The sequence below is a fragment of the Barbus barbus genome, assembly GCF_936440315.1.
Source record: "Barbus barbus genome assembly, chromosome: 15".
Taxonomy (NCBI): domain Eukaryota; kingdom Metazoa; phylum Chordata; class Actinopteri; order Cypriniformes; family Cyprinidae; genus Barbus; species Barbus barbus.
This window is the reverse complement of record NC_136743.1, coordinates 24532236-24770858: the sequence shown is the minus strand read 5'-3', so window position 1 is coordinate 24770858 and position 238623 is coordinate 24532236. Positions and strand designations below refer to the sequence as shown.

The 238623-nt window shown below is 39.4% G+C and overlaps 9 protein-coding genes and 1 pseudogene across 15 annotated transcripts; 4 read left to right on the top strand and 6 right to left on the bottom strand.

Annotated features, from left to right (window-relative positions):
* Positions 1-846: 846 nt before the first annotated feature.
* On the top strand, positions 847-17453 carry LOC306881661 (guanine nucleotide-binding protein subunit beta-4). Its single transcript, XM_079435848.1, has 10 exons — positions 847-1029; positions 2605-2713; positions 4048-4086; positions 4586-4692; positions 5131-5194; positions 5678-5840; positions 6614-6680; positions 8910-9111; positions 9274-9490; positions 13321-17453. Exons 2-10 carry the CDS (start codon positions 2657-2659, stop codon positions 13425-13427), a joined length of 1023 nt encoding a protein of 340 aa, XP_079291974.1. The 5' UTR covers positions 847-1029; positions 2605-2656; the 3' UTR covers positions 13428-17453.
* On the bottom strand, positions 17374-37799 carry LOC306881660 (mitofusin-1-like). The gene is made up of 18 exons (XM_079435847.1): positions 37619-37799; positions 37404-37527; positions 30727-30862; positions 30262-30424; positions 29667-29791; positions 29253-29361; positions 28822-28929; positions 28473-28626; positions 28102-28169; positions 27394-27515; positions 27074-27200; positions 25761-25865; positions 21329-21431; positions 20984-21204; positions 20728-20850; positions 20402-20598; positions 19078-19212; positions 17374-18138 (listed from the first exon to the last, which is right to left on the bottom strand). Exons 2-18 carry the CDS (start codon positions 37516-37518, stop codon positions 18069-18071), a joined length of 2181 nt encoding a protein of 726 aa, XP_079291973.1. The 5' UTR covers positions 37519-37527; positions 37619-37799; the 3' UTR covers positions 17374-18068.
* An 858-nt stretch (positions 37800-38657) lies between these two features.
* Positions 38658-45208, top strand: LOC306881658 (erythroferrone-like). Its single transcript, XM_079435845.1, has 9 exons — positions 38658-39137; positions 39649-39875; positions 40164-40280; positions 40548-40662; positions 42117-42244; positions 42524-42635; positions 44025-44115; positions 44227-44305; positions 44726-45208. Exons 2-9 carry the CDS (start codon positions 39738-39740, stop codon positions 44822-44824), a joined length of 879 nt encoding a protein of 292 aa, XP_079291971.1. The 5' UTR covers positions 38658-39137; positions 39649-39737; the 3' UTR covers positions 44825-45208.
* A 1797-nt stretch (positions 45209-47005) lies between these two features.
* LOC306881048 (dual specificity protein phosphatase 18-like) lies at positions 47006-47572 on the bottom strand (the record flags this gene model as incomplete). Its single annotated transcript, XM_079434935.1, has 1 exon — positions 47006-47572. The coding sequence occupies one exon, from the start codon at positions 47570-47572 to the stop codon at positions 47006-47008; it is 567 nt and encodes a 188-aa protein (XP_079291061.1).
* A 12482-nt stretch (positions 47573-60054) lies between these two features.
* Positions 60055-60842, top strand: LOC306881539 (vesicle transport protein SFT2C-like). Its single transcript, XM_079435707.1, has one exon. The coding sequence runs from the start codon at positions 60118-60120 to the stop codon at positions 60775-60777; it is 660 nt and encodes a 219-aa protein (XP_079291833.1). The 5' UTR covers positions 60055-60117; the 3' UTR covers positions 60778-60842.
* Positions 60843-61730: 888 nt separating this feature from the next.
* Positions 61731-82853, bottom strand: LOC306881536 (pre-mRNA 3' end processing protein WDR33-like). 6 transcript variants are annotated; one of them, XM_079435699.1, is made up of 23 exons: positions 82635-82853; positions 79753-79975; positions 79603-79671; positions 79422-79526; positions 79204-79299; positions 78942-79093; positions 77361-77458; positions 75466-75592; positions 75128-75282; positions 74953-75031; positions 74704-74814; positions 71205-71299; positions 71031-71117; positions 70803-70942; positions 67758-67910; positions 66935-67663; positions 66761-66824; positions 66395-66638; positions 66216-66287; positions 64839-64984; positions 64648-64749; positions 63399-63596; positions 61731-63312 (listed from the first exon to the last, which is right to left on the bottom strand). In XM_079435699.1, exons 2-23 carry the CDS (start codon positions 79954-79956, stop codon positions 63143-63145), a joined length of 3396 nt encoding a protein of 1131 aa, XP_079291825.1. In that variant the 5' UTR covers positions 79957-79975; positions 82635-82853; the 3' UTR covers positions 61731-63142. The 6 variants fall into 6 exon arrangements, with proteins under 6 accessions (XP_079291825.1, XP_079291827.1, XP_079291829.1 ...); XM_079435700.1 differs by having other exon boundaries at positions 61732-63312; positions 82351-82841; XM_079435701.1 differs by lacking the exon at positions 64648-64749.
* A 4294-nt stretch (positions 82854-87147) lies between these two features.
* LOC306881638 (dual specificity phosphatase 28-like) lies at positions 87148-96879 on the top strand (annotated as a pseudogene). Its single transcript has 2 exons — positions 87148-87502; positions 92993-96879. The product of its transcript is annotated as a dual specificity phosphatase 28-like (transcript).
* Positions 96880-97021: 142 nt separating this feature from the next.
* Positions 97022-121886, bottom strand: LOC306881633 (vitamin K-dependent protein C-like). The gene is made up of 9 exons (XM_079435809.1): positions 121747-121886; positions 121486-121569; positions 120506-120663; positions 120399-120423; positions 119643-119753; positions 105099-105233; positions 104637-104758; positions 104391-104508; positions 97022-97703 (listed from the first exon to the last, which is right to left on the bottom strand). The coding sequence occupies exons 2-9, from the start codon at positions 121553-121555 to the stop codon at positions 97144-97146; spliced, it is 1299 nt and encodes a 432-aa protein (XP_079291935.1). The 5' UTR covers positions 121556-121569; positions 121747-121886; the 3' UTR covers positions 97022-97143.
* A 7174-nt stretch (positions 121887-129060) lies between these two features.
* LOC306881775 (S-arrestin-like) lies at positions 129061-156876 on the bottom strand. The gene is made up of 14 exons (XM_079436050.1): positions 156740-156876; positions 156377-156437; positions 149429-149489; positions 149274-149318; positions 148964-149163; positions 135425-135484; positions 135214-135281; positions 134911-135046; positions 134640-134724; positions 134187-134259; positions 133970-134107; positions 133756-133833; positions 130803-133659; positions 129061-129824 (listed from the first exon to the last, which is right to left on the bottom strand). Exons 2-13 carry the CDS (start codon positions 156422-156424, stop codon positions 133641-133643), a joined length of 1011 nt encoding a protein of 336 aa, XP_079292176.1. The 5' UTR covers positions 156425-156437; positions 156740-156876; the 3' UTR covers positions 129061-129824; positions 130803-133640.
* Positions 156877-210722: 53846 nt separating this feature from the next.
* LOC306881542 (claudin-15-like) lies at positions 210723-237971 on the bottom strand (the record flags this gene model as incomplete). The annotated part of the gene is made up of 5 exons (XM_079435710.1): positions 210723-210804; positions 210947-211060; positions 236395-236476; positions 236611-236775; positions 237755-237971. The coding sequence occupies 5 exons, from the start codon at positions 237969-237971 to the stop codon at positions 210723-210725; spliced, it is 660 nt and encodes a 219-aa protein (XP_079291836.1).
* Positions 237972-238623: the final 652 nt, after the last annotated feature.

Sequence of the window (238623 nt, the reverse complement as noted above, 5' to 3'; positions counted from 1 at the left end):
TACTCTACAGAGGGAGCCGATCTCTCACCGGTGGACTTCAGCATACTAGGTAATACTAAATGTCACTTAATACTGGTTTTGTAACTTAATTACTCCTATATTTGAGTGCTCTAGACAGGGTTTATAGATCAGCAGGAGTGAGACGATGAAGTAGTGATTGTGTAGTTTGCATTTGTTAACCTATTACATGCCACGGATGGCTTCATTCGTGTCACCACTGCCTAATGCATATTTGTATATGGACCATATATAGTATATAATAATTGCATTCAAACTTAAATTCTAAATATTTTTTATTATACTTATTCATGTATTTATTTATTTATTAACAAATTGCCTCTGAAATAAAAACTCACTCTAAAAATGGCCAACCACCCAGTGTACCCTGTGGCTTTAAATAAGTGGGAATCTTTTGAATATATTCTGTGACAAAGTACAAATAAAACCCTTTGCTGTACAACTAATATCACTGATCAGCATGTTTTTAATTATTACTGAAAGTAGCTATGTTTATAGACGTTTATTTTCTCATGTTTATTCTCAAAGGTTTTTTCTTTTAGGTCTGCATACGTATTGTTACAAATCAAATGCCTTTGACACTGTATCAAACTACTTCAGTCATTTTTATAATTGAGGAAGCTGATGGCCAGAACCATTTCAAGCGCGGGTGACTCCAGAAGGTACGCGTAGGCAAATGTCAAACTATTTTGATAAAAACACATTAACTTCGTGATAATATACTATGTAAAATAATAAGAGACATGATCTACTCAGTTTTACACAAGGTCACTGAATATCTTCTGTTAAAAAACACTAGAATAATTAATTTCCCCCCTTCCTCCAATTGTTGCCATGCTCTCTATATCAGCTGGGTGTGGTAATCTCTGTGAATCGTCTTGAAACTAGTCAATTTGGCGCCCGGTTTCTTGTTTTTGGATATAAATAATACGAAATGAGTGCGTTAACATTTTGAAATAATCTTCTCACCCTTACAGGCGGTAGGAGGATTTTGTAGTGTTGTTACATCAGGTAATGTGTCTGTTTGTGTGGTGGTCTGAAGTAACTGACATGATACAGTCACCGTTTGCTAGCCACTTTGCTAACCAAAACTAGCAGATCATAATATAACTCGGTGATTAACTTGACAGATGACAAATCTGCTGGGAAAGGTTCTTTTATACATCTGTTTCGCGTAAATAGTGTCTTATATGGAGGTTTCTGTTTGGTGCAACATGTGGTATTGAATCTGTTGTCAAAACAGTTCGCTAAATTACCTTGAAATAATGTGAAATGTAACGCAATGCTGATGTTAACATTACATGTAATCGTATTAAACTCAATGAACAGCACGAAAGTAACAAATAACGGGCAAAATTGTCGTTTCTGTGTCACTTAGATATTTGATTTACAACGTATTTTTTTCGCGACCGGTTTAACAGGCTGTAAATGTCACAGGTTAAATGAGGGATTAGCACATCTGGATTAAAGAGGATTTATCAGAATATCCGATGCACATATTCAATTTTGAATTAAAATGTCAATCCAGCTAGTTCGAGCATGAGAAATATTTTTCCCCACTCCATTATTATAATAAACCTGAGCTTTTTGTGTATGCTATTCCTAATATTATGTATCAGTTCACGTGTACAGAGTGTAATTTTGGAAATTTCTTTGCTTAAAATGCACTCTGATCATTGCTTACTTCTTCTGTATAGGGTTGGGACCAGCAGTCTTCCTGTTTTAGCATTGCTACTGTGCTTCCCTAAAAGAGCTTGTGCTGAAATGTAGATTTCACAGAGGTCAGGGTTAACCTCAATGATCTCAAGGGCTATTCCCATATTATGTCAAACCACCAATGTGGCAAGTCACTGTTCATTTTTTTCCCCCTAGTTACTCTGTATCTGCTTTTAGGCTGAAATAAGACTGAAATCTATGGGGTAAGATTAATTGAGTCATGGAGAGCATAGAAATATTAAAACGCAAAATCTGAAAAGGCTTTGATTTCTTTTTTGTTTAAAGCTATGCTCAGTTCTAAAATTTGCTTGTGTGTGTGAAATCCTAATTAAAATATTTCTAAAAGTTATAATGAAAAGATGTGAGGTCCCCTTATTTGCCATTTGTATTGATATTACAGTTGCACTAACTGATAAATTTGCAGCCTTTGAGTATCATACTGCATATAACCTCCTTACTGGGGTGGTGTTAACTAAATTTTAGGGAAATCAACTAGTAGGCAGTGCCACTGCCAAGTGCCAAGCAGTGCTACCTGTCATTAAACAAAGGAGCACAGCGTGCCCAGCTCTCAGTTGGCAGTGCAGTAGCTGGAGTGTTTGGTTATTCTACTGAATTATATGATACAGCTACTAGTTCTATTCAGTCTAGTAAAAACATTGATGCTACTGGAGCACTTTGTGTTATTCACAAACTGTATCCAGTGGGACTGTCTTACTAGGTCTGTGGGACCTCTGACATGACAGTCAAAATTAATATATGGAAATAGTTTGCGTGAGTGGCTTGAATTATTAATCCAGCCTGAGTGCTCTGTTATTTAGCAGTCCTTTATTGACTCCTTAATGTGACTTGGTGCTTGTGTGTGCATTGCAGGTCTTTGTCAGTATTATCAAAGTTGGGAAAGGAGTGAAACGCTTGCAGGACCATGAGTGAGCTGGAGCAGTTGCGGCAGGAGGCAGAGCAGCTGCGCAATCAGATCAGAGTAAGAACTCATCCCCTTTCTGGTCAGCTCAAAGGATTTTGCCGCTCATTCAGTTAACTCTTTTGGCTCGTTTTGCACATGATCACCACCACAAATTCATGATTAATAGAGGGAAATTCAAAATTTTCTTGAAGTCCTCAGTTTGAGGCGGGGGCTTGTCAAGTGAGAAAACGTTGGATGCAATGCATGCAGCCAAAAACTATAGATATGCAGCGCCTGTATTGACTGCAAATTTGTTGACTTTTTTTTGTCTTTAAAACTATATATGTTACATCTTTAAAATACGATAGTATTGTACAATTACATTTAAAATATATAAAGTTTTATGGCACCTTCATAACTTGGATAAAAACTGAAAAAATGTAGACACACCGGTACACATTCTTTACCAAAGTGACTTTAACGTGCCTTACATTGTAATTACGACTTGCCAGGGTGTGAAAATAAGGGATGTCTCCCTTATTTAAAAATCTGATTCAGATCCTCGGCTCGTTAGGAGAGAGATCCATGAATTGAACTGAGTGTGTCAGAAAAGAGAGACAAAATGAGCAGTGGTGGGTCCCCTGGACCGGAGTTGAGAACCAGAGCTGAATTAGTAAAAGCAGCTGTGTGAATTGCCAAAATGACCCAGGAGCCATCAGATTTGATTAAAGGAGCTTCAAAATCCTGAGCTGTGATAATTCACACAACATACTTATTGATACATACATTTAGTTTTCCTTTATTTAGCAAGGATGCAATAAATCATCAGTAAAGACTTTTACTAAGACAAATGTTATTCTTTTGAAATTTCTATTCATCAAAGCATCCTGAACAAGAATGTATCAGTTTCTACAAAACAATATTCAGCAGCACAACTTTTTTCTACATTGATAAGAATAAGAAATGTTTTTGAGCATTGAATCAGCATATTGGAATAATTTCTGAAGGATCGTGTGACACTGAAGACTGGAGTAATGGCTACTGAAAATACAGCTTTGTATTGCTTGTATTGCTTGTGATTAGTTTCTTTGTTCTTATTTTAAGACCATAAAATCCTTACTTAGGAAAAAATAACTATATTGTGATCTATACCGTTATCGTGAAATAAAGGACTCGTATCATTATATAATATTTTGATCGTATTGCCCACCCCTAGCGGCTGGTAATCGGCATTTACCTACTATATATCAACTTTGTTAATTGGAATAGTTTTCAACTTTTTTTTTTTTTTTCTTTTCATTTTTATTTGATATAAGTTTCATGTAGTAGAGTGCCAGGAAATAGAATAGATGTTTTCCTCCGCCTGTTCAGTAGAATGACTGCACTCTGACATGCTGCTGTTCCCATTGCAGGATGCCAGGAAAGCATGCAGCGACTCCAGCCTGTCCCAGGTAAGCAGCTCTTGACACCATCCCTGCTGGGTCCCCCTCCTAATAAGAGCAGCACTGGTCTAACCCATGTCTATGGGGCATGTCTATGCTCACCTGTTCTCTGAGCTCAGCACAGACATGCAAATTGGCTGCTGACGTACATGCTGAACATGCTCTTAAGTGTGCTGAAATATTAAACAACCTCTTACATGCCAAGTCCTCCATCAAAATTTAAACGTTCAGCCCTCGCCCTGGTGGTTTTGGTGATATAAAATTTCATAATTTCTATTTGGATTATTTATTTTTATGTTGGAAGAGACGGCTCTTGTACATTTTAAAGCTGTTTAATTCTGCACTTCAGTCAGTGCTATGTTCATTTTAGATAATCACCATAAGTCAAATCAACAAATACAGCTCTTTTTCCCACATTTGAGTGATCAGTAGCACACCTTGGATTGATTAAATGTCCCCTGCTTGCTTTATAATGTCACTGTAAATTAAGAGTTCTGTGTGTGTTTAGATTACAGCTGGTCTGGATTCAGTTGGAAGGATCCAGATGAGAACGAGGCGGACACTCCGAGGCCATTTAGCCAAAATCTACGCCATGCAGTGGGCTACTGATTCTAGGTCAGTTGACAGAAAGAGATTGAGTGGGCTGGAGGATGGGCACTCTCAGTGGAACCCTGCACCTCTGTCAGTGTACACTCAATGAATAATACAGCAGGCCTCTCACAACTCAGGGGTGTTCTAGGATTATGTAGGCTGCCTCCTGCTCCAGTCTTTCTTTTCCTCCCTTCTCTTCTCCCTCTATCATTCACCCCTTCACCACCTTTGCATCTATTCTAGTGCTTTAGGCAGGAGACACAATTGTTAGATGGGTGGAGTTTGTGTCCATATTTGCTTGCAGTGTTTGTCATTATCATAAGCATTTGCCATGTTTGTTCATTTTATAAAAAATAATTTTCTGCATGTTCACCTTGTAGTATTTTTAATCAGTGATGTGTATTATGAACAGTGGTTTACTCTTTAACCCCTCCCCCACTTTTTTTTTTTTTAAACATTAAGGTCACTAGTTAGTGCCTCACAAGATGGCAAACTCATCATTTGGGACAGCTACACCACAAACAAGGTTAGTCCAGCCCAACAGGTGAATATACATCTAAAATGCACAGCTATTACCCAAGAATATATATATGTATATATATGTATATGTGTGTGTGTGTCACACAAATAACTGTCACAAATTTAATGACTGATATTTTTTAAAGAATAAAAGTATTACAGTGAATTAAAATTTAAATCAGTCAACCTTAAATTTAAATGTAAATCATAAAATTCAAAGGTCATCAAAATGAAAGTGGGAGGTTGCATAAAAGTTCTGTCATATGCTTAGCCTCTTGGTGCTCCAAACCCATGGGAGGATGTGCAGTACATCCTGGCTCTTGTACTGAATTTGGAACCATATACTAGCATACTACTCTTACTATTTTTAACATTTTGATATAAGGCAGAAATAAAAGGAGTAGTATGCGGTTTCTGAATTCAGCATTGGTCTCATTCTTTATAACAAATGGGAATAGCAAGTACAACAATTTATTTTTATTTTTTCCAGATTCATGCCATTCCATTAAGGTCATCATGGGTGATGACTTGTGCCTACGCTCCCTCAGGGAATTATGTAGCCTGCGGAGGCCTGGACAACATCTGCTCAATCTATAGCCTTAAAACCCGTGAGGGCAACGTCAGAGTCACTAGAGAACTTCCTGGACACACAGGTAAACTGTCAGCAGCAGGATTAGCATCATTTAAGGCCGGGACACACCAAGCCGACAGTCAGTCAACGGCGGGCCGTCGGTGAGCATCTGTTGGGCTAGTTTGTTTGGCGTCTTCCAAACGTCGGCTCTCGTCAGACTCACATTGGAGCACATTGGGCGAATCGGCGTCGGGGTCATCATGAGAACTCTGATTGGATGTTCAGTTTAGTGAACGATTCAGTGCTCGAGAATTAAAATGAAAGCGATGAAAACAGGCAAGTAAATGAAGGCGGCACAGACAGAAGACTCTTCTAATGTTATGTGATCTTACCCAAGCATTCCAATATGTGAATGTTTTCATAACATGAGCTGGTTAAAATGAAGAAAGTTATTAACATAACTGATATTCAAAATGGTAAGCAAGCACTGCTTTGTTTACGTTTTGTATATCTGCGTATATCTCGTATATCCTTGTTTCGGTTTCTCCTTTAAACGACGAATATATACTATTGATAGCTGCTGATGTGGATGGTTAAAATTCCTCTCAAGCAGGCGCAGATCGCTGATGTTTACTTTGCAGTCGGTTGTAGTCTAAGTGTTGTGTTCAACTGCAGCTTTTTATCCGGAGGCTGCCGATGCAAGAAGACAACACCGTCGGCTTTTGTCACCGCCCGCTAGTTCTTTGAAATCTGCTTTGTGTGACCCGGCCTTTGGTCTGCTTATTTAATCATGCAGTGGGTTGAAGCTCATGTTCTGATATATACTTTTTTTTTTTTTTTTTTCTTCCTCACCAGGTTATTTGTCGTGTTGTCGCTTTCTGGATGATAGTCAGATAGTCACCAGCTCTGGAGATACTACATGGTGAGTGCATCACAGCTTTGAATGACTAGATTATTTACCTTTAACCACATTGTAACCGTCTTACGTTTTAATTTTTTTTCAATGTTCTGGGACTGTTAAAGGAGACCTATTATGCAAAAATCACTTTTGTAAACTGTTTGAACACAGTTGTGTGGCTGCAGTGTATGAAAACAACCAGCCTATAATGTTAAAAATCCACCAACTCGCAAAGTATCACGTGTTTGTTTTCCAAATTGCCTTTCTGAAAGAGCTTGGCACTCTGTAAGGCTAATTGCTAAAGCTTTCATTGTCTCTGTGTGTTTTCACTGATGCTGCCTTGAAGTGCTAACAGAATGATTGTGAATGTGGTAGTTAGAAGTTGTGTATGAAAGCAATGTGAGTTGATCGCTTGAAGTTGTCAAGCTCATAATTAGAAGTAAAACTTTTAAAGTTTGTGACCAGCTATGTTGTTATTTTTATCCCGCCGTGCTCCCTGTCTGTGTGATTTTTATAAACGTGAATTTATTATGCACAGTATAATCCGATGACTGACTTTGAAACAGAGTATGTTTTCTGTAAAGATAACAGGCTTGTATAATAGTGGAATGTTTATTTGCAAAGGCTAGCACTGTCTGCTAATGCAGAGCTGGAGCTCTTGAAGCTCCGCCCTCTTCTCCGGGAGCAACAGCTCACTCGCATTTAAAGCAGCATACTCAAATTCAGCGCATTTTGGCTCAAACCCTAAAAGTGGCATTTTTACAAGGTATAAAAATTTATCTGTGGGGTATATTATGCTAAAACTTCACATATATGCTCTGGGGACATTAGAGACTTATTTTACATCTTGTAAAAAGGGGCATAATAGGTCCCCTTTAAAAATGCTGTCTGTGTTTGCTTGAACTGATTTGCTGAAATCAAACTTCGGATGGTAATAGATGACCGCCAACCAATGTTCCCTCTCATGTGTTTTTTCTTGCTGAGCAGATAGATTATATATATATATCTATCTATCAGACCAGTACACACACACAAAGTGTGTAACTTTTAATTTTAATGTGTTATTTATATCTAATGCAACTAAAGTATGCACATTTCAGTTTACCTGAGAAAACTTTTTTTTTTTAATTACAGTGCTCTGTTACTTAAGAAATGCTATAAAAACATTTAAAATCTCACAAGAACAGTTCAATTCTTTATAATAATGATATAATATATAGCTAATATGAAACAAATAAAGCAGTTATTGCTCATGAATTCCCTTTTTGAGGTAATTATTTATTAAGCTTAAAATTAAGCTAAAACATTTTCAATAAATATTTTCAAAAACGTAAACGTGAATTCTTTTACAGTTATCTAAATCATACCTAAGTAGTAACGTTAGAGTTTGCACACTACTACACCTGTGTGTGACTGTATATGGCGCTGAGTTTTGTTACTGTTCTGTGCCCATCCTCTGTTATTTCCACCACTTAATCAAGCCACTCTTCTTTAAAATATGATGACCTTTTATTTCATATGTCATTGCGTTTGCGTTGGCTCTCGTTGCGCTATTTTGGCCGCAACCATTAAAGTATTAGATTTCTACAGCAACTGATTTGGCGCACATCATTCTCTTTCTATGAAACCTGTAAACCGTATTGCCTGGTTCTATAGCGGTTTGCCCGAGCATTGTGATTATTACTGCAATTCAATCAAATGCCTTTCCCAACTCATTTTTGCGTCCGTCTGTCCTGTGCACAGCATATTCATTTTTTCTGCATGGCCGCGAAGTGCCTATCAAGGATGCAATAAAGGCCATTTGAAATTGTTGCTTAGTTGTGAAAAAGCATTGTTGAAGTAGCGAGAAAGCACCACCCAATGCACAATAAATAAAACTTAGCATCACAAACAGATGTCATAACCTATTAAAACATTTACCTATATTGTAGTTAATATTTTTGTCATTTTATTTTACAAGTATTTGTGTATTTGATTTTACTTATGCTTTGATACTGTTAAGATATGGCAATAGAAGGGACTGCAAGTTATCTCAATGCTTTATCACTTTGTGAAAAATGTCAACAAAATGACATTTTTATTTTCACGAACTGTCACCATTTTTGAATCTCTTGTAGTTTAAAGCGCACAGGCCATCCGCATACAGAAGCCTGTAGATTTATAATGGTTAATTTTTTTTCAAGTCTGCATTCGAGTTTCAGTTGTCAGTTTGGTGATCTTATACTGAATGTGAGCTTTCTTTCTCCTTTGCAGTGCTCTGTGGGACATTGAGACTGGTCAGCAGACCACCACATTCACAGGGCACAGTGGAGATGTGATGAGCCTGTCTCTCAGCCCAGACTCTAGGACCTTTGTGTCAGGTGCCTGCGACGCGTCCTCGAAATTGTGGGACATCCGAGACGGAATGTGCAGACAGTCTTTCACTGGACATGTTTCTGATATAAATGCTGTCAGTGTGAGTGTCAAAGAGAAAAGTCTTCAGCAGTGTCTGATACGGGTTTATTGCCTGTAGTATAACTTAAGTATTATGAAAGCCTGTGCAATGCTTTCACAATACTTACTGTTAACTTTTAGTTTGAAAATACTCATGCATTTTCAATTGTGCTCATTTCTTTAGTTCTTCCCAAATGGTAATGCGTTCACCACAGGCTCGGACGATGCCACTTGTCGTTTGTTTGACCTTCGCGCAGACCAGGAACTGATGATGTATGCGCATGACAACATTATCTGCGGCATCACTTCTGTGGCCTTCTCTAAGAGTGGCCGCCTGCTGCTCGCTGGCTACGATGACTTTAACTGCAATGTATGGGATACTCTAAAGGGAGAGCGTGCAGGTCAGTACTTTACACAACCTATTTGACCACACTGAAAAAAACTCAAGCAAGCACCTATAACTGCCCTAATCAAGCAACAAGACAACACGGCGCAGACCACAAACCCTCTGTGCAACCCATCTGAATTACATTAGCCACGTTTACACAGAGACCTTTTGTTTAAAACAGAATGAAATCATTCTGATTGATGAAGTTGAGTATTAGCATTACATAATTGTTTTGTAGAACTTTCCTAGTTTAATTTGTGTATCAGTAGACTTAAAAGGTTATGAGCATGTTCAGCAGCGTATTAGACAAAATAGGGCTAACTGAAAATCACAATAAATCTCACTACTTTAGTCTTTATATAGTGGAATGACCGCAGTGCAAATCTTAACTTGTGTAAATACAGAAGACCAGTTTTTTTTTTTTTTTTTTCTGGACAAACCCTGAACATAGTGATTCACATAGACAGTAAGGGTGGGACAAAATATTGATATGACAATCTATCGTTGTCCTCCTCCATGCGATGGATACAATGGCCCAAATAATTAATACAAAAAGGCGTTTTTAAATAGTTTTCCCTGCTCCCAGCGTCTATAAATGCATGGAAATTGCAGCTGCGCCATATTCCCCTTCTTTCCAAGGCGCTCTGAACAACCATGAACTGCGTTCTCTATGAAGATGGGGATGCATGAGGAACCGAAGGATTAGAGCCCTAGCCCGGCCCTGGCCCGAGACGCTCAGGCCCTAGCCCGGCCCATGTCCGACAGCTTATCACAATTACCAGCCCGAGTCCCCCCCCCTTCTCCTAAAACAGTTTATACTACTGTTTCGGCTATTTAAAATAGTTTTGTGTGTAATGGCAAAATTATTATATTTCATTTCGTTTTTTTATTAAGTTAATTTAGAAAAACGTTTGGAGCATTTTTGTTCGTTAAATAGTAATAAGTCCTAAGTTTTTTTTTTTTTTTTTTTTTTAAAGTAATGACCAAGCGGCCAGCGGCATGAGCTGATCATAGCCTATGTTTGAATTTAGCCTTCTCATATCATCACAACTTGCCTAAAATAAAATCTATAGATATACTAAAACAGTTCAAGCATATAACAATGTTTAAACGTTAAACCTGCGCTATAATAATAATGTGCGCTAGCCTAGATCTAAGTTTGTGCGAAGAGTGGAAGCTAAAGCGCTGCAGGACATGGAGGCACCAGCGCAAACACTTGGATTTATTTCAGTGGAAACAAATTAAAATAGCCCACGCCCTCTTTTTTTTTTTTTTCTTGATAAAGGTAAGAGTAATACATCATTTGGACCTGTAAAGCGTCTATTTGTATTTGTGTGCACTCACAATACCAATAAAAGGTAGTTCTTTTATAAAACAAAGAAAACAAACATGATGCGCTTTCTGCCGTCTTGAACAGGAGCGCTTCACAAAAATGAGCCGAACCTGAGCAAATACATGCCTCACAGACATGATAAATATATCTATAGAAAGCTTTAAATTATCACTTAATGAAAAAAAAATTGAAAACAAAAACTCTTATTATAATCTTAATGATAATCAATATAGATGCATTTCTCTCTAAAGGCGCGTCTAATGAGGAGACGGTGAGTCAGGATCAGCAACTTCATCCTTGCGACACAGATTCAGAAAACATTTAGTTTATTAGTAAATAATTCAAATATCTCCTTACTATTTCCTGCAGACACATTCATGGTTATGTTTGCTGGGGTTTTGCAGCAAGCTTTAGCCTATTGTGTGCATTTGAACGCAGAACTCTTCATCTGCGCTGAAGTCACTTGCGCACGCTGCTGCTGCGGGACACTAAACTCCATCGAGCTGCTCTCAGTCGCAGTGTGGTCTCGTGTTGTTTCCACCAGCGCGGCAATTTTTTTCATCACTAATCGATGGATGTCTACAATATAAAAATGAGAAACCCAAAACAGGCCTGAGGCCCGGCCCGCATCTGAACTATGACGTGAAAATTGGCCCAAAGCCCAGCCCTAGATGCGTTGTTAACTCGGGGCCCGTCAGACCCGGGCCGAAATGCAGGGCCCTACGAAGGATAAATAGATTTCCAGCCACTGTTATAGCTCTACAGCAAAATATGTTTACAGGGTTCTCAAGTTTTAGCAAAAGTTTGGAGTGAAATTACTGTTAGGGGAGGAGCCATTCAAATATTTGCAGCAGCGGCCCTTCGGCTCCATGTAATTCTCTCAAGTTTTTGCTAGAAGTTTGAATTGAACTATTGTTCATAATTGAACAGCACAAAATAGAAATTATAACAACTGGTAAATCTCATAAGTCAAATTAATACAAATAAAATTAAATGTTTTATATATTTAAAAACTACAAATGTATCAAAAATAATGTAACCACCTTGCATTAAAAAAATGATTAACAGTTGAAAACATTCGTTAGAAATTCAGAAAAGTAATCAAATGTAATGTTACATTACTTTTAAAGCAATTGCAAAATTACATTTTAAATAGAGTAACTTGTAATCTGTAACCTATTATATTTCCGAAGTAACCTTCTGAACAATGTCGATACATTTATATTTTTTAAATGGATAAAACTATTTATTTTATTTGTATGCGTTTGTCTGTTATCAGATTTACTATCTTTGATCGCAAGCAAGTGATTTTGTCCAGGAATCATAAAATGAAAATGCTTTATAAAAAAAAAAAAAAAAAATGAAGGGGTTTAGTAAATACAAATGGCAACGTCCACTCTGAGACCGCAACGCGACCACCGCCTCGACTGCACAAAACACTTCTACTACGAGAGATTCCACCGCTTCCCTTGTCCCGTGTTTGCACATCCATGTTGCTTCTACAAATGTGATTGTAGCAGGGATCATGTAATTTACTCAAACAAATGATAATTTCTGATATTGGCTGGTAGATGGCATTAACTCTCAAGACAGCTATGAACCTTGACAGAGAACTTCCCTCTGGCAAGCCTGCGCCTCGTCTATCCTATAAAGCGGGACTTCTCAGTGTGAGAAATACAAGATGTGGCGTGAGAGCGTGTGAACTGGTTGAAATGCATGTGTCTCATGTCATGGTGAATGCGCGAGACTTGAGAGCCCTCTGTTTATGGAGATGAGAACTAAAAAACTGCCCCAGAACAGCTCTCAGCGTGGACCATAGGCACCAATCATGTTGTTATTATTACAGATTCAGTCTGTGAGGATCGCAGCAGGTGCATTTCCCTCACTATATGAGTAAGAGGGAGAGAGCGGCGCTGGCGCGTCCAGTTTTGTCAAAGTGTGCTTGCCACGTGTCTACATTTGAAACAACGAACTTGAGCGTGCAAAAGACGCGACGTGAATGGCTATTTTTCCCTGCACGTCACATGCGGGGCTTCGTTTTAATGATAAGAGGAGAGGAAAGGTTAAGAAAGCACTCCAGGTAAATTTTGAAATAAAGTTGATAACCAACACAAAGTTGACAGTTGCTTTTCCCACAAAGAAAAGTGTAAGCTTTTAATAAGTCCAAGAATAAAATTATTATTTTACTTAACATGTTAAATTTGATTTACAGAACTTTTTGTGCTATTTTCGAACAGTTTGGACTTGAATAAAGAGAGAGAACTTGCACTTCACCTTTTCACAGGCATTTTGTTTTCATTGTTAGATATTGTGATGTTATAGGATTGTCTAGCAATATATCGAATACCGCAGTAATCGCTGTATCGTGATATTATCATATTGTGAGCCATGTATCATATCGTGAGGTAACCTGTGATTCCCACCCATAATAGACCGCTACTCTTAGTCATGTGCTATAAGATTTGTATGATACTTATCTCTGCTACTTTTGTCGGTCTTGTCTTTTGAAGGTGTTCTAGCTGGGCATGACAACAGAGTCAGCTGTTTGGGGGTAACCAGTGATGGCATGGCTGTGGCCACCGGTTCTTGGGACAGCTTCCTTAGGATATGGAACTGACCTCAGTCGGTTGGACTTCGGGAGCCACTCTTTCTGATCACACAATCACTGTAGTCCACCGCTGCCACACAGGACCCTTCTCCATCTTCTTATAGATGACCTAGTTTTCTTCATCTTCTCTCTTTCTTAGACCGCATTATCCCACCATCCTGCGGTCAGTCAAAGAGGTGAGGACCAACAGCAAAGAGGTGGGGGACAGACTGTGTTGTGTACAGTGTATATCTGCCATTCTTTGTGCTTGTATGTATAACATGCACTTCTGACAGTGTTTGGATGTTTTGGTGTGTGGATGCTCATGATGGGTGTCTTAAATGTCCCTGTTTTCTTTTCCTGCTTATTTTTTGTTTTCTCGTTGTCCCCAATCACAGTGCTATTTGCCAAACACAGTGGCCAATGTAAATAACTAAGGGATTAGGCTGCCAAACTACTGTAGGCCATAAGTGTTTGACCCTCAACCTTAATTTAGCTTGCATCAGGTAGCATCAATGTTGGGTCTATTCTTTCATAAAAGTTCAGGCTCAGCTTGGTAATGTGTAGTTGTGAGAGAAACACTGATGCCACTGAGCTTGTGTTTGCCATCCTCTAAGCTTGACAGTAATGTTTGGCGTGTTTCAGTGTATTAAACTGTATTGCAGACAGCACAGAAGGATTTACCACCAGCCTGTCTGTCCATCTGTCTTTACTATCACTAGATATACTATCAGAGATTTGCTGCTTTTCATATTTATTTGGCTGGATATATGATACATATGTGGTTAAAGCCAAGGATTGTTCAACCACAAGTGTAATTTGTTGTCATTTGCTCACCCTCATGTTGTTCCAAACCTGTATGACTTTAGTTTTTTTCTGTTAAAATCAAAGGAACAATTATAAAGTAGACTGCTATTTTCTAATAAATCACAATATATGAGTAATGATGCATTTATGCTTAATGGATCAAAAACCCCTTAAAACCGATATGCAGGTATTCCAGATGACTCTACATTTCCAAGTCGTCTGAGTACGTACAAAAGAATGAGTGAGAAACAGTCTGAAATTTAAATTGGTAATCTACATTTACATTTATGCATTTAGCAGACGCTTTTATCCAAAGCGACTTACATTGCATTCAAGTTACAGTTTTTAAATTTTTTTTTTATCAGCTCTCATTTTTTTATCAGCAATCTAAATTTAGTAACTTAGTCCAGAATTGAGTGGGCTGAATGAACTCATGAGGTGAATCAGAATGAAACATTTCATTGACACTCAAAGGAGACCTGTTGCATGTCACAGTTATCAGTGAATTATGACTTTGGTCTGTTATTCACAAATTAGTTGTATGTCTCCATGAGACATGGAGTGGTACACCTATCATATGGGCCACTTTCATGGTGATTTTACATGTGGACGCACAAAAATCATATGGTTTTGGAATAACTTGAGGGTGAGTAAGTGATGACATTTTAAGCAAAACTATTTCTGGAAAGTTTAAGGTTAAGCTTTTTGTTTTAACACCAAGCATGGCCTTGATGCTTTGTGTGACTTTGCCATTGGTGAGCAGGCTGGAATTGCAACCTGATACCTAACAAGAGGCCTTGGTCACTGCCACTCTGACATTGTCTGCCTTTCTACACAATTTGAACCTCTGCCCTTCTGAGATGAAGACCTAGCTAGGACTGTATGCTTTTGCACTAGAAAATGTCACGTGAGACTGCACACACTGGTGTTTCTGCACATATTTGATTTAATGTGCTTCAGCTCTGACAAAAAAGCTGAAAAAACTGTCATGGACCACAAGCTAAACTGTGCGTATTTAGTCCCAAATGTGTATTGAAGGTATAAAGCCCTCTGTCTGTTTCTGTAAAGCAACAACAAAAAAGCAAGCCTTAAAAGTAATTTTTCACTTGAACCATCAGTAATCACCTTAAATTTGTGCCAATCAGTGTGAATAAATGTACAGGCATATAAAAATCTGTACGAGGGTTATGCTTTTCATTGTGGTTGTTTAGTTTTGGGCATTTTTTCTTTAAGGCAAGTTTTTGACATTAACGATACTTGCAAAATTAATCATCCATTTACAATACCAGCTTGCATTCAGTATTCTGTATTGTTTTGTTATTTCAGTTTAATATATGGCATTACTATTCATCAGGTAAATTTCATTTCAATCATGCAGTTACTTATATGAAAGGACGTCCAACACATGTGGAAGTTTTGAGTGTTTACAACATTTAGACAGTTAAGGTAATTAAGGTACATGAATAACTTTGCAAAGTGCAATGAAGGCAAAAAGTGTTTTAACCTGAATTGATTTAGTAAAACAACATAATTCATGTGACATCCAATTCTCCTCAAGGGATAGCCTTTATAGGTGTTTAATTGACTTGAAGAATGTTCCAGTCTCAATACAATACAAGTTCAATACAATTGCAATGCAATTCAAATAAATGGTGTACAGCATATGTGCGCATGTATAAATGTGGCGGTTATATTTGGATTTTGTAAATTGTCAACATTATGTATTTTTTTTTCTTTTCCTATAAATGTCCTCTTAATGGAGTTTACTGACTTTCTAGTCATTACAGGAGATATTGCTGTGACTTTAGTTTCATGTTAACACAATGTTCAACTTTAGTTGCTATACTTTTAAATGGAATTTTTTTTTAGTGTTTATTGATTTTGTTGTAAATGCCTTAATTTATTCATGATTGTTGCTTTTTGTGTGTTTGTGAAGACTAATGCGATTGACCTTAACTCGTATTGAATCCGGAACATTCATTACATTTGAAGTTCAACCTGAATTTGCCAGTCTAAAGTACATGAACAATAATATCCTATGGATATTTCAGCTAGCTTACTGAGCCTTATCCTATGGATAAGATCAAACACTGTGCTAGCAATACCACAATCCACTGACTCTGAGGGGAAAAAAAACAGCCTGCTTGCTTAACAGTTTACAAAAACCTTAACGGTATAAAAAATCATGCATTGCCTTTAAGTTAGAACTTGAGAATGAAATCCGCGTGCAGGTAGTTACCAACTGTGAAAATGATTGTAAATCTTAAGTGTTAGAACTATCGTATTAAATGATGCAGCTTATATTATCCAGATCTTTGCAATCACTTTTCCTTTCATTTACAGTAGGCACTCCGCATATAACTTATGACGTGAGGCCTAAATATATTTTTTGAAAAAGGTTTCCCTCACAACATTTGCTTTCCACGTGAGGGCTTAATTTTTCTGAATCTGAATTTTATAGAGGTGGTTATGCTGACAAGCATTGAAATTACTGCTCTGAAACCCCAAGGCAGATTGACATCAGTTCATATCAAAGAAATTGATCGCAATACTACAAAGAAATACCCTGCCTTCAACTCTAAAAATGAAAGTGAATTTAGAAGTAAACGCAGTGTTGGCTGTGGCGTGATCACAGATTCAGATTCAATGTACCACATAAAGTGTTGTGTTAGCTTTGTTTTCACTTGCTACAGAAACAGTAGATAACCTAAATGCAATCTTTTAAGCATATTAACAACAGACTGTCACCAACCCTCAAATAAATTGTGGTTTACCAAAAAGCAAGCGTGCGTGATTGATAGTGGTTTTGATGTATTTTATATAGCGATAGATCTACTCACTTGGGTATTCCATTTGTGGTGCAAAATAAAGGATCCTTACTGATATAATGGACAAAAATATCTGGAGGGTCCTGTATATGCTATAACAATTATATATAAAGATGATTTAGATTTTAATAAATTTTTTCAGTAATTGTTAGTTCTGTGATTTTTGTCCCTCCCGTGTATACCACGGACAAAACCAGCAGACAACTGCCTCTTGATTCTAACACGCATTCCTCTTAATTCACTTTAAATGCTTTATTGAAAACAGATTTGTATTATTTGCTTTATGTTGGTTCAGAAAACAATGATCTCTTGCTGTGGGATCTTTTATTATTTTATTTTTTAATAGAATTTGTTTGTATTCGTACAGTGGCAGTGAAACCTGTTACTATTTGTTGTCATAACCAATAAATGCTTTTCATCAAGAGATCGTCTAAACATCATTACTTTGCTACAATTGGTTGTTTCTCAAGGAGAACTCTTACTTGAATTGAAATAAAGATTTTAGATTCCATGTTATTTTTCATTCAGCGGGCTTTGGGTTGTTCCAGCACTGAACACACTGCACGATTTTCGGCCGTCGCAGACGAAAGATTGGCATCGTGAAACAATCGTGGCTCCTAATCGGTGATCAGTACAGTGAGAGAGGCTCAAAGACGGCCGTTGTCACGTTCTTGCTACCAAAGATAGCCAATAAAAATGCGACGAAGTCAACGCGACATGGTCCTTAAACATAAAACTGCTTATCCTGAAATCCCTTCCTCTTTCGCTGCTTCCACTTTTTTCAGCACATATAAAAAATACAGCTAAAGTGTGATTAATCATGCTCTTTTTGTTTACCACTAGTGCGTGCTGATGATGTGTAATTCTTTTATAGTAACGTGCATGAGTGTAAGAGTCATCATCGTGTAGACACAAGTCGTAACAATGTTTATTAGATCCATGACCATGTCGCACAGTGACATGCGGTGATCTTATGATTGCTAAAATCGTGCAGTGTGTTTTGGCCTTCTCTCGTCCCAGTTTCTTGCTACTCTAGTTAATGTTGAGTCTGTAGATACTGCGCTGAAAAGGACTCCAGTTGTGACTCCAGATCAGTGGCTTTATGCCTGGGAATAAAACAAATGTTATCGGTTCAAACCACTTAAAACTGAATTGTGTGATTTCTGAACTAATTGTATTACCAATGACAACTACAAAAAATGAATGCTGTTTTTTCAGATGAGTTTCCTGAACTCTCCCTTAGTTTGCTCTATGGACTCATTCTATTGTTTTAGCAAGTGTTGATGTGCTTGGAGTGGTTTGAATGCTCAATTTTTTCAGAGATTGCTGCACAAACCAGGTCTAAGTGGCAAGTTTCTCTGTCTGAATAATGTTTCTTAGAGGTGTTTATTGATACAGTGACTAACACTAATCTGGTTGGGAAAGTTTTCTAGATTCGAGACAAGATACTGAATAAAGCCACATTCTCAAATCTCATTACATAGTTGTATGCAATTGATACAGGTCAATGATACCTGGACTATTGCCAACTTTCACCTTTTTTTTAGCATTTGAAGATGCAGAGGTCTACATATACTTAATGCATTACATATGAGCAATTATGTGCATACTTTTTATATTTGTATACAATAAAAATACTTTCAGAATTATAGGTGTTTTTGGGGGGATTTATATAAATTCACTTCTTGATCTTCATCTTCAGTGAAAGTAATTCTGCTGGTTTTCTTCAACTCATTTCATGAGGCAGGCCTTGGAAGAATCAATCTACAAATGAGTGTTAAGTTAAGCTGTGATTTAAAAATATACATTTTATCTATTTAAAACTACATCAGCTTTAAGTCAGAAGATATAGCATAAAATACAACTGCAATTTGTAATGTAGAAAAATATTAAATAAACATGAAATGCTGTTATATGATACTGCCCCACCTTTGTTGTGCTTACTCTTACAGAATTACCAATTTACAAGGATTTGCTTTCAATTAAAGGTAATTATCTCCAGTATGAGCTGTCATTCTCTCTCACGCACATCATGACTGTTCTACCTGAGGGTTTTGGAGTGTCTCTGGACACTCTCCAGGCGCTGAATCCTGGCGCTGAGTCTGCGGATCTCTGTTTCAAGCTCCATCTCGCTCTTGTCAACCTGTTGGCACATGCGGGCAAAGACGGCCACCATTTCCCTGCAAGAACGCAGAGAGGCATATCCTTCACACATCACCCACACACACTCATCCTACAGATCATATAAACCAATATTTCAAACATCTCAATATTTTTGCATGCAGGTCGGTTAAGAGCAGCGTTGTCTTTTCAGCTGTCAGCTTGTGGATGAAATATTCACTCAACATTGCCATGATTAAGTGCTGGGAAAGGCAGGTGATGTGTCACATAATTTACCTTTTACTAAGTCCATGTCCTTCAGTGTGCAAAGTTGATGGACAGATTTAAATAGCTGGATAAAAGGGTCACTGCGGGATCATTTTAGTTTGAAGTGGGAAATCAAAATGTAGATTCAGAACACTCATGCTTCTGCTGTAAATCCATATATATAGTGTTTTTATCATAAAGGTATGGTCAGATTTAATATCGTTTGGCAAATTTTCACTGGTGAAATCTAGCCTTTTCATAGGAATCAACATACTAATGGTAATTACATGCGAGGACAAAAATTTCCCCATACAGATTCTGCATAAGTTTCATGGGGAAATTGAAAGTTGCTTGGTTTGAAAGTGACTTGGATTTGAGCTGTGCTTCATACATTCATTACACTATTGACTATAGACGACCTTTTTTTGCTCACAAAATTTCATAGAATGCTGCTGATGTAACTGGACACACATTTACCACTGTTGTAAGAATTTGATTTAAATGATTCCTAATCATTTCATTAGGAATCAACGAGATCAAAATTCTTTGTGAGGGTGAAATTTTTTTCCCAATGCAGATTTCACAACAGGTTCAAGTTTTCCTGAATTGACCAACAGAAGGTTGCGTTGTTTAAAAGTGACTTGTGTGTGAGCTGTGCTTCCATTTTTGTTTTACTATTGACAATAAACAATTTTGTCTATGAATGTGTCTGCACCTTTAGAATCAAATTTTACAAAAGAGTAAACGGCAAAGGCCAGTATATTCCATATTCTCTAGGACTGAAAACCGTACTTTGTATGCTTTCAGAGAAACTCACAATAGATGTCCTTATAAATATATGAAGCAGTGGAGTCAAATGTAATTCTTTTTTTTTTTTAAGTTTCACAACTTCAGTCCCTATTCAGAGGAAAGAGTAGCCAGAACCTTTTGTTAAACATCTCCTTTGGAATGGTACAAGGTTGAGTAAATGATAACAGAATTTTTGTTAGGTATGTCACTCACTGTTGCACCTGCTGTCCACAGTCACTGCTGATAATGTGTGAAATGGCCTGCAGTCTTTGAGTGGCAAAGTCCACAAACTGCTGCCTAAGCACCCTCTCTTTAGCGCTGTTGGTCCAGGTCAGTCTTTCATACAGGTATAGCAAACTGTAGAGACTCACAGAAACTACAATAACCCTCCATCCCACAGAACGCCACACCTGTCCAAAAATGGCATCACACAAATATATTTTACATGATTGTATTTATAATGAATGTTAGAAAACTTAAAGAAGTTGGCACCCGAAGCCCTTCCTGGTATAAAGCATTTTTAATCTGATATATTTTACCACTCCAGCAATGACCAGCATGCCAACTGATGCTCTGGAAGTGAGAGAGACCAGCCCTGTTGCCATGGACATAGCCAACTCCTCCTGGGCCTGGGTTCTCAAGTTAGCAGAGGAAGAGGTGACCTGTGGATAAAGCATATTGCATCACTTTAGGCCTATTTATGTTTGATATGTTTACTATTAGAGATCATTAAAGCAAGTGCACCCCCCCCCCACACACGTAAAACAAAACAAACAAAAACACTTGGACAGTTACTTGCGATTTTTGATCCAATAGGCTCAAAGCTTGTTTTGCTTTACCAGGCCCTAGGAAACGGTTCACCAAGAATGTAAGACCCAGTGAGAAATGAAAGTTGATGTCCTCCACAAAGTCTTCACAGAGGCTGGCAAAATTCAGGTCATAGGTAATACTGAACTTCCTGTTGGGGAGGTGTAGTTGACCTCGGGCAGCAGGGGGCAGCAGAGGACGCAGAGTGTCTAGGCATGATAATGACAGGACAGGACTGTCAATGCTGACTGCAGTCTAAAATATCCTTTGCCAGGCAAAGCTTGTTTACTGGAGACTTTGTGTCTGAAGTGAAAACTGTGCATGAGTGTGTACCCATGATGTCTCTCTGAGATGACAGCACGTAGCCATTTATACTGCTGGAACAGTGCAAGTCCAAATTTTTCACCATTCTCTCCTCCACATAGGCCATGAGCTTCTGCAAAATGCAAATAAACACAATTATAGTCTTTTTACGGTTTTAGATAATGAAAAAAAAACCTATTATAATTATCTTTTCAAAATAAACAACAAAAAACATTTCGGTTACGTATGTAACCCTCGTTCCCTGAAGGAGGGAATGGAGATGTAACGTCAGAGTGACTGACGTAATGGGATCTCGCCCGAGAGCCCAATCACCTTCGAGTGTTAATAAAACAGGCCAATGACAGCTGGTGTGCGTGTTTCACCATGCGCGGGTATAAAAGGATAGCGCGTGCAAACGCACATCAGTTTTTCGCTAAGGAGCCGAGACTGTGTGCCCCGGCCGTACAGCGGTGGTACAGAAACTATGGCGACGGGACGTTACGTCTCTGTTCCCTCCTTCAAGGAACGAGGGTTATGTAAGTAACCGAGACGTTTCCTTTCAGTCAGTCGAGTTCAACATAACGTCCAGCGTAAAGGAGGTACCATGTGGAGATTACACATATGGACTGGCCATGGGCAGTACTACATATAGAAGTCTCTGAGGTAGACTCAGCCAGCCTGGGGTGAGATAACTACGCAGCAGAGATGGCAGAAGGTCTCAGCCAGGGATGTACACAACGGTCGCAGTGTTGTCCTTACGGACCAGTGCATGCTTGTTGTGTAGCAGCGTTTTGAAGCGGTGCCGAGCAAGCCATACTGCTAGCAACTCGAGGCAATTGATGTGCCACTGCAGTCGGGGCCCTGTCCAGAGCCTCGCAGCTGCATGCCCGTTGCACATGGCACCCCAGCCCATGGCAGAGGCATCTGTTGATACAACAACATGCCTGGACACTTGCAGTAGGGGATCTCCTGACCGAAGAAAAGCAAGATCCAACCACGGGCTGAAGGTCTGACAGCAGGATGGGGTGACTGAGACCCGGTACGTGCCGCGTCGCCATGCCCATCTCTGGACCTGGTCATGAAGCCAACGCTGAAGCGGTCTCATATGAAGCAGTCCGAGCGGCGTGACAGCGGCTGCGGATGCCATATGCCCCAGGGGCCTCTGAAACTTGTTCAGTGGAACTGTTTCAGCATCAATGGATTACGTTCTATTGAGAGACCTGCTGTGAGGTTGACCGAGTCCAACTCCATACCGAGAAAGAGATCCTCTGCCCATGGGAGAGTTTGCTCCTTTCCCTGTTCACCCGAAGCCTCAACCGGCTGAGGTGCCCGAAGGGGAGGACCTTGTACTGATATGCTTGCCCTTCGAATGCAAAGCGGGATCGAGACATGAAAGTACGCATCCTTCAGGCCGATCACTGCGAACCAAACGAAGTGACGGATGCATTGAAAGATGCGTTTCTGTCAACATCCTTAACGGGAGCTTGTGAAGGGCCCGGTTCAGAACGTGCAGGTCCAAGATTGGTCGTAACCCACCGCCTTTCTTGGGTACGATGAAGTAGGGGCTGTAGAACCCTGAATTCATCTCGGCTGCAGGGACTGGCTCTTTGCCAGCCGGACCGCGATTTCTGCACGCAAGACAGGAGCATCTTTGTTCAACACAGAGGTGAACTGAACGCCCCTGAACGGTGGGGCAGCGAAGTGGAGCACAGGGACCCGACTTAGAAGGCAACGCGTCCCGAAGTGGGGTTGAGTCATGATGCGACACTTACTTTGTGTCCCATGGCCTCTGTCCGCTTCTGTGCGACGGAGAACTGCTGGGCAAAGCCCTCCACCGCGTCGCCGAAGAAGCCTGCCTGGGAGATCGGGGAGTCCAGGAAGCGGTGCTTGTCGGACTTGCTCATATCTGCCGGGTCGAGCCATAGGTGGCGTTCCTGGACCACCAGAGTGGACCGAGGGGCTGCGCTGTGACTTTTGTTGCCCGAAGGGCAAGGTCCGTCGCTGTGCGCAGTTCCTACATCAAACCTGGGTCAGAACTGCCCTCGTACAGCTGCTTCAACGTTTGTACAAGGTTTGTAGGAGGGCCATGGCGTGCAGGGCAGAGGCGGCCTGTCCAGCAGTTCTGTAAGCCTCGGCCGTTGAAACGGACGAGAATCCACGAGCCCTGGACGGGAGGCGTGGATTACCTTGCCAGGCGGTGGTGCCCCGCGGGCAAAGCTGCACCGCAATAGCGCGCTCAACTGGGGAGATCTCCACAAACCCCTTAGGTAGATACCCGCCATCGAGGGCAGTGAGGGCGGAAGAAGCACTAGCTCTGTTTCGGGCAGAAAAAGGTGCCCTCCAAGAGCTAGTCACTTCCTCATGCACTTCTGGGAAGAATGGAACCTGAGGTGACTGCCGATGATCGGCCTGCGCCCCCAGGAACCAGTCCTCCAGCCTTGAGCATTCGGGACAAGGAGCAGGCCTCCAGTGCAGCCCGACGCTCTCAGCGGCCCAGGAAAGCATAGCAGTCAGCCCTGGATCTGACTCGGGCAACGCCACTCTTCCTGACAGAGGCAGCGCAGCCGAATCGGACCTCCAGAGTCTAGCTCATCCTCCGATGCAGCGATCGATATCCTGCCATCCGCTGGCGCTTCAGATGAGATGCTGAGCCCCGCCCTGTCCGAGGAACCAGCGAACTTGTCTGGAAACACCAGATGGTGCGATGTTACAAAGTTACAAAGAAAATATAAAATAAATATATTTTTTGAACTTCAAAAGAATTTTTAAAAGAATACAAAAGATACTTTAAAAAACAATAATAAAAAAAAAATAAATACAAAAATTATTTCAATATAATTTTCCTTTAGGGGTTAGGGTTCGAGGTTCACAACAGAAAGGACCCAGTAAATGATGATTTTATATATATTTAGCTTACTAATATTTTAAATATTATTGTGGGTTTCAATATATAGAAGGATCTTAATAAAAATCTAAAATTTCATTACTTAAAAGCTTTTTAAATGTGTTTTTTGGTTGTGGGACAGCAGTTTGCACCAATTGTAGAATGGCCCATATATATATATATATATATATATATATATATATATGGTATGTGTCTGTGGATCTGATTATTATTATTTTCATTCCAAATTGTATAATCCATTTAAAATAATGTTAACTGATTAACATGTTATTTAACAGAATCTGAAGTGTCACATATAGCATAAAAATGTACATTGAGAGTGCTGTGCAGATATGACATTAAATACTTTTACACAGGATTTATTACATATTTATGCATATTTAAGCACAAAATGTATGCACCGTTGTGTCTTGGTATACAGCTGTGTAAAAACCTGTAAATTAGTTTAATTAAAGAACAATATTTATAGCCTTAAGTAAACCTTTCCTGTGCGTGGGGAACAGCAGGACATTAGAGACCAGTTTATCAATGCTGTTAGTTACACTGATCACACAGACATCTGTCACTGCAGAGTTCATACAGGTATTTCTGGAACTGCCCTATCTTGGTTCACTTCTTACCTTACTAAACACTGATAAAGCAGATCTACTTCTTGTTGGTTCACCAAAAAATGTAGCTCACTTCTGTGTCGACAGTGTTAACATTGATGGTACCTTGGGTCAACCTTCCACTACAATTAAAAATCTGGGTATAATCTTTGACTCCTCTCTCTCCTTCCTACCTCACATTTCTTCTCACTAAATCTGCGTTCTTTCACCTCTGTAATATCGCTCGTTTACGTCCCTTCTTAAAGATAAGTGATGCTGAGTTCATGCCTTCATTACTTCTCAAATTGACTACTGTAATTCTCTTTTCTATGGTCTACCAAACAAAACAATAAATAAGCTCCTATATATCCAGAACTCACATTACTCCCAATCTACACAGACTTCATTGGCTACCTGTCCGTTATCGTATTCAATACAAGATACTCCTCATCACAAAGCACTTCATGGTCTCGCCTCTCTGTATATTTCTGATCTCATTCATACTTACTCTCCAGTTCACACACTACAATCTTCTGATACTGGTCTACTGTTAATTCCACACCACAAGTTAGCATCGTTTGGTGGACGAGCATTTTGTGTCTCTGGCCCCACACTCTGGAATTCTAATCCCAAACACATTCGTGATCTTTCTTTATTACAAGATTTCAAAACCCACCTTAAAACACATCTTTTCCATTCTTGTTTCTCTGATCTCTGACTGTATGATCTGATTCATGCCATGGATTTCATGTTTATCTTTAATTTGTTTTTCTGTCTGCTTTCATGTTTATCTGTTTTTATATTGTAAAGCGACCATGAGTTTGCAGAAATATAAAATAAATTTAAATATATATATAAAATAAACATTATCATTATTATTATTGTTGTTGTTATTATGTTTCATGCTTCAGAAGTTCATGTTTTTTTTTCTAATATGGCTTTAACAAATTACTTTTAAAAAAAAACTCACAGTTTTGTACAGGGCTAAGGCATTCGGGGCAGGGCAAAAATCAGAGCAGAATTCATCCACAAGAACAGACAGGCAACGAATCTCTTCTGCCATGGCATTGGACACCTAGAAGAGCAGCAGTGAGAATTCAATTAGCCTTTTCAACACCATGTAGAAAACATGAGGTTAGATGCTACTCAACCAAAATAAGTATCTTACTGGTGGAGGTACTACTGCCTTGAATGCGGCAAACATGAATTTGAAGGTTTTGATGGCTAAGATACGCTTTAACAATAGGCCAATACTTCAAGTTATCAGGCGAACGTGCCAAATTGCTTTTTCGCAAGTAGCAGTCAACTTTGCCTTGCCAATAGGATAGATTTGACGGTTGCAGTTGGTGGAAAATCGAAGAAAAACATTGGTCAAAATAATTTATATTGACCAAAGCATATTTAATACTTATAAGGCATAACTTATGTTCGTTTGTGAGAATTCAAGCAGCAGAATAAATGTCACAATTGTGAACCTGTTTACTTTTTACTGCATGCTACACAAAACTACACCATATTTTAGATTTTTACATATTTAACAGGTGTGCAGTACTATGTCACTGAATCTTGTATTATTCTTGCAATAAAATGAAGAATAGATGGTTTATTTTGCATTGGAGCATCAAAAGTGGTTGCAAATACACACATCATAAAACTCGTCTTTTTAGGCAAATACCAGAAATGAGTGTCACGTCATAAAATATTTGTATGCAATGTAATCACAATTTAATAAAAAGTTACTTTCATTGTACGTACATCTGCATTTTATTGTTTATCATGAGGAAATTTGCGACAGTGCAGAATTTAGTCAGTGCACTGAACAAAAATCTGGAATTTCAGTAATGACTGATCTGGATGGTTCTAAATTTCATGCCACCATTAACATTTTTCATTTCATTTTCACTTTATTCACCACAGCCAAATAAGAGCATTTTTTGTGAGCACCATAGTTAATTTCCGATCAGTGCCCAGAAAAAGACTAAAGGTCTCTGCACACCGAGTCCAAAATATTTGCACGTTAAAAAATAAATACAACCTCACGTTGTGTCAATCACGTTTGCACACTGCCTCAGAAACGTTCGTCCGTCAAAAAAAAATTCGGATCAGGTTCGATTTTCTGCGTTTTCGCATCCGTAGCATGCATTTTGATAGGAAAGGGTGGGAAATACAAAAAAACAGAAAAACGCATGCGGAAATTTCGGACTCGGTGTGCAATGGCCTTTAGCCTTGCCCAGCCTTACAGGCACTCCGCCTATGTTGGTTCTGGTGGAACTTGCAGGTTACCTTTTCAGCCATTTCCTCAGTGATGGCCTTTATCTTGTCTTTTATGTCCTCGGTTAGGTAGTTGAGCTGATTTCGCACAAACTCCAGCCGATCCATTAGAGCCTCACGCTCTTCTAGTGAGAACACTCTATGGATTTACAGATATTCAAAAAGCAGAACATTCCATTTGTAACAACAACAACAAAATACCATGCTAAAGAACAAAATGGTTTTGCACTGACTGACTGAGAGAACCTTGGTTCAATAGTGGTACCAATTATTGTCGTTGGGAGCTTGGAAAGAGACCCTCCATTGTAAAGCAGACAGGTTTTGGAACTTACTTCTTTTCTGCTGAAGAAATATTGATGGCATCCATGATAGCCTTGACTGACTCAATGATTTGCCAGGCTCTGATTGTGTGCTGCTCAAACTTGGTCTTCACGGCAGACTGTGATATAAATTCCTGTGGAATCCATGAAGCATGTTCTTGAGCCATCAGTATGCCATACTAATCAAAGATCACGTCACGATTAAAACTAATCAAAACATGATTCCAACTGTAAGATTTTATCTATGCCTATACATGAGTAACACATTTTGATGCTTTCCACTCTCAACATTAGCTGCTACCATGGCTGAATCACAACAGACCCATCTATTAATGCCATCGTAGATTACTGTGAATTTTCATCCCTGGATCACAAGAATGTGAGGTACGCTCACCTACTCAAATCCGCTAACTTGGCTCAAGGATTGCTACTACAGGAATGGCTGCCTGGAATCTATGAGGAACACCAAATATCTCACACATCTGGGAGCCAGCAGCACATGGCCTGAATCGATGCAAACCAGCTTGCTTAAGGAGACCGTCACCACATCACACCATTTCTGGGTAAAGCCATCATAAATTCTCATCTAGTCTAAACAGCATACAGACAAGACTAAGACTCATTTTCCATGAAGCTCCTCTTAATCTTCATTGTTTTCAGCCTCATTGTCAGACAACGATTATCCTGGAGCCAGTCACCACAGTTTGAGCACATTCTCACCTCAAATGTTCTTTCGAAACTCTGGAACTCCATCAGTCGCTCTTGGAATCCTTCAGCCAAAGCGCCACCTTTAAATAAAAAGCATATGCGCCATTTGGTCCCCATGATACCACCAATATATAAAATATGAAATGAAGCATGTGTGATGGAGCATCATTTTGGCATATTTTTTCCACACTTGAAGTTGCACCTCAAATACCATTCTCGATATCATTGGGCCACTCCAAGAATTATTAGCATCTGTCTCAAAGTGTTTTATGGTTGTTAGACTCATTTTTAACTTGGCTAGGCCTAGTTATTCCTGGTCTCCCTCCAGAACAGTGTCAAAAGCAGAAGGCTCTGCACTGTGTGATCAAAGTAGTGGAGCCTACCAGTCTCTGGCATTCCCTGGGCACAGTGGATCCTGGCACTCAACACCTCCTTGGCAGAGACAAAGAAGACGCGGTCAGGTGCCTTGTTAAATTCCACTACCTTTAGCTCCTCCACTAAGAAACTGACACAGCGATCCATGTGCTGCTTCCGCACCTAAAAATGCAGTGAAGCAGTAACAAATCAACAGAATTAACATTTAGAAACTTATTTTTAAATAGTTATAGTTAAACTTTTTCAATATATTTTCATATCTTCTCAACTGTTAAGCACTGCTGGGCAATTTTTGTGGGCAAAAGTGTTTTTGAACCTATAAATCTGAAAGGTATGATATAGGGCCCTTAAACTTACATCTTCCAGATACTCTGGCTCTAAGACAGACGCGTCCCAACGATTATTTAGGATGAAAATGTTGGGCTTTGATATGCGTTCATTCACTTTGTGGAAAAAGTGCTTCTCCTTTCGAAGTAGAATGAAGCAAATAAAAACAAGAACATTTAGGTAAAAGAAAGGAAAACAACAAATAATTTTAATTTTAATAAAATTTAAAGGCATCACAATGTTATTCACAATGTCACAATGTTAATCATTCATGTTATTAAATTATTAGTAATCTGTTTTTCAACATACAAATTAAATTAGAATCTAAATGTTAAAAATAGTGGCAATGTACATTCACAATTACATATCCAATAGCCTACTGACTGATACAAATAAAAGAAGACATTTTCTTATTATGTATATCGAGTACTGAGTAGTGATTACTCTGTTTGTCTACTTACAGTGTTCATTATGGTAGACTCAGAGTTGGCCACAAGCACAAAGACATCAGCATCTAAACAAAATTTATCAATCCAACTGTCCAGCTCTGATGTGACATCTGTTCCTGGGCTGCAGAGTGAGAAGAGTGTGGGTTATTAATATTTCATCAAACTACACACGTTTCATTCTTTATTGCTAATTAGATCATGCAATTTGGAGTCTGATTTTCATTTTTGCAAACAGAAATTGGAAATGAAGCAAGTTTTCCAGTAAACCAAGTAGGCTTTTACCACCCATGATACCTAGAACAGCACTGCCAAAATCCATTGGTGCTTTTACTTGGCCCTCTTCACAACACATCAAACCTGGTGGAATTCCTTGCAAAGTCTATTGAACCTTAATTCAGCTCTGACAACCCATAGAGGGGTCCATACCTGTCCATCAGGACCAGATCATCTCTCAGCAGGGCACATTTAGCTTTGGGCCAAAACACTCGGACCAGACAGCCTGAGTCTTGGGTTCTGTCCATATGCAGAGCGTGGGCAAGCTGATTGACTGTCTGTATGATAAAGACAAACTTTAAGGCTCAACAAGATTGCACCGGTAACCTTGTGGGCAGCGCACCGACATATGGTGCTGTTGTGCTACGGGTGTCCCAAGTTTGAGTCCCGGCTCGTGGACCTTTCCCGATCCCACCCCCACTCTCTCTCCCAATTTGCTTCCTGCTCAACTGTTCTATCAAAATAAAAGTAAAAATGCCTAGAAAATAAATAAAGCTACTTTCTTGAAAAGTGAGATACAACATGTCCTACATAACTTGCCATGGCATTAGTTTAGAAAGCAACAGTAAAATCCACTAAAGATAGAAACTATATAACTTTTCATTTGATAAAAATGGACATACGTATATATTATCATACACTCCCCCTAAAACTGTCCTTATGCCATACTGTAATACTTTTTATGGATTAAATAGCTCAAATTAATGTAGTTTACAAACATAATAAGCTCTGGAAACTTGCGTCATACTTCAATGCTTTTCCTCTCTTCAGAGTCCTCAGTGGTAAGGTAGGCATGTTCCCCATCTGTGCCCTCCACACTCAGGAAACAATTAGTGGTGTGGCCGATTCCACTGGGCAGAACCCGTTCCCTCAGCATGGCATTAATTACTGTACTCTTTCCATTACTGGTCCTGAAAAACAACATATAACACAGTAACACCCAGTAACAAACTGTCCATTTAGCTCGTCTGATTCAATATTATCTCAAACCAAACTAGAGATAAAAGAGAGAAAAAAACAGAGAGATTAAATTTATGTTTTTGTTGCCTCACTTCTGGATTTGTATAAAGTAACTATGTGCACAAAAAAAAAACCTTGGCTGAACAGCTGAAGAGCTAAAGCAAACATTAATGATCCATTTCATTCTGCTAGCCTGTTGTTACATTTGGTTTAGATACCAGTAAACTTAGATTAGTCATAACTGTAGTTGTACCTGCCAAAGAAGGCCACCTTCATATGTCTGCGGGCTAGCACATCTTTGATGACGGTTAGTTTCCTGGAGCAGGCCTGGATCTGCAGACACTGTATTTCCTCTGCTACATGCTCAAGATCCTCACTCTTCCACGTCTCTGGGTACCACACGTTAAATACCATCATACAGTAAAGAGCAGGACCAGTCTTAGCTGATTGATATGAAGTTTTTTTTTTTCATATCTAATATTTTATTTTGCAGCCTTATGCTAAAACGCTTTAAACATTTTTAACATCAATCTACACCCTACAGCAGGGCTGTCCAAACTCGGTCCTGGAGGGCCAGTGTCCTGCAGAGTTTAGCTCCAACTTGCCTCAACACACCTGCATGGAAGCTTTTAACTTTGCTTCTAGTATGCCTAGTAAAGCCCGATTCGGACGGTAATTGTTTCTCATATAGACGTCTGTAAAAATCCATTTACATATCACCTCAGCGATAAATCTCATGGATTCAGATGGTGATTTATTCACAGTGGAGGAGCGAGTTCTGTGATCCTACGAACGAGGGAACGCGCTGCTCATGTGGCCAATCTCATGATTGTGTGCTGTAAATAATATTAATTTTATTATTGTGTAAAATGTATTCTTATTATTCCAAGCATATTTTATAATGTATAATCCTATTTATTATTTGATTATTTAAATCTCCTGTTTAAAAATAGGAAAATAGACACGCTATAGTTGTATATACAGTGGGGCAAATAAGTATTTGATACACTGCCGATTTGTCAAGTTTTCCCACTTACAAAGAATGGAGAAATCTGTCATTTTCATCGTAGGTAAACCTCAACTGTGAGAGACAGAATCCAAAAAAAATCCAGAAAATCACATTGTATGATTTTTAAATAATTCACTTCCATTTTATTGCATGAAATAAGTATTTGATCACCTACCAACCAGCAAGAATTCTGGCTCTCACAGACCTTAGTTTGTCTTTAAGAAGCCCTCCTATCCTCCACTCATTACCTGTATTAATTGCACCTATTTGAACTCGTTACCTGTATATAAGACACCTGTTCACACACTCAATCAATCAGACTCCAACCTCTCCACTATGGGCAAGACCAAATAGCTGTCTAAGGACACTAGGGACAAAATTGTAGACCTACACAAGGCTGGGATGGGCTACAGGACAATAAGCAAACAGCTTAGTGAGAAGGCAACAACTGTTGGTGCAATTATTAGAAAATGGAAGAAATTCAAGATGACTGTCAATCTCCCTCGGACTGGGGCTCCATGCAAGATCTCGCCTCGTGGAGTATAAATGATCCTGAGAAAGGTGAGGGATCAGCCTAGAACTACACGGGAGGACCTGGTCAATGACCTGAAGAGAGCTGGGACCACAGTCTCAACGGTTACCATTAGTAACACACTACAGCGTCATGGATTAAAATCCTGCAGCGCGCGCAAGGTCCCCCTGCTCAAGCCAGCGCATGTCCAGGCCCGTCTGAAGTTTGCCAGAGACCATCTGGATGATCCAGAAGAGGCATGGGAGAAGGTCATGTGGTCAGATGAGACCAAAATGTAACTTTTTGGTATAAAATCCACTCGCTGTGTTTGGAGGAAGAAGGATGAGTACAATCCCAAGAACACCATCCCAACCGTGAAGCATGGGGCTGGAAACATCATGCTTTGGGGGTGCTTTTCTGCAAAGGGGACAGGACGACTGCACCGTATTTAGGGGAGGATGGATGGGGCCATGTAGCGCAAGATTTTGGGCAACAACCTCCTTCCCTCAGTAAGAGCATCGAAGATGGGTCGTGGCTGGGTCTTTCCAGCGTGACAATGACCCCAAACAAACAGCAAGGGCAACTAAGGAGTGGCTCGGTAAGAAGCATTTCAAGGTCCTGGAGTGGCCTAGCCAGTCTCCAGACCTGAACCCAATAGAAAATCTATGGAGGGAGCTAAAACTCCGTGTTGCCCAGCGGCAGCCCCAAAACCTGAAAGATCTGGAGAAGACCTGTATGGAGGAGTGGGCCAAAATCCCTGCTTCAGTGTGTGCAAACCTGGTCAAGAACTACAGGAAACGTCTGACCTCTGTAATTGTAAACAAAGGTTTCTGTACCAAATATTAAGTTCTATTTTTCTATTGTATCAAAAACTTATTTCATGCAATAAAATGGAAATTAATTATTAAAAAATCATAGAATGTGATTTTTCTGGATTTTTATTAATATTCTGTCTCTCACAGTTGAGGTGTACCAACGATGAAAATTACAGATCTCTCCATTCTTTGTAAGTGGGAAAACTTGAAACTTGTGTATCAAATACTTACTTGCCCCACTGTAATTATACGCTATATATATATATATCTGTTTATAACACACATTTTAAAATTGTATTGCATACCTGCTGCTGCCATAATAAAGACCCATTTCGAATGTTTACGTGCTTTTCTTCTCTTTCTGCTCCTAGTCGCTGTGGTGGGGCAGTCATGAAGTATTGTTCATTTAAATACTTTCCAGCATTTCAGAAATAAATATGTGTGCAAATTACACTGAAGTACAACAGTTACCGTACATTGTTCGGGAGTGCTCAAAAAGGGTTTAAACACTGAATTTTGAATCGATTTCTTCTCGTAAACTCAGAGATGTGGATTCGGATGGCAATTAAATTACCACCAGACCTTGGTGTCGTAGGTAATTCGGCCAGGGAATTTTACGGGGGTGGTGAGAGAAAAACACAGACATCCTGGATTCGGACAGCATTAAAATCACCAACTACTCCCTGTAAATGGTGAAAATCACTTACGTCCCCCCGAGAAAAAATTACCGTCCAAACAGGGCTTTAGAGTTTGATTAGCTGCTTCAGGTGTGTTTAATTAGGGTTGGAGCTAAACTCTGCAGGACACCAGCCCACCAGGACCGAGTTTGGTTTGGACAGCCCTGCCCTACAATGACAAAGCAAAAATAGATTTTTATATCTTTGATATTTTTTTAATCTTTGCACACCTGGATTTTTTTTTTTTGCCATTCTTCTCTGCAGATTATTTTAAGCTTAGTCAGATTGAATGGGGACTGTTGGTGGAGAGACATTTTCAAGTTTCTCCATAGATTTTCAATTGGGTTCAAGTCTGGAATTTGTCTGGGCCACTCCTGTCTTAACCGTGTGCTTAGGGTCATTGTTCTGCTGAAAGGTGAACCCTTAGCCATGTCTAAGGTCGTGAGCACTCAGGGGCTGTGTCCAAATTCAGGGTCTGCATCCTTCGGAGTACTCATTTGAAGGATGTTACGTCACAGCGCCGCGACGAAGGCTGTCCAAATTCGTAGGATCCTCCAAATGCGGCCCACAAATACGTCCTCCTTTTCCCCGAATTGGAAGGATGGATGTGGTGGATCCTTTCCCGTCCTACCTATCCCATAATTCTTTTCGGCAGAGCGTAATGGCGGACGAAGCGAGCGGTAGCGGAGTGGGAGAGGAGTTTCTCTGACAAAACAAGCTAAAGTTTATGCTTCGGCTCAATGAATTTGTAGGAGAAATTAGTAGAATACTTAAAAACAAATAAAAATAGGCTATAATGGCTTACCTGGATGTGACTGTCTTGTAGTCTGATATAAAAAACTCTCCGACAACGAGCAAAGAAAGTATTTAATTGCTTTATTTCTTCCAAAAGAATTAAAATGAGGAGAATAACTCTTTGTTTGTCCATTTTCCCGCTTCTTGCTTGGCGCTGTCACGGTTGCTAGGCGACAGGATATGAGCAACGGGTAAGGGAGGGAACTGAAAGAAGGGTAGGCTGTCCAAATTCACAAACACCGACTTCCGGGTTTTGCGGACGTCGGAGGATCCCTCCTCCTTCAACCGGGTAGGAAGGATCCTAAGGAGGATGCAGACCCTGAATTTGGACACAGCCAGGAAGAGGTTTTCATTAAAAAGGATAGTTCACCGGGAGATCACGTGACGCCTCATACGTGATGGCTACAGATCTTTAGAGCTCCTGGCACGCTCCCTCATTTATTAATATCTAATAGGTCAAAACATTCAAATTAAACATTCTAAATATACTTTTCAACAAGATGAATGCTAACAAGAAAGCTGCATCCTCGCCTGTGAAAACCCAACTGGAAAACGAATTAAATCTTCAACTTGCAGCGAAAACATGGCGGACGCCATTTCGCTGGCATTGACAAAGCAGTTTAGTTATTTATCTATTATTAAATAAATAACTAAATCGCTGAAAACACTGCATAGCCCATACACCAGGACATTGACTGCACACGGGAAATACATTTGCCTAAGCGTTTAAACAAATATAAAACGTTTTTTTTTCAGTAGCCTTCAATGAGATTTCCATGTTCCACTTTTAAGAAGTATCACATAGCCACAACCTACAGATCACACAACACAAACATAACATTCATAAACATAAAAGCAAGCATAGGAAGTGCTGCGTGCATGATTTGGCAACAGTATGCATCAGTTTACTAACTTTAATTCTTACAAATGTTAAATTAACGGGCAAAGGGTAAATATTTCAAAGAGCAGATAGAAATAGATAGAAAAACAGCCAACGTAAACTAAATATAATTAACATTGGCGCAAGCATACCTACCCTAACCCTACCCGATAGTTTATTTTCAACTTTTTGATTATTTCCTTCATTTTTCTAAAAAATAAATGCGTTTCTGGTGTGATTTGAAATTTGAAAAGGGAGAAAAAAAAGTTTGCCAGAAGGCAGAATCTTACCCGGGTTGATCGCATCAAAGGTTTACCATCTACGTCACTGAATCTGATGACTGGCAAGCATCTTATGTAATGTTGATTAGCGTAATCACATGTTGGTGGATGGAGTTAGTGTAAATAGCCTCTCCCAACAAGGTGGGCTATTTACACTTAGCGTAAATACGATTTTTTTTTTTTTTTATTCCCAACAGTTAAACAGTTGCCCACAGAAAAAAACAGGGCTGTGCACCCGCCTCAGCACCCCCACTATGGTTGTACCTGCATGAATGGTCATGTGACATGCGTTTTCGGATTGTGTAGTGTAAACGGAGATCGTTTCTGAATCGCAACGGAAACGCCAGTGTAAACGTTGATCGTTTTCATCCTAAAACGCCGTTTTAAAACGAAAATGCACTAATGTAAACGGGGCCCGAGAAAGACGCAACAACGTTAAAATTGTTGGTCTTTCACCGAACCGTGAGGGAGGTGACGCAATATGCTTTCTCCAAGAAATGCTTCCAAAGTGGATCCCCTCGCTCTCAAACAGGCCGATAGAGATCGAACGAGCCCACCGCATCTGGACAGCAGAGGTCCAAGGAGATGGGTCGCACTATGAACTTTAAAGTGCTGAGATATCAAGACCGTCAGTCTATGGTTCAGACACCTTTAGGATGCCTTCAATAAGGTCCGCGGCTGCCGGTAAGTGTAGTTCTCAGCGGAGCGGTGTGCTTGTAAACTTATATTATTGAATTATTATTATTTTAAGAAAACGGCGTGAAGAGATCATGCACAGCTGTTGTTTATTGTCCAGTATATCAGTATATCTAGCCTGTGGAAGCATGGTTAGCTGCAGCAAGGGGCTACAATAATTTTGTTCAATGTTTTCCTAATTACAATTTTATGATTGGTTTATAAAGGCTACTACAAACACCCTTTCCCCATTTTTTATCACAGAATAATTCAGGAAATATATTTTATAGTTTCTATACTAAATGATATGTCAATCAGTACTGCATTTTTCATATAGTTTATTTATTTATTACCTGGAGATAACTTAAAAACAACAACACATAAACCATATATTTTTTAAACATTAACACCAGATTACCAATAGAGTCTATATATGGCACCTGGATGCATTGCTGGGCAGACACAGGCTGGTTATACAGTACTGTGGATGATGTTTTCTTGGGGCATTTTCGGCCCCATTATCTCAATAACACAATTCTTGACAGCTGTCAAGAGACTGATCCCCAGTGAAGACCCTGTCTCCTAGACAGCCATCGGGACAAGACCACAGGAACCAGATTAATCCTTTGCACAATCTGACTCTGCTGCAGCCTAGATTTAAACTGCTGATTTTGTCTGGCCAGAGGAGAATGACACTATTTCGACAAACTATTTCCCCGTCCAAATACTGTAAAGCTGATATAAAGCCACCCAGCTTTGTATCAAGCTGATGTAAAGCTGCTTTGACACAATTTGCATTGTTAAAAGCGTTACGCAAATAATATTGACTTGACTTGACTGTTGGGTATCTGAACATCGTTGCTGACCAAGTGCACCCACTCATGGCAACTGTGTTCCCTGCCGGTGAAGGACGTTACCAACAGGATATTGCGGCATGCCACACTGCCAGATCAGTCAAGGAGTGGTTTGAGGAGGAACATGATGGTGAATTTCTGTTAATGCCTTAGCCTCTAAAATCACCAAGTTGATCATTTTTGGTTTGACTTGGAAAAGCGTATTTGTGCTACATCACCACCATCCCGCAAATGTACGAGAACTGAAGGACCTGCTGTTGACATTATGGTACCACATACATATACTGTAGGAAACGTATCGCCACCTCGCCGAATTAATACCTTGCTGTGTGGCTGCTGTTTTGCGGATCCTACAGGTTATTGCATAGGTGGTCATAATGTAATGGATCATTGTATTCATTAATAAATATCCTGCAGAAAACTTTGTCCTTACCTTCTACAAAATCTGAACAATCTCTAACAAACTCCAATAGCTGGTGAAACACAGCACTGATTGTCCTCTTTGCCACCACAAAGTGCTGCAGTGGTGAAATGCTGTCCTGCTCCATGTTTAAATACTGAAAGCACAGTGAGTATAATTAACAGTTCAGATGCCAAAAAACATGGATATAACTGTCTATTAACCTACAGGTAGCTTTTGGTACTCACCTACTTAGACTACAGCATTTCAGCAGTACAAGTTCAAGTGGTGCCATTTCTCAAAAGAGGTCAAAGAGTATCTTCATTAAAAGGAAATGAAACCTTTTCCTAAACATCTTTTCTGGGCCTGTAACTATTAGAGAAGTCTGTCTGTACAGGAGATTGAGACTGTCTGATGAGATTTAGGAATACTGAGCAAGTCTTTACAGAGCAAGAATGGTGACTTCAAATCCTCTTATCCAGGACTTAATTAATCAGACGGCTTCCAATCACCTGTCTCCAACCACAAACTGCTATTTTCAGCATCACTTAGATAGTGTTGTCTGTATTGTTTGATGCATTTTGGTATTCATTAGTGTATGTTTTTATCAATTTTCAGTGTATGTTTTAATGTTTTGCAGTAGTGGTTCATTTAATTTCATTTAACAGAATCATTTAAAATTGCCCTTATGCTCTGCTTCATTCAAAACACATTAATCCAGGCAGAAAATTCTGACTGTTTACCTTTATCAATTGCATATGAGGTTTGTGTGGCAACCATTTCTCATTTTAATTGTACTGATCTTTTTGAAAGAATTTGACCAAGAGATGGTGCCAGTGTTCCCTTGTTTGAAAATAAAACTGCTTAAAAATGCTTTAAAGGCTTCAGTAGTTTTGTGTACAGTAGTGTCTAGTCTTAAGACCACACAGATGCTGTTCTCTCAGCCAGGAAAAAGAATGAGCAGAAGACTGATAAAAAGGGAGGTGTGGTGGTTTGCTACATAAAAATGTGCAACCTTCCTCCTATCTGTCATCATTTTTAACAGTACATTTCTGCATATCTGAAAAGCACATTTCTGCCCCACCCAAATGTCTCACTGCTTGCAAATTAAGGATAGAGCATAATGAACACTACCTTCCTTCTGTTTTTGACATTTTAAATCTATAAGATTTCCATTTTTATTCATCTTGAAGGTGCATCTCTGATTACAAGCAGACCACTGTACAAACCAATAGAAGAGACATTAGGACCCTGCAACTGAGGATTACGGAGAGAGTAAGTGCTGGCAGAGACAGATGAATGAGCTAAATACAAGACAAACAAAAGGGACCCAGGAACTGACTGTAGTAGAGAGACAGAGAGATGGTCAGATAAATGACCAGGAGGCTGAAGACAGACAAAGTGACAGGTCAAGATTCAGCAACAGATATCAGGAGGAGTGCACAAACTTGAAGAGGAGGAGGAGTCTGGTCTGAAAGGAAGCTAAAAAGAGTGGAGCGCGAAAAGGAGCCCTTCAAAACAGAGTGATCCTTTCTGAGTGCCCACTGACATAAGATGTGGAATAAACTGGAGCCTGGCAAAGAGGACCTCAACTGGCAAAAAAAAAATTCATCACTGAAGGAATTACCGAAAATATAAACACGCGGAACTGTGCAAAGGCACCAAGGAGACCAGAAGACAATCAAACATTATTAAAAACAGAAAGAAGACGTGGAGATACCACCCACAGAGAGAGACTGAGTATACCACACACAGGGTTTATCACAGGTAATCACACCGCAACTGAGCAACAGACACTAACCATCAACAAATACACTCATACACACCCACACACACATACATACATATGCATTTATGGAATACAAACCTACATTGTGATTGTAACACAGGCTGAATAACTCAAGCTTAGAGAGTTTAGACTGTAGTCAGGAGGCATAGGAAATCTTGGCTGTCACAGGGAAGGATTGGCTGTGAATGGGTAGAAGCATGGTGAGGCCCTGCGCACAACTCTCATGGCATTCTGAACACTCTGTCCACCAAAATATGAACTGATCTAAGAACAGATTTCTTTTCCATGTCAGAAATCACCCCGGGAATTAAAGTAGAACATTAGTAGATCACAGACCAAATCATCTTTTCCATATCAAGAGCCACCATTATTTAGAGGACTCTTCCCAAAGAGTATTTACACTTTGAAGAAGCTGCACTCCGATTTTTTTCACCTCCACTCTTGGATATCCTTCTGAACTAAGGAACAATTCCATCGTGTTACCCACAGGACCTTGTGGAAATGGAAATTGTGCACTGAGCTGCTAAGAAGGAGTTGAGTGAGTTAGAAGTTCAACTACACTGCACCGACACTGCAGCATGAAGCTCAGGCATTCGGCAAGTGGGGCACTACTGGCCTTGCTGCTGAGTTTACTGCTGTCTGCCTGCATCACACAAGAGAGTGAGGAGAGTCTGGAGCTCCAAGAGGAAAACAATACAGTCAGCACTGAGAGCCCTGTAAGTCAAATCCGATACACACACCTGCTGTTCACCTGTCAAGGCTTTAAGGCAGTACACATGCGCAAAGACACCATAAAATCTCGTAAATCAATTCTCTGAATTTGACTTTAGGGTATGACAACCATTAGACATGAGGCAAAATATATGGTAATGACATTCATAAACATTGGAGAGAATTTGGCCTCACTGTAAAAACCGATTCCTCTCTACAAGAAGAGTTTATATATTTGCCGTAGTTAAAGTCTGCTAACATAGTTGACGCTCTGAAATGCTTAATTTTTACAGGATACTGTATCTTCTGACATAACCAACGTGAGCCCCCACAGGACATGGATAGTCTTTAGGGACAACTCCAACAAGGGTGGAAATAAGAAACCAAAAGGAAATAAAAGACTCTCCAAGGTAATCTCTGATCTAATGTATAGGCATTACACACCATGCTAAAGATGAATATTTTCAATGCATAGAATGTGCATATAGATATACTGAACAAATGCTTTAAGAAGTAAAGACGTACTAGAAAGTAAAACTGTATGAAAACAGATTTAGCACAGCACACACAGATAAACCTAATGAGGCCTATGTGACAACATGCCCGAAAGTACCTAAGCTTCCTCAAATGGATTTCTCTTATTATGTAATGTAACTTGAAACTTTCTACATGTCCAGCATGGCCTTCCAGGTCCACCAGGCCCTCCTGGTCCCCAGGGGCCTCCTGGTCCTCCGAGCCCCCTACTGCCTCACCATGCAGAGTTGATACAGGACTTCCAAGTCAAACTAAAAGGTATACTTGTGGACATAAGCCCATTTACACACCATTACCCATCATGCCAGACAGAAAACAGAAAAGAAATATCATGGTACATTCATCTGGCAGACCTGACCAACACCTACAACTTGTTAAAATACTATTTGATCAGAGGTTTTCAATCCTGGTCCTGGGGACCTACTGCCCTACACATTTTGTCTGTCTCTATTATTTAACACACCTGATTCATAAAAGCTTTTTTGGAGAAAGCTCCATGAGCTAAACTGAATGTGTCAGATAAGAGAGACATAAAATGTGCATAATCTAATGATGCTAAATCAGTAGTTTTGTCAGAGTGATGGATGCACACTACACGTAAAAAGACACCAGATGCAGGTGCACAAATCAGTTAAACTGGTGTTGAAGGGATAGTTCACCCAAAAATGAAAATTCTGTCATCATTTACTCACCCTCAAGTAGTTCCAAACCTGTATGAATGTCTTTGTTCTGCTGAACACAAAGGAAGATATTCTGAAGAATGTGGCAAACAGAGCACTTCTGGGGCACCATTGACTTCCATCATATTTTTTTTTCCTACTATGGATGTCAATGGTGCCCAAAAATAGCCTGGTTACAAACTTTCTTCAAAATATCTTCCTTTGTGTTCGGCAGAGTAAAGACATTCATACAGGTTTAGAACAATTTGAGGGTGATTAAATGATGACAGAACTTTCATTTTTCGGTGAACTATCCCTTTAAGTAACTTTTTTGACATCATCTTTCAAAAAATTTTGTTAAACACATTTGAATATTAGTTATTATGGTCCAACAGCTTTTTGTTCTTGTTTGGGCTAAGTCACTTTAAGAATTGCTTGATGTTTGGTATATATGGGGGGGTTGGCTGCTAGTCTGATTGTGGGCTGGACTGATCTCTTAATAGGTGTAATTTTCCAGGATGTGGATTTGACTTGGCCTGGCCAAAGAATTCCACAGATTCCAGATTTTGTGTGTGTGTGCATGTTTGTGTGTGGAATGAGTGTTGGAGTATTGCCAGGAAAGCAGACACAGGTCTGTTTGTGCTCTGGAACTGTGAGCTGCAGGCTGTTCTGACAGCAATATAAAACATAAAGACGCTTATTCACTCTGAAAAGTGCAGTGGCGCCGTACGCTCATACATTCTAGCATTCTCATTGCCTCACACTTTCATCCACTCTGTCTGCTCATACATACACTCGACTACTCCAAATATTTACGTCTTCTATTCACTGTGAGATTGTTTAATGGCTTTATATGCAGCCAAGTGTCAGTCAAATACAATCCAAAACATTTTTCACTAGCTGTATTTCAGTGTTTTTGGGTCTGAGAAGGTACCTAGTCTATTGGGTTACACCTTGTCCCAAATCCTTTAGAATAATGTAATAAGAAGGGAATTAGTTCTTTTGTGCATTGACAAAGCAACATTACAATCCTGTAATAACATTTCCACTCAGAGATGGTAGGAAGTCACTGCCTGCTCTGCGATCAAACCCCTCGTGTGGCCACAGCTTTCCGTTGCCGACTGCACCACAACCTGATGGTCCACCGTCGCAGTCTGCTGGAGCTCCAGCCCTTCAACACCGTAAGTGGAAAACAATCCTTTCCAAACTAGAAACAATTTACTAATTTCAATAACCATGACTTAGCAGCCCCAGAGCTGTGAAAGTAAATCTGAACTATAACAGAAGCTTTTATCTTATTTTATTTCTCTGAAGTAGCACTAACTTCTAGATGTATTGATTTAGCAGCGATGTTAGCTTTGGCTTATGGTGAAACAGACTGGCAAGCAGTGGGGAAGGGCTGGCAATGGAAGAGATTGGTAATGGCATATTTAATTATCCCATTTCTGTCTTTTCCACAGCCCTCAAACATAGAGCAGTTCCATCAGAGGGGACAGGGCTTTAACGCCAGCAGTGGCCGGTACACAGCTCCAGTGTCTGGGTTCTACCAGCTCACAGCTAGTCTGCTACTGGGTATGTGGTTTAGATATGTTTTGGGGCGTGCGCCTGCCCCCATCATTCAGACTAGTTATCAACCAATATGTTTTTAATGGCAGATTCTTAAACCTAACCCAAAAGTATGGTTACAGCCTTAGTTTGAATTTAACATTCTGCATAGTTTATGTGCTATACAAGGGATATCAACATCACCAGCTCTAAAAGCTAAAACAGAGTCCTAAACAGAGGTTGAAACGATGAAGTGCCTTCTTTACATTGTCAGAATGTGTAAAAATTGCACCTTTAGGACTATAGTAGGTTGTCACTGGGGTAGTTTCTTCAAATCTTGACCTTCAAAAGTATTTGTATTCTATGTACCCATAAAACAGAGACAGGCAACTTCATTCTTGGATGGCCACTGTCCTGGAGAGTTTAGCTCCATCTCTATTCAAATGCACTTGAGAAATCTAACCAAAATCTAAACCAAAAAATCTAACCAAGTCATTACTTGAAAATTACAGGCAGGTTTGATTGAATTAAGATGGAGCTGAACTCTGCCCTCCAGGTCTGGGGTTGCCCCTTCCTGCCCTAAAGGGTAATGACATGACTTTAAGAGTGAATGTGAAATCTGACTTGACAGCTCACAAATTAAATCAATATTGTCGGTTTACTGTAGTGAATTAGTTTTGAATACAGATTTGTCATATACTCTCTTAATAATGTAATTTCCATCTATTAATTTATTCACCAAACAAACTAAATAAGCCTAGCCCAAATCTTCCATAGTGCAGGTTCAGCGGTTGTACCTTTGAGGGGAGCTGTTTTACCTCTAAAGGTACAGTTTTGCACATTTTTGTTTTGTGTCTTTCAAACTCCATAAGCAAGCCAAAAGGCAACAGTGGTAAGGAACCCTTATTTTCTCAGGTGACAGAAATTGAGAGAAAAAAAAAACTTTGGGGAGAAACCAGGCTCAGTTGTAGGACCAGTTCTCCTCTGGCTTAGTCTTAATGGGATAGTGTCCACTTGTTGCATATTTCCCGTGGACGTAGTATGTCATACTGTAATGTATCAAAAATAGCATTTTTAGGCATCCAGATTTCATGAAGTTTGCATACATCACAACAAGGCATGAATACATACATAAGCTAAACAATATGCACCAGAAGGTAATTGAGTTTTCCCATTTTGACCGATAGAAACATAAAATATAAGCTTTATTGCATCATTTTGCTAGCTGAAGTACATGCAATACCTTATTCCTGTTTGCATCATGTTACTTGTGTGTGGCCTATCCAACAGCCTGTCCCGTAGATAAAGCTCAGTGGAACAGGGTGGGGTCTTAGTACAACTGAACACGTCTGCCTGTCACAATCCCTTTAACTCTGCATCATGTATCTGTTTTTTTTTTGTTTTGTTTTTTTCCAGAATCCAATGAGTCTCAGAAAAAGCCTCATACCAGGCAGAGGGACAGTGTTAAGGCCTCTATATGCATAGAGTCTCTTTGTCAGAGTAATGTGTGAGTAGTAATAGTCCATAATCACCAATAGCACTGACCGTTTGAACTGTTATTCTAACAAGTCAAGCAAATGAGTCCTAAACCATGATTAATGTGTTTATAATGATGCAGGTCTTTGGAGACAGTGACTGGAGTGAGCGCTACAGGAGGAGTATTCAGTATTCTCCTGACCGGGACTCTTTACCTACAGGTATGACTGACTTACATAATAATCTCATTTAACTGAACAAGAATTTTGCAGGTTGCTGAAATTGTTTGCGCTAATATTGCTGACTGAAAATATGTGACTTGGAAAATGTCCATATTTGGGCCCACTTTATATTTTTGTTCAGCCACAGGGGCATCTTCTGCTCCAGAGCTCTTGACAATCTTATCAATCCCTATAAAAACTGCTGTTTTATACATATACATTATGGCCTTCTTTCAATAATGTGATGCTTACTTTTTTGGCAATTAATAGTTTATGAGTTATGACAACACACCAACTAAAAAACGTGGGTATGCAAGAGTGCATATCTAAGAATATATCTTTATCATAAACACTCCTATATTACTGACCCATAAAACAAACAAAAAGCATGATTAATGTAGATGTTTGTTTTTTTCACAGACTGGAGAGTATGTATCTATTCTTATTGACAATGGGACAGGCTCAGCCCTCACAATTCTCCAAGACAGTCTGTTTTCTGGCATCCTTATTGGAGTATGAGGACACAAACAAAACACAAACCAGTGACTACAAAGAAGCCCATTTTTACAGTGTTGACAAAATACATATCTTTATTAGGTCAGGTATTCAGGACATATTAGAATAATAATTTCCTAAAAGGGAGGACTCTTTTCAAGCATCTAAAAGAGACTCTAGTATTAGCACTGTTGCAAAGGGCAGCAGGATTGCACTGCTATTTCTTTCCAAAATAATAGCAACATTTAAACTCTGTTCATAGAGGTGTATGTATTTTTTTCATGTGGTATGTGTATGCATTCCATTCTTAACAGGGCTGAAGTTTTATTTATTTGCATTTGCTTTTTGAAAGGATATTGATATTTGTGTATATTTGCAATAAAATGCTTCCATAACTGTTGAAACATGCTCTGGGAATTTATTTCAGGGAATACAGAGATTTATATGAATAGTAGCGTTCTTGTTACTGCCTGACGAAAGTGTTTCAACATGCATTTGAAGCTTCCTGCTGTATGAGAGATTTTCATGTTTTGTGATTGATAACTTAACCATTTCAGAAAATAGAAAAAGTATTAATGGCAGTAATAAAGTAACTACTACCACATTTGCGGGGTAAGTGGGGTGAAAAACTTAGAAGAAAACCCTTAAAGCAACAGCAGCAGCTTATTTAGGTCTTGATTCCACAGAATTCTAGCAAAAGGGACAAATGAAAATTTTAAATTTAAAGCCTTTAAGCCTTTTAAATGTTTGTATTATTTGGTAATGTTGGTGAATTTCATTGTGCATGAACGAAGACACAAACACTACATTCAGTGATGATGAATGTAGACAATATGTTCTAGTATTAGATGGGGATGAGGTCATCATGCTGGAAGCGTGGCGCCTGGTGTTTGGCACTGTGCCCTCCAACCACCCCCCACCCCACCTCTCTCTCTCTCTCTCTCTCTCTCTCTCTGTCTCTGACTGCTCTGCAATACCTTCCAGGGAAACATCTAACATAGCATTTGTGCAATACCTTACAAGGAGGGTTTGCTGTCAAATAATGTGCAGAAAGATAAATGAGTGTATGGTAATGGCATGCTTATTTATCCCTTGATGGATGCGTGCACACACAAACACACTTAACTTTATCCCAATACATAGTTGGCCAACTTGTTTCCTGTTAATTGCACAAGATGGCAGGCTTTCAGCCAAAAATAAATGATATTTATATAAAAATAAATTTTTCGAGGTAAATAAGTGGCTAAGACATTTTGACTCTTTCCACTCCGTACGGGCCCTCTCAGCTTTCAGCACATTCACTCACCCCCTCAAGAGAAGCATGTCTAAAACTTCTCTCCCCTCACTCAGCACCAACAAAACATTGCCAAAAGCACTAAACACACATTATTAAAAGGCAGACTGTGAGGAATAAACCTGCATTATAAAGGTGATGAATGACAACCTGAGACTTTTTTTCTCACTTTGTGTCACATGGCCAATTTTTTTATATCTAGAGGTCAACAAGAACAAGAACAAGAACAGCTTAATACATACATACATACATATATACAAGTCTCTCAGTGAGCAGGGCTGTGTCAGTTTAGAGATGAGCTAAGAATGCCTCTTAAATTAATTTTATGAATTGTAAGTGAGGTAGCAAACAGAATGCAGAACTGAAAGTGCAATTAAAAAACGTGGTCATAAAAACTTCTTCAAATATTTGTCTTGTTTGAAAGTTAACAAAAGTTTAAAATGAATTAAGGTGCAGAGAGTTTATCTCATGCACAGATTTAGACAACTGAGATAAAGATATTCAAAATTAACCTCTCAATTTCCATGGAGCCTTTCATTTATTAGCCCTGGGTTTCTTCTATGGGGTGAGTTCAATGCTACAACAGTGTCCTCTGTTGGTTAAATAATGCATACTAAGTTTCAAGATTTTTTCATTCCCAGAATTCCAGCCACTCCACATCAAAAACGAATAAACAATAAACATCCTTGAAAGTGAATGGCATTAGAACCCAGGAGGAAATGGCTAAAAGCCTCTTAAAATCACTTGCTAGTGGAAAAACAAAACAATCATGTTGAAGTACTTTCTTTCACTGCATAGATCTTGTTGATCCTTATTCGAAATGATGGTTAAGACATTTGTCATTGCCCTTACAATATGTGAATAGACATTTCAAGTCCATGTTTGGCAAAAGATCAGTTTGCTGTTGTTGATTAAAGAGCCAAGGAGGTGAATCTTCTAAGTCGGCTCAGCCTTGGCGAAGGAGGACACCGTCTCATGCTGTACTTGGAAGGTAGTTTTGGTGTTTTAGGCATTGGCAGTGCATCCAGTGGTTCAGCCACCTTCACAGTATTCTTACCATAGAGTTTCTTCTCATAGTCCTGAAGTTGGGTCCAGAATCCTGTATTAAGGCATATGTAGGGTCTGCTGTCTTTAACCCAGTTATGTGCCTGCCGCAGAGTCACTCCTTTGTACTTCATGAGGTAGGCCATTATAAGAGCAGGTGAGCGACTCATGCCCACAGCGCAGTGCACTAGGGTTCTTCCAGATCTGTTACCATGGATTCGAGCTGCAACGAGGTCAAAATGATCACCTAGACGGGCATTTGGGAGGTCGGACACTGCAACACGTATGCACTCCACACCTGGGTAGATAGGGCAGGTGTGGGATAGGGTCACATTCACGATCAGTGTAATGCCTTTGCGGGTCATAAGTGCCTGATTCAAAGGAGCATCAGCCCCACTCAGGAAGAGAATTGGTGTTATCTGTGATATTGACATGGCTGCATGGAAAGAAATAATATCAGGGTTTTTATTTATTTATTTTTAATAAAAAAGCAACAACAATGCACTAAACAAGTTTAGAATAACTTTACTATTTCTACAAAGCAATTTACAAAGCTATTTGTTTTTTTGTTTTTTTTTATCAAGTTTAAAACACATGTGCCAAGTTCTTATAAAGGTTAAATGGATATGGTTCTGGAACATATTTGTACCATTTTCAAGGAAATTTCAAAGTTTTAAAAAAAAATTTTGTCTTTGAAATTTCCTTGAAAATGGTATACAAAGAGGCTCATCATGCATATTAAAGCTATTGTATGTATGAATGTATTTATGAATAAACTAATAGATAAAAAAATAATGAGAATCACATCATTGACCTGTACACATTATTTTAGAACTGCAGCAGGGGGAAAAACACAGAACACACAAACCAGCAAAACCAGTAACCCACTAAGCTGTAGGCAGATTTCGGAGCTAACAGAGTCATGTGCACTAAGCTAAATAAACACATGAGCAGTGTTTTTCAGTTTCGTGAACTTTCCACTACAATGTGGAATGATGTAGCTCATACATAAAGTTTATGAATACACTGTCACACAATTCTCCAAACTGCTTGTCCTCTTTAAGTTCCTGAGACTATAATTAATTTTACACTTACACAAATCTAATATAGCCTATTTAAATATATATCTGATCTGTCTTTACATTTTACTGCAATGTTCCTAGTGTTTTAAGACTTTCAGTAACTGACCTGGTCCCTTGGTGTGGTCTCTTTCACATTTGAGCTTTAGTGCTATGGATCCCCTGTTGGCTTGCTCAAACCCTAAAAAGGCTTTGAAGACAGCTGGCCAATGAAAAGAGAGATTAATTTTAAACTCCTCTGCCATTGGGGCATTAGCTTCATATCTTTATGACAGACATAAAGACAGACAAACACCTGTCTTTTTATGAACCCAAACGATTCAAACTTGAACCTTTATCAACTTTTGATGACAAAGTTTGAAAATGTAGAACACATTTCATGAAAAACAATTTTATTAGGCTTTAGAGAAGAGAAAAAAAAGAATATATATATATATATATATATACCGATATTTTTGGCCATGACTGTGTATATATATATATATATATATCACCCCCCTTGTTAAACATGATCAAAGAAGGCTGTGAAAATTAATTTGCATTGTTTATCCTTTTGATCTTTTATTTAAAAGATTCACAAAAATCTAACCTTTCGTTGGATAAGAATTTAAAATGGGGGGAAATATCATTATGAAATAAGTGTTTTTCTCTAATACACATTGGCCACAATTAACGATGCCCTTTTATTCAATACTTTTTGAAACCTCCATTTGCCAGTTTAACAGCTCTAAATTTTCTCCTATAATGCCTGATGAGGTTAGAGAACACCTGACAAGAGATCAGAGACCATTCCTTCATCCAGAATCACTCCAGATCCTTCAGATTCACAGCTCCATGACGGTGCTTCTTCTCTTGAGTTCACCTCACTCATTTTCTACAGGGTTCAGGTCAGAGGACTAGAATGGCCATAGCAGAAGCTTGTGAAAAAGAAGTGCACTTAAGTATACTTTTATAAAGTGTTCTTATTGCAAATGATATACTTTAAAAGAACACACATAAGTGCAAATTAAATGTTATTTTCGTCACTTAAATACATTGTATTTGTAATTAACTTCAAATGTATCACATTTTAAAGTGATATTAAATGCAATAAGTTGAACTTTTGAGTGATTTTTGTAAACCACTTAAGTGGGACTTTTTAGTACATCGTTATATTACTTTCATAATTGTTTCTAGTGTCTTTAAAATGTGGTTAAAGTGTACTACTAATGTATTGACAAGCAATTAATGTTAACTAAAATATACTTTAATATCAGTTAACAATACACTTAAGCATTATTATTATTTGTAATTGATTGCAAATATATTATAGTTTAAAATTACATTAAATACAATTAGTTGAGTAAATATGTACTTCTCAATAAGCAATTAATGTGAACTAAAATATACTTAAATGTCATTTCAATGTACTTCAATGTCATATCTCTGGCAATAAAGTTGAAATTTACTATAGGCTATTTAAAATTTTAATAAAAAAAACAACTCTTAATTACTTAGTTACAATCAACACAAACACAAAATGAAAACCCTCTGCATTTATTGACAAAATCTCTAAAACAAATACTCAAAAATGCTTTTTGCTGATACACAAGAAAACCCCAACACTATACACAGCTGCAACACTTATTAGAGTCTGGAGAACAATGAAAAAATCACTTACATACAAAAGTACCTAATCTCGCCATCATAGAAAACATAATTCTGTATGATGTATACGCCCGTTTCCTCATTGGGGACCTAAAAATGTCCACAAGGTCAACATTTACTGGTATTACTATCCTTGTGGAGTCATTTGGTCTCCATAACATATAGGATTACTAACACACACACTTAATTTTCTTGATTTTTTTTTTTTTTGTATTATCATTCGTACAACAAATGAGACTTTATTGTAAAACATTACCAAAACACAGCATGACTTGTACCCCTGGTTTCACAGACAAATCTTAAAACCAGCCCCAGACTAAAATGTAATTCTGAGCTGTTTCAACTGAAAGAAACTTGCACTGACTGATCTTTAAAAATATCAGTGCTTTTGTTTTGTCTCAAGATGCACACCAGTAATATTTTTTCTAAGGCATGTTAATGAAAATGACTTAAATGTCCTAATTGAACTATGGCCTAATCTTGGTTTAGTCTAAGCCCTGTCTGTGAAACCAGGCCATAAATTCTCAAACCTTTACTAGCACCAACATTAAACAGGACCGAAAGGTTTCTTCTAAAATCTTACTCCAGCATTAGTGAATGCAAGTTTGACTAAATAAATAAATTAATAAAAAAAAAAAAAATCCAAATCAACTTGCTGGGAAGTGGTGTTTGTCAGTGTCCCAGAAGCTCTCCATCGGCAGTAAACTTCAAATGCCATGAAGCTGCACACAATCTCTCCACGGTCTCTGAACGGAAATGTTCCAAAACATGCAGGAAAGTCAGAAAAAAATTCCTTGAGGAAAGAAAGAAGAACAATTGTTATAAAACATATCCAGTCATTATAAATGGTTCAGTTGAGTGAAAGCAATACACAGTCAGTCCAAAGTTTATATACACCTTGCAGTACCTGCAAAATGTTAATAATTTAAGCAGTAAGAGGGCAGAGTGGTTGAATCGTTAAAAGAATAACAATTTCTGCTCTGATGAAGCAGTTATTATATGTGTGTAAACTTTTGACCACATCTGCATCACATAAGAGGTGAATTACCTCAATCAACCTCGAGCAACATCGTAGTAGAATGCTGGGAGATGTTCCTTCAGATTTCCCACAAACACCAGATTTCCTGATCACACCATCTTCACTGACACTGGGCTTTAAAAATAGATAACATTTTTACAAAAATGTTTTATTCCTACTTCACAGGGAATAAAACATAACTTTATCAATTACCCAAATATCAATAAATATCCCAAAATCTATGAAAATGAAGAAAGGTACCTTCAATTTTTTCCCCTCATCTTGCCTTGCAAGCTTCTCTCGCACATCTTCATGAAGAATGTTCCTGTATTTACCACGACTGACACGGCAAAGCTGCTGTCCTCTTCCTTTGGTTTGTTACCTGTTAAATATATGACGATTAGAGGGGGATAAAATCTATAAATGCACAGGTGGGAATATATTACTTGCAAATGGAAAAGATTCAAAGCATTTAAAATCCATGGGATAGTGACTTAATATAGCACTTTTAGCTTGTCATGTGTGATCAGGGTGAGCTGACTTCTAACATCACCTCTTCTACTGGTCTGTGTTTCCACACTGTAACTCCAGCAACGAAGCTGTACTGATCCTGCAAAATGCATAACTCCAGATAAGTGCAAAGATATTACATATTACACACACAACCGGTAATGGAACATCTGGCTCTTCAAATGCAAAATAACACAACAACAACATTATTTCTAGAGGTGGCTGATATTGAATATTACTGGTAGTTATGATATCGATTATATACATTAAGTATTACAAGATCAGATGTTTGAATTTTGTTTAGTAGTGTTAAATTTAATTTTAAATCGTTTAGTTAAAAATACAATATTTTATTTTCAGCAGCCAAATTTCTTGGTCCACAGTCCACACACGCGATAATCCGATACCAGAATGCATTCATAGATCAATTATAGGACACGATTCATTCACCTCCCGAGTCCATATAGCAAGAACTGCCGGATGTGAATGGCAGGAATGGTAAAACTAAATTAAGAATAAAGAAAGCTTATCAAGCTATACTTACTTGATTCTTTATCTGCAGTACAAAGTCTCATCTGTAATCATCCAAACGTGCCGCTCCTCTGTTCTCGTTTGATCAGCGAGTCGCGACCCCAGAAACAAACTTTTTTTTTTTTATTATAAAAACAATAATAATTGTCATAATTGGCAAATCATAACAATACAACAACAGTCCAGGGTCATTCAGTCTTTCAGTCCAAAGGAAGTGCCAAGTCCTTTAGCAAAGCCATTGTTCTTATTGCTTTTAAGTTCGTAGAGAACTCAATAGATTCAAAATACATTTTCATTTCAAGTTTGAATCTTAAAAAAAGAGGTTTGTATTTAGAAAATTTACATTTATGAATATGATATTTAGCTAACAGAAAAATAAGGTTTATGAAATAAGTATCACCTTTTTTTCACATTCATGAAAGCCAAAAATGACATTTTTATAAGTAAACTCAAAATTAGGATTCACATAACATTTGATAAAGTCAAGAATGTCACACCAAAATGATGTTGTGTAAGAGCAATTCCAGAATAAATGTAAAGAAGTTTCATTGTTTTCTAAACAGAAAGAACAGTTGGTATTAATATCATTCTTGAGTCTTTTAAGAGAGCACTTATCCGGGTAAACTCTATGAATCAGCTTAAAAGCTATTTCTCTCATTTTGTTAGTAATTAAATATTTGTGAGGTAATGACCAAACTTTCTTCCAGGGAATATCACTCATTAAACCATTGGATGACGAAAGGCACTGTTTTCCAACAAATGTTTTGCAAAGATCCACTGAGTGACATGAGATTGGAAAAGAGAGACCTCTAAAAAGACCTCTTCATGTGGCACTGCATCAGCAACAACTGCAAACTCTTTCAGACTAACAGGAATTCCATGCTAATAAATAAATTCCATGCAACTAAAAACTCAGAGTAATTACAGATTGAACCATTTTGATTGAAAAGTTGAGACACAAAAATAATAAAATTTTTAAACCAATTAAAAAAAAAAAGCAATTTGTGTTTATACAGTAGATTCTTATTATTCCAGATTAGATACGAGTGAGGTGTAAAATTGTGTTTAAAAATGAGGGACCAAGCTAATAACATTTACCTATGAAAAAGAGATAATTTGACAGGGATTTTCATGATATACACTCACCTAAAGGATTATTAGGAACACCTGTTCAATTTCTCATTAATGCAATTATCTAATCAACCAATCACATGGCAGTTGCTTCAATGCATTTAGGGGTGTGGTCCTGGTCAAGACAATCTCCTGAACTCCAAACTGAATGTCAGAATGGGAAAGAAAGGTGATTTAAGCAATTTTGAGCGTGGCATGGTTGTTGGTGCCAGACGGGCCGGTCTGAGTATTTCACAATCTGCTCAGTTACTGGGATTTTCACGCACAACCATTTCTAGGGTTTACAAAGAATGGTGTGAAAAGGGAAAAACATCCAGTATGCGGCAGTCCTGTGGGCGAAAATGCCTTGTTGATGCTAGAGGTCAGAGGAGAATGGGCCGACTGATTCAAGCTGATAGAAGAGCAACTTTGACTGAAATAACCACTCGTTACAACCGAGGTATGCAGCAAAGCATTTGTGAAGCCACAACTCGCACAACCTTGAGGCGGATGGGCTACAACAGCAGAAGACCCCACCGGGTACCACTCATCTCCACTACAAATAGGAAAAAGAGGCTACAATTTGCACGAGCTCACCAAAATTGGACGGTTGAAGACTGGAAAAATGTTGCCTGGTCTGATGAGTCTCGATTTCTGTTGAGACATTCAGATGGTAGAGTCAGAATTTGGCGTAAACAGAATGAGAACATGGATCCATCATGCCTTGTTACCACTGTGCAGGCTGGTGGTGGTGGTGTAATGATGTGGGGGATGTTTTCTTGGCACACTTTAGGCCCCTTAGTGCCAATTGGGCATCGTTTAAATGCCACGACCTACCTGAGCATTGTTTCTGACCATGTCCATCCCTTTATGACCACCATGTACCCATCCTCTGATGGCTACTTCCAGCAGGATAATGCACCATGTCACAAAGCTCGAATCATTTCAAATTGGTTTCTTGAACATGACAATGAGTTCACTGTACTAAAATGGCCCCCACAGTCACCAGATCTCAACCCAATAGAGCATCTTTGGGATGTGGTGGAACGGGAGCTTCGTGCCCTGGATGTGCATCCCACAAATCTCCATCAACTGCAAGATGCTATCCTATCAATATGGGCCAACATTTCTAAAGAATGCTTTCAGCACCTTGTTGAATCAATGCCACGTAGAATTAAGGCAGTTCTGAAGGCGAAAGGGGGTCAAACACAGTATTAGTATGGTGTTCCTAATAATCCTTTAGGTGAGTGTATAGTTACAGATTAATAAGAAACTTAAACCACCTAGTTTGGAAAAAACTAAATTAGGATCAGATTCCATATAGATGAGGGCTTATTGATACAGTTTTGTATCCAATTTATTTTAAAGGTGTTGTTTAAAGTGGTGAAATCAAGAAAGTTTAAACCCCTTTCTCAATGGTTCATCAGATTTTCTAATGAGTTTTATTCTTTCAAACAAAGTTGAGAAGCATTGTATCATTTTTTTAAGAATGGCAGTGTCAACATTCAAAGAGAGAGCAGCATATGTTAACCTTGACAAACCTTCAGCTTTGGCTCGTAAGATTCTTCCCTTCAATGAGAGATCATCACGTTGGAGCCACATATTCCGTTTTTTCTGAGTACTCTCAATTAATGAATTAAAATTTAAGGAGCATCTTTCTAATTCATTTTTGTTATAATAACACCTAAATAAGATACCTCATCTTTGATTTGAATATTACAAGTTTCTGACAAATGACATTCTTTGATGGACATCAGTTCACACTTTGAGATGTTCAAGAACAGGCCTGATGCTTTGGAGAATTGCTGGATATACTTTAGTGCTAAAGGAACTTGGTTAGCATCTTGCAAAAAAAGAGTGGTATCAACAGCAGCTGACTGATGAGTATCTGTTTGTCAGCAATAGAGATACCATGAAGACCACTATTAGAAATATAAGAAGCCAATATCTGGGAAACTAGTAAAAATAAATAAGTGGATAATGGACACCCTTGCCTAATACCACGTGACAAGTAAAATCTAGGAGAAGTACCATATTTTTATTTAATTGTGCTACTACAGTAATATAGAGTTCTTACCGCCTTACAAAAATATTCACCAAAACCACATTTTTCCACTGATTTAAATATAAATTTATGTTCAAATGAATCAAAAGCTTTATAAAAATCCAGGAAATGAATAAAACTATTATGTTCCAGCAAATCACTATAATGCAATAAGTCTGAAACTAATCTAATATTATTCATTATATGTCGGTCCCTCATAAATCCAGAGTCTCATCTATAACAGTATCCAAACAATCTTTGTCTTTTAGCAAATATTATGGTGAAAATGGTCATTGTTAAGGAGTGTGATGGGTCGCCAGTTGTCTAAATTGGTAAGATCTTTCTTAGGTTTAGGAATTAAAGTTATGATACCTTGCATCGATGTAGGAGGTAAAGCCTCTTTTTCAATACTTTCTCTAAAAACCTAGCTCAGCTGTAAGTCCATCACACCCTGGGGACTTATTGTTTTTCAAACTCTTAATTGCTCTTTGTACTTCCTCAGGAGTAACAATGCTATCACAGAAAAATCTATAACTTTCAGATATAACCTTAACATAATTAACCGAGTCTAGAAATGAAGACGTTGTCTGCTCTGAATACCTTGAACTATAAAGATTCTTATAAAAATCGGCACTGTAGTTTGCTATTGTTCAATTGTTGAGAGGGTAAAATTACGCTTTTCTAGCTTTAAAAAAAATGCAGAATTGAGTTCTCCCTCTTTGAGCCATTTTTTCCTGGATCTTATATAAGCACCCCTAGTCTTTGATAAATACAATTCATCCAATTTCATTTGCAAATCTGCAGGTTCAGATTTTTCCTCCAGAGACATGCAATCAAAATTATTAGACTGAGATCATTTCATGATTAGGTTGTCTTCAAAAACCCTTCTTTTTTTGGCTAAAAGTGTTCCAACTTTTCTTAAATAAACACCTGTCTCAAACTTAAAAAGCTCCCAATTGGTACAAAAAGAATTTTGAATTGTGGCTGCTTTCCAATAGCTAGCAATTAATTCTTTAATTTTATCCTTTACATCTGGTAATTCTAACAGTGAACTGTTAAGTTTCCACAAAGAAGCTCTGCATTGGCTTGTTACATAATCGACCATTAAAGGGGTAAGAATCGACATTCAGATCAAAATTTGACATACATTTTGATATGAGCCAATAATCAATATGAGATTGTCTTGAACCACTTTTATTGTCCTTAGTAAACTCTAAATTGTTAGGGAATCTCTCTCTCCAAATGTCCACCAATTCAAACTTGTCTATTAGGTCTAATAGTGCAGGACTAGAACAAGCGGTCGTTTTTGGAGGATATCTGTCCAAAGAATTATTAAATGACACATTAAAGTCTCCTGCTACAATGAAAGTGTACATGTATAGGCCTTTATCACAGTCCGCGTGTCGTCACATCCGGCTCCGATTAGTAGCGTAATTAAACTAATTTAGTTTAGTTGAACAGTGACGCAATAAACGTCAATGTTAAAACTGCATATTTATACTGATTCCATACCATGTATCATGTCATCCTTCGTTTCAATGTGTAACATGAGCCTATCTGAGCGACGCGACAGTCAGAGTAATGAAGAGCACACAGAGGAATGCTCCGACTGATTTCATCACAATATTGATTGCATCATAAAGTCGGCGCGTGAAAAAATTAGAGCATTATGTTTATACAACAAGTTTGCCATAAACCTTTAATTGAATCCTTCTATACAGCCTTTAGTCATAATTAATGTTTTAAGCTTTGGCTAATTCTAATGTGATATGTTGTTTGTATAGTTTTCTCGCTGTTCTGTAATGAAATAAGGTGATCAGACAGTGAAGAATTGCCTATACACATACAGTATGGCTCGCACGCTTCTATTTAAGTCAGGAAATACGCATCGGGATATCGTGACAACACATTCCTTCGCTTCATAATACTCGATTAATTGTTGTAAACTGAGATTGGTGTGTTTAGAAGACGTATATGTGCTGAATTCTACATAAATAATCCACAACAATGCCGTGCTATGGGCACAGCCATTGATAGAGGCTGCAGCGGAAGTACTTGTACGCTACTATTTGTATTTGAATCTTCTGCTTTTCGAACGCAGAAGTGATTTATTTATTTTTTGAATTTTGCATTTCAACATCATCATAACAAAATAAAATAGGCTAACATAAACACAACTGTAAGTCCTCCTAGACTGAGACCTCCATATTATTCATACTATAACAGAGAAATAAACCACCATACCAGATATTAATCCAAATAAAATAAAAAAAGAATACATTCATGCAACCATAAACAACGTAGGGGATTAAACAAAACCACACTTATTAAACAAATCAAATAATTTCTTGGCCATATCCCTTCTCATAATTTTTAGGGCCTCTATGGCAAGCTCCTTTTTACAGACAATAAACTGGGGTGCTGTTTTTAAAACTTTACATTTGTGAATAAAGTATTTAAACATGAGAAGTAAACAGTTTACAACAAAGTCTAAGCTTTTGTCCTCCAAATGAACTCCAGATTTCAACAATTCCTTAGCAGGATAAATATCGTACAAAATGTTAAAGTGCACTTCTTTATATTTTGGTGGAAGAGGAATTAACAAATACTTGCATCTAAATTCATTGATTTCCTATTTAGATGTTGAAAAATATAGTCCCTTCTTATTGGACCAGGATAGCTTTCCTGCAGAAGACAATCTCTTATAAACTTATTAGTACACTTCTTGTCTACAAAATTTGTACTGCCTAATTTAAGATCCAAAATCTTGGGAATGATAGTGGAATATGTTAAAATCCCCTTAAACATATTAAGGAATGGTAAAGGAATATTTTAATAACTTTCAAATAAACTTTTCCCTCACACTTAAAATTAAATTTAGTGCAGAAATCCTTAAACCTAAAAAGGCAGCCATTCTTATCCATAATGTGCAGCACTGACCAAATACCTCTTTGCCACCAATCCTCCAAAAATATGGATTTCCTTTGAAATAAAATACAATTGTTCCATAAAGAAACATTATGAGGACTGAAATTATGTTTAAACAGCATTTTCCAAAAAATGCATGAAAATCCGACAGTTTCAATGGAATTTTAGATATCTCAAAGTCACATTTATACCTCCACATTTATTAAACAAACTGGATGGAATTGCATACCAGTATGAATGCTCATTACTAATAAAAGAATGAAGCCATTTAAGTTTAAGTACACCATTCATAATATCAAAATCTATTTCCTTTAACCCATCATCCTCATATTCTCTTATTATATCATTTTTCCTTATATAACGGTACTTCTTTCTCCAGATGAAATCAAAATTAAGTTTATTAATTGATTTTATCTTTCTGGATGAAATTGTCAATGAAAAACCGGGGTAAATTAATCTAGAAATACTTTCGATTTTCGATAACAATATTCTTCCGAAAATTGTGATATCCCTCTGTAAACAAGAATTCATAATTGATCTACATTTTTAAATTTTTTTTGGTCAATATTTAACATTTCAATTTTATGTACATCTTTTGAAATTGTGATACCTAAATTCACCTCCTTCTTAATTGAAACATTATGAGGGAGTTCGTGAATAGCCATAAGTTCACACTTCAATGTATTTAGCTGTAATCCTGATGCTTTGGCAAAACATTCTACATAATGAAATGCTAATGAGATTTGCGTATGATCTTTTAAAAAAAAGGTTGTATCGTCAGCAAGCTGACTAATAATACATTGATGATCCATAAAATTAATTCCAGCAATATTCTAATTTTTAACTAGAATGGCTAATAAATATAATAAATAACAGAGGTGAACTCCCACAGCCTTGCCTTATGCCTCTGTTCACCTGAAATCTTGGACAAGTTCCCTTGGGAAGAGCCACCGAACTTTTAATGTCATTGTAAAGCATTTTGATGATATTGATCAATTTTGTCCCAAAACCAAAATGACTACGTGTCTGAAAAAGAAACGGATGTTCTACCATCTCAAACGCTTTTAAAAAATCCAAAAATGAAAATCATTGTTTTCAATTAAATTACTATATTCTAAAATATCAAGCACCAAACGAATATTGTTGTGAATTGATCTACCTTTAAGGAACCCAGATTGAGTCTCACTAATTATTTGAGGAAGTCCCACCCTTAACACTCCAGAAAATATTTTGTAATCGGTGTTGAGAAGCGTGATAGGTCGTAGATTTTCTAAAATTCTTGTCTTTTCCAGGTTTTGGAATGAAAATAATAAGACCCAGCTTCATAATAGGCAATAGATTATTATATCTAATACAATCGTGTAGTGCTTCAAACAATAACATCTTTAAATCTTCCCAAAAGAACTTTTGGCCACAAAAGGCCCTTTGCCTTCCTTACATAAAGTTCATCCAGTGAAGAATGTAAATTCTTATCTTCATCTGATAGAGCAGATTTGCAGCAACACATATTAATTATTAACTGAATTTCATTCGCTAATCTCTTTTTAAGATTTTTCCCATATGTTATTGAAAATTCTCTAAGTTAATATTTTAAAAACTCCCATTTATTACCACCTGGCATACATTTCTTACTGATATCAGTTATAATCTTCTTTATATATGTGCAGTAGTCATCCTGAGTTAGTAGGTCAGCATTAAATTTCCAGTACCCTTTGGAATTACTAGATTCCCCCTTTTGTTTTAAACTTAATTCAATCACACAATGATCTCTTAACGGAGCACTAGAGCAATTATATACATGCATGCCAAGCCAGTAATCAATTCTTGATCTCACATTTGCATTGGGTTTAAACCAAGTAAATCGTCTAATGCATGGATTCGGAGTTCTCCAGATATCAATCAGAAGAGCAAAACTTTTGAACAATGTTATTAACTTGGGAAAAGTTACATTTGGAAGGATCTCTATCTAGCCACTCATCAACGCGGAAGTGTTATAAATTATACACACAAAAAAAATGTACTTCCGTCGCGTACAGCAACGTCACTGTGAATCATTGTCATCGCAATGCCACAACTTCCTGTTTTCGATCCACGCACATTCTTAAATGAATAATGGCTGAATTAAACCGACAGCTCCAGGAATATTTGGCTCAGTCTAAAAGCGGCGCGAAGACGATATCCCAGTCCAGTTCCAGCACTGCAATAGACATCGATGAAGCCACTTCGGTGCCGGGGAGCTGGTTCGGCAGGTGGTCGAGGCCGTTCTCTGGAGCGTCATCAGGCCAAACATCGAACAGCGGCTTCTCGTGGCCGTGGTCCTCAGAATCTGACCCGTGTTTGCCGGGCATGAGTCGATCCCAGCGACTGATCGCGTTCGGGACGTGTGTTTTCTTCTCTGCTCTGTGCTTCGGACTGTCAGCACTTTACGCTCCTTTACTTCTGCTGAAGGCGCGCAAGTTCGCTCTGCTGTGGTCGCTTGGATCAGTGTTTGCGCTCCTCGGGGCGGCGATCCTCCGCGGACCCAGTAAACTCATTGCGACTCCCACACCGGGAGCCGCGGTGTACCTGTGCTCTCTGGTGGGCACTCTGTATGCGGCGCTGAACCTTCACAGCACGCTGCTCACAGCTCTTGGAGCCTGTCTTCAAATCGCTGCTATTGTGGGGTACATCGTGGCTTTGTTGCCGGGTGGGAGTGCCGGGATGAGGTTTGTGTGCGGCATGGCAGCGTCTGCTATTAAAAGAACTGTGACCGGCAAGGCCATGCCTATATGATCAGGCATTTCACGGACTGGGAAACTTGAGAATTTTTTTTTTTTTTTTTAATCATGGACGATACTGTTTTCGCACATTTTTTGAGTGATTGGTCTGGTACTGCCATGTTTGATTGTGAAACTCTGGCTTTAGCCTATACCGAGTTAAGTGAGAACAGCATTCTGTGGAAGGGGATATCTAAGTGTTTTGTTGCTTGCACTGTGACAGGGACCATATGTATGACCAAGACATCAAATACTACTTACCTTTTAATGTCTCTGAACTGCTCTTGAAACTTAACTTTTTGTAAATAAACACTAACTTTGTGTTCTATTCTTCAAGCCTTGTGGTCTGAATAAAGAAGCCATTTTTTATGGACAGATCACTTCTGCATCATATATGGTGGTCATAAATGGATAGCATCTCTATCCTGTTCTTTGAGTGTCTCCCATGACACGCAGAAGACTATAGGTTCTGGAGCATTTACTAATATGCTTACGAGTTAAATCAGGCATGTTAAATAAGAGAGACATACAAAGTGTGCAGTGCTGAGGTATTCCTGGACCAGACCAAAGGTGTAAACACATTCTCAGCAGTTCTGTCAAATCCAGTCATTTCATAGGAATTCACATAATCGGAAGGTTTGCCTAAGGTCAAAAATGATCCTAGCACCCATTTTGTGTTGACTAGCAGTTAAGCTACTTGTTTTAAAAGTGACAGTGTGAGCAGTGCTTAATTCATCGCGGCACAATTGACAGAGGTTTTGGCTTGAAACACTGCAAATAAACAAAACTAACACATACCTTCTATTTGAGTTTCCATGATGCTTTGACAGATAGAATGCTTATTGTTTTGTGAAAATGCATTTTCGGTGTGGGCAGAGCTACAACATGCCATAATGCAGAAATAGAAACCAAAAACTAGTGCCATTTGCCATGGTTGGCCAAGACAAAAATCACAGAAGAGAGAGCTTTAGAGATTGTCACTTTATGTAAAATCTGGTTAAGACAATGTTTAAAGCAGGGCTGCTGTGTTCTCCTGGTGATCTACCTTCCTGCCAAGCTTAGATCCAAATCTAAACAGCACTATTGAATCAATCAAGGTAGGAAATTAAAAATGTGTATTACAGGGCTGGAACTAAAGGGCAGTCACAACTGACTTGTCACTTCACTGACCTGTCCCATACACATGCAATTGTGGGAGACTGGAAATGTGAGCTAACATAGTATATCGAGTTCCACTGCTTATAAAAATGTAAATGTTGTGAACTGCCTGTGAATTCACAATGAGAAGACTTGAGCAATAGAGAATCTCAGGCTTGTGTGACCACACTTCTAGAGGAATGCAGAAAAGAAAGGTAGATCTCCAGAATAAGGACCGACACTGCTGCCTTCAAGAATTGTCATCAGTGACACAAAAACCACTAAGGAGTAGGAGAAAAAGAAATGACGAGCAGAGAGAGTTTACATAAATTTTGCACAGTCTATTATGGTTTCATACAAAAAAGGACAAAACAATATGACAAATTTTGTGAAACTGTACACACAGAAACAAAGTCTGCAACTTTGTCACTCAAAGTAGCCTGGTAAGGTTACAGAAAGATTATATCCATTATTTTACATAAAAATGAAATTAAATAACGCTGAGACACTGGGGGAATGAAACATTCAAGAGTCCACTTTTCTCTAGAAATAGACATAGTCCACAAGATAATACCAGTTGCAACATTGGCCCTTACCTAGATTGACTTGCATTTGCTGGATGACAGAATCTGACTGAGGAAATCAATGGTACACAAAACATTTTGTGTTTTATACATCAGAAGCATTAAAGCCCCCAAAAAAGAAGAGGCTCAGGTGCTGGTACAAATTCAGCTGCTACTGTTCAAGTGAATCACAAAGCAGGTCAGCTGCACAGTGCAGGGAAGTTATGTCTGTTAAGATTTATGGAGTCGTACCATGCATCACAAATAAAATTTCCTGCACCACAATCAGTCCATTACAAAAGATATTTCTCACTGCACTACGATGAGCCCCCTCTTACATCAGTTATTCTTCTCAGTGCTGATGTAAGGTTAGAACAAGCTCCATGTACCATGTGTACACCAAGCAGGTAGCAAGGGGCAGCGTAAGCCAAAACATCTGGCTTTGGATAACTGGTACCACCACTTTCCATCCAATACATAGAGAAAAAGCTAAACCTTAGTCTCCAATCAGGGGTCCATGCTGATTTTATTGAAGTGTTTCCAGACATCTGTCCAAGCCTGCATAATTGTTCAGACCCTCAAGGAAGCTGGTATTGTAGCCATGTGTGGTTCTTTGTTTACCCTCTCTTCACTGTAGTCGGTTTTACCCCATTGTGCCCAGAAAAGCAGGTGTGACTATTTCTACCGCCCGCGACCTCCCCTCATAACACCACGTGGAGCCCCTCGCCTGGTATTTGGACCGACATTAGGACCAGGACCACCTGGGTTGGGCGGCCCACCACGGCCCCAACCACCTCTTCCTCCCCGTGATGGAGGCCCATACCCACCTTCGTCTCTTGGTGATGGTCGACCTATGGCGAGTTAGATAATATTAGTATGCAAAATGCCTTATGTATTTTACATTAAAACAAATCATTGTCACTTATCCATCCCTCACCTGCTCCTCTGTCATCAGGCCCTGCACCAGGGGAGTCCATGTCACCAGTGCCTGGTCCGTCATGCCATGGCCGTTTGCGTGGTGGCAGCGAGGCCATATCCATGCCTTGTAGAGAGGAGGAACGCTCTCTACTGGCTGGAGAAGGACTGTCATGCATATTGTGGTCTGGCCGCTGTCCATCCCGATAACTCTCATGACCTGAACACACGTACACACCAGCATGATTTTTTTTGGATCACTGATGTTAAGCTTGAACTATGGAATACTTTTACATAACGCTTATGCCAAGTGTATGCTATACGACTAAGGAAAAAACAATACCCAAACTGCTTTACTCTAAATATTATACAACATTCAACAGTCTTGAGGCACACTTGGACACACTATATCAGAGGTGTCAAACTCAGTTCCTGGGAGGGCTGCAGCCCTGTGGTGTTTAGTTCCAACCCTGGTCCAACACAAAAACCATGTAGTTTTCAAATAAGCCTGAAGGATTTAATTAGCTAGATCAGGGGCTTTTAATTAGGGTTGAATCTAAACTCTGCAGGGCTGTGGCCCTCCAGGAAATGAGTCTGCCACCTGTGCACTATATCAAGTGTCGACAATGTTCACTCAAATTTACACATAAATCAGATCCTTAATATGTAGTGTAAAACATTTTCTCATGAAAGCATCCAAAAAAAAAGTGACAATCTATTTAAGTGGCTGCCACAATAGCAGTTTTAGGCTCCATTTGTTTTAAGTTTTAATTTGTGCTGATAAATGAAGCTAAAGTGACAGAAATGAAAATGGAGCAATATAATGTTTAAGACGGACATGGGCAACAAAGGCTTTCTGTTCCACAAAAAATTCTAAGTTAGGTTAAAGGATGCCCACAAACTATATCCTGTTATCATCTACATCTCATTTTTACTAATAATACTTAATATTCTACTAAACATTCACGTATAATCCCATGGTTTCCTGTCACTTTCTCATTGGTCATTCATTGCCACTGCTCTCTACGTAGCTTTTGTTTCTGAGGCAAGTCATAGAACAGGTTGGAATGCTCATACCTAACAAGCTTGTTTTCCAATTTGGCTTTGATCTTTTTTTGTTGTTGTTGCAGAGCTCAAAAATTGTGCGCTAAAATCATGTAGTGTGCACTCAGCATTATGGCCTCAGTGAAGGAATAGGAATTAGATCAAGCATGTCTAACTGCACTGCAATAACAAGAACAGTTATTGGCATCCCCTTCATGCACTTCTACCTGAATCTCGCCCTCCCTCCCAGCCCTCCTGGTTTCTTCCTCCTTCATAGTGACAGGGATAATCATCTGGAGTTGGGAGAAGCCCCTTTCTTCCTACACCACCTGAGAAAGATGTCATGTTCAAACCTGACACCTCAGTTTTAAATGGACGCAAGGTGAGCTGATGGACAGGTGAATGGAAAAGGTTTTACCTCCTCTTGGTGGCCCACCACGCGGTCTTCCTCTTCCTCCCCAACCTTGGCCCATGTCTTCTTGAGAATCAAAGCTTTCATCTCCACCATATTCGTCTTGGTAGCCGCCCATTCCACCACGACCACTTGGGCCACCCCTACGGTATCTACACATTCAGAGCCAGACAATATCATGTACTTATTATGAGTCATGTACTTATCAATCAGTTGACAATGCTTTTATAATTATAATCTATAATTAATTTTTCTGTACAAATAAAAATCTTTAAAGCCATTTTTCTAAGTTTCACACTCTAGCGAGTTTCACACTGTGGAGCAGAGTGGCAATCCACCTGTTACTCAAGTGGCCATGCCCTTAATTATGCAGAACTTTAAGGCTTAATTTAAATGGATGAGTTATAAAAAAAAAAAAATCACCCCCCTCACAGTTGTCAGGAAGGGCAAAATTACCTAAAAGCACTTTTGTACCAGGCTGTAAAAAATTTTTTCTGCAGTAAAGTTGAGCATTTTAACATGGGAAGTCTATATGGGACTGACTCCCTTTTGGAGCCAGTCTCTAGTGGCCAGTTGATGAATTGCAGCTTTCGTCACTTCCATGTTGGATTCAAGAGCGGGAGCGGGGAGGTTGCTGCTTGTTATTATAAATCACGTTTTTTTTTCATCTGAAACGTGCTGCAATTTTTGGGGCGACTTATTTAAAGCAATCAGGTCAAGTGCAAAGCGACAGACATTTGGATTGGTGACGAATGAGAAAGGCAAGTGCATTTGTATTGCGCATTTTCCAGCAACCACGTCACTAGTTTCAGTTTTGCTTTAAATATTTAGGCTGGGCGTTTATAATAAATGTTTATAGTGAATGCCACTATAATTTGTGTTTGTTTTTTTACTTATATTTTCGTTACTTTTTCTGTTCTGAACACTGCTAAATTTACAGGATTTTTTGTGGAGTGAGGGATATATAAATACATGTTTCTAATGTTTGTGAACGTTTCATTTATTTTACATTATTTCTGAATGAAATGATAAAATGTCTCTTATACATCAATCGACTTGTGTCAAAGTGCTCATAAAAAATTCAGAGATGGTACAAGAATAGAACTGCCATGTGTGTACAAGTATACATGCAGTACAGTAGTGAGTGTCAATTTAATAAAAAAAAAGAAAAAAAAAATCAAAGCTTTATTTGTCATAGAAATATTAAGCGGCCCCTCAGTTGGTGTGGCCCTCGAGTCAAAAAGTTTTCCCACCCCTGCCCTAGACTTATGTTTTAGTGTTTAAATCTTAAGAATCTTTTTGAAAAGTAGTTTTTTTTTTCTTTCTGTCAGTACACACTTAAGCTAATTGTGGATTGCATCTCAGATGGCATGTAACACTTACGAGTCATCTCCACGTGGTGGCCGTCTCTGCCTCTGGTCAAACTCCTCACCAGTGTCCTCATACCCATCATATCTGTAAAGATGCGTCACAAGGCACAAATTTCAGATTCTAATCCACAGGACTCTGGCCATTTAACAAAATCAGCTTTATAGGTTTACATTGTGCTGAATGAAACATACCCGTCATGTCCCATGTACTCTCCATCATGTGATGAAAACCTTTCCTGGCCCTCCCATGGGCCTCCAGAGATTCCTCTGTGACCTACAGAGTATTCCTGCCCAGGACCACCAGGGCCTCTTCTCCAGCCCTCTTGATAACCCCCATCATCACCCCAGTACTGGCCTCCATCTGAGCCCTGACCAGGGCCTTGTCGCTCCGGTGGGGGTCCCATGTGGTGGTTAGGTGGTCCTCGAGGACCATCTCCTGACACAAACAGAAAGGGAAACTCAAACAAGTCGCTATTAACCCTCACATACTAGTCTTGATTAAAGTGTCTTGCATATGAATAACTTTTCTTCCCATAAGAGTTGTACACTGAGTATTACCTTTCCCGTTAGGACCCTGCTGTCCTATTCCATGTATCATTGACTGAGGCCCAGGATTCTGTCCCTGAAAGACATGCGTAACATTTCAGCAATAGAATCTACTCTGACTTTTATTCAGTTACATCTTTTTGTCCTAAACATTCATGGATGCGTTTATCCCAACTGTTTCTTCACCTGATTGAACTGTCCACGGTTTCCTTCGCCCATATGTGGTGGTTTGCCTTGCATATATGGTAGAGGGCCCTGCATGTTTCCTGGTGGCCCTTGCATGTTATTTGGTGGTCCATGCATACCCCCTGGAGGAGGCCCCATTCCATGCATATTTCCCATGCCCTGCATATTACCATGCGTCCTGGGTGGAGGTCCCATCATACTCCCTGGCATGGGTCCCTGAGGACCCATCATGTTTCCATGAGGCACAGGCCCCCTCATGTCCTGATGCATCATACCTCCCTGTGGTGGCCCTTGTCCTCGTGGTGGCGGTCCCATCATACCAGCTGGAGGTCCACCAGAACCTGGGGGCATTCCTGTTGGGGGAGGTCCTTGCATGCCTCTGGGGCCAGGCGGCATGCCAGGAGGACCCTGGGGACCCATGTTCCTGTGAGCGCCTGGATGACGTGGAGGTCCATGCATGTCTGGACCCATCATTCCCTGAGGAGGGGCACCTTGGTGCATGGGTGGACCCATCTGGCCTTGAGGTATGAAAGGACCAGGCATTCCACCTGGTCCCATTGGAGGCATGTTGTGCGGCATTTGTTGTGGAGGCATGGACTGAGGGAAGCCTTGTGTAGGAGGGGGCATCGGACCACCCTGCCCTGGAAAGGGTGGCATTGGCCCTGACTGTCCAGCAGAGGGAGGCATTCCCTGCTCTTGTAACTGTGCCATTCGCTCAATCTTCAGTTGCTATGGACAAAAACAAATTCTTTATTAATAAATTAAGCAGTGTAATTTTTGCATTGTGCTGTAAAACTGTGAACAAGTCATCATATTTGCAGACCTCGAGCAACATCGGATTTGTATACTGCAGGGCAGCCATTTCCTGCTCAATCTCTGCTTGGGTCTTCTTTTTTCCATCAACTGTCTTCTCATCCTTCCTTTCCTTTGGAACCTCTCCAGGAGGCATCGCTGGAACCTTATTCTCTGCCCAGGCCTAATGAGTAAATCAAAAAGTGAGGAACACACATCTAGCCAAATTATAACTTATAAGACCAAAACATGTCTGGCAGTCAGGGCTTGGCATTAACTTTTTTACTCACCAGCCACTGTGGTTAGTGGTTTTCTAAATTTACTAGCCACTCAGCATTTTCACTGGCAACAATTTTGTTGTTGGGAAATTATGTTTTATATGACTAAAGTTACTGCATACTACAATTTATTTAAATTGATTTCCAGGTAATTTCTTGCCTATTTAAAGCCATTTTCCATAAATGTATTAAATGCACGTCATCTTTCATCTCCAATTTTTATTTATTTTTAATTTCACTTAATATAATAAGGCAGGGCTGTTACCTATAGCAAAAATGATATTTCCACTGCAGAAGAAACAGAAGCAGCTGAAGTGGCATTTAGATGCATTTATACAGACAGTTTAATGATGCTGAAATATAGCATGAATGCATTTACACTGCAAAATTATAACAGAAAAAAATATGATATGAGCTTGGTGTTTTAAATCAGTTATATCATTTTATATATATATATATATATATAAAAAGATCTTATATTGTAATACATACTATTCTCCTGTAAAAAATAAAAAGCAGCATTAAATAATCATGATAGCAATATAATATAATAAAGTACTATAATATATTATAATAAAGTATATAGAATTGTAATTATTAAAGTACCTGCCAAAAGTTTGGAAACATTACCATTATTGATGAGTTTGAAATAAATATTTTTTGCTCATCAAGGCTGAATTTATTTGATCAAAATAAAGTTAAAAAAAGTAAAAAACAAAAAAGCAATATTGTGAAAAAAAAGTGATACTCTATTTTTCAGGATTTAAAAAAATATATAAAGTTTAATGAACAACATTTATTTGCATTTATCAAATATATTAATACATTTTGTTAATGCATTTATTAAATAGAAATCATTTAAAATGTCTTCACTCACTTTTTATCAGTTTCTTGCATGATGAATAGCGCAGCTAGCACTAACAGTGAATCGAAACTAAAAACAGTACTGTAACAGAAGACATGTAGCCCGTCAGACTACAGCCTATTATATAATTACATCACAACCGTTGCGAATTTGATGACAGCACTAGCCATCTCAAATTCTGACCGCCAAAAAGTCACCGGGTCGAGTAACACGCTTCAGCGCTGATTCTACACACGTTTGGCACTTTTAATCATTTGAACGCTTTTAACTGCCCTGCAGATGGCGCTGCGAGCTCATGCAGCACTCTCAAAACCATTCAGTCAATGATGTTTTAGAAAACAATCTTTTCGCAGTTTATTTAGGTAATAGCTTAAGGCCATTTGTGTCATTCTGTTCTGCTGTGATCTTTGTAACCATTTTCGTTAAGCAAATCAAGCAAAAACAGTCAACATTTACAATGTCAAATCTGCAATCATGGTTTTCACGGAAAACTTCACTCTCTTGGTCATGTCACGTTGCTTAACTAGGCTATATGTTATAAACATAAAAACTAAGTTGGATTTTTACAGCAGTATGTTTCTTCTGTGTAGTTGCATTAATTTGTTTTGATTTCTCCATGAGATTTTCACATACAGACAGGCTGCGTGAACTTCAACTGGGGCAACATTGTTACTGTTGATTATCCATTATCAATTGCCGTTTACACCAAATGTAATAAAATAAAAATCATTCTTGCCAAAAGTTTTATTTTAATCAGATTAGTTGTCCAGTCAGGCAAGTAAAATTCTCTTTCACTCGCCCCTTTAAAAAATCCATTAGGCCCCATCCCATTTCTACCCCTTAGCCTTTCCCCTTTCGAGACACCCCTACCCCTTCACATGAACGCACGAAACGGTGGGGTAGGGGTGTCTGGATTATCTTTTGGTTGGAGGGGTATGGGGAAGGACCAGATAGCCCCTCAAACGAAGATTTTTCGTGACTACACTTGAAACGAAGGGGTATGAATTATTTCAGCATAAACCGGCTACAGCGGCAACATGGCTGCCCAAGCGAACAAAAAGAACCATAAATGTAAGCATTATTGGCATTAATAAAGATTTTAATGAAAAGTAATAATTTGTTTCATGTTATATTCAATCATGTGTTCATATTTATGGTCATGTTATTCAAAGAAATCGCTAAAGTTTGCTAATGTCATATTACAGACCACAACATATTTGTGATCAGAGCGATAACCACCATAGACACTGAGGGGGCTAGTCCCCCCAATAATTAGAATTTGCTAAACATTTTTCTGAAATATTGCCAATTAGAGAGAGAGAGAGAGAGAGAGATTAAAGTTGCGTGTAGGTGCTTCTGTGCGTCTCTTTACAATGAGTGAGTTTACTTCAAAAACAGCAATTTTGTCCTCTCGTTGCTGGAAAATATAATGTAGAGATTCAGTATTTAAACTGTTATTGATAAAAGTCGTGGGGCAGCGTTGATAAGTTTCTTTGCTACTGGATGTGAGAGCTGGGCGATCTCCGATATATATGTGTGTGTGTGTCAGTAAACAGCGCATTAATATAGAACAGAAGGCTCTAATGCACACCAGCACTCCAGTATAGGTGTATTTATTGTAGGAGACAACGTGTAACGGTATAGTAGTGGTGTCCCAATTTTAGGGTAATATTTTCACCCCTACCACTTGACAATGTGTTTCATGGGACAAGGGTAAAGGGTAGGCGTAGCTGTGAAGAGGTATAAAATAGAATTAGGATTAGGCCTTAATGTCGAGCTCTGTTACTGCAGGCTATACAAAATTCGCCAAAGTGGCCAGTGGGAGTGACCATATTACCAACCACTGCTAAAATCGACCTGCATTTGGCAGGTGTTAATGTCAAGCCCTGCTGGCAGTGCTACCAAAACATATGTATAAGATGATCATACTGACCTGTTGAAACTGAGCTGGAATTGGCTTTGCATAAGGAACCTTTTTAGTTGGGGGCTTTTTTTGGTCCTTCAGCATGACCTCTTCCATTCCCCAGTCCAGCCCTGGAATGCTCATCTCAGGCTCTGCCAACATCTCTTTGCCTGAGCACATAAATACCAATTATATATAACCAACCAACTGAACTTCAATAAATATTAACTATGACTGTGCATGTATTAGTGTCTTAACCAGTTTGTTCTTGTTCCATGGCAGCCTTCAGTTGTTCTGGGATCCCCATGCCAGGAATGGCTGCAACACTATTGGTCTCCATGTCATCTAGAATTACCCAAAATAAAGCATTATGAATTAATATGTAAATCCTTTACAGGGCTTTTAAATTGAATGAGGTCAAAGAATACTAACCATATTCCACTCCATCTTCTGACATTCCAGGCAACAAGTTCAGATTGTATCTGTCCCGCATCTTGTCCCCCGGCCGATTCCTTGTCCAAAATTTGCTGAGGAAGTGATCACAGAGCAATGAGCTAGAGTGTATGCAAACTAGAGCATTTTAGGTTCATAATCATTAATGTCTTTGTTTTGACCATTTATATAACTGCATGGAACATTTAATTTGTGTATTAAAATTTAGCTATAAATAAAGGAGTGTGTTCAGTAGCATATTTTTTTTTGCTGTGGTAAACTTGTATCAAAAAAACTTGTATCAAGAATTGTTAGATTTCACATGTATTGGTATTAAAGGGGACCTATTATGCAAATATCACTTTTATAAGTTGTTTGAACACAGTTGTGTTGCCGCAGTGTGTGAAAACTACGGAAGCGTATTGCATTCACTTGAGGGAAAAAAAATCTACTCTGTTTTTCTGAATTAATGACTTAATTATCTCAAAATTATGAGATAATCTTTCTTGAAATAAAATGTATTTGCTCTGTTTTTCTGAATTATTGAGTTAATTATCTCAGAATTATGAGATCATTTTTCATAAAAAAAATATATTTTGTTCTGTTTTTCTGAATTAATGAGATCCCTCAAAATCCTGCCAGGAGCTCTATTTTAGCTGGATTGCATGGAAGTAAACATGTCCCGCCTTTCAAGTTTAATCCGGTTTTATTTTACTTTGGGTTTGAGACATTGGGAGATACTGCTGTCTTTAAGTAATATAAATGGTATTGTTATTAGTGCGTCAACTTTGCGCAGACACCTCAAGACTTTGCGCCCGTTCAGACGAAAAGAACATTCTGATCTGATTGACATTGCTGTGTTTCTCCAGGATCCAGCCGCAGTTCAGAAAAACACGGTCAAGCCAGCCGCGATTGAAATTATGGTGCGCGCGCATTACTATACTTACGGTAATTGCAGGACCAACAAAGAGGGAACGCGCAAAGCACTTTTCATTCTAGTCGCCCAGAATTGAGATAATGACTTTTTCCGTTATTTTTTCTGTTTGTTTTATGTACATCTGCTTAATATTCGTGTTATTTATTGCTGTCTTTGTATCTGTATTAGGCCTACTATATTCTTCTACCTGCGTTTCATTGCAAGATTCGTATAAAAGGAGATGTGACATTAATCGATTTAGAGGAGTATTACGACACCATTTCTAATAAGTACAAGAAATGAATGGCCAGTTCTTAAACAGGACGTCCTACACTATATGCACACCTCATATGAAATAATTTTACTGCCGCGTTTTTGAGATATGGGACATTATTACATTTTGAGGGGGATAAAGACCCCATTTCTAATAAGTACAAGAAATGAATGGTCAGTTCTTATATGGGACGTCCCATACTGTATGCACACCTCATATGAAACCATCATAATTCTGAGATAATTAACTCGTTAATTCAGAAAAACAGACCAAAAACCTTTTTTTATGAAAAATTCTCGTAATTCTGAGATAATTAACTCGTTAATTCAGAAAAACAGAGTAGATTTTTTTTCCTCAAGTGAATGCAATACGCTTCCGTAGAAAACAACCAGCCTTTAATGGTAAAGGGTGGTGATGGCGCAGTGGATAAGACACATGCCTTTGGTGTGAGAGACCCGGGTTCGAATCTACTGTGAGACACCAATGTGTCCCTGAGCAAGACACTTAACCCCCTAGTTGCTCCAGAGGCGTGCGACCTCTGACATATATAGCAATTGTAAGTCGCTTTGGATAAAAGCGTCAGCTAAATGAATAAATGTAAATGTAAAAAATCCACCCACTAATTTTTTTTTTAATCTAAAAAAATCATAAACAGCCTCTCAGAACGAGCAGTTTCAGATTCTCCCTCTGTTCACGTCACTGAGGGGAAAAAGTCCCACCCATTTGTGATGCTGCCCTATAAGCAGTGTTGTGCAAGTTACTTCCAAACTGTAATACAATATAGATTACTTGTTACTGTTATTTAAAAGTAATTCCTTACCTTACAACATTACTGTCTCAGAGTTGTAATGCGTTACATGACTCCTGTATTAATTTTGAGTTACTTTCACCAAAATAACTACAGAAGTAGAACTTAACATTCTAAAATGACAAAATGTACTGCAGAGCATTTTACATCCAATAGAGGGCGATATGGTGGAGCATAATGACTTTGGGCTATCCGGGCATCTCGCGAATGTACAGTCTTCTGCCATCTTCACCCATTAGCCGCTTTTCCACTGGCCAGCGCGAGCCAGGGCTTACAGCGAGCTGGGCGGGGCTAATAGCCTCAAACCTCGAGCACAGAGGCCGAAATCATGCCGCGTTTCCATTGTCGGGCCAGTAGCCTCGCGGCACTCCTGGACTACGTCACACAATACAAAGTTCCACCAGCGAGAGGGAGATGAATGAAACACACGCGGCTATTTACTGACCACGAATAGGAAATAGAACTTATTTGCAACATTTTTGATTTGTTAATGTTTCGCGGTCTTGCTGTTGTTGTTTTTTTTTGAACAATTAAATTTTGGGCTAAACGTGTGTTGTAACGCAAGCGTTACTGAACATGTACCGTGTAAAATATTACTGAAAATTGATTAGTAATGCCTTACACTACTGCATTACAGCAAAAAAGTAATCAGTTACTGTAATGCATTACTTTAGTAACGCGTTACTCCCAGCACTGCTTATAAGTATAAACACAGCCCTGAGTGAGAAGCTGCAGTCCGACTCGCCATTACTGATTACTTGCTGTAGCTGCTGGAGATATAAAATGTCAGTGTCAAAGAGGCATTTCAAGTGTTGTGTTTTGGGATGCACTAACGAACATAGGAGTCTCCATAGACTCCCTCCATCTGAGCCGCTGAGGACACTGTGGTTAAGTTTCATTGTCTAAGGAAATGTCCTGGAAAAAATCTGTAAAGTCCCCAATACGTGTAGGGATCAATACCAACACTTTGTGCACGAACGTCAGCCCCAGACAAAGTAAGTATCACGCGTTCGGGACTTATAAAGTTTGTGATAGCATGCCATGCACCATGAGTCCAGCTATGTTGTTATATTTATCCCACAGTACTCCTGTGTGTGTAATTCATAAATGCGAATTTATTATGAACAGTACAATCAGATGACTGACTTTTAAACAGAGTATGTTTTCTGTAAAGATAACAGGCTTGTTACTAATAGTGGAATGTTTATTTGCAAAGGCTAGCACTGCTAATGCTGGAGCTTGTGCTCTTGAAGCTCTGCCCTCTTCTCTGGGAGCACCAGCTCATTTGCATTAAAGCAACATACTCAAATACAGCGCATTTTGGCTCATACCCTAAAAGTGGCAATTTTAACAAGCTATAAAAAAATTATCTGTCGGGTATTTGGAGCTAAAACATACACATACACACTCTGGAGATATCAGAGACTTATTTTAAATCTTGTAAAAAGGAGCATAATAGGTCCCCTATAATAGACATGCATGTTTTTTGACACACACTTACCTGGTATGGTCATTAGACCCAGAACACAAGATGTGGCCCAGTGGATGCCAGGCTAAACTCCAGATCATTCCTTCATGAGCCATCTCCATTCCTCCCACCTCTTTCTCCACACTAGCAAAATATTTAAACAACTTCAGCAGTCAAATAACACACAATTGAAATTACTCCACAGAGTATTACTTTTTGACTAATGCTACGTTTTTAAATTACTGTATTAAACAGTACAGAGAGGATCTGAACAGTGCTTACCCTGCATGCCAAAATAGCAGTGATCCATCAGAGCCTCCACTGGCAAACAAGCCTTCATGAACTGGGTGCCAAGCTACAGCTGCAACCAAAAAGAGAAAATGTATATGCATGTATATGCTTACAACACACTGCTTTTCCTGCAGGAGATTAATACACATTCTCATTAGGATTATACCTGTGGCTTCTTTCTTATGTCCTCTAAAAACCTGCAGCTCCTCTTTGAGGTTGCGAATGTCAAACAGTTTACATAAATGGTCACGTGATGCCGTCAACAGCCAGTTGCCATTAAGGTTCCACTTCACCTCCATGACTGTGTTTTTATGTGCATGTCTAAGGTCAAAACACAACACGACACAAAATTAATAGCCCTTCTTAAGCACTCAAACTCAAACCAAGATTAGCAATGCAACAAACATTTTGCTGTCGAAATGCTTACCTCATCTGTTAAACCATTCGGGCATGGGCAACAAAGATTACAATATTTTTGTGTTTTACAGGCGTCTGCTAACTTACAGTGTTGCCAAACTTTGTCCAGTCTTTGGGTCCCAAAATTTGATAGGTTGCTGGCTGTCTTTGCTGCCGGACACCACCAAGCCCTTCGTGGGATGCCAATCGACACACTTCACATCCGCTCCATGACCTGGAAACACATAAAAAAGAAACATGTATTTGCACACATTTTTCTTTCCTATTTCAGAGCAACATTATTAGAGTAACACTTTTTTTAACCTTTGATCATAATTTTTGCATTACACATAGATCATAGGTATGCTTATAATATTTGATTACAATTCTATAATGAGCAAAGACAAGCTAAGTAACAGCCAAAATTATATTGCATTAAACTCCATGTCGTATTGAGTCACATGCCACATCAGCAAAAATCATATATATATATATATATATATATATATATATATATATATATATATATATATATATATATATATATATATAAAACACATTGAGAAGTGGCACACTTTGACTAGCGAATAATGGCAGCATTATTTTAAAGGGCACGTTGTGCAATTGATGTTACAAAAACAATTAATTGAGCATGAGACTTATTCTTAAAGTCTGGGTAAAGCTGCATGAATTCTTAATAGCTGTGTTTTTATTTGATTGAGATATGCATGCATTTGCACAAACATGAGAGAAAGGGGTAAAGTCTACAGTTAAAATGATTTAGAAATTCTATTGTTGATACAAGTCCAGATCACTGCAAATGTGACACTGCCATAACTCAAAGACATGCAGTATTCAGACACTAACTAGTAGAGAAACATTTTATTTAGTGTGAAAGGTCTTACAATGTTTAAAATCTATGCTTTTCACATAATGTTGTTTCTCTTTGATTATAGTCCTAAGTCTGAACACTTAACTGTCAAAACAACAACATTGTGCCTTCCTTAACTGAGTTTGAAATGCAATGCCCGACCCTCCCCACACTTTACTAAATGTTTGGAATTCAGGGTGTTTTTTCACTGGCTTTTTATCTTTTATTTACCAGAAAGCTTCAATATACAGTCAAACACAAATTCTTTGCATTACTCTCTTGCGCACACACACACACACACACAAACATTAAATCTGACATAATATTTGACTGGTACTATTATTGAACCGAATAGAAAAATTATAAAGTTTTGAGGTATTGTATTTTTTAAACAGTTTGAAATAAGTTTATCATCATGTGATGATGTCTGTGCATTTAAGGTAAATTTTTTAAAATGGTACAGGTCAGGTTATACGTTTTACATTTATACATGTTGTTGATATTGAAAAAGACCAATACTACTTCAGTGCATTGCAATAAACGCAAATATTTTAAATTATGGCAAAAGAAACGTTTTAAACTAAAAGTCAACAGAAGTGGGTAGTAACAATTTTTAGACAGCTGTTCATCGCTCGATTTGATAATCTCTTTGAAAGAAAGACTTAATAAAGAACAAATGATTTTATTTGAGAAAAGATATCTAACCTTTATTACCTTTATTAGGGTTATTAGTCGCAACCACCAAATAGTGTGCAGAAATATTTAGAAGGGGGTTTTTAATATATATTTGAAAATTCAACAGAAAGAACATGCAATCCTTAAAATAAGGTACAAAACACTGTCAACATACAGGGAATGGTCTTCATCATTATTAGATATTATAAAAGGATTTAACCAGGTTCAGTGATCAGTCAAATATTAGTTACAATCTCAAACACAGTCTAATGAATATTTAAATTGCAGACCCATGTAAACAACCAAAAAAAAAGCCACAAAAAAAAACAAACCCAAAACAAAAGTTAACGTGTGTGAAAGGAAATGTGAACTTTACTGTTTGTGAACCTAGATGACCATGTCATTTTATGTTTAAAGGAAAGAGTTTGTGAATCTCCCCACATCTTATTTAACATACCTCTCAGAATTCTTTCCTCATGACAGCGGAGAAAGTCCCAGATGCGTACAGTTCCATCATCAGAACAAGTGGCAAATTTATTATCCGTAGGAGAGAAACTGAAGACACAGCAGGGAGAGAATCAACAATGAAGGATAAAATAGCAGTTCTCTGTGGGGTGGACACCTTACACCCTGTGGGGGCCCTTTGAGTGGATCTGACAAGGAACCATCAATCTCCTTAGCAGACAACTCACTCTACAGAACAATCCTATCATAACTTGCTTAAATGCATCTCTAATACCACAAGCTAAAATTAAAGACATTTAACACTGACTGCACATTTCTCTGTATTCTGATCAATGCTATACAACATCACTCAGAAAATAGAATGATCACATGAAAGTTAATTACTTTAGTTCAATTAATAAATATAATCAGGTATGTTTCAAATACAATCATCCCTACACAGACTGATCTTCCTTCCAGAGGGCACACAAGCTGGTTCAAGCATTTGGCAAAACTGAGCCTGCCTCAGTTCACCAACTTACTCTTTTGACCTCTAAACACACCATTATTTTGCCATTTCTACACACAAATAAGGCAGACGTATCAATCCACCTAACACCATAAAGTACAAACATTACCCACAGTGCTCAGATGTTCTTACTATGCACTAATTTTTTTTAAAGCATAGGAAAAAGCAGAAATAAACCACTGAAGTGAGCAAACGCTTCTTTTCAGTCTGTTTTACTTCAACCCATGAGCCATTTTGATGATCTAATAACCTCAGGCTTTAAATTTGTAGCTTCATTTTTGGTTTTTAAAAATATTGTAGAAGAAATGGCATTTTATTGCATTAGAAAGGACATTACATACTCTGTATTGTGTCAGAGTTAACAAAATAAAAGGGAGTGGCAATGAATTATAAACCTGGATTTCAATGTGATGAAAATGTTTCCATGTGCATTTATACCCGTAGAGTTGTATAAAAGTAAATATCTGAGTTATTCTTATAAATCTTTATTTAGAGGCAGAATTTTTATTAGGGACTGACTGAAAGCGTGACAAAGACTCTGATGGCCAGTAGGGGCAGCACAGCTCCTGTCTCACTGGTAAACCATTGTGAACTGAAACTTAAGAGTTGTGTGCGTTTCCTTTAAATAGACCAGTGCAAGAATCTCCTCCACTATGGAGACTCCAAGAAACCCTTCCAAACAAACACTTTAGTCCCTGAGGGTCTTTTTAACGGTCATCCCCCCCTCCCTTTTTTTTTATTCTAGACTGTATGTCATCACCTTAGAATATAAATAATTGGGAATACTTTATTTAAAAGTGTGAAAAATACACCTTTTCTGTACATAGAAGTTAAGTATATAAAAGATGAGAATACATAACTCAAAAGCCACAGGTGACAAATAAATGCAGTGTTGCAACAACAACACAAGTGTCAACAATAAAGGACATAAACATTGAGCAGCACAGGGAAGAGTATATCAAAACTGACAGCACTGAGGAAAGCACCCTACAGGCAGAACACTGCCCCTGCAAGGGCAGTAACAGGCTTGGGTTAACTACAGAAAATGGTAGATTGTGTATAGACCTGGCCTCTCTAATCGCCTCCTTGTGAGCCTGGAACATCTTGACGTTATTCATGTTGGACTGCCAGTACTTCACGTAACCTCCATGGTCGGCAGTCAACATCCACATGTCATTGTGAGACCAGGTCATTGCCCTGACAGGGCTATCATGAGCCTGTAAGAGAAAAAGAAAAAGGGATAATTAGATAAGGACCTTGTAGCAAGCTTCTGAGGTTGTGAGGTAAGGGTGGTGTGCCACAAATCTAAAATATGGTCTCTGGTTACCTGAAGAATTGTCTCAAAGTTAAATGTGAGCCCATTCCATAAAGTAAACTCCCCACTGGAAGCACCAGTTACAAGTCGCCTGCCTTCAGGAGTCCACTATAAGGCAAGAAAAGGGTAATGAGAGGTTTAGAATAACCAAAGGAGTAGGCTGCATATGGGTTATATAGCGAAATGATGCATTTCAACACAAAGCATCAAATCAAAAGCTTTATACTTACCCGCACAACAAACACAGGGCATTTTACTTTGTTGGTGGAGGTTCTGACAAACTTTGTTGTAACAGCATTCATAGAGTTATTAAGCATACCAACGGGAGGAACAAGCTGCAAAAAAAGTATGAGAAATATATGAACTTGAAGAATAAACATGAGAATTAAGCAAAGTAGTAGTAAAACATACATCATTGTAGCAGCCTGCATCTGGTTGAATAGCACGGAAGTCTCGATGATCTCGTTGCCACAATCGATTCTGAAATGGAGTAATTTGCCAGATGTTACATTTGCCAGATGTTACACTGCCACATTCTGTTACATTTTGTAAGGTTTATACCTCAAGATATCTGATGACAGACGGATTGTAATCAATAGTCTTGCGGTTCACAGCTTTCCTCATGCGCTTGCCATCGAAAGTGAGCTGCTGCATAGCCTGCTGCTGGGCAAAGTCTGGCCTCTTGTAGAACAGCTGACGAGGTGCCTGGTGCTGGAACCGAGGCATATGGAAGAACCGGGGAGGTGAGCCAATATCTGTTGCCATAGTGACGGTTTTGTAACACCTGAGGATGTGAGGAGAAAGAAATTTACTATGAGTTTAGGGTTTATTACACTGGCTCACTTTAAATGAACACACAACCAATTGCAGAAGTCAAGAAAAAAAAGACAGAAGACACAAAAACAGAAAAGCCAAATTAATGTAGTCACCAATATTTCAAACCACCTGGAGTATTAAAAGAACACTAAGTGGTTTGAAATATTGGCACATTTAACCTGTAACTGGTGGTTAATAAGTTTGTTCCCAGAATCCAAAACTAGCTTGCAGTAACAAATTAATCAAATAAAAAAAGAGAGCAGACCATCGATTGGTAAATAAGAAACACCTCTAATTCTACTGTGCAAGAAACTGAATACATTACATAAGTGAACTTGAGCATAACTTAAGTATCAAATTAATAAAACATTGCAATTAATAAAAACGTTGGTATGTGAAAAGTGTGTTTAGGAGGAATAAACAGAGTAAAGAAGTGATTGATGTTGAACATCTGGAACCACTGTGTAAAATACCTTTAAAAGCATCATGCTTTTCACAGTAACCCTTCAAAATTAATTAAATAGAGTAGCATCTAAAACAACTTTGGCTCTAATTTAGGCATATGTAGTTTGACGCATCGACAGCAAAATAAATTTACCTAGCATAACTAAATGTTAAAAACATTGAAAGCTGACATTTTCAAATATTACAAATATGCATTCACTAAAAGACATCCTCCAATTAAAACCATTATGATCAAAATGGTCCACTGCTCCACTGCTTTTTCAACAACAAAAAAGTGCACACATAAAAAAATGGAATTACATCAGTGACTGATTCAATTCATTGTTTTTATGGTACTAAGCACACCAAACAGGCGCAACACCAAGTATAGGACATTTCATTGTAAAAGCAAAAGACTAAATTCAAAATCACTACAGTTATATTTAGTTATCGCAATAGAACCAGGCATGATACATTTCCCTGCGATTTTAAGTAAATGTGTTAACTTGTAATTCGTATGCAATAAATACATAGTGTGTAATAATTAGTATGCAAATGTTGGCAAACGATTATTTTTTAAATTTAACTCCTAAAAAGTAGATTTACATTGCACTCTGTAACATTTTGTTTCCCTAAAAAACAAACAAACAAACAAAAACACGAAATAGTCAGTTTCTTGTTAGCTCACTCATAAAATGAGAAAGGAGATCTCAATGATGGATTACTTCTCTTGATACAAATACAACTCATGTATCCTACTTAGACACCATTAGAGTTTACTTGGGTCAAACACAAAAAGATATGTGCATTAAACGTTCAAACTAGTCTGTGTTAGAAGAGTGAATGATGCTGCTAATGCCTAGGAAAACGCATTAGTGTGTGTGTATGTATATACACACATATATGTATTTTTTGTGGGTATGTGTATCGGACATCTCAGAGCAACAAAATTGCACCATAAACAGAATAGCTGTCTGTTCAGGAAGAAAAAAAAAAACTTCTGGAGCAGTGATTCTCAACTGGTGGGTCGCAAATACATAAAAATGAGAGAGATGATCTGTATACTTTCAGAACAATTTTGTCTTAAAATACAATAACCAACTGTGTTACTTGCACTGTAAAACGTGGTAATGTAGTCAATAGCTTCAGAGGCCTTATTACCTTATTTGCTCCTTAAATTTAGCCTACATTTATATATTGGTGTAACAATGTTGTCAGGTTCAATGTAAAATTTGGGACCAGAACCAAAACCAAATGGGAAGCACAGTCCTAGTGTACTCTAACCACGTTAAAGCTTATGCAAATGATTAATTTGTGAGGAGGGAGAGAAAAGGGGGAAAATCCCCCCAAAAACAATGCAAATTCAAACAGTACCCAGCTCTTCTGTACACAAGTAATCAGCCCCTCCATTAAGGTTAATGGTTTAAAAAAAAAAACATGTACTTAAGATGAAAAGGAAGAACATATTTTATTATCAGTTTGACTAAACGTGTATTCGTCATAAATGCAGTGTATAGTATCATTTAAAATATTTTGAGAGTTAAGTCGATGCTGCTGCATTTCTGAAAAAGGACTGAATTTAAGAGCTGTTAAAGGAAAACATATCGTACATCCTGTGCAATTGTGCACTTTCGCAAGTACAATACGACTGGCCTGGAAATGTTCGACATAAAAATGATATTTGGGTAACATTGAGGGGTCTGTGAATGCTAGAAAAACAATTATGGGAATTGTTTAATGTCTGTTTTTAGGTGGCGTGTTACACAGCGCACTCGCGTAATAACGCAGAGCTCAAACTTACTAAAACACACGAGTCAATTATTAAAGACATTTATCTCTTAAATGTAACGTTAGACGCTAAAACAAAACTTGAATTGGCGGCTAATGCGTAATGTATACCTGTAGTTTCTTGTTCGAGGTCGACAAATGTGTCTCTTCAGTTCGAGGTCTGTTAGCCTTTAGCCGGCTAACACAATACCTGATGCTACCACAGGCCCTCACAAACAGGCCACACTGTCTACCAGAATGAGAACAGAACCTCCTTAAAATAAGTGTGTTTATTTGAGTGCAGAATCTGTCCACTGAAGCAGATAGCTGTGTGCTGGCTGTAAGTGTGGGTATTTCTTTCCTGTCTCCCGCACAGCGTGTTTAAATGGCGCCCGGTCAATACTTGAGAAACTCACCCAAAATATCCAGTGCTGACTGAGTCTATTAATCTAAATTTAACACACGACTCTTCCTTGTGGAGACTATTGTAATGTCTTTCTGAAAATGAAATGTCAACTGTCTCCAGAGTGCGCGTTAATTCGCTATTTTTCGCGTTTAATTAACCCCCTGCCTCCATCTCGAGGCTTCCGCTCTTCTCGATGCTTTGAACTCGGAGAAACGACGTCATGACGTCAGACGCATCGGCGGGAGAACCGCGTCACTCACTGCATGTTTATTTACCTGTCAGTCAAATGCGGGGGAGAACAAATGTTGTTACATACTACGCATTATTTATAAGTAGTCATATCATTACTTCTATTTAATATTGCTTATTTATTTATTTATTTAATTGATTATTTGGGTTAGTTAACCCATCATTTTGCTTACTATTGTCTACTTACTCTCACCTAATTCTAAACACAAATGCCGTCCTTTCTTCAGTTAACATAAAATGAAAACTGAGGAAGAGTATTTTACATACAACGACACTGAACTATTTCTTTACATTTGTAAATTATACCCAAAATTATTGGGTAAATTAGCTGCAAGTTTTCTCTGTCATTGGGACTGTTGTGGCGGTCAGGATGATGAAGCTCTGGCACATCCGCTTCGAGGATCATCCCCATGCCTAATCTGCAGGTCAGAATGGTTTCTTAATCTCAGCTCAATATTTATGTCGTGTTGGGTGGAATGAGGGTTCACGCCATATCGTAACTACCCTAATTTTGAGATGACAACACGTGACGTTCTACTGTTCACACCATTTCTAATAAGTACAAGAAATGAATGGCCAGTTCTTGGACGTCCCATACTACATGCACACCTCATATGAAACCATTTTACTGCAGCGTTTTCAAGATATGGGACATTATTCGATTTAGAGGGCTATGTGTACTGGATAGCATGCATCTGAATACAACAAAATGCTATTTAACTAAAGAGTTAGAACCACTGACTATTTTTTAAAAGGCACATAATACATGAGGGGTATATCCTTTTTCATGAGATCTAACTTCCTGCAGAGTTCAGTGTCAGTCCTGCTCCAACAAACCTGCCTGTAACTATCTATTGTTCCTGACTCTTAATTAGATTATGTTTGGAGCTGAACTTTTAGTGAGATCTCCAGAAGCAAGACTGGGCATACACTGTGACCCATCCATGTTCCAAACTGCTACAGCGCAAAGACTCCATATTAAGTGTTCTGAAAGTGTGTGACTTAATTTTAGCTGTGCTGATAGAGTAGGAGGTACCTTGCATGCAAAGGCCATTATTTTGATCTATATATTTAAATTGATGTTTCTATAAGCCTCAAAAATTGGAGAAATAATGTACTGTCTTTAAGAACTTTGTTGAATTTGGATGTATGCAACTTCAAACTGCCACAGTACACAGACTTCTCATTATAGTCCTCTAAATGTAATAATGTCCCATGTCTCAAAAACGCTGTATTAAAATGGTTTCATATGAGGTGTGCATAAAATATTTGATGTCCCATATAAGAACTGATAGTCCATTTCTTCTTATTAGAAATGGAGTGTTTTCGGGACTCTGAAATTAAACAATAGCACATTACACTGCAGTAAAACGCTGCAGTAAAAAGGTTTAATTTGAGGTATGTAGATAGCATGAGACGTCTTATATATGAAATTATAATGTTTTTCTTAAACTTATTAGAAGCCCTCTGAAGTAGAATAATGCAACATTTCTTCAAAACGGTGTAGTAAAAATTATTAATATGAGGTGTGCATATAGTATAGGTCGTCTTGTAAAAGACTTGACTATTGTTTTTTTCTACTTATAAGAAATGGTGTCTGTATAACCCTCTAAATCGAATAATGCCCCATATCTCGAAAACGCTGCAGTAAATTGGTTTCATATCAGATGTGCATATAAGAACTGCCCGTTCATTTCCTGTAGTTATTAGAAATGGTGTCTTTACAGTCCTCAAAATGTAATAATGTCCTATATCGCAAAAATGCTGCAGTAAAATGGTTTCACATGAGGTGTGCATATAGTATGGGACGTCCTCTATAAGAACTGACCATTCATTTCTTGTACTTATTAGAAATTAGGTCTTTATAGCTCTCTAAAATGTATTGATGTCCCATATCTCAAAAATGCTTCATTAAAATAGTTTCATATGAGGTATATAGTATGGGACGTCCCATATAAGAACTGACCGTTCATTTCTTGTACTTATTAGAAATGGTGTCTTTATACCCCTCTAAATTGAATAATGTCCCATATCTCAAAAATTCTGCAGTAAAATGGTTTCATATGAGGTGTGCATATAGTATGGGACGTCCTATATAAGAACTGACCATTCATTTCCTGTAGTTATTAAAAATGAGGTCTTCATATCCCTCTAAATTGTAATAATGTTCCATTTCTTGAAAACGCTGCAGTAAATTGGTTTCATATCAGATGTGCATATAAGAACTGCCCGTTCATTTCCTGTAGTTATTATAAATGGTATCTTTATAGTCCTCAAAATGTAATAATGTCCCATATCTCAAAGAATGCTGCAGTAAAATGGTTTCATATGAGGTGTGCATATAGTATGGGACGTCCTATATAAGAACTGACCATTCATTTCATCTACTTATTAGAAACGGGGTCGTAATACCTCTCTAAATCGATTAATGTCCCATATCTCCTTTTCTACGAATCTTGCAATGACATATAGGTAGAAGAATATAGTAGGCCTAATACAGATACAAAGACAGCAATAAATAAAACGAATATTAAGGAGATGTGCATAAAACAAACAGAAAAATAACGAAAAATGTCGTTATATCTCAATTCTGGGCATCTAGAATGAAAAGCGTTCAGAATGCGCATTCCCTCTGTGTTGGTCCTGCAATTACAGTATAGTAATACGTGCGTGTTGATAATTTCAGTCGCGGCTGGCTTGATCGTGTTTTCCTGAACTGCGGCTGGCTTGACCGCGGTACTTTGAGTTCTCCCTCTTCGAGACATTTTTTCCTGGATCTTATATAAGCACCCCTAGCCTTTGATAAATACAATTCATCCAATTTCATTTGCAAATCTGCAGGTTCAGATTTTTCCTCCAGAGACATGCAATCAAAATTATTAGACTGAGATCATTTCATGATTAGGTTGTCTTCAAGAATCCTTCTTTTTTTGGCTAAAAGTGCTCCAACTTTTCTTAAATAAACACCTGTCTCAAACTTAAAAAGCTCTCAATTGGTACCAAAATATTTTTTAATTGTGGCTGCTTTCCAATAGCTATCAATTAATTCTTTAATTTTATCCTTTACATCTGGTAAATCTAACAGTGAACTGTTAAGTTTCCACAAAGAAGCTCTGCATTGGCTTGTTACATAATCGACCATTAAAGGGGTAAGAATCGGTCAACGGGGTACATTGAATGCCGACATTCAGATCAAAATTTGACATACATTTAGATATGAGCCAATAATCAATATGAGATTGTCTTGATCATTTGTGAGCAGTATTGGATTTGAAGATGTTAGAAACACACATCATTGTTGTCATGTAGTTAATTTGGCCAATCGTGAAACAGCTGTGTCGTCATCAGCGCTCCTGTAGTCACTCTGGTGAAACTGCGGCAGCTGAGTCAGCTGGTCTCGAAATGCTCTCGCGGTACTTTGATGCCACACATGACAGTGACGTCGGTGCCGGTTCAAGACGGACAAATCTTCTAACCAGCATGCACTGCTTCAAGTCAGCCGCCTTTTCGGTCTGTATGGCGCTGCATGAAGTCGAACACACCTTTTGGCTGCGTCACTGACACGCCCACAACTCGTGAACTCAGGGCTTAAAGAAATTTTCAAGTTTCCCACTCATAATAACGACTTTGTGGTGGCATTCATGTGCGTTCAACTCTTAAATACGATGTATCCGACATGAGTTGAATGCACCAGTAGCTCTCAGAAAACTCCCAGTTCACAAGTTGTAATTACGAGTTCTACGAGGACGTGAACGCTTTTTGCAAGTTGGAACCGCGTAATTACGGGAATTCTGATATGGCCTGAACGCACCTTAAGCATATCCGCGCAGTTAAACTTGGTGTTGGAGCATGCCCAGTGAACAATTTCAATACTTTACTGTACATTCAGGTTGCTGCACAAAAGTGTTGTTCCCTTTATTGTTTTACCTATGTGTGTGTTTGTTCTAAACAAATAATGTTCTCTCCTCTCTTATTTAATCAACAGCTCACAAGACTTTTCTGTGTAAGGGCATTAAGACGAGGTTGAAACATCTGACCATTCTACTTGCTGATGCAGTATATATAATAATTTAGTATCTGATCTACTGTATGCATCTACCTCTTTTGTAATAACATTAGTATCTTCAGAACTTGAATGAAATGACTACATATATTAAATTAAACATTAAGCTATTTCCCACTGTGAATGCAGGACCCAGTGGACCTGTGATTATAATGATTATTCAATACTTAAGATGTTCCTACATATAGTCAAATATATGCAATAGTTAGAGATGCTGCAGGTATGCACAGTTACAGACTGTCTGCTGAGCAGTAATGCCCGGTCAGCCTGTAGCAATGAACTTATCCAGAAGAAGGAGTTCACTCTTTGTATTAATGTTTCCAAGCAGCAACCCTTTCCCTCTATGCGGGTAAGCACTTTGCGTGTACCTGTATATGATGACCCTCAAGAAGACCTCTACAAGTATTTTGACCGTTGTGCTGATGCCATAGCCAGTGAGGCAGAACGGGGAGGCCGCACTGTTGTGTACTGCAAGAATGGACACAGTCGCTCAGCTACTATTTAACTATCTACTATTAGCCTATTTAATGAAGCACCAGGGTCTCACCTTGACAGATGCCTTCCAGGTAGGAATAGTGTTTGTCAAATTGAAGTCTGATATGAAACAGTTCTAGTAAGGACACATGCAGCTTATGCGTAAGTTCTTTTTAAATTAAAGTTTATTTTTTAAAATAGGTATTTGAAACTTTATATGTCCAGTCATTAATTATTTTTCTTGGTTGCTGATATTTTATTGGTTTATATTATAATAAGGAAAAGCAGAAATATAGGCAGCAAGGTAAAACTAAACAAAACAAAACTATAATATATAATGAATATAAAATGCACAAAATAAAGGCAGCCACAAGACATCAAAATATACATCACTCATATTCTAATCATTATTGAATGCAGCCTAATTGATAGTGAAAAGCCACAGCATTCTAGATTTGTATGCCATAATTTAATGTTGTTTACTACTTCTGTAGTTCCTATTTCTCTTCTGTGATTCTTATTTGTTCTATCAGGTAGGCAAGGCAAGGCAAGTTTATTTATATAGCACATTTCATACACAGTGGTAATTCAAAGTGCTTTACATAAAAGAAAATGAAATAGACATGAAAAATCAATAAAAACATGGAAATAAAAATAATAAAAACAAGGAATTTTAAAATGATATAGAAATTGATTTAAAATAAATTTAAAGAAAATGATTATACATCAAATGTATTGCAGTCAGTTCGGACATATAGCACAGTGCTCATTCAACAAATGCACAGTTAAACAGATGAGTTTTGAGTCTTGATTTAAATGTGGCTAATGTTTTAGCACATCTGATCTCTTCTGGAAGCTGGTTCCAACTGCGGGCAGCATAATAGCTAAAAGCAGACTCCCCTTGTTTTGTGTGAACCCTTGGTATTTCTAACTGACTAGATCCTAATGATCTGAGTGGTCTGTTCGGTTTATATTCAGTGAGCATATCAGCAATATATTTAGGTCCTGGGCCATTGAGTGACTTATAAACAAGTAAAAGTACTTTAAAATCAATCCTAAATGTAACTGGAAGCCAGTGTAATGACCTGAGGACTGGTGTGATATGCTCAGATTTTCTGGTTCTAGTCAGAATCCTGGCAGCAGCGTTCTGGATGAGCTGCAGTTGTCTAATGGTCTTCTTGGGAAGGCCGGTGAGGAGACCATTACAGTAATCCACCCTGCTGGTGATAAAGGCATGAACAAGTTTCTCCAAGTCTTGACTGGAAACAAAACATCTAATTCTTGCAATGTTTTTGAGATGATAGTATGCTGATTTAGTTACTGCTTTGACATGACTACTGAAACTAAGGTCTGTCTCCAGAATCACCCCAAGATTTCTGACTTGATTTTTAGTTGTTTGACCCCTAGAGTCAAGGTATGCATTCACCTTGAGAACTTCATCTTTGTTTCCAAATGCAATGACTTCAGTTTTCTCCTTGTTTAACTGAAGAAAGTTCTGGCACATCCAACTGTTAATTTAATCAATGCATTGGCAGAGGGAGTCAATGGGGCTGTAGTAATTTGGAGATAAGGCTAGGTAAATCTGGGTATCATCAGCATAGCAGTGATAGGCAATTTGGTTCTTCCTCATTATCTGACTTAGTGGGAGCATATACAGGCTAAACAAGAGCGGTGCAAGAATTGAGCCTTGTGGGACTCCACATGTCATGGCCGTCCACTTAGACTAATGCTCTCCTATACTCACCTAATAACCTCTCCCTTCTAAGTATGACCTGAACCATTTGAGTGCCATCCCAGAAAGCCCGACCCAGTTTTCCAGTCTCTCTAGAAGTATGTTATGATCGACAGTGTCAAACGCAGCACTAAGATCCTAGTAGTACCAGCACTGATATTTTGCCAGAATCAGAATTGAAGCGGATATAATTTATTATATTAATGAGTGCTGTCTCTGTGCTGTGATGTGCTCGGAAACCAGATTGAAAATTGTCCAGGTATCCATTTGAGTTTAAGTAGTTGTTCAGCTGATTAAAAACCACCTTTTCAATAATCTTACCTATGAAAGGAAGATTTGATATGAGTCTATAGTTGCTCAACATGGTGTTATCAAGATTGCGCTTTTTCAGAAAGGGCTTAACAACTGCAGTTTTAAGGGAGTTTGGAAAAGTCCCAGAAAGAAGTGAGGCGTTCACCACTTCTAAGAGATCAGCTTCTAAACAGTTAAGCACATTTTTGAAAAAGTTTGTGTGAAGTGTGTCAAGATAGCAGGTTGAAGATTTAAGGGGCTGTACTATTTCTTCCAAAATTTTATCATCAATTTTTTTAAAAACACACAGTCACTTCTTTTTGAAATTGCGGTCGAATCTGTGTGACCTCCTTTCTGATATTATTGATCTTCTCAGAAAAGAAGGAAGCAAACTCATTGCATTTGCTGTCGGAGAGCATTTCACTGGGAATCTGACTTGGGGGGTTTGTCAGTCTCTCAACAGTCGCAAAAAGAGTGCGAGTGTTGTTTAAGTTACTGTTTATAAGGTTTGAAAAGAAAGTCTGTCTTTCTGTGGCTAGTTCCACATTGAAAGCATGAAGGCTGTCTTTATAGATGCTATAGTGAATTTCGAGTTTTGTCTTCCGCCACATCTGCTCAGCTTTTCTGCATTGTCTTTTCATGCTCTGAACTGCTGTTGATTTTCTCCAAATTGATTTCTGTTTCCCCGTCTTCTTGCTGACCTTTATCGGAGCAATATCATCAATAACATTTTTAACTTTTGAGTTAAATGACTCCAGGAGAAGATCAACAGGGTCTGCAGAAATGCTTGGTGTTAATGATATTGCCTTCATAAATAGCGCACTAGTGTTCTCGTTAATGCATCTCTTTCTGATAGAGACAGATCTAGATTCAGTGGTGACTGAGATCAATATATCAAAGAAAATACAGAAGTGATCAGATAGTGCAAAATCCTTAATTACAATGGATGAGATGTTTAGACCTCTACTGATGAGTAAATCTAGGGTGTGTCCACGATTGTGTGTGGGTCCGTGCACATGCTGACTCAGGTCAAAAGTGTTTAAAACTGTTATAATTTCTTTTGTGGTTTTGATTTCTGCATTATCTATGTGAATATTAAAATCCCCTGCAATAGCAAAACAGTCAAACTCTGAGGAAATCATTGATAACAGTTCAGTGAAATCATCAACAAAGGCTGGAGAATATTTTGGAGGCCTGTAAATAATGATAAACAGGGTGCGTGGAGCACCTTTCAGCACAATACCTAGGTATTCAAAAGACAAATACTTACCAAATGACATTTGCTTGCACTGATAAACATCTTTAAACAGAGCAGCTACATCTCCACCTCTCCTAACAGTCCTGCAGACACTTATAAAATTAAAGTTAGGAGGGGCTGTTTTATTGAGGACTGTTGCACTGCAGCTGTCTTCTAACCATGTTTCATTTAGAAACATAAAATCCAGGTTGTTTGTGGTTATTAAATCGTTGATCAGAAATTATTTATTTTTAAGTGAGCGAATGTTTAAAAATGCTAACTTGATGGAATTACATTTTGTCTCTACAGCAATCTTAGATTGATGCATTATAGGCCGCAGGTTAGATGGGTCAGCCGTACGGCTTGAGAAGGCCTTAGACTTTCTATCGCGTGATAAAACAGAAATAGAGGAGGCTACAGGCACACTGGGTTCCCACTTTTTCTGTAAACATTTGTGAATGTTGTGGCTAATATAGCGGGGACCCAACACATATCACTGAGAGCTGTTATCAGTTGTTTTTGGTTCACCTACACCAGATGGAGAGGGGTTTGGGCCCTGGCGTTGTGGCAGCGGCCGGAGAGCTCTCGCAGGAGGAGGGGCACCTGCAGCTGGGCCTGCAGTCTTTGGAGGTTGTGGGGCCTGCCGTTTTTTAGTTGATATCTGGGGGCTTGCAGCGAAAGAGTGGGAGAGTTTGGTCCCAGCATACACCAGTTCCTCCATTTTCTGTGAGAAGCTTAGAAGTGGAGATGCTGGGGAGAGGGATAGTGTATCTGGTGAGCAGGGCTCTGGCTCTGGTGTTTCCGGTGGCTGTGAGATGTTGTCCTGGCTGTTTTCCAGAAAGTCGTCCTTGGGTGCTGAGTCTTGGAGCTGTTGTAATACATCACAGTCTGCATGTGATGAGCTCTGTGGGCAGGGCTCAGCTGGGATGTCCATGAGCAGTGCTTGTTGTGGCTGCGTGGTGTTATCAGTATCCTTGTGGGATGTGTCAACCACATGTTGACTCAAAAGCTGACATGAAGTCCTGTGGTCACTCATATTCTGTCCAGGTGTTTGTGTGCGATTCAGGCCGAGTAGATTGGCACACACCGCTGAAGGATGACGGAGGGAGAAATAGATATTGTCTTTTAGCACTCTTGCACCGAGTCTGTTTGGGTGGAGGCCATCCAGTTTAAACAGTTGTCTGTGGCCCCAGAAAAGATTGAAGTTGTCGATGAAGTTGACTCCTTTTATACTGCAGGTTCTTTGTAGCCATGTATTTAGCCCAAGCAACCGTGAAAACATGTTAGTTCCCCTTCCACTGAACTTCAAGACTTTGAAGAGTTTCAAAGAGTTCACTGAAATCCTTCTTAAGGAGTTCTGACTGCTCCTTCCGAATATCATTCTTCCCCACATGGATGATGACTCGATTTGCAGTCTTGTGCTTCATCAGAATGTTCCAAAGTTCTTTGTTCACATCAGAGACGGTTGCTTGAGGAAAGCAGTATGTAGTAGTAGTCCTGCTGCTGATGTTTCTGATAATAGCGTCACCCACTATCAGAGTCCTGGGCTCGGCTGCGCTCTGAGCTGAAAGCCGCTGTCTGCTCGACCTTGAGCGCCTGTTAGTAGCGATGTTAGCTGCTGGCTGATTCGATCCGTGTTTAGTCACATTTGCGGATTCCTCACCCACATTCATTAATGCTTCAGATCTGTTCTCAAGATGTATAGGGGGTGGTAGGATACCAGTGTTTACAAGTCTTGTCATAGCCGTATCTGGGGTAGAGGATGCTACGGCAGCAATACGAGATACTCGTGATAATCTGATGTCTCGATTGCCATTGGGTCTCGCTCCCTGTTTGTGCCATCGATTTGTCTGTCGATCTGTTTCGGCTTTTTCCTCTACACTTTGTATAAACTGTTGAGATTCACTAGATTCACAGGACTCACCGGCTGTATGCTGAGGGGCTCCGTGATGACCATCTGCTGTGTGTTCCACCTGTTTTGGAAGTCCAGCAGAACTTTGTAACTTTGTTTCAAGAACCACAATCCTTTGTAGAAGTTTGTGGCAGTTTCTGCAGCAAGTAGATTCCACGAGAGGCATTTTCTCTCGTCTGTTTGAATGTAGACAGCCGTGTTTTTCCGTCTCTGGAATGTAAACTGCTGGGAAAGAGTCTTAATTTTCCCCAAAAAATGTGTTGTCTGAGCACTGTGCTCATCTGCTGAAGTTAAAATCTTAGAGAGATCTGAGAAAAGTGCAAAAATAGGGAGCAAAGCGCAGAGCAAGAGCGTCCGAACAGTAGCAAAGCCAGAAGCGTGTCCGGCTAGTAAAAAGTAAAAGGTAGTAGGTAGTAAAAAGTGCCCGATCAGTAGTTGAGCCTAACCCTGGATTCTGGACTCAGCTGGAGCGATATGAACAGGAGGTTGGCCAGCTACAGATCTAACCTCTCTCCACTTCAACTTCATACCAACATTTTCTGATATGACATTCTCAATCTTCAGGGCTTTATAATAGCTAAGGCTTTAGTCATGTTGCTCTTCAAGCTTGCTGCAAATTATGAATACCTTATAATAACAATAATATGTGCCTTAAATGCATAGGCGTAATTTACGGGTGGGACATGTCCCCACCACTTTTTACCAGGCTCGATATTGTCCCCACCACTTTTAAAAAGTAACTGAAAAATAGATTGCGTAAGGTATATATTAAAGGAAAAGCACCATCTACAAATCGTCACTCTTCATAATCTAATTCATTCATTTAACACATTTTTCCGCCGGTCAGACGCTTTTCAACGTCCTCAAAGATGAATATTAAGTCTCGTTGTGAAACTATCGCGAGATACGCGATATGCGTCATGGGATATGTAGTTTCCTTTCCCTATAATTAGTCTACAGATCCTGTACCTTTCTTTTTACGATGTTCGTATCGTTTGGATACTGTTTCAAGGTTGAAATATTTTATTTGAGATTTTTGAGAAGATTAATTGGACAATATCTCTGGTCCACAAGTCAAATCATCACTCACTGTAGTCATCAAGTGATCAAGTGATGACTAGAAGGTGGACGACGGTTCTTCTTCAACCACGCAGCGAGGTGAGTTCACTTGAGGCATTGTTAAAAAGTCACGGTTATTATTACAAGTCATGATTAAGTGTTATAGGAAAAATTAAGTTATGTAAGAAGTAAATAATTCATTTTGGGATCTAAATGTTTACATTTGCAATCATAAGCAATATATTGGCATTTGTCCATCATTGAAGGCTGAATAATAGTTAAAGCACTTTTAGGCAACAGGACAATTCTATGTTATGACTGGGATTTTCACAATTAAAATAAAAAGTATACAAGTCTTTAGTTCATAGTCCTTTAATTCAGTTTTGTATTAAATCACAGCGCGCTCCAGTGGCCGCCAGAAAACATGATTAGCGACAATGTCTATATTCACGTAAGTTAAATATAATATGTTTTCGTGTTAAGCAAAGTAACTTACTGTGCGTGGCTGCTTCACTAAAAAGCTTCTTATATCACTTCCACACTTTCTTTTGGACATTTTGTTGATGTTTTAACATTTATGCTATAGGTAGCAACATTTACCGTTAACTAGCCTTTACATGTGGGGTGGGGGAGGAAAAAAAAGATTTGTTAAAAGAATTTCATTTATTTAATTATTTAATTAATAAAGGTAGTTTAACCATTTTAAACACAAATAAACTCGCACTCATGTTTTACACAAGGTTTTGCGTAGTTCAGGATTGGTTAAATTATTTGATTGGATGAGGAAAATTTTGTGGACTTGTCTTGACTCTTGACGTAATGTTGATTAGAAAATATGCAAGTAATTCAAAGTAGAATGAATCGTAATACACACACACACACACAATTGTGTAATTAATGAATACGCTGCAGCTGAGCTGACCATGAAATGGCAAGTTCACCATATTTATCTTGCGTATTTTGATTGATATTAGCTACCCTGGATGTGTTGTGATAAGCAAAACGTAACATTCACATTGTGAATGTTACGTTTTGCTTATTCGGATGTTTATAGACATATTTGTGAATGTGATGTATGAATGAATGAATGAATGAATGAATGATGCATTTATATAGCGCTTTATTGTGTATTGCTGTACACCCAAAGCACTTTACAATCAAGTGGGGGGGGGGTCTCTCCTCAACCACCACCAGTGTGCAGCATCCACTTGGATGATGCGACGGCAGCCACAGCACAACGGCGCCAGTGCGCTCACCACACACCAGCTACAGGCGGAGAGGAGAGAGAGTCAATGAGCCAATCAAGTCTAAGGGGATTATTAGGAGGCCATGATATACAAAGGCCAGTAGAGGGAATTGGGCCAGGACACCGGGGTTACACCCCTACTCTTTACGAGAAGTGCCATAGGATTTTTAATGACCACAGAGAGTCAGGACCTCGGTTTAACGTCGGTTTAACGTCTCATCCGAAAGACGAAAGATGTATGTGTACATCAAAGTGAAAATTAAGTGCATTTCCAACTCTGAACTCAGTCCCCAAGTAAATTCGGTTATTAAATAAACAAATAGCAAAACGAGTTGTGCGGTGTCCCCACCACTTTTCAAAGCAAAGTTACGCCGCTGCTAAATAAAAAAAATATTTTATAATAAACTTAAAAATAAAATGCACACACACACACACACACACATATATATATATATATTTATATATGATTTTTTTTTTTTACATTTTCAAATTTAAAATCAGCAAGCTTTTACTTTCATGGGTTGCCGACAAGTATGCGTTGCCGCATCAGTGAATGAAATGTCATAGTTTTGCGCTTTTCTTTGAAAACAGCAGCGGATAGCCTATGGATTACTTTCAGTTAGAAAGAAATTGTATACAGTACAGTTTGTCGATCTAAATATTATTTATATTTACCATTTATATAAATATTATTTATATTAACCATTTAGCCTACATACGTGTTTACAAATTATAGGCTATATAAGAAATATAATCATAATAGGCCTATATGTAGAAATATAATCATCATATGTACCACCCTACATTTTGACTGATTTTAGGTTGTTAAAGCAGGATTAGGGCTCCTAAAAAAGCCTTTTCTGCTAAATTTTTTTTTAAAATCTTTTTTTCAGAGGCATCCCTCTAACAAACCTAGAAAACCTCCAAATTGCTAGAAGCATCACAGTAATACATTACCCTCCTAAATATTTGTTATCTCAGTAGAATTTTATTTAATTTAGGCTGCATAAAAAGAAAAGATAAATACTTAAATATTTTATATAAATGCAGCACAAAAAAAACAAAGCAGTTCTTCCACTTTACCCTTCCACAGAGAGGGTGTTCATCAAAGTGTAATTGTATGCTTTTGTATAAAAGAGTCCATTTAAAATTTAGTTTGTATCTCTTTATTTCCTTTTTCTATAAAGTATTCATTTACTCAGTATAATATTGTTTTGAATGTGAATTATATTAGATCTGTAATTGTCCATTCTCAGGAATGTCCCATGGCATGTTTTCTGATGCAGTTGTATGCTTTGCTGTATTTCGCCACTGTGAGGTTAACAACTATAAATGCATAAAGGTCATCCCAAAATTTCTTAAATTGTTTAACAAATCTAATGGCGCTTTTCCACTGCATGGTACGGCACGGTATGGTTCACTTTTGGGGGGTTTTCCACTGGGTACGGTGCTTGCACTTTTCCACTGCATGGTACAACTCGGCTCGGCACGGTTCAGAACGGCAAGGCTCAGTTCGGCTCGGTTTGTGTTTCCACTACAGTTTAGTATCGCTTTAGAGTGGGTGGGATTATTCACGTATGGTTATAGTTGCGCCGCCTCTACAGACCGCTAGATTTAAATCAACACAGCCAGCGAAGGATCGAACGCAACTGTTTTGAATGAGCGCACCTTTTTTAAATAACCAAAAACTGTCTGTTTTGTTGTCTGTTCAGGAAGTACGAGAGCGTGATGGAGCGACGCGGAATGAAAAAGTTTTTCAGAAGTTACGGCAGTAGAGGCAGGGCAACTATAACGACACTCTAAGGCGGTACTAAACTGCAGTGGAAATGCACACCGACCCGAACCAAGCCATGCCGAGTTGTACCACGCAGTGGAAAAGCACCATAACATGTCTTTGTTGAATGCTGTACATTGTATTAGAACTGTATTTTAGCATGTCTTAAATTACATTATATGTTAAGTCTTGTCTTACAGTATTTATTATTCTTTCATGTTACCCAATAGAGGAATCAAATAACGGGACTGTGTGTGTGTTCATTTTATAGCCTCATTAAAACATAATGTGTAACATTTGTCTACTTTATTTACTGACAGCATTACTTTCCTTAAACATGCAGATAACAGGAACATAAGAGCAGTTTAATTAATGTGTTTATTAAATGTCAATTTCTATACATCAAAGAGCTATAGGGAGCACACTGAGTTTTCTGATTTATATTTTCTGCAATAGGCAAAACAGGGTAGAAAGGTAGGGGTCTAAACTTTATCCCACTCCTGACGAACGCTATCTATCCAGTCCAAATAGCTGGACACTTTGGTGTAAATGCCAAGTTTGTGTTTTTGCCCGCAGCCTTCTCCCCAGGACACCAAGCCTACGAGGAACCATGTATCATGAAACAGTGTCATCATTGGACCCCCACTGTCCCCCTCACAAGTATCTTTGATTTGCCCCAGCACTCCCCCACAAAGCATGTTCTGAGTGAGGTTGTTCATCATATGCCTGGAACACTCTTTGTTGTCTATAATTGGAATTTCAATGAAGTTGAGAGTTGAACTGTGGCGAAGAGAGGTCTCGTTGTCCTTCCCCCAGCCAGTGACGACTGTGACAGTACCGTTACGATGCAACATTCGTTCGGCCAGGTTCTGGCTAGGAAGGCATGCTGGGAGTATGTATGTGGAAAATTTGGCTGGTGTAGCCAAGTGCAACAGAGCTATATCATTGTCCACAGTGAAAGGGTTGTATTGTGGGTGGGCAATAGATTGTTTTACAGGAAGGGTCATCTCAGATCTTTCATTCTTTAATCGGTTGTAGTCACCTGGAGAGATGGTCATACAATTAGAATTCAAAGCCAGAGAGTGTTAATGGATGGCTATGTTTTATGATTGTTTAAAAAAAGGAAGGCTGCTTCCTTATTCATTTGTTGTTGTTGTTTTTTATAGAGACTAGGACTGTCACAGAAACAAAGTAATTTCTCAGGATGCTTTCGCTGCTATCCATCAAATAGTTGGGACACCATGAGTGGAATTAATACACTCTTTAAGGGAACATAACACTGTATCTAGACTGTCTTTTGGTATTTCTTTTCACTTATGAGGACTAAGCTTAATAAACAACATCACTCTAAGCTGTGTTATAGCAATTTTTTGTGGTAAATTGCATGTGTTACGAGTCAGAGCATGTTCACTCTCTAGATCTTCCATATAAAAAAAAGAGTGAAACATTTTTCTACACATGAAATATGAACACAAATAGACATGATTATGATATATTTTCTGTATGTGTTTTGTATGCAGCTCATTTAATTTTTTTTACAGCAATAAATTATATTTATGACTAATATTAGCAGTGTAGCGTTATTAAACATACAAAGAGTGCATCTGCTTATTATTATAGAATCAAAATCAACTATAAATCACAATCGGAAGTAATTACAAGCACTTGATGATGGTTTAAAGTGGGTGAGCAAATACATTAATAAATGAAATACATTTTCAAGTGTAGCTTGCTAATTGTACTTCTAATTATATTTTAGGATGTAGCCTATTCTTGTAAGCATTATAGACAGCTTGTGTTTCTGGTGTAGAACCAAACTTTGTTTATCTTAACTTAGATGTTAAATCCATACACGCGATACATATCTGAGGAAAAATACATTGTTGGCGTGCAGGCGTGAATTAGCAGAAGGCGAACATTCGTTTCGCGCTCGGGGTGAAAGCAAGATTCGCAGGTGATTCGTGTCGCTTTTTTGCATCGCGCTAAGTGTGGAAAGGCCTTAAGCAAGGATAAAAAGCCTAAAGGCCTTTCCACACTGAGCGCGAAAAAGCGATACGAATTTCGGACGCGATGACGTGCTGGAATAAAACAACAGCTTCCTATGGATGCTTCCACATAGACCGCGAACATTCACACACGAAGACAGTACTGAGCACGAGCGTAAAAACACCAAAGTAGAAGACTTTTTCCTCAAGAAAGAAGAGTGAATGCTGAGTTCTTGCTATTGTTGGTATTTAAGAACAGACTATTCTCACATGTTCTTTGTACAGAATAACATTCCTATTAATTCTCCACTGAATTATGTGATCTGAAGAGCACCGTCCATTTTCTTCCACGAGCGCGAGTGTTTATGAGTCAGAGCTCGTTCACTCTAGACCTGTCAATCATGTAATCATATCTCTTGCCCTTCAGTATATACAGTATCTCATAGAAGTGAGTACACCCCTCACATTTTTGTAAATACAGTTGAAGTCAAAACTTTACATACACCTTTCAGAATCTGCAAAATGTTAATTATTTTACCAAAATAAGAGGGATCATACAAAATGCATGCTATTGTTTATTTAGTACTGACCTGAATAAGATATTTCACATAAAAGATGTTTACATATAGTCCACAAGAGAAAATATTAGTTGAATTTATAAAAATGACCCCGTTCAAAAGTTTACATATGATTCTTAATACTGTGTTGTTACCTGAACAATCCAAAGCTGTTTTTTTTTTGTTTAGTGATAGTTGTTCATGAGTCCCTTGTTTGTCCTGAGCAATTAAACTGCCTGCTGTTCTTCAGAAAAATCCTTCAGGTCCCACAAATTCTTTGGTTTTGCAGCATTTTTGTGTATTTGAACCCTTTCCAGCAATGACTATGATTTTGAGATTCATCTTTCTACACTGAGGGCAACTGAGGGACTCATATGCAGCTATTACAGAAGGTTCATACGCTCACTAATGCTCCAGAAGGAAAGACCATGCATTAAGAGCCATGCATTAAACTTTTGAACAGAATGAAGATGAGTAAATTTATCTTTTTTTGCCTAAATATCATATTTTTTTCATTTAGTACTGCCCTTCAGAAGCTACAGAAGATACTTACATGTTTTCCAGAAGACAAATTAAGATAAATTTACCTTGATCTTCAAATTGAAAAGGTTTTCACGCCCCGTCTCTTAATGCATGGCTTTTATCAGTGAGCTTTTGAACCTTCTGTGATAGTTGCATATGAGTCAGTCATTGTTGGAAAGGGTTCAAATACACAAAAAATGCTGGAAAACCAAAGAATTTGTGGGACCTGAAGGATTTCTCTGAAGAACAGCAGGCAGTTTAACTGTTCAGGACAAACAAGGGACTCATGAACAACTATCACTAAAAAAAACAAACAACAAAAAAAACACAGCTTTGGATTGTTCAGGTAACAACACAGTATTAAGAATCAAGTGTATGTAAACTTTTGAACAGGGTCATTTTTATAAATTCAACTTTTCTCTTGTGGACAATATGTAAACATGTTTTCTGTGAAATATCTTATTCAGGTCAGTACTAAATAAACAATAACATGCATTTTGTATGATCCCTCTTATTTTGGTAAAATAATTAAAATTTAGCAGATTCTGAAAGGTGTATGAAAAGTTTTGACTTCAACTGTATTTTATTATATCTTTTCATGTGACAACACTGAAGAAATGACACTTTGCTACAATGTAAAGTAGTGAGTGTACAGCTTGTATAACAGTGTAAATTTGCTGTAAATAAGCTGAGGGTAAAGGTGATGGACTGGCCAAGCATGTCTCCAGACCTAAACCCTATTGAGCATCTGTGGGGCATCTTCAAACGGAAGGTGGAGGAGCGCAAGGTCTCTAACATCCACCAGTTCAGTGATGTCGTCATGGAGGAGTGGAAGAGGACTCCAGTGGCAACCTGTGAAGCTCTGGTGAACTCCATGCCCAAGAGGGTTAAGGCAGTGCTGGAAAATAATGGTGGCCACACAAAATATTGACACTTTGGGCCCAATATGGACATTTTCACTTAGGGGTGTACTCAATTTTGTGGCCAGCGGTTCAGACATTAATGGCTGTGTGTTGAATTATTTTGAGGGAACAGCAAATTTCCACTGTTAAATAAGCTGTACACTCACTATTTTACATTGTAGCAAAGTGTCATTTCTTCAGTGTTGTCACATGAAAAGATATAATAAAATATTTACAAAAATGTGAGGGGTGTACTCACTTCTGTGAGATACTTTATATAAAAAAGAGAAATATATTTTTTTAATATTAAAGAATGTTTATGACACATGACAAGCAGGTATCGATCATTCCATTATAAAACATACAAAGAGTGCATGTCTGCCTATAGAATCAAAATCCATTTTAGATAACAATCGGAAGTTATTACAAGCACTCGATGAGGATTTAAAGTGGGTTTTGAGCAAAAACGTTAATAATTAATAAATATTCAATGTAGCTTGATGCTAATTGTACCTCTTATTATTTCAGATGTATTCTTGTAAGCATTATGGATATTTTGTGTTTTTGATGAAGAAACAAGTTCTTATTTTAATGCTGTATATTGAGCAGCGGACGATGTAAACCAGGGTGCGAACTACAGGGGAGCTAGGGGGAGCTCGGCTCCCCTTAATAAGACATGGGCTCCCCTGAAAACGTGATTTGTGAAATTTTGGGGGGTCTCAAAAAATATTGACAATGTGATCATCGTGGATTATTATGTGTAAAATTGCAAAAATATCATTCATTCATGCATGACGGCGATTTAAACCTAATTCACTTCAATAAAGATAACTATATATGCAAGTCTTGTCATGAGCATCAAGGTGTGGGGACGCTGCGGTGCAAATTCCACTTATTTTTAGTACGTTAACTCAAAGATTCGTAGAAAAAAATATAAACGAGGCCGTTGATCTGCGCGCAAAGTCCTTGAAATCCATTTTGCAGTTAGCATCATATAGCATCATTTAGCCACCATGGCAAAAAAAGAACACAAGGCAGTTTAATAAATTTTGGTTTTACTAAGAAATTGTGTAGTGATGACGATAATAGCACGACCGATTCACCTGCTGTAAGCCCTGTTAGCACACCTCCCGCAGGGGTGACAATGCAAGAAGAAGCTGAAGAAATAAAGTCCTCTCTGGCTGAAGATGGTGGTGGTAACAGCTCATCAGAGGCCGGTCACGATCCTAACCCCTCTTGCTCCTCTCTCCCGTTAAACTGGAACAGCCAGCAGTGGAGAGACTGGAAGAGCCGATATACATGGCTTTTTTTAAGGATGAAAGCTTGGGGTGCATCACTTGTAGGGACGCAAAAACCCTTCTTCTGTCTGAAAAGGCACTTGTCATGCACTTGTCTGAGGAGTGGATTAATGGGGAAGTAAGCAGCACTGCTCAGAACAAGTTGCGAAAAAAGATATATAAACATAGGGACAGCATTGCACACAAGAGGGCAATTGAAGTGGCATTGACTAAGCAAAAGGCGTTTCTGTCAAATAAAGTAATTGAGGTGAATTCCAAATTAATGGAGGAGACCGCAACATCATTCCGGTCTGCCTATATGGTGGCTAAGGAAAGGCTGTCTTACAGAAAGCTCACCCCTTTAATGAAGATTCAGGAGCTTAATGGCGCAAAGGTGGGAGATTATAGGTCATATTGCACAGCAAATGCGGAAGAAGTTTGTTTCCAATATTCGACAGCTCAATTAAAAAATTAGCATCTCCATTGACGAAAGCACAGTACATGGTCGTGCCTATCTCATCGTGTACGTGAAATGTGATGTGAGTGGCAAAAGTATAGAAAATGCTTTTTTAGACATTGTAGAGCTGATGCAGGGCACAGATGCAGAGTCTATTCACAACAGGTTAAGACCTTCGTACAGCGTGATTAGATGATGAGTTTTTGGGGAAAAACCTCATCAGCATCGCCACAGATGGGGCTGCAGTTCTCACTGGCAAAACCACTGGAATCATTGCAAGGCTTAAGTGTGACATTCCAAACATCCAGTCCATACATTGCTTGGCCCATTTCCTTGAATTGGCTGTCCATGATTCTTTGAAAGTGGTTACTGGATGTAATAATTTCAAGTTTTTCATTGACAAGCTGTATTCTCTGTACCACCAGTCTGCTAAGAATGAGAGATTGCTTGAGGAAGCAGCTGCAGATCTAAATATGCAGAATTCGAGAATTGGACAGATATTCACCATCAGATGGGTGGCGAGTAGTTTTAATACTGTAAAGGCGGTCTGGAAAAACTACCCTGCTTTAGCACCCCTCTTCAAAATTGCAAGTGAGGATGCATCTCGCAATGACACAGAGAGGAAGAAATTCCTGGTGCTATACAAACATCTCAGAAACTCAGGGTTTTTACTTGATTTGGCTTGCATGAAAGACATACTCCGTGAGCTGGGGGGCCTGTCACTGAAATGTCAGCAAAGAGAAATCACTCTAGTTGATGCCAGTTGCCACATTCTGCAGTCTATTGATATACTGAAAGCAATGAAAGCGAGTGGAGGGAAATCCACACAGAAGGCCGAACAGAGCACGTCCCTGGGGCTGTTTAAAGATGTTCAACTAGTTGAGGGCACAGGCAAGATTAATCAAAATCAGCTTTATCAATCTGTGATCGACAATCTCACAAGGCGAATGCCAGAATCAGACCTCCAACAAATGCTAAAACCCCTGAACAAGTGCTTTTGGCCACAGGATCGGAATGCTTTGATCCTGCATGGAGAAAATGAAGTACGTGCACTTGCTAAAATGGTTGCAGAACCAGCCAGAGAGGTGGTCGAGGAGTTTCGTGACTGGAAATTACAAGACAGAGCACCAGGCAGAAAGCTGGAAAAGATTTGTACAGCGAGTAGAACATACTTTCCTACTTCAGCTGAGTGTGAGAGGGGATTTTCTGCCGTTAATGATACTGACAGCAAGACTCGCAATAGGTTGCTTGAAAACAGCCTCTCATTGCTCCTTTTTCTGGACATTAATGGACCCCAAATTGGAGAGTTTCGACCCAAAGCCTTTTATCACATCTTGGATTAAGGCAGGTCATCGCCCATCCACTTCTTGGATTTCTGGACGAACAGCAAAGGATGGTAAGGCATGTTATTCGCAATTATGTGTTGTGGCTGGGTTGTTATAGGTCTGCGTGGCTCTCGATGTTTTAGGCTTATTTGAACAGAGGGATTATGGTATTCTATGGGTGGTGATGGCGCAGTGGATAAGACACATGCCTTTGGTGTGAGAGACCCGGGTTCGAATCCACTGTGAGACACCAATGTGTCCCTGAGCAAGACACTTAACCCCTAGCTGCTCCAGAGGCGTGCGACCTCTGACATATATAGCAATTGTAAGTCGCTTTGGATAAAAGCGTCAGCTAAATTAATAAATGTAAATGTAAATGTTCTTCTGTAGCCTGATGAGTAATTTTAACCGTTGTTCATGTGAACTCAAAGACAGCCTGATGCTTTGTTTATAGACTATTTGTGGGTGGCTGTTTGTTGTTTCACCTATCATTTCTGGTCGATAAAGTATAGAAAAAATGCATTGTTGGTCGGCGCCACCTAGCGTGCAGGCGTGAATTAGCAGAAGGCGAACATTCATTTCGCGCTCTGTGTGAAAGCAACATTTGCGGTCGATTCGCCTCGCTTTTTCGCATTGCGCTCAGTGTGGAAAGGCCTTTACTCTGTGAAGGAATACTTAAAATTTTATCAAATTGTCTTACATACCCAGCCTGACACTGAACCTTGTACTTTTCTCTAGGCAGTGAGCAGCAGTGAGAACCCAGTTTTCATCAATCAGAACTCCACCACAATGAAAATGGCCCAAATGATTGAGTATAAGAGCCTAAAGAATGCACACAATGATTTGGCTGAATATTTGTTATAACATGATAATTGTCAGGATTAGCTCTGATAAAACATTTGGCATTATTATATATGATTACGCAGATATTACAAATGAATCAAAAATACCTGCCAGGGACTCTCTCCCCTTTTGCCGACTGTACCTCCAATTACCCACGGCTGTAAACCAGCTATAGGCTTTTTCATATAAAATGACTTTGCGATCAGAATCTGGCCACATGAAGCCGTATCTGTAAATGATAAAAATGCACATAGATCACACAGATTTTTCTACCAAATGGTTTAAAAAAAAAATTCATATAGTTTTTAATGAAGATTGTTATAGCAATATCAATTATATGACTATGTTAATCAGCCCACATTTGTGAATAAATGTTGCACAAAGACTTATTTTTTAAGTCTTACAAATGTCCATAAATGCAGATGTACAGTCTTGAATACACAAGACAAATATCTAAGCATTAATTTGTGCACTGTGGATACAAAATTGCCAGTGTAAAAAATCATCAGTGTATTTGCAATAAGCACAAACTATATTATTTATATTTGCATTTTGTTGAGGTAACTTACTTTTGGCAATACATTTTCTAGAGTTGTCTTGTAGTTGGTATCCTTTAATACAACTGCATGTGCGGCCAAGGCCATCCTCACTCTCATGGCATTCATGATCACAATCCCCATTGTTCACAGTGCAGTTAGTCCTGCCTGACGACAAAGCCAAAGAACTGCTGTCAGGACATTTATCACCATGACCTCAGCACACACCACATTTATTTATCTGTGCCTGATTGTTTCTCATACACTGAGCCAGAAATCTTTTTAGTTGCACTTACATACACCTTTCCAGTTGTATTGCTATCTGTAAATTAGATTTTTTTGTTCATTTTTCACTAACCTGATTTATATTATATGTATTCCTAAAAACAGTGTAAGTAATGGATTTATGATAACAAGACATATCCAAAATCCCATTTGTGATCAAATTTGACTTTTAATATGCATGCAAAGTGAAACAAAAGGTTTTATTAGCTTCAACTAATATTCAGATATTCGTGCTGAAAATGTATGATAAGTAATGCATATTTAATAAAATAATTCATATTTAAACATTTCAGAAAACATCAGCAGACAGGTTTCAATCAAGTCTAACAAGGTAACATTATTACTTGTCCTGGTAATACTTAATTATATAATAATAATAATAAATATAGCTGCAAGCAGTGATGACGAGTCTAAGCCCTGGTGGCTATGCCACCCAGGTGGCTTCTAGTAAACGGTGAAGAATGGGTACATGCATCTAACCCTCTTTCATTCTAGTCTAGTTTAGTTTTACAGCAATGAAAGGGTTACTCTAGATTAGAACACCAAGATTGTGAAACAGGCACACACACACACACAGGGAGGGATCAGAGGTTACATTTGAGACTGTACTAGTGAATTGAGCCCAAAGACAAAGCTATATAGAACAAATATATATATATATATATATATATATATATATATATATATATATATATACATACAGATGCAACACCATAGCTGCATATAATTGTCTAGAAACACAGTTCTTAAAAAAAAAAAAAAAAAAAGAAATTCCACAACCTTTTAAAATATTTATAAATAGGGCTATACAGCCATTTAGTGGTTAATCAATGGTATTACATTTGATATTATTTATTCTATTCCATCCAATAGCACAACTGTCAACATGTTAGAAAAGACAAGATATTAGAAATAGTAAATAAATCAAACAATTTTGGGCTGCGGGTGCTTTTGACCTGGTGTAAGGTTATATGAGATTGTGCTGTCTTTAGGAATTAATTATATGGTTACAGTCTAGCTGCTAGCACATAAACATTATAGGGTCACATATATTTCACAAAATATCCTAAAATAGACGTATACAATAGTCTCTTAATTTTCAATGGACAGCAACATATTTAATTGTATTTGGCAACTTGACAAATATGCCTTCAAAATTAATAGGATATATAAAACTTAAATGAATATTTAATTATCTACAACCTGAATCATGGAAATGTTGGGACGTTTTTTAAATTGAATAAAATGAAAACTAAAAGACTTTCAAATCACATGAGCCAATACTTTATTCACAACAGAACACTTTTCCACTTTGAAACAGTCCATTTTAAATGTCCATGTTCACATATGGCTTCCTTTTTGCATGATAGAGCTTTAGTTGGCATCTGCAGATGACACGGCGGATTGTGTTTACCGACAGTGGTTTCTGGAAGTATTCCTGGGCCCATTTAGTAATGTCAATGACAGAATCATGCTGATGAGTGATGCAGTGTCGTCTGAGGGCGCGAAGACCACGGGCATCCAACAAAGGTCCTCGGCCTTGTCCCTTACTCACAGAGATTTCTCCAGATTCTCTGAATCTTTTGTTGATGTTATGCAGTGTAGATTATGAGATTTGCAAAGTCTTTGCAATTTGATGTTGAGGAACGTTGTTTTTAAAGTATTCCACAATCTTTTTACGCACTCTTTCACAGATTAGAGAGCCTCTGCCCATCTTTGCTTCTAAGAGACTCTGCCTCTCTAAGACATCCCTTTTATAGCTAATCATGTTACAGACCTGATGTTAACTTAATTAGTTGCTAGGTGTTCTCTATGCTGAATCTTTTCAAAATGTCTTGCTTTTTCAGCCCTTTGCTGCCCCCGTGCCAACTTTTTTGAGACCTGTAGCAGGCATCAAATTTGAAATGAGCTCATTTAATGGATTAAAGTATAAAATTTCTCCTTTTAAACATTTGGTATGTTCTCTATGTTCTGTTGTGAATAAAATATTGGCTCATGTGATTTGAAAGTCTTTTGGTTTTCAATTTATTCAAATTTAAAAAACGTCCCAACATTTCTGAGAGAATAATTTTAAAGTTTGAAGCGTTGACATGGCAACAGTATTTAAGATATCAAGAATAATATGACCGTTTCACATCTGCCGGGTCTTGATATTGTTTTGATGAAACTTGAAGTACATCAGGTAAAAATAACATGGTAACTTCAAAGGATTTTGAAAACGAAACACTTCCTACTGCCAGTTGGTGACACTATAACTTTGACTTTATAATAGTCACATCTAGTGATCGGCCTCGTATAACAAAGAAACGGCTGAAGTTTTATCAAAATCAGACAATGTATGCTGAAGTTATGTTTCCCCTTTTCACCATATATTTTTCGCCTCGCAACTGCCAAACCATTCGAGATATCAAAAATCCCTTCACTATTTTCCATCCTCAATGTCTTGAGATTATGTTGACTGAGTTTGGTAGGGATCGGATGAAAACCCTAGGATGAGTATATCACATTCAATTTCCACAGCATCCATTTTCCAAACATTCCACAAAGCTCTGCCCTGTTGGGCAGAGCACTGACTGTCAGTTGTTTGAGCTGATGAGATCCATATGTATATGAATTTTGATGACTGTAGGTGAAGCGGTGTGTGCTACAGAGCTTGTCGAAAATGGCCTTATTAACACGGGCCCCCTCTGGTGACCCCCACACTTGACCTTCTGCCATCCCTGATGGCCGCAGATTCCAATGTGTGTTCAAAGTTTCATAGGTTTTTGAACACGTTAAGGGCCCCAAAATGCCCCAGATAGTGGGATTTTTTTAAAGTCCTTAGAAAAACAATAGGGCACTGTACCTGTCATAATAATAATACTAATAATTATAATAATTTATAATAATAACAATAAGAAGAAATATTTGAGATTCTACTATATATATATTAGGGGTGGCACGGTACATGTATTCGCAGGGGCGTAGAATTAGGGAGGGACGCTAGGGACGTGTCCCTATCAATATCCATGCCACTACCAAACTGTCCCTAGCAATAATTTTGATCAAACAATTAAATATATGTATATGTTTTTGTCATTTCAGATGCATCTGAAACATCATATCATTGATATTACCTAACAAGTTAAAGTAAATAATTTAGAAAACTATGCGCTTTTAATACATGTGTGGAATGGAGTCACACACCGGACGAGAAGTGCAGCCGTATTTAGAGAAACTCCCAGGTATTGTACCCAATTCAAGAAAGCAGTCCAAAACAGTTAATATAAAAGCCCACTTCAGGAATGAACAAAGTTGCATCGATGAGTTTAAAGTGGTGTTTGTTTGACAAAACAGAGCTAACGAAAAGAGAAAGCACGATCTATGCCTATTATTAGCTCCCCATATAAAGCATACGGACAGAAAGACAAACGTTGTGCGGAAAGATACACAATCTTTCAGCCTAAAGTCACGAAACATCAACAATAATTTGGGACAAATATAATGTGATTTTTATTTAATTTTTGTGGTAAACTATGTAAGTGGAGCTCTGGTGCAGCAGGATTTGGAACATGCGTCCTGTGCCGCCGCGGATAGTCTTTAACTTTAAATGAATGTTGTTCAACTGAATGTACAAATCAATCTGTTAGCTGAAATGTCCACAAAATAAAAAACAACACTGATATAAGAGCGTGCAGTTTATCTGTCAATCAAATGCGCACAAGTTTCGTTACTACAGCAACAGCAGAGGTTTCTTTCAGAATCATCCTGGGTCCAATTCGATTAATATTAAAATAAAGTGATGTGTGATTAAGACATCCAGTGCTCTGATGCTGATGTTGTTGGTTCACAAAATCAAAATTGTGAAATTATTGTCTGTTAAAAATAGTAAGAAAAAAACAAAAAACTCTGTAAGCTATATGAATTATAACCTTGGGGGGTAGGGTTTATGTCCCCACCAATGTTGAAAGCAAACATACACCCTTGTGTATTTATACCGAACCGTCACGGTACGGGCATCTCGGTTCGGTGCATGAGGCCTTACAACAAATACAGGCAATTCACCCCCAATCCAGAAGGGGGCACCACCAGCAATGCAACGCTGTTTGATAACCGCCTGCAGAAGAACAGCGAATGCCATGAGTTGCCGATTGAAAACGAAGCCCTCTAAACAGTGACCGTGTGCTGATTCTGAATGTGTCTCTCACATAGACTACAAAGGAGTATACTTTAAAGGCTTGTGCACTCAAATATTTGCGAAATGGAGCTTTGTGCTCGTGTATCCTACCTCTCTCATTTGGCACAAATCCAAATAGTCCATAATATTTCCATATTTGCGACGTAACGTATCTGAATGCTAAACAATTATGTAAATTATAGGCTTTGTACTTCAGTCGCGTTCCAACTTTGACAAAGAGGCGCGCGCGCTGATGTTTGTATTTTATTTTGATAAAGTACCAACTTTAGCAATGCTGGAACTGATATGTGTGTGTGTGTGATGCGATCACTTCAACTGTTTCCTTATACCAGCAGAATCAACTTTAAACACTTATCGTCTTAATAATCCATCACTGTATAAAGGTCTGCTTTTATTTGTGTACACTCACAATGGTCTCCATCCTTCTAGTGTGACAAAAACGTTCACAGTGCAAATCCAAAAACTAAAAATAAAACAAAACAATAACAAAAACTGTTCAAACAATCATTTGGCTATGTCAACAAATTGACCCAAAAGTATATATATATACTATATATATATAGTATATATATATATAGTATATATACAGGTCATTCTCAAAAAATTAGCATATTGTGATAAAGTTCATTATTTTCTGTAATGTACTGATAAACATTAGACTTTCATATATTTTAGATTCATTACAACACAACTGAAGTAGTTCAAGCCTTTTATTGTTTTAATATTGATGATTTTGGCATACAGCTCATGAAAACCCAAAATTCCTATCTCAAAAAATTTGCATATTTCATCCGACCAATAAAAGAAAAGTGTTTTTAATACAAAAAAAAAGTCAACCTTCAAATAATTATGTTCAGTTATGCACTCAATACTTGGTCGGGAATCCTTTTGCAGAAATGACTGCTTCAATGCGGCGTGGCATGGAGGCAATCAGCCTGTGGCACTGCTGAGGTGTTATGGAGGCCCAGGATGCTTCGATAGCGGCCTTAAGCTCATCCAGAGTGTTGGGTCTTGCATCTCTCAACTTTCTCTTCACAATATCCCACAGATTCTCTATGGGGTTCAGGTCAGGAGAGTTGGCAGGCCAATTGAGCACAGTAATACCATGGTCAGTAAACCATTTACCAGTGGTTTTGGCACTGTGAGCAGGTGCCAGGTCGTGCTGAAAAATGAAATCTTCATCTCCATAAAGCTTTTCAGCAGATGGAAGCATGAAGTGCTTCCTGCACACGCCTGTAGACGGTGGCTCTGGATGTTTCTACTCCAGACTCAGTCCACTGCTTCCGCAGGTCCCCCAAGGTCTGGAATCGGTCCTTCTCCACAATCTTCCTCAGGGTCCGGTGACCTCTTCTCGTTGTGCTGCGTTTTCTGCCACACTTTTTCCTTCCCACAGACTTCCCACTGAGGTGCCTTGATACAGCATTCTGGGAACAGCCTATTCGTTCAGAAATTTCTTTCTGTGTCTTACCCTCTTGCTTGAGGGTGTCAATGATGGCCTTCTGGACAGCAGTCAGGTCGGCAGTCTTACCCATGATTGCGGTTTTGAGTAATGAACCAGGCTGGGAGTTTTTAAAAGCCTCAGGAATCTTTTGCAGGTGTTTAGAGTTAATTAGTTGATTCAGATGATTAGGTTAATAGCTCGTTTAGAGAACCTTTTCATGATATGCTAATTTTTTGAGATAGGAATTTTGGGTTTTCATGAGCTGTATGACAAAATCATCAATATTAAAACAATAAAAGGCTTGAACTACTTCAGTTGTGTTGTAATGAATCTAAAATATATGAAAGTCTAATGTTTATCAGTACATTACAGAAAATAATGAACTTTATCACAATATGCAAATTTTTTGAGAAGGACCTGTATGTATATATATATATATATATATATATATATATATATATATATACTGTGTACATATATATATATATATATATATATATACTGTGTGTATATATATATATATATATATATATACTGTGTGTATATATATATATATATATATATATATATATATATATAATGATCATTTGTCATTATATATATATCTAATGATATATATATACTGTATATATATCTAATGATCATTTGTATCATTGTATCATATATCATTGTAATGATATATATATATATATCTAATGATCATAATCATTTGTAATGATCTTATAGGATATATAAGATCATTACAAATCACACTGCGTGATGGATAATGGAAAATGGATCTTATAAACACCTAAAAATAGATGCAGAATAACTATTTATAATCTTAATAAACATGAGGCGCTAGGGAGGGTCTAGCAGGTGCTCCAGCACCCTTAAGAAAGACCAAAGCACCCCCATACAGGGGCGTAGATTACGCGGGGGACGTGTCCCCCCCACTTTTTATAAAAAGTAAATTCGTCCCCCGCACTTTTTCATTGGACAGTTGTGTTCTCGACATGTTGAGGTTTTAATGGAGCAATGTATATAAATGCAGAATGATTTAAAATTCAAAGAGACAAGATATACATGACGTTTACGTTTCCATGGCAATCAGTCACTCATTTTGTGACGTCACGACATGCCCAGGCTCGCGCCCGCGGTCCCGCGCTGTATCCATCATTCATTAGAGGTCGAGATGAGTTCAAAGCGGCAAGAAACTCTTCAGTCGTTTTTTACGAAGAGGTCAAGCAGCGTAAATTGGCATGTGGGATCCGAATAGTGTTGCACAATGTTGAGTGACCCTGCCTATTGCTCTTGTTGAATAATTAGCAAGTTTGATGTTCATTATATGGAGAAAACAAAAAACTGCCTGGACAAATATGCACTTATTTATTTTCAGTGTATTTTTCCGTAACTCTTTTGCAACGTCTTTTATTTTAACACGTATGTATGTTATCAGAACCCTTCAAATAAGAATAAAGATAATGTTGAACTGAGATTTTACAGCGTTTGCAGCATTGTGACACTCTGCCAATTCTACATGATGTATTTCAATCAAGTATGCAAGCACTGACGATCTGATACAGGACCGATCTTAATTTAGGGGTGCTCTGTCATTATTGCACTAATTTGACGTTTTTATGTGTTGTCAAGAATGAACAAGAAACAGTCAGCCTAGGTTTGTTAGGACGACACGCAAGAAATACAAACTTCACAGCTGAGAAGAACTGATAGAGTGGCTTTTAACACCTGGCTGTTTTTATATTGTATAAAATCTATTAATACACAAGCATTTGTAGGATTATATATGGACCAATCCTAGAAAACACATAATTAATAAAATATAGAAAAATAACATTAGTATGATGAACAACTTCTCAGCTATCATTTTTAACTACACTAGGTAATTATTAGCTTGCATATTGGTTGTTCATTAGTACTTAAGCACATATTAATTCTGTATTCTTCATGATCATATTCTGCATCCCATAATCCTAAACTTCAAAACTACAGCGACTACCTTACAAGCTATTAATAAGCAGTAAATGAAGAGTTTATTGAGGCAAAAGTCATAGTTAATAGTGAATATGTGTTCCCCATAAGTGTTAAAAAAATTATTTAGTATACAAATTATTGGTTATTGTCCAGCAGTGTACTTAATGTGTTATTTTCTTCTGTATGTCACTATTCCCTGTATGTACATGTTTCAAACACTGCTTTAGTTGCTATAGACATAGGGAGTGAATGAGGCAGAAGGTTTCAGTGAGGCTTCAGAAGTAAAGATTATTTACAGCATTGTCTATGATAAGATATTTCTTTTAACATAGACTAATCAGATAATGTATAATAGACCAGAACAGAATAAAGAAGTATGTGAATGTGCAAGTATCCATTACTGTGTGCCATATACTGTACATACAACACACACAAAATACAATCTGAAATATGTAAACAATAGTACCCTTATAAGGACATCTGTGTAACTTATACTCAAAAAGGTGCACATTAGTACCTTAGAGTACCAATATATACCGTAATGTACAACTATGAAACTTTTTGGGGTAAATAAGGTACAACGATGTCCTTTTAATGGTACTGTCCCAGTGACAAGCTGTTGTATTTATTTCTTTTAAGCAAAAAGGTATGATTAAAAATAAAACCTGTCAATTAGACAAGGGTTAACTGAAAAAAACAACAACAAAAAAACAGGTATAACACTAGACATTCCGTCCCCCCCACTTTTGAAATGATGGCTACGCCCCTGCCCCCATATCATCCCCACACATAAAAACATTTAACTCATTACGCATACATAACTCGTGCATTGCTATATAAGGTGACGTGATTAGCAGGCGCACTTTTCAAAATGTCACAGCATTTTATTTTAAAAACGGATCGGTTTCTTGTGCCAAGTAGGCATGTCCCTGACTAAAGATTTTTCTAGTCAACTAGTCACACGTTTATATTTAATTAATTAATATAATAACCTAACTTAACATATAGGCGTATGCTATGGCCTATTTGGCGCTCAATTGCGCCCACAAAGCTTGCACCGGCAAAAGTAATGATTCTGAATATGTTGGGAGGAAAGAAAACATTTCAATTATTTGTCAATAAACTAGTGCTTTCTTCTCAGTCAGTGTCGGCTGAAAAGATGAAGTTGCTGAATGCCGACGCTGCACTCACCATCTCCACATGAATGTGTCTTGAATAGAGAAATGCACCTTTTCATTTCATTTTCTCTATTTTACAAAAGTACAACATTTTGGTGTTATCGGGAGTGATTCAAGATTCAAGATTTTTTATTTGTCACATACACAATTATACAGAGTATAACCAGCAGTGAAATGTAGGTGCATAAATAAATGAGTGTACATAAATAAATCAGAAAAAGTTCTTTCGCAGGAAAAAAAAAATGCAAGGGATTGCATGGCCGCCTCCATGTCATGCAATATGCGCTATATAGGCTTATATTCAAGTTGATATGTGCACACACTGATATACACTGCATATTCATCTACAAACCTGATTCCAAAAAAGTTGGGACACTGTACAAATTACGAATAAAAAAGGAATGCAATAATTTACAAATCTCATAAAGTTATATTTTACTCACAATAGATTATAGATAACATATCAAATGTTGAAAGTGAGACATTTTGAAATGTCATGCCAAATATTGGCTCATTTTGGATTTTATGAGAGCTACACATTCCAAAAAAGTTGGGACAAGTAGCAATAAGAGGCTGGAAAAGTTAAATGTACATATAAGGAACAGCTGGAGGACCAATTTGCAACTTATTAGGTCAACTGGCAACATGATTGGGTATAAAAAGAGCCTCTCAGAGTGGCAGTGTCTCTCAGAAGTCAAGATGGCAAGAGGATCACCAATTCCCCCAATGCTGCGGCAAAAAATAGTGGAGCAATATCAGAAAGGAGTTTCTCAGAGAAAAATTGCAAAGAGTTTGAAGTTATCATCATCTACAGTGCATAATATCATCCAAAGATTCAGAGAATCTGGAACAATCTCTGTGCGTAAGGGTCAAGGCCGGAAAACCATACTGGATGCCCGTGATCTTCGGGGCCCTTAGACGGCACTGCATCACATACAGGAATGCTACTGTAATGGAAATCACAACATGGGCTCAGGAATACTTCCAGAAAACATTGTTGGTGAACAGAATCCACCGTGCCATTCGCTGTTGCCGGCTAAAACTCTATAGGTCAAAAAAGAAGTCATATCTAAACATGATCCAGAAGCGCAGGCGTTTTCTCTGGGCCAAGGCTTATTTAAAATGGACTGTGGCAAAGTGGAAAACTGTTCTGTGGTCAGACGAATCAAAATTTGAAGTTCTTTTTGGAAAATTGGGACGCCATGTCAGCCGGACTAAAGAGGACAAGGACAACCCAAGTTGTTATCAGCGCTCAGTTCAGAAGCCTGCATCTCTGATGGTATGGGGTTGCATGAGTGCGTGTGGCATGGGCAGCTTACACATCTGGAAAGGCACCATCAATGCTGAAAGGTATATCCAAGTTCTAGAACAACATATGCTCCCATCCAGACATTGTCTCTTTCGGGGAAGACCTTGCATTTTCCAACATGACAATGCCAGACCACATACTGCATCAATTACAACATCATGGCTGCGTAGAAGGAGGATCCGGGTACTGAAATGGCCAGCCTGCAGTCCAGATCTTTCACCCATAGAAAACATTTGGTGTATCATAAAGAGGAAGATGCAACAAAGAAGACCTAAGACAGTTGAGCAACTAAAAGCCTGTATTAGACAAGAATGGGACAACATTCCTATTCCTAAACTTGAGCAACTTGTCTCCTCAGTCCCCAGACGTTTGCAGACTGTTATAAAAAGAAGAGGGGATGCCACACAGTGGTAAACATGGCCTTGTCCCAACTTTTTTGAGATGTGTTGATGCCATGAAATTTAAAATAAACTTATTTTTCCCTTAAAATGATACATTTTCTCAGTTTAAACATTTGATATGTCATCTATGTTGTATTCTGAATAAAATATTAAAATTTGAAACTTCCACATCATTGCATTCTGTTTTTATTCACAATTTGTACAGTGTCCCAACTTTTTTGGAATCGGGTTTGTAAAAGAGGCAGCTGTGGCAATGCCCAAAACATCAGCAGTGTGGAACAATGACAAATTCTCTCTCTTTATTTTTTCTTTTTCTTCTTTTTTTCTTTCTTTCTTTCTTGTTTGATTGTTTACAAAATACTAGCTTTTTTACTTCGTATATATGAACAAGTACTTACAGATAGGCTAATAAATCCTCAAAACTTATATTACATGTTTACAGGATAATTGCCTTTATTTTCGTTAAATACAGTTCTTAATACATCATCTTTGACCGTTTAAACAACAAGCTTAGCTATGTAAACTAAACTGCAAAGCTTATTCTGGCCAGTACTAAATGCAACATGCAATTTTAAATATATATTTTTTCTCTTTTCATTTTTTTGCCCCAGCTATTATTAATATCTTGCAGATTCTGCAAGTTGAATGTAAACTTATGACTTAAAAATCGTGTGTCACGAATACAGTGAAAATTAAATGAAAAGTCAAGTCTATTGCAGCATTAAATGTAGATCTGTGCATGGTGCATTTCCTCTTTTTACAGCGTTTCGCATTATAACCAATCACATGATTCTGTTGATTTTGGCAAGTCAGAGGCATTCAGAAGAGTCATCTCATCTCTGGAACGCTGGAGTGTTGGTCATATTGCGCACACTCACTGACTGAATTCTGCACTCTGGCGAATTCAAAAACAAGAATGTGTTTTTTACATTGTATACAGCATCACTGATTATAACTGGAGCTTTTATAGAGTGCGCTAGACTATGCTTATTATTTGATAATGTAAATGTTCTTTTCTTGCTTGCTGTATAATTTGTTCTTTGTTTGAATAACCGTGGCGGTGTTAGAATTAGAAACTTAAAATTGTCTTTTTTTTATTAAACCTGTGGTTAAATACATATTCAGTCTTATTAAAATATATTGTAACATAAATTGTACTTGACTAAAAGGAGTTTATGACTTGTGTGTAGTTAATGATTAGGCTAATGGTTTGAGCGCGTTTGACTAGAAACTATAGCGCAGTTAAAGAGCTGTTATATGTGATTGTCGGTGGCTGTCTTGAGGAGCGAGAAAGCTTCGGAAAATGGCTCATAAAAAGGACGAGGACGTGAATGCTTTTACAAGTCAGAATCTTAAATGACGGTAATATGGCGAGAACATTTCACATGAAATTCTGTCAGTGAGAGGGGAGTTGTAGGGGCGTGCAAGAAAAATACAACCAGAACTATCTCTGGTCATTGTAATATGCAACTAATTTAATGTTTAGATTTTTTTAATGTTTAGTGCAATCACAAAAAATAAAAGTATCCTGTGGATGATCGAGGAGCACAAGACGAATCTGGAGGGAGACATAGCAAGCCTGAGTTCTATATGTAACGTTATGCAGTCTGATTTTTTTGCACATTAATCTGGCAATAAATGTTGCACACCCAGTTTTTCTGATGCACACCCAGAGTCCCGTTTCTGCCTACGCTACTGATGCAGACTGTATGATGATGACACCTATTGAATCATACGCTACGAAGCACGTTACTATAGACTTGAGGTAAGCCATATTATGTTTTAGCGCCATGTCATGTTGATTTCATGTCGCATTTTTATTGGTTGGTCAGCGAACATGGGTCGTAGCAGCAAAAACACTCTGCGATGACAATGCTGAATTTTTGACACTGTCAGAAAATTATTGTAGGCTATCTCACTGGTATTCCCTGGAAATACTATCTCGTGTACCGTGCCACCACTAATATATATATATATATATATATATATATATATATATATATATATATATATGTATATATATATATTCAATCTATTAAAAAAAAACAACTAATTAATTGTATATTTTTCTGAACTGAATCGCGATTAATCCCACCTAACATTAAAGTTTTTAAATATACTTTTATATTGCAATAATTTCACATTCAATCTTCAAATTAATGTAGGGGCTTGTAACCCAAAGGTTGTGGGTTCGAGTCTCCGTCCGGCAGGGATTGTAGGTGGGGGGAGTGAATGTCCAGCGCTCTCTCCACCCTCAATACCACGACTGAGGTGCCCTCGAGCAAGGCACCGAACTCCCAACTGCTCCCCGGGCGCTGCAGCATAAATGGCTGCCCACTGCTCCGGGTGTGTGTTCACGGTGTGTGTGTGTGTTCACTGCTGTGTGTGTGCACTTTGGATGGGTTAAATGCAGAGCACAAATTCCGAGTATGGGTTATCATACTCGGCCACGTCACGTCACTTTCACTTTCAAACAACTTAAAGACAGTATATTTTTAATATGTTTAATGGCATCTTTTTTATGACTGAAGGCCAGTATCACTGATACTAATTAATACTGATTTCCCTATAAAAATATTTCCCCCTAATATTTAACCATTGACTATAGCCATTCAACTTTACATTATAATTAAGAGCTATCAATTTTAACATTTATTGGACTTTAAAAAGAGCATCTAATTTAAGTGAACTTAAAACAATCTTCACATAATCCATTATAATAAATGTCATATTTATCTACCTGTGCCCCTCAGCAGAAATATACAGAAATTAAAGTTATCAAACACCAACTTCTAAACTAAATACAGAAGAAATCTTAAAACTATAAAAGTTATTGATTTCCTATTTTTTTTTTAGACATCACAGCAGCTGGTTATTAGGTTGTTTTGGCTTCTATTTCTTTAAGAGCTGTTGCTGCTAAACGCGACGCGGATCTGACACGCATCATATTTTCTCTCAGCTCTCCACCTTTTCTGACCCACTTCAGATCGGACCCTTTTCAGTCTCTAGTAATGAGCTGACTAGTTGAATCGGGTGTGTTAGATGAGAGAGACAGTGCTGGGCTGCTCCATAAACAGTACTGAAAACCATTTCAGAGACATGTTGTTAATGTAACTCATATATAACATATTACATGCATGCACAGTTTTATGGCAGCTTTAATCGCCTTTTTGGTAACTTCATGACTTAACTGATCACATTGCATGCTCCTAGTTTATTTCGCGACTTGATATGAAATGATACAGGCTATGCGTGCACTGGTGTAGTGCCGAATTCAGACCCCCACCAGATTATTACCCCCCTAGTATTGTTAGGTTTAGGATTAGGGGTGGGTTTAGGATTAGGCAATCAGGTAGCGATTTCAACGAGGGGGGTAATAATTTGGCAGTGAGTCGAAAGCACAACACCAGCACCTTTGAGCGTGTATTGAAGATCATGCGCTGCCAGCACAGTACAGTTTTCGCGCTCATTTGACTTGCGCCTGCCGCTGAAGTGAAGCTGGAGAGCGCGTCTGAAACGTCTCCTGTTTGATGTGCTCGTAAAGACGTTCCGCGACTTAATAAATGCACTTCTTGTCAAGAAAAAAGAGACAGAATTAGAAGTTATGAGTGGGGTGGCCAACCCTAGGCCCTGCCCCTGCGTTTTAAACTGAAAAAATTAATCGCCTGCGTCAAAGCGCCAATTTTGACAGCACTAATATATATAATAAACAGTATATATATTTCACTGACCAAATTATGTAAACGTAAATAGCATTTTAACAAGGGAACACGTATTTTTGAACATTTAAATATAAAAAACAAGAGGCTCACGCAGGTCACAGCGTTTTCCTTCAAATCCAGTGTTGCAGGTGCAGGAGTAATCTTGTAACAGGTCCACACACTTCCCATGAACACATGGATTCGAGTCGCACTGGTTTTCATCTAAGGGTGCAAAACAACTAATGAGTACTAGTACTTATGATGCTTTAAGCCTTCTACACACTGCATGATTTCAGCAATCCTATAAGATCATTACAAATCACACTGCGCGATGGATAATGGAAAACGGATCTTATAAACTTGGGTACGACATGTATGCAGACTGTATGATGATGACACATATTGAATCATACGCTACGAAGCATGTTACTATAGAATAAAACGTGATCAGAATGCGCTAGTGGTAAACAAAAAGAGTATGATGAATCACACTTTGGCAGTTGTAGTTTTAATGTGTGCAGAAAAAAGTGAAAGCAGTGAAAAAGGAAGGAATAAGAGCTTGAGTAAGCAGTGTTATGTTTGAGCGCCATGTCACGTTGATTTCATGTCGCAGTTTTATTGGCTGGTCAGCGAACGTGGGTCGTAGCAGCAAAAACACTCCGAAAATTATTGTAGGCTATCTTTGGTCACAAGACCGTAACAACAGCCGCCTTTGAAGTTGAACCTCTCTCACTGTACGACATAGGACCACTGATTAGGAGCCACGATCACAGAAATCGCCACGATTGTTTCATGATGCCAATCTTTTTCTGGGACAGCCGAAAGCTGTGTAGTGTGTCTCGGGCTTTAAAGACAGACATAACTAACCTTTATATGACGTCCAGAAATCCAACTGCAAGACAAAAAGATCAGTGGATCAGAATTTAGGGGGAATTTTTATTTTTTTTATATAGTAAAAAGCTGACATGACCAACCGTGGCTTCCCTTGTATTAAAGATTTCCCTTGCTTCTTCAAAACTACACAGTTCCTCCCTGCACTCCCGCTCCAACGATGGAGGCTTTAGTTCCTCCATTAAACCGTTGGCTCTTCTTGAACGCAGGAGCATGTGTGCTTTTGGCCTGCTAGAAAATGCTGATCAAAATAGATACAGTCAAGTCAAGTCAAAGTTTATTTCTATAGCACGTTTAAAAGCAACAGAGTTGCACCAAAGTGTAAAATACAAATACAATACAGCAAAAAAAAAAAAAAGAAGAATAAGAATAAGAGAAAGAAAAACAGCGCCTTAAGCAGGCATTATTCAAAAGCCAGGGAGAACAAATAAGATTTAAGAGCAGACTTAAAACTAGCTAGTGAAGGAGCGAATCTCACATTTACAGGCAGACTATTCCAAAGTTTCGGGGCTGCAGCTGAAAAAGCCCGGCCACCATTGGTTTTACAGCGACAACGTGGGACCGTTAAAAGAAACTGATTACTGGACCTAAGAGCTCTTAGGTCCAGTAACAGGGTTGATAAGGCAGAACAATGCACATAAGGTAGATTTCCAAATTACTTTTAAGCCTATTGCGTACTACAAAAACTAAAGGGATAATTAATTAAGAATGAATTGTGTAAATTCACTCCCCTGCTGCTGTTGTTTTTGAGTACTTTCAAAATACCAACATTTTTTTGGCAGCTTCTGTTGTTTATCATTGTTTGATAAACTAATGCTGCCAAATATCAATCAATCAATCAATCAATCAAAAGTAACATAAATGGTGACAGGCATAGTGCACTGGTTTAATAAGACACAATCTATAATACGTCTATTCTAAATTAGCTCCATGTTCTAATGTGGTACAAATACTCTGAATCTTTACATTTGAAAAAGAACACTAGCTTCAGACAAATTCAGAAAAGTATAATACATACACTTTGCAACAGTTTATAAATTCTACAGGGCTATTGACCTCATACCTGACTTGCAGAGAGCCTTATCAGAGCAAAATACAACCAGTACTGAGATACAGATAAAGAGACTCCTCATTATGGCAATAAACCCTGTAAATACAGAAAGACAGAAATCTTGAATTATACCTGAATATTGAGCATCTTTTAGATTTGAAGATTTTATAGAATTTAATGTAATGGTTTGGTTTGAGATACATGGAAGATTACTTACATTCAAAGCACAAACGTTTGCTGTATAAAATACTAACACACATAAATCATTCTTACCGTATTCCAAAATTTCAACAGCGTAGTAAGAGGCCAGATTTGTCCTCAGAAAATAACTAAATTGGAAGACACACAAATCAAATCATTAATATGTCCTAACATCAATTGGTCTTTGGACTTTGTCTTTAACCCAACAGGACAGCACAGCATGAACAGCCTTTAGTAAGTTAACTGAACTCCAACAAACCTTTCACTGAGCAAATAATAGTTGCTGAGATCAATCATATCAGGAATTTTGCGAGTACATTAATATAATCAACTAGGTAACACAGTGAGACAATCAGTACTTCAGTTGTAGTACTAAACTAACCCTCAATAATTATTAAAAATGTTTACTTACATTTTGAAAAATAAGAAAGGAACAGGAATGGAGAATGTGGTGTTTAGAGTGTGTTAATGACTAACCAACTCTATTTACTAAGAGTCCACAGTCTGAATGCTCCTGCATTCTCATCTGCTGTCTGTCCACTTACACCTACTTGTGCTGAACTGTATAGCTTAGTTTAATGACCAGACAATTACATTTGTGGTTTAATTACTTAAGACTGGTGAAAAATGTTCTTATAGCATTCAAAAAATAGAATTCCATTTTAACAATTTTATATATATTCTGCTGCATAATGGGTCACAAATTTTTGCACTCTCTTTTGCTAATAGTAATACTTTCTATAATCTGCATACAACATATGATATTGATAGTGAAATAAAAACTTTCAGCACACACCTATTATTGGAGACATAAACAAGGCTTAACATCACAATGGGACACACGCATGCAATGTACACATTGTACCAAGCAGCTTTACGGTAACTAATTTTACAGTGCAAAAATGATCTTTGATTTCAGTTCCCTTTAACTGTCCAACTAACTTATTTAAAATTTTTAAAGGTTTGGTGTATGTATATTCAAACGGATCACCAGCAAAATGATCTTGTTCTATAAGATGGTCAAACAGAAAAGCAGATGCCACATGGGAACACAGTGTTTGTGGCTAAGGGTGTGGAAATTAGGGCACATAATAGGGTTGGCCATTCATCTTGTGTTGTGTTCCTTTTTGTTAAGACATTGTACCAGTGGCTCAGTTTCCAATGTACTGTTGGATTCATAATGAGTTGTATAAATAAAGTGTGAATAAATGGAAAAATTAGCTGTGGCCTTACAATTGTTACATTTATGTTCCTGTTTTGCCTTATTTGGTTTTGTTCTGGTTCTCATTAGTTTATCATCATTCATTCGTATCACCTGTGTTAATTAATATTGTTTGTTCCTTTGTTCCCTGCCTTTATAAGTCCTCAGTTCTCCCCTTGTCTTTGTCTTGGTTTGATGTTTATTTATTTTATATCGTGCATTGATGCTTATTAAATTCTCCTGTAGTCTACTCTTTCATCTTCGTGTGTGTCTACAACCACGTAACCATAACAGAAACCATGACCAAATACAGAATACAAAGTATGGAGTTCGCTGAACGTTTCGCCGCCCTGGCCTGAAGGGATCTCCCACTGGGGGAGTTCGCACGTGAGTTTAGCGGGATCGCAGTGTGGACGGGGCTCGATGATGCTTCACTAAACACTCCAGCCCGCTGTCCGCAGCTCTCTCCAGCCCGCTGTCTGCGGGGAAGCCAAGCCCGCCATCCGCGGCGAATTCAATGCCGCCGCCATCTGCGGCGAAATCAATACTGCCTCTGTCTGCGGCTCTCCCAAGCCTGCCGTCTGCTGCACATGTGCCTCTGGGAATACTCGTCATATATGATGGGATGTCTTGGAGCCCAGAATTTGCCCCAGAGCTCGCTCCAGTGTCGGCTCCAGCCTCAGAGCTCGCTCCAGTGTCGGCTCCAGCCTCAGAGCTTGCTCCAGTGTCGGCTCCAGCCCCAGAGCCCGCTTCAGGAAGCTCTCCTTAGTCTCATGAGACTCCTTCACCTCCGCTGGTCCTGTCCAGTCCTCCATCGTCTCCTGAGTCTGGCCTCCCGTGTCCCCTGATGGCTCTCTGAGTCTCCTGATCCGCCATGGCCCCCCCGAGTTTACTAATCCAGCATGGCTCCTGGGTCTGCCTGATCCGCCCTGGAGGCCTTCTCTGTGTCCCTGTCCTGCACTAGCCTCCAGGGCGCCCACCCCCCGGGAGGGGAGGCAAACAGTTTCGTTTATGTTCCTGTTGAGTTCCTGTTTTGCCTTATTTGGTTTTGTTCTGGTTCTCAGTTTATCATCATTCATTCCTATCACCTGTGTTAATTAATCTTCTTCTTTGTTCCTTTGTTCCCTGCCTTTATAAGTCCTCAGTTCTCCCCTTGTCTTTGTCTTGGTTTGATGTTTATTTATTGTATTTTGTACATTGATGCTTATTAAATCTACTCTTTCGTCTTCATGTGTGTCTACAACCACGTAACATAACAACAATATTTTCTGTATTATGCTAAAAGAGAAAACTGGCAGGATTTATCTGTCATAGGAATTTTTTTTGGGTGTTTTCTTTGCTTGAACACGTGAGAATGAGTTTGCATGAGTGTCCTTGTCTTTCATATATTGTTTCAATCAAATATTAAATGACTACGAATAAAAAAAAAAAAAAAGATTTCCTTAAGGGTTAAGAGTATTAGAAATGTACTGTTTTGAGACTGTATTGAAACTTTTACTGAAAATCAGTCAAACAAACAAATAAACAAAACCCTACTTTTCAGAATCAGAATTAACTTTATTGCCAGGTATGTTTGCACATACAAGGACTTTGTTTTGGTGACAGTGTAAGGTCTGTTTTGGGTTCTGTTTCATGTTCATGTTTTCAAGTCTTTTATTTTGAAGTTAGTCACGGTTCCTGTTTGTTTCATGCTTCCCTTGCCCTCATGTCTTTTTGCTATTGGTTCCCTTGTTCTTTGTGTCACGTTCTGATTGGTTTTCTTGTTCATTGTGTCATGTTCTCATTGGTTGATTCTCCAGTCTTGTTTGCTATAAGTAGCCATGTCGTTGCCTTTGTTTCTGGTCATGTATTGATGTTGTAACCTGCTGTTTGGTGAGTCTAGTTTGTCCATGCCATGTCAAGTCTGTTCATGTCAAGTCTGTTCAAGTTGTAGCATTTGGACTAATCAGACACACATTTATTCATTATATTTAATGAATATTTAATAAACAATCTGTGAGGGTCTATGGACCCTTCCCCCCCGAAAGAGCACCCTAAAGGGCTCAGTTACCAGGGCAACCATCTGATAAGACTGTTTTATTGCTCAAAAGTATGTGAGATGTGACATGCTGTAAGAATTGACCCATCTGAAACCCACGCAATGCCCATACAAACAAAACTTTCCTCCTTGTCACTCATAGACAAACCTTTCTACAGATAAACATGCATCCCAGGACATTGTGTGTATGATTTTAATCTCGTATAGTGTCTCTTGCATTGTATTTTGTTTTATGCATGCTTTATGAGTGAAGTACTAGTTAATGTAACCCCACCTATATTGTGTCTCCTACCAAATTAATGCACATTTGATGACGCACACTTTGGTGTACACCACCTTCTCATAGAATGCCAGGTGTGTTTGTAATTTAATCAAAGTATAGACTGCCAGAGCCTTTCCAACCATGCTCTCAGACAAAGGGTCATAAAACCCCCCAATATTTCCAGCCTCCCACTTGGAAATTCAGCCTTTCTCATTGGTCAAGCCCATCCTAAAAGGTGTGACTCTTCCCTGACTTTAAAGGGCTCACGCACAGGTCCGCCTTTCTCTTCTGCTAAATCTTCCAATTGCCGCCCGTGTGGTTGGACTCATGGAGCACCTGATCCAGTGCGGGCGCGCCTGGCAGGCCCAACATAGAACTGTGTGCGGTCTCCCCAGCCTGGGGAGATGGCTCTTGACTACAAAGAGTCAGACTAATACCACTGGAGTTCATCTTCACTCAACCCTGGAATTCACCATCATGGAAATGCACTCGCTCAGACATTTCTCTTTCCCTGCTCCCGGCAGTCTCTGCATCTTCATCTATGGATTGCGGCCTGCAGTTCCACTGCGGTCCACAGGGCCAACAGGCCCCTTTTTATACCCAGCCATGTGCTTGCTTAGGAGAGAGGACTCTCTCAACCCCAATAGAGTCAAGAACAATCTCGGAGTTTCAAGAGATTGCAACTTAGGCCATCGAATGGAACCATCCAGACCTTCTTCAGAAGCTTCACGGGACTCTCGTTCTCGTTGCAAGTATCCAAATGCAAGTATCATTCCTTTCACCACACAGAGGTTTGTTGTAAGCTATCATATACTGTGCTTTGAATTAGAGACCGATGGATCTCAGCCTCATTTCCCCTGTTTCTGTCTGGTTTCATTCATCCAGTCTCACTTACCCTTCCCATGCACCATGGTGTACTTATTGAATGAATCCGCTTTTTGAACGAATCGGTTGAATAAATGATTCAGTGATTCACTCATTAACACAGTCAAATGCTCTGTTCCTGAATGAATCAGCCGTTTGAATGAATCGGTTGAATCTCAATGACTCACTCATTAATGGTCACTTTCTGTCACCAAAGTCTTTGCTGTCACCTACTAGCAGTTTTAATTTCACATTTTGACTTATGTTTTATGTTAAAAACACAACATTAGGCCTATTTATGCATCTGTAACTGCAGTTTAAATGCATCCATGTCCCCTGTGAGATACATTAAACTGTGTAAATAAATACATCTAAATGCTATTTCAGATGCAGATTCCAGAAATGTTTTCTTATGTTGGAATGAAAGTCACTAAGTACCGGATGAAGTGCTTCTTATTCTTACCCAAAAATACAAAATGGAAGAAAGAGTTAAAACTGAACACAATCTTGCTACTAAAGCTGTATGAATATATATATATATATATATATATATATATATATATATATATATTTATTTGCTTCTTTTCCATTTTGCATTTACTTGTACTTGTACTTTTACTTTCGATACTTAAGTACGTTTAAGATTTTTAAAAATACTTTTCGTACTTAAGTACAATAAATATCATATACTTTAAGAGTTTTACTCAAGTAATATTCTAAAGAAAGACTTCAACTTCTACCAAAGTCATTTTTTGGTAAGATACCTATACTTTTACTTGAGTATGGCTTTCGGGTACTTTATACACCACTGCACGCACACACACACACACACACACACACACACACAGACAGAGGATGCCTTCTTATGCTTTTAAAGGTTCATCCAAAGAGTTAACAAATTTGACTAAGTAAGTTTACAGTTTATTTAATGCTATACTATGGGAAACAGTGATCATCTGATTATAATGCCTCTTCCCTTTCTCCCTCAAACACACAGGCACATACACAGGATGTCATAACTATATAGGCCTATAGTTTTAGGATTCATCAGTGTGGATTATAGTTTTATTATATTAATAAATTACACTTTTTAGAAGTTTTTAATGTGTCAACTTTCACTATTTCCTACCTATTATTATATGGCTTTAGTGCTTTTATGGAATAGGAGCTGGTATACATATTCAAGAGTGTGTAAAGATGGGTAGTATTTTGATCGTATGTAGTGGGCCGGTCTGGGCCAAAATGCCAGGGCCGATTTTTTTTTTTGTCCCAGTCCAGCCCTGGTATACAGGCCACCAGGGCACCATACAGACTTTATTAAAGAATTTGCTGATTTTCTATCTGAGTTAATGCTGGCTGTAGATAAAGTCCTAATTGTTGGTGATTTTAATATCCATGTTGATAATGAAAAAGATTTGTTGGGATCAGCATTTATAGACACAGTATCACATCAGATGCACTATAGATCCCCTGAGGAACAATTCCGCTCAATTTGTGGCAGTAAATGAAGAGGTATCATACCAATCACAAGTGCGGTATGGAGTACCTCAAGGCTCAGTACTTGGCCCCTTACTTTTCACGCTTTACATGATACCCTTGGGAGATATCATTAGGAAACATGGTGTTAGCTTTCACTGTTATGCTGATGATACCCAGCTCTATATTTCTTCGCGACCAGATGAAACTTACCAATTTGCAAAACTAACGGAATGTATAGTTGATGTCAAATACTGGATCACTAGCAATTTCGTATTGCTAAATTCTGAAAAAACAGAGAACTCTGGAACAATCTACCTCACACTGTTCGGGAAGCAGACACACTCTGTCAGTTTAAATCTAGATTAAAGACCCATCTCTTTAGCCTGGCTTACACATAATACACTATCGCATTTCTATAATTCAAATCCGTTAAAGGATTGTTAGGCTGCATTAATTAGGTCAACCGGAACCGGGAACACTTCCCAAAACACCCGACGTACATGTTATATCGTTAGAAGAATGGCATCTACGCTAATATTAGTCTGCTTCTTTCTTATTCCGAGGTCACCGTAGCCACCCAGATCTAGACTGTATCCTGATCAGATGGTGGATCAGCAGCTAGAGATGACCTCTACAGCCCTGAACGTCAGCGGAGACCAGGACAACTAGATAAGCCCCAGAGACTGATCCCCAGTGAAGACCCTGTCTCCTTGACGGCCATCAGGACAAGACCACAGGAACCAGATGAGTCCTTTGCACAATCTGATTCTGCTTTAGCCTAGATTTAAACTGCTGATTTTGTCTGGCCAGAGGAGAATGACACTATTTCGACAAACTATTTCCCCGTCTAAATACTGTAAATCTAATATAAAGCCACCGAGCATTATATCAAGCTGATGTAAAGCTGATTTGACACAATTTGCATTGTTAAAAGCGCTATAGAAATAATAGTGACTTGAGTTGACTTATTAACTTTAGTTAATGTGTGTAATTGAGAATTTTTAAAATTGTATTAAATTATAAGTTACATTTTTGTTTGCGTAATGTATGAGTGACAGAGGATTAAAACCCAATGCTCAGTCTGCAAGGTAGACAGATTTCTAGTGTATTAGCTAGCTACTCAGATGCAGTTGATTAAAGCTAACACCAGTAGGAGTACAAAATATTCATTATGAGCAACAGTAAGCAAGCTAACTATTGTTAGTGCTGTTATAAATAAAATATTTACAGATTTATCTTTAATCATTGTAAGTACAGAAAATATTAAAGATATTTTTGATATTATATATAATTCTCCTAACTTTTAGGACAATCAGTTGACAATTAATCTCACTTGAGAAATTGTGATATTACATGTCATTATGGAGATTGATATACAAATGATATATTTAGCCACTTTGATCTGTATAGGACAATATGAAATATGTGTCATGAAAAATATTAATGAAAATACATTTGCCTTTGCACCTTGCTGTGTCTGTAATGTAAAAACATTCGTATGGATGCACTTGGAAAACAGATCCACTTCCACAAACTGAATCTGTATCAATACTGTTATTTATCAATTAACAAAAGATTAAGAACTTATGTCCAAACCTTTGTACTGCTTGTAAAATACTATTTAACTTCCTTATCATGTGTTCATAAACTGAACATACTGCGACAGCTAGTACAGATTTTTATTATAATACAGTATTTTTTAATAATACATTTATCTGAGTGTTTCATTACAACAAAGAATGTTGTATTATAACTAAATGAACTGTTACAACTAAATTACAACTGTTACAACTATTTTACTACACTTTTACTTGACTATTCTTGTGTATAGTCACCAAATTCCAGCACAGCAGTTTCTTCCAAATTTCTAAAGATATACACCAAAATGATACAGCACTATCAAAAGAGCAGCACTCCTACTACCATAAAATAGGAAAACAAAGCTCTCTGTTAATTTCAGTAACAACTCCAGAAACTCTCATGGAGGTCATGCAGCTGAAGAATGGTCACAGCATGGTCTGGCTGGTCCACAGAGAAATATGGAATTCCAATACAAATTACAACTTGATCTGCCAATAACTGTTCAAAGCAGTGCAATATTGTGATAATGCTCTCTATATAGTTGTCTGTTTTGGGCATCCTTAAATAAGTCCTACTGTATAGAGGGATGCTTTAAGAACTGGCTAAATTCTACATGCATTCCTCAGTGTTCCGCAGGTGATACGTTTCCCTCATCCTCATCCTCGGCCATGCCCTTCAAGTTGGTGCGCTTAAACTCCTCGAAAACCACTTCATCCTCCAGTTCACTACATACAGACACACATTCACATAAAAGGACAATGAGCAGATAAATTTCGCATATATTCTTGAGGTTACATAAAAATAGATATAAAAATCTAAAATAAAAGAGATGTAATGTGTAGAAACTAAATTTTTGAACATACACAAAAGCCACACTTGTACTGTTTGTAGTCAAAAATGTAAAAAAATATGTATCAACCTCAAATTTGGAACACAACTTAGATTCATGGCTTTGGTTTAGGAAAATATATATATATCATATTTTTGTGCATTTGTCATAATAATAAATTTAAACTTCTATAACTTTTAGTTTTACATTTTTAGCTTTTAATTTTAATGTAATTATTTTTCACTTTCAACAGCTGCCAAGTGCCTACTTTTAAAAGAGATCAAACGTAATTCTGTGCTCCAAAACATTCCAGATTTACAAAAATGTTTTCACATCTACGCTCAAAAATGGTTTACAGGTAATAATTGGATCACAACCATTCCATAAATATAATTTCATACCATAAAATGCACCAAAAATGCAAAATGTTTGATTTAAAAAAACCATTATCAAAATAAATAGTACATTAATTTCACTGAAAAAAATAAATAATCTGTTATGTTTTTGAACACCACACAAGCAGCACCAGGGTAAATCTAGTCTGGAGTTTACTGTTCTTAGTTCATCAAGCTGGCTTGTTGTGATGGTTTTAGAGAGGTTTTGGACACTTGTCATCTGGCTAGCATGGGAGATAAGTTAGATCATCATCTTATGCAGCTTTAAGCTGTTCATTTAAGCAAAGATAGAGAAGCAAGGCATGATGGAAAAAGACATTACTATTAACTTTTAAAATGCTGACTGACCTTTCTTTCTCTTCAATTGGCATTAAAGAGGAAACATTTTAAAAGAGTTTATACAAAATTGTATGTGAACCAGAAAATATTTAATAGACAGATAATATATAGGTATATAATGGGTATAAGGTATATAATACCTGTGTCAGGCTTCGTGTGCATAAGCTGGAAAGGGAGCTCCACCCCAACTTCACTGATATGTAAAAACACAAAGCATATATAAAGGGATTATATACTATAGTTGTGTCACGCATCTGGTCTGTGGACTTCTGTTTACTCACCATCAGAGGTCACTCCTCCATCACATTGACTTTTGCACCACACTACTGTTGCACTTCACCCACGAAATACAATTCCCATCATCCATTGCACTGACGACATACAGCTGTCACCAATATCACATTGCTCTGATCACACAGCTAATTTCACTGATTACACATACTTTATAAGCCTTGAACTTCCTCTCTGTCTTTGCCGAGTATTGTTCTGCGTATAACACTCTCCTAGTGTTAGCTGCCTTACCGAGCCATTCTGTGTTCATGTTTAGCTCTGAGTCTGGCTCTGTGTATAACACTCTCCTAGTGTTAGCTGCCTTACTGAGCCATTCTGTGTTTTCTAAGTCTAGTTTTTTTTGTTTATAGTCTCGCTTCCTGTTTCCCGCCCTTGTATCGTGGATTTACTCTTGTCTCACCATTTCGGACTCTGTGTATACCTCGTTTGGATTATTGCTCAGGTTATCGGACTACTCCTCTTCTCAAGCACTCTGGATATTGTTCGCTGATAGAGGACCCACGCATGCCCATGGATTACTCTTGTGTCTTACCCGTGCCATACCCGTTTGCTGGTGTTTTGACCCTGCCTGTTATTTTTCTATGTTTATTAATAAAAGCTTACAAATGGATCCGCACGTCTCACTTCTCGTTCACCTCGTTACAAATTGAGTCCAAAAGTCTGAGGCTACTAGCAAAAAATATATTTATTAGATTTAAACTGGATTTTAAATCTCAGACTTTCAATTTGGTCTCAGACTTTTATGTATTGTATGAGACTCATACCAGTAGTATGCGGTGGTGTTTTGAAATGAAAATCAAATAAAAATTCATGTCCTAGTCCCATTTTCTTAGTTAAATTTTCTTAGTTAAATAATTTTTTTTATATTTTTTACATTAACAATGTAATGAAAATTCTATTTATTAAAGCCATGTATGAATCTCATCAAGTTAGTGTTTTTAGGCATTTTACATTTATTCCAAAATAATAACTCAAGGCAGTAACAATTTAAGCAATATATTTTATTTGGGAACCTATGTTTAGCCATTCATTTTAATAATTAACTTTTAACTGTTTTAATTGTTTGATCATCAAGCTCTGTAAATATTGGTCACAGACACGGAGATTTACTTCAAATTTAACCAAGTTCATTAATCAAAAACAAAAAATCCCACAGATCATGTTTTCAACCCATTTTAAGTCTTATTTTCACGTAACAACATAGTTATATCTAAGTGTATGAGTAGTTCAGTTAGTTTTTTAAATTAGTCTTCCCATTAACACAATTTTCAGACTGATTCGCGAATGCGGAACGTGCACAAACACAAGAGGCGGGATTTAACGCATGAACCAATCACAGCTGAACATAACCAGTCATATCCAATCATATCATGATGGATGCATTGCCTCCTCTCACGTGACTTTCCCCCATTCATTCTCAATTACCCCCCACTAAACCCATGGCACGCTATGGGGTCTCTGTTGGGGGTTGAGGGGGGCCCCATGGGCGTCAAAACTAGATGTAGGGGGGGGTCAGATAGAAAGTAGCCTACGCATAACATGGAGATTTACTTGTAAATATTAAGATGCATTTCTATAGCCCTGACAGATTATAAAATGTAATTTCGGCACCCCCTGAAATGGGTTGTATTGACATTACCTGAGCAGTTAAAGGATAGTGCTCATTCAAAGGCATGCATTCATTGCTTGGACGGAGCAAGAACACTTAAAATGCACGCGTAGATTCAGTCGAGTGATCAAGTTTACCCTCTTCAACTTAATGCTGTTGAACTGAATTCATGGAGCAAACTGTTTGCAAAAATAACCATAACATAAACAGTAACTCTGTGTGGTTCTGTCAGTCAGATGACTGTGAAAGTTACTATAATGCATGTTACTATAACAAACCCTGGCTGTTTTCTTTCAGAATCATCACTGCTAGTAGAAAGACAAAAATAGGTTAGCCTACGTAAAAGTATTTCCCTATAAATGAATAAAAGGTAAAGGTGTAAAAAATTACATTTTAGACACATTGTAAGCAATTTCACCAATGAAAATAAAGCCCTAGGAGAACTGTTGTGAATCTCTGATCAACACACAGCGGTGTTTCATTAATGAATCCACGTTTTTAAATGAATCGACTGAATCAATGATTCAGTGAACCATTCATAAAGGCATTCACTTGCTTTGTTTCTGAAAGAATCAGCCATTTCAACGAATTGATTGAATGAATGACTCACTTATTAAGACAGGGATTTGCCACCACCTATTGGCACTTTTAGTTTTATAATTAGAATATTGGTTAAAAAAAAAAGTTAATATTTCACTATTTATTTGTATTTTTGTATGTTGAATTAAAATATTTCTTTATAAAACTACTTATATTTCAGCTACTTTTTTGTAATGTCTATTCAATGTTTTTTTTTCTAAATTATTGCAATGATAACTATTATTTTAATAATAACTTTATCTTTAATTGGCACATGGTATGCATGTTAATTCATTAATCTCATTAATTTGAGATTAATTTGATTAATTGGCAGATTATGTAATTAATTCGATTTAAAAAATAATCACTTGACAGCCCTATTTTAAACATAAGACATAAAAAAAGCTTAATTGATATGCAGGGCTATCGGTAACAGGGAGAAAGGTGGTGACGATTTCAACCGCAGGCCCTTCTGAATCCAAGATTAAAGAAATAATATTCACCTGGATCCCATAATTCTATGAAAGAGAAGAACAAAATATTAGGATGTATATATTAGGCATGTATGCTTTTATGCTATATTGTAGTAGTATATTGTGTCATGGGATGCTAACCCTCCAACAATAAGCTTCACAACAATTCTGTAAGACACCAAGATACCCAGAACTTCCTTCAGAACACCTTCTTTGATGCTGCAATAAAGCATTTGATCATTGTAAACATTGCTGATTAAGCAGGCCTATATAAACATTCTTTAACGCACACAATGCCCAGTAAACTAAAACAGCTCTCATTATATACACGCCAATGTTTTCCATGGGGACTCACATGCTTGAAGAGGCTAAATTGGTGTCTTCATGCTTCAATTTTCCATCCAGTGCAATCCCTCGCCTTTCTCTGTTATTGGCCAGTAGGGGGAGCAAAGTGTAGACTTTATCCAGTTTGGCACCAGAATCAACAGAGTCCCTGCACCAAATAACAACCTTTAATCAGATTAATCAGATTTTTTTTTAATTACATCAAAATTTCTAAATAAAACTATTACCCAGAGTCCTCTGTGGCCAATGCCTCCATATAACTGTCATTGGAGTACAGCACCACATTGGCAATTTGTTCCACTAAAAGACAGACATCCATATTATTTTATATTTAAAGCAATCTACTTAAAGTATTACAGTGTATACACATAGACCAACATTTTTCAATAAATTAGTTAATTCAGATTTCAATCAGATAATGCAGATAATCTATTAATTTATATTAATACATTCACAGTCTCACACACACACATGCAACTCTACTGACATGTTTTGAATTGGGGTAGGGGTACAAAATATTAGGGTAGAACAACCATGCTGATATCATCAAAAGAACAAAATTCTTGAAAAGAAAACATTATTTATGACCACTCTTCTTTAATTCTTATTTCTAATCGATGTAATTGATCGATCTAGTTGATTCTTATTTCGATCATCAATGCTTTCAAACCTGATCTTACCAGAAATTATGATGTTCCTCACATTTTTGTTGGAGTCATTACTAATTTTGACCCTTACACTGATGGGTTCCCCATGATAGTAAGTCTACAAGAGAAAATTCTTTAAAATTCAATAAAAACGATGGTGCGTGCAATATTCCATATTAATTTATTATATTTCAATAAACATTTTTTATTTTAAAAAAACAACATGAATCATTGATAATAACTCCAAAGAAAGACACAAATTGTGATACATGCTTGCTCGACTAGTGGTCTGTTTAAAACCCACCTGCTTCTGTAAGCTTGCCTCCATATGCAATGGTTTATCAGACATGAGAAAGTCACGAGTGGTCTCCACACAGGGAGCTGGTCCTAGATTCTCTGGAGCATACTGGACCTTACGAATCATCAAACGTACTGAGCTCCTGATTTTGGAAGAGGAGAAAACGACATATGTCATTGTTGAAATACCCTAAAATGGTCTACATTGCTCCATAGACTACATGAAGGAATTAGGATAATGGTAGGGTAATAGGCAAGTAAATCAGGCAAGTTTCCCCCTGTATAGAGAATAAGAACAGCTTGGACTAACCGTTTGCGAACTTTGGCATCCTGGCTTTCAGCACAGAAAGCTTTCACCTCAAACTCAACAGCACAGTGCTGTGAAAAACATTAGACAATTCTGTAAAAAATAGATACTACAAAGAGAATACATCATGCACATACAAAAGAATCAACTATGTCAAAATTAGGTAGAAAACAGAGTTCACAGTTTAGAAGAGTGGTTTGATGTTAATGGATACCTTTCCAACATCTTTTGGGGCTGGCTGTAGTCCTACTGAACAGGGTAAGTTGTCAGGCAACTAAAGAAACAGAATTGAGAAATGCTCTTTATTATCAGGTCCAATAACAGACCAAAAAAATAAATGTATACTTTACATACAGTACATATAAGTATATATATATATATATATATATATATATATACATACTGTACATACAGTCATGGCCAAAAATATCAGCACCCTTGGTAAATATGATCAAAGAAAGCTGTGAAAATTAATCTGCATTGTTAATCCTTTTGATCTTTTATTTTAAAAAAATCACAAAAATCTAACCTTTCATTGGGTAATAATAATTTAAAATGGGGGGAAATATAATTATGAAATAAATGTTTTTCTCTAATACACATTAGCAACAATTAACGGCACCCTTAAATTCAATACTTTTTGAAATCTCCATTTGCCAGTTTAACAGCTCTAAATTTTCTCCTATAATGCCTGATGAGGTTAGAGAACACCTGACAAGAGATCAGAAACCATTCCTTCATCCAGAATCACTCCAGATCCTTCAGATTCACAGCTCCATGTTGGTGCTGATTCTCTTCAGTTCACCTCATTAATTTTTTATAGGGTTCAGATCAGAGGACTGGAATGGCCATAGCAGAAGCTTGGTTTTGTGCTCAGTGACCCACTTTTGTGTTGTTTTGGAGGTAGAATCCATAGATGCCATGTGTCTAAACAAGATGTCCAGAACCTCCAGCAGAAATATAGGCCCACAACATCAAAAATGCAGCAGTATATTTAATTGTACATATGGGGTACTTCTTTTTTGTATCCCTGTGTGCACCAAATCCATCTTGAGTGTTTGCTGCTAAAAACAAATTTTTTAGTTTCATCTGACCATTGAAGCCAGTCCCATTTGAAGTTCCAGTCGTGTCTGATAACTGAATATGCTGGAGTTTGTTTTTGGATGAGTGAGGAGAATTTTTCTTGAAACCCTCCCAAACAACATGTGGTGATGTAGGTGCTGTTTGACATTTTTTTTGACAAGGTTTTCTTTAAGGAGTCTTTAGCCACTGAAACTCTCCTCCTCACCGTGCATTAGCATGATATAGACACACGTCCTCTTCCAGGCAGTTTCGTAACATTTTATGTTGATTGGAAATTCTTAATTATTGCCCTGATGGTGGAAATGGGATTTTTCACTGCTCTAGCTCTTTTCTTAAAGCCACGTCACTAATTTGTGAAGCTCAATTATCTTTTGCTGCACATCAGAAATATATTAATTGGTTTTTTTCATTGTGATGGATGATTAAGGGAATTTGGGCTTTGTTTTCCCTCCTATTTATATTTCTGTGAAACAGGAAGACATGGCTGGATAATTTCATGTTCATAATCACGCTGGAGTGCTCAAAATTGTGAATATGAATGGGAATATACTTCAGAGAAATTTTACTTATACAAATTTCTAGGGGTACCAATAATTGTGTCCAACGTGTATTTGAGAAAAAAAAAACATTTATTTCATAGTGATATTTCCCCCTATTTTAAATTCTTATTATCCAATGAAAGGTTAGATTTTTGTGATTTTTAAAAAAAATTAAATATCAAAAGGTTTAACAATGCAGATTAATTTTCACAGCCTTCTTCATATTTACCAAGGGTGCAGATATTTTTGGCCATGACTGTGTATATGTATGTGTGTATATATATATATATATATATATATATATATATATATATATATATATATATATATATATATATATATATATATTTATATATATACACATGTCACAACGTCACCACAACGTACTTCAGCTTCTCATAAAAAAATTTAAATAATAATATATATATATATATATATATACACTGTGCCGAACTGAACGCATTACAAATCGAACAATTAGTGGGAGTAATCCTATTACTTTTTGGAAAATAAAAGAGCTTAAAGTGTGTGAAATATCAGTGCCACTGTGCTCAACAACGCGGCCAAACGATGTAACAGGCAACGTGCTGTCTGCCCCGCGACCTACCCTTGCTGGGGTGCATCAAAAGAAGACGATAGCCAGAGATATTGTCAAAAACATAAATTATTGACAATATTAAGAGGGTTTGGCATTTCCAATTAATGTAGGCCTGTTACATTCTTATTTTTATTAAGCCTATTAATAATATGAAGCTACTTTTATTATTAAATTAAAAGTACAATTAATTTGCCCCGCAATAATAAGGCTACCCCATAACTGATGCGCTACGAGGATAAGATTGGGCTATTTACTCCTCAATTAAAATGTTTTTTTAAAACAGGTCTATTAGGCTATGGCTACCTGCAATGAATTATAGTCCTATAATTAAAATATTAACACTGCAGTCATAAATCAATGAATTAAAAAGCTTATTTAATTTTATTTCAGCTTTTTATTTAATTGAAAACAGCAATAGGCTATACCATTATCAGCATGTTGAAGTATATTCGTCACTCGTCGTCTCTGAGAGAATATGCGCCGTCAGATGCCGAAAGCTCCGTCATTACTCCGTCATTCCCTTTTTACTTTCACTTTCTGCTTATAGTTAATTAACTGAGCTCGCCTTCATGGTTTAAAACAGAAATATTTCCAACATTGCGACGTAACCAATAGCCACTGTGTCGTATCGAACCGATCCATGAATTTTGTGAACCGTTACACCCCTACTAATGAGACAAGAAATAAATACACTTACGATTCATCACAAACCCTGATAAACCCTGCCCCCAGGAACATTCAACAAAGGGGGCGGGGCCATGCCGCACTGCTTTAGAGAAGAGGAAGAGTTATTGCCATCCTTCAAATCTAGAGGTGCACAAAAAAATCTATTCATATATGAAGTCTTCTAATGATTCTAATGGATTCACAAGTTTCAAAATCAATGTTCTAAAGCAGTGGTTCTTAATCCTGTTCCTCACGTCCCCCTGCTCTGCATCTCTCTCTCTCTCTCTCTCTCACTCACCTGATCATCAGCTCGTCAGCTCCAATAAGCTGTGTTCCAATTGTACACTTTGTGTATAGACAGACAGATATTTTTCACATAGCTATGCGAAGCGTTAAACATGGACGTGCATGCAGTTGCCGTGCTGTATTAAAGGAGACATATTATGTCCCTTTTTACAATATGTAATATAAGTCTCAGCTGTCCCCAGAATGTGTCTATGAAGTTTCAGCTCAAAATTCCCCACAGATCAAAATATGCATTTATTATGCATATTTTGAGTGGAAGCAGAAGCGGTCTGTTTTCGTGGATGTCTCTTTAAATGCAAATGAGCTGCTACTCCCTGCCCCCTTTTCCGGAATAAAGCTGCCATTACAGCTCGCACCTGCTAAAAAACATCTGTTTTGGTTCTGATTATCATGTTATCATGGGCCTCAAAGCTGTAACAGGGCAAGGTCATAAATTTGTCCAAATCCTAGCGCCAACTAGTCTGAAGCAAGCAGACTAACCAGCAAGCCTCTTTCACAGAACAGCTTACAACCTTGAGACAAAAGAACACATTGATAATTCCAATTCAGGAAGGAGACTGTCAAATTTGGGGCAAGTAATCAAGACTGATGATCACATGTAAACCTGTAATAGAAAACCCCCATACAAGACAAAGACTTAGACTGGAATTCCTTAGGAGACCTTTTAACTTCTCTCTGGTCGTCACAGAACATGCCTCTTATTCTCCATAGAACTACACACTAGAGACAATCTGTTCATATGCACTAAAAATCATCTTAAAATAACTTATGAATTATTTATCTGCATAGAAATAACCTATATTATGTTTGTAACCCACACATTAGATTATCATGTTTTAATCAAATATTATGCATGTCTTTTTACTCATTATTGAATAGCTGAAGGATTCATATTCGTGTTTGGTATGTAAGAGTTTGACAATTGTAGCTTGAAATGTTTCTTCCAATTGATTCTGTGTCAAATGTATCATATTCTGGTTATAGAAATCACATCCAAAATTATACTTTGCAAGAGTGTGTAAAATTCGGACCATGTGACTGATAACATGCTGATTTATGATGGAAGGAACACCCCTAGCTAAGATAATAGCCTATCTAATTGGTCAAGACACCAGAGGGGATGTGTCCAGAAGCAGAGTTTAAAAACTCTCTCTTAGTCCTCTTAGCTCTCTTCTCTCTCCTCTTCTTCTCTTTTGCCACCGCGTTTTGACGCTGCTCTTTGAGCGTGCTCTGGCCCACGTGCCAGCTGCTACCACGATGAGAAGAAAACCCACCTAGTCTCCTTTCATCCTTTTATTCTTATTCTTTTTATTTTAGTTTCTTTTCTTTCCTTGGAGTTTCGATTCTCAATGGACTCGACGAAGAAGTCGAGGAGATTCCCCAAACTCGTCATTCCGCTCCAGCAGGAACGCACAGCGTCTCATTCCTCGCCGGGATCCTCCACATACCTCGCCAACGGCTCCTCCCGCCTGCCCAAACCTATTGTTTCGCCATCCGTGGCGAAGAGAAGACTGTGCCTACTCCTCGTCTGTGTCCTCCTATCCCTGCACCTCGCAAGAGGGTCCCGTCCGGCCCGCCTGAGTTCCCGCTGGTCCCCTCCGGCCCGCCTGAGTTCCCGCTGGTCCCGTCCAGCCCGCCTGAGTTCCCGCTGGTCCCGTCCAGCCCGCTTGAGCTCCCGCTGGTCCCGTCCAGCCCGCCTTCGTCTCCGCTGGTCCCGCCCAGCTCTCCTTCGTCTCCGCTGGTTCCGTCCAGCTCCGCGCTGCAAGAGCGCCCCCAAGTGTCCGCGCTGCAAGAGCGCCCTCAAGTGTCTTCGCGGGGCTTGTCCAGCTCCGCGCCTCCCGTGCGCCCTCAGGTGCCCGCTCCTCCAGAGCGCCCTCAGGTGCCCGCTCCTCCAGAGCGCCCTCAAGTGCCCGCTCCTCCAGAGCGCCCTCATGTGCCCGCTCCTCCAGAGCGCCCCCAAGAGCCCTCTCCTCCAATATGGCCGCCTGAGGGGAACGTTCTCAAAGAAATTTTGGGGGGGGGGGCCATATAGCCTCAGTTTGTGTGGCCAGGCCAAAGGCCAAGGCCACAAAGGACCCAGATCCGCCATGGCCTCCCGAATCTCCAGTCCTGCCATGGCCTCCCAAGGTTCCGGATCCACCATGGACTCCCGAGTCTCCAGATCCGCCATGGCCTCCTGAATCTCCAGATCCGCCATGGCCTCCCAAATCTCCAGTCCTGCCATGGCCTCCCAACGCTCCGGATCCACCATGGACTCCCGAGTCTCCAGATCCGCCATGGCCTCCCGAATCTCCAGTCCTGCCATGGCCTCCCAAGGCTCCGGATCCACCATGGACTCCCGAGTCTCCAGATCCGCCATGGCCTCCCGAATCTCCAGTCCTGCCATGGCCTCCCAAGGCTCCGGATCCACCATGGACTCCCGAGTCTCCAGTCCTGCCATGGTCTCCCAAGGCTCCTGATCCGTCCTGGAGGCTTCCCTGTCCTATCCTGGTCCTGCTCCAGCCTCCAGGACGCCTGCCCCCCCTCCCCGATGTTACTGTTACGGTGCGGGACGTACCTTCCGGGGGGTGGAGATACTGTAATATGTCAGTTTTGGTTTTGTCCTGTTTCTTCCTTATTTGGTTCTTCCTGTTTTAGTTTCTGACCTAGTTCTGTTAATTAGTTATATACATCACCTGTGTTCGATTAATTACCTTGTTTCCTTGTTTGTTCCTCTCACTTTAAAAGTCCTCAGTTCTCCTTGTTTAGTTGTCGGATCTTAAGTTTACTAAATGTCTAAGTGTGTTGAAGCTGATCATTAAAGGTTACTCTGTTTATGCGTTCATCGTACGCCTCCTTCATCCACAACCACTGACGCGTGACAGTATTATGTTTATTGTTCTTTAATTCTATCATAACATGAATTGCAGTGAAACTCTTATACAGTTAAATTTATTTATATATACCATAGTCTCATAATTGAAGTGTAAATTCTGCAGATTACATCACTGTCCAGTATTGCACTTGACGCTACAGCAGCACTTCCTCTAAATCATCGTCTTGTCTGATGCACTCAACCAAGCGTTCTAACCACAACCTTGCCCATCCCCATCCCCAACCATTTGAATTTCCGTAGGATTTATTTTAAAGATATTATAATGGGCTGCTTTATGACAAAAACCCCGGAACACAACGCTGTAGTCCAAATGAGCCGTTTGTTGTAGTTCTTGAAAAGGGATTTAAAAAAATAATAAAAAAATCTCCTTTTGGAGTGGACTTTGAGATTTGTAACTTTGTAGATCTTTTTTATGCCCAAACATACACACTGTTCTGTGCGATCCTCTTGAATAATATTCTCTCGGTCTCAATCGAGCTCAAATTGATAAGCGATATTGACAACGCCATTGTTTACAATACAACCGGAGCACATGCTACTGAACTGAGGGGCGTGACGTTTAGACGCGCACCAGGCGGTTTACCGAATCACAACACACTGTGCCAGCTAACCAATCCGAGCCCATTGCGTATTTCTGAGGGAGGGGCTTCATAAAAACAGGAAATCATCGGAGTGTTCAAAGGAGAAGGGACAGAGGATAAAGGTAATAATGTGAAAAATGTTTTTTTTTTTTTTTAAACAAAGAATTAACAAGTTAGAATGCACCCCATAAGCACAATCAAGCCTAGAAAAAAACAGTCAACCACCCCTTTAACATAGTGTAAATAGAATCTATAGCTATTTGCACTTATTGTAAATAGCATATTGCTAAGAAAATACTGCTATTTTCACCTAATGTAAATAGAATCCATTGCTATTTTCACTTAGTGTAAATAGCATCTAACGCTAAGAAAATTTCCTATTTTCACTTAGTGTAAATAGCATCTAATTGTTTTTTAAAATGATTATTTTCAACATTGTACATTAATACTGAAGACATCCAAACTATGAAAGAACAGGCATGAAGAAAGAAAAACATCCATATTTAACAATTTGTAAACCATCTAGCTTCCGCTAACTGGTACGTGCATAAACGAGAGAGTGGCGTTCCAGCAGGATATTGTAGGACGATGATATGATGCAACTGGCTCTCATGAGATTGTCCTAGGAAAGGAAGACCAAGAGCAACCTCTACTGAAGGGGATAATTTTATTAGAATTACCAGCCTCAGAAGCCTATTGACAGCACCTGACAGATAACAGCCCACATAAATTCTTCTTGGAGTTCAAGTGGCAGACATATTTCAACATCCATTGTTCAGAGGATAGCGTGTGAGACAGGCCTTCATGGTTGAATTGCGGCAAAGGAAACACAACAAGCAGAAGAGATTTGCTTGGGCCAAGAAACACAAGGAATGGACATTAGATCAGTGTGTGTGTGTTTACAAACAGTTTTATTGAAGTCTTTCTGTGGTTGAAACACTGATCCTTTGTCTATTTAATGCTATAAATAGTAGTAAAGAAGAACAGATTAACGTTTCCACTCACACTGTGCTGCCGTTTCAACTGGCACTACAGTGATCTGTCATGCCACATCAAAGAGCATAAGAATGTTGATTCTTAACACATATAAGAATATAACAATACAAGGCTTATTGCATTTACTAGATGGGAGCCGCACTAGCCTATTATTCACACATCAACTTAAACAGCATACAGGTGTAAATACAGACATACAACGAGGAAAAAAAAATCTTACTCACTCTCTGTTGTTTAAATGGTAAAATATAACTTAATTCCCACCATATTTCTGATATTATCTATCAAACTAACCTGACTAATTTGATTGTTTGCTTGACTGCTTTGTAAGTAATCTTCCTGATTTATCGCTATTCCTCAGCATATCCAACAGCGCAGAAAAACTTGATGATGTAACAGAAACTATGGACTCTCTCTTTTCTAGCACTTTAAATACAGTTGCTCCTTTACGCTTAAGGAAGATTAAGGAAAAGAGTCCAACACCGTGGTATAATGAGCACACTCACGCCCTAAACAGAGCAGCCCGGAAAAAGGAGCGCAGCTGGAGGAAAACTAAACTAGAGGTATTTCGTATTGCTTGGTGGGAAAGTATCCTATCCTACAGAAAAGCATTAAAAACAGCTAGATCCGATTACTTTTCGTCTCTTTTAGAAAACAAACATAACCCCAGGTATTTATTCAATACAGTGGCAAAATGAACAAACAATAAAGCATCAACAGGTGTTGACATTTCCCAACAGCACAGCAGTAATGACTTTATGAATTATTTTACTTCCAAAATCGATACTATTAGAGATCAAATTGTAACCATGCAGCCGTCAGCTACAGTATCGCATCAGATAGTGCACTATGTATCACCTGAGGAACAGTTCCACTCATTCTCTACAATAGGACAGGAAGAATTGTTTAAACTTGTTAAATCAGCTAAACCAACAACATGTATGTTAGACCCTATTCCATCTAAACTACTAAAAGAGGTGCTTCCAGAAGTCATAGATCCTCTTTTGGCTATTATTAATTCGTCATTGTCATTAGGATATGTCGCCAAAAACTTTAAATTGCCTGTTATTAAGCCTCTCATTAAAAACTTGACCCCAAAGATGTAGTTAATTCTAGACCGATCTCAAATCTCCCTTTTCTGTCAAAGATACTAGAAAAGGTAGTATCCTCACAATTATATTCCTTCTTAGAGAAAAATTATATCTGTGAGGATTTCCAGTCAGGATTTAGACCATCCCATAGTACTGAGACTGCTCTCATTAAAGTTACAAATGACCTGCTCTTATCATCTGATCGTGGTTGCATCTCTCTATTAGTGCCACTGGATCTTAGTTCGACACTATCGATCACAACATTCTTTTGAATAGACTAGAAAACTTTGTTGCCATTAGTGGAAGTGCATTAGCATGGTTAAAATCGTACTTATCTGACCGCGATCAATTTGTAGCAGTGAATGAAGAGGTATCATATCGGTCACAAGTGCAGTATGCAGTACCTCAAGGCTCAGTACTAGGGCCGTTACTTTTCATGCTTTACATGTTACCCTTTGGAAATATCATCAGGAAACACAGCTTTCACTGTTATGCTGATGATACTCAGCTCTATATTTCTTCGCGGCCCGGTGAAATACAGAAGTTCTAAGCGGCCATGCATTATTATAATTTTTCTGTCTTGTTTTCTCGTGATCACGACTTAATTTTCTTGTGATCTCGACATAACGAAAGTTGTTTTGTCGTTATCATGACTTAATTTTCTCTGTGTATTCGGCATGAGAAAATGCTATAGAAGCAGCATCATCGCAGCATCATGGATGATCGTATTCGCTTTTACTTTGATCAGGACTCACTCAAACTGAAATAATAAAAATAAAAATATGGTATAAGTACCATCCTAAATATTGAAGGTGTTGTGTGTGTGAACGACTACATTGATCCATGATAGAATACTTTTCATGCATATTCATACTCGGCCATTTTAGCTCTGTGTCTGTCAGTGATTGACGACTTACACCTAAGTGTTCGACACTTGAGAAGGAGGCTGTCGTGAGAAAACGGTTTTTAGGTTGAGATCAACAACTTTCGTTATGTCCTGATAACCACAAAACAACTTTCGTTATGTCGAGATCACGAGAAAATTAAGTCGTGATAACGACAAAACAAGACAGAAAAATTATAATAATGCAAGGCCGCTTAGAACTTCCGTAGTGAAACACACCAATTTGAGAAACTTATGGAATGCGTAGTCGATATAAAAAACTGGATGACGAGTCATTTCTTACTGTTAAATCTGAAAAAACAGAGGTGTTAATTATCGGACCTAAAACTCCCAAAAGTAATAACCTAGAACACTGTCTAACACTCGATGGCTGCGTCATCAGCCAGGAACCTAGGTGTGCTATTTGATAACAATCTCTCCTTTGACAGCCACGTTTCTAGCATTTGTAAAACTGCTTTTTTTCATCTTAAAAATATACTGTATTTAAACTGAGACCTATGCTCTCAATGTCAAATGCAGAAATGTTCATTCATGCGTTTATGACCTCAAGGTTAGATTATTGTAATTCTTTATTGGGCGGTTGTTCTGCATGCTTAATAAACAAACTACAGATGGTTCAAAATGCAGCAGCTAGAGTTCTTACTAGAACCAGGAAGTATGACCACATTAGCCCGGTTCTGTCAACACTGCACTGGCTCCCTATTAAACATCATATAGATTTTAAAATCTTGTTAATTACTTATAAAGCCCTGAATGGTTTAGCTCCTCAGTACTTGAGTGAGCTCTTATCGCATTATAGTCCTCCATGTCCATTATGTTCTCAAAACTCTGGCCATTTGATAATACCTAGAATATCAAAATCAACTGCGGGGGGCAGATCCTTTTTCTATTTAGAGCCCAAACTCTGGAACAATCTACCTAACACTGTTCGGGAGGCAGGCACACTCTGTTAGTTTAAATCTAGATTAAAGACCCATCTCTTTAACCTGGCTTACACATAACTAATACGCTTCTAATATTCAAAAGGATTGTTTGGCTGCATTAACTAGGTCAACCGGAAACCAGGAACACTTCCCATAACACACGATGTACTTGTTACATCGTAAGAAGATTGACATCTACGCTAATATTAATCTGTTTCTCTCTTATTCTGAGGTCACTGTAGCCAGCCGATCCGGTCCTTATCCAGCTCAGATGGTCACTGCAGTCACCAGATCCAGTTCGTATCCATATCAGATGGTGGATCAGCACCCAGAGACGACCTCTACAGCCCTGAACATCAGCGGAGACCAGGACACCTAGATGAGCCCCAGAGACAGATCCCCATTGAGGACCCCACCACTTAGACAGCCATCGGGAAAAGACCACTGGTACGAGTTGAGCCCTTACAATCTGACTTTGCTGCAGTAATTGAATTGAATTGCTGGTTCGTTTGGCCAGAGGAGAACTGACTGAGTGTGGTTTCTCCCAAGGTTTTTTTTTCTCCATTCTGTCACCGATGGAGTTTTGGCTCCTGGCCGCTGTCGCCTCTGGCTTGCTTAGTTGGGGACACTTCATTTCCAGCGATATCGTGGACCTGATTGCACAGACACTATTTAAACTGAACTGAGCTGGACGATGACATCACTGAATTCAATAATGAAATGCCTTTAACTGAAAATTGAGTGTTTAATCTGGTCATTTTCCATTATTGACACACTATTTTCCTATTTTGATATTGTACAGTTGCTTTGACACAATTTGCATTGTTAAAAGCGCTATATAAATAAAGGTGCCTATTGAGCAGCGATTTGAATTCCGACAGGCTATGGGCAAGACAGAGTGATCTTGGTAGAGAGTTCCATAATTTAGGGGCAACAACACTGAATGATCTGCCACCCATGGAAGAGAGGTGATACCGAGGGACGGCGAGAAGGCGAGAATCAGAGGACCGCAATAAACGAGGTGGAGAACAGGGGGGGAGCAGATTGCAAAGATAGTAAGGAACCAGACCATTCAAAGCTTTAAAAGGAAGCAGGAGAATTTTAAACTTGATACGATAGGCCACTGTTAGCCAATGCAGATCAACTAGAATAGGGGTGATGTGGGCTGAACGCTTAGGGCGAGTGAGAATATGAGTGGCTGAGTTTTGAATATACTGTAATCTAGCAATAGAGGTAGCTGGCAAGCCGATGAAAAGGGCATTACAGTAATCGAGAAGGGATGAAACAAAAGCATGAATGAGAATTTCTGCATCATTGGTACTAATGAAAATGGGACGATGAATATTCCAACTCCATTACAAACAAAAGGAAAGAGACAAAGCAAAAAAGAAAGCTATTGCCCGAGGCATAATGGTACCAACAGGTATTGCCAACCAGAGTGAAAGTCACGTTAGCCAAGCCCGAAACATCACATAACAGAAACAGCAAACTAACTTGGAAGCAGCACATCCAAATAGGGAGCAGTTAACATACAGCACAACTGACAGAGCGAGTGGCAACTCACCCAGCCGATGAGCCAAGCGCCATGGAAGACGTAACAGGGCAGAGAGCTCGCAGCAGCCCGGTGGCGAAACTTAAAGGTGCCAAAGTTCGTTAGTATCAGTTGTCAAGTCAAAAGACAGGTCCAAAAACGCCAACAATAAGAGATGGAGTAGACGAAACAAAAAAATAGACCAAAAATAGTCCAGCAGAGGGGTGAAAACATACAGAAAAAGCAGTCCAGGTACAGAGTGGCAGCCAAATGCGCATAGCGTTCCTGACCCGGAAGTGAATGTGCAAGATTAGTCTCTTGGGTAGGAAAAGGCTCACAAGCAACAAGGATGACAGCAAGCTTGAGAATACTGTCAAGCAAAGCCGATTCAAACACTTGGGAGAGCTTCACAAGGAGTGGACTGAAGCTGAAGTCAGTGCATCAAGAATCACCACGCTCAGACGTCTTCAGGAAAAGTGCTACCAAGCCACTTCTGAGACAGAACAAACGTCAGAAGCATCTTACCTGGGCTAAGGACAAAAAGAACTGGACTGATGCTCAGTGGTCCAAAGTCCTCTTTTCAGATAAAAGTAAATTTTGCATTTAATTTGGAAATCAAGGTCTGAAGTCTGGTGGAAGACTGGAGAGGAACAGAATCCAAGCTGCTTGAAGTTCAGTGAGACGTTTCCAAAGTCAGGGATGATTCAGGGTGCCATGACATCTGCTGGTGTTGGTGCATTGTGTTTTAAGTCCAAAGTCAATGCAGCCGTCTACCAGGAGATTTTGGAGCACTTTATGCTTCCACCTGCTGACAAGATTTATGGAGATGCTGATTTCCTTTTCCAACAGGACTTTAGCACCCTGCCCACAGTGCCAAAAACACTTCCAAGTGGTTTGCTGACCATGATATTACTGTGCTTGATTGGCCAGCTAACATGCCTGAACTGAAACCCATAAGGAATCTATGGGATATTTTCAAGAGAAAGATGAGAAACTGTCGGTTCACCAATACAGACGAGCTGAAGGCTCAATAGTGCCTCAGCAGTGCCACAGGCTGATCGCTTCCATGCCACACCTCACTGATGCTGTCATTTGTGCTAAAGGAGCCCCGACCAAGTATTTAGTTCATAAAGGAACATACTTTAAAGAACTTGAACTTTTCTGTTTTGCAAATCCTTTTTATTATTGATCTTAGGAAAAATTCTAATATTTTGAGATACTGGTTGTCTTTTTTTCATGAGCTGTAAGCTCTAATCATCAAAATTAAAAACATTTAAAAAAAAAAAATGTTTTACTTTACATGTAATGAATCTAGAATATGTGAAAGTTTCACTTTTTGAAATAAGTTACACAAAAAAAATATATATATATTCACTATACACTATATTTTTTTAGATGCACATGTACATAAAAAAATCGATGGAATTTAAGAATCAATATTGATTCGTTAAATGGAGATAAATAAATCTAGGAGTTTTTTCAAATGACAAACAAATATAATGGTACTAAGATGGATTTTAAACAGTACGTGGTCTTGAAAGCATGTAAATTAGATATAAATACCATAGTACATGAATAAGGCGATGATTCAGTATCAAGGTACCATTTTCTTTGCAATGAAAGGGTCTAAATATGAATTAAGGCACTTGAAGATACTTACTTCAAAGAAAAATGGGTAGGCATTGACACCCAGTTTACGCAGTAGTTTATCCTGCACCTTGGTGAGAATACCCTGCTCTTTGTCCTGCAGTGGGGGGTAGATCTGCCGGGTAGATATGTAGATCTCTCGCCTGAATGCGATGCCCAGCACATCCATGTCATCACCTCCATATCTGAATGTGCAGGATAAAGTGGCGTATGCTAGAGGGCAACAGAATCACAAAGCGAATATCACTGTTATTCATGTATGTAACCAGATGCAACTGATTTATTGCCTATTCAGTATGTAAACTTTGAGTGAATTTATTTACCTTTTTTCCCCTGAAGCTGTTCAGGGTCAATGAGAAGGACACCATCTGATGGAAAAAGAAAAAACACAATAATATTAAAAAAGTAAACAGAAATGAAAGTTTTAAGAAAACTTGATACAGTAAGGTTAAAAAATTATGCCTATTCTCTCACATACCCACTGGATCCACAGAGTCAACACGGTCAACAAAGTCTCTCTTCCCCATATAAACACCCACCTGATTTAAAAACACAACATACAGTATATTACTTGATGAGCCTAAAAGAGAAAAAGCCTTCATTATAATAATGAAGTAATTGTAGATGACCTTTCAGATGTAATAAAAAAAAAAAACTTTAGAATCTATAGTAACATTAAACTTATTTCATATTTTCCCTAAACTTCTTGGATGTTAAGACAGACACCTGCCATTCTGGCCAAATTAAAGATATGTTGTGAGTGAATTTGCACATGTTATAATGTAAGCATCATTAATAAACCCTTGTGTTTAATAATAATAAAAAATAATAATAATAAAATAAAAAGATTGATTAGTGAAATAAAAGAATGATTTAATAAAAAATCTGAATGATTAGTAATTGTCTCTAATTGGCTCTCTAAGTGGCTATGCCCTCAAAACACTTTTTATTTAGTAGTACAGTAGGCTACTGCATGATTTTATATTTAATAGTTGCAATTTAAATTGCAATTAGCTTTAAAAGCTAACATTACATTAAGGGCTCTACGCTTACATTTCTTTTCAGGGGCACTTGTGCTCCTACTTAAAAAAAAAAAAAAATGACAGAAATTAACCTTCTAATATAAGGCAATATTTGACTCCTTAAAGTTATTTTTATTATTTTATTATTTTTTAACCTTTGTAATGCCTCTAACTTTATTAAATGTCATCTTTTGTGCCAAAAAATTAGATTTATAAACTTTTATCAAAAATTTTCATTAACCAGTAAATTCAATTAAAATAATCAGATACAATCAGGAAGAATAAGTTACTAGTCAAATGAATTTATACTTTAAAAATAAAACTGAAACCGCCAGTAGGTGGCAGAAAGTCACTGTTTTTGTCTCTGAATCATTCATTCAATCGATTCGTTCAAACGGCTGATTCATTTAAGAACGAAGCAAGTGACTCTCTTTATACATGGGTCATTGAATTATTGACTCACTGGATTTGTTCAAAAACACAGATTTATTCATTAACAAAAGACAGCTGTATTTGCTTGGACATGTGCAGGATCAGCCGTGACAACTATTTTCTTTGACTAAATAGAGCACAATCAGACAACAGTGTTCCTAAAATGTAAGTTGCTTAATATTAACTTCTGTATAAAACTGTTGTAAGCTCAATTTCACATTTGAAAACTTCCTTTATAATCCTTAAAAAGCTGTCACTCGTCTTAGTTCATTACGATCTCACAAACTTCCATTTTAATTAATGAGGCTCTTCACACTGCATAATGAATCTATTATTTACATAGTCTCTACACTTTGTTTGTTATAATGAATGACAAACTGCAGTCTGCTTTCACGATCTGTGCTGTGAGTAGCAGCACGTGCACTGATAGAGAAGCATTTCCATTAGCTGCGGTCTGCAGGTATTATGACCAATCACAAAAGACTGCATTGTGCAGTGAACCATAGACACAAATATATTGCGCTAGGTTTATGTGCAGAACTGGGATCGTTTTCGTAGTCTTTTAAATGGATAAAATATAGAAATAACTTTAGTTTCCAAATAAATCTAACCGGTTGGAAATAAAACTCTGGCCCCCCCTGCCTATGGCCGTTGTCCTCAACTCCGGTCCTGGGAACGCACTGATCTGCACATTAGAAAGATCAATAAATTGAACTGAGTGTGTCAGATAAGAGAGACATAAAAATGTGCAAATCGGTTGGGTCCCCAGGACTGGAGTTGAGGAGAACGGGTTTGAAAAATTGATAAATAGATGGATGGATGGATGTAAAGTGAATTCCATATATTGTCATCTCTAAAGCCCAAGACACACTGCACGATTTTAGCAATCCTATAAGATCACTGCATGTCACACTGTGAGACATGGATCTAATAAACTTGGCTACGATGTGCGTAGACTGTACGATGTTGACAACTATTGACTTGTACGCTTCGACACACATTACTATAGAAGAATAAAATGTCATCTGCATGGGCTAGTGTTAAACAAAAAGAGCACAATAAATCACACTTTAGCAGTTGTAGTTATTATGTGTGCTGAAAAAAGTGGAAGCGGCGAAAGAGGAAGGCATAAGAGTTTGAGGTAAGCAGTTTTATGTTTTAGCGCCACGTCGCGTTGATTTCATGTCGCAGTTTTATTGATTGGTCAGTAAATGTGGATCGTAGCAGCAAACACACTGTGCGATGATCAAGCTGTTTTCTGACACTATCAGAAATGACCTAACTCTATTAATCAATTCTAGTGTCTGATTCTTTTTGTCTAATTAATATTTCATGCTAAATGATTGACTCAAACTGTTGAATTAGCATAGGAACCAATGACATATTTGATGATAAACCTGTTTACACCCGAAAACGAGCATCATATGTCTTACTAAAGGGCAGAGCACTCTAAGTCAGGACCGGTGCTGGGCATTACTGTCTCATTTGTGACCATATGGAACACCCTACATTAAGGCACACCTGTATGTCAAAGCCACATTTTTTTTTTCATCAGAATGTTATTTTGGTAGTAACATAAGAGTTCATACTATTTAAGGAAATTACGTTCATACTACCGTATTTTGAATTATTAATTTATGTTTATTAGTTCATTCTATTTAAGGAAATTATTAAATTAGGAATTTGCCAAATATATATATATATACAGTTGGGCAAAAAAGTATTTAGTCAGCCACCAATTGTGCAAGTTCTCCCACTTAAAAAGATGAGAGAGGCCTGTAATTTTCATCATAGGAACACTTCAACTATGAGACACAGAATGGGGGGAAAGAATCCAGGAAATCACATTGTAGGATTTTTAATGAATTAATTGGTAAATTCCTCGGTAAAATAAGTATTTGGTCACTTACAAACAAGCAAGATTTCTGGCTCTCACAGACCTGTAACTTCTTCTTTAAGGCTACGTCCACACGAAGACGGGTTTCTCCGTATCCGATCTTTTTTTTTGCCTCAAATTCCGTAAACATGGAGTCGTCTCAGGAAATATCTGCGTCCACACGGAATCACTGAAACCGACTGAAAACGATGTAGTACACATGCCAGACCAATATGTGGCGCTGTAATTCTGCCACAGAGATACACAAAAAAAACAGAGAAGAAGACTTGGACCATGTGCGTAAACCTTGCGCGCTGAATATAAATTAACACACAAAGCAGAAGATTTTGCTTTAATAAAACTAATGAGCTCAGTAGGTTCTGCAGCACGAACACAGGCACGCAGTCTGACATTGTTGTTGTTGTTGTCGCTGTTATGTGACGTAGCGGTGTCTGATTAGGGGCTGATGACGTCATCGTTTCAGAAAATATACGGATTCGCCGTCCACACGAAAACATGAAACCGGCGTTTGGACGAAACGCCTATACGGTAAAAAATTTATGCGTATACAGAGAAACCCGTCTTCGTGTGGACGGGGCCTAAGAGGCTCCTCTGTCCTCCACTCGTTACCTGTATTAATGGCACCTGTTTGAACTCGTTATCAGTATAAAAGACACCTGTCCACAACCTCAAACAGTCACACTCCAAACTCCACTATGGCCAAGACCAAAGAGCTGTCGAAGGACACCAGAAACAAAATTGTAGACCTGTGCCAGGCTGGGAAGACGGAATTTGCAATAGGCAAGCAGCTTGGTGTGAAGAAATCAACTGTGGGAGCAATTATTAGAAAATGGAAGACATACAAGACCACTGATTAATCACAGCCATATCACCCTGCAGCCCAAGACCAGTTGCCCACTGAAGCTAAGCAGGGTTGAGCCTGGTCAGTACCTGGATGGGAGACCTCCGGTGAAAACTTGGTTGCTGTTGGAAGAGGTGTTAGTGAGGCCAGCAGGGGGTGCTCACCCTGTGGTCTGTGTGGGTCCTAACGCCCCAGTATAATGACGGGGACACTATACTGTCAAAAAGCACCGTCTTTCGGATGAGACGTTAAACCGAGGTCCTGACTCTCTGTGGTCATTAAAAATCCCATGGCACTCCTCGTAAAGAGTAGGGGTGTAACCCCGGTGTCCTGGTCAAATTCCCTCTACTGGCCCTTGTCTATCATGGCCTCCTAATAATCCCCATCCACTTCATTGGCTCTATGACTCTCACTCCTTTCCACCTGTAGCTGGTGTGTGGTGAGCGCACTGGCGCTGTTGTACTGTGGCTGCCGTCGCATCATCCAGGTGGATGCTGCACACTGGTGGTGGTAGAGGAGAGACCCCCCCACATGATTGTAAAGCGCTTTGGGTGTACAGCTATACACAATAAAGCGCTATATAAATGCATCATTCATTCATTCACTGATAATCTCCCTCGATCTGGGCTCCACGCAAGATCTCACCCCATGGGGTCAAAATGATCACAAGAACGGTGAGCAAAAATCCCAGAACCACACAGGGGGACCTAGTGAATGAGAGGGTCAAAATGATCACAAGAACGATGAGCAAAAATCCCAGAACCACACGGGGGGACCTAGTGAATGACCTGCAGAGAGCTGGGACCAAAGTAACAAAGGCTACCATCAGTAACACACTACGCCGCCAGGGACTCAAATCCTGCAGTGCCAGACGTGTCCCCCTGCTTAAGCCAGTACATGTTCGGGCCCGTCTGAAGTTTGCTAGAGAGCATTTGGATGATCCAGAAGAGGACTGGGAGAATGTCATTTGGTCAGATGAAACCTAAATAGAACTTTTTGGTAAAAACTCAACTCGTCGTGTTTGGAGGAGAGTTGCATCCAAAGAACACCATACCTACTGTGAAGCATGGGGGTGGAAACATCATGCTTTGGGGCTGTGTTTCTGCAAAGGGACCAGGACGACTGATCCGTGTAAAGGAAAAAATGAATGGGGCCATGTATCGTGAGATTTTGAGTGAAAACCTCCTTGCATCAGCAAGGACATTGAAGATGAAATGTGGCTGGGTCTTTCACCATGACAATGATCCCAAACACACCGCCCGGCAACGAAGGAGTGGCTTCGTAAGAAGCATTTCAAGGTCCTGGAGTGGCCTAGCCAGTCTCCAGATCTCAACCCCATAGAAAATCTTTGGAGGGATTTGAAAGTCCGTGTTGCCCAGCTACAGCCCCAAAACATCACTGCTCTAGAGGAGATCTGCATGGAGGAATGGGCCAAAATACCAGCAACAGTGTGTGAAAACCTTGTGAAGACTTACAGAAAACGTTTGACCTCTGGCATTGCCAACAAAGGGTATATACCAAAGTATTGAGGTGAACTTTTGTTATTGACCAAATACTTATTTTCCACCATAATTTGCAAATAAATTCTTTAAAAATCCTATAATGTGATTCCCTGGATTCTTACCCAACTGTATATAATGTTAAAAGTGAGTCTAGAGAATGCACCACTCAGGATCACAAATGGTTCAGAAATGACAAAATAGCGGTGTGTTCGTGCAATATTGGAATTGTCAGAATTACAAGATGAAAATGGGAGCTTTCAAAAAGTTTAGTTTAGATGTTATAAAGAGTTATGTGATGACGTGAATGCTTGCATTAAGTTGGAGTTCTGTGAGGCAATTAAGAACTAAATGAAAAGACAAGAACACATCAATGCTTCTCGTGTCCATTGGATGTCCTTTGTTAACTTCCTTGAAATTATTAGTTCAATCAAAAATTTAAATTATGTCATCATTTTCCTACTCTTGTGTTGTTCAAACAAATAACACTTTCATTCATCTTTGATGAGGATATTTTTAACAAAATCTGAGAGATTTCTGTCCTCTCATTGTAAGTACATTCAGATAAAATGTTAATGCTTCAGAAGAAAACAAAAATCATAAAAATATCGTACAATGAATCCATATGAATCAAGCAGTTTCATATAAGTCTTCTGTAGAGACATGGTCACTTTTTAATTTTATTCCCCTTAAACATTGATCATCACACATACATGGAGCACAGCAAATATGGTTATATAACGAAAGTAACGGAAGCTCAAACATGCTTGCTTGACCGATTTAACATCCCTTTAAATGAGTGCTGTCAAAGAAAATAAAATCCAAAATAAAAGTTTTTGTTTGCATAATATATGCATGTGTACTGTGTGTATTTATTATGTATATATAAATACACAAACAGTATATATTTTGAAAAAATATTTACATGTATTTACATATAAATATATTTAATATAAAAACATAACATATTTTTCTTAAGTATATACATGCATGTGTGTGTATTTATATATACATAATAAATATACACAGTAGACACACACACATATATTATGTAAACAAAAACTTTTATTACGGATGCGATTAATCACGATTAATCTTTTGACAGCACTAATTGTGACAACCGAGATTGAACATTTGGACCTTTTCTGCAGAAGAAAGACAACTGAATAAATTATTTTCATTTTTTCAAACTTTTCACAAATTATCACATTAACTAATTTGCAAAAGCTTATTATTCATGTTACTATAATAAAAATTAAACAAACAAACATTTTTTTCCCTTTAATCTATTTTTGTAGTTTATTAAACTACATACCAACAAAGGTTGCAAACTAGCAATGCCTAGTGAGCATCATTAACTTTTTTTTTTCTTTTTTTTTTTTTAAATATACTTTTCAAATTTGGTCTATTCAATTGCATTTAATTGTTATTGCTTCAAAATCATTAAATCATACAAATCAGGTTATAAACTCTATTTATGCATAACTCAAATTTGGTAACAGGTTTGCAAAAACTTTACAGAAAATGAACAGAAAATAAAACAGCTAGTAATTAGTTGATCTTCCTGATGTTGACTATGAATATTTAAGGTCCTTGTTTCGATGACCATTTGAAGAAAAAAAGAAAAGGCAGATATTTTCTTTTTTAAATTACTATATTAATGTACTATATATATATATATATATATATATATATATATATATATATATCCACCTGTGTAATTATTTTAACTTACCGATTTGTCCTTGGATATTTTCTTGAAGATGATATGTTTTGGGCTCATAGTTGTTCAGAAACTTGAAAACAATAATAAAAAAGCAAAAGATCAATGCCTAAATAATGTAATACCATTTTGTAATAAAAACCTAACTTCAACAATCATTGCATATTAGTCACTGGCTTTCATAAAAAGTAATTCAAGCTATACTTTACAATAATGTTCTTCATATATCATCTAGTAAACCTGCAGTCTTAATCAAGACTTTCCAATATATATAATGGTGACATAAAATCTTAATCACTCATTGTTATACCCTATGTCCCAAATAACACCCACTATTGGATCCTTTAAATTCTACACTAATTATGAATTTCATACCTGGTAGTGATGATTTCAAATAATTTGTGAGGTCTGAATATTGAGGATAGAAAGAGCAGTGGGGAGGAGCTGGTATATGTACCCAGGATGTGTATTGCCCAACTAATCAGGTTAGCCAGGGTTATAGCTAAAATCCCCTTCACCCATTCTCCAGCTTTCCTAAATAGACAGATGGATACAAACAGATAGCCATGCTTAATGCAGGTGCTATACTTGCCTGAGCGGATTGGGTTGGTTCCCTTGGTCAGCACTGGGGGAGATTACTAGGTCACGTGCTGAAAACTGAGGTCTATGTAGTGGGGCTTGTGAATGAACAAGTCATGTTTATTAAAGAATCCAGATAAATTGAGATAATGGTTGAGATTTATAGTGTGATAATTTCAGTATATGTAGCAAAAACACAGTCGAAAATAGAATTATAATTGAGTTTATAAAACAATTGCATTTGCACATTGTAACTGGAGAACCAATAAATAATCAGCATAATCAATCAAATAAACAATAAAATTAAAAGTAACAGTATAAGATACTTACATACAATCGGGCAGGAATGTTTATCATAAAAAACTCATGTTAGCATGAAAAGCATGAAAAAATGGATCCCGTTAATGCATGCATAGAGATTTAATCAAAGGAGAAGATTCTTATCATTGATAGAGCTTCAGTTATAATCCCAGACTGTCAGTGTCAGCAGTGTAAAACCCCAGGAAGCTGAGGAGGATTATCACCATGAAAGACATGAAGTAATTGACATGATGTAAAACGTCCTGCTTCAAATGCAATCAATAACTAATTAAATAACTAAATAACGAAAATAAATCATTTGATTTATACCCGTGGATTTCAAAATAGTTTACTTCACTTTCCCTATTTTGCACATTATTTGAAGGCCCCCCTCCACTCACCTAAAATATTTTAAGAGCTTAGCATGACTAGAAAGATTTGTATTCATTATAAAAATAACCAAATTCTAAGAAATGTCTTTGATTTTTACCTGTTTTAGTTATTTTTAATTCTTTGTTTTATTTTTAACTGTTTTAAGTCATCTTCAGGCCCCCTTGGAAGTTTGTTGAGGCACCATATTGGGCCCCCGCCCCTGGCTGAGAACAAATGATTTATACTGTTATGCCAGGTCAGAAATTATTGAGGGACTGTGTCAAAAATGTCACCAAAATGAATACATACACCCACAATATTGTAAAAGATATTGTTGCAAAAAAAGTGTTTGAGAGTATAAGTGCTTGAGTGTATGAGATGTGGATTTTTATATTATAATATGATATAATTAAGTAATTTCACAAGAGCAAGAGAACCGTTTTGAAAAAAAAAAATATTGCTTTTATAAAAACATTCAGTAAACAATTTTTAATAATTATTTTCAACTATTAACAATTATTTATGCATTTGTAATTGTACCAATTCTTAATTCTTAAGTCTTATTATTGTAATTAATGATTAAAAATAAGGCATTTCTCAGCAGTAAATGTGGATCCTTTAGATGAATTTGAGCAGTGCTGGTCTGCTCTTGGTCTTGACTCTGTCTCAACCCCTCAAACACACAACTGTCTTGGTCTCAGATTAGGTGGTCATGACTACAACTAAACCAATACAGTTTACAAAAAAGTGACTTCCTTTAACATTAAATATTTCTCGTGCTAAATTAGTTCTGAATATTAAAAGAACACCCAGAACATTCTCGTTCACCATTCCTGGCTGGTGGAATAATCTTCCCACTCCTATTCGGAACGCCGGATCTCTGGCAACCTTCAAGCAACAACTGAAAACTCATCTCTTTCGGCAGTACTTGACTTCATCCTAAACTCAAAAAAAAAAAAAACTTTCCCTCTATCTTTCTCTCCACCTACTAGTTTGTACTTATTTGAACAATGACTGAGACTTGGTGTTACGAGCACTTCCTCTGTCTGACTGCCTCTTCAAGATGAATCGCTTTTTGTATTCCCCAATTGTAAGTCGCTTTGGATAAAAGCGTCTGCCAAATGACTAAATGTAAATGTAAATGTAAAAGATTAAAAAATCCCTGATCCCACTTTGTGGTCCTTTGATGTAATTTTTATTTATTTGTTTGTTTTTAATTTTTTTGCCACAAAATATGTAATATTTGACTGTTTTAAATGTTTGCCCCCTCACCTTAAAAGAACAATGACTAACTGATGGACAGCTGAAGATAGGAAAGGAAAGGAAATGTAACGTGGGGCCAAGTATGGCTCCATACTGCTTTAGGCAGTAAACCAGCTGCTGTTTACATGACGAGCGTTTCCTGTTACTGACATGACATGAGCCTCGCTGCTCAATTTCTGATTGGCTGTCTGTTGCCAAGCATCCCGCAGTAACAAGCAAACACCGCTCCATTTCACACTGAACAAACTTAGCACCGCAATGCAGGGTTAACACCACAAATGCAAATTGTAGGTGTGAAACGTTTCTTTACCAGGGGTTCAAAGCGGTGTTTAGAATGACGATAACCTGGGGTTAAGTGCAGTGTGAAAAGCCCTGTGGTGTGCTCAAAACAGTCCTGCAGTTGTGAGATTGCATCCTCTGGCCATAACCTTAAGTATCTCACCTTAGGAGTAGTTTTCCTAATAAGAGGTCTATATGCTGGGGTGAGAAAAAGGGAAAGATGGTCAGACTGGCCCAAGTGAGGGTGGATAGAGACTTTATATCCTTCCTTGATGTTACTGTATACATGATCCAAAGTGCTTTGACCTCGCATCGAACATGTAACGTGCTGATAAAATTTAGGAAGGACAGTCTTTAAATTTTTCCTAGATGTCCTAGAAATGTATCAATTAATTAATTAATCAATGAATTTAATTAAGTATTTTATGCCCTGTTATGGGACTGTATTGTGCAATACATTTGTTATAATGCTTACAGATTGAGAAATGTCCAATGCCGTCTCATAGCCAGATGACCTTGCTTGGAGGTTTGCTGAAAGGCATCTGTGGCTTTCACACTCCAAAGGTAACATTAATGTTTTTAATGGTTTTTAATGGTTTTCTTTCTGAATTGTTATATGTATTTTTATGGTTGTCTAAAGCAGCCCACTGCCTCTACTGCAGTGGTTTTCAAACCTGTTCTGGAGCACCCCCTGCCCTGCACATTTTGTATGTCTCCCTAATCAGACACACCCAATTTAGTTCTTGCAGTCTCTACTAATGAGCTGATGAGTGGAATCAGGTGTGTTAGATGAGGGAGACATACAAAATGTGCAGGGCAGGGGGTCCTCCAGGACAGGTTTGAAAACCCCTGCTCTACTGGACCAGCACAAAGGGTTGTGGAACAACCTGCTGCTGGAACAGCAAAGGAGGCCATGGAGCAGAGTTAGCCTGTGCCCCAGCTCCAGCCTACTGCACCTGTGGCAACAACAGTTGCACCATAATTGTCAATGGTAAAGGAATTACTATTAAATAGACAGGAGGGTGGCTAACCGCACACTGATCCACTCAAGACCGAAAAAGTCTACAAAAACTTTTTTTATTTTATAAATTGCATCATGCAAAAAGTGCAAAGTGCATGTGAGTTAAAAACAGATGGACACGAGCAAGCAAGCAGACATTGCTATCTTCAGTGCTCACTTAAACAACATTCACCCTTTTTATGTAGGTTGATTATCTCAGGTAACCCTCAATTATCAAAGAAAGTCTAATCATTCACATATATAGCAGAATATTACAAGTATACAACTGCAAAGAATGAATAAACATTACAAAAACAACAGATACAACAGAAGAGATCAAAAACAACGCAGCAATGATAACAGCCATCTTTGCAAGGAACAAAATAGTTCTAGTTCTTCATTCATACCCTCAGGAAATAAAGATTTAAGTTCAAAGATCCAGAAAACCTCCCTTTGCAATAGCATCTTATCGCTCTCTCCACCTCTTCTATGAGGCAGAATCCTCTCGATGCCCAGGAACTTCATGTCAGACAAAGAGTGGTTAGCAGACTTAAAGTGATGTGAAGATGTATCATCCTGTCTCCTAATGGCACTTGTGTGTTCAATCCTTCTTGTGCGTAATGCACGTGTGGTTTTGCCAACATATAGTTGCGAACATGGACAGATGATAAAGTAAATAGCATATGTACTCTTACAAGTGATTAATTGTCTAATATCTTATCTTAAACGTTTTTAACGTACGAGGATGTGTAAATGATTTACATTTGACATAGTACAAGAAGTACAGTTGTAACATGGAAAGTTACCCTGAGCATCGGCAAGAGTAGTCGGAGAAGAGATGTATGTGTCAGCATGAACAAGCTTATTTGAAAATACATGAAAAATTATTTCTTTTTTTTCATAGTCAAATTTCTTTCCTCCTGTTTTTGTAGGCTAGAAACCTTCTCAAGTGCAGTGTCAAGCCACTTATTAGGATAACCCCGTGATTTAAAGTCCATATAAAAGTTCTGGGCTTTAGACTCAAAATCCTCTTTTTTAGAACAAATACGATGGAGTCTCAAAAACTGACTATAAGGTAAACCACGTTTTAAGGGCATTGGGTGAGTGCTCTTAGCATGAAGGAGACTGTTCTTAGCAGTGTCTTTTCTATAAAGAGAGGAGACTATTTGATTATCTACAATTGATACAGAAATGTCCAAAAAATTGACATCAGTGATCCCCACCTGATATGTACATTTTATGGAAGGCCTAAGACAGTTCATATACAGAACAAAGGCTTCAAAGGCTTCACCTTCAGAACCTTTGTAGATGACAAAGCAATCATCGATTTATCTCTTAAACAGAATGTTGTCAAAGGAAGGATTGTTGTTGAAAACATATGTCCTCCAAAAAACCTCAAGTATAAATTAGCATAGTAGCCATAGTGGCCCCCATGGCAGTGCCCTCAATCTGTAAAAAATATTTATTTTCAAATAAAAAATAGTTTTTAGTGAGTACCATTTCAGCCATTTCAATGATAAATTTGGTCGGCAGCCCATCATCATCATAGCGCAAATCAAGAAAATGTTCTAAAGCCAATAAACCTTCATGATGTGGAATGTTAGTGTACAGTGAGTTCACATCCATAGTTGCCAATATAACATCCTGGGGCTCGTTCTTCGTACGTCGCTAACTCAGTTGGCTGGATTTGATTGTTGACGATTTGGCATGATCTTGGATTGTTTGGTTCTTCGACGCTCATCCTGGACTTGCTGTCATAGCAACAGGTGCGCAAGCTTAAACCTGCTCGGGAGCAGGCTTATTTAATGTAAACGGGATTAGATCGCGGAGGAGATAGGGAAGTCTGTCGCAGCCATGTCTTGTCCATTTTTACGACAGCAACCTGTTGCGGAAGGTGCAAGAATAATTCGCAGAGCTTTTCGAATTAATCGCGTATTGCGGGATAGACAGGATCCTTTGGCGCAGCGCGAAAGTGTAATTGTTGAGAGATATCGTTTTTCTCGTGAGGGTGTTATTTACATCATTAATTTGTTGGAACCACACATTAAGTGTTCAACACGGAGGAGTCGGGCTTTGACAACTACACAGAATGTGTGCATTGCCCTGAGATTCTTTGCGAGTGGCACTTTCATTTACACTATTGGAGATGCAGAGAACTTAGTGAAAAGTGCTGTCTGTCGTGCCATTCGCAAAGTTTACCTGGCACTCAAGCAGTTTTTAAGGGTTTTTGTGGTATTTCCAAGCCACTTAAGACCCCAGGTGGTAAAGCAGAATTTATTTGCTATTGCAGGTACATTTATAATTGTTAATGACATGCAATCATGACCATGCCAAAAAGTATGACTGACAGTATGTGTCCTTCAGGCTTCCCTAACGTTATTGGTGCCATAGATTGCACACACATCCCCATCAAGGCCCCACCAGGCCCCAATGAAGGGGATTTTGTGAACAGAAAGGGGGTTCACAGTATAAATGTGCAAGTAAATTACTATTACAATTTATAATATTCCAGATTAGTAATATATTACATAAAAAAAAGAAATGGATCAAAAAGTATGCAGTTGACTGACTAAAATCTCTTAGATGGTGTGTGACGCTATGTTCCATATAACAAATGTGGAAGCAAAATGGCCAGGATCAGTGCATGACTCAAGAATTTTCAGAGAGTCACATTCATGCACATTATTTGAACGTGGTAAGGGAACATATAAATGTCAAGCTCACAGTATTACACACACTTATGCTGAGCCTAACAAAACTGCATTTTTCCATTATACAGGGGATTTTGACGGGATCCTACTTGGAGACAGGGGCTATGCCTGCAGGCAGCATTTTATGACGCCCTTCCCTGACCCAAACCCTGGACCACAAACCCGTTACAATGCAGCTCTAGCCAGGACAAGGGCACGCATTGAAATGACCTTTGGGCAACTAAAGGAAAGATTTCAGTGTCTGAAGGGTCTGAGGGTTGCACCTGAGAGGGCCTGTGACATAATTGTTGCATGTGCCATCCTCCACAATATTGCCACCATCAGAAAGGAGAGGACCCCTGTGGTGGAGGTGCAGCCTGATGATGACCTCCAGCCAGTGCACTTGGACCAACCTAGTGGCAGAGCTGCACGGGACAGAATTGTGGAGCACCATTTTTGAATGTGTAAAATAAAAGACAAGACAAATATGCTTAGTTCCTGGAGTTTTATTTAAAAAATTTTTATAAAGAAAAGCCAGCAAGTCATCTTTTGCCTGCAATAAGAGATAGTTATGTAAAGTCAGCAATACTACTATGTGTCAAATGGTGTATTAGCACTTACTCTGAAGGTCCTTTTGAAGCAACTCTATCTCTAGTGCAATTTTTCTCTTTTTCAAGTTGTCGAGTTTCATTTCTCTTCTTAATTTGTGTTTTTTCAGGTCAAAATACTCGATTTTGTGTTGAAGAGGCCGTTTATATAGGGAACGGATGTCACCCTGTGTCATTTTGTGAAAGAAAAAAAAGGGTCAAAACATGCCTCATGCAACAAAAGTAAAAAGTAAAACGTACCAGGTTACGTATGTAACCCAGGTTCCCTGAAGGGAACGAGAGCTACGTCCGAAGACGCTATGGGAACGCCATCAGCGTGACCGACGCTCTGAATATTTTATACAACAGTCTAATGGATGGGCGAGGCGTCACGGGCAGGGTGACGTCACGACCAGGAAGTATATAAGCACGTGCGGCAGAGCCGGCGTCAGCTTCAAAGTCATGAAGCAAGCGCGGGCAGGGACGCCGGAAGTGTGGCTCGGGACGTAGCTCTCGTTCCCTTCAGGGAACCTGGGTTACATACGTAACCTGGTACGTTCCCTTCCAGGAACTTCGAGCTACGTCCAAAGACGCTATGGGAACGCAATACCAACGCTGCCAGACTGACAAGTCCCTGCCTGGTGTCAGGCTGAGAGGACGGAAGAGCCTGGAGTGGCTCTGATGTCGAGGTTATAGAACCTGGCAAACGTCAGGGGTGTGGACCATCCCGCAGCGTTGCAGATGTCTTGGACTGAGACACCTGCCCAGAAGTCCTTGGAGGCCGTCACACCTCGCGTTGAGTGCGCTCTGACTCCCGACAGCGGGGGACGCTCAGAGGACTCGTACACCAGATTGATGGCATCCACTATCCACCTACTAAGAGTGGGCTTCGTAACAGGAAGACTCCTCTTAGGCGGACCAAAGCACTCGAGCAGTTGGTCCGTCTTTCTCCACAGGGCAGCCCTGTGGATGTATGCGTCCAGTGCTCGCACTGGACACATACAGTTGTGCCTTTTCTGGTCGTGCTCCCAGAAGGGAGGAGGACAGAAGGCCTGGAGTACGACCGGCTGTGATACGACCGTCGGAACCTTCGGTACGTACCCCACACGGGGGTAGAAAAAGACTTTCGCCGAACCGGGCGCTAAGTCAATGCACGAAGGGGCCACAGAAAGGGCCTGAAGGTCACTCACCCTCCTCAGAGGAGTGATGGCCAACAAGAAGACGGTCTCGATGGTGAGGAGTCTATCTGTTATCTCCTCGGGAGGCTCAAAGGTGCTCTGCACCGAGCTTCCAGTACCACAGCCAGGTCCCACGTGGGGACACGGGGTCGTACAGACGGCTTCAGCCTCAGCGCACCGCGGAGGAAACGTGTAACCAGGGGGTGTCTGCCCACTGACTGGCCACCAATAAGGGCGTGGTACGAAGAGATAGCTGCCACGTAGACCTTAATAGTGGAGTGGGTTAACCCTGCGGAGAAATGGGCCTGCAGGAACTCCAGAACTGCGCGAATCGGGCAGTTGACTGGGTCGAGCTGGCGGTCCCCGCACCAAGAAGTGAAGAGTTTCCACTTCAAGGCGTACAGTTTCCTCGTGGAGGGAGCTCTGGATTGGAGGAGGGTCTCGACAACCTCGGTTGACAGACCGGACGCTATGAGTTGCGCCCCCTCAGGGGCCATACCCACAGCTTCCACATCTCCTGTGAGAGGAGATCGCTCCTGATCGGCACCGGCCACGGGGCGCCGTTGAGGAACGAAATCAGGTCCGAGAACCATACCATACAGAACGGCGCTACTAACAGTAGGCTTACCGCGTCCCGGCGCACTCTCGCCAAAACTCCCGGGAGCAGAGCGATCGGGGGGAAGGCGTACAGACGGAGCCTCGGCCACGTCTGTACCATAGCGTCCAGTCCCGGAGGAGCTGGATGAACCAGAGGGGACATTGCGCTGACTCTCGAGTGGCGAAGAGGTCCACCTGTGCCTGGCCAAAAACCTTCCACATCTGCTTCACCCCTCGGGGTGAAGCATCCATTCCCCGGGCCTCGGCCCCTGTCTCGACAGGACGCCTGCTCCCATATAAAGATGCCCAGGAATGTGCACAGCTCTCAGTGACAGGAGCTTGCCCTGGGACCACACAAGGATCTGGTGTGCCAGCTTCTACAAGGGGCGCGACCGCAGACCTCCTTGGTGGTTGATGTAAGAGACCACTGCCGTGCTGTCGGTGCGGACCAGCACGTGGTGATCTCCCAGGTCCGGGAGGAAGTGCTTGAGCACACGGAACACAGCTAGGATCGCTAGCTGGTAGATATGCCAGATCAGGTGGCGACCACTCCACAGACCGCGGGCAGGGTTGCCACTCATGACCGCACCCCAACCGGTGAGGGAAGCGTCTGTCGCTAGCGAGACGCGGCGACAAGGAGCTCCCAGCACCGGGCCCTGAGACAAGAACCAAGGTTTCCTCCACGTGTCTAAGGCACGGACAACGGCGTGACACTTTGACAGCGTGGAGCGAGTTTTCCCTCAAGAAAACCCCCTTGGTCTTGAGCCACCACTGTAGGGGCCTCATGTACAGCAGGCCAGAAGGTATCACGCTGGACGCAGCTGCCATGAGCCCGAGCAGTCTCTGAAACTGCTTGACAGTGAATGGCTGGCCCTCTCGCACTCTCTGACTGTCGTGAGGATCGACTTGTCGAAACCCACACCACGCCTAGATAAGTGGTTCTCTGAGCCGGAGAAAGCACACTTTTCCTGGCGTTTAGTCTTAACCCCAAGTCTTTTATGTGGGCGAGAGCGACATCTCAATGCCGAATCGCCAAGCGCTCCGATCGAGCGAGCGGGGTGAGAGTGCTAGGCCGAAGGGAAGAACTCGATACTGGTACGCTTTGCCCCCGAAAGCGAACCTCAGGAACTTCCTGTGAGCAGGAACGATGGACACATGGAAATAGGCGTCTTTGAGGTCTATCGTGACAAACCAGTCCTCGGACCTGATTTGAGACACAATCTGATTGACCGTCAATATCTTGAACTTCAGCGAACTGACTGAGCGGTTCAGGAGCCGCAAATCCAGTATGGGCCTCAGCCCACCATCCTTCTTTGGAACAATAAAGTACCGGCTTTAGAAGCCGGTGTGGACTTCGTGAGGTAGAACCAACTCGATGGCTTCCTTTCTCAGCAAAGTACCGACTTCCTGTTCCAGGACCAGAGCCTGCTCGGGGCGGACCGTAGTCACGCAAATCCCGTTGAACAGCGGAGGTGGCCCATCGAACTGGATGGAATAGCCAGCCTCTACCGTGCGCAGGACCCAAAGAGACACATTCGGCAGCCGCTGCCAAGCTGCCAAAACGATCTACTAAGGGAATCAGTCTCTCGAGACTGACCTCTGGTGTCAGAGAAGCGGCCAGACCGCTGCCTCGCTGCGGCGCACCGGCAGGAGACGCATGATCTGGCGGCTGAGGCGAGTTTCTCAGGCCTGCTGAAATCACAGGCGGAAGAACCTGAGAGTACCACTCGCTGGGACCTGCTGTGCCCTGGAACTGCAGGGTTGACAGACAAATCCCCGGAGGGCACCGAGGGGAGACGGTCACCGTGTGCCGCGGTGTAAGCCGCTCCACCCCAGTAGGGGCCGCCCTCCGAAGTCCTGGGGCTCGCCCATCAGGACTTCTTCGTAGAGGACCTCTTGGCCGACAAGACATCCCTCAGCTCTGCCTTCGGCCTCGAAGTCCCCGGCGCGGAGCGCCGCTGTCCTCGGCTCCGCCTCGGGGGAGCACGAGAGGCGACACTCTCTTCTGCGCAGCCCTATGTGAGGAGCTGGTATGTGGAGGAGGCTGCCCGCCCAGCAGCCACCTCCCACTGGGGCGAAGGAGGCGGCGAAACCTCGTGAACGCTTGTCACATCAACCTCCTAGGAGGAAGAAAGACGCAGCGTCGAGCCCTCGTCTCGGGGGAAGAGACCGCTTCCAAACCGAGAGACTGGGCGGATATGGGAGGAGATGTCCGTCTCGCTCTCACCAGCCAGATCAGCCTGCGAGCCCCACGAGCGCAGCCGGCGCTCTGCCTCGGCAGGTTTTTTTTTTTTTCGCGGCAGCCGCTCGTAATGCGGGCAGCCGGCTCCCTCGAGAGCCGATTTCGCGTGCTCCGCCCCCAGCGAAGCCTCGTGAACGCTCGTCACATCAACCTCCTCGGAGGAAGAGACGAAGCATTGAGATCTACTAGCCCCACGAGTGCAGCCGCCGCTCTGCCTCGGCAGAAGCGGGACCGAAACCGCGCGGAGAGCTCGAGAGCGAACGAGGCGGCGAAACCTCGCCAACGCTCGTCACGTCAACCTCCTCGGAGGAAGAGAGACGAAGTGTTGAGCCCTCGTCTCAGGGGGGAAGAGTACCGCTTCCAAACCGAGAGACGGGGCGTCAGATCTGGCGGATACGGGAGGAGATAGGGACATGCCCGTCTGACTCTCGCCAGCCAGATCAGCCCTTTTTTTTTTTTTTTTTGCGAGCCCCGCGAGCGCAGCCGCCGCTCTGCCTCAGCAGAGCGGGACCGGCTTTATTTGTGCTTGTGCAAACACTGGAGCTTACAAAGCTCATCGACATCTTTCACATCCACCTCCTCGGAGGAAGACAAGCGGGGCGTCGAGCCCTCTCTCTGGGGAAGAGAACCGCTTCCGAGCACAGAGAGCGGGCGCTGGATCCATATGCGAGCCCCACGAGCGCAGCCACCACTTTGCCTCGGCAAAACGGGACCGACACCGCGTGGAGAGCTCGCTTTCTTTACTGGGGCGACAGAGGCGGCGAAACCTCCTAAACGCTCGTCACATCAACCTCCTCAGAGGAAGAGAGACGAAGCGTCGAGCCCTCGTCTCCGGGGGAAGAGACCGCTTCCGCACCGAGAGACGGGGTGCCAGATCTGGCGGATGCGGGAGGAGATAGGGACATGCCCGTCTCGCTCTCGCCAGCCAGATCAGCCTGCGAGCCCCAGGAGTGCAGCCGCCGCTCTGCTGAGGCAAAAACGGGACCAGCACCCAGGCAGACCACGCAACGATTGTGTGTGTGTCCCCACTCGTAATGTAGCGAGGGCAGGGACTAACACACAACCTGAAACGCGATCTGAAATCGCCCACTGTCTCAGCCTTAGATTTAGGCATCTCCTTATTTTTTGGACAGACAACACTAAATAAGACTCACAAGACAGAAATCAGACTGACAACACACAGAGCGCTTGCTGAATGACAGAAAGCTGACGCCGGCTCTGCCGCACGTGCTTATATACTTCCTGGTCGTGACGTCACCCCGCCTGTGACGCCTCGCCCATCCATTAGACTGTTGCATAAAATATTCAGAGTGTCGGTCACGCTGATGGCGTTCCCATAGCGTCTTCGGACGTAGCTCGAAGTTCCTGGAAGGGAACTACAACACTGTCCACCTCTGTATCAGTTGTTTGTGCAGACTCTTCTGCAAGCCTTTCTGTAGGCCTTTCTCTAGGTGTGGACTCCTGCAACTCGTATTGCAGACAGAAAGAATAGGTACACAAGTATATACAAATTAGTGTAAAGTTATTTATGCAATTACAGGTTCTTCCTCCAAAGGACAGTCATCTGAGAGGGTTTCTTCATTGTCCTGTGCAATGGAAATAAATAGGTATTCCAAAGTGTTGCACTCTCTTCCCTTTATGCAAGTTAGAAAAAGTACACAACTTACTGCATATGCTTCAGCCACCACTTGCTTGGGAACAGGTAAAAGTGTTGGTGTATTATGTAAAACTGCACAAAAGAGGGAAACAAAATAATTGTCATTACAATTAACTACACTGTAAAAAATATAATGTGATCAATAACTTGTTGAAATGACTGTACCAGCCATTTGGATTATACTTCATTTAATGCAGCAACAAATAATTTTACAGTGTACTAAGAGAATTGAAAGCTCATTTAGCCTACCAGTAATGAAGGTGTTGCTGCTACTGGTCCCTGGCTTTGGGTCTGAGGAAGAGCTGCCCCCAGGGATGCCCTCCACAATGGTTCGGTTTTCATTCAACCCAAGGGCCAGCTCCTCTGCTGGGGTATATTGTGGTGGTGCAGGACCACCACCTGTTTTTTTTTTTTCAGCCTTTTTCTTGGTGACTGTTATAAACAGACAAACACATTATTTGACAGTGGCTTTTAAAAAGGAAAAAAAGTGGCTTTTTAAAATAAAGACAGTATAACAATTAAAGGCTACCATTTTGTAAAATATTCTTGTACTTCACTTTTACTTGTCCCCATGTTCTAGTGGGTCCCGTGGTGGCTCTGACATAAAAGAACAAAGTAAATATGAAATTATTAAAATGCAAAAATACACACTGTAGAAAGTAATAGAAACATCTACCATGGACAGCACTTACGCATTTAATTTGTCTGCTACTTTTTGCCAGCCCTCTCTCCTGGCTTTTGCAGACTTTGAGGTGTTTACTGTTGTTTTAATTAAAGACTCAAATTCGGCATAACCTTCCATTAAAAGCTCTTGTTCTGCTTGGGAGAAAAACTGGGCACGTTCTTTGACCATGCTGAACAGCCAATAACAGCGTTGCTAATCATTGTTTCTACTATCGATACATATCCCCTTTTAAACCAACGCATGAACGCGCAATTATTTCAGATAACTCAATCCAGCGACACTAATCATAAACAACAGGTGTGTTCGAAGAACCCAATTAGCCGGATCATGATTAGCATGATGAAATCATCTCGAATGTCTCATTTGATCTCGGATGTTTTAAGCAACGTACGAAGAACGAGCCCCTGATGAACATTTTGTAGAGTTGCTAAACATTGCAGAAAATCAGCTGTGTCTCTCAAATAACTAGGAAGAGAAGTGACTAAAGGTCTTAAAACAAAATCAACAAAATTTGAAAGAGGTTCAGTAAGACTGTTGTTTCCTGCTACTATAGGTCGTCCTGGTGGATTGACCAAGCTCTTGTGTACCTTGGGTAAGATGTAAAAAACAGGTCTAGTAGGAGAACAATTCAACAGATATTGCATCTCTTTATCAGAAATTAATTGGTGAACGTGCTTCTTGAACAAATGTCTGAATCTCCCTTTGAAACTGCGTTGTTGGATCTGATGGCAGAACTTGATAGTAACTAGTATTCTCTAGTTGATGAAGAACCTCTTGGTTGTAAAGTGCTCGAGGCATAATCACCAAGCCACCTCCTTTGTCTGCAGGTTTGATGAATATGTCTTTATTTCTACGCAATTCATCAAGAGCTTCTTTTTCAGAATGTCAAATTTGACTTTTGTTCTGAGATGACTGTTCCAGTAAATTGGCCACATCCCTTTCTACTAGCCTACAATATGTCTCAATAGATGGATGAGACACAGGTGGACAGAAGGTGCTTTTAGGCTTGAATTTCGCTTGACCATTATTATTGTGTGTATCAACTTTATCGTTTTTGTACAGACATTTCAATCTTAGTGTCCGAAAAAACTTGAACAACTGAATTTTAGTGACAAAAGGATCTGTAGTTTTAGTTGGAACAAAGCTTAGACCTTTGTTCAGAAGACTTATTTCTTGCGGATGTATTTCTTGACCAGTAAGATTGAAGATCAGATGGTCTTTAGGCGGGTTCCCCTCTTCCAAACTGGTTGTTGAGTGTCTCCTCTTACCACCACGTCTGCCACGACGGGTGGTCTTCTGCGAAGTGGGTATTTGCGTGCCGTTCTTAGATGAGCTCGCTTGTGTGATCTGATAAAAAATCTGCTTCACTGTCATCACTAGATGCAGAAGTATGCAGAGCCTCATCTTCAAACCATACCTTACGTGAGAGTCTTGAAAACGTGCTGTTGCGACTGAGCCAGGGATAAACTCTACTTTCTTTATAGTCTAATGTGTCTCTGCAGAATTTACGTACCTTCTTTGGTTGTATACCTTGCTTGAATTCTGCCATTGAGGTGTGCAGCAGTTCCAATTGTTGGTTAAAATTAACTTCACTGTGAGATGCTATGATAGAGGCTTTTAGTTTCTTAAATCTATTCTCTCACCTTCTTCAGTTCCTTCTGTGTGAATTCAATAACAAGAAGAGTGAGGTCCAGTGAAGCTTTATTCATGATCTCACACCATTTCTTGCAAAACTCAAGGATCTCCACCATCATTCGTAGGTGTCTTTTGTATTCTGAGACCTCTGGGAATTCTACTTGCTCTCCAGTATTCACTTAGAGTTGAACCATGTAGAGTGTACCGGATCTCTTTCTCCAAAAGGTGCTTGTAATGTCTCAAGAGTTTTGAATTGATTCTGAGTGCAAAAAACTTGTTTCAGCTCTAGGAAAAAGAATGTTCTCGGAATCTTCAGGATTATAGATGAAGGTAGTGGCTTTGGAGTCTGTGATTAAGTTGATTTCAGCAAACGACAACATCTTCAATCAGAAAGTGATGAAAAGAGCAGCATACAAAAAGAGAATCATGAAAAACTTGAGAAAATTGTAGCGCTCCAAACTGAAAAAATTAATTACTATTACTTTTTTTTTTTTTTTAAAGAATTGAAGAATACTGTAAGTTCAGTTCAAATTCACGGAAAGTAAGAAGAAAAAAAGAAAGGAAAAAGCAACAAAATGAGATGTTGGCGGAGACCTTTTAATTGGAACACCTTTTGTACAGTGGGGGCAGCTGTATTGGTTGGTTTGAATATCTCAGATTTGGTTTAAGTCACATGGTCAAGGATAAAATAAGAATGTAACCTGTGTGCTTTCTCTCTTTCATCAATGGGCTCTACTCTTGGATTGTCCTCTTCCTTTCTAACTGAGCTCTGCTTCGGTTGAAGGTCACAGAGCTAGACTCATGTCCCTCATGGCATCTCTCTAAATAGTTCTCATGTGTTAAAGCTACATTTTCTCTTTTTCATTCTCTATCGCAGAATCAGAATGAGATTTATTGCCATGTATGTTTGCATATACGAGGAATTTGTTTTAGTGACAGTAGCTCCACAGTGCGACAGAATGACAGCAACAGGACAGGACACAAATAATAAAAATAAATAAATAATGTACAAATATACAAAAATGGACAATGTGCCAAATAGCACAAACACAATATACAAAATAGACAATTCAGTATGTACAGGTATGTTAGGTGCAAATTTGAAATGTAATAAGTATGTGTGTAAAATAAAAAGTATGATAGTGTTGTGTGTTTCATGTTTATTGTTAAGAGTTCAAGTGTTCATGAGATGGATTGCCTGAGGGAAGAAACTGTTCCTATGTCCGCTGTAGCGTCGACCAGACGGCAACTGTTCAAAGAGGGAGTGTGCTGGATGTGAGGGGTCCAGAATGATTTTACCAGCCCTTTTGCTCACTCTGGATAATTACCGTTCTTGGAGACTGGGAAGGGTTGTACAAATGATTCACTCAGCAGTCCGGACTACCCTCGGTAGTCTTCTGAGGTCAGATTTGGTATCTGAGCTGAACCAGACAGTTATTGAAGTGCAGAGGATGGATTCAATGATGGCAGAGTAGAACTGTTTCAGCAAGTGTTGAGTTATGTCATTTGTATATGTTCTGAATTGACCCTGTGACCTAGTTTCTGGAAGTGGGTGGGGTGACACACCGGTGCGCAATTACTAATAAATGGCCACTGCTCATTCTCACTGATGTGTGCATGCAGGCAAAGGAACTTGTGTGTCTGTGTGCTAAGTTTTTCCTCCGTTATGAGAACTGGCATTCCCAGCTCTTTTGGAGATGGCTGCATCAACAGGTTATGGGCCCAGATTAGCGTTTGGGAGCCGATGGAATCGTTTGTTTTGACGGAGATGAAAAGAATTATGAACTGTGGGAAACGAAGTTTCTGGCGCATTTGCGTCTGCTCGACTTAAAAACCACTATATTGGGTGAAGCCCCCGCCGTGGATGATGATGATGCGGAGGGAGACGCCAGTAAAAATGAAGAGGCATACGCAGGTCTAATTCAATTGTTGGATGATAAGAGTCTGTCGCTTGTAATGAGAGACGCTGCTGATGATGGCAGGAAGGCGCTACAGATCCTGAGAGACCATTACGCTGGTAAGGGGAAGCCACGCGTGATAAGTTTGTATATAGACCTGACATCTCTTCAAAAAGATGTGAATGAAATTGTTACAGATTATATTATTCGTGCAGAGACTGCCATCACAGCATTGCGGAATGCAGGAGAGACTTTGAGTGACGGCTTATTGACCGCAATGATTTTAAAAGGTCTGCCTGATGTATTTAAACCATTCTCTGTTTACGTTACACAGAGTGATGAAAAGTTAATGTTTGTTGATTTTAAAATAAAATTGAGGAGCTATGAGAGCACAGAGAAGTTTGTTACTGCTAGCTTGGGTGAGGACAGCGTGATGAAAGTCAAAGGAAGAGACAATTGGAGTGTGAAACTCACCTGTTACAACTGTGGCCAGAAAGGTCACAAAGCCGCGGAGTGCACGTCAGCTGCTGGGGAGCGCAGGGAGCAGAGACAGTGGTGTAGTTTCTGTAAAAGCGCCACGCACAAAGACTTGCACTGTCGACGGAGAAAGCGGGATAAGGTGAAGCAAGCAGTGGACGAGGAGGAGGATCACACGTTCGCATTCAAGGTGGAGCAGGTGGACGTCGCTCCGGTCGGCGGAGTGAAGATGAAAGGCCTCATGGTAGACTCTGGAGCCACTAAACACTCAAGTTTTAAGCCTCAGAGCCATGTTCTGGAGTTGGCTGATGGAGAGCGGGCCAGCGGCATCGCGTTGAAGAAAGGCACCGCTAAAGTGCGCTTGAGAGACAGCAAAGGCCGCATTGTGGACATGATGCTGATGGAGGCGCTCTATGTGCCATCATTTTCCCAGGACATCTTTTCCGTTAAAGCGCCAATTACGAACGGAGCGACTGTCATCTTCAAAGAAGGACAGAACCGGCTCATCCATAAAAATGGTACAACTTTTGATATTCGGATGTATGATAGATAATTTTATTTAAGTACTGTTGCAACTGAGATTGATGAGTGTAACGTGTGCTATAACCTTCAGACATGGCATGAAATATTGGGTCACTGTAATTATGATGACGTGTTGAAGTTGGAGAGCGTTACAGATGGGATGAAAATTAGAGGTAAAACTGACAAGTCCAATTTGAAATGTGAAGTGTGTGTAAAAGGTAAATTTGCTCAGAACAGAAATAGAGATCCAGATGAGAAAGCAAAAGATGTATTTGAACTTGTCCATGCAGATTTGGCTGGTCCTATAGAGCCAGCAGGAAAAGATGGTTTCAGATTTGCTTTAGCGTTCACAGATGACTATTCAGGAGCTGTGTTCACTTATTTTCTGAAAACTAAGAGTGATACTGTTAAAGCCACAGAGAGGTTCATTGCTGATGTTGCACCGTATGGTAAAATCAAATGTGTAAGATCAGATAATGGAACGGAGTTTACATCTTCGGTGTTTCAGTCACTGCTCAGTAAAAACGTCATTAGACATGAAACCTCAGCTCCTTATTCACCCCATCAGAATGGGGAGAATTCAATGCAAGATCTAGAAAAAATCTGACCGTGATTAAACCAGAAAAACGCAAAATAAATGAACAAAAACAATTTTTAAAACTTGGGCTCTTAAACATTAGATCACTCGCACCCAAAGCAGTTATTGTAAATGAAATGATCACAGATAATCATTTTGATGTACTCTGCCTGACTGAAACCTGGCTTAAACCAAATGAATATTTTGGTCTAAATGAGTCTACTCCACCAAGCTACTGTTATAAACATGAGCCCCGTCAGACTGGTCGTGGTGGCGGTGTTGCAACAATATATAGTGATATTCTCAATGTTACTCAGAAAACAGGATACAGGAGGTTTAACTCATTCGAAATACTTCTGCTTAATGTTACACTGTTAGATATGCAAAAGAAATCTCTCCTATCTCTTGCTCTGGCTACTGTGTATAGACCGCCAGGGCCATATACAGATTTCCTAAAAGAATTTGCAGATTTCCTCTCAGATCTACTAGTTAATGTTGATAAACTGCTAATTGTCGGAGATTTTAACATTCACGTTGATAATACAAATGATGCGTTAGGACTTGCGTTTACTGACCTAATAAACTCTTTTGGAGTCAAGCAAAACGTCACCGGGCCCACTCATCGTTTTAATCATACGCTAGATTTAATTATATCGCATGGACTTGATCTTACCGATATAGATATTGTACCTCAAAGTGACGATGTTACTGATCATTTCCTTGTATCGTGCATGCTGCCTATTACTGATATTAGTTATATGGCTCCGCGTTATCGTCTGGGCAGAACTATTGTTCCAGCCACCAAAGACAGATTCACAAATAACCTGCCTGATTTATCTCAACTGCTCTGTGTACCCATAAATACACATGAACTGGACGAAATGACTAGCAACATGGGCACTATCTTCTCTAATACATTAGAAGCTGTTGCCCCCCTCAAATTGAAAAAGGTTAGAGAAAAACGTACTGCGCCATGGTACAACAGTTATACCCATTCTCTCAAGAAGGAAACTCGTATTCTTGAGCGCAAATGGAGAAAAACTAAATTAGAAGTTTTTAGAATTGCGTGGAAAAACAGTATGTCCAGCTATAGACAGGCTCTAAAAGCTGCCAGGGTAGAGCATATCCGCAAACTCATAGATAATAACCAAAACAATCCAAGGTTATTATTTAGCACAGTGGCTAGATTAACAAATAAACAGACGCCACCCGATCTAAACATTCCCTCACAGTTTAATAGTAATGACTTTATGAATTTCTTTACTGATAAAATAGATAATATCAGAAATACAATAACAAATGTAGATTCTACTGCGTCTAGTATTTCAGCTTCATTCATCGCACCCAAAGAAAAACTGCCGTGCTTTACAACTATAGGACAGGAAGAGCTAAATAAACTTATCAGTGCATCTAAACCAACAACGTGTTTATTAGATCCTGTACCTACTAAATTACTGAAAGAGTTGTTACCTGTAGCAGAAAAACCGCTTCTCAATATTATTAACTCATCGTTATATTTAGGTCACGTCCCAAAACCATTCAAGGTGGCGGTTATTAAGCCTCTTATTAAGAAACCACAACTAGATTCTAATGAACTGGCAAATTACAGACCCATTTCAAATCTTCCGTTTATGTCAAAATTTTAGAAAAAGTTGTGTCTACTCAATTATGCTCCTTTTTGCAAAAAAATGATCTCTATGAAGAATTTCAATCAGGTTTCAGGCCCAATCATAGTACAGAAACTGCACTTGTTAAAATTACGAATGACTTACTACTTGCTTCAGATCAAGGCTGCACCTCATTGCTAGTATTACTTGATCTTAGTGCTGCGTTTGACACTATAGACCATAATATACTCATAGATCGATTACAAAAATATATTGGTATTCAAGGACAGGCTTTAAGATGGTTTAGATCCTACCTGTCCGATCGCTACCACTTTGTTCATTTAAATGGGGAGTCATCTCAATTATCACCAGTAAAGTATGGAGTACCACAAGGATCTGTCCTAGGTCCTCTGCTATTTTCAATTTACATGTTGCCCCTTGGAAATATTATTAGAAAACACGGGATAAGTTTTCATTGCTATGCTGATGATACTCAATTATATATCTCAACAAGACCAGATGAAACTTCTCAACTATCTAAGCTAATAGATTGTGTAAAAAGCGTAAAAGATTGGATGACCAATAATTTCCTCCTACTAAATTCAGATAAGACAGAGATATTACTTATTGGACCAAAAAACCGTACACAGAATCTCGTGGATTATAATTTGCAAATAGACGGATGTACTGTTACGTCCTCTAAAGTCAAAAATCTGGGTGTTATTTTAGACAGCAACTTGTCCTTTGAAAATCATATTTCCCATGTTACAAAAACAGCATTCTTCCATCTTAGAAACATTGCCAAGCTTCGAAGCATGCTACCTGTTTCTGATGCAGAAAAGCTAGTTCATGCATTCATGACCTCTAGACTGGACTATTGTAATGCACTGTTAGCTATTTGTCCTGCATCTTCAATAAACAAGCTACAGATAGTCCAAAATGCAGCGGCTAGAGTTCTTACCAGATCAAGAAAATATGATCATATTACTCCAATTTTACAGTCTCTGCATTGGCTACCTATTAAGTTCCGTATCATTTACAAATTATTATTACTTGCCTATAAGGCCCTAAATGGTTTAGCACCTGCGTATCTAACTTGTCTTCTACCACGCTATAATCCAACCCGCTCTCTAAGGTCGCAAAACTCTGGACTTTTGGTAGTACCTAGGATAGCAAAGTCCACTAAAGGAGGTAGAGCTTTTTCACATTTGGCTCCCAAACTCTGGAATAGCCTTCCTGATAACATTCGGGGTTCAGACACACTCTCTCTGTTTAAATCTAGATTAAAGACACATCTCTTTAGCCAAGCATTCACATAATGCATTTTATAATCTTGTACTGCAGTTATATCTGATCAAATGTACATTATTATTATTCTTTAGCTTGGGTTGAACAATTTATTTTTGCTTAGATGGAACAGCAGCTACGCTAATCATGTCTCTGCTTGTCTCTACGTTTCTGCCACAGGATTAACATCCCGTGGTAGCCAGGAATTACAGAACTTCAGTCTGGATCTAACCATTACATGATCTGAGATGACCGAACAACTGAGATGGAGGATCAGCGCCGGGAGATGACGTATGTGTCCCTGATCGTAGGCAGAGGCCAAACACCTGGATGAATGCCAGAGACAGATCCCCATTGAGGACCCCGCCACTTAGACAGCCATCGGAAAAGACCACTGGAACCAGCTGAGCCCATTCAACCTGACTTGCTGCAGTTTGGAACTGAACTGCTGGTTTGTTTGGCCAGAGGAGAATTGGCCCCCCGACTGAGCCTGGTTTCTCCCAAGGTTTTTTTTCTCTATTCTGTCACTGATGGAGTTTTGGTTCCTTGCCGCTGTCGCCTCTGGCTTGCTTAGTTGGGGACGCTTCATTTCCAGCGATATCGCCGACCTTATTGCAAAGACACTATTCAAACTTATTGACACTTTATTTTCCTTTTTTTTGATATTGTGCAGTGCTTTGACACAATTTGCATGGTAAAAAGCGCTATATAAGTAAAGGTGACTTGACTTGACTTGACAGCGGAAAGAGCTTGGAGAACTGGCAAGATGTATGTTAATTGAGAGTAAATTACCAAAAGAATTGTGGACATATGCAGTACAAACTGCTGCTATAATCAGAAATAGATGCTATAATAGACGTCTTGGACAAACCCCATATTACCTGATAACTGGGAAGAAGCCTGACCTATCCAAAATGAGAGCGTTTGGGTTGGAATGTTATGCATACAAATATGACAAGAAAAAGCTGGACACTCGTTGTGAAAAAGGAATATTTGTTGGTTATGACAAAAATAGTCCTGCATATCTTGTCTTTTATCCAGACACAGGGAAAGTACTCAAAAATAGGCTGGTAAAGTTTGTTACAAAGAGTACCAATGAATGTGATACTCAAACAGAGGAGGATGTGTATGAACACTTTGAATATAAAAAGCAAGCTGAAACCCAGTTACCAAAACTTGACATGACTAAAGTAATTCCACAAGAAATAAAAGTAGAGTGTGATGCTAAAACTGACTTGAAAAGTGAAAGTGAGAGTTGTCAGAGTGCTCGATATCCAAAGAGAGAGAGGAGACCTCCTCAGTACTATACAGATTATGATTATGAGATAAAAGGTGATGAGGATCAGGCATTAATAAATATTGACTATTGCTATCGTGTTGTATGTGATGTTCCTCAGACACTGAAGGAAGCATTAAGCTCTTCAAAATCAGAGCAGTGGGCTAAAGCTATGAAGGAGGAGATGGACTCTCTGATAGAGAATAATACCTTCACATTAACAACTTTACCTGAAGGTAAACATGCAGTGGGGGGCAGATGGGTTTACGCCATAAAAGAAAATCCCGATGAGACAATGTATAAGGCTAGATATGTGGCAAAAGGGTATAGTCAAGTGCCTGGCATTGATTATAATGAGACGTTTTCACCTACTGCTGATATGACCTCTGTACGTATCCTAATGCAGCTTGCAGCGCAGTATGATTTAGAGTTACATCAGATGGATGTTAAAACTGCATATCTGCATGCTCCTATAGACTGCGAAATGTATATGGAGCAGCCTGAAGGATTTGAGGTCAAGTTAGGAACAGGAGAGAAATTGGTTTGTAAGCTCAATAAGTCATTGTATGGTCTGAAACAATCAGGACGGAATTGGAATAAGATGTTGCATGATTCTCTAATTGAAAATGGTTTTGTTCAAAATTCAGTTGACTATTGTGTTTATAGTAAACAAACTGACAAAGAAAGAGTCCTATTGATCATTTGGGTTGATGATCTTATTATTGCAGCGAGTAATGGTCAAATACTCAAAGGTGTGAAGGAAATGTTGGGGGCTAAATTTAAAATTAAAGATCTTGGGAAACTTAGGCATTTCCTAGGCATTGACTTTACACAAATAAATGGTGAAATAAAAATGAACCAGAAAAGATACATCACAAAAATTTTGGAGAGATTTGACATGACTCACTGCAACCCAAGATCAACATCATGTGAAATGAAAATGAAATTTGATGATGATGGTGAACCTGCTGATCCAAAGAGGTATCGTGAAGTGGTTGGCAGTTTAATTTATGTAATGACAAGCACTCGTCCAGATTTGAGTTTTATTGTTAGTAAATTGTCACAATATCTATCTGTACCAAAAGAACAACATTGGGTTGCAGCTAAACATGTGTTGAGGTATTTGAAAGGCACTGTGGATCTGGAATTGTGTTACAAGAAAAATTATGCAAATCTTAAACTTGTGGCCTATAGTGATGCAGACTGGGCAGCAGACCTGAATGACAGGCGTAGTGTTACTGGTTACTGTTTTAGTTTGTCTGAGAAGGGGCCTATTATTTCTTGGAAGTCAAAGAAACAACAAACTGTTGCTTTATCCACATGTGAAGCTGAATACATGGCTTTATCAGCTACTGCACAGGAAAGCCTGTATCTTGTCAACTTAATAAGTGGAATGGACAATGTACCTGAATATGCACCAGTGACAGTTTTTGAGGACAATCAGGGTGCTATTGCTCTTTCAAAAAACCCTGTATGTCGTCAAAGGTGTAAGCACATTGATATTAGATATCATTTTGTCCGATCTGTACTCAGTGATGGCAAAATAACTCTTCATTACTGTTCTACAGTTGATATGGTGGCAGATATTTTAACTAAACCTGAATCTAGAATCAGAATGGATAAATTTGTGTGTTTTCTATTTGGTATGTGATATACTGTGTTGTACTCTGTCAATTTAAGAACAAGTGGGGGTGTTGAGTTATGTCATTTGTATATGTTCTGAATTGACCCTGTGACCTAGTTTCTGGAAGTGGGTGGGGTGACACACCGGTGCGCAATTATTAATAAATGGCCACTGCTCATTCTCACTGATGTGTGCATGCAGGCAAAGGAACTTGTGTGTCTGTGTGCTAAGTTTTTCCTCCGTTATGAGAACCGGCATTCCCAGCTCTTTTGGAGATGGCTGCATCAACAGCAAGTCCTGTGGAAAGTTGAACGTCCTCAGCTGGCGAAGGAAGTACAACCTCTGCTGGGCCTTTTTCACAATAGAGTCAGTGTGAATGTCCCACTTCAGGTCCTGAGAAATTGTGGTGCCCAGGAACATGAATGACTCCACTGCAGTCACAGTGCTGTTCATGATGGTGAGTGGGGGGAGAGCAGGGGGGTTCTCCTGAAGTCCACAATCATCTCCACAGTTTTGAGCGTGTTGAGCTCCAGGTTGTTGATTTGATTTGATTTTTTTTTTTTTTTTGCTGAATAAAAAATACGATACATCATACAATTGTACCATACATTAAAACATACCCCAAAAAACACACAAAAAAAAACCAGTCAGGATAACACAAAGCCCAAGGGCTTATTTCCATTGTGGTCCTTTACCTAAATTACTCTTAACTCTTGGAAGTACAATATCAGTAAGGCTGTCCCTTGTGGAGTAGCTGTGGACATCTCTCACACTATTAAAATAATTTACCAAATATTTAGGGACAATCCCATACACAGTCCTATGTACCATGCACAGGTGAATCTGAGAAACTCGATCTTTTAACCACCCAATAGTCTCAAAATGAGAAATATCAAGATGAGATCTCATGGGGAGGTTCAGAATAAGCCTACTAGCCCCATTTTGAGCAGTCTGAAGCCTGTGTTTCAAGTGCTTTAAGACACCATTATACCAAGAGCAACATGCATTGGCAAATGCTTTAATTCAACCATATTTTGACTAAGTTAACATCGCTTTCTTGTCCAGAAACCTTGAGATTCTGGCCAAGAAACGTACTCTTTGATTTACCTTGTTAATAACCTTTTGCGCTTGGCCCACTCCCGACAAGTGGCAATCCAACAAACAACCAAGGTAACTAACTGATTCCTTTACATTAATCTCATCATCTCCAACTAAAACCTTAAAACCAGGAGATCTTTTCAATCTTATTTGTGACCCAAACAACCTGGCTTCCGTTTTCCCTAAGTGAAGCGATAGCCTATTGTCTACCATCCACCTACTGACATTCGATAGTTCTACACTAAGGGTTCTTTCAACTATGCTCTTATCTTTATGTGAAACCAATAACGCTGAATCATCTGCATATAAAAAAAGTTCACATGAACATACAGACTTAAGGTCATTTATATATATATACACGCACATACATACATACATATACACATATATATATATATATATATATATATATATACACATACACGTATATATATACACACATACACATATACATAAATATACACATATACACACACACACATACACTCACCTAAAGGATTATTAGGAACACCTGTTCAATTTCTCATTAATGCAATTATCTAATCAACCAATCACATGGCAGTTGCTTCAATGCATTTAGGGGTGTGGTCCTGGTCAAGACAATCTCCTGAACTCCAAACTGAATGTCAGAATGGGAAAGAAAGGTGATTTAAGCAATTTTGAGCGTGGCATGGTTGTTGGTGCCAGACGGGCCGGTCTGAGTATTTCACAATCTGCTCAGTTACTGGGATTTTCACGCACAACCATTTCTAGGGTTTACAAAGAATGGTGTGAAAAGGGAAAAACATCCAGTATGCGGCAGTCCTGTGGGCGAAAAAGCCTTGTTGATGCTAGAGGTCAGAGGAGAATGGGCCAACTGATTCAAGCTGATAGAAGAGCAACTTTGACTGAAATAACCACTCGTTACAACCGAGGTATGCAGCAAAGCATTTGTGAAGCCACAACACGCACAACCTTGAGGCGGATGGGCTCCAACAGCAGAAGACCCCACCGGGTACCACTCATCTCCACTACAAATAGGAAAAAGAGGCTACAATTTGCACGAGCTCACCAAAATTGGACGGTTGAAGACTGGAAAAATGTTGCCTGGTCTGATGAGTCTCGATTTCTGTTGAGACATTCAGATGGTAGAGTCAGAATTTGACGTAAATAGAATGAGAACATGGGTCCATCATGCCTTGTTACCACTGTGCAGGCTGGTGGTGGTGGTGTAATGGTGTGGGGGATGTTTTCTTGGCACACTTTAGGCCCCTTAGTGCCAATTGGGCATCGTTTAAATGCCACGGCCTACCTGAGCATTGTTTCTGACCATGTCCATCCCTTTATGACTACTATGTACCCATCCTCTGATGGCTACTTCCAGCAGGATAATGCACCATGTCACAAAGCTCGAATCATTTCAAATTGGTTTCTTGAACATGACAATGAGTTCACTGAACTAAAATGGCCCCCACAGTCACCAGATCTCAACCCAATAGAGCATCTTTGGGATGTGGTGGAACGGGAGCTTCGTGCCCTGGATGTGCATCCCACAAATCTCCATCAACTGCAAGATGCTATCCTATCAATATGGGCCAACATTTCTAAAGAATGCTTTCAGCACCTTGTTGAATCAATGCCACGTAGACCTTAACAGTGGAATGGGTTACCCCTGCGGAGAAACGGGCCTGCAGGAACTCCAGTACTGCACCAACGGGGCAGTTGACTGGGTCGAGCATGGCGGTCCCTGCACCAAGAAGTGAAGAGCCTCCACTTCAAGGTGTACAGTTTCCTCGTTGAGGGAGCTCTGGATTGGAGGATGGTCTCGACAACCTCAGTTGACAGACCGGAAGCTATGAGTTGTGCCCCCTCAGGGGCCACACCCACAGCTTCCATAACTCCGGGTGAGGGTGCACCTCGGTGCCCCCGGCCTGTGAGAGGAGGTCCCTCCTGACGGGCACTTACCACGGAGTGCCGTCGAGGAGAGATATCAGGTCCGAGAACCATACTCGGCCCGGCCAGAACGGCGCTACCAACGGTAGACTGACCTCGTCCCGGCGCACTCTCGCCAGAACTCCCGGGAGCAGAGCGATTGGGGGGAAGGCGTACAGACGGAGCCTCGGCCACATCTGTACCATAGCGTCCAGTCCCGGAGGAGCTGGAGGAACCAGAGGGGACATTGCGCTGACTCTCGAGAGGCGAAGAGGTCCACCTGTGCCTGGCCAAAACCTTCCACATCTGCTTCACCCCTCAGGGTGAAGCATCCATACCCCGGGCCTCGGCCCCTGTCTCGACAGGACGCCTGCTCCCACATAAAGATGCCCAGGAATGTGCACAGCTCTCAGTGATAGGAGCTTGCCCTGGGACCACACAAGGATCTGGTGTGCCAGCTTATACAAGGGGCGCGACCGCAGACCTCCTTGGTGGTTGATGTAAGAGACCACTGCCGTGCTGTCGGTGCGCACCAGCACGTGGTGATCTCTTAGGTCTGGGAGGAAGTGCTTGAGCGCACGGAACACAGCTAGGATCTCTAGCTGGTTGATATGCCACGTCAGGTGGCAACCACTCCACAGACCGCGGGCAGGGTGGCCACTCATGACCGCGCCCCAACCGGTGAGGGAATCGTCTGTCGCTAGCGAGACGCGGCGACAAGGAGCTCCCAGCACCGGGCCCCGGGACAAGAACCAAGGATTCCTTCACATGTCTAAGGCACGGACAGCGGCGTGACACTTTGACAGCGCGGAGCGAGTCTCCCCTCAGGGAGACCCCCTTGGTCTTGAGCCACCACTGTAGGGGCCTCATGTACAGCAGGCCAGAAGGAATCACGCTGGACGCAGCTGCCATGAGCCCAAGCAGTCTCTGAAACTGCTTGACAGTGAATGGCTGGACTTCTCACACTCTCTCGACTGCCGTGAGGATCGACTCGATCCGAGCAGGGGTCAAACGAGCCTGCATCGTGGTCGAATCCCACACTACACCTGGATAAGTGTGCTTTCTCCAGCTCAGAGAACCACTTTCCTTGGCGTTTAGTCTTAACCCCCCAAATCTTTCATGTGGGCGAGAACGACACCTCGATGCCGAATCGTTGCCCGCTCTAAATTGAGCGAGGATCGACCAATCGTTGATATAATTGAGTATGCGGATGCCCTGCAGTCGCAACGGGACCAGTGCCGCATCCACAAACTTGGTGAAAGTGCGGGGTGAGAGTGCTAGGCCGAGGGGAAGAACCCGATACTGATACGCTTTGCCCCCGAAAGCGAACCTCAGGAACTCCCTGTGAGAGGGAAGGATGGGTACATGGAAATAGACATCTTTGAGGTCTGTCGTGGCAAATCAGTCCTCGGACCTGATTTGAGACACGATCTGCCTGACAGTGAGCATCTTGAACTTCAGCTTTCTGGCTGAGTGGTTCAGAAGACTCAAATCCAGTATGGGCCTCAGCCCCCCCCATCCTTCTTTGGAACAAGGAAGTACAGGCTGTAGCAGCCGGCGTGGACTTCGTGAGGAGGAACCAACTCGATGGCTTCTTTCCTCAGCAAAGTATCGACTTCCTGTTCCAAGACCAGAGACTGCTCGGGGCGGACCGTAGTCACACAGACCCCGTTGAACAGCAGAGGTGGCCCATCGAACTGGATGGAATAGCCAGCCTCTACCGTCCGCAGGACCCAAAGAGACACATTCGGCAGTCGCTGCCAGGCTGCCAAACGATCTACTAAGGGAATCAGTCTCTCGAGACTGACCTCTGGTGTTAGAGAAGCGGCCAGACCGCTGCCTAGCTGCGGCGCACCGGCAGGAGACGCGTAATCTGGCGGCCGAGGCGAGTTTCTCAGGCCCGCTGAAATCACAGTCGGAAGAACCTGAGAGTAATACTCGCTGGGACCTGCTGTGTCCTGGAACTGCAGGGTTGACAGACAAATCCCTTGAGGGCACCGAGGGGAGACGGTCACCGTGTGCCGCGGTGTAAGCCGCTCCACCCCAGTAGGGGTCGTCCTCCGTAGTCCTGGGGCTCACCCGTCAGGACCTCTGAACGAACCAGACCCTGCAAGGCAGGACCCAAAGAGACACATTCGGCAGCTCGCTGCCCAATGATCTTCTAAGGGAATCAGTCTCTCGAGACTGACCTCTGGGTTCAGAGAAGCGGCCAGACCGCTGTCTCGATGCGGCGCACCGGAATGAGACGCGTAATCTGGCGGCTGAGGCGAGTTTCTCAGGCCCGCTGAAATCACAGGCGGAAGAACCTGAGAGTAACACTCGCTGGGACCTGCTGTGCCCTGGAACTGCAGGGTTGACAGACAAATCCCCGGAGGGCACCGAGGGGAGACGGCCACCGTGTGCCGCGGTGCAAGCCGCTCCACCCCAGTAGGGGTCGCCCTCCGCGGTCCTGGGGCTCGCCCATCAGGACCTTTTGCGCGAGGAGCTGGTATGCGCCCGCCCAGCAGCCACCTGAGTTTAGAGAGCGCGCATACCCTCTGCCCACCAAAGATGTTGTAAGCAGAGCAGGAGCCTTCAAAGGCGATGCCGTAGAGGGAGACAGATAGCTCGCAAGCGTCTGTTCAACCCGCGGCGTCGCCGCATACCCGCGCTCATTCAGTTCCCGCGGGAACGAATGGCCGGGACGAAAAGATTTCACCCGCGATCTCGACACCTCGGTGAGGAGATCGGGGAAAATGGAAGGCTCCTGTGTAGAAGTAGCTCCTCACACTGGGACGAGAGAGGCGGCGAAACCTCATCAGCGCTCGTCACATCAACCTCCTCGGAGGAAGAGAGATGAAGCGTTGAGCCCTCGTCTCGGGGGGAAGGGACCACTTCCGAACCGAGAGACGGGGCGCCAGAGGAGATAGGGACATGCCCGTCTGACTCTCGCCAGCCAGATCAGCCTTTTTCTTTTTCTTTTTTTTTTCTGCAAGCCCCGCGAGCGCAGCCGCCGCTCTGCCTTTTTTTCTCTCTCTTTTTTAACGGCAGAAGCGGGACCGGCTTATTTTTCTCTTTGTGCTTGTGCAAACACATAACTATGAGCTTTGTAAGCTGCAATCATATTGGGGTGACAGAGGCGGCGAAACCTCGTGAACGCTCGTCACATCAACCTCCTCAGAGGAAGAGAGACATCGTCTCGGGGGAAGAGACCGCTTCCTCACCGAGAGACGGGGCGCCAGATCTGGCGGATATGGGAGGAGATAAGGACATGCCCGTCTCACACTCGCCAGCCAGATCAGCCTGCGAGCCCCACGAGTGCAGCCGCCGCTCTGCCTCGGCAGCAGTGGGACCGGCACCGCGTGGGGAGCTCGCGAAGGCTCCCTTCTCGAAGAGAGCCCTCCGGGTGCGGAGACCGATTCTGCGTGCTCCGCACCCAGGCAGACCACGCACAAATCGTGTGTGTCCTCGCTCGTGATATAGCGAGGGCAAGAATGCACACACGACTTAAAACGTGGTCTGAAAGCTTCACCCTGAGATTGCCCTTGGCTTTGGCATGATACTGAATGCTTTCCACTTAAAACTAGGACAAACAACAGTAAATAAGACTGACACACACAGAGCGCTTCGCTGAATGACAAAAAGCTGAAGCCGGCTCCGCCGCACATGCTTATATGCTTCCTGGTCGTGACGTCACCCCGCCCGTGACGCCTCACCCTTGTTTGACTGATTACACATCATATTCAGAGCCTGGTCACGCTGAAGGCGTTCCCATATGCGTTTCGACGCAGCTCGAAGTTCCTGGAAGGGAACTTGTTTGGATGGCTGGATTTGCTTATTAAACATTCGTCCATGCCATCTTTAAGGCCATTTACTAAAACATTTCTTATAATTATGTAAACTAAACATCACAAGCACACCAAACTTGCCAGTGGCCATCTTGCCTTTTGGGTAGGATCAAATCTTTCACATGACCCTGGGGCACCTGTACATACCGACACCCAGACCGTCTGTGTCGGATGTGTCTGATGAATGTGTTAAGACTGCACCAGACAGCCAGCTCCTTAACCTCCTGTCTGAATGAGGCCAATCAGTGTGGTGTCGTCTGCAAACTTCAGGAGCTTGACAGAGGGGTGTTTAGATGTGCAGTCGTTGGTGTAGAGGGAGAAGAGCAGTGGGGAGAGAATGCAGCCCTGAAGAGCTCCAGTGCTGATGGTGCAGGTGCTGGATGAGAATTTTCTCAGCCGCACTAGCTGCTGTCTGTCTGTCAGGAAGCTGTTGATCCACTGACAGACGGAGGTGGGCACGGAGAGCTGAGTTAGTTTGGGCAGGAGGAGGTCTGGAATGATAGTGTTAAAGGCCGAGCTGAAGTCCACAAACAGGATCCTCACATAAATCCCTGGTCTGTCCAGGTGTTGCAGTGTGTAATGCATGTTGACTGCATCATCCACAGACCTGTTTGCCCTGTAGGAAAACTGCAGGGGGTCCAGTAAGGGTCCAGTGATGTCCTTCAGATAAACCAAAACCAGTTTTTCAAATAACTTTATGACCACAGATGTTAGAGCCTCAGGTCTGTAGTCGTTAAGTCCTGTAATCTTGGGTTTCTTTGGGATAGGGATTATGGTGGAGCGTTTAAAGCATGAGGGAACTTCACACAGCTCCAGTGATCTGTTGAAGATCTGTGTGAAGATGGGGGCCAGCTGGTCAGCACAGGATTTCAGACAGGCCGGTGTCACACCGTCTGGGCCTGGTGCCTTCCTTCTCTTGTTCCACATATACACTGGATATTATTAACTGTACACATATTAATAATTATTCCATAATGCAAATACTTTGTAGCTATTTCAAGAGGAGCCCAAGTCAGTACTGCTAATTATCTTTCCATTCTTTCCCATGCAACAGCCATCAAGTTGAATCTTCAGATGAAGAGTTGTATCCAAGCACCAGCCAACCAGTAGAAAAGAGAAGCAAGCTCTCAGATTCTGCAAGATCTGCACTTGCTGTTTTAGACCAGAATATGGGAGAGGCAAAAAGAGCAGCAGAAAAACCAAGTCCTTACCCGCTGTGTCCAAGCACCCCTAAAGACAAGTGGAACTGTTCAACTGACGAGGACATTACACCACCGCCTGCAGTCTTCAGACCATTTAGAACACCAGGCCCACAGCTGATCCTCACAGCATCATACACTGTGTTGCAGTTGTTCCAGCTCTTTTTATCCACTTCAATGCTGCAGACAATTGTGAAAAACACAAATGCCTATGGAACACTTCATCAAAAAGAACAAAAACAGTGGCAAGATATTTCTTTGAATGACTTGTATTCTTATCTGTCACTTGTTATATTCACGGGTCTGGTAAAAGTGCCTTCGCTGACAGATTACTGGAGGAAATACAAAATTTTCCACATACCCTTTCCTGCCCAAGTCATGTCTTCAAGGAATTTTTTTTACCATCTCCTCTGCACTGCATCTCAGTGATCCCAAGGTGGATGCCGAAAACAACAACAAAAAGGAACAGCTGCCTATGACCATCTCTGCAAGATAAAGCCGATGTATCAGGAGCTGAGAGATGCATGTAAGAACTTTTTCCATCCTTTCCAGAACATTGCCATTGACAAGAGGATGGTGGCATCAAAATCTAGGAATGGACTAAAGCAGTATATGAAGGTCAAGCCAACAAAGTGGGGATATAAACTGTTCATGCTTGCTGACTCTCTGTGTGCTTACACGTGGGACTTTTTTGTCTATGAGGGTAAATCACCTGCAGCACCCATTCCACAGAACAAAGGACTGAGTTATGAGTCTGTCATGGCACTGGTTGATGAGAAGATGTTGGGAACAGGCTACAGACTGTTTGTTGACAACTTCTACACTAGTCCAGCTCTGTTTAGAGATATCCTGAAAAAAACAATATCTGGGCTTGTGGAACTATTCGGTCTAACAGGATAGGCTACCCTAAAACCGGCATGAACAAGCTTCCCAAAAAAGCTCCTCGTGGCACACATCGTTGGCTGAGAGAAGGGGACTTGCTGTTTGTGGAATGGAAGGACACAAGAGAGGTACAGATGTGCTCCACCATTCACAGAGGCACCGGAGGGAGTGTTGTGAAGAGGAAAGTGAAAGGTGGAAATGGACAGTGGGAAACCTTGGATGTACCAGTTCCAGACTGTGTTGCAGAATATAACAGGTTTGTAAAATATATTCAGTAGTGTCCATTTTACTTGTTTATATTTCATCTATATTGAATATCAAGTACATTTCTGAAAATGTATTCTAAAATATGACCTATTCTATTTCTATTCAGGTGCATGGGTGGAGTAGATGTCTCGGATGCACTCATTGGCTACTACTCAGTCTCACACAAAACAAGAAAGTGGTATCATACCTTCTACCACTTTGTGGACATAACCATTGTCAATGCCTTTATACACCAACGTCAAATGGCCTGTATGAAGAACCAGAAGCCACTGACACAGAAACAATTCAGAGAACGTCTTGAGGACCTTACTGTGTTGGTGCGTGCTGATGTTCCTTCATCTCCTCCATCCCACAAAGATGAGACACGCCATTTACCAGGGAACTTTGCTTCAGACAGCACCAAAGGAAGGCGTGAGTGCAGGATTTGTTCCAAAAAAAACCCTGTTGTTTGTAAGACTTGTTCAACGGCATTGTGCTTTCAGCCAAAGCGTGACTGCTTTACTGTTTGGCATGACCAGCACTGACTAAACAGGACTTAGCATTGTGCCGGAGACAACAGCTTTGTTGATTTTTTTTCTTTGCCTTTTCTGTTGCAAAGAAATTCAGTTATTTTTTTGTGTGTTTATTTTTAAAAATATTTCATAATATTTTACTTATATTTTTATTGTTCTGTTGTGAAAATAAATCACTTATATAAAGTCTTATGGTTGTGTGGATTATTTTATAATTGAAAAAGCATGGAGCAGTGTATATGATGACTAAAATAGCTTGCAGTACACTTCATAACATTTGGTCATTAGGTTGCTTTTTGAGGTATCCAAGGAGGTTTCTTGGTACCTGGACATAGTCTTGGAAAAAATATTGCAGGAATCCTATTTTTCATAATATCTTCCTCAAATGTGAAATATAAACTGATGAGACTTGTGGCTTTCAATCAGTTACCTAACTGGATTCCTCCAGGTTTGTTTTCATTTATTTTTTCATAAAATAATAAAATGTTACTTGCAGTACAAATTATCTTCAAGACACTTCAAATTCTATACATGTTTGTCCGTGTAGGTTTTTCCAACTTTAACATTTGGGTAATAAACTCTAAAGTGTCTTCTTTTTAAATATGTCTAAATTGTGCATGTAGTGTAAATTGTTCAGCAACTACAATTATTTTAGTTTTGGGATGACATTTCTGGGGATGTGCCTCAGGCAGGGGGAGGGAGAAAGGGAACTGACATAGTCTTGGAAAAAAGCTTGCAGGAACCCCATTTTTCATTATATCTTCCTCAAATTTGAAATATAAACTGATGAGACTTGTGGCTTTCAATTCTTTAGCTTGGATTCCTCCAGGTCTATTTTTATATATTTTTACATGAAATAATAAAACATTCTTTGTAGTGCATATTATTTTTGAGGCACTTCAACTTTTATAACTTTTTATTCGTTTGAGCATTATCAATTCTGATTGATTGTTAGTAGAGTGCCAAGTGTCTTCTTTCCAAAGAGACCTTAATTGTGCCTTTGGTACACTGTTCTCAGGAGCTGTATTTATTTTAATTCAGGTAGGTCATTTTCAGCTGTGAGCCCCCAAGTGGGGGGTGCAGGTTAACAGGTTAAAAGTAATTCCTTACCTTACAATATTACTGTCTCAGAATTGTAATGCGTTACATGACTCCTGTATTACTTTTGAGTTACTTTCACCAAAATAACTACAGAAGTAGAACTTAACATTCTAAAATGACAAAATGTACTAGTTTTGTATGTGATGGCAAAGTGTTTATTTCGTTTCGGCTTTTTATTAAGTTCATTTAGAAAAACGTTTGGAGCATTTTTTGTTCATTAAATACGTTTTTTCTTTCTTAAAGTAATGATCAAGCGGCCAGCGGCAGACCGGCACGCTGATCATAGCTTATGCTTGATCAATTTAGCATTCTCAAATCATCATGACTTGCCTAAAATAAAATCTATAGATATACTAAAACAGTTCAAGCATATAACAATGTTTAAACGTTAAACCTAGATAAATGTGCGCTGCATCCAGTAGTTTGTGCGGAGATTGGAAGCTAAAGCGCAGGACATGGAGGCACCAGCGCAATCAATTGCAATTTTTTTAAAATGGAAACAACTTACGCCGTAATTTTTGCTCATAAAGGTAAGATTAATACATCATTCAGAACTGTAAAGGGTCTACTTTTATTTGTGTGCACTCACAATATCAACAAAACGTCATGCTTTTATCTTGAACAGGAGCGCTTCACAAAAATTTACCGAAAGTCAGCGAATACATGCCTCACAGACATGATAAATATATCTATAGAAAGCTTTAAATTACTACTTAACAAAATAAATACGAAAACAAAAACTATTTAATATAATCGTTATCCGTGAATATGCACTTCTCTCTAAAGGCGCGTCTAACGAGGAGATGACGAATCCTTACCATTTCCCCCAGACACATTCATGGTAATTACTTTTGCTTTATTGTGTGTATTTGAACGCAGAACTCTTCAGCTGTGCTGATGGCTCACTGCTGCTGCAGGACACTAAACACCATTGAGCTGCTCTTGACAGTTGCGGTAGCACGGACTCATGTTATTTCCACCAGCGCGGCAATTTTTTCATCAATAATTGATGGATGTCTAAAATATAAAGATAAGGAGAAGCCTAAAACAGGCCGAAGACCGGCCCACGTCTGAACTATGACGTAAATATTGGCCCGAAGGGACAAAGTCGGGGCCGGACTTTAAATTGAATAAAAAATAAATAAATACATTTTGGGCTAAAAGTGTGTTGTAACGCAAGCATTACTGAACATGTACAGAGTAAAATATTACTGAAAATTGATTAGTAATGCCTTACACTACTGTGTTACAGCAAAAAGTAATCCGTTACTGTAATGCATTACTTTTGTAACGCGTTACTCCCAACACTGGAAATTATGCATCATTTTACACAGTTTTGAGAATTTGTGGGCTTTCTTTTAGGATTCATAGGCCTTTGGGTAAACTATGTAAAGAACATGTTATAAAATTACTGGTTTATAGTTTTCCAAATGCATATGTTCAACATTTTTTGATAATTATTGACCTAGAGAGTCTAGAGAATAGTACAGCACTGATTTTATTGATTTTGATTTAAAAAAAACATGTCTAGTTCACTAGTTCAAGTAGGTTTTTAAAATGACCTCAAATATTTAATGAACAGTTTGATTGACAGCATTGGTCCCAGAGGCAAAGTTGTTCAGAATGAGGAGATCTATTGTATGATATTAAGTTAGTGTATAAGTGAATATTATGAACATTTTATTGCAATTTGAGGTCACTTACTATAGAAATACTGTGTTTTAGAGGCCTTTTTCAATGTTATAGCGCCACCTATGGTCCAATCTCCATGAAACTTTGCATGCTTGTTAAGAGTCATGTGCCACAGGTTTTCACCAACTTAAAGTTTCAAGTTTTTGTTTAGGTTTTATAGGCTTTTGGGTATATTTGGCCACACCCCTTTTTTAATGACCCCGTTACAGCTATCCAAAGGACAAAATTTTTTTTTTTTTGATAATTATTGATCTAGAGAGTCCAGAGAATTGTTCTGTAGTGGTTTGGTCAAGATCAAGTAAAAAACCTAGGACTAGCTCACAAAAGTAGATTTTTAACATATTTCTGAATATTTAATGAACGATTTGATTGACAGCATTAGCCCAAGAGGCAAAGTTGTTCAGAATCCGGAGATCTATCAAATGATATGGAGAACTAGTGTTTGTGTGAATATATGAACATGTTCTACAATTTGAGGTCATTTTCTATACAAATATTGTGTTTTTGAAGGCTGTTTTGACCTTTAGCGCCACCTATGGTTCGATATCCATGAAACTTTGCATGCTTGTTAAGAGTCATGTGACACAGGTTTTCACCAATTTTCTTAAAGTTTCAAGTTTTTGTTTAGGTTTTATAGGCTTTTGGCCATGTGGCCAGGCCCCTTTTTTAAATGACCCCCTTAAAAGGTAACCAAAGAACAAAATTATTATTATTATTAGATAGTTATTGATCTAGAGAGTCCAGAGAATATTACTGCTGAGGTTTGATCGAGATTGAGCGAAACACCTAGGACTAGTTTGCAAAAGTAGGTTTTTCACATATTTGTGAATATTTAATGAACGATTTGATTGACAGCAATGGTTCTTGAGGCAAAGTTGTTCATTATGAGGAGATCTATCAAACGATAATCATATTGTGTGGATGGGTGAAATACCGTGAAACCCCCCCAAAAAAAACCTCAATAGCGCCAACTAGTGGCCGATTTCTTTCATAATTCTTACAGACCTTTAGGGCCATGGGTTGAACATGCCCACCGAGTTTCGTTCCGATCGACCTCCATTAACCTTGTCTAAACGGATCTCTGTGCAGCTGGATCCTGGACTTCCTGACAGGCAGATGTCAGGTGGTCAGAATGGGCAACAACACTTCATCCCCGCTGACCCTCAACACTGGTGCTCCTCAGGGCTGCGTCCTCAGCCCACTCCTGTACTCCCTGTACACACACGACTGTACAGCAACACACAGCTCCAACGTCATCGTCAAATTTGCTGACGACACAACGGTGATAGGCCTGATCACTGACAACGATGAGACGGCCTACAGAGAGGAGGTGAGAACCCTGACTAAATGGTGTCAAGAGAACCACCTCTCACTCAACATCGACAAGACCAAGGAGCTGGTGGTGGACTTCAGGAGACAGAGCAGAGAACACACACCCATCACCATCGACATGACACCTGTGGAGCGAGTAAACAGCTTCAAATTCCTCGGTGTTCACATCACTGAGGATCTCACATGGTCCGCTCACACAGATGCAGTGCTGAAGAAGACACACCAACGCCTCTTCTTCCTGAGACGGCTGAGGAAGTTTGGAATGAACCCCAGCATCCTCAGATCATTCTACACCTGCACTGTGGAGAGCATCCTGACAGGCTGCATCACCGCCTGGTTTGGAAACAGCACTGCTGGCAACCGCAAAGCTCTGCAAAGGGTCGTGCGAACTGCCCGTCACATTGTTGGAGGTGAGCTTCCCTCCCTCCAGGACATCTACACCAGGCGGTGTATAAAGAAAGCCCGGAGGATCATCAGTGACTCCAGCCACCCGTCCCACAGACTGCTCTCTCTGCTGCCCTCAGGAAGACGTCTCCGCAGCATCCGATCCCGCACTAGCCGACTGAGGGATAGCTTTTTTCCTCAGGCTATCAGGCTAATGAACAGTCAAAACTAATATACCTACAGCATAATCCCACCTTACAGTATACGCACTGCACTTTAATCCCATACAGTTCAAACTGGACTACCAGTACACTACTGCACAAATACAACAATCTTTTTGCCAGCACCGGATACCATCCAATGCACATCCATGACATTTGCACATCCGGTTTATATATAATCTGCTGCATCTTCGCATATTACTGTGTGTATATAACGTAGAATGTGTACTACATACTGTGTATAATGTGTATCGGTAACTGTATGTCTGTCTAATAGTACACTGTGTGTACTGAGTATATGTATGTGTATATTACACATTTTCATCTGTATAAGTCTGTACGTATGTATGGTAATGTCTATATGTAAATTGTTTTTGCAGTGTCTGGAGCACGCTCTCAAGAATTTCACTCACGAAGGCACACGTGCTGTGGTGATGTGACAATAAAAGTGATTTGATTTGATTTGATTTGATTAATAGGTGCTCAAACTTCATTGGACGATGGCAGCCATGTTTTTTTTTTGATACGCCAATGTCCTCATAGATACTTATGGCACATTGGACCAAGACACTGCATACCAATTTTCAGGTCATTTTAACTAACTCTTGCATAGTTATAGCTGTTTTTTCCATCTTATAGCGCCACCAAGTGGCAGAGCTGCGCTTTTTTTTATTATAGCCTTTATAGAGTTATAGCCTTTTTTTGTAAAATTGGCCCTCCAATTTCGAACGTTTTGGCACCCCATTGCGACAGGGAGTCTAATTTTTTTTTGATAATTATTGATATTCACTGTCCAGAGAATTTTTCTGCACTGGTTTGGTTCAGATTGGGTGAAAAACCTAGGACTAGTTCGCAAAAGTAGGTTTGGGACACAGCTCAATTTTGCGGAAAAAACATAACTTGAGCGCGAATCTGATTTTTCTGTAATTTTAATGTATTTTTTTGGAGTCTACGACAAGCGGTTTAGGAGCGATGAGAGATTTTGCATTTTTGTTCGCTGTAGCTCCCCCAATAGGCCAATTGGGGCGAGTCTTTGTGCCCGAGTAGCGAGCCAGACTACTACCTTCTGACAAAGTTTAAGCTCTCTAGGCCTTATGGTTTGTTCTGCACGATCAGTTTTAGGGAAGAATAATAATTATAAAAATCCTAACAGTTACAATAGGGTTTCAGCACTACATGCTTGAACCCCTAATAAATTTATTTCATACCAACTGTCATTCAAAAGTTTGGGGTCAGTAAGTTTTATTTTTTATTTTTTTTAAGAAATTGATATTGAACAAGGATGCATTAAATTGATCAAAAATCGAAGGAAAGACATTTAATATTTCAAAAGATTTCTATTCAACATGTTACAAACGATTTTTAGTTCGAATAAATGCTGTTCTTCAAACTTAATTCTGAAAAACACCACTGTGATGCAGTTTATTAAGCATCAGCCATTTCATCTATTAGTAATAAATGTTTATGTTCATTAGAATGATTTTTTGAAGGATCATGTAACACTGAAGACTATAATGCTAAAAATTAGTTCTTACCACCATGAAAATAAATTACATTACTCAATTTTAAATTGTAGTAATGTTTCACAATATTATTTTAGTTTTTACTGTATTTTTGATCAAATGTAGCCTTGGTGAGCAGAAGGGGTTTCTTTTATAAACATCTGGACCCCAAACCTTTAAACTGTAGTGCATGAATTAATTTAGGATAAAGTTAGTTATTATAATGTCATATTTACAAAATCTATTATATTTAACTTCATGATTATACAGAGAGAGGTTCCTCCAGTTTCAGCCCCTGTCCCCAGAGCGACTGCAGATGGGACCAGTCCCATGGAGCCATGCAGTATTGTCTCGGTAAGTAATTTCATATTCTGTTGGTCTAAAAATATAATTAAATCAGCTGTCACCAGCCAGCTGACACAATTCTTAACACTATGGAGAGAAATTTATCTATTTTGTTCTTTTCATTTAAAGTCTAGAGATGTGAAAAGGCTTACATGCCCTGGAATTTTGAAAATGACTTATAACCTGTAGTTTTTTTTTGTGTTTTTTTTTTTTACACATTCAAGCTAAAAAAAAACAACAACAACAACATGTCAACTGAGTTGACTCGATACTCATTTACTGAGGATAAACAACATGTTAACATTCATTTGTCAAAATAAAGTGAGATTGATTGAAAATTACAGAACATTGTATTATTTTATATATTAAACAGGATTTATTAATTTTTGTTATTTCATTCTTTTTTTGGATGACTGTAGCGGCTAATATAAAGTTACCAGTGTTATTGTCATAATAATCACTTTAATACCAAAAGTTTTTAGGTGAAATCTATAATTGCAATGATAATTTTATGTGAAAGTAGTCATGGATAAGGTGCTTATTAAATGAATTACCTTACTTGACTAAATGTTTTATTTAATTTTTTTACCTTAACAGACAGCTCTTTCTGGGGCTTTATTGCAAGCTCCTTCCGTAGTTCCACTTCCTCGTTTGTGGTCGGAGACCTTGCCACCAGAGGATCACAAGTGGACTGGCAAAAGGCTTTTAAAAATGGGATCCAAGGGAAAGCCATGGCTTCCTGATAACCTCCAGCTCTGGTATTACCCACCACAGCCAGCACTTATCTATAATCAGGCTCCAGCTCCAGACAGATTCTTTTGTCATTCTCTTCTGCTGTGGATGCTGTACAAGCAGGGCCGGTTCTAGACATTAGGAGGCCCTAGGCAAAATTTATGTTGGAGGCCACCCCACAACCAATTAAAAGCACTTGAAACAAATATGATTCCTAAACTTTTTATTTATACAACATTTAAATTTTAAATGTTGTATATTTTGACTTATACAGTACAATAAATTTGGAAACATTACTATTACATTATTACTACTAAATGTTTTTGTAAAGTATCTTATGCTTATCAAGCCTGAATTTAGCCTATTTATTTAAATATTATCATTTAAACATCCCCTAATGTTTTTCTATTTTACTATACTATAAAATATATTTCTGTGATGCAAAACTGCATTTTCAGCAGCCATTACTCATGATCCTACAGAAATCATTCTAATATGCTGATTTATTATCAATGTTAGAAACAGTGCTTAATGTTTATTTTATAACCTGCAATACTTTTTTTTTTTTTTTTCAATTTTTTTTGTTTGATGAAGATGTTGTTGTTGTTATGATTTTGCTGTTTTATTTAAATTTAGTTGTATTTTTATTTAACTTCAATAAGTGCTTTTATAATTTTTTTTCCCTAGCTGGGTATGAGCAGGATTTCCCCCTCCCATAATCAATATTGACTACAGATATTATCATATTATTAATATCAATAATGTGGTATTATGCCACCTTAAATATGACATATATACAAATTTAGTGGAACAGAAAGACACGATTGCTACTAAGCAGAACAAAAAAAAGTTTAGTTAGTTCAAACTGAAATTATAAGTGTTATGTTAGAGCAGTAATCCTCATCAGCCGAATCTGAGATCCTTTATTTGAACAATAAATAATAATTTAAAAAAACTAATCTGTTTGCTTTTTAACTTTGAATACAAAATTCTCTGCTTTTACTTTTGTAGCTATTTTGGTAGTCAGCTCCCTGCGTGATGTCATTCATCGTACGCGCAAATTCAAGGCGTCGCGTCTGTGCACGTCAATGGCGCTCAAGATTTTTAAACTCTTAATAAAGCGGCGAATGATCTTTCCAAAAATTACGCTGATCGACAGAACAAGTTTATATTTAGAATACATTGCAATCACTCCAAAACAGATGGCAACAACTCACACACCTGCATTAGTACTTCTTTGCGCGCCTATTTAGCCGCTGCATCGCATGGTTCGCAGCACCAGTATGCGTTCCTTATGCAAACATTCAGAAGGCGGGACCCGATTTGAAAGTGCAACATTAATTGGTTTAATTTCAGATGAGTGAGAAATCAACTATATCCAATGAACAATGAGGCTAGTATTTTGCTGTCTGTCTTGACTGGTGTATAGGGATGTTATGGTTATGGATGCCCCTCCAGGGAAAGATTTGTGGAAGCCTGGCCTAAGTGATCACCTGCTCTGACTATAGCTAGCGCCAGCCCTGCGTACAAGCTGTGGAGGGTCAAGGTTCTCTATCCCAAGCCTGCCTGCGGACAACATCAGCTGACAGGAGGTGGTCTGCACAAAAGGGCACAGCAGGTTCTAGACATTGACAAGTGTAAAGCCTCGCATGTGTCCTGGAGTCAGACTGTTCTGCAACAGCTATCTGGGCCATCGCTCTGAGTTTCAGGTCATCCTCACGTGGAAGTAAGTGTGCTTATACCTCATCCAGTTGTTAGTCCATCAGCACACACGCACGCACATACATACATCTCTTCAGGATCATTAGAAAATCACAGGGGGGTGAGTTTGATCAAAGTTTGAGCTAAACTCTGCAGGAAAGTGGATCTCACGAGCCGTATTTGAGGTGTAACAGACATGAGCCTGTTAATAAGAATTTTGTTGGCAGTTTTCTTCCTTACCACTAGGGATGCCAGGGTGTTTTAGGTTTCCTAAAGTAAAGCCATGTGGTAGAGGGAGTTCGCAAAAGCAAGCAAGTATAGGTCTCTGCAGCAAAGTAATGGGAGTTACCAGATCGGGGCGTTTTTAGACCATGTGTCCTGATTGGCTGACGTCGTAGTGATGGTAGGTTTAGGGGTGGGGTTAGGTAAGGGGGATCATTTTGTTTGTATGATTGAGAAACTCCCAGCAGTTTGAAAACACCCACAAATTCAGAAACGCCCTCTTTTACTCTGCAGAGACCTCAATCTCAAAGCAAGCAGCAGTAGCTGTAGTGATGGGAAGTTCGGATCATTTTACCGACTCGGACCTTTGAGTCTCGTTCAGCAAAATGAACGAATCTTTTTTCGAGTCATTTCGTTCATTTTAGCAAAATATAATTCAAATGTTATGTGTTACTTTGGGTGGTGATGGCGCAGTGGATAAGACACATGCCTTTGGTGTGAGAGACCCGGGTTCGAATCCACTGTGAGACACCAATGTGTCCCTGAGCAAGACACTTAACCCCTAGTTGCTCCAGAGGCGTGCGACCTCTGACATAGCAATTGTAAGTCACTTTGGATAAAAGCGTCAGATAAATGTAAATGTACTTTCCAAACACATCTACTACTTATGCAAACGTTTATCACACTACAAACAATACAAAACTATGCTAAGAAACAGAAAATATTACTTAATTGTTTACCTGGGTCTTTAGTCTATGATTAGCGCACCACCTCTTATCTGACAAGTGTTCGGGTTTGAGTCGTTTGTTCATCACGTGACAGCCCCATACGCTTAACCAATGCAGCCTGAGCCGGAAAGAGAATTGATTAGTTCATCTATATCGAGTCTCGGGTTTGAGTCGTTCGTTCATCACGTGACAGCCCCATACGCTTAACCAATGCAGCCTGAGCCGGAAAGAGAATTGATTAGTTCTTCGATCGAGTCTCGGGTTTGAGTCGTTCATTCTTTTGTCACGTGACGTGACAGTTTTGGACAGAGAAATTAGTTAATTTACAACCTTCCTTACAAACGGGTGCATAGTCATTATTATTATTATTATTAGAATTATTAGTATTATTATTTACTCTTACAGTTATGTGATGCTTTTCTGGTCTCAAATTATTGCTTTTAATTTCTGTCACATGGTTCTTTTCCATAACACCATGTGGTAAAAAAAGATAATAACGAGTTGGTTAACCTCTTCTTGCACTACACATATATCTGCAGTTTTGTTTTATTTAACTGGTTTGCACTCTATCTATTCTGCCATGTGCCTTATGCCACTTTATCTCTTTTGTTATTTTTCTACAAACGTCCTCATTTGTATATCTGTATAGTTGTATGTACATATGTTTAAACTGTATTTATCTTGTTTTGGCATCTATAAAACTGTTAGGCTTTTATAATGAAGTTTGGGAAAAAGGAAAGTTACCTTCTGGATGGAAAGAGTCAGTGATTATTCCTATTAGGAAACCTGGAAAGGACCAGTCAAATCCAAAGAACTATCGGCCAATAGCATTGACCTCACATATAGGAAAGATAATGGAAAGAATGATTACAGAGAGAATAGCATTTTATTTGGAAAGTAGAGGAATTCTATCACCTCATCAGAGTGGTTTCAGGAGAGGAAGAGGAACTATGGACCCCATTATATGTTTTGGAAACAGATGTTAAGAAAGCTCAGGTTAATAAGGAATCAGTGATGGCAGTTTTCTTTGATGTTGAAAAAGCATACGACATGGTTTGGAAAGAGGGGTTAATGATCAAACTTGATATGATAGGAATAACAGGTAGAATTTATCATTGGATTAAATATTTTTTGTTTGATAGATTTATTCAAGTCAGAATTGGGAAAGTCTTATCTGGAAGATATATGGTAGAAAATGGTACCCCCCAGGGCAGCATCATAAGTCCAATACTCTTTTCAATTATGATAAATTATGTATTTTCTCAAGTTCAAGGAGACATTGGGTGCTCATTGTTTGCTGATGACGGGGCATTGTGGAAACGGGGAAGGAATATAAATCATATTATAGGAAAAATACAAGAGGCAATTGAAGTAGTAGAAAAATGGTCATATGCATGGCGATTCAGGTTTTCAGTAGATAAAACAAAAACAATAATGTTCACTCGGAAAAGAGGCATTGACACAGGGATAAAGATGTATGGACAAACTATTGAACAAGTTAAAGTTTTTAAGTTTCTGGGTGTGTGGTTTGATGCAAAATTAACATGGAACGAACATATTGGAAAAATTGACACTAAATGTAAAAAGATTTTAAATGTGATGAGATGTTTAAGAGGATCAGAGTGGGGAGCGAGTAGAACGGCAATGAAAAGTATTTATATAGCATTGATAAGATCAGTGTTAGACTATGGAAGTATTGTTTATGGTTCGGCAGCAAAAACTTTGTTGAAGAAGTTGGATGTGATACAGGCTCAAGCTTTGAGACTTTGTTGTGGTGCTTTTAAAACGACTCCTGTATCTGCTCTTCAGGTTGAAGTGGGTGAAATGCCATTACAAATCAGACGAAAGCAGTTAATGATGAACTACTGTAAATCTTCAAGGCCATTCAGAAGACCGCCATCCAACAGTAAAGGTACTCCTTCCATGCTGGGAAAAGGAAAAGTCTAAACAGAGGTGTTTTGCATGGAATAGTGACAAAGAAGCTAGAGAAATGATTTTAAGTCAGAAAAGATACATTCCTACAGTACCGTTATCAATAACTCCACCTTGGTTGTTTCCTGCAGTAATCATAGATTTTGATATGCTAGAGTTAATGAAATAATTTGGAAACATTGTAGCTGTGGTTGAAGATAGACTACAAACTGTATATCAAGCATTTGTCCCAGTATACACTGATGGCTCTAAAGATCCTAATACAGGGAGAACAGGTTTTGCTTTCAGTATTCAATCCTTAAACATTTCTGTTAATAGGAGAACATCAGATCATTTATCAGTATACACAGTAGAGATGATGGCAATAGCAACAGCAATAACAACAGTGGATAGAAGACACTCAAATCAAAAAGGTTATACTTTGTACAGATTCATGTTCGGCATTAAAATCATTGAAATCATTCACATGTCACAGTCGACAGAATATAGTAAATGAGATATATGAAAATCTCTACAGATTTAAGAATATAAACATCATGATAATATGTATGTGGATACCAGCTCATAGGGGGATAAAAGGTAATGAAAAGGTTGATAGTTTAGCAAAACAGGCTTTGGAAAATGAGGAGGTCATGAATATTTCACTTAGTAAATATGAAGCAAAAGCAGTAATTAAAGCATATATCACGAAGGAGTGGCAACATACATGGGACACAGGAAATACAGGACGTCATCTTTATGAAATACAACGAGAAGCAGGAGTAGTGAGGATAACTAAAAGAAGCACCAAAGAGGAAAATATTCTAACAAGATTAAGGGTTGGACATACTATGCTGAATAAAACCTTAAAAATAATAAATAAACATCCAACAGGATTATGTGAGCACTGTGGAACAGAGGAATCAGTAGAACATGTTATTTGTGTTTGTCAAAAGTATACTAATGAACGAGAAGTAATGGAAAATGAACTTAGAAAGATGGGAATAGATGAATTAAAGCTTAAAAATATAGTTACTTATGGTTTAGAAAGTTTATTTCTTTATCTCAAGAGAACAGAGTTGATTAAGAGAATTTAGTTTTTTTTTTTTTTTTACATAAAAAGGGTAAACTCTGGTTCACACTCCAATACAGTAGGTGGCGATAATGCACCTCAATGTTGGTGCTACCCGCCATAAAATCGAAGAAGAAGAAGAAGCAGGTTAAGCGTATGGGGCTGTCACGTGATGAACGAACGACTCAAACCCGAGACTCGATGGCTGTGTCCAAATTCAGGGTCTGCATCCTTCGGAGTACTCATTTGAAGGATGTTACGTCACAGCGCCGCGACGAAGGCTGTCCAAATTCGTAGGATCCTTCAAATGCGGCCCACAAATACGTCCTCCTTTTCCCCGAATTGGAAGGATGGGTGTGGTGGATCCTTTCCCGTCCTACCTATCCCATAATTCTTTTCGGCAGAGCGTAATGGCGGACGAAGCGAGCGGTAGCGGAGTGGGAGAGGAGTTTCTCTGACAAAACAAGCTAAAGTTTATGCTTCGGCTCAATGAATTTGTAGGAGAAATTAGTAGAATACTTAAAAACAAATAAAAATAGGCTATAATGGCTTACCTGGATGTGACTGTCTTGTAGTCTGATATAAAAAAACTCTCCGACAACGAGCAAAGAAAGTATTTAATTTATTTAATTGCTTTATTTCTTCCAAAAGAATTAAAATGAGGAGAATAACTCTTTGTTTGTCCATTTTCCTGCTTCTTGCTTGGCGCTGTCACGGTTGCTAGGCGACAGGATATGAGCAACGGGTAAGGGAGGGAACTGAAAGAAGGGTAGGCTGTCCAAATTCACAAACACCGACTTCCGCATTTTGCGGACGTCGGAGGATCCCTCCTCCTTCAACCGGGTAGGAAGGATCGTAAGGAGGATGCAGACCCTGAATTTGGACACAGCCGATATAGACGAACTAATCAATTCTCTTTCCGGCTCAGGCTGCATTGGTTAAGCGTATGGGGCTGTCACGTGATGAACGAATGACTCAAACCCGAGACTCGATATAGACGAACTAATCAATTCTCTTTCCGGCTCAGGCTGCATTGGTTAAGCGTATGGGGCTGTCAAGTGATGAACGAACGACTCAAACCCGAGAATGCTGTGCAATGCGCATGCGCGACTGAACGAATCACTCCCCGACACGACTCGTTCTTCCCGAGTCACATTAAAGATTCGTTCAAAATGAACGAATCGTTCAAGAACGACCCATCACTAGTAGCCAGCATGGCTCACCTGCTGAACACATTGTGCTGTGTCCTGTTTGGGAAATGTGTAATTTCAAGCCCAGTCTAATGGAGTTTTTTTTTTTTTTTTCTATTTAAAAGTGTGCATTGCTGATGTTTTTTTGCAGAGATGTTTTTTGCATGCATGTATGGCCTATGTTTGGATTGATGCTAAGAGTTTAAGACAGTGTATTTGTATGCATTTTAGAATGACTCTTTATTGGTGAGGTTACCACATCATGGTCCAGTCTGAATATGGATTTAAAGTTCTATCTGACGTGAGACCATAGTCTGGACTAATTTTGATTGTTCCTGGTGTTTGAGAGCTGTGTCGTGTTTTCATTACAAGAGGTCAGATTTTTAATTTGCTTTCAGTCAACATTAGCTATGGACAGTGTTTGGAAATTGATGTACTACAGACTTTCGCACACATCAACCTTCACATGTCGAAATACGAAATACGATTTGTATCGTAAAAAGCGCTATACAAATAAACTTGAAACTTGAATATAAAGCTGGGTGGTATACAAAATATCAGCTTTACAGTATTTAGACAGGGAAATAGTTTCTCGAAATAGTGTCATTCTCCTCTGGCCAGACAAAATCAGCAGTTTAAATCTAGGCTAAAGCAGAATCAGATTGTGCAAAGCACTCATCTGGTTCCTGTAGTCTTGTCCTGATGGCCGTCTTGGAGACAGAGTCTTCAATGGGGATCAGTCTCTGGGGCTCATCTAGGTGTCCTGGCTGTAGAGGTCATCTCTACCTGTGCTGATTCACCATCTGATCTGGATACAATCTGGATCTGGGTGGCTACGGTGACCTCGGAATAAGAAACAAACAGACTAATATTAGCGTAGATGCCATTCTTCTAACAAGTGTAATGTAACAAGTATATGAGGTGTTTTGGGAAGTGTTCCCGGTTCCGGTTGACCTAATTAATGCAGCCTAACAATCCTTTGACGGATTTGAATTATAGAAATGCTATAGTGTATTATGTGTAAGCCAGGTTAAAGAGATCGGTCTTTAATCTAGATTTAAACGAACAGAGTGTGTCTGCTTCCCGAACAGTGTTAGGTAGATTGTTCCAGAGTTTGGGCGCTAAATATGACAACGATCTTCCGCCCACAGTTGATTTTGATATTCTAGGTATTATCAGATGGCCAGAGTTTTGAGATCACAGCGGACGTGAAGGACTATAATGCGATAAGAACTCAAATACTGAGGTGCCAAACCATTCAGGACTTTATAGTTAATTAGCGAGATCTTAAAGTGTATACGATGTTGAATAGGGAGCCAGTGCAGTGTTGGCAGAACCGGGCTAATGTGGTCATACTTCCTGGTTCAAGTAAGAACTCTAGCTGCTGCATTTTGAACCATTTGTAGTTTGTTTATTAAATGTGCAGAACAACCGCCCAATAAAGCATTACAATAATCTAACCTTGAAGTCAAAAACGCATGAATTAACATTTCTGCATTTGACATTGAGAGCATAGGTCTCAGTTTAGAGATATTTTTAAGATGGAAAAAAAAAAGTTTTACAAATGCTAAAAACGTGGCTGTCAAAGGAGAGATTGTTATCAAATAGCACACATAGGTTCCTGGATGATGACGAAGAATTTACAGAGCAGCCATCAAGTGTTAGACAGTGTTCTAGGTTATTACTTTTGGGGATTTTAAGTCCGATAATTAACACCTGTTTTTTTCTAAATTTAGCAGTAAGAAATTACTCGTCATCCAGTTTTTTGTATCGACTATGCATTCCATAAGTTTCTCAATTTTGTGTGTTTAACTGGGCTGCAAAGAAATATTGACCTGAGTATCATCAGCATAACCATGAAAGCTAACCCCGTGTTTCCTGATGATATTTCCCAAGGGTAACATGTAAAGCGTGAAAAGTAACGGCCCTAGTACTGAGCCTTGAGGTATTCCATACTACACGTGTGATCGATATGATGCCTCTTCATTCACTGCTACGAATTGATGGCGGTCTGATAAGTACGAACCATTTGAACCATGCTAATGCACTTCCACTGATGCCAACAAAGTTTTCTAGTCTATTCAAAAGAATGTTGTGATCGATAGTGTCGAACGCAGCGCTAAGATCCAGTAGCACTAATAGAGAGATACAACCACGATCAGATGATAAGAGCAGGTCATTTGTAACTCTAAAGAGAGCAGTCTCAGTACTATGGGATGGTCTAAATCCTGACTGGAAATCCTCACAGATATAATTTCTCTACGAAGGAATATAATTGTGAGAATACTACCTTTTCTAGTATCTTTGACAGAAAGGGGAGATTCGAGTTCGGTCTATAACTAGATCTTTGGGGTCAAGTTGTGGGTTTTGTTATGAGAGGCTTAATAACAGCCAATTTAAAGGTTTTGGGGACATATCCTAATGACAATGATGAATTAATAACCAAAAGAGGATCTATGACTTCTGGAAGCACCTCTTTTAGTAGTTTAGATGGAATAGAGTCTAACATACATGATGTTGGTTTAGCTGATTAAACAAGTTTATACAATTCTTCCTCTCCTATAGCAGTGTTAATTTTGGCAGGCATTTTTGATTTAGTCTTAGTCTTTATCTTGAGACGAAAATGCTTAATAGTCTTAGTCACATTTTAGTCATTTGAGTCTATCATAGTTTTAGTCTAGTTTTAGTCGATGAAAAGTCATTGCTTTTTTGTCAACTTTTAGTCATTACTTTTAGTCAAACTGCAGTTACCAACATTTATTTTGGTAGCTATTTTATATGTAGTATTCTAACAAAAATAGTCATCAATACTTCTCTCTTTAGACCAAAACAATTAAGCTTAGTTATGAGAAATTTGAATCAAGGATTGGAATTTGGAAAAACTGGAATACATTTTCATTTTTTGGTAGAAATATAAATTAAACTCATTTTTCAGATACAGTAGGTTTACTTAACAAGTATACATTTATTTAACATCTTTTGTTGGTTAACATTTATGACACAGATAATTAGGAATGCTGTCCATTTAAGATGGAAGGTATGCATGTAATAGCCTACTGACATACATTCAGTTTTCACCCACTTAAGCTCACTTAAACCATAACGGACTGTATTTCCGTGAGATACTCTACATGAGAGACATTTGGACTGCTGTGTGTGTATTTGAGCACTGAGAACTGATCGCGCGCTGTATGAGAACTGAAGAAGTGGAGTGTGCGCGAGAGAGAGCACTTCTATCAGTGCATTTCCGCCTATCGCACCTTCACTGACTTTAAGTTAATCGACAATGAATTGTGACTCCTGGGAAAAACGGGACATCTGGTCACCCACTCCCTAACCCTTCGGTTGCTGAGGCCATTGTTTCAGATCGCTAGTTCGCGTTTTGGTAGGCTATCGGTCCACTGCGGCTGCCATACTGAGACTAGATATGCAAACGCCCCTTATCCAATGACAGAGACGCACATTTTGAAAGACAAGACAGTTAACTTAGCCTATAGGATGTATTTTGAATGTCCGGTAGTCCTCAAATAACATTTTAGTCTTGTTAACGAAGACGCGCATAAATTTCGTCATAATTTTTATCATCATAGTTTTAGCTCGTCAACGTCTCGTTTTAGTCACAGAAAAAAGGTTCGTCGACGAATATTTTTCGTCGTCATCTTCGTTAACGAAATTAACACTGTCCTATAGTAGAGAATGAGTGGAACTGTTCCTCAGGGGATCTATAGTGCACTCTCTGATGCGATACTGTAGCTGACGGCTGCATGGTTACAATTTGATCTCTAAACATATCGATATTGGAAGTAAAATAGTTCATAAAGTCATTGCTGTGCTGTTGGGAAATATCAAGACCTGTTGATGCTTTATTTTTTGTTAATTTTGCCACTGTATTGAATAAATACCTGGGGTTATGTTTGTTTTCTTCTAAAAGAGACGAAAAGTAATCAGATCTAGCAGTTTTGAATGTTTTTTTCTGTAGGATAGGGTACTTTCCCGCCAAGCAAAACGAAATACTTCTAGTTTAGCTTTCCTCCAGCTGCGTTACATTTTTGGGCTGCTCTCTTTAGGGCGCGAGTGTGCTCATTATACCATGGTGTTGGATGCTTTTCCTTAATCTTCCTTAAGCATAAAGGAGCAACTGTATCTAAAGTGCTAGAAAAAAGAGAGTCCATAGTTTCTGCTACATCACCAAGTTGTTCAGGGCTGTTGGATATGCTGAGGAATTGAGATAAATCAGGAAGATTACTTACAAAGCAGTCCTTTGTGGTAGAAGTGATGGTTCTACGATATTTGTAAAAAGGAGTTGAATTTACAGCTTTAGCTATATGGAGATTACACAAGACTAGATAATGATCTGATATATCATCGCTTTGCTGCAGAATTTCAACACCATTAACATTAATTTCATGTTACAGTATTAAATCTAGACAATATATGTCCTGACTCCTGTGCACTCAAATAGAGCACTCTCTTCTCTCTATCAGTACAAGACACGCCCCCTTACTGCTGATTGGCTACACGTGTTTGAAGATTGAGCAGAGGATTTGTCTGGTTCTCGTGGTCTTGTCCCGATGGCTGACGGGGTCTTCGCAGGGGATCTGTCTCTGGGGCTCATCTAGCTGACATGGTCTCCGCTGACATTCAGGGCCGTCGAGGTTGTCTTTAAGTGCTGATCCACCATCTGATCTGGATACGGACTGGATCTGGGTGACTGCAGTGACCATCTGATCTGGATACGGACTGGGTGGCTACATTCACCTTGGAATAAGAATGAAACGGACTAATATTAGCACAGATGCCACTGAGAACAGTAAAGCTCATTATAATTGTAGTAAAAACTCTAAGAATTTACACATATTACCTGGTCTTGAAAGTACACACTGTATGTAGTTGCAGTGGAGTGCTCTGGTAACGAGCCAGTCTTTTTGTGCCTTGGGAGAAATGACTGGGTTGCATCTGAAATCTTGCAATGATGACAAAGCATCAATGAAACTTTGGCCACACCCTGATGGAGAAAGAAAAGTACATTTTAATTTTTACATACATACGTTTTAAATAAAACATTTACACCTTTTAAATACACGTTTTGATAAATTCAGTCTAACGTTAAGTACAAATACTTTTTCAGTGCCACGATTTTACCTGATGCCTTAACTTGACATACACTGTCTTATATCCACTTTTCTTCAGATATACAACTCATAAAACACTTTCTAAATGTCCACTCAAAAAAAATCGAATATGTTTCATGATTTAAAAAAATATTTAATATTATATTAAAACATTTATTTAGAGCAATTTACCTGACACGTGAACTTGACAAGATGGCGGCGCTGTTCATCCCAATCTCAGTGTTGGCTGGATTTGTTTTTCCTGATTTAGTCAACATTTAGCATTCTGAATGTTGACTTGATTTGAAAATAACCATTCATTTAAGGTTTTTAAAACGTATTTGTGCAGACTTAATATAATGTCTTCTCAACTAAACCCAAGCAATAAAATTTGTTCAATTTAAATATTTTTGCTTTTCCAACTTTTTGTTCTTTTTTTACAGTGTACTATCTGGCTAATTGAGTATCAGGTGATATGCATAGTCCGTTAAGGTTTAAGAAACTTGTGGCCAGAAGTATTTTAATTAGATAAATACTAACGTGTGGCTAATCTAACATCAGCAGTTGTATATCAGTATGTGTTGTAATTTGACATTATGACATAACGACTGTTTGTCTGACTATTTAACAACAGGTCCCATTCTGACAACTTGCTAATATAATGTGACAAGATACCAAAATGCCCTGCTGCCATGTGTATTTGTTTTCCAGGGCAAAAATGGTGGAAATATTTTTTGTAGCCAATATGTAATGTATGCAGCCTACTTATATAGAGAATTACAATTTTAAAAACTAACCCACTGTGAGAAATATTCCCTGCTGTAAAAAGCTCGCCCCAGTCTCCCCTATACATAAAAACAAAAGTCTAAACACATTTGCAACCACTATGGCAAAATAATTACATAAATTTAATTAGACAATGTATTTTATTCCAGAAGTTCAACATTCATGATAATTTAAGTAATTTTTTACATTCATCATGAACACAGTGTAGTCCTAAAAAAAAAGTAGAAAAAGCATAATGGAGTAAAACAAACATCAACGTAACAAAAGTTCAGCCTTGTTTATATAGGTGACCCTGGTATCTCAAACATAAGCTTTTGAAGTCTCTGTGTTAGATGGAGCTGCGGTATAGATTGTCTTTGGCTTACCACCTGGGTAGTATGCCCTGTTAAGATATAATACACAGAAAAAGAATATTATCAAACGTTCAAAATACATAGCATGATTAGAAAAATAAGTAGCTACATACATTGTAAAGGGTGTGAAATGAGGGGCATATAGAAAAATATCTTAAGTCTGAGATTTACCCTTTTTCTTTTGCTTTAGAGACTCTTTGATAGGCACTGCATTGGAACGCACCACCCAGTATACATAGCGCTGCACCAGCCCAACCTATGTAGAGACCAGTACCGAGCTCAAATCTGCAAACAAAGGGAGAGAGTGAGGTGTATGTACCTACTTAACAGAATATTGGGGACAAATTTGTATCCAGAAATGAATTAACCCTCACAAAACACCTGTTTGAGGTCATCCAAGAACATCTTAATTTGTAAAAATTATAAATAAAAACAACTTCTTAATAAATTACTAACAGAGTTGCTATCTCAGATTTTTTTTTTTTTTTTGTCTGACGATCAAGTGGGAAGTCACTTTCCCCATTATTTTTCTTTATTGCAGCTCTACCCCTAGAGAAAGCGTGTCCAATCCTGCTCCTGCTGCAGCGTTTACCTCCAACCTGCTCTAACATGCTTGCTTGGAAGTTTCTAGTAATCCTGAAGACCTTTATTAGCTGTGTTTAATAAAGGCTCGAATTAAACTCTGCAGAACAATGGCCATCCAGGTGCAGGATTAGACACCCATGCTCAAGAGAGTTATAGTAAAATGAGGGTTCATCCAGGGTAATAAGAGAAAACGTCTGCATTTACTAAATGTAACCTCAGTTCCCTGACATGTGGGAACGAGACATTGCATTAGAAGCTGGCACTATGGCGAAACACCTTTCTCAGAGGGAAAACTGAAACCTGATTGAATAACACCATTGCTTTGCAATGCCCAATGGCGTTCAAGCGTATGTGTAATGTCATGCATTCGTTTATTATTTGTTAGCACCATCTTGTGGCAGTTTGGTGTAACAACAAAGAACATTGATAATTGTGAGCTATTTTCTTAGTGGTTGATTTAGACCATGTGACTCTTGGGTTAGAGGTTAACTGGGAAATAATTGCAGTGTTCTGTCCATGCGGTTGTCCAAAAAGTTCTTTACTCAGTTTCCTTTGCGTTTTGTGCCTTGGAAAGGCTTTGACTGTAAGTCAGTTACTTTTCTTCAGTGTTTGTAAGAATGTATATGCACTTATACGTGTGAAATTCATAAGTTAGAGTTTAAAACTATTACTCTTCGATGATAATACCAAGCAAAGCACGAATGTAGCCCTTTGTTATGTGTGTTCGGATAACATTGTAAATAATGTAAATTCATTCACATTTATTTGTGAACTCTCTGTAAAAAGACATTTGTAACCTTTGTTTCAGTTTTACAAAAAAGAAAAAAATAACAATTAAGAGAAAATAACCTAACAGTAAAACATTCAGCTTTACTCCTGCGTCTGCCCCTTTTCTGAATTCTGACTGTTAGCTATCTGTCAGTATTGCGTAGATGGAGCACACATCTAGGACAGAATAGTGTGGAATAGGGATGGGCTCACTCCCTATATAAAGCAGCACTGAATGACTTTGTCTTAGCTCAATGCAGGTGCTTCATATAAAGGAAGACACTGTGTTTAGTTAGCAGCCTCACTGATAATGAAGATGAAGAGTAAAATAGCAGAGTCTATGGGACCTAGGTTTATCACAGGCTCAACAATGAAGTCAGCAAGGCGGCGTCAGTGCCAACTGTGCCAAAAAAGCCTAGAGGACCTAGCTGAAGCACTGTGGACAAGATGAGAGGGCGGTGAATATCTGGCCACCACAGGTGTGGTTTTTAAATTAAAATGGGTGATTAAAGAAGTGGTGAGTATTAGCACTTACAGTTTTTCTCTGTGGATTTGACACTTTTCTCCAACATAATATAAGTACTCTCAAAACAATTAACACAGATATCTGAACACAAACTTATCTTAACCAAACAATTCAACTTTACTACAAAATGAAGCACTATTTTCTAGTAATGCGTTTATTGAAAGTATATAAACATCAAATCTATAGGTGTGTTTTCTATTGATTAAAAAACATATTCAGCTGTAGATGCACAAATACACTAATGAAAATATGTTTATTGCAAAGTTCTTCAACAGGGAATTTTGTTTTATATTTATATATGAAGAGTTTGGTTCCAAAACACTATAAATCCATTTCTTTACCAAGAAAGTGGCAAGATGAAAACCACTATTTTCTGTTTCACATAGCATCTATAGGTTATAATAACATTACAAATTCTAATTCAGATTTCTATTTTCAAAGATTTACTATAAAAACTGATTATTTTCCCCCAAAATGCAATAAATCCATGTTTTTTTTTTTGTTTTTTTGTTTTTTTCAAAATGCAATAAATCCATTGAATCAATATAAAAGTTATTTTTCATATTTAAACTGTTGATAAAACACAACAAAGTAAGTTGATCCACATATGACAGCCTCTGAACTTGGTCAATAGTAATCTTATATACAGGCACTAGACTAAAAATAGCCTACATTCAATACCCCCATAATTAATTATTAATTAACAGGTTATCGTGTTAATGCTTTAAATTAATTTCAACAATAAAATAAAATTTTATCATCAACAAGAACATGAACAACAATATCACATTGGACCACATAAATTCCAAAATGACATTTCCCTTACATTCAACTTCCAGTGCATTCATCGTTTCCATGTTATATTCATTTAGCTGACTAGTGCTATAGGCTATGCTGTATATAATAAAAATATTAATGGCATTAATAAAAACACTTGCACTGACAAGCTACGCAATATCGCGTGCATAATCGAATGCGATTCATCTGCGATTATGAACACGATATTGGTCAGTGATCTAACCGCTCTTTGTATTAAATGCTGCTCCATCTGAAAGCACGTGATGGGGATCACAGAACCGGCTTTACTGACGAGATGCGCATGACAATCACATGCGATTTATCATGCAGCCCTAATGTTTTTTTGATTGTTTGTTGATCACAAAGTACAAAGTAGATGAGGAAAACTAGGATGCTGGGTGTATTCAAAGCGCCGCCATTACCGGTATTGTCTACAGTGGGGGAAATGGTGCGCTGTGATTGGTTGAGCGGACTTATCGCATTCTGCAGAGAAGGCAGACTGGTGTTTGTTGTTGTTTGGAAAAAAAGTGAGAAAACATGACAGAATAACACGGCAGATATCGCATTTTGCTTAAAATTAAAAATGGACTTTTCAATACCGCCCAGATACAATACTGATACAAAACTCATTTAAAAATAAAAATAAATATAGCTGCGAGCAGCGATGACGGGCCCAAGCCGTCAGCATACGCCACCCCGGTGGCATCGATAAAACGGTGCCCAGCGAGCACAAGCATCACAGTAACCCTCTGGCAGTTTGGTTTTAAGGGATACGGCAATTAAAGGGTTAATCCAAACCATCAACTCAGTGAAACACACACACACACAGAACAACATATAAAACTTTAAATTCTGTGAAAATATATTTTTCATTGGTAGTTGATGTTAGTTAATGCATTTACTAATGCTAACAAATGAGAAATTATTATAGTTACCAAAGGTTTTAATGATTTATAAGCTTTTTTTAATGATTTATTTTTCCATTAACTAACATGAATAATTTTTTCTAACACAAATTAATAAAGTAAAAAATATATTGTTAATATTTAATGTTATTTGTGAATTAACCAATGTTAAAAAACAACATTATTTAACTGTTGTTAATTTACATCATTAATAAATATATACCATTTAATGTTTATCAAAATCAATTCCAAAATGTGTTAATATATTATTACATTTTAAAGTTTTATTTTTTGAACATGACTATTTTTCTAATATTAAAAATATTTTGTTCATTGTTAGTTCATTGTAAGTTCATACTATCAATGAAGAATTAACATGTTGTAAAAAATACATTTTTCATTGTTAGTTCATGTTAATTAATGCATTCCCTACTGTTAACAAATGAGACTTAATTATAAAGTGTTATCAAAACCTTTAATGCTTTATAAGCATTTTTTAAGGATTTTATTGAGAAGTTTAAACAGACCCTCTCTCTCTCTCTCTCTCTCTCTCTCTCTCTCTCCCTCCACACTCACTGAACTCACACAGTCAGTCACTCACCCAGTCACCTACCGCACACATTAGAAGCACAGAGACAGGAGAACTCTGATAAGTTTGAAAATGTTCTCCTCTGCATAGTGTATTGTAAATTCATGGAATTAATAACATATCCTCAGACTGTATTGTTCTGTGTATGTAATTTTTTATGAAGTGTTTTGAAGCTGCTCTTAAAAGATAAAAAAAAAGAAAAGTGTTATTTTTTACTGTGACTTTAATAAATTGCCATTAAATCACCGTTCAAGATATCCTAAATCCGTCCGCAATGTAGTATCTTCAGTATCTTGGAAGCATGTGAAAAAATGTTTGGTGTGAATTGTTGGTTTCTGCTTGGGAGGAGTATGAATTTGTTTACAGCCCGTTTAAAAAAAAAAAAAACACATAAAAAAAAAAAATAGCCGATTTCCTGTTGGTCGTAGCTAATGACTGTAAATTAGAAAGTTGTCCGGATTAATAAGAACAATTTATGTACCGAGTTTGGTGTCTGTAGCTATCATTATATATATATAATCATTAATAATTATATACCATTTAATGTTGATGAATATTAATTCCAAAATGTGTTTAAATATTATTACATTTTAAAGTTAATCTTTTGAACATGATTATTTTTCTAACATTAAAAAGATTAATAAATGCTTTAAAAAAAAAGTTCTTTGTTAGTTCATACTATCATGGAAGAATTAACATGCTGTAAAAATATATTTTTCATTGTTAGTTCACGTTAATTAATGCATTTCCTAATGTTAAGAATTGAGACCTTATTATAAAGTGTTATCAAAATCTTTAATGATTTATAAGCATTTTTTAAAGATTTTAAAAAAACAGACCCTCTCTCTCTCTTTCTCTCTCTCACCCACTGCCTCAATCCACACAGTCACTCACACAGTCACTCACAGCCCACCCCCACCCCTCACTCAGCTGCAGGCTGACAGGACCTCTCACCCAGAAGCATTATATCAACTCTCTGATAGTTTTTAAATTTTCTCCTAAGCATAGTGTATTGTAAATTCATGAAATTAATCACATATTCTCAGACTGTATTGTTCTGTGTATGTAATTTTTTATGAAGTGTTTGGAAGCTGCTCTTAAAAGATAAAAAAAAAAAAAAAATTATCTTTTTTACTGTAACTTTAATAAATTGCCATTAAATCATCGTTCAAGATATCCTAAATCCGTCCGCAATTTAGCATCTTCAGTATTTTGGCATCATGATAAAAAATGTTTCGTGTGATTTCCGTGTTTCTGCTTGGAGGAGTATTAATTTGTTTACAGCCCGTTTTTAAAAAAAACCCACATTAAAATAAATATAGCCGACTTCCTGTTGGTCGTAGCTAATGACTGTGAATTAGAAAGTTGTCCGGATTAATAAGAACAATTTATGTACCAAGTTTGGTGTCTGTAGCTAAAACTAACCCCCCCATTTTTGACAAAAGGTGGCGCTATAGAGTGCCTCTTCCACGCCCGTTTATGAGCTTTTTCCAGTGTCTAACTATCATTAATACTGATATGTGTGTTGAGTTTCATGACATTCTAAACATGTTATCTGCCTCAAAATCACCAGAAACGAATTTTCAACTTTGACACGTTGCCATGGCAACATAATTTTAGATATCAATCTTCCCTTCACAGTTTTACATCGGCCGTGTTTTGACATTATTCTGGTGAAGTTTGAAGCAAATCGAGTAAAAATAAGATGCTGAATTCAAAGCATTTTGAAAACGACACACTTCCTGCAGCCAGTTGGTGGCGCTATAACTTTCAGTCATTATAGTCACATCTATCCGATCGGCATCATACAACGAACAAATCACTGAAGTTTGATCAACATCATACAATGTATGTGGACGTTATTAGGCATTTCCTGGGTCTCATTTTTCGCCATAACTTCATCGCCTCGCCACGGGCAAACCGTTCGACATATCAAAAATATCTTCGCAATTTAGCGTCCCCAATGTCTTGAGATCATGTTCACCGAGTTTGGTGGCAATCGTATGGAAATCCTCAGAGGAGTATATCAAATTCCAGAGCATGCGCTTTTTAAACAGCCCTGAATAGCCGACTTCCTGTTGGGCGGAGCCTATGACATGCTGCGCGGAAGTTGTTCGGCTCAATGAGTTCTATATGTGTACCGAGTTTCATATGAATACGTGCAAGTATGTGTGAGCTATACATCAAGCTTTCTGACAATTTTGCAGGGGGCGCCGTAGAGCCCCTGTGCCACGCCCGGGTCCCAGCCTCAGCGGCGTCCTAATGGCCGCAGGTTCCAATGTGCGTGCCAATTTTCGAGAGTTTTCGGGCACGTTAAGGCCCCCAAAAGTGCCCGGATGATTGAAATAAAAAAAAAAAAAAAAAAAAAAAAAAAAAAAAAAAAAAATAATAATCCTTAGAAGAACAATAGGGCCCTGCGCCTTACTGGCTTGGGCCCTAAATATAGCTGCGAGCAGCGATGACGGGCCCAAGCCGTCAGCATATGCCACCCCGGTGGCATCGATAAAACGGTGCCCAGCGAGCACAAGCATCACAGTAACCCTCTGGCAGTTTGGTTTTAAGGGATACGGCAATTAAAGGGTTAATCCAAACCATCAACTCTGTGAAACACACACACACAGAACATATAAAACTTTAAGTTCTGTGAAAATATATTTTTCATTGGTAGTTGATGTTAGTTAATGCATTTACTAATGCTAACAAATGAGAAATTATTATAGTTACCAAAGCTTTTAATGATTTATAAGCATTTTTTAATGATTTATTTTTCCATTAACTAACATGAATAATTTTTTCTAACACAAATTAATAAAGTAAAAAATATATTGTTAATATTTAATGTTATTTGTGAATTAACCAATGTTAAAAAACAACATTATTTAACTGTTGTTAATTTACATCATTAATAAATATATACCATTTAATGTTGATCAAAATCAATTCCAAAATGTGTTAATATATTATTACATTTTAAAGTTTTATCTTTTGAACATGACTATTTTTCTAATATAAAAAATATTTTGTTCATTGTTAGTTCATTGTAAGTTCATACTATCAATGAAGAATTAACATGCTGTAAAAAATATATTTCATTGTTAGTTCATGTTAATTAATGCATTCCCTACTGTTAACAAATGAGACTTAATTATAAAGTGTTATCAAAACCTTTAATGCTTTATAAGCATTTTTTAAGGATTTTATTGAGATGTTTAAACAGACCCTCTCTCTCTCTCCCTCTCTCTCTCCCCCTCCACACTCACTGAACTCACACAGTCAGTCACCCACCCAGTCACCTACCGCAAACATTAGAAGCACAGAGACAGGAGAACTCTGATAGTTTTTAAATTTTCTCCTCCGCATAGTGTATTGTAAATTCATGAAATTAATCACATATCCTCAGACTGTATTGTTCTGTGTATGTAATTTTTTATGAAGTGTTTGGAAGCTGCTCTTAAAAGAAAAAAAGAAAAGAAAAGTTTTCTCTTTTTTACTGTAACTTTAATAAATTGCCATTAAATCATCGTTCAAGATATCCTAAATCCGTCCGCAATTTAGCATCTTCAGTATTTTGGCATCATAAGAAAAAATGTTTGGTGTGATTTCCGTGTTTCTGTTTGGAGGAGCATGAATTTGTTTACAGCCTGTTTAAAAACAAAACCCACATTAAAATAAATATAGCCGACTTCCTGTTGGTCGTAGCTAATGACTGTAAATTAGAAAGTTGTCCGGATTAATAAGAACAATTTATGTACCGAGTTTGGTGTCTGTAGCTATCATTATATATATATAAACATTAATAATTATATACCATTTAATGTTGATCAATATTAATTCCAAAATGTGTTAATATATTATTACATTTGAAAGTTTATCTTTTGAACATGACTATTTTTCTAACATTAAAAAGATTAATAAATGCTTTAAAAAAATTGTTCTTTGTTAGTTCATACTATCATGGAAGAATTAACATGATGTAAAAATATATTTTTCATTGTTAGTTCACGTTAATTAATGCATTTCCTAATGTTAAGAATTGAGACCTTATTTAATGATTTATAAGCATTTTTTAAAGATTTTAAAAAACAGACCCTCTCTCTCTTTCTCTCTCTCACCCAGCTCCTCAATCCACACAGTCACTCACACAGTCACTCACACCCCACCCCACCCCACCCCTCACTCAGCTGCAGGCTGACAGGGATCTCTCACTCAGAAGCAGTCTAAGAGCTCTCTGATAGTTTTTAAATTTTCTCCTAAGCATAGTGTATTGTAAATTCATGAAATTAATCACATATCCTCAGACTGTATTGTTCTGTGTATGTAATTTTTTATGAAGTGTTTGGAAGCTGCTCTTAAAAGATAAAAAAAAAAAAAATTATCTTTTTTACTGTAACTTTAATAAATTGCCATTAAATCATCGTTCAAGATATCCTAAATCCGTCCGCAATTTAGCATCTTCAGTATTTTGGCATCATGATAAAAAATGTTTGGTGTGATTTCCGTGTTTCTGCTTGGAGGAGTATTAATTTGTTTACAGCCCGTTTTTAAAAAAAACCCACATTAAAATAAATATAGCCGACTTCCTGTTGGTCGTAGCTAATGACTGTAAATTAGAAAATTGTCCAGATTAATAAGAACAATTTATGTACCGAGTTTGGTGTCTGTAGCTAAAACTAACCCCCTCATTTTTGACAAAAGGTGGCGCTATAGAGTGTCTCTTCCACGCCCGTTTATGAGCTTTTTCCAGTGTCTAACTATCATTAATACTGATATGTGTGTTGAGTTTCATGACATTCTAAACATGTTATCTGCCTCAAAATCACCAGAAACGAATTTTCAACTTTGACACGTTGCCATGGCAACATAATTTTAGATATCAATATTCCCTTCACAGTTTTACATCGGCCGTGTTTTGACATTATTCTGGTGAAGTTTGAAGCAAATCGAGGTAAAAGAAGATGCTGAATTCAAAGCATTTTGAAAACGACACACTTCCTGCAGCCAGTTGGTGGCGCTATAACTTTCAGTCATAATAGTCACATCTATCCGATCGGCATCATACAACGAACAAATCACTGAAGTTTGATATACATCATACAATGTATGTGGACGTTATTAGGCATTTCCTGGGTCTCATTTTTCGCCATAACTTCATCGCCTCGCCACGGGCAAACCGTTCGACATATCAAAAATATCTTCGCAATTTAGCGTCCCCAATGTCTTGAGATCATGTTCACCTAGTTTGGTGGCAATCGTATGGAAATCCTCAGAGGAGTATATCAAATTCCAGAGCATGCGCTTTTTAAACAGCCCTGAATAGCCGACTTCCTGTTGGGCGGAGCCTATGACATGCTGCGCGGAAGTTGTTCGGCTCAATGAGTTCTATATGTGTACCGAGTTTCATATGAATACGTGCAAGTATGTGTGAGCTATAGATCAAGCTTTCTGACAATTTTCCAGGGGGCGCCGTAGAGCCCCTGTGCCACGCCCGGGTCCCAGCCTCAGCGGCGTCCTAATGGCCGCAGGTTCCAACGTGCGTGCCAATTTTCGAGAGTTTTCGGGCACGTTAAGGCCCCCAAAAGTGCCCGGATGATTGAAATAAAAAAAAAAAAAAAAAAAAAAAAAAAAAAAAAAAAAAAAAAATAATAATCCTTAGAAGAACAATAGGGCCCTGCGCCTTACTGGCTTGGGCCCTAATAAATGGCATTTATTAAGAAGATTATTTATTCTTGCTCAAGGGTATTGATGGTGGAAGAAGGCACTGTACATTCACTCCCCCCACCTACAATCCCTGCCAGATCTTCACTACATTCTTGCTGCACTAGTATCATAGGGGAAAAAATTGTGGGAAGGTTGAATCCATGATTGACAAGCTCTTGCCTCAACACACCTGCATTGAAGCTTCTAGAATGCCTAGTAAGGGCTTGATTAGCTGCTTTAGGTGTGTTTCATTACGGTTGGAGCTAAACTTTGCAGCACACCGGCCCTACAGGACCGAGTTTGGACACCCCTGGGTTAAACATTTAACCCAACTGTGGGTTGAAAACAACCCAGCATGTGTTCTGTCCAATATTTGCCCAGCACTGGGTTGTATTTAACCCAGCATTTTTTAGAGTGTACATGGTCATTTTGGGTAACTCCGATTTCATTTGAACATGACATGGGACATGCCAGAACTGTACCTTCAACATTTCCTTCCACCCTGCTCTCTCCTTCCTCCACTTCGTATCTGTCCATGTCTTTTTACAGTTTCCCCTTGCTCTTTCCACTACACCAGCACCCTCCTCTCCACTCATCTCTTTTCCCGCTCCTTCTCCTCTCCTCTCCATTCCGGTGCAACTAACAGCACTGCCTCCCTCTCTTCCCTGATTTTGCATAATACTTAATGCAATATTTTCACTTGTAAAAATCAAATACTTGCATGCTTTCAGCCAGCAGTGAACTAGGGTACCCACTCCCAGTGTGGAGTGAGCTGTCAAAGAAAAGAACAGTGAGCAGTGAGTGTTCTCCACTGATGCAAAAAGATCCACTTTCACTAGCCCAAAAAGGCTCCAAATCATTTTCACCGTCACAGGGTATAGTCTCCACTCTCCCTGGACTACCCGTCCTCTTGACAGCATGTTCACCACACTCTTCCAAGGAGCCATTGCGTCTAGGAATTTGTGAGTTACTAGGACATGCAGGGGACCTGTGTGCCGAGCATGAAGTGGGACATGCCAGAGCTGAAGCAGGTCCAGCTTACATGCCAGATGACATGCTGTCGAATTCGCAGCCGTCAGAATGTTCTTTAAAAACACTTCAAGGGAAGGGTTTTCCCACATTTGAACATCGTGAACAAGTTCATTATAGCCTTCAAACACTCAAGTAAGAGGTGTGTTTCCATGGAAAGAGAACTGAAACTCATACCCAAGAAAGAAATGCATCTTAGTAACCTAAGCCTGGCACCTCAGGGAAGAATGAAGCCAGTTTCTGAGGGCCTGCTCTCTGATGGTGACTCAACTGGAGAATCCATTCATCTAGCCGACTGCATTCTCGCTCAGCGAGCAGGGGCAGACATTACAGGTTGAGCTTAGTCATGATCTGGAGAAACTCTTAATCGATAGTGCCAGGAAAGTCAGTTGTGTCATTACATTGCATTGTGGGGTCCTCTGTAGGGCTACAACCCCAGTCCTCTGAGTCCGACGCTGCTGTTGACATGGCATCATTGTAATTCTCACTTGCCACTCCTAAGGAAACTAGGCCCTGGGCTCCTGAGGAGGGGCAAGAACTAGGTCCTAGTGGTGAACAATCCCAGAAGAGAGATTGGCTCAGGGGAGTGGAAGGGATGCGGGCACTGAGCCGGCATGAGCTAGTCACTAGAATTAATTTCATATTGCGGTACTACTGTTTTTTTGTTGTTTTTGTTTTTTATTGTGGCTTGAAAGCGTCTGCATAGCAAAGTCCCTTTAAAGAGCAGGTCACTGAAAAAATCTGTTTTTGAAAAAATATCTGTATGCAGTTTGCAACATAGCTATTCTTCAATGTAATCAATCTGCAAAGTTGTCAATCAAAAAAAGTGCATGATAAATTACGATTTTGAAAGAAAGAGTCGACTCTGAACCGCCTTAACGTGTCATCTTATTTTCGAATCTTCTGCCTGTTACCAATATACAGTTTTGGGTAAATTACTTCTTTAAAATTGTAATTTGATTACATTACTGATTACTGCATTTACAATTTAATCAGATTACTAATTACTTTACTTTTCAAGTTACTTTCAAGTTTACTTTACTTTTCAAGTGATCAAACCTAAAAAATACACTACAAAGAGAAACTCATAGTTCTTTCATTAATTTAATATTGACTGAAAAAATACATAAGTAGTCCTGTTATTTGTAAACCCTGATTCACTCCCAATATCAGCAAAACCTTTATTGTTTTTGGTTTTGTAAAATAAAGAAAACATATAGGGTGTGCTTTCTGCATTCTCAGTCTCCATGAATATCTTCATGAAACGAGTGACTAAAATGAATGAAAATTACATGAGAAATAAAGTATAACTAAAGAAAGCTTGAAGTATCTATTATTAAACGAAGTAAGTCATGTCGAAAACAAACAGCGGTATACTATGGGGTTTCAGACAGGGCCTTCAGTAAGCAACTGTAAACACATCTCTGTTACAGCTAATGCAGCCATTTGCATATAATGCACATATTATGCCGCACACAGGCTCTCAACGACAATGACGGCTGATCAACAATTTCAACAGTAGACTAGATAAGGGTGCTGCAGCACGGTGGCCAAGACCAAGACCATACAGTGGTTTAACAGGTTCCACTCAGAACAGGCCTCGCCATGGTCGACCAAAGAAGTTGAGTGCACGTGCTCAGCGTCATATCCAGAGGTTGTGTTTGGGAAATAGACGTATGAGTTCTGCAAGCATTACTGCAGAGGTTGAAGTGGTGGGGGGTCAGCCTGTCAGTGCTCAGACTATACGCCGCACACTGCATCAAATTGGTCTGTATGGCTGTTGTCCCAGAAGGAAGCCTCTTCTAAAGATGATGCACAAGAAAGCCTGCAAACAGTTTGCTGAAGACAAGCAGACTAAGGACATGGATTACTGGAACCATGTCCTCTGGTCTGATGAGACCCAGATAAACTTATTTGGTTCAGATGGTGTCAAGCGTGTGTGGCGGCAACCAGGTGAGGAGTACAAAGACAAGTGTGTCTTGCCTACAGTCAAGCATGGTGGTGGGAGTGTCAAGGTCTGGGGCTGCATGAGTGCTGCCGGCACTGGGGAGCTACAGTTCATTGAGGGAACCATGAATGCCAACATGCACTGTGACATGCTGAAGCAGAGACTGGGCCGCAGGGCAGTATTCCAACATGATAACGACCCCAAACACACCTCCAAGATGACCACTGCCTTAAGAAGCTGAGGGTAAAGGTGATGGACTGGCCATGCATGTCTCCAGACCTAAACCCTATTGAGCATCTGTGGGGCATCCTCAAACGGAAGATGGAAGAGCACAAGGTCTCTAACATCACCATCTCCGTGATGTCGTCATGGAGGAGTGAAAGAGGACTCCAGTGGCAACCTGCCCAACTCCATGCCCAAGAGGGTAAAGGCAGTGCTGGAAAATAATGGTGGTCACACAGAATATTGACACTTTGAGCCCAATTTGGACATTTTCACTTAGGGGTGTACTCACTTTTGTGGCCAATGGTTTAGACATTAATGGCTGTGTGTTGAGTTATTTTGAGGGGACAGTAAATTTACACTGTTATACAAGCTGTACAATCACTACTTTACATTGTAGCAAAGTGTCATTTCTTCAGCGTTGTCACTTGAAAAGATATAATAAAATATTTACAAAAATGTGTGGGACCGTGTACTCACTTCTGTGTGATACTGTACTTGGTACCTGGTACTTTTTTTAGTACCACCTCGGCTGAGGTTCCAAGCGAACCTTACTGTTACGAAACCTTGACGTGTAAACTCTGCTGATCACTGATTGGCCAGAGAAAATCGTCACCGCCTGCATCATTGAACTTGCGGCATGAGATATATAACAGACCTGCTAGATTTAAATCAGCACAGCCAGCGAAGGATCGAATGCAACTGTTTTGAATGAGCGCACCTTTCTTTTAACAATAAAAAAAAAATGGCTGTTTCGTTGTCTGTTGAGGAAGTACAGACTGCCCTCTCGTTGATAGCCGACGAGCGGATCCAGCCAGAGTGTGATGGAGCGACGCAGAATTAAAAAGTTTTTCAGGAGTCGCGGCAGTAGAGGCGGCGCAACTATAATGATCACCCACTCTAAAGCAGTACTAAACTGCAGTGGAAACGCGAACCGAGCTGTGCCGTGCCATTCTGAACCGTGCCGAGTCGTTAGAGTTGTGACGTTCGCGAACGAACCGATTCTTTTGAACGGCTCATAAACATGAACGATGGGAGCCGAGTCGCGGCTGGGGGGGAGCCGTTCTTTCTGTCGTTCTTTTTTTCCTATGCGTGTTTCACACAGATGCACACAAATTAGCTCCTCCGTGAGACAGAACAGTTATAGGGGGAGGGGCGCACCCAGCGCAGGGGTGCTACTGCCTAACAGCATGATGATAGTTGTGCACGCATCCTTCACGTGAGTACTCCAGTGGAAAAAAACCCTGCGTGCCTCTGTCATTGGGTAGGAGCGGAGCCATGACTTGTGCACGCTGCCGTCACATGAGGTAATAATAATCAATATTTCAGAATAATTCAAACTCAGATATTGGTGTGTGATATCTGAGTTTTAATTATTTGACTACAAATCTCACCTCATCATTCCTCCCAGTGATTATTTCCAGGATAAACTGAGATGCCCCCAAGCTGGCTTCTTAAAACTGACTATATATTTAAAAAGAGCCAAAAGAGCCGTTCTTTTGAACGGCTCTTTGAAAGGAACGGATCGCCAAGATCCGGATCCCCTCAAAGAGCCATAAATCCCATCACTACGAGTCGTACCACGCAGTGGAAAAGCGTCAATAGTTGCAATCTTTGAAATGGCACATAAAACCTTTGCTGGCCTTTGTTAGAGAATTTAGTTGGTGTGTAGTTCTTCCTTTCTCAGTTATTCTCATTTGTCTGCAAAAGAGTGCCTTGAAAAAGGTGTTTTTAGTAAATTGGCAACAAGATCTGGTTTAGGCGCCGACGACTACGGCTGTCATTTTCTTCTTGTTGAATTTCACTTGCGTACCTTGGAAATCCCTGACTAAAGGGGCAGTTTAACGCTGGGGGTAGCACTGGGCACATTACTAGACCCAGAGGGGGTGCTGTCATTGTGGAAGAGGTGAGTCGGACTCCGGGCTACTTGTCCACTATTGCCGCAGATTATAATGCAAGTTAGCGGTTCTGAATTCACATTAAACCATGGCTTCATGGGTTTTTTTGCTCTAATTTATTTTTGGTTTTGTGCTGGTTTTGGTATATTTTGCATGCTAGTGATAGGAACCTATCCCTTGACGTGATTGGTTTTTGAATTTTGTGACGTAGCAAACCGAGGGCTGTTTCAAACCGCGTTTCTGGGTCAGCTTTTGGGAAACTACAGTTTTAAGGAGAAAATACTCAGCATTGGTGTTGATTAATGGATTGGCTCATGGTTTGTCTAAAAGCATAAATAAACGATATATAAAAAACTTGATTTTCACTACAGGGGGACCATAATTAGTGTTACTGTGACATAAACTTGTGCACATTTACTTGTTGAAGTTTTCCCTAAAAAAAGTAAATTTGTCGAGTGCAACATTTTGAAATATGTTGAAATATATCACTAGTGCAAATATGAGGAGCAACCTTTCATTGTATCTAAATTTCGTAGGACTCGCAATTCTCAGGTGATTTATTAAAGGGCATACTGACGCGCAAAACATGATTGTGACTTCATATTTTTTTAACACTGTATTTGTAACTTAAGTAACGTAATTTTATTGACATAAGTAACTGTAATCAAATTTCATAAATTTAAAACGTAACTCATTACTTTACTGCATTACCAGGAAAAGTAATTAGATTACAGTAAAGCGTTACTGTGTGACACATTTGCATAATACCTGCCTGCCTGCGAAATATGAACACCCTGACCTGCTCACAAACACTTCCGCTAGTTAGTGTGTTTACATCATGTCGAGAAAATGCTGCTTTCTGCGCTGTAAAAGCAAGTTTGTTTTGTTTTCATTGCCTAAAGATGATGATGTGAAGAATCAGTGGTTAAAATAAGTTTTCCACGATACCACAGCAATACAATTCGAACCTTTTGTTTTGTGCTCATCATTTTACCAAGGACTGCTTCTCTAATCTTGGAGAGTTCACTTATACTGTCGTTATACTGTCAATGTTCTAATTACTTCGTTTAAAAATAAAGAATGTAGACATATTTTGGTTTACAAGCTGTATTGTTTCATCAGTTAGTCATGTTAGCACTTGACTAACGTATCCAGCATTATTGTTTTGTTAAGAGTTTACAGTTTAGCAGCTAAACTTTAGCTGGAGGCATACGCTTGCATAAGTGTTAAACAAAATGTTTTTTTTTGTGTGTGTGTCATTATTTTAAGGATGGATTGGAGCATTATATTATTGTTCTATGTAAAGCCAGGCATCTTAATGGGCAACATGGGCTGCAGCTACACTAGGGGGCCCCAAGACAATTCTCTTTTGCATTTTAAATAGGGTTGCCAACTGTTCCATATAATACAGAATCGTCCCGTATTTAAGCCTTCAGTTTGTCCTGTATTTGAATGCATATGCTGTATGCCCACCAGACCATACAAATAACAAATGAATTATAATTTTTCCAAATCATTGTTTGAATTGCGAACGTAGCAGCTCCAGGAAGGCTTTAAGGCCAAGCGGAATCCTCTGCCGCCTAGTTGTCATTATACATTTAATATTAGAGTCATCATTGACAAATTACTCTAATATTAAATGTATGTTCTGAGAAAATTACATAGTTTTTTGACCTTAGATGCATTTAAACCTTTTGTTGGGGACAATATTAGGACACTTAAAAAAAATAAAAATAAAAATAACCTGCACTCTAAAGCCTACTACACACTGCAAGATTTTAGCAATATTATAAAATCATTGCAGATCTTACTGTGCGACATGGATATAATTAACTTGTGTACGACATGCATGTAGACTGTATGATGATGACACCTATTGACTCATACGCTACAATGCACGTTACTATAGAAAAATAAACCACTAGCAACAAAAAGAGCATAATAAATCAACCTTTGTGAGTTGTAGTTTAAATGTGTGCTGAAAAAAAGTGGAAGCGGCGAAAGAGGTTGGGATAAGAGCTTGAGGTAAGCATTTTTATGTTTAGCGCCATGTCGCATTGATTTCATGTTGCATTTTTATTAACTGGTCAGTAAACTTGGGTCGTAGCAGTAAACACACTGTGAGATGATCATGCTGAATTTCTGACAAAATTATTGTCCGAAAGTCTGAAAATTATTGTAGGCTAACTTTGGTTGCAAGACCGTGACAACGGCTGCCTTTGAACCTCTCTCACTGTACGACATAGAGCAACCGATTAGGAGCCACGATCACAGAAATTGCCATGATTGTTTCACAATGCCAACCTTTAATCTGGGACGGCTGAAAATCGTGCAGTGTGTCTTGGGCTTAAGGCAAGTCATTTCACTCTGTAACCATCTTTGAAATGTCTCTCGGGCATGCAAGTGCTGCTCCTATCTTTTTGAATGGGGAAACATCAAATTCTCCAAAACTGTTCACCAAACTAATTGAATTTCATATTTGAAATCACCAATGGAATCTGAGAACAGTTGTCTCATAAATGTTGTTTCTTTTTCTCAAATAGTGTTAAAAAGGGTTATTTTACAGGCTAGACCAGCCAGTGTGCATGCGCAGTCTTAGGGGCCATTCACACAGAAAGCGTTTTTCCATTCCAATACGCTACTTTTCCATTGTTTTTCTGTGTAAACACGCGCTTGACGGATGTGCATGACCGCTACGGTTGCGTCTCGTGGCTCTTGCAACTCCTTGCACGAGTGCCGCATTTTTAAGACGCTGTGTCAAGTTACATGAATTTTAACTTTTACATACAGCGCCGCTCATCAATGTTAGTTCCAAAGCAGTGGACCAATTAGAAGAATTCTGAGGCGGGGCAAGCGTTGCAAGCTTCTGTTTACAGTAGCAAGTTGGCATGACAACTGTTTTATTTGACAGCAATATGGCAGATCCATTATCCATTTCTTTGAGGGATTACTTGTTTTCAATTCTGCTGTTTGCCTTGGTGCAATTTGCAATTTGCCGGGGTTTATGCATCCCTGCCTCAGCTGGGTTATTTTTATCCCTGGTAGGGATATAAACATCCCACGATCTCGCTCCGAGGTCCCGATCTAAATCAAATGATTCGCGATATGCGCTTTGAGGCCGTTCTGAATCAAATGATTCGCGATCCGATTGGAACGCTTCAAATGATTTTGCTACTCAATGGTTTAACTTATTCGGAGTTTCAAAAAGCTCCGTTGATACTGTGTTCTTTGCTTGCTTTCTCTAAATAATTTATTCGATGCTGGAATAACCGTGGTAGTGAAATCACTCCAGGGGCAGCGCTTGCCGTTCACCACCTGGTCCCCTAAGGGAGTGGTAGAAACCTTGGGCATGTAGCCGGGCCGGAGTCTCAGTGTTGAACTGGAGTCAGCCCTCCCATACTCAAGGAACGATTCATTGACCGAAAATGCCTGCAGGTCCCCCACCCTCTTGATCGAGGCCAATGCAGTCAGGCGTAGGGTTTTCATAGAAAGAAACTTCAACTCGACTGACTGCAAAGGCTCGAAGGGGGCAGTTTGAAGGGCTCTTAGCACCAGTGCCAAATCCCAAAAGGATAGGGAGGGAGGCCAAGGAGTATTTAACCTCCTGGCCACCCTAAGGAACTTGATGACCAGATTGTGCTCCCCTCTACGGGGTCGTGGTGGGCGGAAATAGCAGCAACATAACTCTTAAGGGTGGAGGGGACAGTCTACACTCCAACCCTTGCTGCTGGAAGGAATGCATGCCTCTGATCGAACACCTCGGGGGGGGGGGGTCCTCATGTTGAGAGGAACACCATTCGACAAACAGGTTCCACTTCAGAGCGTAGGCCCGACTAGTGGACGGTGCTTGTGCTGAAGCGATAGTGATTGCTACCTCCTGGGGTAGGTCACCTAGAACCTCCGTGTCCCATCCAGGGACCACACGTGGAGTTAACACAGGTCCGGATGCGGGTGCCAGAGGGTGCCCTGTCTCTGAGAAAGCAGATCCTTCCTCAGAGGAATCGGCAAGGGAGGGGTTGTCGCGAGGAGCATGATTCCCTGGGAACCAGGTCCTGTTGGGCCAATATGAAGCCACTAACAGGACCTGTTACTCGTTCTCCCTGATCTTGCACAGTGTCTGTGCTAGTAGGCTCACTGGGGGAAACACATATTTACGCAGGCCCTGGGGCCAGCTGTGTGCCAGTGCATCCGTGCTGAGCGTTGCCTCGGTTAGGGAGTAGAACCACTGGCAGCGGGTGGTTTCTGGAGATGCAAACAGGTCCACCTGAGCAACTCTGAACTATCTCCAAATCAGCTGAACCACCTGGGTATGGAGTCTCCATTCCCCTGGAAGTGCCACTCGAGACAGCTCGTCAGCTACCTGATTGGACACTCCTGGGATGTGGATGGCACGAAGGGACCTCAGATGCTTCTGACTCTGTGGACCAGAGCATCCCTTGGCACGAGTTTGCTCTTTTCCCAGTTGACCCGAAGACCCAACTGGCTGAGGTGTCTGAGCACCAGGTCCCTGTGTGTGTGTAACTGATCACGAGACTGTGCGAGTATGAGCCAGTCAACGAGATAGTTGAGGATGCGCACCCCCCGCTCTCTCAAGGGAACAAGGACTGTCTCCACAACTTTGGTGAAGACGCAAGGTGATGGGGACAGCCCGAAAGGTAGGACCTTGTACTGATATGCCCGACCCTCGAACGCGAATCGCAGGAATGGGCTGTGATCAAGACATGAAAGTACGTGTCCTTCAGGTCAATCGCTGCAAACCAGTCTTGGGGACGGATGCACTTGAAAATGCGTTTCTGCGTTAACATCTTGAACAGCAGCTTGTGAAGCGTACGGTTAAAAACTTGCAGATCCAAGATTGGTTGAAACCCACCGCTTTTCTTGGGCACAATGTAGTAAGGGCCGTAAAACCCCAACCTCATGTCGGCTAGAGGGACCGGCTCTATCGCATTCTTCACCAGCAGGACTGCGATTTCCGCCCATAAGACAGGGGCATCGATGGTCTTGACTGAAGTGAACCGGATGCCCCTGAACTTGGGGAGACACGGGGGGGCAAACTGAATCATGTAGCCGCATCTGATGGTACGCAGGAGCCACCGGGACGGACTCGGAAGCGCTAATCAGGCTCCGAGAGACTGTGTCAGCAGAACCAATGGGGCCACCGACGTACCCGCGGTGGGGCAGCGTGGTGGAACACAGGGACCCGGCCTGGGGTTTGTGACGGCAGGGGGCGGTGTCTGGGTGTGAAGTGTAACACTCACTTGATTCCTCCTCGTGCGAGAGGAAACGCAGGAACCCGGCTTGAGGCTTGTGACAGCCCGGTGTGTGACAACATGAAGCAGGGATCCGAGTGTTACAGCCCTTACCTGGTTCCACGAATGGGCAGGAGGGGTGTTCTTGGGCAACCCACTGCTGCCCGCTGGCAAGAGAGGAGGAGGGAAGCGAACCCGTGATGCACAGTTCACAACTCTCCTCCTCTTGAGACCCAGAGACTGAAGAAACCACTCTTTTATTGAAGTTTTGGGTACCAAAACAAAACAAAAGATTCTACACCCGGCCGTCCTCCGGGGGAGGGAGTGGTGCGGTCACCATCTCCCGATGAGCAGTCTCCTCCATCTTTGGGTCGCCCGTCTCAAGACCTCTTGCGCTTGTCCCCAGGTTTGGCGGGGACCTGGATGGGCTGGACGTCCTGCCTGAGACCAGCTCCACGACTCCCTGGTGGAAGGCTGCTGCGGCTGTGTGGGAGCGGGGGCGGCCGCAGGGGACGCCCATGGCAACAAGCAGGCTGAGGGGCTGCAGCCGGGGTGAAAGCAGCAGGTTTCCTCTCACGCATGATGTGTTTGATCGCCTCAGTCTGCTTCTGTGTTGCCGAGAACTGCTGGGCAAAGCTTTCGACAGCATCGCAGAAGAGGCCAGTCTGCGACACGGAAGTCTGCTCCTTCATATCGGCTAGACACAGCCAGAGATGGCGCTCCTGGACCACTAGCGTGGACATCGCACAACTTATAGTGCGGTCACCTTCATCACTCAAAGTGTGAGGTCCATCGCAGCACGCAGTTTGTGTAGAACCGCCAGGTCATGACCGGAGGGGGGACGCTGAGAACCAGTGTGAGACCCCCACCGATAAACATCCAGCCTCAAAGGATCGGGACGCGGTGGAGGATTCCACACGAGCCCGATTTTCTCGGTGGCCCAGGAAAGCATAGTCGTCATCTCTGGGTCTGGCTCGGACAATGCTACCACACCTGAAGGGGTCAACGCAGCTGGGTCGTAATCCCCGGAGAGAGAGGTGTCACCCTCCGATGCACCCTCTCTCTTGTGAGATCCCAATTCGTCAGTCATCGATGTGACTTGGAGTGACCGACTGAAAGGCAGCTGCAGTGCTTTGTCAGTACTCTATGTCTGTGTTTGGCTAAAACATATACCATTATTGTTTGGGTCTTTACTTTCAAGCTGTGGGTCCGTTTTGGTAACATATGTGTAAAACAACTTTTTCCCCTCGGATTCTTTATTTTTAGAAGAGAGTGGAGCACTATCTTTATTATTATAAGATGTATTACTGATAAGCGGTATTCCAGTACTGGTTAAGGGCGTTCCGTTTTCAACATGCGCTGTACGTAGTAGACCAATCACAAGAGAGTGGGTCATCTGACCAATCAGAGCAGAGTAACCTCATGCAACAAAGGGTTTTGGAAAGATGAATCTTCCAATGACTTGTTTGAGAGTCGATGAGATATAACATAAAATTAAATGCATATTATAAGAACATGAAAGTGTTTTTTTTTTGGCAGTGGCTATTTACACTAAGTGCAAATAGCAATAGATGCTATTTACACAGTGTAAATAGCAATTAGATGCTATTTACACCAAGTGCAAATAGCATATTTTTTTAGTGAGATGCTATTTACACTAAGTGCAAATAGCGATGGATTCTATTTACACTAAGTGCAAATAGCAATAGATGCTATTTACACTCAGTGTAAATAGCAATTAGATGCTATTTACACCAAGTGCAAATAGCATATTTTTTTAGTGACAGATGCTATTTACACTAAGTGCAAATAGCAATGGATTCTATTTACACCAAGTGAAAATAGCAGTATTTTTTAACGATATGGTATTTACACTGTGCAAATAGCTATAGATTCTATTTACACTGTTAAAATAGCAAGATTGTCTGCTATTTATACTACTTATTGCAATTATCTGCACCTCAATATTGTAGTACATTATAAAACAGTACGCAATAATAACGTACTGAGTATAAATTATAATTTTAATTCAAATTTATTAAATGGATGCCACCTTATTGGGACAATAAAGCCCTCCCTACACCTAGATTAGATTAGATTCAACTTTATTGTCATTTATGCAGAGTACAAGTACAGAGCTAAAGAAACCTACCCCCTTGAACTGCCACCTTAACGTGGTGGAGGGGTTTGAGTACCCGAATGAACCTAGGAGCTATGTTGTCCAGGGCTATATGCCCCTGGTAGGGTCTCCCAAGGCAAACAGGTCCTAGGCGACGGGTCAGACTAAGAGCGTTTCAAAAACCCCCTTATGAAGAAAAATAAACAAAGGACCGTGACGTCGCCCGGTATGGCGCAGCCGGGGCCCCACCCTGGAGCCAGGCCCGGGGTTGGGGCTCGTATGCGAGCGCCTGGTGGCCGGGCCTCCCCCCATGGGGTCCAGCCGGGCTCAGCCCAAAGGAGCGACGTGGGGCCGCCTTCCCGTGGGCTCACCACCTGCAGGAGGGACCGTAAGGGGCCGGTGCTAAGAGGATCGGGCGGCAGTCGAAGGCGGGGGCCTCGACAACCCGATCCCTGGACACAGAAGCTAGCTCTAGGGACGTGGAGGATGCCTCCTGGACGCCTTCCCGGGAAGGTGTTCCAGGCACGTCCCACTGGGAGGAGACCCCGGGGAAGACCTCGGACACGCTGGAGAGACTATGTCTCCCGACTGGCCTGGGAACGCCTCGGTGTCCCCCCGGAAGAGCTGGAGGAAGTGTCTAGGGAGAGGGAAGTCTGGGCATCTCTGCTTAGACTGCTGCCCCCCCGACCCGGCCCCGGATAAGCGGAAGAAGATGGATGGATGGATACACCTACCCTAACCCTACCCGATACTTTATTTTCAACTTTTTGATTATTTCCTTCATTTTTATTGAAAATAAATGCCTTTCTGATGCGATATGAGATTTGAAAAGGGAGAAAAAAAATGTTTGGCAAAAGGTGGGCTCGAACTCGGGTCGATCGTGTCAAAAAGCATGCACCTTACCATCTATGCCACTGAAACTGATGTTGATCTAACTTCTTTTTTTATTGTTGACTAACCCAATCGCACGTTGGTGGGCGGAGTTAGTGTAAATAGTCTTTGCCAACAAGATGGGCTATTTGCACTTAGTGTAAATAGACACTCCGTTTTTTTTTTTTACCTTTCATGCATGGAAACCTGTTGTTGTGGACTCCCAAAACCAAATAATGAACCTTTCAAATAGCATAATAGGGGCACTAATCCTTGAAGATATTAATTTGGGATGTACACTCAGGATGTCAGGGTCCCCAGAGATCCCAGACAATAAAATGTGATTTTGTAACAAAATAATAATATTTATTATTATTATTTTTATTTTATATATTTTTTAGTCAGTTTATTACACTTTTTTTTTTTTACTCTACATTTGTTTGCAGTTTTGGGGAAATTTATGTCATGTTTTTGTGAATATGTTCTTCTCATCCCATGGTTTAGTGTGAGATGTTTGCAAATCTGTTGGAAAATACAGTTTTACAGGTTAATTTGACAAATTACATATTTCTCTGTGTGAGTGTGTGTGTGTGTGTGAATTGTGGATGTTTTAAAGTGTTCCCTCTACATTTCTGTCTATGTGTGTTCTGCTTTTTCTAATTTTTAGGATACATTTATCCCTTTCCTAAACGTGGTCTCCAGAGACCCAGAAAATCCTCAATGTGACTTTTTTTGATCACACTAACATAAAACAATGTTTTTGTTTGTGTATTTGCATTGTATTGTAGATCTAGAAAGTTTTGTAAATGGTACAGAAGGGTTAACCCTTCACAATTAGTTTTTTGTGACTCTCTGGGGCAGTTCACAAAAATCCAGTGATTATTTGCTCATTGATGTTGACTTATTACTTTCTTCGTTTTTTGTAACACACACACTCTGGTCAGCTATCCTTATAGGGACTCTCCATAGGCGTAATGGTTTTTATACTGTACAAACCTTTTTCTCTATCGCCCTACATCTAAACCTACCCTGAAACTTTGTGCATTTTTATTTTCTCCAAAAAAAACAAACAAAAAAACAATTTATAAGCTTTTGTACACATGGGGACCTCAATTTAGTTCCCCACCATGACACGAGTCTGTGTGTATTCAGTAGTGATGCGCGGGTCGGGTATTTTTCCAACCCGCGGGTCCCGCTTTTATGAAATTATTTGGCCCGCCCCAGCCCGCCCCGCACCACTGTATATATTTTTACAACCCGCCCCGCCCAGCACCCGCGACCATTAAATAGACATACTAGGCACTGTAATTCAAATGAAAACAGCCTTTATTTCAGCCTGAAAGTACTTGGAAACATCGCCCTGTAAACTGGCAACAACATATGATTATGAATATGAACGATAAATCAGGTCATATTAATAACAAGATAATGATACACATTTTAAACATTTACAAAGCAGCGTTTGTAATCTAGGCTAAACAATTTTTTATTTTAGATTTGTATAGGGCAGGCCTACAGTTTACAGCCTACGCTAAATAACCACTGACATTTTTTTTTTTTTTTCATTTATCACACGGAAATGTTCATTTAGCGTTTTTACGTTCGCTGTGCAAAAAAAGAATGGCATCCACTGTACCGGGGTTTAATCTATTTCGCCTGGACTCCAGCACCCGGCCAGCAGAGCTGAATGTGCGCTCGCTTGATGCGCTTGTGGCTGCACAATGTCTCCCGCACCTCGTCTTCCATATTCACTTTTATTTCTTTGTTTTTGTTGTGACTGGCAGCGGTAGCTGCTTGGCGCTTTCGTGACTTGTCACGTGACGTAACCTTATCAAAAAACTTAATAAAACATGAAAATAGATATTCCCAAATATTTAATATAGGCTATAGGGAATTGCACGCAACATACATGGATTTTTTTAAAATTTCTTTTTTTAATGACCCGCCCCAACCCGCCCCGCAAATAAAGTGACAATTTCTTTACCCGCCCCAACCCGACCCGCGGGTTACCCGCGGGGTCCGCGGGTTACGAGACGACCCGCGCATCACTAGTATTCAGGTCCCCACCAGGATATATAAACCTGTACACACACACACACACACACACACCTCAATGTATTGTGTTAGTATGTTAGTTTAAAAAAAAATCTTGATTTATCCTGAATTATTGTGTTATTAATAATTAATTATTTAGTATCTACCCACCACACGCTGCTATACCCCTTTGACACCCCTCTCTGGGATAAAGTTTATAAATGTAGAATGTTTTCTGTAAGTTTTAGGACTAGAATGTGGGTTAGGGTTAGGTTACAGAATTATAATTAGCTGTAGCCTATATGACAATAGCAGAAGTCTGTGGAATATCCCTGTTTAGATAAGTAAAAGTGTGTGCATTTGAGTATGTGTGAAAACTCACTTGACACCACCATAAAATGGGTCACTGAATTCTGCAACAATCCGTGCAGCATACCAAGATACGGCCACCATAGTGCAAAGACCTATGGGGAATAAAAATATTCCTCTCAGTAACTGTATTTTTATGTAGATGCTAAATAAAAGGGGGAAGCATGTAGACAGTTAAACAATAGAAACTGTTTAAGTTCATATGCACAAATATTGTAATTCTGCTTACCTGCAGAGATGAAGATAATGCCACCAATGACCATAGTCTTGCCTTTTGACTCATCTGTTTTTGACCCAATCTTAATGCACTTCAGCCCCATGGTAGATAAAATTATACCGACCAGCCCCAGAATCAGAGCGATGATCGTTAATGCTCGACATGCCTGAATATGAACTAAAAACAAGGAGGACAAAAAAGAGTTCAGTTTTTGCTTTTTCTGGATCGATTAAAATGAGGATGTGCATGTAACTTTGTTGGGGTGTACAGGTTTAATGCTACAATACAATACTTACTTTCATTGTATCAACAACAGTTTTTTTTTTTTTTCAGCAGCAAATAAAAAGTTTAATTACCCCAGTATCTACATATCAGAGATTATTTATCATAAATCATTATAGTAGCCTTTGTAATGACTGGCATTAATTGTCTATGGTTCATATTAGTGATAGGTGCTTTCAAAATACTGCTAATTGAAGCTTCAAAATGCTTATAAATGTTTGTTTCAAATCAGTGCTTTAGAGTGTGCATAAAAAGGACATGATTACAGCTAACAAGACATTTTTTGTTACATGATATACTGTTTCAAAATGTTTTACATTTTTTTTATAGAGTGCATTGATGTGGCCATTGATGTGGTGAACCATTGAATTAGTGTCTAATATTGTTTTAATTGATCTTGGGTTAGTTTTATAATTTAGGTTAATTTGATAAATAATGACAAACCTTTCATCCAAAAGTTAAAAGAACTTGTTTTTTTTTTCTTAGTGTGAAAAATCTAAAGAACATTAAATATAAAGACCCTGGGATGGAAAAGTGTTTCATGGAACCATAGATGCCAATAAAGAACCTTTATTTTTAAGAGTTAAAAAGAAAAACATTTTGCAAAGCAATTGGTTCAGTTTATTTAGAGTTCCGAAAAGCTCAATTTCTCCCATCGCTGGTTGATATGTTTATTATTTAAGAAAAGCCAGTAATCCTCAAAACATGAAATCAAGAGAAAGTGGTGTAGGCAGTTCTCCATATTGTTACAATGCAAAATAGCTGCCAGAGATTGAGATCACGGTGAATGAGTTTTACCAAGTTCCAGGTCCAAGTATAGTAATAAATACAGTACTATAATAATAACCAAATATTATTTTAATTTGCTTCCTACCTGGCAAAGCCAACATGGATTGAAAATCTTGGCAGTTGGCCTTTCCAGAACTGTCCTCGCCACAAGCATGCCACAAGTTTTCATAAAGGCGGTTCGAAACGATCACTGTGCCTTGCAAGCTAGATATCTTCCAGTAGTCATTAGCCACAGCGAGGCCAGTAACAATCCAGCCCACCAAACACATGAAGAATCCAGTCACTTCTAATGCTGTTGACATTTTGTATGAGAAGTTGGATGTAAAAATGATTGAAAATACAAGAAATACAAAATGTTATCTGCTAAAATAATGTGCTAGAAACCACACTGTCCCTGCTCCTGATTCCTGAGTTTGAATAGTTTTTCTGTTGAGCAGCAGGACCTCAACCTTTGCAGAGGGTCATAAAGCCATCGCCGCACCCAAGAACCCAGTCAGGTTATGACGATGCTGTTGATGATGGGCGTGATCGTCTAGTGAAGCACATTTACTCTGATAACACCATTACCATATTTGGTTATTATATGATTGGTTTTTTAGAGTCTCTTTCAGTGATTTATATTGAAACTAATGTAACATTGAAAATAGGACTCACAAAACTTGAGAGTGTGATAGGCTGTCTCACCAAATCAACCGTCCATGCATTTATTTTCCAAACTGCTTGTCCTATAGGGTCATGGGAAACCTGGTGCTTATACCAATGTCTTGAGCTATAGGGAAACACACTGGATGTATGGTTAGTCTATTGCAGGGATAATACACTAACAGCTTTACACACTCAGTCACCAAATTAGTGGACAATTATTGAAAGGTGCACTGACTAACAGCACAAATGTACCAATATGAAGTGAAGTGACATACTGCCAAGTATGGTGACCCATACTCGGAATTCGTG

Coding starts and splice junctions, on each gene's coding strand:
- LOC306881660 (XM_079435847.1), bottom strand. CDS start 37,518: ATGGAGCAGGACAGCATTTCACCACTGCAGCACTTTGTGGTGGCAAAG. Junction 28,627..28,821: donor AGCCAGAGTATCTGGAAGAT/GTAAGTTTAAGG, acceptor CTGCATTTTTAG/GTGCGGAAGCAGCACATGGA. Junction 28,170..28,472: donor CCAGGGAATGCCAGAGACTG/GTAGGCTCCACT, acceptor TTTTATTTAAAG/GTGGCGCTTTGGCTGAAGGA.
- LOC306881536 (XM_079435699.1), bottom strand. CDS start 79,956: ATGGCAACAGATATTGGCTCACCTCCCCGGTTCTTCCATATGCCTCGG. Junction 75,283..75,465: donor GGACAAAGTTTGGCAACACT/GTAAGTTAGCAG, acceptor TTTTGACCTTAG/ACATGCACATAAAAACACAG. Junction 67,664..67,757: donor CAAATCCGATGTTGCTCGAG/GTCTGCAAATAT, acceptor TTTTGTCCATAG/CAACTGAAGATTGAGCGAAT.
- LOC306881633 (XM_079435809.1), bottom strand. CDS start 121,555: ATGAGGAGTCTCTTTATCTGTATCTCAGTACTGGTTGTATTTTGCTCT. Junction 105,234..119,642: donor AGGAAAACGCTGTGACCTGC/GTGAGCCTCTTG, acceptor CTTTGTCGTCAG/GCAGGACTAACTGCACTGTG. Junction 104,509..104,636: donor GGGGAGAGAGTCCCTGGCAG/GTATTTTTGATT, acceptor TGCATTCTTTAG/GCTCTTATACTCAATCATTT.
- LOC306881775 (XM_079436050.1), bottom strand. CDS start 156,424: ATGAGCCCAAAACATATCATCTTCAAGAAAATATCCAAGGACAAATCG. Junction 149,164..149,273: donor ACAGCTTCAGGGGAAAAAAG/GTAAATAAATTC, acceptor GTTGCCCTCTAG/CATACGCCACTTTATCCTGC. Junction 133,834..133,969: donor AATTTAGCCTCTTCAAGCAT/GTGAGTCCCCAT, acceptor GCTTTATTGCAG/CATCAAAGAAGGTGTTCTGA.
- LOC306881661 (XM_079435848.1), top strand. CDS start 2,657: ATGAGTGAGCTGGAGCAGTTGCGGCAGGAGGCAGAGCAGCTGCGCAAT. Junction 4,087..4,585: donor GCGACTCCAGCCTGTCCCAG/GTAAGCAGCTCT, acceptor GTGTGTGTTTAG/ATTACAGCTGGTCTGGATTC. Junction 9,491..13,320: donor TCTAAAGGGAGAGCGTGCAG/GTCAGTACTTTA, acceptor TGTCTTTTGAAG/GTGTTCTAGCTGGGCATGAC.
- LOC306881658 (XM_079435845.1), top strand. CDS start 39,738: ATGAAGCTCAGGCATTCGGCAAGTGGGGCACTACTGGCCTTGCTGCTG. Junction 39,876..40,163: donor CAGTCAGCACTGAGAGCCCT/GTAAGTCAAATC, acceptor TAATTTTTACAG/GATACTGTATCTTCTGACAT. Junction 42,636..44,024: donor CACAGCTAGTCTGCTACTGG/GTATGTGGTTTA, acceptor GTTTTTTTCCAG/AATCCAATGAGTCTCAGAAA.
- LOC306881539 (XM_079435707.1), top strand. CDS start 60,118: ATGGCTGAATTAAACCGACAGCTCCAGGAATATTTGGCTCAGTCTAAA.